Source organism: Callithrix jacchus, chromosome 15, assembly GCF_049354715.1.
Source record: "Callithrix jacchus isolate 240 chromosome 15, calJac240_pri, whole genome shotgun sequence".
In the NCBI taxonomy this organism is placed as follows: domain Eukaryota; kingdom Metazoa; phylum Chordata; class Mammalia; order Primates; family Cebidae; genus Callithrix; species Callithrix jacchus.
The window spans coordinates 32,543,026-32,821,310 of record NC_133516.1 but is presented as its reverse complement, the minus strand read 5'-3'; the positions used below and the strand labels follow the sequence as shown (position 1 = coordinate 32,821,310).

Sequence of the window (278,285 nt, the reverse complement as noted above, 5' to 3'; positions counted from 1 at the left end):
GGCAGCCAAGGACATCCTACTGAAAGAAATTACATCACCAGGCGCGGTGGCTCACACATGTAATCCCAGAACTTTGGGAGGCGAAGGCGGGTGGATCACGAGGTCAGGAGTTTGAGACCAGCTTGACCAACATAGTGTAACTGTGTCTCTACTAAAAATACAAAAATTAGCCAGGCGTGGTGTCAGGTGCCTGTAATCCCAGCTACTCAGGAGGCTGAGGCAGGAGAATCACTTGAACCTGAGAGGCAGAGGTTACAGTGAGCCGAGATGAAGCCACTGCACTCCAGCCTGGATGACAGAGCAAGACTCCATCTCAAAAAAAGAAAAGGAAGGAAGAAAGGAAGGAAAGGAAAGGGAAGGGAAGGGAAGGGGAGGGGAGGGGAGGGGAGGGGAGGGGAGGGGAGGGGAGGGGAGGGGAGAGAGGGGAGGGGAGGGGAGGGGAGGGGGGAGGGAGGGAGGGAGGAAAGAAGGAAGGAAGGAAGGAAGGAAGGAAGGAAAGAAGGAAGGAAGGAAGGAAGGAGGCAAGCAATCACATCACTCCCTTGCTTGGAAATCTTCTGTGGTTCCCCAGTGCCCTGAGGATAGATAAAGCCCCCACACGGTGGTTTGGACTCTGCAGGAGGTGGAGGCTGTAGACTGGCAGCTGGCAGCAGAGAGTCTGAGGAGCAGTCTCCAAACTTGCCAACTACTTGTTACTTTGGACAAGTATCAGAAACTCCCTGTGCCTCAGTCTTCTTATCAGTAAAATGGGTCTAAGGTCAGGAAGTTTTCTTTGAGATGATGCAGGGAGTGCTGGAGGCAGAACAGTGAGGAAGAATATTGTAAGAAGATGGAAGAGGCCAGGCGCGGTGGTTCAAGCCTGTAATCCCAGCACTTTGGGAGGCCGAGGCGGGTGGATCACGAGGTCAAGAGATCGAGACCATCCTGGTCAACATGGTGAAACCCCGTCTCTACTAAAAATACAAAAAATTAGCTGACACAGTGGCACGTGCCTGTAATCCCAGCTACTCAGGAGGCTGAGGCAGGAGAATTGCCTGAACCCAGGAGGCGGAGGTTGCAGTGAGCTGAGATCGCGCCATTGCACTCCAGCCTGGGTAACAAGAGCGAAACTCCATCTCAAAAAAAAAAAAAAAAAAAAAAGATGGAAGAGTACATGCGAAGGCAGGGTGGTAGGTCTGAAAGGGGAGGTCTGGGGAAGAGCCAGTGAGAAAATCAAGGCTGAGAGCTGGAGAAACAAACCCCTTGCTTTGCAGCTGAGTCAGCTGAGGTTTAGAGTGGGCTAGGATGCAGCTGCAGTCATCAGTGAGGTACCTTGTGGGCATCCTGGTTTCTTCACACTCAGGAATCCAGGAGTCCTTTCAGGAGAGGTCATTTTTGGGGCAGAGGGTAGCTGCCTAGCAAGGGCCTCATGAGCATGAGAGGAGGCATGATTTGTCCCCATGCCCACCAAGCCCAGCACTGCTTGGACTAGACCATAAAGGACAATGGAATGACTTCAGCAGAGCTGAGGGTGGCATCTCAGCTGGAATGGAGAAGTGGCAGCTCCTGGCTCACCCCTACAGCCAGAATAGCCTTGGGGTTCACCACAGGCTGCAGAGCAGGTCCAGCATGGGCTGAGTTCCTATTGAGCTGCAGCCCTGAGTGGGGTGAGGAACGAAGACCCTCTCAGTGGGCTGTAACACCCTTGCATGCAGGCTCCAGGAAGGGGAAGCTGCTAGCACTTCCCCAAAGGCAGTTTCAGGGTGGGTGTGCCCGTCGCTGCCCAGAGTCCAGAACCAGGTAGGACCCCACAGGGATGCCAAGAGTTCAGGATACCGACCACCCTACCTCCATGGCTCCCAGGTGACAGCGAGTCCCTGGCCAAGGACCTGTGACTACTCAATCACAGCCTTGCAGCTCGTAGACCTCAGGTGCTCACAGCTTTACTCCCTCCTTACTGCCCTGGGGCAGGCTCCACTTCCTGGTGCATCTCCTGCGCTTTCCCCTTCCTGCCTCTTAGCCCAGTGGCAGTTCTGAGGCTGGAGTCAGCTATTCTGCCCTCTCTCCCTGCTCCCTGCCAGACCCCTCTTCCCAGGCCTCTCTTCCCCCAGGAGGAAAACCTGCAAGCCTGGGGGTCCTGGGTCCCAAAGTCTTCTTTTTTGGTCCTCCACCCTTGTCCAGATCATTGGCTTTGACCTGGAGAATTCAGGCCCCTGCATTTCTTCCCCATAAGTATCTGGATTAGGCAAGGGGGCCCAAACTGACACAGGGGTGGGGGCTGGGAGGCAGTAAAGGAGGATCCAGAGGGAGGGGTCATCTGTTCAACCACTGTTCCCTGAACATATTGCCTGCTAATGTGCTGAGAACCCTATGGTAAAAGAGGCAGCTGGGCCCTGTCCTCTAGGAACACACACCAAACAAACGAACAGGGAAATGAACTTCACCATTTCGGAGGAAATCAACAGGGTGACACTAGAGCCACTGGGAGGTATGTGCAGGAGAAGACAGTCTGAGGAGAGGAACTTGAATCATGATCTCAGCTCACCACAACCTCTGCCTCCCCGGTTCAAGCGATTCTCCTGCCTCAGCCTCCTCAGCAGCTGGGATTATAGGCATGAGCCACCACACCTGGATAATTTTTTGTATTTTTAGTAGAGACAGGGTTTCTCCATCTTGGTCAGGCTGGTCTTGAACTCCTGACCTCAACTGATCCACCCGCCTCAACTTCCCAAAGTGCTGGGCTTATAGGCATGAACCACTGTGTCCGGCCCAGGACCAGTCTTGTAGCAAGCCAGAAGAGAGTGACGACAGAGGAAGCAATAAGTGCAAGGGCCCTGGGGTGGGAAGGAGAGCTGGATGCTCCTGAACCAGAGAGGCCAACCCGGCCAGAATAGGGAGAGCAAGAGGACACTGGTGTGAGAAGGGACTGCCATGAGGCATCACAGAGGAACAAGCTACATAGGGGATTCCCAAGTCTCCAGGGAATGCTGAGGTAGAGGCACCATCTCCAAGCCAGTGACCTATGTCTAGCCCTACTAACCCAATAGGTCCTGGCCTTCAGAGTGCTCCTGCATGACTGGAGAGGAGCTACCTAAGCCCTGCAGGGAACTCAGAAGCTCTCAGGGCTTTGGGGCCAAGGATTTAACTTAACCTCCCTCCTTCTCTTTGTCCTTGAAGAGCTGATGGTACAACCTGCCACTGTGCCTGTTGCATAGGCAGCCTCCAAAGGCCACTGCCCCTGGGAAGCCCTGGGTCCTTGGAGGGCCTGGAAAAGATAATCAACTCTATCCCCAGGAGCTACTGCTTTGTTCACGTTATTACCTTATTGCCTAGTCCGCCTTACCGTGCCTGGGGCTGGTAGCCTCTCCAGCGACTGGTTAGGGCTGTCATTAGCACCGCTTCCTGGAATTTAATTTAATGAAGGAGTAAAAACAGCCCTAATGAAGGTGATGCAACAGCAAGCAGCCTAGCAAGGTGCACCTTGGCACCTGGGCTCAGGGGCTTCCTGTAGATTGTGACTAGGAGCAAGAGAGTAATAGTGGAGGAGGGACCTGTTGCAGGAGGGAAGCTGGTCACTGAGTCCTGGACGCACAAGCACTGCTCTGCCTGTACTGTGTGGAGCAAATGCTGCTACCAAAGCCAAGCAGACAGAGGTAGGGGAATGGGCCTGGTCAGGAGCAACTTCAGGCTATTGGAGAAAAAGCTTTTAAAAAACCATCAGCCAGTGCAAAGGCCCTAATATGAAGGCCAGCATGGTGTGCCATGCCAACAGGCCAGGCTGTGGGCTAGCACCAGGGGACGGAGGTCAGCAGGGGCAGATCATTCCTACCACAGGGCAAGAAAGTTTATATTGCATTTCAAGTATGGGGAAACAACTGGAGGGTCTTTAAAGCAGAATTACATGATCCAAATTTTTTTTTTTTTGAGACAGAGTCTCACCCTGTCACACAGGCTACAGTGCAGTGGCTCGACTGGGATCACCACAGCCTCTGTCTTCCAGGCTCAAGCAAGTTTCCTGCCTCAGTCTCCAAGCGAGTAGCTGGAATACAGGCATGCAACACCACACCCAGCTGATTTTTTGTATTTTTGGTAGAGATGGGGTTTGGCCATGTTGGCCAGGCTTGTCTTGAACTCCTGGCCTCAGGTGATCCGCCCACCTAGGCCTCTTGAAGTGCTAGGATTACAGGTGTGAGCCATGCTCCCTGCCATGATCTGATTTTTCAATCTGCTTACTATGAGGAGTAAGAGAGATGGCAGGATAGGAAGTGGGGACCATTAGAGAGTAATGGAGTGAAGACTGTGGGGACAGGGCTGTCCTGTCTCCTGGGAGAAGGAAGCTGGTGGGCGGGGGGAGGCATTTATAACGGGAGTGAGTTTTTGTTTTTCCAGCAGGTTTGGGCTGGCAGGTTCCCATTCAACCTTTCCTCCAAATGGGCGTTGCTCAAACACCTAAAGATCGGTCTAAAGGGGATCCCAATGTCCCCAGTCTGCTTCGTCGCCTTTGTGCACCTCTCTACCTCTACGAAACCTTTCTTGCTCTGCCCCGGGTCTTGGCCAGCGGTGGGCTCCCCAGTGACCTCAGCAGGACTGCATTTTGTGAGGTAAAAGGCCGGGAGGCTCAGCCGTGGACCGAGAGCTGCGCACGGTGGAACTTTGCAGGGTGCTACTTGCCCTGGGTCCTGCCCACCGCAGCCCCTGGACCTCCCTAGTTCTTTTTTCCTCCCTTGTCTACTCCCAGGACAACTCACTAGTTCTTCACCTCCCCCAGGTTCTCTCATTCACGCCCGGCCGACACCGTACCCCCAACAACTCCGACCTCCCTTGCCGAGCCGAAGCCGGAAATGGCCTCGGGGTGCGCTACACCGCCTCTTCCGGGTCCCCTCTAGGCCGGAGCGCGGGATTTCGGTGGCCGGGAGAGGCCGGAACGGCTTCTCGGGGCAGCGGCGCCTCCTGGCGGTCCTGCGGCGCAGCGCGGGAGCCGAGGCCGACCCAGCACCTCCGCGCGCCCTGGCCACCGCCTCGCGGCCCCACTCGCGGTGGCCCTCACCTTGCCTGCTCTCCCGCTTCACTCTCTATCCCGGCCTGGCCTCCGCCTCCGCCGACCTGCCACTCTTTGGCCATCGAGGCCCGTGTCCTCAGAGCTGCAGCCGTCCCGCGTCCTCTTGTAACGAGCCTTCCGTGGCACTCCTTCGCCCTTGCTCCGCGCGGGGCCCCCACTTGCCAGGGACTCCTCCGCAGTAGCCGCCCTCGGCTCACCGGCAGAACGTCCCCAGTGACACCCGTCTTTCTGCTTCCTCCAGTCTGGCTCTTCACACCCTCCATCGGGAGACGCTCCCTCCCTCTCCTGCTTCCACTTCACAGCGGAGATTGACGGTGATTAGGGTGATTCCGCCGCTGAGCACCTCGCCTGCTTCCTGAGGGCGGGGTAGCTCCATGCCCATTGCCCATGCCAGCTCAGGGCCGCTGCGCCGTGGGAGCTCGGATGCCCTCCTGAGTTTAACTTCAGAGTAATCGGGAGGATACAGAGGAACTCGGTAAAACTTGCTCTCAGAACACATAGTCAAGGGTGGGTCTGGGGGTCCAGCCCCTTCTTCTACTCCGGGCTTCCCCCAAGGTCAGGCAGTTCGTGGAGGGTCTGGCTGGCTCCCTGCACTACGCATTGCGCACGATGCCCTGCGTCGTGGCCCTACCCATCCCGGGGGACCTCTTCCCTCCCGCCTCCAACCCTTCTGTCTGCTTTCCTCCCACGCATCTGCGAGGAAGACTTCCAGGACTGTCCTGGAGCTTCAAGGCTCGGCCGCACGACCATGGGTGACCGACCAACCCAGCCACCCGGCGGGGCAACGTGTCGGTGGGTCACCGCGCAGCCAGACTCCCGCTGGTGACCGCCAGGGGTCAGCAGAGGCCGCCTCCCTCGTAGTTTGGCGGATTAGGTCGCTGGCTAATCCGGTGTGTGTAGCCAGGCCGTTTGCAGACTTGTGTGGTTGGAAAGTTTTGTGCTTTTAGATTTTTCCAGTGCTGCTTTTCTTTCTAAGTAACTCTCAGTCAATTATTATTATTATTAACTATTATTTTTGAGACAGAGTGCAGTGGAGTGATTTCGGCTCACTGCAACCTATGCCTCCCAGGTTCAAGCAATTCTCTGCCTCATCTCCTGAGTAGCTGGGATTACAGGCGCCTGCCACCACACTGGGCTAATTTTTATATTTTTAGTAGAGACAGGATCACCATCTTGGCAAGGCTGGTCTTGAACTACTGATCTCGTGATCTACCTACCTCAGCCTCCCAAAGTTCTGGGATTACAGGCATGAGCCAGTAGCCTGGCTACTCTCAGTCAATTATTACTGCTCCGAGATATTGAAAAGTCAGTTGCTGGGTGACTTTAGAGTCCAGGCAGACATCTTTTTTTTTTTTTTTTTTTTTTTGAGACAGGGTTTTGCTCTGTAGCCCAGGCTGGAGTGCAGTGGTGCGATCTTGGCTCACTGCAACCTCCACCTTCTGGGTTTAAGCTATTCTCCTGCCTCAGCCTTCAGAGTAGCTGGGATTACAGGTGTGTGCCACTACCCCCAGCTAATTTTTGTATTTTTAGTAGAGATGGGGTTTCACCATGTTGCCAGGCTGGTCTTGAACTCCTGACCTCAAGTGATTCACCTGTCTTGGCCTCCCAAGGTGCTGGGATTGCAGGCATGAGCCACAGTGCCTAGTCCACCCAGACATCTGAATGGTCCCCTGGGTCTCTCCACGGCTCCTTGCTGTCCCTGGCTGCGTCTTGGACCCGGTGCATCCCTAGCCGCCAGCACTTGGCCAGGCAGATCAGTGGCCACCCTGCACACTCCCTGCTGTTCAGACCCCACTATCCAATCTCCATATACTGTTTTCCAGCTCAATTTCCAGCAGCCTGATCTTGGAAGTCGTTCACCAAGCTCCAACCTACCCTCCTACCAGCTGCTTCCATTCTCTCACCCTCAATACCTTCTTCTTTCCAGTCTTTCTTAAAAGCCACTGTTGGCTCTGCCCCTCTCACTTCACACAAGTTGCTTACACTGGCTCTTTCCAATTCTCCCTCACTTTCTCCTCTACCCACTCCAGGCTGGCCTGTCCCTCCCTCCACAAAAGTGCTCCAGTCAGGATCCTTAGCAACCCAAAGATGTCTGAATACAGTGGTCCATCCTCTGCACTCACCTCCTTGGCTGCATCTGACACTTACCTGGCTCCAGGTGCCCATGCTCTCCCAGTTTTCCTCTCACCTCCCGGTGATTCCTGCCCAGCTCCTTTGCTGGTTCTGCCTCATCTTCCAGGACTCAGTGCTGACTGGTGCCCTCCTCTGTCTAAATTTATCTCCTTCCCATTTCATCCAAGCCTATGGTTTTATTTTTTATTTTTTGAGACGGAGTTTCGCTCTTGGTACCCAGGCTGGAGTGCAATGGCGTGATCTCGGCTCACCGCAACCTCCGCCTCCTGGGTTCAGGCAATTCTCCTGCCTCAGCCTCCTGAGTAGCTGGGATTACAGGCACGCGCCACCACGCCTAGCTAATTTTTTGTATTTTTTAGTAGAGACGGAGTTTCACTATATTGACCAGGATGGTCTCGGTCTCTTGACCTCGTGATCCACCCGCCTTGGCCTCCCAAAGTGCTGGGATTACAGGCTTGAGCCACCGCGCCCAGCGCCTATGGCTTTAAACACCACTTGCTTTGCTTCCCAGATCCAAAGCTTCATCACTGGCCACTCTACTGAACTCAATGCATACACCCAGCAGTTGACCAGGCACCTCTACTTTGATGTCCAGTCAATGTTTTCAACTTTTCATGGACAAACTGATCTCCCTCCCAAGCCTGTTCCTCCCGCAGCCTCCTGCAGTGGCAGCTCTATCCCTAGACAACCTTGGAGTCACCCTTGACTTATTTCTGCCCCTCTTGCCATACTTGAACCATCCAGGAACCCCGCCACCTCTACCTTTAGGACAAGCCTAGTGCCTCGTCCTGCCTCTACCATCACCTAGGCTTAGCCACGCAACATGACTATTTGGAGTAACTGCAGGAGCCCTCATGTCAGTGTCACCCTTGCCCCCCATTTCTCACCCAGAGCCTAGTCTTAATTCAGCAGCCAGAATAATCTATTTAAAACTTAGACTTGTGCCTGGCATGGTGGCTCGCACCTGTATCCCAGCACTTTGGGAGGGCAAAGTGGGAGAATTGCCTGAGACCAGGAGTTTGAGACCAGCCTGGAAAACATAGTGAGACACTGTCTCTACAAAAAATGAAAAATAGGCCGGGTGCGGTGGATCAAGCCTGTAATCCCAGCACTTTGGGAGGCCAGGGCGAGTGGATCACGAGGTCAAGAGATCGAGACCATCCTGGTCAACATGGTGAAACCCCGTCTCTACTAAAAATACAAAAAATTAGCTGGGCATGGTGGCGCATGCCTGTAATCCCAGCTACTCAGGAGACTGAGGCAGGAGAATTGCCTGAACCCAGGAGGCAGAGGTTGCGGTGAGCCGAGATCGCGCCATTGCACTCCAGCCTGGGTAACAAGAGCGAAACTCCATCTCAAAAAAAAAAAAAAGAAAAACAAATAAGCAGGTGGTGGTTATATGTGCTTATAGTCCCAGTACTCAGAAGGCTGAGGCAGGAGGATCCCTTGAGTCCAGGAATTCGAGGCAGCATGAGCTATGATCATTTCATTTGTACTCCATCCTGGATGACAAAGCAAGACACTGTCTCTCTCTTTTTTTATCGGTGGGGGGAGTTAATTTCAGACAGCATCTCTCTCTGTCACCTGGGCTGGAGTGCAGTGGCGTGATCTTGGCTCACTGCAACCTTTGCCTCTCAGACTCAAGTGATTCTCCTGCCTCAGCTCCCAAGTAGCTGGGATTACAGGAGTATGCCACCACGCCTGGGTAATTTTCATATTTTTAGTAGATTCTGGGTTTTACCATGTTGGCCAAGCTGGTCTTGAACTTTTGACCTCAAGTGATCCACCCACCTCGGCCTCCCAAAGTGCTGGGATTACAGGCATGAGTCATGGCACCCAGCCGACAACAGACAAACAAGAAACTTCAAGTTGCTACTGATTCAGAGGCTGCCCCTTCCTCTGTTCAGGACCCAGTGTTGGCTCTCATCTCACTCAGAGAAAACTCCAGAGTCCTTATGTGGCTGACAAGGCTCTACAACACTTGTCCCCTGCATTACCCCCACCTGCCCCTTCTCTTCTCTGCCATGTCACTCCAGCCTCCTGGCTGCTTCTCCCACGCACCATGCATTCTGCCTCAGGGCTTTTCACTGGCTGAGCCTGCCGACTGGAATCTTCTCCTGAAGGCATCCACATGGCTTCTTCCCTCTCCAAACCTCTGATTAATCAAAGTCCCTTTCTTGGCCAGGCACAGTGGCTCACTCCTGTAATCCCAGCACTTTGGGAGATCGAGGCAGGCAGATCACTTGAGGCCAGGAGTTTGAGACCAGCCTGGCCAACATAATGAAACCCAGTCTCTACTAAAAAACCGAAAAAATCAGCCAGGCAGGCATTGTAGTGTGTGCCTGTAGTCCCAACTACTTGGGAGCCTGAGGCACAAGAATCAGAATCTCAGGCTGGATGCGGTGGCTCATGCCTCCCAGCACTTTGGGAGGCTGAGACGGGTGTATCACGAGGTCAGGAGATTGAGACCATTCTGGCCAACATGGTGAAACCCCATCTCTACTAAAAATGCAAAAATTAGATGTGGTGGTGCCTCCCTGTAATCCCAGATACTCAGGAAGCTGAGGCAGGAGAATGGCTTGAACCTAGGAACTGGAGCTTATAGTAAGCTGAGATTGTGCCACTGCACTCAAGCTTGGCATCAGAGCAAGACTCTGTCTTAAAAAAAAAAAAATCAGAATCGCTTGAACCCTGGAGGTGGAGGTTGCAGTGAGCCAAGATCACACCACTGCACTCCAGCCTGGACAACAGAGCTAGATTATGTTTCAAAATAAAAAAGTTCCTTTCTCAGGCCTACTCTGACCCCTGTCCCCCGATCCCCATTGTCCTTACCTTGTTGTTTTTACTCCCCATAGTACTGAGCATCTTCCAACCACATGATAGAATTTAGTTGTTAGGTTTAATGTTTCTTTTCTGAATCTAATCCCCAACCTGGACTGTAAATTCAAGGAAGGCCAGGGTCTTCACTTTGCTCATTGCTTTATTTGCTAGATGAGTGCCTGCTATGTAGGAAATCTCAATAAATACTTGTTGAATGAATGAATGAATCAGTCGAGAGGCAAATATGTGCTTATGCACACAGTGAGCAGGGTGTGGGCCAAGTGTCTCTAATCTGACAGCCGGGGACAAGGGACACTCATTTTCAAACAGTCACGTGGACACTTAGCTCTTTAATCTAGTGTAGTGACCACATTACCTGCCTCCTCCCTGCCAAAGCCTGCTGCCCATGGTCAGGCTGGAGAAGGCCTGACTAGGTAGGCAGAGATGGCCTCTTGGGGCCAGGGCCCAGGGTCCTTCCCCACCCCAGTTGTGTGTTTGTGTGTGTGTGCACGCACGCGCGCGGCAGGGTGCTGCCATTAGCACATCCCCTTGATCTGAGGGGCCTGAAGCAGGGGCCTGGTGTCCTGTTGTTGCTCTGATCTGCAGCCTTCTTTGGATGGGGGGGATGTAAAAAAAGACCCCTGCATCTGCCTGCAGGATGGACTTGCCTGTTATTGCCCCCCAATGCCCAGGAGCCACGGGTTCCAGGCAGGGCTATGGCCCCATTGAGACCTCTAGAGGGCAGCCCCTCTCATCAGAACACCCTGCCCTGCATCCACCTCTAGGCCAATGTCCAGCCCTTTCCTGGGGCCATAGGGCTCCTGGGTGAGTCCCCAGACTGGAATCAGGTGCCTGGGCCTGTTGGGAATGGGACTCAGGAAGCTCCCCTCTGCTCAGCTGGCACTGCTGTGGGCCTACCAGCCACCAGCTTGAGGAAGTTCTTTCTTCAGGGTTTTCCCAAGCTGGCAACTGCCTTGCAAATTCAAACTGGATCTTTCCTGCTGCCCTTTCCCCGGCGGCCTAGCCTGGTTCAGGGTCTCTCCTAATGAGGATTTGGTGCCAAGGCCTGGGCAGCTCCACCCCACTGGATCCCAGCTGGTTCAGTCCTGCCCAAGGCAGTGGGCAGCTACCCAGTCCCACTGGGGCCAGGGCACCTGGGGCTGTCCTGCCTCCTTGCAGCCCTTGCCCTACCTTGGACTCCTGCCTCCCTTTGCCATTTGGGGCCCCACACACAGGGACTACTAACCCCCTTTATTCACAGTAGATTTTACTGCTAATAAAAAGATCAGCCCAACAGGGCACAGGATTCCTGGACTTTTGTCCCCAGACTCAGGGCATGAACAGAGAATAGAAATGGCAGCCTGGGAGCCAGGGGAGGGCAGGGGGCCCTTCCTAGGGCTCTCTCAGGGCTCAGCTGCCCCCAGCTCAGACCCTCCCTGAAGCTGCTGGGGATGCACCTCACGTTGCCTCCTTCCGGAGGCCTCTCTCTGTCCCACTTCCTGGGGCCTCATTAATTCCTCCCCACCTCACCCCGTGAGAAAGCAGGTCTGTGCTGAGTCTGGCCCAGGCCCAGAGCTGGGTATGAGTGTGCCACTGGCTAGTTTGGGAGGCAGGGGGTGGGGTGAGTGGTGGACTTGCCCTATCCCCACCCTCATCCCAGACAAGATGGGAGGCCTCCATCACTGTCCATGTTCTGGTTCCTACCTTACTTTCCAGGAATTCAGGGACCATGGAGACCAAGAATAGAAAACACAGCTCGTCTTATGTATAATATTTATAAAAGAGGGCTGCCAGCCTCCCCACCCTGTCCCAGTGTGGCCACTGGGGTCTTTGGCTCCCGGGGGCAGACCACTCTGGGCCTCGGCCTCTCTCTTCTCTCAGCAATGGAATGTGAGCTGTGGCCCAGGCTTGTGGCAGGGGGAGTCCCAGCCTCCCCAGGACTGGTGAAGGGACAAGGTAGGGGTCTCTTGGGGGGTACCTACACCAGCCCACCCTCAGCAGAATCTGCTGGCCCCAGCTATGGGGTATGGGAGGGTGTCATCCTGTGAAGGGGATGGGAGAAGGGTATCTAAGGGCCCAAGTGTCTGAAAAGGGGATAAAAGAGGGGAAAACAAGTGGGCTGGGGGAGATGAGGCCCCAGGAAGCAGATCGTGGCCTAGCAGCAGGGTAGGGGGATGGCTACAGGCCGGATATCAGCTCTGTTTGTCCCTTCCGGCTGTGTCCCCTCAGGAGGCAGCTGCTGGGCCCAGTGCATGCATCTGTACAAGGAGGGAATGAGGGGCTTGGGTAGGATCTAAGGCCACAGCCCCACCCTACTCCCAGTTCAGGAAGCCCCTGCAGCTCCGGAGCCCAGTGGGGTAGTGGCCCAAAGGCCTTGGTCCTGGCTCTTGAACAAAAACCTTCCACAGAAGGACATGGGGCTGGCTGAATGCCACGGTGTTAATCGCATCTTTCTCCTCCCCTGACTGGCCACTGGATGGGAGCAGGAGCTGGAGAGTCTGGGCAGGGCTGCTGGGGTGAGTAGACAGAGCAGGATGAGGGTCACCCTAGTGGTTTCCTCCATGCCGGCTGGTCCCTGAGGCCCAGTCAATGATGATGAAGCTCAAGCTCATGGTCATCAGCAAGAAGCCAAGCACAGCAAAACACAGGGCCTGCGGGATCAGAAGTCAGGGTCAGGTCCGAGGTTAGGGCAGCTCCCTCAGCCCCATACCATTCCACCAGCCTCCAGGCCCCTCGAACCAGGACTTTGGGGGTGGATCTTGCAGGCTCCTTCTCCATGGGCATGATTCGGAAGTAGAAGATGGCAGGGAAGATGAAGATGAGGCACGGGGCAGATGTGGCACCTGCAAAGAACAAGACATGGCCACTGCTGGCTCATATTCACCTACTGACTAAGGTTTGGGGGTGGACTCTTCAATGAGATCAAACATTCCTTGTTGAGGGAGTTTCATGTTGAGACCACTGGGGAGTTCTGCCTGATTCTGGGAAGCCCACCAGCCTCTCCCCCTAGTTCTCCATCCACAAGGATGGAAGGCTGCTGATGTCGGTGTCAGAAGAATGTCAGCCAATGAAGCTAGCAATAAGGAAAGGCAAGTCAAGAGGTGGAGAGAGATGAGGGCTTAAGGGTATTGGGCTCCAGGATACAGCTATACTTGAAGGCTTCTCTGTTATTTGAGCCAGTGGATTCCTTTCTGCTTAATGCATTTTGGGTTGGATATCAGACAGAGAGAACCAAGAGTCCTGTCTGTGATACCCATGATACTCAGCCCCCAGGTCTGTTTGTCAGTCCTGGCAGAGTTTGTTAGTCCTCTGAGTTGGGTCACCCCAAAGATATTTCAGAATTGTCTGCTCTACCAACTGAGAGCCCCATCTGGAATGAGGCAGTGGATACAGTGTCAAACTTGGAATCCCGTGATCCTGGGGCTGAATCAAGCCCAAGGCTCCTATTTACCAGCCGTGTGGCTCTGCTGCTCCTTTAGCCACTCTGAACTTTAGTTTCCTCACATGTGAAATGTGCACAAGACCCAGTCAGCTCCTTTGAGGAGGCCTCTAATCCTGGGGTCCACCCCTGTACTCCAGGAAGGGGGAACTAACTCACTGCTTCTGAGCCCTGAAAAGGGATTAGAATATAGCCTAAGGACAAAAGCTCAGATGGGAGGCCAAACTGTGCACATGGGCCACTGCACTTAATATAGGGTGAAAGCTCAGGAATCTGCCAGGATTTGCAGAGGTGAACTTCTCTGGGGAATGCCCTATGTCCACAACAGGGCCAGACCCTCACCGATGACTCCAAAGATGCCCAGGATGTTGGGGGCAAAGATGACCAGCAGGTTGATACAAGTGAGCAGGCTAAAGGCAATGACCACGTGCCGCAGCCAGCTGAACTCCTGGTTTGGAAATAGCATCTGCTGGATGGCACGGCGCACCTGGGGGACAGGTGGGAAGAATCATCAGCCTGTTGGCTCCATCAGCCCCTCCCGCCACTGGTCTGGTCACCTGCCCACCAGCTCACCGGGAACAGAACGATGGGCACTGTGAGGGTGACTGCTGTCAGCACGGCCACGCGCACACACAGGATCAGCACATCGAACGGGTCCACCTTGCTGTAGGTGTGCAGAAGCTCCGACTCCACCCGGTCTGTGGCAGGCAGGGAGGGTGGTCAGCAGGTGGCCCCAGGAAGGAGGTGGGATCTGAGCTGCCTGGGGGACCCTGACACTGTGGGGATCGGCATGCAGACTCATCTCCACAGCGGCAGGGCACAGATGGGCACCACACACCTCGGTATGCAGGGCACCATGGCCACAACCAGCAACTTCCCCCTAGCCTGGCCTCAGCCTCTGCCCATCTGTGCAGCCGTACCATAGAAGGAGAGGTAGCCGAAGAGGGCAGCCAGGAAGTACATAACGTACATGACGGCGATGGACAGGTTGGAGATGTGCTGCATCTTCTTCTTAGAGGGGCTGTGGGTAAGTGGGGGACAGGTGCTGGTGACAAACCGGGTGACCCCATGTGCCCCAAGGTCTCTCTGGCACCATACTTTCACCATTCAGCAGCCAACGGAGTCTCCTTCTTGCCCCTAATTTCCTCTCATGGCTGCCACAAGATCTTAGATAAAGTGACTTGGCTTCCGTCACCCCACCCCCCCACATTTAGGACCACATCCATTCTCCCCAGACCAGCTCAGGGCAGCCTTGCCCCTGCTCCCAGCCAGACACCTACTCCTTAAGCTCTGTATAGATGGGCAGCACCTCGGGGTGGCAGACGAAGGCGAAGGCCATGATGGGGATGGTGTATGCTGTCTGGGGAAACATGTGGCTGTGTCAAGGCAGTCCCCCACTGTCACCAGCCCCCGCCCCGCCCTGGCCTGTTGGAACCTGTGAGTTGAGTGTGAAGTAGCTGGGGGTGCAGAAGGCTGCAGCCTCAGTCTCGACCTGCAGCTGCACCTTCTCCTCCATGACCTCCACATGGCTGAAGTTGCCCGTGGTGTTGCTGAAGTTGGGAGGCAGTGGGCAGGGCACGTGGAACTTTTTGTAGATGACCTGGAGTGGAGAGGGATGAGGGTGTCAGAGCCAGGTGGGCTGCCTGGGAAGTCACCATAAAGCCATATCTAGATCAGGACCGGGGGAACTGCCTTCTGGCCCAGGCTTCCCAGAGAGACCTGCCCCCTTCTGTTGACAGGGAACTCCCCCGGGAGACCCGCCACCCCCTTTATCAGCTAACATGGAGGGGTGAACTCACTGCGATTAGGAAGAACACCATGCAACTGAGAGAGAAGCCACTGGAGTAGCCCAGGTAGCCTGCAGAGTGGAGGGGCACTGTGAGATCGGGAGTCCTCCCATGTGTGCCTCCAATATCCCCTCCAAGGCTCTGACCCTGCCACACTCACCAAGCTGCCGCATCAGTGCCAGGGGCAGGATGACAATGACAGAGACAAGGATCACCAGGTAGTTCCCGTTCATGTACCAGTCCCTGCAGGGACGGGAGTGGGGAGCCAGGGTCAGAATCCATTCAGCCTGGGATGGGGCTCCTGCCTCCCTCTGCTGGAGTCACCAGTGGTGCCACTGAGTGACATCTGAAGAATGTTTGTCAACAGCTCTGAGTCTTACTTTCCCCATCTGCAAATTGGGCGTGCCCTTGGCACTCTCCTTCAGGATGATGTGAACTAAGGTTCCAGCTTGGCACACAGCTCATGCTCGAGACCCTCTTGATTATAGGCACTGCTGTTGCTTCTCTCAGGACACAGGCCTGGGCCCAGCCTTTGGAGGGAGGTGTGTGGGAGGAAGGGAGCTGGCTGTAGAGGGAGGTGGTGTTTTCCACAGGGGTTTCAGGCACTTGCAATAACTGGAGCCCCTTGCGGTTCCTTTTGGCATCTGGGCCTTGCCTCATCCTGCCCCCTCCTCTGCCCACCAGGAATGGATATGGGGCACAAGGGAACAAGGGTATAAGGGCCAGGACTGTCCTCAAAGGCAAGCCCCGAAGCCAACTCCTTGGGAAAGACCCAGGGCCCCCCAGGGGCAAAATACCAGCTCTCCCTCTTTTCAGAGCTGCTCTCAACCTCCCAGTCCCTTTGCTTGCTCAGAGCGGGGGATGTCAAGAGCAGGGCCTGGCTGTGTCTCCTCTGTCCCACAAAACATGTTTGATGCCCAGTCAATGCTGGCTAAAGTGATAGGCAACTGGGACACCTGGGCTTAATCTCTTGGTGGGGGGGCAACTCCATGGTCAGGAATAGTAGGCGCTTAGAGCTAAGCCTGAGGCTCCCATGCTCACACGCTGAGTCCGGGGTGAGGAGGGGCCTGGCTTCCTCAGCTGCACCTTGCCCCTAGCCCCACATGTCCCTTCCAGAGGCAGGGGGACCCCTAGGTGCTTCCCAAGTGAATGCTGGCTCTGCTGGCAACTCCCCCTCCAGCAGCCACTTGTCTGCTCTGTCTTGTCTCTCCCACTAGCCCAGCCTGGGCCCCCTACCCTCACCCAGCCCCAGCCCACCCCACCCCACCCCTCCTCACTGCACCTCACCCCTCCCCTCCCCACCCCAGGGCTCACGAGGTTTTCTCCTCCAGATTCAGGAAGGTCTGTATGACAAGTGGCAGCTCAGACTTGATGATGTACAGGTAACTGGACATGGCTGTGGGAAGAGGGGCAGGCAGGCGCTGGGGTCAGCCCAACCAGCTAGCTTGTGGAGCTGTCCACTCACTAACTACCTGCCCCTGCCCACTGCTCTCACCTCCGATGTTCTGTAGTGTGATGGCCAGGGCCGCTGCCAACTTTCCTGGGGTCCCAAAGGCACGGTAGCCCAGCTGCTCATAGGCACGAATGCCTATGGGAGCAGGGCCAAGAAGTCAGGAGTTTGCCCCAGTTTACCCACCAGCTCCCGCCCATTCCAGGCTGGCATGAAACTCACCCACGACCCCTGAGGACTTGAGTAGCAGGTGGATGGAATAGCTGGAGAGCAAGGCGACAGCTGTCAACAGGAACCTGGGGACACATGGCAAGATGAAAGAAAAAGAGGCCACCTGGGGCTCCCCTGGCTCACAGAGAGTGAGGGGCTCTGGGAGGCCAGGGGGTGGAGGGTCTGTGACCTGGGTATGTGGACTCCCAACAGGTATAGATGCAAGCTCAGCAGGCCCCAGGGGTGATGAACACCACCTCGTTTGATTCGGGTGGGACACACCCCAGAAGGGGCCCTCTGGGTCAACAGTGTCCCTGTGACTGCCCTCTAAGCACCTCCTTCTCTCAAGTCCATGGAACAAACACGTTTTCCATCCTGGCTTCAGGGCAGAGCCCCCAGGCAAAGGACACGTGTGCTCACACAAGGCCTGGCTGTGGGGCCTGGCCATCACGTGTAAGGTGACAGAAGGACAGTCTCTGGCCTGTAAGGCCAGCCTGTGTCGTGACCTCAGTGGGTTTACTGGGCAGTGAGGTATATTTGTTTGGCTGTGGAGATTTTTTTCAGCCGTGGTTTGTTAGTGTAAGAAGTGCCCACCCATTGCAGTCTGGGCGCTGGGACAGGGAACTGGCAGGTCCCGGGAGGTCATGGTTGGTGGCTTGCTTAGGGCCCCTATCTTTAGAAGGTTCTCTGAGGGCACTCACAGGAAAAGGATAATGCCCGTATTGGCCATGGCATAGGCGAGTCCCAGGATGCCGCTGCCCATGATGGCGTTGCTGAGGTTGAACACTGACATCCCAAACGACGTCTTCCCCTCGAACTACAGGCACCAGAGTGGGATGGGGAGGGGTGGGAGGAGTCAGCAAGGCACAGGGGCATCGTGGTGTCCCCCTGACTGCCCCTCAGCTTCCTGCTGCTGCCAGAGACCACTTCATTACTGCATCTAAGCATCCCACAGTGCCCCCCTACAACCCGTTGCTGCCCCACTCACGTCGGTGAAGTGTGGCTCCTTGCTGGGACTTTTCTGTAGGAAGCTCTTGCCCTCAATACAGCTCCGTGTGGGGTCCTCGACTCTGCAGGCACAGGTCAGGGTGGGTGGCTCTGCTCCAGCCCTTTGCTCTGTTACCCCTGCCCTGTCTTGAGCCACCACTGGGTCCCTCTTGTACTCACCTCTGGTTGCATGCCATGGGGGTGATGACTGGGAGCAGCCCCTCTGAGTGTTTGCCATTGGGCACCAGTTCCACCATCTCTGTCTGCAAAGGCGCCTCCATGGTTCAGGGCACACCACCAGGAGCACTGGTCTCACACCAACAGCCAGATGTCTGCAGAGCAGCCAGGTTCCTCTGGTTAGCCCCATTACTTGGGCCTACAGCCCAGCCTCCTACATGAGGCCTGCAGCCATAGCACACCTCCAGGATGCCCACTTGGGACATACCCGCACATGCAGCTCTGCCTGCTGCCTCCCTGAGATCTGCCATTGGGGGAATCTAGCTTGGACACCTGAGTTCCCAGGACATTCTGATGGGACACCCTAGCCAGTACAATGCAACTTTTACATGCACACCAGTCCAGGCAAGCCCTTGGGGTCTCATCTGTGAAGTGAGGGTCATCTGGATGACCCAAGTTCAGAGCCCAGTGGCACCAGCATCCCCAGATGTTCAGTCTCAGGCCCCCATACTTCACTCTGGGTATGTACCCAGGACAGACTTCCCCTTCTTGACATTAGTACTGGGAGATGGTTTCCTACACTGGCCCCGTGTCCAGGGACCTCCTGGCCAACCTAGAATGGCACTGCCCAACGGCTGGAGGCCTCGGGAGAGGGTGAGGGCTGTGGGCCCTGTTCCCAGCCGCCCGGCGGGCACTGCTGGCAGCCAGAACAAAGAGCCCTCTGTGGGCTGAGAGCTGGCGCTGGGATCAGCAGGCGCAGAGGCTGTCCCCCCTCCCCAGAGCCAGGATGCCTGAGGCGGTGCTGGGTGGCTGGACACCTGGGCCCTTCCAGCCTGGCTGTGGCAAAGGGCCCTCGGGGGGCCTTCCAGGAAATGGGTGCTCCGGGGCCGGTTCTCTGTGCCACACATGCTTCACGCTCCAAACAGTCCTGGCCTCAGGGCCATGTTTTCTTCCAAGTCTTTCCTCTACTGCCAGGCAGTGAACCCCCCCAACCCTCAGGGGCCTGCTGTCCAGGAGTGGACCCTCTGAACAGACCCCATTTCCTAGGGTCCCAGGCCAGGAGCTCAGGCCCTTGGCCAGCTCTAGAGAAGCCTGGGTCACCAGATAAGTCTCCTTTCTCTGCTTTCAGGGCTTGGCTCTGCTGGGCCTCAAAGGAAACAGCTCCCCTTCCCCCAGCACCCCTGCCCACTTCCCAGACAACTCACTGGCCCCTCTCCCATCACTGGGTCCAGGAATTGCCTACTTCATACCCAGAGGTGGCTGGGCATAGTGTCCCCAGGTTCCGTAAGGACACCCCAAAGGCCAAACTGGCCAGCAGGAGAGATGAGGCCAGAGTGGAGACCAGGGAGGGGGCAGCCTTGCCAGGCAGGATAGCCAGAGCTGGGTGCTGAAGCTGTGGTGCCCTCTCTGTTGGGGAACCCTGAATTCTGCCCTGAATCCCCCATCCCCACTCTGGTCCCTGATGATCTCAGGTCTGCCCTTGAATCTGGAGCACTGGGGGACTCAAAGCCCTGAGTCCCCAGACACTCAGGGCTAGGGGTGAACAGGAGAGGCTGGGCTCAGGCCTCAGGCCTGGTGTCCCCAGAAGCAGCAGAGGTCACAGCAGCCTCTGGTCTCTCTGGTCAGAGGACTCCTTCCCTGCATTGTCCCAGGCAGCCCCAGGCCAGAGTTCAAATTTTGGCACCTGGGCCCTGGAGACTCCATACTTGGCACTCCTGCATCCCCCAAACCTGCCTCTCCTTCTGATGCCAGCATCCTATCTCCTCTCCTCCAAGCCCCACCCACTCATGACCAAAACAATGTTAGCATCTCTTCTTGAGCCCTCTCCCTGTTCCCAGAGTTCCCTAGATCTGCCTGTCCTGATGTCCCTGCCCTGAACCTTGCCATTAGCATCCCTCCAAGGGTCCCAGCTGGGTATGAGATGCCAGTGCTGGCATCCAGAGCTACTCCAGAGTCCCCCCTCCACTCCACATTCAGCTGGGGCTGCCCTCTCTTGGCCCCCTACCCTGGGCAGGCTGGGACAGGCCCTCAGAGTGTGCTGAGCTGGCAACCTGGACAAAGCACCCTTCTCTGCCCTAATATCCTTCCCTAGCAGCCAGGCACTCCCTCCAGGGAGACCACAGTCTGTGGCATGGGCTGCGGGAAGTGTCTGAGGTCTGAGTTCCAGGATCCCCCCCTGCAGGAGCTGGGCCTAGACATTGGGACCTGGTGGCTATTACTCAATCATGACCAGTCATTTCTGGGTCTTGGGCTGGGGCCTGACATCCCAGAAAGGATATAGAATATCTCTCCTCAAGTGACCTCCAGCCTGGAAGAGACAAACCCCCCAAATAGCACCCTCGTCAATACCCTATGGCTCCTGCTGCAACTGAGTGTGAGCCACAGAGTGCTGGGTCTCAAAAAAGAGGACAGGGGGCCTCAAATCCTGAAGGAGGTGATGAAGCCAGTCCTACAATTCCAGTAGGCACCCTGGGGTGTCAAACAGGAAAGAGTGCACCAGGCAGAGAGCACAGCATAGGCAGAGGCCCTGAGGTGCAGTACCAGGCAGGCTGTGAGAGTGGAGGGAAGGTTCTGTGGCTACAGACAAACCTGATAGAGCCGTAAAGGCCAGGTCTAGGAGTCTGGACTTCGGTCCAGGGCAGGGAGGAGGGCGGAGGGGCCAGGGTGAGGATTAGCGCTAGCCTGGCATGCAGCCCCCAGCCATTCCCTGAGGCTGCCAGCCCATTTTCGACAGCTCCTACCCCTTGGCCCGTGGCCTCCCAGGCTCGTTTGTATCAGGGAGTCAGGGTAAACTCTGAGAACTGCCCCGCATAAAAAAGGCTGCCAGCAGAGCCTGATCCCCTGCGGTGAAAGCCCAGAGTAGATCCTCTAGCACTGGGCTTGGCTCTGCCTTACCATGTGACTAGGGGCAGGGTACCCCTCCACTCAGGACCTCAGCGTTTCCCTCCACCGCCATTCTCTAGGGGGTCCTGTGAGGCTTGGCCAAAGCTGGAGATGAATGAGGAGCCTTCCTGCCCAGGGTAGGCCATGGGTACCCAGAGAGTAGCGAGGTGCTAGGATGGGAAGATCACAGTGACCTTGGGCAGGTCATCAAAATGGCATCTTTCATGGATGCAGTAAATCAATGGCCCAGGCCATTGTCCTGGGACCTATTTGCTTTCCTGGGAGATACGGGCCAGGAGGGGCCAGGAGCCACAGGGGTGACACAGCAGGTAACACCCACCCACACGGACATCACCGGGTGAGAATTCATCAGGCACACCTCGGTGGGTGTTGAGTTTGGCTAATTAAAGATTTTGAGGCCCAGGAATCCAGGACACCTCAAGACGGCTGATGCAAGCAGCTATAGGAAACACAGCTCTCTGTCCAGTGATCAAGGTCCTTGGAGTCCCCAGAACTCTGAGCCTTGCTTTCCTTCCCCATGCTCAGGAACATAAGTGGGTATGGGTCTGCAGTAGTGAGCTGGTGACAGGGAGGCCTCACACTCTTCTTTCCTTCGTGGCCACTTGCACCAGTGGGGCAGAGACCACTTGGAGCTTACTGCTAAGGCCCAGGCTTCCTAACCTCAGCCGAGATCTAGAGGAGAGACAGCTGGCCTGGCTTGAGGGTCCATCGTGATTATCCTTGGGGGCTCAAGGGTAAGGGCTGCCCCCAGTTCCAGCTCAGCTCATTTTTACCACTCCCTTCCTGGCTGAGACAGGGTGCCCACCTCCTAAGGCTGGTACCCAACTGGACAGCTACCCCTCTGTCCTCCTGCTCCTCCAGGCTTCAGAGGGAAGATGGAAGATCCCCCTCTCCTAGGACAAGCCGTTAGTAAGGGAGGAAGCCAAATCCAATGGAGACATTTGGACTGTATGTTCTCAAGGCACAGCCACAGGAATCAGTGGTATCTGATTGCTGAGGTCAGGGGTCTAGGGACAGAGCAAGTGGGAGGAGGGTGTTAGAACAGGGAAAAGACACCTTTTACCCTCCTCCAGACCCACGTCTCCAGATTTTGACCCCGGTAGATTCCAGTCCGCCCTCTGCCACATCCTCCTCAACAACACCACAATGCAAGTGGCCAGTGTGTGGACAATACTGGGCTAATACTGAAGAGGTGACATGTAGAAGGGGGCACATCCAGGGGAAGCCAGATGGGCCAGAGAACTGATCTACTGACCACGTTAATCCCTCATCCCCCAGCTCCCTGGCCCTGGGATCTCAGGTCTGTGTCTGTGTTCTGGGCATCCGGAGGTGTCTAGGAGGATCTGAGAGGCCCAGCTGGGGCCGGAAGGTAGACTTTCCTGTGGCTGGGTACATTTTCTAACAGCTACTTGTAGTCAGGCCTAATCTTAGGCACCTCGGCCTCCCTTCCCACCCATCCCTGGACCCTCCTTGCTCAGGCTGCCCCTGCTAGAGGTTGTAGCCAGAAGCGCTTGGTTCACGAGTGGGCTAGAGCAGCAGCAGCCCCCACCTCCCTCATTGTCAGCCTGCTGAGAAGGACGTGCGGCTGAGGCCCAGCTGAGGAAAAGGACAGGACATCACGTGACTGTGGCCCCCCAGGGGGAGGGGAGACCCTACGCCAGGCAGCCCATTCTCTTCCCTGCTGACCCGGAATCCCCTGGAGGAGACCAAATATTTGGACAGCCGGACTTCTGGCCCCAAAGAAAGCTGGAGCACAGGCCTCGGGCAGTTCTGGACTCATCAGAGAGTCCGATGGGGGGCTAAAGTCAAGGTCGGCCTGGAGGAGGGGTGATATCCAACATCAGGAAGAAGAGGCAGTGGGTGGGAAGAGAGATAGGGAGCGAACAGGGAGAGAAAACATTATCTCCATGCATCCATGCATACTGATCCATACAGAGAGACAGACAGATAGACAGAGACACAGAGGCCCAGGGAGACAGGGAAATGCAGATGCACACAGAGGGACAGACAGAAAACACACAGACAAAAATCAGATGCAGATAGGCAGATAGACATTCAGACAGGGAGACAGAGAGCTACAGAGACAACCAGGGAGGTGAGAAACAGAGTGAGTGCCCAGTCAGAGATGGCCAAATGGAGGAAGAGACAGCTGCAAGGCCAGGAGTGGTGGCTCACGCCTGTAATCCCACCACTTTGGGAGGCTGAGGTGGGTGGATCACCCGAGCCCCGGAGTGCACCACCAGCCTGGCCAACATTGTGAAACCCCATCTCTACTAAAAATACAAAAATTAGCTGAGCATGGTAGTGGGTGCCTATAATCCCAGCTACTCAGGAGGCTGAGGGAGGAGAATCGCTTGAACCTGGGAGGCAGGGGCTGCAGTAAGCCAAGATCGCGCCACTGTCAGCCTGGGTGACAGAGCAAAACCCTGTCTCAAAAATAAAAAAGAGACAGCTGAAGAAAAAGAGAACCCTGGAAAGAGGGAGAAGGGGAGAAGGAGCCAGGGGCCCAGGTGAGGGGGCAGTCGGTCCAATGGGCACTGCAGAGATGGCCAGGGAGAACCCTGAAGGACCCGACAAAAAGGCTGCTGCTCCTCCAGGTCCCCACAGAGCAGGTTTATGCCCCTACTGGCCAGGTGCTATGACACCCAGAAGGTGGGGATGAGCCCATTGGGACCACAAAGCCAGGCCCAACTGGAAAGCTCAGAGATCCCTGATCCAGCACCCAGGACTTGTCTACCTGAGCAATGGAAAAGATGATGGACAGTCGGAGTGACCCCCATTCTTAGCAGTCCTGCACGTGTGCAGACGTGCTGGCTGGGAGGCTGTGTACAGGACGTGGCCCGCAGAGCGGAAATTCAAAACCAAGCCACCCCAGGCCACTGGCCGGAAAGCCCCTCCTGCCCAGCAGCTGGTCCTTCCCTTTGGCCCCCAGAAGCCCCGCCTGGTCCTCTGGAGCACCACCCTGTTCTCCTATGTCTGTCCTACCACCCAGAGTCAAAGGCCTACCCTTCACTCACTAGACAGCATACACAGGGCACACAGTAGGTGCTCAGCAAATGTTAAATGAATGGAATGGCTGGGTGCAGTGGCTTACATTTATAATTCCAGCACTTTGGGAGGCCAAGGCAGGCAGACTGCTTGAACTCAGGAGTCTGAGACCAGTCTGGGTAACATGGAGAAATCCTGTCTCTACCAAAAATACAAAAAAAAAAATTATCCAGGGTTGGTGTTGCACACCTAAGATCCCCGCTACTCAGAAAGCTCAGATGAGAGAATTGCTTGAGCCTGGGAGGCAGAGGTTGCAGTGAGATGAGATTGTGTCACTGCACTCCAGCCTGGGCAACAGAGTGAGACTCCATCTCAAAAAATGAAAAAAAATAAAAAAATAAATGAATGGAATGCATTTGAGGCCCTTGCAAGCCCTCTTACCTGCTACAAGTGAGGTCTGGTCCCTGGCCATGTCTGCACTAGAACATTCTCCCACCAGGTCCCACTTCCACTATGACTGCGCATTCCACCTAAGCTTTCTGTTCACAGAGATGCCAAAACTTCGCTCCCTGGTGGCCCACCCTGAGCCACGTCCCTCCAAATGTGTTTTCCTCTCAAACTGATTGCTTGTCCTTACACCCAGCCCAGACTTTCAGGGCGTGTCCAGTTCAGCTTAATATCCTTCCCTGATCCAACTCTGAGACCATGAACCACCCAGCCAGTCTTGTTGGGCCTCAGTTTCTCCATCTGTCCAGGGCTCCGAGGCTACTTGCTAGGGCAGTGGCACAAGGACAGGAGCAACCAGTTGTCATGGTCTGGCAACCTGGAGCCCTGGACTGGTGTGGGGACCATTTGTGACATGGGCCAAAAGAGCCAGCACACAATTAAGAGTGGCTTGAGAGGCCAGTGAAGACATGGGTCCCATGGGCCCAGGCAGAACAAAATTCTGAGATACACACTCTCACCTTCCCCAGAGGTTCAGCCCCCTGCTCCCAACATCAAGAAATGAGATTCCCATTTCTGGTTTCAGTCATTCCAGCCCTCTCAGAGATGTGCCAGGCTTGGCTTCTTCCAGTCCTGGTCCCTTCCGCCAGCAATGCTTCATGCAGGAAGGGTACCATGGCTGTGCCAAATTTCCCTCATTCAAAATGGAACCGTCCTTGGGTCTCTTTAGCTTTCTAGCCCGCAGACTGAGAGGCCTGAGGATTTGCTTCCTTTCCAGAAGGAAATGAGCCCCATCCCAGACCTTTTACAGAACAGGAAGGGGTGGAGGGTCCACAGGCCTTTTCCAGGGGTAGCTCTGTGGCTGGAGTCGGTCATGGAAGAAAGGACAGAGCTGGCAGGATGAAGGAAGGATGGGCATGAGTGGGATGTCCTCCATGATGTTCCCCAGGGCTTAAAAGCCTTTGACTTAGCCTTTCTCAGACCTGTTCAGGAGCCCATACCCGGACTCAGGACTCAGGTCCCCGTGGGGAAAAAGGGCGGGTCCCCGCAGGTCCCGCCCCAGCCTCCCCCTACCCGGGTGTAAACAAACGCACGCATTCGCTGTGGCCAATCGAAGAGGCCAAACGGGGAGAGGCGGGCTCTTGCAAACCAAGTCTTGGTTCCTTCTCTCTGCCCTGCGCTGCGCGGACTCTGCCTTACACCTTACCCCGCGCCAGGTGGGGAGGAGCTCGCAGGGCACCCTGGCCTCAGGTCAGGGAGCCACGCGCACCCTGGGCCCGCCGTGCCCGCTGGCTCCGCTGCAAATGGCACCGACTCTGGGACCAGCATGTACCCCGCGGCCCCGCAGGCGGCCCGGCCCGATCTGCCCTCAAGCCCTTGTCCAACGCAGCCGGGATAAATATACCCGGATTCCCAGCGTGCCAGCCCGGCAGCTCTGCCTGTCAGGCGCCCGTCGGGGCAGCGCTCCAGGGACTGGTCCCGGCCCCTCTTGAGTGCCCCCTCAGGCCTTCTCCAGTCTCCCCTGTGGGCCCTGCCTCAGGAAGCTTGTGGCTTGCAGCCTGAGCCCCCAACAAGGCGTCCTGTGGTCCCAGCCCTGGGTACCGCCGACCCGCTGTACCTCCCCGTCCTGCCAGGAGGCCCTAAGGGGATGACGTGTCCCTCCCGGTACACCTAGCGCCCTGCTCAAGCTCGGCGCTGAGTCCCGACTGGCGGGTCCCCAAGACCAGCGCCTGGAGCGCGCGGGGTTTTGGCTCGCCTGCCCGGGTCAGGATGGGAGAGGGGAGCTTCCCAGAGTCCGGCTATGGGCAGGAGGGGGGACAGTAGGGCTCGACCCACCCATGCCCTTGGGCGGGTTGGTGAACTCCCGAAGTGGTACCTGGCCTCACGGTTGGGCACGCGTGGCGCTCCGCTCGGGCCGTGAGGTCCGCTCTGCTCCCGGCTGAACTCAGGGCTGCAACAGCGACGACAGCGACTGGGGATGAAGGGCGCCCGGCCCCGCCCCCGGCCCGCCCCCCGCCCGCCAATCCCTGGAGGCCCGCGGGAGGAGGGGCTGGTCGGGAAGTGGTGGGGGCCGGGGCAGGCGGGGAGCGAAGGGGCGGCCGTCGCTCTAAGGAGCCCCTAAATGGGAGAGCAGAGCTGCAGGAGGGGCTCCGTTGAGCCTTGTGGGCGGAATGCTTCATCCAAAGCAGATTGTCGCTGAGGTCTGTCTGTGGGTGTCACCTTAACCCCTGAAACGCTCTGCCCACACCCCCCAAAGCCAGACGGGGAGCTTCAGCCAAGAGGACTGGCAGTGCATAGCCTCAGTGAGGGATGCTTGAATGGGGGACTTTCAGGCACACTCAGGCATCAGAATGCCTCTTCTACCTGCCTCCCTTTTCCTAACCAGGGGTGGGGTGGGGATGAGGGTGGGAGGGCTTCTTGTATCAATTCTGTTTCCATCCCAGATATTCAGAGGAGGCTGAGGCTGGAACAGAGAGGGCAGGGGCAGTGAGGTCAGGCATAAAGCGAGGCTTGGCTGGCTTGAGCCTCACGTGGGGCGCCCCCCTACCATGACCCACGTCCTTATTTCGAAGGTGTAGGAGGCAGCCGTCCACCTGCCCACAAGAAGGCGTCTGGGATTTGGTGCCCTGGGGAACAGGGGTTTTAGGATGGCCCCATTCTTGGCTGGGGGCTCCTATCTCACTCCTGCCTACTTTCCACACAGGGTCCTGGTGCTCAGCGGCGGGTGGTGGGTGTTAAGGTCCCAGGTTCAGCCACTGGGAAGCTGGGGGAAGACACTGAGCTTCAGGGTGAACTGGGGGGGTTCCCAGAACAGCTGTGCCCCTTGCTTCTCAGCCACTGGCTCTGATCCGATTAATCTCATGTCCTCTGCTGTTCCTATCCAAGCTGGTCTTCTCTGTGTCATGTCTGCCCAGCTTCCCAGTGTGGGGGAATGCCCTCAGAGGACATGCCTGACCCCTTCTCTGCCCTGGGCTGGGAGTAGGACTCCAGGATTCTCTCCTGCTGACTCACAGAATCACCACAGCCAAGCCCTGGCATACCTCAGTTTCCCTCTGTCACACAGAAATGGCTGTCTTTTTTCCCCTTCACCCATTCCAATGGCTGGAGGAATGGGTGAAGGGGAGGCTGTGAGCCCAGGTAGGGGGCTCAGCTCTGGCTGGCAGGGCTAGAGAGAAAGGCATTGGGATGGTGGCAACCCCTGAAAACTTTAAGCCACCTGAACTTGCTGGTAGCTGAAAAATGGGAAAGGGCTGCCTTCCATTCCTGGTATGGACTGATACCATCCCCAGATCAGAGCTCACCTTGATTGCCACCCTCCAAAATGGGATGGTTCTGTCTTGGGACAGAGCCATATAAAAGGGGTGCTGACTAGGGCCTCAGGCCTGCCTCCCACCTCGTACCCTCCCACCTGCAGACACCCTGGATGCTCACAGGAGCCATTTGCCAAGGGCTGATGGCTCCTACTGGCAGTTCCTGAGGGGTCAGGGCTGGCTCAAGGTCACCTGGCATGTGGGTGTTGGGGTCCTCAACCAGACTGGAGGAAGCAGGGGCTAGCTGGGCTTGGCTGCTGTGGGAGGCCCAGAGGCAGGTATGATGTGGGGTCCCTGGGTCAGGCCAGTTGTAGCCAGGCTGGGGGAGGGGTTGACTGTTTGTTGTTGCTAGGCCTGGGCCCCAGCCAGGGCAAACACAGCTCGGAGGCCTTTCCTGCCACCTGCCGAATCTCCCAGCCCAGCCTGTGGCCGGACAGCTGGACAGCTAGGATGTGGCTCTGAGAGCTGCTGGTCGCCTTCTCCCAGAGGCTGGAGGGAATGTCCATCCAAGCAACCCCAGGGTTGGGGGCAGCCTCATGGGGTAGAGGATAGGGGAAGCTTTATCCCAGACTTCAGCCCAGCCTCCACCTCCAATGCCCCATCACCACAAACTTAAACCCAGGCCCGAGAAGGTCTGCCAGACCCGTGAAGCAGAACTCAGGGTTTCAGGACCGCTCAGATCCTCCTTCCAGGCCCCAACAGCCCTTGGCTCTCCTTCTCTCTCTCTAGTCATGAACTCTCAGCCTCCAGATAGGCCATCTCTTCTCACCATGCCACCACCTCTGCTGACATGCTGTCCACACAGTGCCCCAAGACTGTCTCCAACAGTGATGCCCCATCTTTGCCTCCAACCTGGCCCTTCCAGAGCCCAGCATCTGTGCCCTCTGACTCCTCTGACCCCCTGCAACTCCTACCCCCACACCTGACTGGCCTCCCTCATATCCCCCCACCTGCTCCCAGCAGGCCTCTCCATCTCCCCTCAGCCCAGCTGGCCACACTGTACACATTCCCTCTTGTGCCTCTGCCCTCATGTTTCCCAGGGCTGAAGTTTTCCTACCCTGTCCCACCTCCTTGGCAAACTACTACTTGTCCTTCATCACCTGCATAGATTACCTCTGTGAACACTGCCTGAGACACCATGAAGAGCCAGCTAGTCCAACACTTACTGCTCTTGCCACCCTACCCACACAGCCATAGCCCCAGCCCCAGTGTCTCCAAGTGCTATCTCCAGGTGGTCTCAATGGAAAAGCACCTGCCAGGTTGGAGAGCACAGATCAAGGAGAGTCTGATGGAGAAGCAGCCCACGGACTTGCTCTGCAAGAGGAGGGAAGGCACACACCAGGGTGGGGAGGGAAGGGCACTCTGGATGGAGAAAGCAGCTGGGCCAGAGGGCAAGGAGCATGGGTGTCAGGCTAGCCCTAGTGGGCAGAGGGCTGTGTGCAGGGCAGCATGCTTCTTCTGGGCTCATGATCAGGGTTTTGAAATCCTCACAGGAAAAGGTGGTTCTCACCTCCACATTTCAGGGCTGTGTACCCACACCCCAGCTGCTGACTCTGCTCTGCTCAGTTTGGTGCCTGCAAGGCTCCTCTCTGGGCATGAATAGGGCTTTAGTGTCACAAGACAGGGTGTAGAAGTATGGAGGGGACCCATAGGTAACCCCCCTACCCAGCTCTTCCCCAGCCTGAGCCCCAGAGCTGGTGACCTCATGGCTAAGGCTTGGTCCCCACAGCGCTGACATGCCTGCCCTCTCTCTCCTGAGATCTGGCCCCCAGCTTCTCTGGCCACTGAAGCGGCTTAATGAGCCCTGGTCACATGGACTGTGCTACTGCCTGTGGGGAGGGCCTAAACCTCCAGTGGCCACCCAGCCAGGCCCTGACGTCAGCGGCATTAACCGTCCACCAGGCTTGTCTAATCTCTGGTAAGTGGCCTGGCCAGGCTAGTCCCGCTGGAGCCAGAGCTGAAGGCTGTGGGGGCCCTCAGGGGCACCTTGAGGTTGTAAGTCATGGATGGTAGTGGTTGGGGTGTCCACGGTAAGTGCCCCCCGACCTATAAGACTGGGGTGTGGCCACTATGCTGACTCTGGACCAGTGCTCTTTGATCCTCTGCCCTGGACTGTGAATCAGGCATCAGGTACCCATTGATCCTGCTCCTTAGGGTGTAATTACACTGGTGTGGTAAGCAGGGCCAAACAGGTTTCAGGCTGGGAGACTCAGGGCCCCTCCACACTTGCTAGCCACGGCCAGGCAACATCCCCAGCTCACAGGATCCAGGAGTACCGGCCCTGAATCCCAGGCCCCAGGGTCAGAACCACGTGTGTGATGGGACTCCCTGGAGGGCAGGGTCCAGCCCCTGCATGTTGGGCTCTTCTGTCCCCTGCCCAGGAAGGCTGGGGAGCCCATGAGCTTTCTGCCAAGACAAGGCAACTCTGGGGAAGGCACCACAGATTACCTCTCCTGATGCTTCCTCCCTCTCAAACCTACACTTTCAGCTCCTCAAGGCCTCCTATCTTGTGCCCACTACCTCCGTCACTATTCACATCCCACCTCACTCTAGCAAACTGTGTGGGGAGTGGGTCCTTAGTAGAGATGAACAGCTGTGGCTCAGCTGGGCCAACAGCACTCAGCAGGGGTCTTGCCCCACTGGCCAGAATCCCTGTGATGCCCAGGCTTCTGAACAGCGCCGAAATCACCGCCCACATGGGCATGGGACTCCCAACCCCATCCAGTGTTCTTCCTGTGCTCAGCCTGAGTGCCTTCATGCTCCCCTCTCCAGCCTCCCAGAGATTACAGTTCCCTACCACCTGGACATTGAGGATGCCACCTACACTCAGCTTTCTGCCCAGCACTGAGTATCAGTTGGCCTCCTGGGCATCTCCCCCAAGCACTGCTGGTCCTGCAAACTGAGCCCATCCAACAACCCTCCACAATACCAGCTTGGTGGGGGCATTGCCTGTGCTTGGTCAACCACTCAGACCCCAACCCCTGTCACTGAGCCTCTCATCTTGCAGCCTTGGGTCCTGTCGGATAATGGAGGCATAACCTATGCCTCATGGGGACCCCAGCCCCATTCCTCTCCTCCTCCACACTCACACTGGCTCCCAGGAAAAATATGTCCCCCTATATACATGTTTTAATGAAAAAAAATTTTTTTGAGACAGAGTCTTCCTCTGTTGTCCAGTGTATTGGCACAGTCTCACTGCAATCTGCCTCCAGGCTCCAGCAATTCACTTGCCTCAGCCTCCCGAGTAGCTGGAACTACAGGTGTGTGCAACCACGCCTGGCTAATTTTTCTGTTTTTAGTAGAGAGGGGGTTTCACTATGCTGGCCAGGCTGGTCTCGAACTCCTGACCTCAGGTAATCCTTCCCCCTCAGCCTCCCAAAGTGCTGGGATTACAGGCATGACCTACCATGCCCAGCCTTAGTGAAAATGTTTAATAATTATTTTTTCAAAAATCAGAATTAAAAAATATTATTGATGACTTTTGTCTCCATTAAAGCCAGGAAAATAGAATTATAAAAAATTCTGTTTAAGTTACAAATAAAATATTTAACCTTAAAATAATGTGACTTTTAACATACCTACTTTTTCAAGTTTTTCAACTATTTAATATTCTGGGTAAAAATTAGCCGTTAAAAATACATAAAACAGTTTAAAAGACAACACATAGAATGATTTAAAAAAATTGAACATCCTATCCCTAATAAGGAATTATTCTCCAGAATATGTAGAAAACCTCTCTAAGACTCAACAACATTAAAATAAGTCAATTCAAAAATGGGCAAAGGACTTGAATAGGCATTTCTCCAAAGAAGATATACAGATGGTTGATAAGCACAGGAAAAGCTATTCAACATCACTAAGCAGTAGGAAAATGCAAATCAAAACTACCATGAGATACTATTATTAAAAAAAAAAACAGGCGCAGTGGCTCACACCTGTAATCCCAACACTTTGGGAGGCTGAGGCACGTGGATCACCTGAGGTCAGGAGTTCGAGATCAGCCTAACCAATATGGTGAAACCTCGTCTCTACTGAAAATACAGAAATTGCGGCTGGATGCAGTGGCTCACGCCTGTAATCCAAGCACTTTGAGAGGCTGAGGCAGGCGGACCACCTGAGGTCGGGAGTTTGAGACCAGTCTGACCAACATGGAGAAATCCCTTGGGTTCTATTGGAGTAAAAAAAGAAATAAATAAACCCCATCTCTACTAAAAATACAAAATCAGTGGGGCATGGTGGCCCATGCCTGTAATCCTAGCTACTCAGGAGGCTGAAGCAGGAGAATCACTTGAACCCAGGAGGAAGGAGCTTGCTGTGAGCAGAGAATGCGCCATTGTACTCCAGCCTGGGCAACAAGGGTGAAACTCCATCTCAAAAAAAAAAAAAAAAAAAAAAAGATAAAATTAGCCGGGTGTGCTGTCATGCCACTGTGGTCTCTGCTGTTCAGGAAGCTGAGACAGGAGAAATGCTTGAACCTGGGTGATGAAGTTTGCAGTTAGCTGAGATTGCACCACTGCAGTCCAGCCAGGGTGACAGAGACTCTGCTCAAACAACAAAACAAAACACAATTCAGAAAATAAGAGTTCACAAGGATGTAGAGAAAGGTGGACCCCCTGTGCACTGTTGGTGGGAATGTAAAATGGTACAGCTGCTATGGAAATTGTTCCTAAAAATATTAAAAATAGGCCGGGTGCAGTGGCTCATGCCTATAATCCCAGCACTTTGGGAGGCCAAGGCGGGTGGATCACAAGGTCAAGAGATCGAAACCATCCTGGTCAACATGGTGAAACCCTGTCTCTACTAAAAATACAAAAATTAGCTGGGCATGGTTGTGCACGCCTGAAGTCCCAGCTACTCGGGAGGCTAAGGCAGGAGAATTGCTTGAACCCAGGAGGCGGAGGTTTCGGTGAGCCGAGATCGCACCATTGCACTCCAGCCTGGGTAACAAGAGCAAAACTCCGTCTAAAAAAAAAAAAAATATTAAAAATAGGCCAGGCACAGTAGCTCAAGGCTGTAATCCCAGCTCTTTGGGAGGCCAAGATGGTCGGATCACGAGGTCAAGAGATGGAGACCATCCTGACCAACATGGTGAAACCCCGTCTCTACTAAAAATATAAAAATTAGCTGGGCATGGTGGCACGTGCCTATAGTCCCAGCTACTCAGGAGGCTGAAGCAGGAGAATCACTTGAACCCAGGAGGCGGAGGTTGCAGTGAGCCAAGATCGTGCCACTGCACTCCAGCCTGGTGACAGACTGAGATTCAGTCTCAAAAAAAAAAAAAGGGATTCACCATATGATTTGCCAGTTCCATTTCTGTATATACACCCAAAATAATAGAAAACAGAGGTTGGTGGTGGGAGAGATATTTGTACACCCATGTTCATAGCAGCATTATTCACAATAACCAAAAGGCAGAAGCACTATTCATCAATAGATGAATGAATAAACAAAATGTGGAATATATACAATGGAATATTATTCAGCCTTAAAAAGGAAGAAGATTCTGGCCAGGCGTGGTGGCTCAAACCTGTGATCCCAGCACTTTGGGAGGATGATATGGGCAGATCACGAGGTTGGGAGTTTGAGACCAGCCTGGCCAACATGGTGAAACCCTGTCTCTACTAAAAACACAAAAATTAGCTGGGCATTGTGGTGGGCACCTGTAATCCAGCTACTTGGGAGGCTGAGACAGGAGAATCGCTTGAACCCAGGAGGCGGAGGTTGCAGTGAGCGGAGATTGCGCCACTGCACTCTAGCCTGGGCAACAGACCAAGACTCCGTCTCAAATAAATAAATTAATTAAATTAAATAAATTAGAAAAAAAAGGGAAGGAGATTTTGACACATGCTACATAGGGATAAACCTTGAAGACACGATGCTAAGTGAAATAAGCCTGTCACAAAAAGACAAAGACTACAGGGATCCACACATCTGAGGCACTTAGAGCAGTCACATTCACAGAGACAGAAAGTAGAATGGTGGGCGCCAGGAGCCAGGGGAAGGTAGGGATCGGGGGGTTATTGTTTCATAGGCACAGAGTTTCCATTTTACAAGAGGAAAGGCGTTCTGGAGATGAACAGCTATGGTGGTTTTACAACATTATGAATGTACTTAACACGGCCAAACTGTACACTGGCAAGTGGTTAAGATAGTAAACTTTTTGATACAAGTACTTTTAAAACTGGCACCAAAAAAAACCCTTAAAACATACATAGCAACAAATAGTTTCCTTTTGCTCCAAGCCCCAATATGTCTTAGCATGCCTCGCATGCCTCTGTTGGATACTCTGTTGGATTTTGATTTTGATATTTTGTTCTTTGGGGTTTTGCATTCATTTCGACTTTTTTTTTTTTTTTTTTTTTTTTTTTTTTTTTTAGATGGAGTTTCGCTCTTGTTACCCAGGCTGGAGTGCAACGGCGCGATCTCGGCTCACCACAACCTCCGCCTCCTGGGTTCAGGCAATTCCTCTGCCTCAGCCTCCTGAGTAGCTGGGATTACAGACACGTGCCACCATGCCCAGCTAATTTTTTGTATTTTTAGTAGAGACGGGGTTTCACCATGTTGACCAGGATGGTCTCGATCTGTTGAACTCGTGATCCACCTGCCTCAGCCTCCCAAAGTGCTGGGATTACAGGCTTGAGCTACCGCACCCGGCCTCATTTCGACTTTTAAAAAATATTATGCTAATGTTATTTATCTTGGTTACTAAATTTTTTGGCATTGCCTTAAATTTTGCACCCGAGGTGAGTGTGCCTCAACTTGCCTCACCCTAATCCCAGCCCTGCAATTATGGTCCTGCTTCAAGGGCTTTCAAAACTCTCCATCACCTTCTGAGAAAGCCCAGGGCCTCCAACTGGCTTTGGGCACCTGTCCACATCTCTCCCTCCCTGCTCTTGCTCCACTGAATGCCTGTGGCTGTGAGCTCATGTTTCTAGGGTTGGTATCTACTACTGTCCCTGCCAGAATGAGCCTCCACCTTGAAACTCCCTTTTGATCCAAGACTGTCCCTGTGAAACTTTTCCAAAACTCCTCTCTCCTCAACCCGTCAAGAGCCATGAATTGGTCCCATAACCCCAAGAGTGCCCCACCTTGTCAGACAAGGCACTTCTTCCCGGGAGAGGCCATCTTCCCACTTCACGCCCAGCCCAGCACTGGGCACTTAATAAATGCCCATGACTTGTGATAATTAAGCCCTCCACCAAGAAAGGACAGCTGGGGCTGGATGCAAAGGTTTATTGCTGAGTGTGTGCGTCTAGCTGAGGGAGTGTAAATTGTGCCCCAGCCTTACCAGATGGAAGCTCCTTGTCCCCGACTGCAGCACAGGCCCTAGCCCGTGGGCATAAACAAAGATTTGGTGCTGAAGAAGGAGGGAGCAGGGATGTGGGGACATGGGCCTTTGTCCCTGATAGTTCAGCCATGGCTCTCAGCTTCCCGGGGAAGGGAACCCTGAATGGAGGGAGGAAGAGAAGCTTCGGGCAGGGATAAGAGGGTCACCTGGGCTTGCTTGTAACCCCACCTGAGGTAGACCCTTTTGGGCACAGCCAGGGCCTTTGTCCTATCCTGAGTCCTCTGTCTGGGCTGATCGATGGGAGCTGGACTCTGTCCCCAGCCACCCCTCTGGACAGCCCTGTTATTGGCCATAGTTGGTGTCAACAGTACCCTCCCTTAACAGACCATCCTGTTGTCCAGTCAGCCGGGGGTACTATGTGTGTGTGGGGAAGTGGCATGTGGATCTGGCATCCAAGGACCTCTGTCTAAGGATCTGGTGTCCAATGAGCAGATTCTGCTGGAGGAGGGGCTGGGGGTTGCTCTGAACCTGGTATTTGGGGAAGGGTCCTGCTGTGCCTCACCCTGGCACCCAAGGACCCCCAGATCTGCCCCCTCCCCACTAATTTGTTTATGTGGGGACTGCACAGGCCAGAGCTAACTTGGACTCTGGACCCTTTGGAGGGTGCTGGGAGGGACAGTCACTGGTCCTGGGTAGACAGGTGCCAAACTTGTCACATGGAGGTGGCAGGGTGAGCAGCTGGCCTGTGTGTGGGAGGGATATCCCCTGTCTTTGATGAAACGCTGGGAGGGAGGGCTGTTTGCTGAGCCCAGACCCACCAGGTGAGTCGTGGGCTCCCAGGGGCAGGAGAGCTGTGGGAGATTGGTCAGTTGAGCACTGCTGAGTCATGGAAAGCTTCAGCTGCCCCAAGTCCTGCCCATTCCTAGCTGGGGCTGGCTAGTGCAGAGTCCTAGAGGCCAGTGCAGCCAGGCAGTGAAGGGCAGGGCTGGGGTTGGGGGCATGGGATGCTGGGAGACTGTGGGAGGTATGGAGAAGGGTCCGGGCCTCAAAGCTAGCAGGGCTCAGGGCTTTGATGAGGTGGCAGGCTGGGGCCCAGGAGTTCTGGGGGCTGATAGGGTCCTGAGGGCTGGGGCTGCAAGGCAGCTAGGGCTATCGGGTCTCGGGGCAAGTGACATGCATGAATTCAGGCAGCTGTGAAGAGCAAAGGAAACCAAGTCAGCATCCCTGAGACACAAAATAAACGGGTTTAGGCATTGCGTTTTGGGGGCAGCCCTGGAAGCTGAGACACCTGAGGCCTTAGGGCGGGGCCAAAAGAAATTCAATAGATGGGACCTGTGTGAGTGGGGCGGGGCCTCTGTCGGTGGAGCGGAGCCTCGGCTGTGGGTGGAGCCTGAGGTGCTGGGGTGGGGCCTGGAAGCAGTGGGCACCGGAATTTGGAGGTGAGGCGCCAGGGCGTTGGCGTGGGGTGGGGAGCAGGGGCGGAGCTGGGATATTGAGGCGAGGCGCTGGAGAGGGCCGCGACCCACCTCAGAAGAGGCCGCAGTCTTTGAGGTTCTCCTTGATAATGATGTCGGTGACAGCGTCGAAGACAAATTTGACGTTCTGCGTGTCGGTGGCGCACGTCATGTGGGAATAGATCTCCTTCACGTCGCGCCGCATGTTGAGCTCGAGGAATTGCACCTTGATGTAGTTGCCGGCGTCCTCGTAGGTGTTGGGCCCTGCGGGGGCGGGAGCTCTCACTCGGCCCAGCCCTTTCTTCCCCGCGCTGGGGGGGCGCGTGCCGCGATTAAGGGGCGGGGGCGCCGCCTGGCGGCCTTACGGGCGCCTCACCGTCGTAGTCCGGGAAGCAGATGCTGAGGTGCGCCTTCTTGATCTTCTCGGAGAAGACGTCCTTTTTGTTGAGAAAGAGCACGATGGACGTCGTGGCGAAGTAGCGGTGGTTGCAGATGCTGTTGAACAGGTGCAGGCTCTCGTGCATGCGGTTCTGAGGAGGGCAGTGGCTGTCGGGCACCAGGGTCCGCGTCCGACCCGCAACCCCTGCTCTCTGGGCTCCCGGCCCCGGCAGCGCGGGGCTTCTCGTTCAGCTGGCTCGCAGAGGGCGCCCCGCACTGCCCCAGGTGGGCCTGCTGAACGCCTCAGGCCGTCTCGGACGGGCCTCCCCTCTCAGGCCCTCCCCCAGCCCAGCGCTAGGTCTCTGCCTTCAGGGGCCAGCAGCTCCACCTAGCCCCTGGAACACAGACCCTGCCTGGCACGCACCACTTCGTCGTCCTCCACCAGCACCATGTCGTAGGCGCTCAGCGCCGCGATGAAGATGATGCAGGTCACGCCCTCGAAGCAGTGGATCCACTTCTTGCGCTCGGAGCGCTGCCCGCCCACATCGAACATCCTGCGGGGCCGCGGGGGCCTGAACCGGCGCCCCGGGCCCCCTGGGCTTGCCCGCAGGCATCCCCTCGCCCAGTGCTGGTCGGGGAGCTCTCGGCTGGGACTAGCACCCTTTTTGCTGGAGGGGTATCCAGGAAGGGGCAGGGCCTATAGCAGGGACGGGGTTCCCGGGGCGAGACCGGGCCTGGGGCAGTGACCTCCCGGGCTAGCACGCGGATCGTACCGGAAGTTGAGGTCCTTGAAGGAGAACTGCGTCTCGATGATGCCTGTGGTCTTGACTCGCGAGCGCAGTACATCTTGCTCAGTGGGCACGTAGCCTGGGGTTACTAGGCGCTCCAGATCGGAGAGATAGCTGCGCGAGACCCGGCCGCGGTGGGTGGGGAGGCGTGGAGGATTCCCCCCGCACCCCGTGCCCTGAGCTGCCCGCGCGCTCACTAGCCCGCCGAGTCGTTGAGCTGGTACTCCGAGGCGCGCTCAAAACAGGCCTGGATACCGGAGTCCTTCCACAGCCGCTGGATGATGTCCGACATCTCCTTGGGCATCGTGCCCTCCTCGATGGTGTCCGCCATGTGCATTAGCTTCCGGGCGTCGTCCTGGGGACAGGGTGAGAGTGGCTGGTGGCGGCCAGGGACAAGGGTGCAGCCGCGCGCCTTGAGTCCCCAGAGGCCCACTCAGCCCGCCTCCTGGCACACCTGGCGTGCAGAGTCTCCGTACTGGATGTTGAGTGTGGTCATGGCGCGCACGATGGCCAGGATGGACTGCAACGTGTTACCGTAGATGATGGCGATGAACTCGAGGCACTCTTCCAGCGAGTATCCGTCCTGGTGGATAATCCTGGGGTCGAGGCGATCAGGATGAGCCCCTCGTGGGCAAGTGGGGAAGGACCCAGCCCGAGGGACCTCAGGACAGGTAGGGGCACTCACTTCATCTGCTTGACGATGGTGCTCTTCCCGGATTCACCAGCACCTGAAAGGGAGGCGGCGCCTCAGAGCTGCGCTGACTGTCTGTCCCCCGCCCCTCGCAAGGAGGCCGGGAGGACGGGGCCAGCCCGAGTTGACTAGGTGTACCTGCAGCAAAGAGGCCTGGGCAACAGCCCACACCCCATAGTCACACCTACCTCCCTCCCCAACCAAAGTAAGTCCTAACACCCCGACGGCACAAGGTTTGCAAATGTCTGGAAAGTGAAGAAAGGAAGCCAACGAGGAGAATCAACGACATCAACTGGTTTGGGACAGGGGAGGCCCCAAGACCCCGGCCCAGGCAGCTTTTATTATGGTGTGAGAACACAATGAAGAAATTCCGGAGCTCCACCGCCACCTTGTGGGAGCCTCTAGTACCGCATGCACTGGGTTATTTGAGGCGGGTCAACCCCTTGCTTTTCACCTGAAGGGGTGAGGGTGTCTCCGAGAGGCTCAGATGGAATTAGCGCCTTTGGGTAAGAGGGAGGGCAGAGTTGACATCCTTTCCGAGCCTGCCCCTGCGAGGGCGTTGGGCACAGTTAATGAGATTTCTGGCTTAGCCTCTCTGCCTTGGGAGGAAGTGGGGCTGGCTTGGTCCTTCACCCACCTACAGCTGGTTGACCGGACCCTGGGGAGCATGGGTGGAGCCTGCCCTTTCCCCTTGAAAAGTCGGTGACCTTGAGGCAGGCCTGGATCAGCCCCATCTCTCCTCACTACCCATGGTCTGTTGGACACGGCTTTATCTACTCCTGCTGGGCCTCGGCACCCACCCGCCCCTCTGGCGGCTTTGTAGGTCTACCAGTCACAGCCCTTTGGCACCTGAGAGCCATTCTTTGTGGATCTGGATGGCCAAAGAGGCTCCTCACTCCCAGGAGGACTATGCCTGTCCCCTTCCCAAAGGAGCAGCCCAGTAACAGGCTCCCAGTGAGGCCCCTGGCTTCTGAGCACTGCCCAGCAGGTCCATCAAACCAAAGGCTGCAGGGAGCTTGCAGGAGCCCAGCCGCAGAAGAGTCAGCCTCACACATACCCGTACAAGAATGTGGTTGGCATACACCTCTGGGGAGGGTGGGTCACCTGAGGCAGAGCCAGCGGTCTGGAGAGGGGCTTCGTGGGATATCCAGCCTTGAGGGACTAGGACACCACCTGTCAGGCCTGGCCTTGCTTGGCCAGGGCTCCCACCCTGTGCCCTACCCTGTGACAGGTTCACACTGCTTCCCAAGGAACACTTGTTTCACAGAAGGGCTGCCTGCCTGCCTCCAGACCAATGACCTGGTGGCAATGGCCCCACCCCTGGGCTCACACCCCTACCCAGAAGCAGCAGCTTCACGGTTCGAGCATCCTTCTCAGCGTCTTCTTTCAGCTTCTTTTCCAGCTCCCTGGAGTGCTTCTCCTCAGCACTGGCCCCAGCCCCCATGGTCCAGCAGCAGGCGAAGGGACAGAGTGAGCAGGTGGTTCTTCTGGATGGAGGGGATCCCCAGAACCCAGCCTCCCAGGCACCCTTCTGGCCCCAGGAGGACCTGCAATCAACTGGCTCTCCACGGACCTGTGCAGGCCCTGGTGGGGCTGCTTAGTGGGATTTGGGGGCTGGGGGTGTCCAAGAGCCAATTAGAGACAAGGACAGGTGAATCCAGCTCAGCCCTCCCAACCCTTCTAATCAGGCTCGCATAGCCCCAATCCCTCAACAGCTGACTCTGCACCCCTGATGTCCTCCTGCCCCCTCCTGCAAGGAGAGGCCCTACCTCTGCCTAGGAGTAGGGAGACATGTTCGTAGGGGCAGGGCTGAGAAAGGGGAAGACAGACCCTTGAGCCCTGGGGGTGAGGATGATGGAGGTGGGGCTAGCAGCAAGAGGGCGTAATTGAGAGAAGCATGCCTGAACCACCTGCCTCTTGCCAGGCACTGGGCTCAGCACCACTTCTTATCTTGTTCTAAGCTCACACTGGCCCTGGAGGATGGGTGCCCATGTCATCAGCCTCATTTTACTGATGAGGAAGTAGAGGCTCAAAGGGTCACACCACAGGAAGAAGTTAAGAAGGGCTGGGTAATTCTGGACTGGGATTTTTTTTTTTTTTTTTTTAAGACAAGAGTCTTGCTCTGTTACCCAGGCTGAGTACAGTGGCACCATCTTGGCTCACTGCAACCTCCACCTCCTGGGTTCAAGCAATTCTCTGCCTCAGCCTCCTGAGTAGCTGGGAGTACAGGCACCTGCCACCATGCCTGGCTACTTTTTATAATTTTTTTTTTTTTTTTAGTAGAGACAGGGTTTCACCATCTTGGCCAGGCTGGTATTGAACTTCTGACCTCATGATTTACTCGCCTCTGCCTCCCAAAGTGCTGGGATTACAGGCATGAGCCACTGTGCCTAGCCTGGCCTGGGATTTTATGCCCTGCAGGGAATCCAGAGAGAGGGAAATGGTGGACATTGCATTCGTCCCATATCGTGGGCTGGAGTTGCTCTAAGCAGGCCTTCTGCTTCCAATGGACTCTGGTGGGCACACTCTGTGTGCTGGGTGTATGTGTCTTTTACTGCACCAAGCAAGCAATGATTTGACACATTTGTGCATGTATACCTGGGTGTACATGGGTGCCCGTGTGCATGCTTATGTATGTGTGCACATTGTATCTACCTGGCTGCCTTTTAGCACTCAACTCTGCCACAGACTCAAAAGGGGGTGCCAGGACCCCAGACACCAGGCACTAACGGCTGTCTCTAAATAGTATGTGTGGGAAGTGGATGCTGGCTCCTACAGCAGGCTGGCAGCTTCTACACCCACCCTGTTGGATGATGGACATCTGTCCAGGAGTGAGGCCATTTCATTTGTGCCACTTTCAGCCTTTGGGCTCCACCCACCCTCCCTGACCCTAAGGAGTGAGTGGGCTCTGGGGGGGTGGGGGCAGTCTTTGCAGCCCTTTACACTGCCCAAGGGTTTCTCAAACTGAATGTGGTTTCTACATGTTGGGTTTGTTTAAAGTGGGGCCAATCTACTCCCTTCCCAGCCCCCCCCACCTGGCTCCCCAGGCCCACCACATGTGGCTCTAAACCAACCCCCGACCAAGGAGAGAAGCCAAAGTCTAGTCCCAGAGCCAGTGTTTATTAGCAAGATGGAACCCAAAGGCGGCTGTGGCCTGGGCAGCAGAAAGCTGCCGGGAGCCCCCACCCATCTACCCAAATGCCCCCAGAGCTAATTACACCCATCGCTTGAAGTGGTGGACATAAGAGAACCCTGGGGAGCTTCTATTGGCCCCAGGCCTCCACCACGGACCCCCTCCCGTCAGGGCTGGGCCTCCCATCAGGCCTGCCTGGGCCTAGCCCCTCTGCTATGATCCCAGCCTCCAAGTCCAAGCGGCACAGGAAAAGCTAAGGAAGTAGAGTGGGGTGGCCCTGCCCTGGCCAGGCAGGGAGGAGAGAAGGGGCAGAAGGAGCTGCCCCACCCAGGCAGGATGCCTCTTCTCCTATCCCCAATAAATAGAGAATAAATACCCAGGAAGGGGCTGGCCATGGCTGAGTGACCCCAACCCAGGCAGGGGCTGGCATCCTGTGACGGCCCCTTCTTGCCTTCTCTGAGTGCACCTGAGCCCACCCTAGTCTCCAAAGTGGTCCTCGCATCCATGTCTATGCCACAGCACAGGCTGACAGCACACATCAAAAAAGGTGGACAGTCCAAGCCCCATTCAAGTAGGGCTTGCTTTGCTCCCTCCCATTGTCCTGTAGATCTTGGCGGAGGCTGTCGAGCAGGTAGACTTCCAGCTGAGTCTGGGGACGGTATGGTCCTGGCTTGGCCCCACCAACTGGTTGGGCCTGGTTAGGCTGGCTCTGTTTCCTGCCGTCTCTGACCAGCATGGGTCTAAGTTGTGGAGGATGCTGCTGCTGAGGCAGGCTATATTCAACCCACCAATAAATACTGTCTTTGCAGGGGCAGGGTATGTATAGAATATAGATATTTTATATATATATATATATATATATATATATATATATACACACACATATATATATATATCTTTTATATTAAAAGGGATGAGGGCTAGGCTGGCCCATGACAGGGCTCAGGCAGCTGGCCTCATGTGTCCGGAGGGTGGTGCCGGCGGTTCCGGGGCTTTTTCTGGTCCTGGGACTCAGGAGGCCGGAGTGCCCCTGGAGCCTCCCTAGGGCTGGGGGGCACATGACGCCAGTAACCTTGGCAGTACTGGTGGATGAGGCCCACTTCTGGTTGGGCCAGCAGCTGGGCCAGCTCCTGGTAAGGAGGCGTTGGGGGGCCTGTGCCTGGGGATGGCAGGGCGCTCACAGCCAGTGGTGGGAAAAGGGCAGCATGGACGGCGTCCCGGCCCAGTACATGTAGCTGCACTCGTGTGACAACGTGCTTGAAGTTGTTTTCCGTGGCTGTGCAGGAGTAGAGGCCACGATCACTGAGCTGCAAGGCACGCAGCAACAAGCCCTGCTCTGTGCGCAGGAAACGGTCCTCTGCACGAATCTGCAGGGGCAAGGAGAGGGGGTTCGGGGGTTCTGTGACCACCCCACAGCCATAGCCAGCGACCAGATCAGACCACCTTTGTGGCCATTCCGTGTAGAGGCACCCATATGGAATTTTCATATGCCAGAAAAACCCACATATAGTTTCCACACAATGAGAGCCATTTGAATAAGGCATCTGTACAGATCTCCATTTCAGGAGAGACGACCATAGGAGGTTCTATACAATGAGAAGAGTTTGAAGCGCACACAGAATTTTTTTCTTTTTTTTTTTTTTTTTGAGACAGAGTCTGGCTCTGTCACCCAGGCTAGAGTACAGCTGAATGATCTTGGCTTACTGCAGCCTCTCCCTCCCAGGCTTAAGCCATCCTCCCACCTCAGCCTCCCGAGTAGCTGGGACCACATACATGACAGTGCCTGGCTAATTTTTGTATTTTTTGGTAGAGAAAGGGTTTCACCATGTTGCCCAGGCTGGTCTCTAACTCCTGACCTCAAGTGATCTGCCTGCCTTGGCTTCCCAAAATGTTGGGGTTACAGGTGTGAGCCACCATGACCAGCCACATTTTCCATTTAATGAGAATATCCAGTTGGGACAACCATATAGAATTTCCATGCAAACAGGGACACCTGTAGGGATTTCCATAAAATGAGGGCCCCACAGAATTTCCATATACTGGAGCTCACCCACATGATGCTTTTGTAGGAGGTACACCCCTAATGCGGTCTATGTATGAAATTTTCATGTGAAGAGGCATACCTAGAAACACTTTCCATATAATGAGGCCAGTCTCATGGAATTTCCACATAACTGTTTTCACTCAAAGGTTTTACTTGTAGGAAAGGGAGCCTGGGAGGGGTTTCACAGCATGGGAGTTGCTCCAGATCACTCCTCTATGTTTCACCAGCCCACAAGGACTCCCACATCCACGGTGCAGCACTGGGCACAGGAACTCACCTCTCGGCGCCGGTCACCAGGATCTCGCTGGAACAGCCACTTAACAGTGGCTTGAGGCGAGCGGGGCTGGCACTCAAGGAAGGCCGCACTGCCAGCCACACCATACTGCACAGACTCCACGGCATTCTTGTTGGCTATAGAGCAAGAGAGGTTGAGCATCGCCTCTGGGTAGTCTGCTGGCTGCTTCAAAGCAGACACCAAGGGGCACCTACTCACCAATGCAGAGCTGTGTGTTGAGCATTCATTCCTTAAGGGGACAACTAGTAACATCCCATCTCCATTATCCCCCACCCCCCTTAGCCATCAGAGCACCCTTACAGTGGGGGCCCTGTGAGCAGCTTCATGGGGTGCATGAGGCTCTGCATTATGAGCAGCACCCCACAGTGAGGCCCAGCACACTCACCATTGGAGTTGAACCCACGGCACTGCCTGATGGGGTTTCCATGCCGGACGTCCTGCCGGCGGCTCCGCCTGGATGGGGATAGCCTCTGAAGGACTACTCCCAGGAAGCTTGCCTGCCCCTAGGTCCCTGTAGCCCCCTGACTCCAGGGCAGGGCCCTTTTTCCCCAGGAAAATGATGTCTTAGCCTTAAGATTCCCCCAGGATAATATATATACCCCCAATCCCCTAGGATAGGGCCCTGGGTCTGGTTGCTAAAATCCCAGGTGTCTAGGGGTCCATACCTCTTGGAGGATGCTGTATAGCGGGAGCAGGCCTGGCCATCCCAGGCACAGTAAGGGTCCCGGGCAAGGCAGCAGTCAGCACAGGCAGCCCCATACGCCTGGCATCGGTGCAGGCTCAGGTGTGTGACTCCCACAGCCGACGCCACATAGAGTTGTTGCTGGGGCAAAGAACAGGGCCTTGTCAGTCCCTGTCCCATAGCCAGCCCCACCAATGGCCAGGTGGGCTGGGCTCCTCTTCCCTGTTCCATGCCTCAGTTTATCCATCCCTGTGCCAAGGGCATGACCCTGAGGGGATGCAGGCCCTGTCCCCATCCCTGGCCCACCTTGCCAAAGACTCACCCTCTTGGAAGAGATGGTCATGGTCTTGACGGGTGCTGGGTCCTAGAAGGAGATAAAGATCAGCTTGGGACTAAGGGACCCCCCCTCCATGCCCTCACCTAGAGGTCAGACTGGGTATTGTCACACCCACCTTGAAGACCTCCACCTCTTCCAGCATGAGCTCTTCCAACTCCTGGTCATCCTTGGGCAGCACAATGACCTTCTGTACTGTCCCGCGGTCTGGAACGGGCCAGGCAGGGCCTCAGTGAGGCTGGGGATGCTGGGGAAGGGGTACCAGCCTCAGCCCCTTCCCCAACCAGGGCCCAAACCCCCCTAGGACATTGGAGCAGGAGCTCTGTGACAAGGTGGAAGGGTTTCCCCAGTTCAGAGAGGACTGGTCCAGGACATAGGGGGTCATGGCCAGGGTCTGCCCCCACCAACCCAGACTCTGATTTTGGGCCCTGCTGAGTATAGGACACCAGAGCATCCATTCTCCTGTGTCTGAGCTGCTGGAACTGTGGTGGGTGCACTGTGGCATGTGTGTGCACACATGAGCCTGTGGATAACCTGTGTATCCTGGAGGTGTCTACCATCTGTCTCCACCCATTTCCTGCCATACATAGGTCCCAGATGCCCAGTATCCCTGCTCTCCTGGGCCCCTGGGGATGGAAGTGGGAATGGGGTTTTCTCACCCCCAGCCTCCGTTATCCCAGCAACAGGGAGAAGGCACCAAAGGATGAGGATGAAGAGGTGACTGATGAGCTTGCGGCAAGCCCCAGCCCCAAGGGTCTGCACCCCACACCCAGGGGCCCAGCGTGGGAGGGGCCGGGAGCAGCATCGGGTACCTGTGCCCAGGAAAAGCACCTCATAGCGCCCATCAGCTGCATCCACCTGGTCCACAGCGACAGTGGTGAGGCGGTAGGGAGCACCTGTGCGGACCACCAGGGGCCGCCGTTGCAGAGGGTACACGGCCTGATACATGAGCGGGTGGCTACGCATGAAGTTGATCACCTCATCAGGATAGTCCTTCGTGGACTTCATGGATGGCGTGAAGGTTCCACCAGGGCACTGTGGACAGGTGGCGAGTGTCAGTCCAGGCTGCCCGGCAGGGAAGGCTGGAGCCATTAGCTTCAGGAGAGGCTGCTGCACTGTCTGTCCTTACCACCTTGAACTGCTCCTCTCCCCAAAGCCCCTCTCCAGGTTTCTGCCCTGCACCTGACCTCTGCAGGTCCTGCTCCAGCCAAGGTCCCACACGGCCAAATGCCACAGCCATCTCCCTGGCTTAGTGTCATGACCCTGTGGCAGCATTTGGCCGAGCAGACCACTCCCTTCCACTTTCCACGTCCTCTCCACCCTGTTGTCTCCTTCCTCTTTGATTGTTCCTAGGGTCTCAACCGTCTCCCTCTTGCACAGCTGGACTGCAGGCTCTGATGTCCTTGTCACACACCAGCCTCACTCTCCTCCTTCCTGAAGCTGTCCCCTGAGCCTGGGCTCAGCCTGCCCCCCACCCATGGCCAGCTAACCTCTGGCCCATCCTTCTGACTCCAGGTCACCTCTGGAGGGAAGCCTCCCCTGACCCCCGCCGAGACCAGCTTCCCCAGCCCAGTCCTGACCACATGGAGTGGGAACTGCACTGGATCAGATCGGTTGCTCTCCTGCTTAGACTCCCAAAATCAGCTGTCACACCAAGATAAAGTAACACGCCTCTGTGACCTCTGAGACTCTGCCTGAGGCCTGGCCCTGCCCCTCTCCAACTCTTTGCCTCCTGTTCCTCAGCTGAGTTGACCCCCAGCCTGCCTCCAGCATCCACCAGGAAGACCCTTCCCTCCAACCTTTGGCTCCCAAACAGCCCCAAAGAGGACACTCTAAGGAGCAGCCGACCACAGCTAGCCCACCATCTTTGTCCCAGAATCCTGGCTGGGCTCCTCCACAGCCTGACACTGTGTGTGAAGGCCAGTCTGTGTGTGCATTATGGCCCACTTATCCTGCTGGCTGGGAGGGCCATGATGATGGGGCTCATGTTGCAAAGGGCCTGACCTGAGGCCTCTTAGAAGGGGAGAGGCAGGATGAGCAGGGTCCTTACCGTGCCCGGCCGTGGGTAGGGCATCTTCCCTGAGAAGGGCATCCACTGGTAGTTGGGGCCTTCCTTGTGGGCAAAGGGCCCGTTGAAGACCATGCGAATGTCAGCCATGGAGTAGACACACACAGCAGAGCCTCGGAACACAGAGCTGTGGGCAGGGCAGGTGCTGCTAAACGGGATGGACCCTCCACCCAGGGCCCCTCCCCAAACTATCCCTCTTCACAGCTGGCCACCAGGCTGGGGTCCTCCACGAGTTATAATCCCCCAACAGGACCACACCCTGCCACTGCTGATCCTGACCCCAGCCTCACCCAGAGGAGGTAAAGACAGCGTAAATGACAGGGTTCCTCACGTCCAGGGTCTGCTGGACAAACACGTCCTCTGGGGGACAGAGGGAGAAGGTATTGGAGGGTGCCTTGGGTGGGAGTCCCCGGACCCCACCCACTCCTGTGCAGGGGAGGGACCCACCAAAGGCACCCTGACCACCCACCCAGCCTCTATCCCTCTCGTTGTAGCCAGAGTACCCTAGCCTGGGCTCAGCCTGCCCCACCATGGCCAGCTTACCTCTGGCCCATCCTTCTGACTCCAGGTCACCTCTGGAGCGAAGCCTCCCCTGAACCCCACTGAGACCAGCTTCCCCAGCTCAGTCCTGACCACATGGAGCTGGAACTGCATTGCACTCACGGAGCTCATCGAAGTGAGTCTCAATGCCATCCTCGCCCGGCACAGAGCAGACAAGCCGAGCCTTCAGGAATGTACTCCACTTGTTGACCAGGCAACAGTGACCACCGTCATCATTCTGGGGGGTCGGGCAAGAGGCTGGGTCAGATCAGCTCCTGACCCCAAGCCCTGGCTGGAGCAGGGCTGATGAAGCCAGAACTGGTGGAGGGAATAGCCTGGGGGCCCAGCCAATGCATACCAGGCAGATGCGTCCGATGCGGGCGTACACAGCGGGGCTCTGCGGCGCCTCTGCCGACCGCTCACGGAAGAAGAAGTAGAGCTTATCATCATTACGCTCCGAGCTGTCAGGAATGAGCTCAGCATGGATGAACGACGGGTCTGCATGGCAGGGGTCAGCTGGGTGAGCTCCTACTCTGATGGTGCCCCTGTTCTCCAGCAGTCCCCAGCCAGGTACAAGAACTCTCTCTCCAGATAAGAAACTACCCCTGCCCCAGATAGTCACAGGCTAAACATTTCCCCAATTCCCTGAGGTGTGCTTCTTTGCGACCTTCTTGCTGCATCCCAGACACATGGCCACGGAAGGGCTCCTGGGGCCACGCTTACCGTTCAGCCACCGGGAGTTATACTGATCCGTGCGCATGGCCGTCTGCTTTCCGAGGGTGCGGAAGATGGCTGCGTCAGTGCCCATAAAATCGATGTACACACCAGCATAGAGCTCCTCATCTGTGGGTGGGCCAGTGGGTCAGTCACGGGGCTGCTGTTTGCTAGAGCCGGGGCACAGCTCAGATGACTTCCAGAACAGGGTCTTATCTCCCCCCTCAGGTTCCCTGGGGCATGATCCTATCTCCAGTAGAGTGCTGGTCAGTGTTTCACCACTGGCTCTGGGAGGGTTGGGATTAGCAACTATCAGCTCTGATTAGTAGCAATGGCCATTTCTGTGGTATCAATACTCCCACCATGACCAATTTCAAGCTATCAACCTGAAGTCACTGAAAGTGGAGTCAGAAGAGCTGCCAACACCACTGTACAGTATTTCTACCCCACAGACACAACTGTAAATCACCTCAAGAGCACAGCTATCAGGCTGGGCACAGTGGCTCAAGCCGGTAATCCCAGCACTTTTGGAGGCCGAGGCAGGTGAATCATTTGAGGTCAGGAGTTTGAGACCTGCCTGGCCAACATGGTGATATCCTGCCTCTACTAAAGTACAAAAATTAGCTGGGCATGGTAGCGGGTCCCTGTAGTCCCAGCTGCTACTCAGGAGGCTGAGGTTGCTGTGAGCCCAGATCACACCACTGCACTCTAGCCTGGGCAACAGAGCAAGACTCTGTCTTAAAAAAAAAAAGAGCATGCCGGGCACGGTGGCTCACGCCTGTAATCCCAGCTATTCAGGAGGCTGAGGCAGGAGAATTGCCTGAACCCAGGAGGCGGAGGCTGTGGTGAGCCGAGATCGCACCATTGCACTCCAGCCTGGGTAACAAGAGCGAAACTCCGTCTCAAAAAAAAGAGCATAGCTAACAATACAATGTAGTAAAGAATGAGGAAGCATAAGCACACCTCAGTTTACTGGGCTTTGTGTGCTGCAAAGACTGCATTTTTTACAGAAGGTTTACGGCAACTCTGTGTCAAGCAAGACTGTCAGCACCATTTCTGCAACAGCATATACTTACTTTGTGTCTCTGTGTCACATTTTGGTGATTTGTTTTTTCCTTTGAGATGAAGTCTCGCTCTGTCGCCCAGGCTGGTGTGCAGTGGCACCATCTCGGCTCACTGCAACCTTCACCTCCCAGGCTCAAGCAATTCTCCTGCCTCAGCCACCTGAGTTGCTGGAACTATAGGCACCTGCCACCACACCTGACTAATTTTTTTTTTCAGATGGAGTTTCGCTCTTGTTGCCCAGGCTGGAGTGTAATGGTGCAATCTTGGCTCACTGCAACCTCTGCTTCCTGGGTTCAAACAATTTTCCTGCCTCAACCTCCCAAATAGCTGTGAGTACAGGCATACACCACCACACCTGGCTAATTTTGTATTTTTAGTAGACAGGGTTTCTCCATGTTGATGAGGCTGGTCTTGAACTCCTGACCTCAGGTGATCCGTCCACCTCAGCTCCCAAAGTGCTGGGATTATAGGTGTGAGCCACCACCCCCAGCCTAATTTTTGTATTTTTAGTAGAGATGAGGTTTCACTATGTTGACCGGACTGATCTCGAACTCCTGACCTCAGGTAATCCACCTGCCTCGGCCTCCCAAGTGCTGGAATTACAGGCTTGAGCCACCACACCTTGCTTACATTTTGGTAATTCTTGCAATATTTCAAACTATCTGTTGCGGTGATCTGTGATTTTACTACTGCAATTGTTTGTGCACCATGAACCTCACCCGTATAAAACAGCGAACTTAATTGATAAATGTGTGTTCTGACTGCTCTACTCACCAGCCATTCCCCCATCTCTATCTCTCTCTCTCTCTCTCTCTCTCTCTCTCTCTCTCTCTCTCTCTCTCTCTCTCTCTCTCTCTCCTTGGGCTTCTCTATTCTCTTGGACGTGGCAATATTAAAATTAGACCAATTAATAATCCCACAATGGCCTCTAAGTGTTCAAGCGAAAGGAAGAGTCACACATCTCTCACTTTAAGTCAAAAGCTAGAAATGGGCCAGGCGCAGTGGCTCATGACTATAATCCTAGCACTTTAGGAGGCCAAGGCGGGTGGATCACTTGAAGTCAGGAGACCTGGCCAACATGGCAGAAACCCGTCTCTACTAAAAATACAAAAATTAGCTGGGCATGGTAAGTGGTGACTGTAGTCCCAGCTACTTGGGAGGCTGAGGCAGGAGAATCACTTAAACCCGGGGGGAGGAGGTTGCAGTGAGCTGAGATTGCGCCACTTCACTCCAGCCTGGGGGACAGAGTGAAACTCTGTCTAAAAAAAAAAAAAAAAGCTAGAAATGATTAAACTTAGTGTGGAAGGCATGTTGAAAGCTGAGACAGGTCCAAAACTAGGCAGCCAGCACCAAACAGCCAAGTTGTGAATGCAAAGAAAAAATTCTTGAAGGAAATTAAAAAGGGCTACTCCAGTAAACACACAAATGCTAAGAAAGTGAAACAGCCGGGCCAGGCGCAGTGGCTCAAGCCTGTAATCTCACCACTTTGGGAGGCCGAGGCGGGCGGATCACGAGGTCAAGAGACGGAGACCATGCTGGCCAACTAGTGAAACCCCGTCTCTACTAAAAAATACAAAAATTAGCTGGGCGTGGTGGCGTGCGCCTGTAGTCCCAGCTACTCAGGAGGCTGAGGCAGGAGAATTGCTTGAACCCAGGAGGCAGAGGTTGCAGTGAGCTGAGATTGTGCCATTGCACTCCAGCCTGGTGCCTGGCAACAGAGTGAGACTCCGTCTCAAAAAAAAAAAAAGAAAGTGAAACAGTCTTATCGCTGATATGGTGACAGTTTTACTGGGTTAGATGGAATATCAGACCAGCCACAACATTCTTTATGCCAAAGTCTAATCCAGAGCAAACTCTTCAATTCTGTAAAGGCTAAGCGAAGAGAGGAAGCTGGAGAAGAAAGGTTTGAAGCCAGCAGAGGCTGGTTCATAAGGTATAAGGAAAGCAGCCATCTCCAGAACATAAACATGTAAGGCGAAGCAGCAAGTGCTGAGAGAAGCTGCAGCAAATTCTCCAGAAGATTTTGATAAGATCACGGATAAAGGTGGCTACACTAAACAAGATTTTCAATATAGACAGAACAGCCTTCTGGTCAGGGCTGGTGACTCACGCCTATAATCCTAGCACTTGGGGAGGCCGAGGTGGGTGGATCACTTGAGGTCAGAAGTTTGAGACAAACCTGGTTAACATGGTGAGATCCTGTCTCTACTAAAAATATAAAAATTAGCCATGCATGGTGGCACGTGCCTCTAATCCAAAGTATTAGGGAGGCTGAGGCAGGAGAATCATGTGAACCTGGGAGGAGGAGGTTATGGTGAGCCGAGCTGGTGGCACTGCCTCCAGTCTGGACAACAGAGGGAGATGAAGAAAGAGAGAGAGAGAGAGAGAGAGAGAGAGAGGAAGGAAGGGAGACAGACACAGCCTTCTCATGGAAGAAGATGCCATCTAGAATTTTCATGGCTAGCAAGGAGAAGTCAATACCTGGCTTCAAAGCTTCAAAGGACAGGCAGACTCTCTTATTCGGGGCTAATGCAGCTGGTGGCTTTAAGTTGAAGCCATTGCGCATTTACCATTCCAAGAACTCTAGGGCCCTTAAGAATGATGCTAAATCAGCCTGTCCTCTATAAATGCAACAATAAAGCCTGAATGACAGCACATCTGTTTACAGCATGGTTTACCAAAATTTTTATTTTTTTAAGACAGAGTCTTGCTCAGTTGCCCAGGATAGAGTGCAGTGGTGTGATCTCGGCTCACTGCAACCTCCACCTCTCTGGTTCAAGTTATTCTTCTGCCTCAGCCTCTCAAGTAGCTGGGATTATAGTCACCTACCATCATGCCTGGCTAATTTTTGTATTTTTAGTAGAGATGGGATTTCACCATGTTGGCCAGGCTGGTCTCGAACTCCTGACCTCAAGTGATCCACCTACCTCGGCCTCCCAAAGTGCTAGGATTACAGGTTTAAGCCACTGTGCATGGCTCGTTTAGTGAATATTTAAAACCCATTGTTGAAACCCATTGCTCAGAAAAAAAGATTCCTTTCAAACTATTACTGCTCATTGACAATGCACTTGGTCTCCATCAGAGCTCTGATGGAGGTGTACCAGGAGACAAATGTTTTTTTCCTTTTTTTTTCTGAGATGGAATTTCGCTCTGTCACCCAGGCTGGAGTGCAATGGTGCAATCTCGGCTCACTGCAACCTCCACCTCCTGGATTCAAGCAATTCTCCTGCCTCAGCCTCCCGAGTAGCTGGGATTACAGACACCCACCACCACACCTGGCTAATTTTTGCATTTTTAGTAGAGATGGGGTTTCACCATGTTGGCCAGGCTGGTCTCAAACTCCTGACCTCATGATCCACCCACCTCAGCCTCCCAAAGTGCTGAGATTTACAGGCATGAGCCACTTCGCCCGGCCTAAACTTTTAATAATAGTTGTATCTAACAACTGGGTCGGCTGGGTGCAGTGGCTCACTCCTGTTATCCCAGCACTTTGGGAGACTGAGGCAGGTAGATCGCCTGAGGTCAGGAGCTAGAGAGCAGCCTTACCAACATGGAGAAACCCCATCTCTACTAAAAATACAAATTAGCTGGGCATGGTGGTGCATACCTATAATCCCAGCTACTTGGGAGGCCGAGACAGGAGAATCGATTAAACTCGGGAGGTAGAGGCTACAGTGAGCCGAGATTGCACCACTGCAATCCAGCCTGGGTGACAGAGCAAGACTCTGTCTAAAAAAAAACTGGCTCAAAAAATTCCTGAAAATTTAACAATGTTTCTGCCTCTAACACGCCACATGTGAGGCTCCCCACCAAGTACAGGCTCTGTTTTTCCTCATCAGACTCTGATTTGGGCTCTGCCATCTGATTGGGACCTTCCCACTTGCCAAGAGAGGCAGGATAATGTCTGCCCCTTGACCCCAGGGCCTTTCCCAGGCTTGGAGGTGGCACAGAGCCCAACAGCAGCTCTGAGAGGCAGACTGTTGAACAATCAGAAAGCAGGCAGTGTGCATGGGCCAGGGTCAGGGATGGGTTCACCCAACCTGCAGTTAGGGGCAGCAGCTGCTCCCAAGACCCCAGGCAGGACCCCACCTCAGAGAACAGCCCCCAATTCTCCCAGACACATACTCAGACCAAAAACGTGCTCTCCCCATCTGGACATTGGCCAGAACTCTCCACTGGTGCTTCCCTACAGGGCTCTCCCAGCCTCCCAGACATACCGAGAACATGCTATGGGACTGCCCCTCAAACCAGCCCTGAAAGGCACTCGGTTTATCTTCTCTTCTAGGAAGCCTGTCGTTAGGAGGGTTCAGGACTTTGCATGAACCATACTGTGTTTCAGGGTAGGACCTGGCTCCCTTGGTCCCCATCCGAAGGGACCAGGTGGAGGCTTATACCACCCAGTCTCTACCCTCAGCTCATAATGGGCTCTGACCTGCACCCTCTCCCCTTGCCAGGTGGGGCCCATTGGGGAGTTCAGGGACAGCCTGGTCACGGTCTCTGGCCTTGGGTAAGTGTTAGTGCCATGCCCCCTCTCCCAGGGCAGAGGCCACACATTAAGACTACAGAGCTGGGGTGGGGGGCACTCACTGATGAGGGCTGACGCTGTGTCCAGCTTGGGGTCGTACGGACATTTGCCCTTCCCTGACTCGAGTCGCTCAGGCTCCAGGTAGAAGATGTAATCCTGCAGGGCAGAGCGGGGCTCAGCACCATCCAGGCCAGTCCCTCAGCTAGGAAGTGTTAAGGGTCACCAGGCTCCCAGGGTAAGAATGAGCCCCCAGGAATAGCCCGAGCCTGCCCCCTCCTCTCCCCATAGCTCTTGGGCTTAAACTCCATCCAGCCAGGTCTCCCGGGGCAGAGCCATGCTGTGGGCTCCAAGGGAGGTGCTCCCTAGTCCCAGGTCTTAGGGAAGACCCGGGGATCAAGTCTCAAGGGGCCCTGCCTTGGGGGCTGTGAGGTGGACATGGAGTTGGCTTGTAGGGGGTGAAGCCCCTCCATGCCACATGGCTCACAAAAACGCTAGCCAAGGTCCCCTGGGCCACAGAGGCACAGCTCTTTGCTGTGGCTGCCTGTCTTGGGCCAAGAAGGAGTTGCAGACCTGGCCAGAGCAGGGGTGACTGGTTAAGGGTCTGGGGTCCTGTCCTTTGCCATCAGGTCTGGCCAGGGCAGAGAGCTCTAAAGTTACAGTATCCCCAGGCTTTGTACCCTACCTGAGGTCCTCAGGATGGACCAATGGGCCATGACCTTTTTCCTGCCCCTCAGCAGAGCCCCCAGGCTCCATGTCTCCCCAGGGAGCCAGAAGTTGAGGAGTCCAGCCCAGACCACATGGAATTCACAAAGCCCCCCATGCCTCCCAGCCCAGCCTGCAAGATACTAGGAGGAAGGTTGGAAAAGGCACTGGGACCAGGGTGAGCGCATAGGCCACAAGAGAAAGGCAGGCAGAGGGAGGGAAAGGGGCAAGGAGAGGAACAGAGGCAGCAGGTGGCAGGATGGTGATGGGAAGGTGCACACAGGCCTACTTCCAGTTACACTCTGCACACATGACTTCCTGCACGCATAGGGGTGCACACACAGCTCTGAACGTATCATTGCCAGCACACAGAACCCCTGGCTCACACCATGGACACACACACACACAGAATCTGAACGACCCTGCATTTCTGCACTCCCTACCACAGACAAACATGCTCTGTCATTCGCTGGCAGCCCCTGCCTCCCTGCCCGCCCCTGCCCAGCCCCAGCTCTCCCAACCCAGACCTGGGTCATGACTAGTGGACAGATACCACCCGGCAGAAGACAGCCCCAAGCACGTGAGTGTGCAGGATATTTATGTCCACCAGATGACCGTAGAAGACATGGGGCACGGACACCTGAGAGTAAGGTATCAGACTGCACACATGTGCCACTTTCCACTCTGGGTGCTGAGTGAGGGGGGCCCACATGCACATTGGTGTGTGCTCTTGTGTGTCTACACACATGCTTTCTGGGGGCTAAAGCATGGCTGTCCCCAGGGCTCCCATCTTCCCCACCTGGTGGCTTCATTTCTTGCCCATGGGGGTCACACTGAGGCCGACATGAATCCAGCTGGGCATGCCTTCTGAGCCTGAGGGCACTTCAGGGGAAGGGGTGGGGACAGGGTGAGGGCACAGAGGCAGAGGAGAGGCCTTGGGGAGACTGGCCTCAGGTGCAGGCCCAGGGTGAGTTCCACTCAGAGGCAGTGCTGCCTGGCAAAGGCCTAGAGGGATGAGGCCCACCTGGCGTGGGGCTGTGGGTGTCGGGCGGAGGGCACCATCCGTGGCTCTGCTGCCTCGGCCTCTGACCACCTGCACCTGGGTCCATGGTGTGGCCTGAGAAGATGAGGAACAGGGTTTAGAGCTGGGGGTAGCAGGGGCTGGGGGAGCGGGCTCGGGCTGCCAGCTTCTCACACCACACAGGCCAGGAACACACATGAGCACATGGGCCCCCAGAGCACACCTATGCATGTGCATATACACACAGGCTTGGCACACACCTACACACACACATGCCCTTCAGGTCCAGTCACTCTCTCACACATGCCCTACAAGTTCACACCAGCTCACACACATGCCCACATGGAAATGGAAAAGGGCTGAAGCAGGCAGGAAGGGGCAGAGCTGGGGAAGGGGCAGCTCCCCCCAACCCCCTGGCCCTGGGGGAGGAAGGCAGCTCTCCCCCAGGCCACATGGCAGAAGCTGACCCAGGTGTCCAGCCTCCTGTCGCAAGGCCTCCACAAGGCCCTCTGGCTCAGCCACAGGGGCACAGTCCACAGGCATAGCCAAGAGAGCTGTTGCCACATATGGAGCGAGTGCTTACTATGTGCCAGGCACGGTGCTAGGAGCTTTGGGAGCTTTAGCTCACTGCCTCCTCCTCACACCGACCTGTGAGAAAGGCAGCGGTTAGCCCCATTTTCAAGTGAAGAAACTGAGGCTCACTGAGGTGAAAGAAGTCACTCACCCAAGGTCACAAGGCTCGGAAGTGGCTGGGCTGGGGCTGAAGCCCCTCCTCCCATCAGGACCCTGGGATGCAAACACCAGCAGGGGGCAGCACGGGGACAGGGTGGGCAAGGCTTACCTGGGCACGGCGGCCACGGTTCACATAGGTGCACATGGGGTTGTAGGCACCCGTCCCGCACACATACAGATGTGTTCGGTTCCAGGGCTGGATGAGCCTGACGAAGTTCCCACACTCACCCTGGGGCCAGAGCGAAGGCTGCGTAGGTGCCCTGGCCAGGCCTGCCCCCTCTCTGGGGATCACCTGCCCCACTTCCCACCTATGGACCCCACTGAACTCACGTTGCCATCCTTGCCTGAGAGCACGCACTCCTCAATACGCTGTTGGGAGGCTGCCCAGTGGATCTGCAGAGAGGGGGGTCAGAGGGTGCAGCCTTCAGGACAAGCCCTGAACCCTGGGGCTCCATGCTCACCCCACGCCCCACATCAGGGACAGCCCTTACAATGAGGGGCTCGCGGTTGATGTCGTGCAGGTCCAGGGATAGCACGTAGTCCTTGCTGCCCACATACATGCGGTCGTGGTCCTCGTCCTTGAGCAGGATTCGGTAGTCAGTTGTGTTGAGCAGGAAGTTGAAGAAATGGGCGGTGCCTGTGGCCTTCAACTCTGCAGGTGGAGGGCAGGGCACCAATTAGGACCTTCAGGAGACCATCCAGCCATACCACCTCTGACAAAGGGGAGACTGAGGCCCTGAGGTTCCCCTCAGGACCCCCACCACACAGTGGTCTTTTTTTCTTTTTTCGAGGTAGTCTCACTCACTCTGTCACCCAGGCTGGAGTACAATATCGAGATCTTGGCTCACTGCAGCCTCTATCTGCTGGGTTCAAGCGATTCTCCTGCCTCAGCCTCCTGAGTAGCTGGGATTTTGTATTTTTAGTAGAGACTGAGTTTTACCATGTTTGCCAGGCTGATCTCGAACTCCTGACCTCAAGCGATCCTGCCTTGGCCTCCTAAAGTGCTGGGATTACAGGTATGAGCCACTGCGACCGGCCCACACAGTGGTCTTAAACCTCCAGCTTCCCTTCCTGGATCCTTCTCAGCTCCCTCTCCAGTCCCTGATAGGCTAGGAGGAGAAAGTGGGACAGGTAGGCAGGCCAGGGAAGGCACCACACCCAAAGCTAAACCCCTGATTCACAGACAGCCCTAGCTAGTCTCTGGGTCACAATGAAAGGGCAGTGGGTGCGGGCCAGGGTATGTGACACCATCAAAGAGTTTTTGCTCAGGTGGGAGTTAATGCTCCCATGCTCAGGGTGGGGCCAGCTTCACACAGGGGCTTAAAAGGGTTAATGGGCAAATAGGGGTGTGGCCAGGTATATCTGGGACAGCCTGCAGACTCTGAAATGGAGCCTGGATGCCCTGTTCTTATCCCAGCTGCCCACCAGACAGGGGGTACAGCTGGTGCACAGCAAGGTCCTCACTTGGTCTGAAGCAGGTTAGCCAGAAGACCTGAAAGCCCCACTAGACACACTGCCCTGCAGACCCCAGCTTCCCCCTGACCCCATAAGGCTGCTAATGGTGGAACTCTCAGGCCACCTTGAATGAGCCAGGACAGTCATTTCTGGGAAGGAGGTTCTCTCTCTCTGGTGCTACAACCTGGGGGCTAAAGGCAGGGTTCAACTGGGTCCTCCAGTTTTCCTTCTATGTGAGTCCAGCAGCCTTGGCCCTCCAACCCCAGGATGTTGGGGAAAAGCCCTTCCTAGGGATGAAGGACAAGATGGGGCTCAGCCAATGATAGACAAAGGACTCCTAGAAGCTTGGGAACCTGCCTCCCAGGGGAGGGAGAGACGAGGGGTCCCCTTGGCAAGCCCCTTCTCCACCCACCCCAGCTATCTTTAGCTCAGCAGAAGAAGGAACATTGTAATGAGGATGATGAATATTCACACGCACAGGAGGCTTAAGATAGCAGTGCACAGAAGAGCACATGCGTGTATACACATGGCACAGGCATGCACACAGCGCACACATGTCCTGCCACACATGAGGCACTCACCAAGGGGGTCGCACATGTTCCATCTCCCTTAGCCAGCTAGTAACCCATTTCACAGGTGAGGCAATCAAGGGAGAGGTCAGGGCCAGGCCCCAAAGCACCTGGACGGGGAGAACAGCTGGGATCCAAGGCCCTAGACAGCCTGAAGGAGGGGCAAAGCTGGGCTGGAGTCGGGGGTTCCGCCAGCTGACCCAGAGCCCACGTCTGGCCCCAGGACCTCACTCTGAGAAACTAGCGGGTAAGGAAAGGCCTTGCCCTGCCCAGACCTGACTGCGGCGGTGACAAGGGAATGCAGGTGACGACCTTGGCCGACCACTGGGACGCAGAGACGCCAAGGGATCAAAGGGCCGATCCTGCCTGGCGATGGCCTCACCCGCCTGTCCGGCGGCGCCTCTGAAGCCCTGGGCAGGGTGGCCCGGGCACCTGTCCCGCACCTGTTGTTGGGCCACTCGGAGTCTCCCGCCTGGCCACTCACCCACAGTGACAACAGGAAAGTAAACATTCCCCCACCCCCAGGGCTGGGAAGTGGCCAGAGAGGAAGTGGGGCTGCCAGTGAGAGCCCCCAGGCTGGGACAGCCCGCCAGGGGTTATTTATACCCTGGCTGGGGGCATGGCTTGGTCATGCCCTTACCTGTCCCCTGGGCTAGGGGGCACTCTGGGGGCAATAGCAGGGGGAGGGGGCAGAGGCTCTCAAGTGGGCACCTTCAGACACAGGCACTCAGGGAAGGGGGAAGCTTCAGCCATCAAGCCCCCAGGAACCCAATCAGCCATAATCCCCACCCTCCACCCTGCCGAGCCTTAGGCCTCTATAATCTGAACTGTGTGCCATGACTCCCAGAGCCCAAGGCCCAAGTCTGAGCCCCCACCCTCTCACAAAGCCCCAGCACTCCCAGGCTCCAGCTCCCTCTGTGAGAAAGGCTGTAGAGAACCCTCAGAAGATAAGGAAACTGAGTCCCAGCTTGGGGACAGGAGATTGGCCTTGACCCTCTCTGCCCCCTGCCCTCCATCTGCTCCTGGGTGGAGGTAGGGGTGGAGGGAGCCCCTCGCTCAGTCATCGAGCCCCCACTGTGCACAAAGCCCTGTGCTCACAACACTCAGGGCACAGGGAAGGGACATGACATGCCAGAGCACATGGGGGTGGGATTCCCACCCAGGTCCATGGCTGAAGGAGGGGGAGGACCAGGGGAAGCCAGTACTGGTGGTGGAGACTGCCTGCCAGGAGGGCTGAGGCTGGAAGGTGACTCGCTCCCCACGGACAGGGTACATGACTCAGGACCTGCAGGACCCCTCCCAGTGGCCACGGGATATGGCGTCAATGGCTCTGATGTCACAGGACGTGATGCTTTGGTCACTGTGGAAACAGTGTGGGGGGAGAGGGGAGCCCCAGGTGGCCCTGCAGGGTGGGGAAGGGGTGGGACCCAGGGTCAGGAATCCTTGGCTATGGCTTGTGTTTCTGGGTGAGCTTCATGACCCGAATTGGGGGCACTCTGGCTCTCTGAGCCTCGTTCTCCAGTCTAGACCATCTCTCAGGCCCTCCTGGTACTGACACTCAGTGATTTCCTGTTCTGATCTCAGAGAGAGGCTCACAGCCTGGCATTCCTTAGGTCTTCCCCCAACCCATCCTTCATGGGTGTCTCTGCCTTTCAGGGAAAGGAGAGTGGGATAGGGTCCCAGGTCCCTTCCCCAGGAAGCAGGCTTCCAGGTGTCACTACCTCTTATAAGACATCCACCCCGCACTCCCACCCCAGCTACCCCATTCTAGTGCTGGATTGGGGAGCAGAGAGAGCTATGGTGTAGGAAGGGGCCTCCTGTGGACTCAGCTCCAGCCTTCCCAAGTCCAGTGTTTCCCCACCCCATCCCCAACCCATCAGAGTAGGGTTTATTCCCAAATCACTTATCCAAACCCAGCCTACCAGAGGGGAACCAAGGTGGAGAGGGGTGGGAACTTCCCTGGGTCCCAGAGCCAGGCTGGTGTAGGGTTCTAGCTTTCTCAACCCACAGCTGGACTTCTGACCCCACTCATGCCAGATTGTAGGAAAAATTTGAAACAATGGGTCCTGAGACAGTCCTACACCCCTAGCTGCAGACAGGAAAACTGAGGCCCAGAGGAGAGTGCTGCTCACCCCAGAGCACAGGGTGAGAGGCAAAACTGTTGTCCTGTCCCCTGCTCCCCACTCCACCACGAGGCAAAGGAACAGGGAGCCTTCATTCCTCCAAGAAACCTATATCAGAGCAGGGAGTGGGCAAGTAGCCCTGGGTATCCTCCTCCAAAACCTGCTGTCAGCAGGGGCCGGATCCTAAAAGGCCCCAGCTCTCTTAAGGGACAGGGACTTGGGACAGAAGACACAAAGGAACCTGGGACCTGAGGTGGCATCGGCAGGGGCAGGGCTGATGCAGACCCAGCCTGGTCATGTCCTCAGGCCAGTCCCCACGTCTGCTCCATTTGTGCCAAACCTGGCTCTGGCAGCAGGAGCACTGTGCCTCCCCAACTGCCATGGCAATGTTGAGGGAGGGGCTGGGAACGATTAAGGGTTCTGTGGGGATCAGGACTCCAGCCTGGATAAGCTTTGACCTTGGGGGGAGGAACGGTGGTGTGCCTGGGTGCTGTCTCCTGGGAAGGGCTCCCCACCCCCATGCTCTCACCCAGGCTGAGCACAGGTTGGGAGGGGTGGCATCCGGGAAGGATTTTCCCCGTCATCGGGAAGGAAGAGCCTTTTCTGGCATCAGATACCTCATTTCCGTAGCCGTTCCCGGCCTCCAGGACTCTCTCGTGGCTGTGAGACACTCAGGGTACTGGCCAGATCGTCCTGGCATAGGTCCAGAGCAGGACCTTCTCAGGGCACAGGGGCTGGAATCAGGGGGTCCCTGATCCCTCTTGTCTGGGAAACAGCTGATGACGCCTCATTTTAAAGGAGGAGCAGTCGAGGACAGGTACTGAGGAGGCATGTCCACAGCCCTCACCCGCAGACCCCAAGTGGGCAGCCCCCACCCATTGCTGTCAGTCTCTAGGACGTGAGGTCTGCGTCCAGTGAGGCAGGAGCTGCTGCAAAAAGAGGGGTCCTCCTCTTGGAGCAGAGGTGGGTAGCCCACCCTCTTGGTTATAGCCCCACGAAGCATCAGGCCCTGACTGACAGCATCACCTCCCCCGGCAGTGCTGGGGACTGGGGGTGATAGACAGATCCCTGCAGCCTAGCTCAGACCTCTGACCTCTAGTGAGCTAGTGCAGCCCTAATCCCTGAGCTGAAGAGAGATGGGACTGGGGGCCAAGGGGAGGCACCGGCCTGTGTCTTTGTCAGTGTTTCATCCACTGAAAAGACAGACCTCTTGACCTTCTGAGGAGGGAAACTGAGATAGTCAAGGCTATGGTAGCAGTGGCCATGGGAGGCGTGGCAGGGCCCAGGTGGTCCCTACTGGGCACCCCCATGGGATCCAGGAAGGGGTGCTCCCAGACCCTTGATCACTCCCCCAAAGCTGTGAGGGGCCCCCGAGGAAGGCCTGGGGACTGGGCTGGCCCCCTGGCTCTCAGCCTAATCCTCTTTTAATGAGTGGCCAGCCGGAAGGCCTCAGCCCCTGGCCACAGACCTACAACCTTGGGAACCCCAGCCAAGCCGAGCAGGGGGCAGGGCGGCCCAGATGCCTTTGCACGTACTTTCCCCTGCTTGGCACACCCACTTATACCCCAATGCCAAGACCTCAACCCCTAATCAGGCCAACCCAGGGGCCAGCATGTGCAGAGACACACTCAAGTGACACCTGCCTTGTGCTCACACAGACCCACTCTTGGGCACTTACCATTTGTTCAATCCCAGGTCCCACATGGGGCTGGGCGGGGAGGCTGACACTGCTAATCTGGGGTAGCTCCCCCAGTCCCTTTTCCCCCCATGCTCTGGATGGGAACCCTAGAAGCCAGACCCGAGCTGCCCGCTCCCTGGGAGAGGTTCCAGGTTCCTCTGACCCTAAGCCCCTAGAGATCTGTCCCCCATACCATCCCTGGCCAGGCCTTCCAGATTGGAGACCCAGAAGACCTGCCTAGGAACCACCCACGCCAACCCCTCCTTCTCCCCAGGTAGGTGAGCCAGGTCGGTGCCAACAAAACCAATTACAGCCACTCTTACCCAATTAGCAACTAATTATGGTCTAGTAGTCCATTCAACATAATTAACATGTAAATGATACCGCGTGTTTTTATTCAATAACCGCTCTGATTGAATTTAATTTAAATGTCTGAACTGGGGACCCAGTTACCGTATTTCACCACCTAGAGCTGCCACTCGAAAATGTGGTGGGAAATGTTGGCTCCTCTAGGGCAGAGGGACCCAAGGCCAGAGAAGAGGGTGCAAGGGGCAGGCGCCACTGACTGTGGCAAGGGTAGAGATGGTTACGGTCCCTGTATTCCTGACACATCTATCCAAGGGGTGCAGGGAGTTGGTGAGGTCAGAAGAGTTCCAGTGGGACTCTCAAGATGGAAAATCCCCTGGAATGAGGGGCCCCTTCTCGACGGCTACTGTAAACATCCCAGCTGTTCAGTAAACACCACACAGGAGTAAGAGCCCAGCTGGGCCAAAACACCGCTGTACACTTCCCTCCCGTTTCAGAAACTGGAGGCTGGGGGCAGGGGGCAGGGGCTGGGGCCAGCAGGTCCTGGCATGCTGTTCCCACGCCCGTTCCGCTCCAGTGCTCACCTACTCCGCCCAGGACAGGACAGGCTGAGAGCCCGGATCATCCTCAAACCAGGAAAAGCCAGAAGTGACAGAGCAGCAGGATCACTCCCTGACTCGCCAGCTCAGAACCAGGGGATCCACACTTCATCCCCTCAGGATACCCAATGACTTCTGACCTTCTGTCCCAGCAGATGGGGGCTCTCTGGCCTCGCCACCTCCACTGACCCCTGCCTACCCCTTGGTCCCATGCACCTGATCATCCTAGGCCTGGGCTGGTAGTTCCAGAGGCCTAGAGGTCCTACATGGAACTTAGCAGTGGGCATGGTTGCCTGTGAGAACACATTTGGTCATTTACCAGCTGGGCGGGTCAGGGCTCCAGCTCAGCTTTGGAAGGACAGTGTGGTCAAGAGACCTGGCCCTGAGCAGGAAGTGGGAGGAGGTAACCAGACCAGCAGATAACACAGGAATGTGCCCCAAGAAGTGTGAAGGGGGTGGGAAGTGGGGCTCATTTTGAAGCAGAGGGCTGCACTGATCCATTTCTCAGGTGGGGAGAGTGAAAAGGCCATTCAGTGAGGGCCTCCAGTTTCACAGGCCCCCCAGGGACCCACCCCCTCCTCCCACATTCCAGACTTGGCCCGGAAACCCCTCACTCCTTCCTCCACCACCTCCTCCTCCCCATGACTGCAAAAGACAACAAACTCTCCATGGCTCATTTACTCTGATAAATCACCCAGATAGACAGGCCAGGATGGGACCGACAGGCTGGTGGGTATCAAGACCCTCCCCCTGCCCTGGGCCCAGCCCCCATCTCTGCCGCCTTCTCGGATTCCTTTGGTCCCTGCAGCCCCTTCTCATCACCCACCCAGAGATCCTCAGGATGTTCCAAAGAGTCTTAGCCCCTCCCCAACATTATGATGGGGAAACTGAGGCACAGGCCAGACAGGTGCATGCTTGGGGTCAGCCTTGGAGGATGCAGTAAGGCGGGTTAGGAGCCCAGCAGGACTTAGCCAGTAGCCAGTCAAGGGCAGGTGGCGAGCGTTCTGCACGGCCCAGGGCCAGGAAGGCACTGATCAAAATGGCAGTATAGGCAGCCCCAGAAGAGGCTCCCTGTAGTGCTATCCACTCAGCCTTGGGGCTGCAGGAGCCCAAAGGGCCCCCATATTGTAGCCACTTTGCCAATTGTATCATATGATCCTTAGAAGGCAACTGAATAGCAGACACTTGAGGCAGTGGACTCTGGCTGGGGGGAAGTAAGGGCATCAGCACCGAGCCACAAGTGGGAAGGAACAAGGCTCTTGGCTGGGTACAGAGACGTCCGAGGAAAGAGCGTGTCTGGGTAGGAAGCCAAGAGGGGTGGCAAAGGGAGGGGTGGAGGCAAGGAGGAGTAGGGGGAGGAAGGAAGGGAGACGAGTGGGGGAAGGGGCTCTGGAGCTGAGGCTTCCTGATTCCTGGAGAGCCAGTTGCTTTGGGTCTGTCTCTGCCCTGCAGAGATGCACCAGATAGCCAGTGCTCCCCTCCACCCATTGAGAGTACCAGAAGTCAGCCTACTCCATCAGCCTGGATAAGCCCCGCTCCCTCCCCCACAGGCTAGCCCCCCAATCCTAGGCCAGCAGCCACTGCCCAGACCCCATTCTTTGCTGGGTCAGGACCAGTGGTCAGGGAATGGAGCCCAGGAGGCCTCCACCCTCTCCCTTGGGCTGCCCAGCAGCCTGGGTGGGGGGCTGTAGGCCTGCCAAGCTCAGGCACCCACGTGAGTGAGGCTTTGGATTCAGACTATAGCCTTCTGGCATCCAGGCCTCTGGCAAAGGCCCTTTTGCTATTTCTAAGAAAAATGCAACAGGAATCCTCTCTGCTTCTCCAAAGTTCCCAGGGTTCCTTGAGGCTCAGGATAGCACCAGGCCGAGCCAGGCAAACATGCTTGCTGCCCAGCCCTGAAGATGCCTGAGTGAGCAGCCCAGGTCTGGTCACCCCTAGCACACACTGCAGAAGCCAGAGCAACATTCACAGAAGGAGTTACTACAGCCAACTGTGAACCCCAACCAGGCCTTGGAGCCAGTCTCTGGGGAGCTACTACCAAGGCATCACTCCTGCCAAATGCATCCGTTATCACTGGAATTTTTCCACGATACATATTTAGTACCTCTGCCATGAGGAAAAAGAGCTTAAAAACCACAAAGAGAAAGTACCACTCTACATCCTTGTCCCAAAAGCAAGACTGAATCTAGCATCCTGTCCTCTTCCCCAGGTGCCACACCACATGCACCCTCCCGGTGCTCTGGCTCTTCCCTCCCCCACATCCTCCCCTCTCCTGCTCAAGATGCAGCCCCCTCCATGAAGCCTTCCCAGATACCCATGGTAGGAATTTTCTTCCTCCTGACCCTACTCCACCCACCCCACAAGGCTCAGGGTCCTTCCTGGAGTCCTTTCCAAATACCACCTCCCTTACCAAAAGTTAGAATTCTGGATGAAGGGGTGAGACAGTGTGGGATTCCTTGGGGCTCGCCCCTGGACCTGCCCTCACCTGCCCACCAGCATCAGGACCACTCCTGGTGACTGAGACTTCCTCCACAGTGACCATACTCACACAGTTAATCCTACTGACAACACAATGAGGCCAGTATTGTTCTTACTCCCATTTTCCAGAAAAGGCAGTGGGAACACAGAATGACATTCACCAAGCAAGGTCTACCCACAGCCAGGATGCAAGCGAGATAGTCTGAGCCCTCACAATGCTGCTTCCACAGGGCCACTGCCATTCCCACCTTACACAGGGGAAACCAGGGCTCAGAGAGGCTAAGCCACTTCACTGAACTCACACAGCTAACACTGGTAGAACTGGGTTTTGCCTTCAGGACCAGCCAGCTCAAACACCACCACCACCTCTGCATTACACCAAATGTAAGCACCCTACTCTCCTATGTGAGGAGATGGAGGTCTCCCAAGAGTCAAGGACCAGGTACCCATGGCCCTAAGCCCACCTTCTGAGCTATTACCACCTCTGGAGGGGTCAGGGGGCCAGAGGTGCATACACACAGGTGCAGACAGCCAAGGCTCACTGCCTCCCAAGCTGCAGGGCGAAAGATGCCTTTATGGGCTGGGGTGAGATTTTTATCTTGGTGGTTTCTCTTTAAATTCTTTACGATTACGAAGCAGCGGGGGCTGCCAAGGAACATGATTTACTCCTTGAGCATGCACCAGCTCCTTGCTTAGTGCCAAGGGAAGCTGGAGCTAGGGAGGGAAGGGTGGGCATCATGCCAGGGAACCAGAGACAAGGCCTGTGCTGCGGAGGCCCAGCCAGTGGCGGTCCCATCTGAAGCTCCACTGGACCTGGAAGGCCACAACTAAAAGCCCCAGCCCCTGACCTGTCTGACCCAGGCAGGGCGTCAGGCAGGTTCTCAGGCAACCACGAGGACCCTGTCTCCATTCTCTCCAAAGGCCAATTCCTAGCCAGGAGGGGGATGGGCAGCTTCCAGAACCTCCCAACTCCAAAGCGGCCACTTCCGTGTCTTCTCTCAGGAGTAAGGCAGCTCCCATTTCCAGAAAACTGAAACCCCAGATCTGGGCTCAAGGGATCCGGGCTCAAGTTCATGCTTTGGGTCTTCCTTCCTCCCTCACCCCTCCCTGGAACACTCACCCCTCCCTGGCTTGTGAGCTCCGACCCCCACTGTAGCTGCCAGAGCCATCTGACCCCCACCCAGCTCCCTGGGGCCACACTGGCCTCAAAGCTCCTGGGCCTCCTCCCCCTCAACCCCACTGAAGCCCCATGCTTTGCTCTGGCTAACCAAGGAGCCCCTGGGGGGCAAGAGCAGGTCCTCTAGCTCTCCAGCCCCACCCCCACTCCTACACCAGGCCTGAGGGCTAAGGCTTGCTAGAGGCACCTCAACCCACACCAACTGCTGGGGGAAAGTTAACAGGCTGTGACCCCTCCTAACCTCTAACCTCATCATCTCCAAATCTGGCAACTTTGGTCCTCTGATGCCACATGCAAATGATGTGAACAGTGGCACTGTTCCGGGCCATTGGCCCTAGAGGCTCAGAGGTCAGGCCAAGTGGGTGGGCGGGCAGTGACCAGCACCCAACAATTTACCCTTCACCAGCAAAGCATCCCTCCCCTCTGAGCAAGCCAGTTATTCCTGGAGTCAGAGGACCCAAACTCCAGGCTGCTCTCAAACAGCCCTTTTCTCTCTTGGGCCGTGGTGTTCCCAGCTCTGACATGAGAGGCCTTCCTAGGGACCCTGCTCAGTGGAAGGGCTATAGTGATGGAGGGCTGAATTTACAGCCTGGAAATAAACAAACCCCAATTCTGCTGCTTCAGCAGACAGATGGCATGGGGAGCCTGCCCAGTGCAACCCCAGCCCTTTCTTTGGGAAACGAGGCTAGAAAGGCTAAGCCAGCACTGTAGGATGCTGGACCCTTGTTCCTAGATCATGCGAAGGGTCTGTGTCTCCAGCACCTCTACCATCCCTGCCCACCACTCTCAGTCCTGGGACAGCTCAGGCATCATGTGGAGCCAGGCTCCATCTCAGTCCTGCTCCTGAGTGAGCTGGAAAGTCACTGGGCCCCTACAAGTCTCCATCCTCACAGGAAACATAGGCAGATCCTCCTCAGGCCTTGGAGGGACCACTGCTTGGTTATCCTCACGGGCCCCTACTGCTATTTTGATTATGTTCATCTTTCCTGACCTCTCCTCGCAGGGTTACTTTCTGCTCCCTCTCCCTACTCCTGCCTCAGCTTCCCTAGCAGCATAACTGTCTCATGTCATCACAGGATCCTTCTACCCCACCAAACACCTCCTGGCCCCAATCCCTGGCCAAAGCCAGCCCAGGCAACAGCAGTGTGTCATGGGGTGGCTTCCTGGGAAAAAGTAAACACTCCCCAGGCTGAACAAAGGGCCTGGCAGGGCCCTCACACCTCCCTGCTGCCGCCACAGAGGGAGGTGGTGCCCCAGAGCCTGGGTCATCTCAGGCTGGGGGAAGGAAGAGTTTTTTATCTGAGGCTTGGCAGTGATTCTGGGGTAAAGGGGACTCCAGGTCCAAGCACGAATGGGTGAAGGAAGGAGGGTCTGTCAGGCGCTCCAGCCCCAGGCTCCATTCTCTCAAGAGTGAGTACTCAACAAACACCTCACCTGCTCCTGGAAATCTCCATTTGACCCTCACTTCTGCCTGATCTTAGCTGTGCTGCTGAAGCCCAGAAGATGGGCCACAGGAGCCCCCCTAATCTGAGGGAACCCTAGGCTACTTGGCCCTCATACTCCTCTGGCTCTAGACCTGGCTGGGGTGCCCAGGCGGATGGGCGGGCAGCAAACCCAAGCCTGGCCCAGTTCCTGCCTTTGTTCCTTTATCTACCCTGGGCAGTGTGGCCCCTTATGCCAGCACCTCCAGCTTGGAAGGGAGCCCTACCTAGGCGGGAACCGGCACCTCCCCACTGCAGCAGGACCCCAGGCAGGGCAGGGAGTGCCCAGCCTGAGCCCCTGAGGCCTGGGGTGTCAACTGCCATGTCCATGGAAGGCACAGATGAAAAAACTATGACATGGAGCCACAGGGATCACCAGTGCTCTGAGAGTGACCCTCTCTGTGCCACCCACGTGTACCCTGGAAGAAAGATGGTGGGAGCCCAGTTTCTTGAGGTGCTGGTCTCCATTCTCACTCCACACACACTTGGTGAGCCTGCTCCTCCCTGAGGGCCGCTTCATGTGTGCATCACCAGGCTGAGACCACCCAGTGCAGGGGGATGCACAGGGCCTGGTACCCAGTAGGTGCACACAGTAGGTGCTGGGCTCCCAGGTGGCCCTGACCAACTGGGTATCCATTGCTTTTTCCACCAGCTTGACTGTGAGCACCCCCCAACTTATTCACCACAGAGTCCCCAGCACTCAACACAGGGCCTGGCACATAGTAGGAAGTGACGTCTACGCACAAAACTTGGACACGAAGCCAGGCCAGACAGGGAAGGTCACTCAGGGCAGGGGAACCTGCTTGTGCAAAGGCACAGAGGCTCCGGGATGGGTGGCCCCAGGCGTGCTGCAGTCCCACCCTAGGCCGCCACGTCAGGCAGCACCCAGGCTGGCTGCCAGCGAGCTCAGCTTTTAGTCACTGCGGGTGTCAGCTTCAGAGTTAATTGAGAGGGAATCGACCCGACGCAATGTGGGCGCCAGCAAGGCCAGAACACCAGGGTTCTATTTTTGGCTTTGTCTCTGCCTCCTGCCTGACTTTGACCCTGTCCTTGCCTGAGCCTCAGTTTCTCTCTCTGGAAAACAGGAATAAAAGCCTCTGCCCCTGGAGGTAGAGGGAGGTTTAGGAGCACACAGAAGACCTCTCACTGTCTCGCCCCTTCTGCTTGCTTACATGCGTGATGACAAAAACAATACCCAGAGTGGACGAAAGGCCCCAGGGGTGGGAGACCAAGCCACCCCTCCCTTCCCCTGTCGAGGAAGGAGACATTCTACTCCTGCTGCCAGCACCCTGGGCCAGGGAGGGTGTCAGGGGAACTGGCCCCTTCAAGATTTATTAATCTGCTCCAAAGAATTCCACCAGGCAAGGGTGGAAGTATCAGCAGAATAAATAGCTCACCTTCTCGGACCTGGGGAAGGGGTATGCTTTCCAGCCTAAACCAATTAACTCTTCTCTGCCCATTTCTCAGGCCCTGCGGGGGACTCCTTCCAGGCACAGCTTCAGAAATTCCAGGAGTTGGGTGACTGGGAAGAGCCAATGATCAGCAGCTTACTCCCCTACTTCTCCCATCAAGGGGCAGGGGTGGGATTAGGCCAGGGGAGGGGCCCTGCTAGGGGACATGGTGAGGTGGAGGCTGGGCCTCAGCCAAGCCTAAGGAAGGAAAGGTCAGCCCAGCTTTTCACCCCAATATGGCTGCCCGGAAATCTGGCCAGCCAGGGCTGAGTCAGCCCCACCCAGGGCAGGCAGCTGGATGAAGTTACCTCTGGCCAGAGGAGGGTCAAGGCTGAGAACTCCCAGTGACCCCAGGTCCCAGCATGGCCAGTGCCCCTCACCCTAGGCCCAGGGCAGACTCTTCAGACCACATATACCCTTGAGGAAGTGGCTCTCAAGTGAGCCATTTGTACACCCATGTGTGTACTGTGTGCGTGCACCTGCCCAGTGGGTTAAGAGTAAAGGTGATGGAGCGGGGGACCAGCCTTTCACTCTGCAGACTGCAGCCCATCCCTGAAACCTCTCCACAACTTCCCATCAAAGTGCTCACTGGAGCTCAGCAGCTCAGGCCCTCACAGCAGCACGTGCTCTGCCTGAACCTGCCAGTGGCCTCCCTGTCAGTCACAGCCAACAGTGCCCTCCCAGATTATAGGAATCCTTCCCAGTTGGAGACCCACTGGAAGGCTCCTTGAGCACCCATACCCCAGGAGAGCAGGTCCTGCTCTTTCAGCTTCCAGAGACTCCAGTGTCTGCCCATTGCCTGACCTTCCATCCCAGGGGCTGCTTCAGGGCAGGATCAGACACACAGCAGTGGCAAGAAGGGGCCGCAGCAGATGCAAGTTTGGAACGAGTGACACTGCCACCTCTCCAATTATCATACAGACAGACATGCCTTATAGACCCCAGGCCACCCAGCCCAGGAACCCACAGTCTGACTCTGGAAAATGCCCAGACTCTGGACCCTTTTGCTAAGTTCTAAGTGGCTCAGTTCTCCAGCCCTTCCCAGCAAGTCACCACCTCCCCAGTCCCCCTTCACCCCCACACAGCCAGAGCAACCTATGTGGCTGTACACTTTGTCCTGGTTTTGTCCTGATCTGCCTTCTCTCTCTTGCGCAGTAAAGCCAAGTGCTATTGTAAAGAGAATGATTTCTGGGGAAGAACAAGACAGTTTCTTACCTTTGAATGAAAGCCTGACCCGGGGCATGGCCGGGAGGTGATCCTGGGTGGGGAAGGCTGGCCAGGCCCCAGTGAGTAGGGCCCAGAGGAGAAGACTGGCGACAAGCATTGTGGGAGGGGCCTAGGGCCCAGGAAGCAGGCTCCACTCTCTAGACACCTGGAAAGGGGAACCAAGATTGGAATGTGTGAGGCAGATGGGGGAGTCCTGCCCTATCAACATTTCCCCTATTCAGTTTCTACCCAAGGTGAACAAAGAGGTTGATGGGTACCTCCATGCTTACACCCTCAGCCTGGGCCATGAATGCCCCTGTGTGCAAACTTCATATACATTCTTTGCCTTCCTGTGTCTGGGGAGACACTACCAATGGGCCCCAGCCTGAGGTCACCAGAACTGATAGGGGCTATTGGAGACTCAAACCCCACCCCTCATAGCATGCTAAATTCCATTCACAGGGCTCAGCCCAACCAGATGATCTTAGATCCCTTTCCAGCTGTCTGGAGAGGGTTCTCCCCTGCATCCATGCGCAACAAGGTGGGTTACTCCTTCTCCTTCCCACCTGGAAGAATGGGGCAACAGATGGGTTGCACCCCTGCCTGCTCTAGCCACAGGTCTCCCAGTGTAGAGAAACCTGGACCTGATTACTGCAGTAGAGGGAAAGCAGAGTGTAGGAATGAATGAGACACATGAAGACAGCCCAAGATGGAAGGGAGAAAGCACCAGTCAGAAAAGGAAAGGCAGAGAATAGCAGGGTCCACTTTTACTAAAATCAAAGCAGGAGAGACCCAGGTCAGACAGGCAGAAGGACTTCCTGCCAGGGGAAACTTCTAGCTCTGCCTCTAGAGGGCAAAGAAGGGAAGCTAGGATGATCAGCGGGCCTGGGGCTGGATCTGGGCCAGTGGCATTGTCCCCTTCAGAACCCCCCACATCCTCAGCAGGTCCAAGTTTCAATACTGTGTTTTTCAAATATTGTCTCCCCAGGCAGGCTGGCTGTTGGGTAAACGCAGCCCAGCACCAGTTGTCAGAACATATTGCTCCCTCCCGGCACAAACTAGCGCCAACTCCTACCACCCCCCCAGCCAGATGCACTGCGGGTGGGGCATTGAGACTGCAAATGTGAGCCTCCTCCCCCAGATCTGCCCTGTCTACTCCCTTCTTCCATGGCAGGCAGGAGCCCAGGCCCATCTCTAGGATGCTGGGATGGGGGTTGGCAGTACTATGGCCTGGGACTCCCCTGCCACGGCTGCTCAATGCTGAGGCGAGACCCAGGTTCTCACGCCCCACTCACCAGACCCTGATGACATCCCTAGACCCACATCCCCTAGCCCTTGCCTCTCCTGCCAAGGATAACCACTCATACGTCCTCAGACAAGAAGTATAGCTTCAGCCTCCTGGTCCACTCCTTATGCGGTGCCCTCTATGTGAATGTTCTCTCCTGAGGACCTGGCACACCACTCATGGTCCTTCCAGATCCCCCATCACAAATGCTCCCTCCTGGAGAGGCTGGCTAGGGGAGGTGGAAATCAGAACCAGCCCCTCCCCAGGTCTGAGCCACACAAAGCTAGTGCTGACTGAATGGCAGGCTCCGAGAAGGGGGGCAGGTGGGAGAAAGCGCTGTACAGCCACTATCACCCTCAAGGTGTACCTGGGAGGCCCCTGCTAACAGTTGTGGATATGCACACGTTCACACTTGCAGGCCCACACACGTCCTTACAAGCATGAGTTTGCTCAAGAACTTGACCTGCTAGTGGGGTGGGGCTCAGGGGAGCTGGGAGATACTGCCCTGGTGCAAGATGCAGGCTGAGTCCCTGGGAGAGCTTCGATACTATGGATCAGGGGGCTAGTGTCAACCTGCCTCCCGCCTCCCCCCTCACCATGACCTCATTTTTTCCTTCATCCATGTTCATGGTGACAAAGTCAGTGTCACCAAGGACAGGGTTTCAGGTGTGTCCATGTAGGTGGCGAGTCTTTTTACTGAGCCTCTACAGGGACCTCCCACCCAAATGCTTTGGCCTTTTAAAGAGGTAAATGGGGGGTGCTCAAGTCCACTGGGGCCTCAGTCTCAAGTTCAGGCTCCCTCTTTGGCAGCCTGGCAGGTGGGGGATAGAAGGAGAGGGAAGGAAGAAAAGGAGAAGAAGGACAGAGGGAAAGGGAGGGCATTCCCACAGTGCCTTCCCCTCTGCCAGCCTGAGATGACTGTCATCCAGCCCAGCCCCAGAAAAGCCCCCAAGTCACACCAAGCCCAGGTGGGTAGACAGAGGAGGAACAGCCACCGCCACCTGGGAGCCCACCAGGAGGAAAGCAGGGAAGGAGGGAAGGAAGGCTGGTGGGAGGGAGCAAGGGAGGGAGGCAGGCGGGAGGGAGGAGGAGAGAGGGAGGAGAGAGGGAGGGACGGAGGAGAGACGCTCGGAACAAAGAAACGAGGAGCTGGGGCTGGCAAGGGGTGCAGGGAAGGGGCGGTCAGAGGAAGGAGTCCAGAGGCACCTGGGGTGGGACAGGGGACCAGGTGGTCAAACTGTCCAGCCGGATCCAGACCTCCCAGGCTTGGAGTTGGGGGTGGGAGTGGACAGCCTGCCTCCAGGAAGGGAGGTTGGCTCCTCTGAGCTGAGGACTGCCTGGATGGAAAGGAGGCAGGAACAGGGCTGTAGGGGAACATGGGGAGATTATCAACAGCACCCCACCCGCTCCCCAGCCCCTCAGATTCCCTCCCCCCTTCAATAAGAGCTCCGATTCCTTCTTGGCTCCTCAGCTTCCCCATCCCCCAACACCTCAAGGACCAGGAAGCAGAGCCACCCCAGCATAGCTGGGACTGAAACCCCCCTTTTGTGGCCCAGGTTTCCCAGTCAAGGTCACCTGAGCCTGGCTCCATCCTCCCCCCAAGGTATGCTGAGCAGCAAGGGGCTGAGGCTGGCCTTCTCTCTGGTTCCTGCTTTCTCTCCAGCCCCCACACCTCCCCACTTCCGGGCCTGGCTCCTTTGGAGCTGAGCGGGGAGCGGCAGGGGTAGGCGGGGAGCGGCAGGGGTAGGCGAGCGGCAGGCGTAGGCGTGCCTGTGCCCCCGTCTGCCTAGACACTATACCCAACAGGTCCTGGCACACACCCTGGGTAGCCTGGAAAGAGCCCTCAGCTCCATCCAACCTCTGCGTGCAGTTTTCCTTTCTCTGCAACTAGGAAAATAACTACTGTGAGATGATCTGGGTGAACTGAGGAGAACAGAGGTCCCCAACCTGGCCCAGCTTCATGGTGGACATACTGGTGTCTTTGATTGGTGCCCCCCCCACTCCCCCTCCCCTGTTACCTCCCCCAAGCAGTAATGTGCTGGTGACAAAACACAGCTATCTCAAGAATTAGGAGTTATTTATCCAGCGAGGGTCCGCAGCCCCAGCTCCAGCCAACTCCTGCCAGCACTGCCTCATTCCTAGGCCACTTTAATACCCTCCTGTCCCATCTGCTGGGGCAAGCCCACTTCACTGGGACCCCTGGTTCAAACTAGGGCTTGACTGCAGGCTCTCCAAGCTCACCTACACCCTCCACGCAGCCGTGCCCCCAATCCAAGCAGGACTCTGTAGAGCAAACCCAAGGTGGCAGCTGGGGGTCACGCGGCTGGCACAATGCTAGGAGAAATGCCTCGGGACTGGTGGTCCTCCCACCCTGTTGATCTGGGAGACCCCCCATGTGGGGACTGCCAGTATGGCGCTTCCCTGCGGGCTGACCGGTCCTCAATTAGGGACACTGAGGCAGGGCAGGCGCACCTATACGGGGAAGAGCGCTGCCTCAGGCCTTAATGGGAGGGAGAGCTGAGGCGGGAGAAGGGGGATCGGAACTCCCGCTCCAGAAGCGTGACGGTGGGGGTATGGGAGCACCCACCCAGAACCTTGCAGGAAAAAGTTGCTTTGCACACTGGTGACCCCGCAGGCCACATCATCCACACATCCACACGCCGCCCGGGAGGTAAGGGGTCCGGGCCGCCAGGGCAGGTAAGAATCCCACCCGTCTTGTCGCCCCAACGTCCGCGGGCAGCCCCCCCCGGCTCGATGAGCCCCGCTCACCGGACACTTCTGCGGAGTTGCAGTGCGGCGGGTCCCAGAGGGATCGCGGGGTGGCCCGGCCGCTTGCCCGCTCCCTCCCGGTTCCCGCTGCACTCACCTCTTCCACGGCGGCGGGGCCTCGGCGCCCGGGCGGCGGCGGCGGCACAGAGCGGCTCCCGTAGAGCCGTTCCGCGCTAGCGGCCCCCCGGGGCCATGGCCCTGCCCGCGACCTCTCGCCGCTGCGCCTCAGCTGGGATTGGCGCCGCGGCTGCGGCTTAACCGGTTCCGCGGGCTTCGGGCGCGTCAGCAGCCGAGGGCCCGGGCCCCAGCCCGGGCCATGGGAAGGCTCAGGGGCGCTCGAGGCCGCCTCCCCCGTGGCGGGCTGCGGGCGCCCCCTGGCCGGCGCGCCGAGGGCGCATTCCCCAGCGCGGGGCGCGGGCGGTGGCGCGCGCTCGGCTTGGAAGCGCTGAGCTCTCCTAGCTGCTGGACCGGGGCCGGGCGGCCGCGCTGGGCTGCAAGGTTCCTCGCGGCTTGCCCTGGTCCTGCGCTGCGCTCGGGGCTCTCCGGACCGCCGCGCTTCGTCCGCTCGCTCTGGTCTCGCGGCCGCCGGCGGGACGGGGTGCTCAGAGCCGCGCGGGGAGCGCCGGCAATTGGCCGCCCGTGGGCTACATTTGCATAGCGCAGCCCCGCCCCGCCGGGCCCGCCGAGCCCCACCCCCGGGGCGGGACCCGCCCAGCCACCACCCCGCCCCCGCTCCACCTGTCCAAGGGCCGGGCTCAGGGTTCCCAGGCGGTGGGCACCCCGCGCCACGGGAGGCTAGTCTGCGCCCCGCGCCTCCGCCCCCGCTTCGCGGACGGCGCCCCCGCCCCGCCCTGGCTTTGTCTCTGTGGATACACCGCACACATCGCGCCTGGTGTTTACCCGGGCACTCAACTCCCTGGCGAGTAGGGCAGGCGCGCCGGGGAGCAATGAGTCTGCGCTCACCTGCGCAGCCCCTTCCGCGTCCCTCATCCCCACTCGCTGCCGGCCACGCCCCAGGTCCCGTGCGTGGGCCCCGCGGCGCAAGACCCCTGCCTGCCCGGGCTGCTCAGCAGGTGGCGGTGCAGCCCCTGGGACGGCTGGCACCGCCAGACCTTCCTGCGGGCCGCAGCCTCTAGCCTAGGCTAGGTCTGGGCAGCCCAGCCACACAGCTCTCTCCAACCATTCACCGACTCCGGGTGATAACCTCAATCGCCAGCCCTGTTTCGAGCCGGCAGCTCCCACAGACTCTCCCATTATAGTTCCATACCCTAGAGAAGCCAAATGAGCCAGCACCTTCTCTCCTCAAGGGGACACTCACCTTCAAATGGGCTGGTGATGAGCCAAGGGCTCAGCAACTGAGAAGGGCCTACCTTGACCCCAGGAAAGGACCCTCTGTCCAATCCAACTTCCTAAGGTCAGGGCCTCACCAGCCAGGACCACTTCTCAGCCCTGCCCCAGGCACTCTGCTGAGGCCCCTAGGGGCATTGGCCCTTTGTCCTCTCCTTCCTCCTCTGTCTTCTGTTCCCTCCCCTTTCTCCTCTTCTCCCTCTTCCTCTCTCCTCTTCTCCCTCTTTTCCATCTCCCTCCTTTTCCTCCTCCTTCTCCCAGATTTTTCCTTCTCTGCCCTCTCCTCCTCTCCCTCCTCTTCCCCCATCCCATGCTTTTCCTTCTCTTCTCCCTCCTCCTCCTTCTTCCTGCTCTTTACCCTCTTCCTCATTTCTTTTTCTTCTCACTCCTCCTCTCTGCCCTCTTCCTCCTCTCCCTTCTCTTTGTGGCCAGCAAGACCTCCAGGAAAAGATCTCTCTCCCTCTGACCCATTGACTGGTTGACTGCAAGTGCAGGGTGGGGCGGGCACTAGGGATCCTGCTGAGGGTCTCCTGACTCAGGACTGTTGGAGTGTTGCCTCAAGCTCCAAGCAGAGGCTGGGCATTTGAGATTAGCAAACGCCAGCCTGGGGTTATGTGGCTCCATGGCTCACACCTGTAATCCCAGAACTTTGGGAGGCCGAGGAGGGGGGATCACAAGGTCAGGAGTTCGAGACCAGCCTGGCCAAAATGGTGAAACCCAGTCTCTACTAAAAATACAAAAATTAGCTGGGCATGGTGGTGGGCACCTGTAATCCCAGCTACTCAGGAGGCTGAGGCAGGAGACTCACTCGAACCCAGGAAAGGGAGGTTGCAGTGAGCTGAAAGCATACCATTGCACTCTGGCCTGGGTGACAAGAATGTAACTTCATCTCAAAAAAAAGGAAAAAGCAGGATGGTGGCCATAGAAGTCGAAATCCACTAAGGAGTGTGTAACAACTCACCTGCTGAAAAAAGAAAAAAAAAAGAGAACACTGTAAAAATCATCTCTCCTCATCCCCACTCATCTCTACCAGGGTCACCCTGTGTTTACCACCACGGCACCACCATCATCAGTGCCACTTAGGCCACCATCCCTACAGCTTCCAACACCATCCCTTCCATCCTCTCACAGCCTCCACGGTCCCCTCATAGCCTGGCCACTTCTGTCACTACCCCCAGCATCATCAGCATCATGCTGGTCACTACGAAAACGCTGTCAGGACTTGCCAGAGACTCTAGAGTACTGGGATGGGAAGGAAAAGAGGCTCAATGGACCTCTTCATGAAGCTCCATTTAGACACATAGAATAGACCCAGCACACAGAGGCCTTCAATAGCAGGGGACCAGGGAATGGGGGCCATGAAGAGGGCAAAGAGCTAGAACTGAGCCTGGCTATATGGGGTGGGATGCCAATTCCTTCCTAAGCAATTTGAGAGGGCTGAATAATCATACCAAAAAAATCGTTATTGCAGCAGTGAATCCACACTGAGCCCTTGCTCTGCATCAGTGCTGGGCTGAGCATTTTGTATCATTATAATATGTTGTTCTTACAGTTTGTGTGTGTATGTGCATATACATATCAGCAGACCTCATTTTATTGTAGTTTATTGCATTTTGCAGATATTGTGTTTCTTGCAGTCGAAGGTGTGTGGCAACCCATGTTGAGCGAGTCTACCAGCACCATTTTTCCAACAGCATGTGCTCGCTTCGTTAGCAGTTTTAGCAATAAAGTATTTTTTAATTAAAGTATGCACATTTTTAGACATAATGCTATTGCACACTTAATAGACTACAGTATAGTATAAACACGAGGCTTTTATATGCACTGGGAAACCAAAACAATTGTGAGTTGCTTTGTTGTGGTGGTCTGGAACCAAACCTGCCATATCTCCAAGGTATATTATATTATTCAGGGGAATATGTATAGCTTTTCACAATTTTGTCTTCAATTTCAGGAGTCCAGAGACCCCTTGGAACCAGCCCTGGATACCAGGTTGGGAGGCTCCACGTGCCAGCAAGTTTTGTGGTTATTCACTCCCAGGTACTTCACAATTGGGCCGAGAAGCAGGCCCTGTTATTCCCATTGTACAGTTGAGGAAGAGGGAGGAGAGTGGGGAAGTGGGGAGAGGCCTGGAGCCACCAGGCTGTGGTGCCTGGAGAAGGCATTTTCAGTGGCTGTGAGACAGCTCCAGGAGAGGACAGTCAGGCTGCAGGGCCCATGTGGAGCCAAGGGCCTGCAACCCTGATAGTGCTTAGGAGCTGGCAATGCCTGCTGGAATCCAACGTGGTGCTCACGGAACTCCATGCGTCTTTATCAAATGAATAAGAGAACAAATCCCTGCAGCACCAGATCGGAGAGGGAACACAGCTGAGAAGCCAAGAGTTAGGGAGTTAACTCCCTGCCCTACCTCCAGCTCCTCTGGACTGGCTGTCCCCACCCTGTGCTCTCCTTGCCACCCACAATCCTTCTCTCCTCCTCTCTGCTGTTCTAACTCCAGCTGAGAGCCACCCAGGATGCCCTGTGGGGTCATCTGAAGGGAGACAGCCAGGCTGGCTTCCCACCAACCTGGCCTCCTCCTGTCAGGTAGGATGCTTAGATCTTAGGCCTGAGTCTCATTCAGCCTCCCCCATGGCCCACCCTGGTGCTAGTCTGGTCACACAGGTGAAGGGGTGTGTGCAGACACAGATGGTTAGGCCAGGTTTGGCTCCCGAACTGAATACCCCTCTGGAATCCCCTCCTGGGACAGCCTCCTCCTCCTTCCCAGATGGGCTCCTAGTGCCTGGGAAACAGGCCCTGAGTGCCTGGGAGACACTGCACTCTCATAACAACTACTGGGAGAGGATCTGGGTGAATTCAGGAGGACAGAGGTTCCCCAACCTGGCCCAGCTTCAGGGTGGACTTCGTAGTCTTGGGCTCATGGCGAGGCCTCCTGGAGCTTCTGAGGGGTGACTGAGCTAAGAGTGAGGGTTACAGCTGGGAAGTCATTGGCCCAGCCCCCACCTTGAAGATGGTGCTAGTCACAGACAGGAAAACATTGAAGGCTTCCTCCCGCAAATACTCCCTGCCCTTCACCCTGGCCTCGACTTTGTTTCTGGCAGTGGTTGTGCCTGTTTCTCTTCCTTCCCATTCTTCCAGGACACATGGGGACTGAACTGCAACCTGGCTCACCTCAGGTGGGAAGAGGGAAGCCTGGCAGGGCACTGGGGCCTGCCCTCCTGGTCTCCACACATGGAGGCTGGCCTTGGAGGGCCTGGGCCTCAGAGACCCTCCATTCCCCCTGGATGAAGGTGACAGCCACAGCGGCACTCCCTCCTCTGCTCCCCTGCCCCAGTCTTAGGGGGGAACCTGTTCCCCAGGCCTGGCAGGCTGAGCAGGCCCTGGCCCGCCCAGCTCTAGCATCGCTGGCTCAGGTTTCCTCGCTTTCTGGTTTTCTCATCTCCCTGCCCCAGGCGCCGCTGCCTGCTCTCTGGCCCAGCCCCCACCCACCCGGAACTGGATCCCAGGGAGGGGGAGTGTTGGAAAGGGGGCGCTTGGGGCAGCCGGTTGGGCAGCACCTGGAGGCGGCAGGCCACAGGGACTCACTGTGGCCCAGGGCCAGGATGAGTTTCCTTGTTCAGCCTTCTCCTGCCCGGCCTGCCCCAGGGGCTGGCTCTGAGCCAATCAAAAGCTGGAATGACCCACCTCCCTGGCTGCTCCCCAAAGCTGTCTTCAAGCCTTCTCTGCTGTTGTTCTCTTTACCATGAATGTTCTTCCTGGACTTCATTGCCAGTCTAAACCCTGTGTTTCCTCTAGGCCTGGGCCCTCGGCCACCTCTTCACCGATAGACACTGCCCCTTTCGGCACAGGCTCAGCCTCCCTTCATCATCCTCCTCCCACATTGGGCCCCTCAGGCATCCCGAGCCTCTTCCGGGAACTCTACACTCTATCTCTGGGCCTTTGCACATGCTGTTTCCCTGTATCTGGAATGGCTTTCCTGTTTCCTTCCAGATCCTTCAGACCTCCGGACAGGCATCATCGCCCAGGAAGCCAGTCCTCATAGCTGGGTCAGGAGCTTCCTTGGGCCCCTGCAGGTCTGTCACCCCTTTTCAGACACTGAAAGATCCTGCCCTGGGTTCCCAGACCTCTTTGTGTTCTCCCAGTGGGCCCCACATGAATCTATCAGCAACTGCTTCCATGTGAGTTCAGAGCGTGTAGTAGAGAAAGGGACAGGAGGCAGTGAGATCCTTGCCTGTTACCCCACACCCCTCATTCTGCATGTCTATGCATGTGTATCTGTATGTGTGTGTCTGTGTGCGTGTGTGTGTCTATGTGTGTGCCTGTGCACGTGTGTCTGTACATGTGTCTGTGTGTGTGTTGGACAGTAAGGGAGGTAGGGTTGAGTTTGCCTAAGCTCGGCTGACTTCGAAGTGACCTGTGACCATTGGCCACTCTGAGCACATCCTGTTTAGGCTTATTTTTTTTTTTGTCTTTTTGGTTTTTTTCCTTTTTGTGGAGAACGGGGTCTCGCTATATTGCCCAGGCAGGTCTCGAACTCCTGGGCTCAAGCTATCCTCCCGCCTCTGCCTCCCTAAGAGCTGGGATTACAGGCGTGAGCCACAGCGCCCGGCGAGCACATCCTGTTTAGACAGAGAGGCCAGACAGCCGTCCTCACTCCCTTGGGCCTGCCCAGCCCCTACTGGGGAGCCCAGTCCTGGGCCTAGAGCTCAGGCTGTATCTGGCTGTGGAGAGACCTCCCCTGTAAGAATCAGGATGGGAGCACTGGCGGGGGCTTTGTCTCTGGGTACCTAGGCCCAAGGTCAGTAATGATTGTGCAGCCCCAGCCATGAAAGTGAGGCGACCCTGCCTGTGTGGAACACACCTTGCATCAGGACCTCAAACAGGGGCCCACACTAGCAACTTCCCAGCCCGCTTCAGCTCAGCGGGGGTGGCTCTAGCCTTCAGGCTGGACTCTCTCTTTCTCTCTCATCCACACCCCAACCATCAGCAAATACGTTAAACTTCACCCTCAAAATACATAAAATATCAGGTGGCCACTTCTCACCTCCTGGGCCAGCAGAGGGGCCCTGTTGACATGGAAGCCAAGTCCTGCCCCTCTCTTCCTCATCGCTCTCCATGGCTGCTACTCTGTTGAGAGTCAAAGCCAAATCCTTAGCACGGTGGCTCATGCCTGTAATCCCAGCACTTTGGGAGGCCGAGACGGGCAGGTCACCTGAAGTCGGGAGTTCAAGAGCAGCCTGGCCAACATGGTAAAACCCCATCTCTACCAAAAAGTACAAAAATTAGCTGGGTGTGGTGGCGCATGCCTGTAATCAATCCCAGCTACTCAGGAGGCTGAAGCATGAGAATTGCTTGAACCTGGGAGGCAGAGGTTGCAGTGAGCCAAGATTGCACCACTGTACTCCAGCCTGGGCTACAGAGCAAGACTCTGTCTCAAAAACAAAACAAAACAAAAACTACAAAAAACTAGCTGAGCGTGATGTTATGTACCTGTGGCCCCTGCTACTCTGGAGGCTGAGGCTACTCCAGCCTGGGCCAGAGTGAGACTCCATCTCAAACAAAAACAAAAATTATTAAGCCAAATCCTTGGGGTGGTCGTCACCCTCCCTCCCCACCCCACCCCCTCTTCACTGCCTCTCTGACTTGTGTCCTCCTCACTCTTCCTCCCACTCCAGGCACACTGCAGCCTCAGGGTCTGCAGCAACTATTTCTTTGGCCTGGATGCCCGGCCCACAGACACCTCCATGGCCTCTCCCTCCCCTCCTTCAGGCCTTTGCTCAGATATTACCTCCTTAGCGATGCCCAACTTGACCTCCACCGTCCCCAGCAGTCTTCATCTTCACTTACTGTCCCTCTCTTTTTCTTCCCTTACCTTCCCTCTCTTTTCCCCTCCCAACATACTTATTTTCATGCTAAACTGCCAGCCAAGAATACAGCCATCATTGTCTGTTTTATCTATTGCTCTGTCTCCAGCACCCAGAATGGAGACTGACGAGTGGTAGGTGTTGAATAAATAACTCGATGAAGCTTGAATGAATACTCAATGGGGCTGTGAGCTGCCTTCCCCTTTCACCCTTGCCTGGAGCTAAGGATAAGGCATGGAGAAGCGCCCACTTGCTGTTTCCCCCGCGCCGCTGAAGAGGTGCACGGAGGTGAGAGCATCTTAAGTGAGCAGCAAGGACACATGGTAGACTCCGCTTTAACTTAAAAGTCATTGCAGCTTTAACTGTGAGCTCTCCAGGGGCGGGCCTAGTCCCTTAGGCAGAGTTGTTCCTCAGGGGCTAGGAGAGACCCACGCAGCTCCCTGACAAAGCTGACAGTAACAGGGTCTGATCCTGGGAGGTTTCCGCTGCCTCCCAGGCCTGCATCTGCTGCGCACACTCCCTCCATGTGTCTATGTGGCCACAGTCCTGGGGGGCGGGGGGGCCTGAGGAGGGTCCTGCAGCCAGGACTGCAAGCTGGGATCTGGACTTACTTAATTCCAAATGACTGGGGAATGTACCTTCCGTGACAGCAGTGGTGTGGCCTTCCCTAGTTCCTCACTCCCAGCAGGGGAGTGGGGCCCAGATGAAGGCAGCCCCACAGAACGGAGGAGGGGCTGGTGGGCAGACGCTGGGCACCCTGCCATCCTGGCCTTCCTCCCTAAGCCTGGTTCCAGGTCATGCCCAAGGAGGAGTTGCGACATGAGATCCCTGTCCCTTCACCCAAACCAGAGTTCTGAGCCCAGAGCATCCTATTTGGTCTCCAGTTTCCTCCAGCCAGGAACTGGAGAGGCTTCACCAGCAAGACCTCTGTGCACAGCAGTGCCGGGGCTGGCCAGTGAGGAATGCTTCCTCCAGAGAATCTCCTTTTTACAGCACGCAGCTTCAGTGCTTTGAAGGAGGGTCGGGAAAGCGGGGCCAGTGCCAAGTGGTTGGGAGCCAGGCCTGCCCTGGCCAGCCTGGTGCCTGCTCCTAAGCACTCCATCTAGAACGATGAACCCCTTTGCTCCCTGTGCTGTGGTTGGCAGGGCAGTGAGGCCAAGCCTGTGATCCTATCTTGAAGTTTTGGTGACTGCCTGTCCTAGGATTTGATTTTCTAATGTAACTGGGCAGAGTGGGGGCCTTGGCCATTCCTGACCTCTGACCCTTCACCCAGGGATTGGAGGCTCCACTGGCTATCTGTGAACTCCTGGGAAGAATTAGGCCTCAGGCTCGCCTTGGCCAGAACGTCATTGTGTACCCATTTAATAGAGGGAAATGCCGAGGTCTTGAGGAGTAAGGGCCTAGATGACCTTGTTGGGGATTCCAGGCTAAGACGCCCTGGAATGTTGGGGTGCAACCTCTGAAAGAAGAAAGAACAAGAACTGTCTTGAGGGTGATGGGGCATGCCATAGTCTGATTTCAGGTTTTAAAAGATCCCCTGGCTACTGGGTTGCCAGAGAGGAGGCTGTGGGTGTTCAGGAGAGAGCAGGGATCGCCTAGAGCGTGGGGGCTGCTGCCGGCCAGTTACCTTCAGACTTGGCCAGGTTCCCTTCTCCTTCCCTGGAAGCCCATCCACTGGGCCTGACCTGGAATTCTGAGGTGGGGAGAGAGGCCTCCTCCCTAGCTCCTATATACCCCGGACACATGGCCCACCAGGTTGGCCTCCCGCCCCTCTCTCTTGAGATAGTAGTTTAAGCTTTAATCGGAGGACAAGTTTCTGCAAAGCTTGTATTTGCTGCCAGAAGGAGCAGGGACCAGCCTAGACAGAGGGATGAGGGACAGAGGAGGGGTGAAGAAGGGATTGGGGAGGGCTGCATGGGGAGAGGCATAAATCCAGACCTCACACTCTGTCCTGCCTGGCTCCAGCACCCCCAGACTAACTCGAGGAAACCTAGTTCCTGCCACCCAGAGGAATGCATTCAATCGGCCACAACCTGCCGGCGTACCTACTGTGTACCACCCCCGCCCCCACCTTAGTCATGGTCACAGCTCACAAGGAAGTTTCCAGGCTCAAGCAGCAGCCCTGGCTGGCCCAGCCCTGGACAGGTTCGGATTGCCCAGGACAGCAGTAGAGAGCACAGAAGGGCAATGCTGCCACAGAGGGAGGTGACCGCCCTCCCCCACCACTGACAGGTGGACTCCTCACAGTCCTTGAGGGGAAACTGAGGCCTGTAGTATACCCGAACCCCTCTGCCTTGTCTTTTCTTATTTTTTTTTTTCCTGAGACTGCTGGGATTACAGGTGTGAGCCACCATGCCCAGCCATGCCTTGTCTTTTCTTAAAGCACCTCTAGGACCATCCTCCTGTCCCGGTTGCCCAGCCTCTTCCCACCCCACTCCCCTCTGTGGTCCTCAGTGCCCCTCTTCTCTCTGTTCGCCCTGCTCCTGCCCAGGGAAGAGGATACGCGTGGAAATCTGGGGGGCTGGGACCAGTAAGAAACTCAGCTCTTCTGTGCCAACCCCCTCAGCCTCAGTGCTTGGATTCTGAGGATGGAGCCGGGCCTGGGGGAAGGGTTGGTCTGCCACTCCCAGATTCCCCCGAGGGACAGGTCTCACAGATCACGGGGCTCAGCCCCAGCTTCGCTCCCTGGGAGTGGCCTGCCTTAGGCCTCACCCTTCCCTTGCCCCAGCTGCCCCACCAGCTGAGTGTGCCCAGCAGTCAGTACCCTCTATAACCAAGGACATGGGGACCCCAGACCAAGAGGGGTCATAACCTGCTGGGGGGGAACAAAAGATGGGCCCTTAGACAGCAACCCAAGGCCCTGGATTGACCATAGCCTCAAGAAACCACGTTTCCCAGCCTGGGGTCTGGTTGGGCCTAGGCTAGACTATGGGGGCCCAGTTCTCCAGAGAGGGGCCAGGCAGGGCTGGCTGGGGCCTGTTCTCTCAACAACACGGGTATTTCTTGCTGGAGTTATAGTTGTTCAGAGAGGGGATCCAGTGCTGGAGCCGTGGCCTACTCAGATATCTGGCTCAGTGTCTAGGCTGGGCCCTCATCACTCTGTGGCCCAGAGTGATGGGCCTTTCAGGTAGGGAAGGGGCCTCAGAGGAAAACATATGGGCTGGGCTGGGGTGGGGGCACAAGCTATGTGAGCCCTGCCACCAGCCAGAGCTGAGAGGAAATTCTGTCTTGAATACCTGAACATCCCCCTAGCTGTTCCTAGAGTTTTCTTACAATGGGGCTCATTGTGGGGGGAAACGCTGGGCATTCCAACTGTCTGGGCAAGTGCCAGTTCCTGATCCCTGTGTGACCTGCCGATCAAGGACAACCCCACCCTAAGAAAGATAGGTCCCAACCCTACCCATGCTGCCCCCACAGGGCCCCAGGATGAGGTCTCCACAGCTACCCATGCCAGGGACCCCTCACCCTGTACAGGCCAGACCTCAGACAAAGGTATCACTTGACAGGGAAAACAGGGGCCCTGAAAGGGTCATGTGGAAGGTCTGAGTCAGAACAAGCAAAGCACAGTTGGCCTGCTTTGTGGCCCAGGCAGAGGCAGCGGGGGGGTTTCTGGAGCAGCAGATTGCCTGGAAGCCCTCAGGCCACTCTATGGTTTCTGGAGGGCCCCTCATCACATCTTCCACCATGTTGACCCCAAGCCTTTGCCTAGGCTATCCTCCCACCAGGAATGCCTTTCCCTGTTTCCACAGGGGGCTCTCCTGGTCCTTCTGATCTGGTTCAAATGTGCTGTGTCTTGGTCAGATGTCATTCATTCATTCTGCAGACCTCATGTCTGCCCAGCCCTGTGATGGCACCGCCACAGAGGCTGACTTCTCCACTCCAATTTGGTCTGAAATTTCAACAAAATTGTCTAAAGTAGTGGTAGGCAAGGCCTGCAGGCCTAGAGTCGAGGGGCTTCCTGGGAGCCACTTCAGGAAGGCAGAAGCGGAGACTTTGATGGCCTAGAGTTGGGGGAATTTGAGTCCCTAAGAGCCTGGGCCCCAACCAGACTCCATGCCTTGGAGAGTCCTGTTAAGAGCTGGGAATTAGACTCCAGGCAGAAAAGAGCCTGGCATCTAGGGAAGCCTGAGCCCCTCTGAAGTGTGGAGCCTGGATGGTGGTGGAAGCCCCACAGCTCCAGCCTTGCTTTCCACAGAGCTCTTCAGACCCCACCAGGCCTCACTCGACCTACCCAAACATCAGAATCACAAGGCTGGGGCCAGGTGCAGTGGTTCACCCTTGTAATCTCAACACTTTGGGAGGCTAAGGCAGCCAGATTACTTGAGGTCAGGTGTTCAAGACCAGCCTGGCCAAAATCGTTACTAAAAATGCAAAAACTAACTGGGTATGGTGGCGGGCACCTGTAATCCCCCTACTCAGGAGGCTGAGGCAGGAGACTCACTTGAACTTGGGAGATAGAGGTTGTAGTGAGCCAAGATCACACCATTGTATTCCAGCCTGGTGACAGCCAGAGACTCCATCTCAAAAAAAGAAAAAAAGAAAAGGAAGGGCCAGGCGCGGTGGCTCAAGCCTGTAATCCCAGAAATTTGGGAGGCTGAGGTGGGTGGATCACGAGGTCAAGAGATCGAGACCATCCTGGTCAACATGGTGAAACCCCATCTCTACTAAAAATACAAAAAATTAGCTGGGCATGGTGGCGCGTGCCTGTAATCCCAGCTACTCAGGAGGCTGAGGCAGGAGAATTGCCTGAACCCAGGAGGCGGAGGTTGCGGTAAGCCGAGATCGTGCCATTGCACTCCAGCCTCCAGCCTGGGTAACAAGAGCGAAACTCCGTCTCAAAAAGAAAAGAAAAGGAAAGGAAAGGAAGAAGGAAGAAAGAGAAGAGAGAGAGACAGTCATGAGGCTGGGGCTGGGGTGCATGTGCACGCATGTGCATGGAGGACTCCTGCAGGCCCCATCACAGACCCCAGCTCCAGGCCTGGCTGCATGAGGCTCTCGCCTGCCCATGGGTATGTACTTGTCCCCAGTTTCCACTGCTGTAAAATGAGAGCAAGTTTCTCCTCACAGGGTGCCGAGAGGATCAAACAAGCCACTGAGCACAGATTGCCACAGATTGCCAGGAGCAGCATCTAGTGCGTTGGGCACAGGCTCCCGGAGTCATCTTTGTTATGACTCATCAGTCCTCCCCCGCAGATGACAGGCAGCTGCAGACGCCATCACTGGGGCACAGACTGCTCTGCTGCGGCCCCAGCAGAGTTGGGGGCATTTGTCTTCTCATCCAACAGAAGGGTCCCCTCAGGTTGGGGCAGTCCTCAGCTGCCCTGCCTTGACCCTGTCTTCTGCCACTGCCTCTGATCTTCCGGCATCCAGGCCCCCACAGTGGCCTGCCCAGCACACATGTTACACCCACTGGACCCTCCACAGGCAAAGGCAACCTCACTGTCCTCCAGGAGGCTGCTGTGGGGAGAGGAGGGACCGGTATGTGGGTTGTCATGGGAATGGCAGGCCACCTGGGTCTCCTGGGCTTCCACCTCTCCCCCTCCTTAAATAGGCCTGTCCCCAGTCTCGATGGCTCACGCCTGTAATCTCAACACTTTGAGAGGCCGAAGCAGGTGGATCACGAGGTCAGGAGATCCAGATCATCCTGGCTAACATGGTGAAACCCTGTCTCTACCAAAAAATACAAAAAATTAGATGGGCGTGGTGGCACATGCCTGTAGTCCCAGCTACTTGGGAGGCCGAGGGAGGAGAATCACTTGAACTTGGAAGGCAGAGGTTGCAGTGAGCTGAGATCACGTCATTGCACTCCAGCCTGGGCAAGAAGAGAGAAATGCCATCTCAAAAAAAAAAAAAAATAGGCCAGCCCCACTCTGTCTCTCCCACTCTGGCTCTGACACCAACAGTTCAGTAGCTCTGACCCCAGCCCAAGCTTCCTGCAAACAATTATGCACCAGGAGCCGTGGGGCAAGAAGATGAAGCCCTGAGTCAGCAGGAGGTGTCAGGAGACAGGGTGCAGAGGGTGCCCTGGGGCTGAGAGGGTGACTGAAGGAAAGCTGCCTGCAGGAGGTGACGCTGCTGCTGGGTCTTAAAGGATGCATCACAGATTCCTGTCCAGAAGGAGGAGTGAACAGCCAGCAGGAGGGCCTGGAGGCGTGCCCTGCCATGGTGTGTCCTGGGGGCCAGAGCGTGGTGCTATCTGGAACAGGACTCGGGCTGTTTCACAACTACTAGCGATGGGCGACAGGGTGAGAGCAGAGGCAGTGCTGCACGTGAGCTTCACGTGGCCTGGCTCTTCCAAGGATGGGGGCGGGGGTGCTGGATGGAGCAGCAGAGAGCCAGAGTGAGGGCAGCCGTGGGCCCTGGAACAGTCCTTGGGCAGGGCCTGGCCGGAGGTGCCTAGGCCAGGCGGGCAGGTGCAGCTGGCCCTGGGAAGCAGAAGTGCTCAGAACCAGGGGCTAGGGCTGGGCGGTGCTGGAGACTGCCAGCCTGGGGAGCCTTTGCTGCCTCTGTGAGGACTCTGTTTGTCAACCGAGACCCATCCTCCCCAGAGGGACAGGACACCCGATCTGTAGGACATATTGCTTTCAGGAGGGGTGGTAAACAGGTGTGCCTTGAGGTCATAGGCCAGGTCCCTCTCATACTTTCAGCCCTCTCCAGCTTCCCAGCTTCCTCCTCTGCACTCCTGGCTGCTGTCCATGGAGGGTCCTTGCACTGAGGCAGGGCCTGTTGGCTTCCAAGGGGGCAGAGTTACTCCTCAGAGACTCTGCCCTTGTGCCCTTATTCATAAATGGTGACACTGAGGCCCAGACACTGAGGGAGAAGTCTGTGCCCAGAGTACCAAGGAGCTGAGGGCTTCAGCCTCCCGGGTCTCCACCAGCCTTTCTCCCGACCCCCCTGCACAAGCACTCCTGGAAAAAAGAGCGGGCTGAGTGGTCCTGAGACATCCCTAACCCTCCCCAAACCCTGCCTGGGGGTCCCTACCCAGAGGGGCTGCGGCTCCCCCAGGGCTTCTCTGGGAAGCGGATCTGCCAAGCCAGTTTTGGGGAACAGGGGTAGGGGTGCAGTCAGGGTCTCAGGCAGGCTGCTGGGCAGGGGCTTCAGTCTCCCCCAGGAGCTGTCTGTGTTCCAGGTGTCAGACAAGGCTCTGGGCTGCCCCGCCCCCACCAGGTGTGGGGCTTCCGGCAACTCAGAGGCCCCTTTGTCCTCTATCTTCTCTGCCTCCTTGGTGGCAGTGCACAGATAAGCATCCCATTTGGGGCTGAAATTCCAGTCTGGCTGCCCGTTCTACCACCTGGGGGTCTGGGGCCTGCCAGCTACACACTCTCTCCCGCCGTGGGACCCACCCAAAGTGTCCAGTCCACCCAGCGTCCCCAGCTGCACATTCTTTCCAGGACCCCTCCCCAACCTTTGCACTGGGACCTGCACCCCCCACCCCCTTGGCCACAGAGGCGCAGTGCCACCAACATGGCCATCTCATTACCCCAGCCCTCTACTTGCTGACAGTGAACCACTTTGAGGCTCTTCCCCTCCCCCGATTCCCACTGCACAGAGTAGGGGCTGGGGAGGTTCACTCAGGGGCCCCTGACCTACCAGTGAGGGCCTGATGCGGAAGAGCTGACCCCTGTGTAATCCCAAGGACCCCAGGGCAACCCCCAGACACAGGCATCCCTGAGACTTCCTCAGCCACCCCTCTCAGGGACTCTCTGTCTCTCCTAGCCCCGTCTCAGCCTCTCTTCTTCCCCGGCTCCCCCCTCCCCCCTCATTAAGCCTCCTAAACCCTCCAGCTCCCTGAAGCAGGAAATTGCATTCTGCCAAGATTAAATGGACTTGAACGCCCTGCCTCTGCCCGCAAGGGAGGGGAGCTGAAAGGAGCCAAGTTTGCTGGGGGTGGGGGCCCAGGGACACTGAACCCCAGGTTGGAGAGGGGGACTCAGAAGGGTGGGGTACTTCAGGATGGGGTGGGGGATCCCTGAAGGGCAGAGGGGAGAAGACAGGGTCTGCAGGGAGACAGGGGGCTGGGGATGCTGGCCCCTCCCTGCTGCAGCGGGGGGATGAGAAGCCAGGAGGGGAAGCCACTCTGTGGGGGTGGGGGCAGATTCTGATTAGGTGGGGGAAAGGGGGAAAGGGTGGAGGGAAATGGTGACTGGGAGGTGAGAGAGGATGCCTGTCAGGTTGAGACCCAGCCCACAGGAAATGGGAAATGAACTTTGAGGGGTGGCTCTCACTCTCCAAGGGGTGTATTTGGAGTACTCAGTGGGAGGGGCTGGCACACTCTCACTTCCCACTGGCACAAGGTCCACCAGGAAGGGTACAGTCAGAGACCCCTGTGTGCCCGTAGGCCGTGGAGGAGCTCAACACAGCTCTACCAGCAGCAGGACCCCGCAACCCACCTCCTGCGCTGTCTGAAAGTCTCCATCAGGACACAGACAGCACTGACCTCAGGCAGAGGAGAGAGGCATTGAAGTCAACACCTACCAGCACAGGCCCAGACCCCACTGGCCACAGCAGCCCCATGCCCCACAGATGGGGACGCCATCTCTACTTCTCAGCCGAGAGAGCTCTGAGACCTAGCCAGGCTGCCCTAGCTCCTCTCCCAAATATAGGGCCCCTACAAGGCCAACTCCAGATTCGAAAGGACATGCCAGGCTCTTCATTCTCCAGGTGGGTGAGGGCAGGGACAGCTGAGCTGAGTGTGGGTCTTGAATGGGCCCCTGAGTCTAGATCAGGCCTTCAGAGCCTGGTAAAGCCAGGGGGACTGGAGCCAGGGCTAGAGAAGCAGGAGGCACAGCTGGTCCCAGATGGTCAGGCGTATCCCTGGGAGCACCCATCCTGGGGCATCACGGACAGGGGTAACGATGTTCATGGTGCACCCCTGGTATGCCAGCCTGTCCTTGCCATAGGGGCAGGGGTGGGCACTGGGACACGGGGAAACACAGCTTGGTTCAGTCAGTGTGGTGGTGGGGAAAGCAGGGCCGTAGGAAGCAAACGTGATTTGCGAGCCAGGAGTGGAGACAGGTTGTCTGGGGAGGGCCCCGGAGAACGTCAGCCTGGCTGAATGGGGGCAGGCAGTGGTCAGCCATGAGGCTGGGGGCTCAGAGGTCCGTGTGGTCATCAGGCAAGATTGTGGCAATGGATGGCTGCAAGAGTTCGTGTGAGCTCCAGATCAGGGCTGAGGGGCTTCCTTCCTCACCTTCCCCAGTCCCATCCCACTTCCCCAGTCCCATCCCACTTCCCCAGTCCCGTCCTACTTCCCCAGTCCCGTCCCACCTTCCCCAGTCCCGTCCCACCTTCCCCAGGGCCTCAGCCCCACCGTCAGCCTGAGCTGGGCAGATAATTTCGAAAGAAGCTGGGTCCATTTTGGTAGCTGTTGAAAAGCAGGCTTCCACTGCCCAAATGTGGGGAACTGACACTGTGTCTGGGAGGAGTGGGCAGTGGGGCAGGTGTATGCTAGGGTAGGGCATGTGGGGCCACCCTGGCAGGCCCCCAGGGAATTGGGTGCCTGCTATCGCAACACCGGTACTGTGCCTGCTGGGAAGTGACACAGCTGAGTTCAGGCTGGGCTGAGGTGACAAGTACCCCCTGAGTCTGCTCCTCCAACGTTCCTGGCCTGAATGTCCTCTGATCCCTTCCTGGCTGCATTCTCAGTCTCCAGGAGGATGAATGGAGCCTGCTGCCAGTGAGATCTGAGGTGGCCTCTGCTGCAGATTCCTGATGGGCAGTGACCCAGGGCCCTGCCTCTGCCGAATCCTGGCTGCGCGTCCCTAGACTATCCATGGTGGAAGGGCAGTACCCTGGCACCTCTGCTCTGAGCTCCTGCCCAACCTCTTCCCCTGAGACCAGCTCTCAGAGAAAGCCTGATTAGGTAGCTCCAGCCATGAGGGGCTCCCCTAGGTCCTTATACAGCCTCTTGCTCCGGGCTGCACTTGGAGACCCCTGGACCTGGCTAGCTCAGCTCAGGGACTTAAAACTCCCAGTCCCTCCCTTGGAGTCTCACAGCTCCTGTGGCCCCCATCACAGGTCAGACCACTCTTTATCTGCTTTGCCCTCCTTTCCAAGAGACTCTGAGCTCTGGGAGGACAGCTGCCACTTCTGGCTCAGTCACATTTGGTACCAGATTCTGGCAACCCTGGGTAACAGTTCAGTCACCCAACCTAGTGACTGACCACAAGGTACATTTCCAGAGCTCTACGGAAAACACTGCTTCATGGAAAGTCCTGTGTGCCCCTCCCTTTCCCAGGCCCCAGGGTAGGGGGTTGAGGAGAGGGGGTGGGGGTGAGTGGTGGTGGACATGGGCCAGATGTGGTTTCTGCCTGCAGGGTGCTCAGAATCCTTCCAGAAGACAGGACTGGGGGCAAGAAAAGAGGCCCCTGAGAGACCTGGAATGGTTGGCCTGTCAGTGTTTCAAGAGACCAAGGCAGGCTGTTGAGGCTGGGGGCGCTCCAGGAGGTCCAGGGAGAGCAGTACTGTCAGATGTGCTAGGAAGCCTCCCTTGGCAGTTCATCTTCAGCTTGGTCAGCCAGCAGTGAGGACCACCTCAATGCCCCTCAAGTAGCCCCCTACTCCCAGCTCTGGTCTGCTCCTCAGCTGTGTGCCAGGGTCGCCTAAGCAGCTGACAGTACAACATATCTACCCCACCCCTCAGCAACCACCCCTACCCACGAAGACAAACCCCCTGAAAGCCTCAGCTCCACACAGGGGGAACTGGCCCTTTGCTCCCCTACCAGGAGGCCCATTCTACCCATCTGTGCTGGTGGAGATCCCTGCCTTGGTGACCTGAATCAGTGCCTCTCCCTGTGCCCTGGTTAGGCCTTGTACCCTGGCCCACTGTCCGGCTCCCAAGGCTGTGCAGATCATGAACTGTGGGATTTTGGACAAATCTCCTGTCCTCTCTGAACCTTTGAATTTCCCAGCTCTAAAGCTGGGATGCTCACGTCTTGGCCAGCAGGTGGCTGGCTGCCCGACAAGGCCATATGTCCTGGGTTTGGGCTGACACATCACACAGGCTATAAATGGTGTGGGCCTTTCCTCCACTTCTTTTTTAAATGCCTCCTTGGGAGGAGGGTCTCTGGGCCCTGATGTCTGATCCTGGAGCCCCAGGGACCTTGCTCCACTAAGACAGAACAATTCAAGTTTCTTGATGTTGAGGAATCAGGCTAGTCCAGGGATACTGGTCTGGTGGAGTTCGAGGCCTGAGCCCCGCATGATATGGATGTACAGGATGTAGGGGGCAGGCTGCTGACTCTGACCCTAAAGGAGAAACAGTGCCAGGAGTCTAGGCAGTGCCAGACTCTAAGCCATCAGGTGTTGGGATGAAGTTGCCTTCATTCCTAGCCTGCTGAGCTCTGTCCTGCCCCAGCAGAGGGACTTGCACAGCCCTGCCTTGCCCTTCCAGTCTCTCTCACCCACACTGCTTGTCTGACTGGACAGGGGCTGCAGTGCTGCACAAGCCTGCTGGGGCCAGCTGACCTTGAAGGGCCTGCCCAGACGGCTGTGCTTTAGCTGATGCCAAGCACAGGCAGGCCACACTGAGAGGAGTTGACCAGATACCTGCTGCTCACATGAGAAGCCCCCAGCAGCCCTCACCCCCAGGACTTCAGCCATAGGGTCTCAAGCATGGAGGAGCTGTAGAGTGGCTCAGGATCAGCTCCCTGGTATTGGGAGCTCTCTGGAGAGCCGGGGAGCCACAGGTTGCTGGGGGAGAAAGGGGACCTGGCCCTCCTTCCTTGGATTCCATAACTCAAGAGGGTTATGAGGGACCTGGGAGATAAGCACCAACCTCTGCTTGCCCCGCTGCTGGAGCCCTCACTGAGTGGGGAGGGAAGGCTCAGGACCAGGATTCCCTACATAGGACATCGCCACTCTCACCTATGGCTTGGCCTGGGCTCCCTCCCCCCCAGCCCTAGCCTGGGGCTTCTCTGGTTTGGGAGCTTGGGAGGAGCAGGGGTAGAAAGAACAGTGAGCAGGAGGTGGGGGGTGGGGAGTAGGCACAGCACTCCTCCATCATTGCCCCAGCCCAGGCCCCACCACCTTCTTACCAGAGGTCCCAGTAACACCTTCTCCCTCACCCTTCCCACCAGCTGGCAGCAGGACAGAAAAGAATTAGCTATGCCTGCCATGGAGAACCCTGTGGCTTTGTCTGGGCCAGCGGAGCCTAGAGGGCTGGTGGGAATAATAACTCATGAGAAGTGTCAAACACAGACTTTATTATCTTGCACATTGTGCTGCAGACCTAGGTGTTCAGGCACTTGTGGACCCTTCTGGGGCATCAGTGGGCAGGCAGTAGGGACCCCTTCCCCAGGTGAAGTGGACTCTGGGCTGCTGTTCTCTAAAAGAGACTGGGGAGGGCAATGCTTACCCCAAACAAACCTTCTGGCCTCTGGGACATCCCTGCCTTGGGCAAGGAGGAGTGGGAGTAGGTGGGGCCTCACTCAGGGGTTCTCTGTCACCTCCCAAGGTTGGCTGGCTCATCTGTACCCCCACTTCTTGGCTGTAGGTATAGGGTCTTGGCCCTTGTGCCTAAGGGACAGGGAGTCAAGAAGCAACTTCCCTTTGGCTCTGACATCCATCTGATGGCCCTGTAGTCCTTCGCTTTGAGGTACTTGGCATGGAGCTGCCAGAGTCATAGAAACTCTCAGTGTCCATCCTGAGATGGAAGGGCCCCTCCCCAGCTGACGGGTAGGATGGGAAGACAGGCCCAGGTCAGAGGTTGGGGCAGGTGGGGAGGCATCCCTGCTGCAGGACTCTCCCAGATCCTCCCTCCTCAAAACCTCTTCTCTGGGGGAGGTCCCACCTGTGGGAGCATCTGCCTGCTAGAGACAAGTCAAGCAGGGGAAAAGTTACCTGCTGACAAGGGCTGGGCAGTGCATGGCGCCTGGGGCTCCATTGCCCCTAGTCCCAGACTGCTCTGCTGGTATGGTGGGGGGACAGGGGATGCATCTACCTGCCTGTCCCAGGCTGTCAGCTCCTCTTCTCCCAGTCAGGAGGCAGGTAGGGACAGGGAGGGGTGCTGACCCTCATGAATGTACAATGCCTAGACTTCATGAAGCAGGCGCCAAGGGACTGAGTGCTCCAGCAGGGGCAGGGGAGGTACTGGACAGCCTGTGCACTCCCCTTCCTGCCAGCCTTCTCAGAGGCCCTCTGTCCAAATCCGTCAGCCCGGGGTTCCACTGAGCTAAGCTCCTTAGCACCGGACACAGCATAAACAACATCTGTCCCCTGTGGTCCCAGGATCTGATCCCCACTGTCCTGAGATCCCCAGATGAGCCCTGGGGACACAGTGGGGAGGATGGGGAGGACCCCTGCTGACTCTCCCTGCTCCTGGCACAGGGCCACACAGGCCGCACCCTCACCTGGGCCTCCCAGGTGTGCTGGCCTATCCCTGTCAAGAGATGTGAAGCCCTAATTTTCTCCCCATAGATATTGGCGGAAGAAATATCTTGGGAGGGAATGGAGAGGAAGCTGTCCTATTCTGTATCTAGTCTGGGTGGAGGAGTCAGGGAGGAATCGGCCGAAGTCTTCCCACCAGCCCCTCTGACCTTCCATCTCTGGCTGGTGGCTACAGGCCCCCTCCCGCCACCCTTCTAAGATTCAGAGAAGAAAGAAGAAATGAGGTGTCTGAGGATGAGGATTGAGGGGTGGAAATTACCTCAACTGAATTTTAAAAACCCCTGGCTGGTTGCCATAGTAACAGAAAGGTGCATCCCATCACCATGGCAACAGGCAAACACTGAGGTCTGCTGCTGGGATTGGGGATTTGGGATGTGGCCAGAGGGGGTTAACAGATGAGGCTGGGCTGGGATAGAACAGTTGGGGGTGGGGAACTATCCAGCCTGGGATAATTTCACCCCTCCCTTTCCAGGGGACCAGAAGCACAGGTGGTAGAGTCACAGGAGAATGGATTGTTGGGAGTAATCCCCTAGCTCCCACCTATCTGGCACCATCTCCATTCTGGAAGCCTGCGGTGGAGTCATGGGTGTGCTTAACTGGGCTCCTAACTAGCCAGAGCCTGGAGCTTGGAAACCATGGAACTCAGCTCCTGACCTCAGGGAACGACAGGCTGGGAGTCAGTGTCATTGGTCATGGTCCTGAGAAAAAAGGAGCACATGACTAGGCTCGGTGTGGTGGCTCATGCCTGTAATCTTAGCACTGTGGGAGGCTGAAGCAGGTGGATCACCTGAGGTCGGGAGTTTGAGACCAGCCTGGCCAATATGGTGAAATCCCATCTCTACTAAATATACAAAATATACTGGGCATGGTGGCATGTGCCTGTAATTAGCTGGGTGTGGTGGTACACGCCTGTAATCCCAGCCACTCAGGAGGCTGAGGCAGAAGGATCACTTGAACCCAGGAGGCAGAGGTTGCAGTGAGCTGAGATCACACCATTGCACTCCAGCCTGGGCAACAAGAGAGAAACTCTCTCTCAAAAAAAAAAAAAAAAGCACATGGCCAGAGATCAGCTCCATGTAATACCCTGAAGACACCTACACACACCTAGAGGGTTGCCGTATACACTGGGCAGGTGGCTATACACACCTGCAAGGTGGCTCCTTAAGGTGACAGTCATCTCTTCCAAAGACCTAGCCTCCAGGGCTAGAGGAGATCTGTTCTCCTCCTGATTTAGTGTGAGGTCCCAGGGAGGAACAGAAAGGCTCCTGTTCTGCCACTACTGAGGATACTCTCAGGAAGCCCCAAACAGCCTGGCAGCTGGAACCACAGGTAATATTTGACTGGACATGGTTCAGGATCAGGACTGACCTGTCAGTCAGCCACTGGATCCCAACTGACCCTCTCACACCCACAGGCCCCATGCTAGAGGCTGGACATTCAGGCTCACTGGCCCCATGGCCTGACATTCTACCATCAGAGTCAGTCTCTTGGGTTGCCCAGTGATGCCACAAGATACTTGTTAGACACACCTGGGAGCACTGTGGCTCCTGCAGCCTTGGGCTCTTCCATTAATGCATTACTGTTTCTGAGGTTTGGAGATGATATGGACTGCCTGTGCCCTTGGAGCTCTGGCTGTGTGCCTGCGTGTGTGTGTGTGTGTGTGTGCACACGTGTGCATGCACGTGTAAGCCCACACATGTGTATATGTGTGTTTACTTGCATGCTCACATGTACACCCACATGCAGGAAATCAGCAAAGGAGGTTGGAGGTATCCACTCCCCCAGCTTGCCAGCTTCAAGCTGACTTATTAAAATCTAGATTTTAGGCTGAGTACAGTGTCTAATGCTTGTAATCTCAGCACTTTGGGAGGTGGAGGTGGGCAGATCATGAGGTCAGGAGTTTGAGACCAACCTGGCCAGCATGATGAAACCCCGTCTCTACCAAAAACACAAAAAATTAGCCCAGCGTGGTGGCACATCCCTGTAGTCCCAGCTACTCGGCAGGCTGAGGCAAGAGAAGTGCTTGAACCCAGCAGGCAGAGGTAGCAGTGAGCCAAGATCACACCACTGCACTCTAGCCTGGGTGATAGAGCAAGACTCTGTCTAAAAAAAAAACCACACCTCTAATCCTAGCACTTTGGGAGGCTGAGGCGAGAGGATGGCTTGAGCCCAGGAGTTTGAGACCAGCTTGGGCAACATAGTGAAACCCCGTGTCTACAAAAAATATAAAAAATAAGCCAGATGACTGGGCGTGGTGGCTCACACCTGTAATCCCAGCACTTTGGGAGGCTGAGGTGGGTGGATCACTTGAGGTCAGGAGTTCAAGACCAGCCTGGCCAACATGGTGAAACCCCATCTTTATAAAAAAAAATAATAAGCCAGGCACAGTGGTGTGTGCCTATAGTCCCAGCTACTTGGGAGTGGGGAGACTCGCTTGAGCCCAGTAGGTCAAGTCTGCAGTGAACCCTCTGTTTGTGCCACTGCACTCCAGACTGGAGGACAGAGCAAGACCCCATCTCAAAAAAACAATACTAATAAAATAAAAACCAAATTCCAAGAACCACCCCCAAGGTTCCCCTCTGTTGAGAACATGGCCTGGGCACAAGAATTCCAAGGGGATACTGGAGCCTCAGGTGGGCTGCTGCCTCCTGGGCTGCCTAGGTGGGCTAGGGAAACCCAGGGGCTACCTGGGCTAGGGAGAAGAACCGAAAAGGAGATGCTGCCTGACTCTGGAGAAGTAAGAACAAACCCGAGGCACTCTAGGGCCTCCTGCCCTCTCTCAAAAGGCCGGCTTGGCCTGCTTTTCCATAAGGCTGTGAACTGATGGGTGAAAGGGAGGAGAAGGCATTCCTGCCTGGGCTTCCTCAGTCCAAGTGCAAGTCAGTACCTTGGATAGGGGCTCCCCCAACCCAACTGCCCCATCACAGGTAGGAAGACTGAGACCAGAAGGGGTTTACACCCACCCAAGCTGCTAAGCCCAGCCATGGGAGGGGGAGATTAGCCTAGTTTGCCCCTTCAAGATCCTGCCTTCCCATGAGACCAGGTCAGCCCAAGTTAACAAATTGCAGGGTCCTGACTGCCCGTGGCATAAAAACCATCCTGACTGCGCTAAGGCCCTTGGAAAGGCAGCTGGAAAGGGAACCACGAAGGCTGGATTTAGGCTGGGGGTATGTCGTGCTGAGCCCCCGTCAACCTCAATAGGGAAGGCAGATTCAAGAGGCTGAAAAAGTCCAGGAGCGGTGGCTCATGCCTGTAATCCCAGCACTTTGGGAGGCCGAGGAAGGTGGATCACCTAAGGTCAGGAGTCTGAGACCAGCCTGGCCAACGTGGTGAAAGCTTATCTCTACTAAAAGTACAAAAAATTAGCCAGGCATGGTGGTGGGCGCCTGTAATCCCAGCTACTTGGGAGGCCGAGGCAGGAGAATCACTTGAACCCAGGAGGTGGAGATTGCAGTGAGCCAAGATTGTGCCACTGCACTCCAGTCTGGGCAACAAGAGCAAAACTGACTCAAAAAAAAAGGGCTGGGCGCGGTGGCTCAAGCCTGTAATCCCAGCACTTTGGGAAGCCAAGGAGGGTGGATCACGAGGTCAAGAGATTGAGACCATCCTGGTCAACATGCTGCCTGACTCTGGAGAAGTAAGAAACCCGAGGCACTCTAGGACCTCCTGCCCTCTCTCAAAAGGCTCTACTAAAAATACAAAAAATTAGCTGGGTATGATGGCATGTGCCTGTAATCCCAGCTACTCAGGAGGCTGAGGCAGGAGAATTGTCTGAACCCAGGAGGTGGAGGTTGCGGTGAGCCGAGATCGCGCCATTGCGCCCCAGCCTGGGTAATAAGAACGAAACTCCCTCTCAAAAAAAAAAAAAAAAAAAAAAAAGGGCCAAAGAAGAGACTCAGAGCTAGCAAATCAAACATGGGGAGGCTGGGCAACATGGCTCATTCCTGTAATTCCAGCACTTTGGGAGGCCAAAGTGGATGGATCACCTGAGGCCAGAAGTTCAAGACCAGCCTGGCCAACATGGTAAAACCCCGTCTCTACTAAAAATACAAAAATCAGGTGGGTGTGGTGGCACTCGGGAGGCAGAGGTTGCAGTAAGGCAAGATCGCACCGCTGCACTCCAGCCAGGGCAACAGAGCAAGACTCTGTCTCAAAGAAAAAAAAGACATGGGGTTTACTGGCAACTTATATGCAGGGGACAGAGTCCAGTGGCAGTAGGCTGGATAGGAAAACTGCAACTGCTTTTGAACAGCATGTAGTTTATAGAGCATTTTGCTTAACGCCCCTCCCCATGACCTCCACCTGGCAACCTTCAATTAACCTAACATTTAGGCCTCAATACCCTGTACGGCCTTGTTCCATAGGCCAGGATGGGGGCTCAGATGTTCCTCATAGACAAGGAACAAAACTCTGGGTTGACCACTCCCTTGATTCCCTAGCTCAGAACATGGATTCAGGTGCATCTCCAAACAGGGTCATTCTCAGGGTACGCTTAAGCTATTGCTATCAGGTACATTTACCATACAAGGTAGGGGGCGGTTCCGATGCCAGAAGGGAGTGGGGGCTTCGTGCACCCAGAACATGACTCTAGCTCACAAGCTCACATGCTCACATGCAAGGGCACACACACTCAGAGACCTTAAGGAGGTGGACAGTGCCCACACAGGCCAGGTGCGGTGGCTCACACCTGTAATCTCAGCACTTTGAGAAGCAGAGGCAGGTGATTACCTTAAGTCAGGAGTTCGAGACCAGCCTGGCCAACATGGTGAGACCCTGTCTCTACTAAAAATACAAAATTTAGCTGGGTGTGGTGATGTGCACCTGTAATCCCAGCTACTCAGGAGGCTGAGGCAGGAGAATTGCTTGAACCCGGGAAGCGGAGGTTGCAGTGAGCCAAGATCACACCACTGTACTCCAGCCTGGGCAACAGAGCGAGACTCTGTCTCAAAAAACGAAAAACAAACAAACAAAAAGCAAAGTGCCCACGCTCTCTGGCACTGGCCCTCCAGCCTCAATGGACTGCTTGCACCAAGGTGGCCGAGATTCCTCTGCAGAGCAGGGACTCTCAAGCTGCCCCCAGGCCAGGCTGGCCTGGGGGCTGTGTCGGTCTCCACCCTCACCCTCTTACCCACCAGGACCATGCCACCTTGGGCTTATATCTAAATGCACAGGAGTACCTGGAACCTCAAGAGGTTCCCCAGAGCTGAGGATGCACCTGTGCTGGCTCTGCTTGGCACCAAATGGACCTGAAGGTTCTCTCAGAGAGATTGAACAGGCAGCTCCCAGGCTGCCTAAGCCAGAGGGTGAGGGAGGTAGGGCCTCCTCCCTGGGCCTCCTTTAGGCTGCCCCTGCTCCTCATCTCCAGCCATGAGTACTGCTTGGCAGAGCTGGGTTAGATGCTTTGTGAGGACTTCACCCTGTGGGCAGATTTGGAATCCATGGGTGTCCCCATGAGTTACCTGGACCCCAGCTCCTGGTCCAGGAATGCCCAGAGGCTCACTGGGTTCACCATCTGTGACATTCCCTTTTGGGTTTGCTTCAGGCTGCTTTGAAAGCCCTGAGGACTGTTGCTATGTGTGTCACCAGCCTAACGCTGGGTTCAGCAGTTGATCTCACTTCAGCAGGAATTCAATGTGTGCCAAGTGTAGCATATACCCATGCCCCTAATACAAGACCTTATTTTCAGCACTCACATGCAATTTTCACTCAGGCTCTGGGTATATTGTATTTCTTCTTCCCCCCACCCCCGCCACCCGAGATGGAGTTTTGCTCTTTTTGCCCAGGCTGGAGTGCAATGGCTTGATCTCAGCTCACTGCAACCTCCCAGTTTAAGCGATTCTCCTGCCTCAGCTTCCCGAGTAGCTGGAATTACAAACATGCGCCACGACACCTGGCTAATTTTTTGTATTTTTAGTAGAGAAGAGGTTTCACCATGTTGGCCAGGCTGGTATCAAACTCCTGACGTCAGGAGATCCACCCGCTTTGGCCTCCCAAAGTGCCGGGATTACAGGAGTGAGCCACCTCGCCCGGCCTAGTATATCATATTTCATCACTATCTAGATGGCATGTATATATCCACTACCCAGGTGCAATATTAGGTCCTGAGAGCACTCAAGTTGACCCGCATTCCACTGGCCTAGACTGGGAGACATACTCGTCTTCTTCCTTCAATGCCTGTTTACCCACGCTGGCTGCTTTCTTCCCTTGTACTTAGAGTATTCCCCGGGTGCGATTCTCAGCCATGCGCACTGTGGGACAGGGTTCTCCCGCTCTCAGGGACGCCGAGTGCAGTCCTCGGGTACAGTATTTATTTCCACTCTGGTCTCTCTTCTTCCCCATGTGACAGTATTAAGAGGTGACCCCACCCTGGCCTGGGAGCAAATCTCATGAAGGTCCAGTGTGTGGCCAGCTCCGGGGCACAGAGTGTACTAATGCCCAAGCATGAGGATGGTGTTGCCCTCCCTGCAGTGCCACTCAGCCTCGTGCTTGTGGAGTGCTCAGACCCTCCTGCGGTCGGTCCTGGCACCTAGAGGGGGAGACATTTGGGGGATGAAGGAGGGAAAGGTGGGCTGGCTCACAGGAGCCTGTCCTAGGTTGGGGACAGGAGAGTCCTGGCGCCTATGGAAAGGAGGCTGGAGTGCCTCAATACGAGGGGTACCGAGGTGGCCCTCCTGCCAGCCCTGCTCCAGCCCCACTGATCAGGGTAGTCTTGGTTTGGGAGCTTGCTGAAGTCACCAAGACCTAGAGAAAGCCAGAAGCCAGGTGGCAGCAAGTACAGAAGGCCAGGTGGCCTCATCCTGACAGACCCAACCATGTAGTGGGACCAGTAGCATCACCACAGGCCAGGCAAGGGGCCCAGCAGGGAGCAGCCTTGGCCAGGGTGGCAACCTTGGGAGGAGGCAGCCCCCTCACCACCCCCAGCTCCTGAGCCCTGATCGATCCGGGCCCCTCCCAGGTAGAGCCCAGGAGATCTACCACAGCCCTGAGACTCAGCCTGCCCCTGGAAGCTCAAGTCCTGCCTCTGTCTTCTGCTCCCAGGACAAAGGTTCAGGCTGGGTCCTGGCCTATCCTGCTTATCTCATCATAAATATTTATCAGGCTCCAGGGGCCAGGCCTGCAGCTGGCTGGGCGGTGGGGGTGGGGGTGGGGGCAGATGCTGCTGAAGGATCTCAAAGCCCATCCCTAATGAGGGGACTGCGAGGGAGAGTGCCACCTGGGCCTTGGGATCCTTGGGGAGGGAGGACAGATGGACAGCGGGACAGAATCAGAGGAAGCCTTGGGGACTTGGGCATAATCCAGCCAGCCAACCTCCCCATGCACCCCAGGAATGTGGGGGAGGAGTCCGGAGAGGCCAAGGCTGTGGGAGACAGGCGGGTTCCTCACTGAATTGTCCTCCCATAGGACATCCTCGAGAGCCAGGCTCCCCACCCTCATCCTCCCCCCAGATGGTGCCCTCACTCTCTCCTCCCCCTACTTCACCCACCCAGAGCTTCGCTCCTGCAGATGGGCTGTCTGTCCCTGCAAGGCTGTGTCCACCAGAAGCTGTGCCCCACACAGCCCTCTTCCCTTTTCCCACCATCCTTTCTGACCTCACACCTTCCTCCCAGAACTGTGCTGCCCGCTACTCTGCATCCTCAGACCTGTGCCCCCCACATATCCAGGAGCCCTCTTCACCCTGCGTGAGCTCCTTTCCTTGCGGAATGGGACTTCTGATCGCAGGTACTCCTGTGGAAGGATTGGCAGAGCAGACTCCCCACGGGGCCCTGTCAGCGCCTGGGTTCTAGCTCTCCGGTGAGCCGCGCCGCAGCCCCCCCTCATCAGCATGCTGGGGGACCCACAGGTGGAATCAAAGCTCTGCTCAGAGCTGAGCTACACAGCAGGGATCTGGGAGCCTTTGTCTCCCCAGTCCTGGGGGAGCAGCGGAACCAGGGGCAAAGAGGGTGCATTTTGGGGCCTAGGGCCTCCTCCTCACTGCCACAGGCAAGCACAGCTGAAGAAATGGGGGGACGCCTGAGCCAGTGAACACCCCTAGTAGATAATGAGAGTCTGTGGGGGAAGGGACAGCCTGAGGCACAGCCTGGGGGGAAAGGCTGCCTCCCAAAGCCTAGAGTGCTCATTAGTGGAAGCCTGGGGGAGAGGCAGCTAAGTGGGTCAGTGCCCCTCCCCCAGCCACCTGACCGGTGTGGGTGGAAGGATTGGCAGCCCATTGTCCCCCAGTGAAGTCAGTGGAATTCTCAGTCCCTTCTCCCTCCAACCTCCTCCCCAGGCTCCTGCTCCCAACCCCCAACCCCCACAAACTCCTTGCCCCTTCAACCCCCTTCCCAAAGCCCCCTTCCCCCAACCCTCCTCTAAGCCCCCTGTTTCTCAGTCCCTCTTCTTGAGACCTTAGCTCCCAACCCCCAAAACCTCCAGCCCCTCCAGCCCTCCTCCTGGAGCTCCTGCCCCCTAAGCCCCCTCTAAGCCTCCTGTTCCTCCAACCCCCCTCCCTGAGTCCCCTGCCCCTCACAGAGCCCCTGCCTCCTCCCAGGGACCTCCCACTCAGCCCCTTTTCTTCCCTGAGACCCCCCCCCTGTGGCCCCCTCCTCCACTCTGCACACCACCCCCCACCCCAGGTGCCGGCCCCTGAACCAGCCTCCCCAAGGCACCTTCCAGACTGAGCCACACCTGGGAGAAATTGAAATCTTAAACTCTTCCCTACCCCCGCCAATGAAGCAGACATCCCTGTCCTGGCCACGAGGCAGCAGAACGCCGCTGCGACTCCGCTGGGCCAGGCTGGGGGCTGTGCCAGAACAAGCATCCAGATGTGGGGAGGATGGTGGGGGCGGCACACAGCCGCTCAAGCTAGGCTCTTCCGCCCCCATCCCCTGCAGCCAGCAGCCCTGGGCATCCACTCCGGGGCCTCAAACTCCCCGTTCTTGTCCCATAGTCATAAAGATGAGCGTCCTGGCAGATCTGTTTCAGGAGTGTGGTGGGCAGGGGCCAGGAGACGGGATCTCAGAGGCTGGGCCTTCTCTTTGTAGGGTGGTCCAGAGAGGCAGGGTCTGCCTGGGTCCCCCTCCCAAATCAGGGTTGAGCCAGATGAGGTCAAGATTCGTAGTCTGTCAACTACCTCTCCAGCCTGTGCCCCCCACCTCCCACCGTCTTTGGCCAACCTCCTCCTTCATCAGGGCCATCCAGGGCTCCCCATTTCCTTCAAGACCCCATTCCTCAGGCTCTGAGGCACTTCCGGACCTGCCCAGCTGGTCCCAGGACAGGGGACAGAATATGGATGAGCCTCTGTGGCCCTTGATGTTGTCAGGACACAGTTCTGAGAGGGGATGAGTGAATGTCCTGGTCCCCACCAGTCCCCTCCCCAGCCCCAGGGTCACCACAGCCTGACTAGTCTGGGTCTGGCCGCACAAGAGTTAATCTCAGGGTGTTCTCCCCCACCACGTGTGCACAAATTCCAGGAACGCTTTCCATTAAGGACGCTCTGAGCAGATTTCATTTACATTAATAAGAACCAGAAAAATCTACAGGGTGGGGGTGGGGCCAGGGTGGGGGCGGCTGGGGCGTGTGTGCTGCTCACGGTTTGTCTGGTAGAGGCTAAGGGGCTCAGGCTGGGGCTCGAGGCCATAAGAGGAGAGGCGCAGCCAAGCCGGTGCCGTCGCGCTCTGGGGAAGGTAGATCCATCTAGTCCTGGAGGGATTCACGTTGGAGGGAAGAGGTGCAGCCCAGCTGCTTCTGGACATTCCTAGCCTGAGGAGGGTGGCAGGCCCAGGTCCTAGGGCCTTCCAGGCAGAGGGGATGGCAGAGCTAAGTCTCAGGTGGGATAGGATGCCAGCACGTGGAAATGACTGGGTCAGGGAGTGGGGCCCTGGGTTTGGATGAGATGGGAGTGCTGCTGCTCCTCAGTTTCCCAGTCCGTCTGAGGAGGCTGCTCCCTCTGCTCCCTGTCCTCCCTGCAGGTATGGTTGTAGGTGTTCGAAGGGAAGGTACTGAACCTTGAGCCAGTCTTAGAGACCATAATGCCCCTTCCTCATTTTCCCTTCCTCCAGCTCTGCCAGAGAGCTGTGCCATGGCTGGCATATTTGGACCTACCTGTTCAATGAGCTCAGAAGCCTGCTCTGGGTGGACAACCCCAAGATCCACCCACCTGGCAAGGGAACAGCCTCGGAATGACATTGTGTCACAAGGGTGTGCCTGCTGGGTGGCGACTTGTGCTTTGCCACGCTGTGGCCCTGGGGACTCCCTCCCCCTTCGCAGCAGGCTGCCAGACCAGGTTTCCTTCTTCAGGGGTAGTAAGAACACCTCATTCCTGCCCGCTTGGGCAGGAGCCAGGCTGCACTTGTGCAGTTGCTCATTTCTGTGCCTGACGTGTGTGCCAGTGGCCAGGTGGGGTCATGCACAAGTGTGCGTGCTTCACACACCAACCAGGGAGGGGGTCTGCAGGGTCTGGATGTAACGCCACCACACATGTTGAGGGTGCTGGGGAAGCATGTACACTGCCTGCTGCAGCCTGCCCTGTGCTGAGTGTGCATGCGTACACATGGCATGCTTATGAGTGCAGAGGGTGGCCCCTCAGCCCAGCCAAAGAGTCAGGAGTAAGAGGGAGAGGAAGCCCCAGCCCTGATGCCCCTCAGGATTTGGACTTGCCCCTGCCTTACTCCAGGTCTTACAGATGCAGGCTGGTGTCCTTAGGTAGTGGGCTGTGCTGGGCCTGGGGGCCCTGGGCTGAACCCAACCCTGCAGGACAGGCTGGGCAGGACTCCCACACCTGCACCTGCCCCTGTCCATGAATCATTCTCAAATAGCTCCTGTCCAGCCAGACTCAGGATGGTGATGCCCGCCCAGAGCTGAGAGCCGGGGGTTCTTGGAGCCTCTGTTGCACAGAAAAGCAGCAGGGAACGAGAGCAGGCACCCTATCCCTCCTCTCTTGGCCACCTGCCTCAGCTTCCCCAATCAGTGTGTAAAATTCACTCCAAGAAGATCAGAGGCCTCTCTCAGCAGCTGTGGGCAGAGTGGAACCAACTTCTCCAGACCTGGCAGCCCCACCCCACATTATCTTTCCCCCTTAACTTTTTCTAGCCGCTTGTGGCTGCCGCAGACTTCCCGCTCCTCTTTCCAGCATCCTCTAGGCCTCACTTTGCCTCTGGTTGTCTTCTCCTGCCTCTCCCTCTCTATCTCCCCTCTCCCCAGGGTACTGGGACGCATCCCAAGGCCCAGCTCACTCTAGGGCTGGAGTGCATCTTGCTGGACCCCAACCTTGTACCTGCAGCTGGGAACCATCTCCACTGTACCAGAGCAGGGACAGGGCAGCAGTTGCCAGCAGTAGCCGTCCAGCAACAGCTTTAAGTCTGTTTCCTCTTTAAATAGTATGGCAGTGCAGCTTGGACTAAACAGGATGGGAGGGCCCTGCCCCTGGCTCATGCCTTCTGCTGGAAAGTTCTTTCTGGCCGGGTGTGGCCCACCCCATAGGGGTGCATGAGTCCACCTCCCTCCTGCCAGCTTCTGTGAGGCTGGGTGAGGGGCTATGGGCATTTCCTGCTTCCATCTGGGAGCCCTGGACAAGCTGGGCTCCAACTCCCCCTGGGCTGTAGGGACAGAAGCTGAGGGTCTGATGCTCTAGCAGCAGTGCTTCTGAGTCAATAAGCACGTGGTGGGGAAAGGGAGAAATGCACTTTGTCGATGGCAGAAATTATTTACTTGGGTCAGAAAGAATTGCTAAGAGAGGACAGCGCCTACTGTGCACAGGGTCAGCCTGGCTCTTGCCCTGTGGGGCGCTGTGGGGACAACTTCCCCACCTCGTCAGTGGGGGTCAGAGACCCTCAGGAACTTGCAAGGCAGGCAGACTTGGCACCTGCCCGACTCCACAGAGTTTCAAGGCCGAAGTTCTAGCCAGGTCTCCTTGAATCCCAGAGACGAGGAAAAAGCCCCTGGGAACGTCCAGTATCTCAGGACCACCACCTACACCAGCCTGGCTGGAAAGATGATGGAGTGCTGCCACCTGGTGGCCACTAGCAGCACAGTACCCTTCCCTCCAGGGTCCGGTCTGGGGGCATTCTCCCCCCACACCTCACCTGTCCCTGAGGGCATTCGTTCACCCGGAATCAGGGTGGCTGGGCTCCAGGTTCCCTTGGGACCCCCAGCCAGACTCTGCATGCCTGGGGAGCTTAGCTCAGACCGGGCTGCTCATCTGGGCTTTGAAACTTGTTTGATGCACAGCCATGACAGCTGCTCCTGGACGGCCCTCAAAGCCCTGCACATTGTAGCAGCTGTCCTGGCCAAGGGCAGACTGGATTTGGGAACCCTGGGAGGCTCCTTCTAATTCAGTAAGAGTCCCTTTCAAATTCAGGATTTGGGTTCCCTTGATTGAGAAGACTGGCACTACTCTCACAGCACCCCGACGTCAGACAGGGCTAGGAGGGATGGTGGCCCTGTGGGTAGTACAGCACACTTAACCGGGCTTGGGATTGGAGTAAACCCTGATGGGCCAGTCAGGGGTATGCTTGGGATCTTAGTGCTTCCAAACCAGAAGGACCACCCAAATATGGTCTTGCAGGGTACCCAAGGTAACAGCCTGTCAAACCTCAAGAACTGAGGCCATCAGTTTAGATGCAGGTTGAAGGCTGCAGTCACCTGGCTAGGTATGCTGGTAACAGGTGCAGCTGTGGAGGAGCAGGCTAGAGGAGGGAGCCTCCGTTTCTGAGGAGCTGGCTGAGACCCTCACGTTCACAGGAACCCTCAGCTTCATGTTCATAGGAAAAACCACGCTGGTGTTGACAACAGATGCTGTGGTCCACAGCACACACCGGAGAACCTTAAGCAGCTTCAACAGTTGATTAGGCACCAGCAGTGTGGGGAGAGGTTCAAGTGCCCTTCTGGGAACAGGGAAATCAATCTTAGGCTGCTAGAGAGCTGGCTCTCCTGCCAGTGCCTGGCCGTGGCTCCCCTAGGGAAGACACTTCCATCCAGCCTTTGCTGAACTGGGCGCATGTAATTAAGAGCTTTCCAGGTGGCTGTCAAAAGGGTCTAATTAGGCTACTCAGGACTGCTGCTCAGGTTTGAGGAACACCAGCATCTCCCGGATGCCAGGAGGGCTCTGGAGGTGAGGCTGGTTTCTTCTCCAACTCTGGTAGACCAGATCTGTGACACACTCCCCACTCCAGCTCGGGGTGCGTGGGTCATCTATGAGGTTTCCAAGCCTTACTCTCCAGATATCCAGGCTTTGGTCTTCTGCATTTGCCTTGTCTCCTTAGTAGAGCTGTGATTAGGCTCAACATCTCCAAAGCACCACTCTATAGGCCAGGGTGAGGACCTGTGTTTTCAAAGCACCTCCTGAGCATTTTCTATTCCTTAAGGGCCTACCTGAAGAGAAAAATGTGATCACCCACAAAAGCCAGAGTCTAGCTTCAAAAGCAAACTGCAGAGAAAAGGCCACTCTCCCTAACTGCATGCCCAATCTGTGGAGCTCAAGCATTCATTTTGGCCAGAATGGCAATGTAATTAAGAGCTTTCAACACCCCCTTACATCACCTGGTCCCAAGAACAGCCTGAGATCCAGGCACATTTCCTGCCCTGGTCAGGCATGATCTTCTGGGTCAAAATGATGTTTTCTGCCCTGTGGAAGAGCGCCAAGGATGAAATACCATTCAAAACAGAAAACTCTGCAATGCCCCCATGACCTCCTTAGCAGCTGAGAAAATGATTGAGGTGCTGCCAGGGGGAGATGACCTTAATTCTCCAACACAGCAAAGGGTGGACCAGGTATCTTCTGTATCATGGCCAAAAGCAGGGAGCATCTGCCCTGCAGAGCAGCGCAGTGGTAACTCCACTCTGGCATGTCTGTGAAATACAGTCTGTGAAAACTGGAGAGGCACAAGTGCTCATGCTCACTTTGGTCTTAGTAGAAAAACTACTAAGTTTCCATGATTTCCATGAAGAGTTTTAAAACATGTTAAACTCTTGAACTTAAAACTATGAACATATCACGACCAGCCTGGGAAACATAATGGGGCCCCATCTTTGCAAAAAAAATTAAAAATAAGCATGGTAGTATGGCCTTATAGGTCCCAGCTACTTATAACATTTTAGTGGGAAGGAATGAGTGAGCCTGGAGGTGGAGGTTGCAGTGAGCTGATTGCACAACTGCACTCCAGCCTGAACAACAAAGCGAAAACTTGTCTTTAAAAAAAAAAAATCTGGTTCCTGAATCGCCTGCAAACCTCAGAGGAGCTCGCTCCGCTCTCCGACACGATGTCCGGGGAGTCAGCCAGGAGCCTGGGGAAGGGAAGCGCGCCCCCAGGGCCGGTCCCAGAGGGCCTGATCCGCGTCTACAGCATGAGGTTCTGCCCGTTTGTTGAGAGGACGCGTCTGGTCCTGAAGGCCAAGGGAATCAGGCATGAAGTCATCAATATCAACCTGAAAAATAAGCCTGAGTGGTTCTTTAAGAAAAATCCCTTTGGTCTGGTGCCAGTTTTGGAAAACAGTCAGGGTCAGCTGATCTACGAGTCTGCCATCACTTGTGAGTACCTGGATGAAGCATACCCAGGGAAGAAGCTGTTTCCTGATGACCCCTATGAGAAAGCTTGCCAGAAGATGGTCTTCGAGTTGTTTTCTAAGGTGCCATCCTTGGTAGGAAGCTTTATTAGAAGCCAAAATAAGGAAGACTGTGCTGGCCTAAAAGAAGAATTTCGTAAAGAATTTAGCAAGCTGGAGAAGGTTCTGACTAATAAGAAGACAACCTTCTTTGGTGGCAGTTCTATCTCGATGATTGATTACCTCATCTGGCCCTGGTTTGAACGGCTGGAAGCAATGAAGTTAAATGAGTGTGTAGATCACACTCCAAAACTTAAACTGTGGATGGCAGCCATGAAGGAAGATCCCACAGTCTCAGCCCTGCTCACTAGTGTGAAGGACTGGCAAGGTTTCCTAGAGCTGTACTTACAGAACAGCCCTGAGGCCTGTGATTATGGGCTCTGAAGGGGGCAGGGGTCAGCAATAAAGCTGTGTCTGATGTTTTCTTTCAAAAAAAAAAAAAAAAATCTGAACATGGTAATGGGGGCAAGAAAAATAAACTGATTTCATCACCAGGTTCAGATATGCTTGACCCACCTACCCACCCAAGAATAAAGAGACACAGGACACCCATTTTTCAAGGTATTTCTTTTGTAAAGGAGCCAGATTAGGCAACTAGACTGAAAATCTTCCAAAATTCTGTACAAATGTGTAATATACAAATATACACAAGGCTTTTGCCAAGAAAAAGACATCACAACAACAAATGACAGAGGTGGCTTTGGTGTCACATACCACCTAGGGCATCTCAAACCCCTAGGAATGTGAGGGGCTGATGGACACAACATAGGCTACACATGTAAACACGCTACATTACACTATGTACACTGAAGTATAAAAAACCCACTGTCCTCTCCGGTCTGTTCACAAGCTCTCTGACGGGAAGGAAGGCCATTCACCAGACAACCCACATAATGGGAACTTCTTTAAGGTGGGAGGGAGAACCCTGCAGAATGAAGTGGTTCTCCCTAAGATCGATTAACAGCACAAGGCATGCCCTTAAAGAGACAGGCAGTAAGAACGAATTCAGGAGATGCACCACTTCTTGTGCTCCTTGTCATCTCTCACTCCATCTCAGTGAAGCGGGCAAACATGGCTTTCCGGACCGCATCTTTGTAGGAATCGGCGCCTGACAACCCATATGCGCTGCCTTTGGCTCCTAGGCCAGCTCCCTTTAGCCGAACTTGAGCCTGGGGAAACAGAGAGACTGTCGGCTGGCAGGTAGGGTATGGATCGCTCCACCTCTCACCAAGCCCACTCCTTACCCAGCAGGACCACCCACCAGGAGATGGAAGAGAGGAAATTGCATATGAAGAAAAGGATTTCTCCAGAAAAGACCAGGAGCAAGTTTAAGGGCTGGAGGAATGAAATGGGTTATGGAACACATGCAGATGAAGCAAATCGCCCACCCCTCAATGCCTGTTTAGCAAGCATCCATGCCTAGGAAAGGGCCCCAAAGTACTCTTCTCAAGCATGGGAAGGCCTGATAATTACAGGCACAGATTACACACGACAGCTTGATGTCGGCAGAACTTGGATAAACAGAACATGGTCTACAAGAGTCTGACCTAAGCTGTGCTCCCAGGACAGAGCAGGGGCATTCACAGGTTAGCTCCTGCCTAGAAGGCCAGTGGGTAGGGGGCCTCTTGATCCTGGGATATGATGCTTCAATCTGGGCTCTGACCAATTTAAGGATTTCTTATCATTTGTGAAAACCTTACTCAATTTTTTTTTTTTTCTTCAAAAATACATAATCAGGCTGGGCACGGTGGCTCACACCTGTAATCTCAGCACTTTGGGAGGCCAAGGCAGGTGGATCACGAGGTCAAGAGATCGAGACTATCCTGGTCAATATGGTGAAATCCCATCTCTACTAAAAATACAAAAAATTAGCTGGGCATGGTGGCGTGTGCCTGTAATCCCAGCTAGTCAGGAGGCTGAGGCAGGAGAATCGCCTGAACCCAGGAGGCGGAGGTTGCGGTGAGCCAAGATCGCGCCATTGCACTCCGGCCTGGGTAACGAGAGTGAAACTCCGCCTCAAAACAAAACAAAACAAAACAAAAACACATAATCAAAATCACTTAGAAAAAAATTATAGTGCCTTAAAAAAAAAAAAGCTAAGTAGGTCTATGCTGATGTTAAGGAAGTAAGCATTCTCAGTGATAGGGTCTGTTTATAACAAAGAAACTAGAAAGATACTGTCTTTAGAAGTGGGTTTTACCCAAAGATACCAAAAATTGGGCCAGAAAAATCAAGTAGGGGTACTGCAGCCATTCTTCCCTCCTCAAAAGGAGGACTGGAGGGAACAAGAATCCTACTCACTGACAATGACATCATCTGCCCCTTCCTGCTAAGATAAAGCTGCTCCTGGATCCCAGGCTCTAAAAGTGCTCTGATCTCATCTCTTGAACCAGCCTGTAAGTCTGGCACACACCGAGGCCTGACCCTACTGCTTACCTCAATGGGAGCGGTAATGCCTTGACACTTTCGTCCCAAACCAGAGCCTTCCCGCCAGCCCATGGCCTGCAGCATCTTGTTGCCTATGTTACTGTGGTCAATGCCATCTTTGGTGGGCTGTTCGTAATTCCTGCCAGTGGCAAACACACAGTTACTTAAAATAGCCAGAGCCCCAGCTTACGAACTGGAAAATGTGCGCATCACATACACAGTGCCGGCATCAAACTGCTTCTTGCGCTTGGGCTCTGGAGGTTCTGGAATGCCGTACTTCTCCCGTCTTTCTGCAGCTCGGTCTCGGTATTTCATCTACATGGGAGAAAAAAACACTGCTGGAAATGTTCACAGACTTCAGCCTATAACCATCTAATGCAACTACTTTTCAAAACTATCCCCCTTCAAGTATTTTTAAATATGGAGAATGCTTTTTGTAGACTGCTCTGAAATACCAAATTCCCTCGTTCTCAACATCATATCTAAAATGTTAAGTTTGTAGATATGAATTGTGTGCAAGCAGGGGTAGAACTGTCTCCAATAAGCAGTTTTATTTAATTAGCCCCCCACCATCAAGCTCTTCAACCAGCCCACTGGGCCATGGGTACTGTCTGTCAAGGGGAAGGTGGAGTTGCCTGCTCCCCTCAGGCATAACTCCCACATCAAGGCGGCTTCCAGAGACCTGTTCAGCAGTCCCTGAGGAGGTGGAACCATAGATAGTGGGATGGGTGGAGTCGGGGAGGCGGGGAAGAAAAGCAAAAGCCTTAACTACAGACACTTCAGAATTATCTCAGGGTGGGAGATTTCTAACCCATTTGCTCATTTCTAACTCACAGGCCTGTATTTGCATTTAAATCCCTGTCCACCTGGGCACCAGCCTGCCCCAACCACCAGCACTAACTGCCTGCCCATTTATTGCATCACAGGCTTCTCTCTTGCCTTTGTTCCCACATCTACCGGCCATGCTCTTCCCACCCTTCCTTTCAATAACCTCATGTCCTGCTGTCCTCTGGGATTAATTTGAAGTCTACTTCATTGCCCACGAAGGCTTCCCTGCCCAGGCCAAACTAGACCACTCTCTCCACAACAAAATCCAGTGGATTTAAGCAATGAGCTCTGGCATTCAAGACCTGTGAGCAGTCTCGGCAGTGTGCTTCTGCCTTGTGCACCCTCATGATGAAGGGACAATGTGAGGCTCACAAGGCACACAAAGCCTGGGTCTAGGCTACATGAACTACAACAGTCAGATGATAACAGTGTGACAAATCCTTCTATCCTACCCCTGGGACCTGGAACTAAATGTTAGAAATATAAGCTAAAGGTGATTATCCCAACATCCTCTTCCTAGTGGCAGAGTTTTCCATTCACCTCTCTTTCCCTTAGCTCCAAGGCTTCTAGCTCCTGTTCGCTCAGCCTGGATCGTCGGTAGATGTCCATGTTTTGCTATACAAAAAATTTAAAGACACAGTAAGGACTCAGACCATCTTAATTTGAAATGTCGTAACATTAGTAACACTGACTGTATTTTAAGAGCTGAAGCCCAAACCAATACACAATCACATAAAAACTAGTCTGATGTGTGTGGGGCTGCCAGACTCCCTCCTCCATCACTGGGAATGCTTTCTGTAAGGCCGTCATGAGACGGCAGGTATTTATGAAACTGTCACTACTGTTAGGGCACTCAAATTGTCTCACTGCCTCCCCTCACCCCCTCAGTTCAGCTCAGAAAAGCATGGCCACCTTGTGAAGGTCTGAAAGTTGCTGGTGCCTGACTAGGGCATCTTTGTTTGGGAACTGGCGCCGGCAGAGCAGACAGGCCATCTTCTTCCAGTCAGCTAGCTTCTCTTCCTCACTCTCAAGTCTCTCTACCAGCTCCTCCTCATTGTCACTGTCACCACTGTAAGCAGCAACCAGACCCCTCTAGGAACAAAATGGAAATGTACAATAGGTCACTGGAGATGTATAACAGGAAGACGGCTATGGCTATGTAACTGGATAAAGTAATGCCTCATCCAAAATGGTAGTGAATCCTCATTACTGTTATGTCAAGTACTAAATCGCATTTTGTCAACTGCATGGAGAAGTCAGGTCCTTGAGTGCTAGGCCTGACAGCCTCCTGGTACCGACCTTTTTGGAGCCTAAGAAATGGATTCCTAGGTGACTACTTTTTCCTTTTTCTTTTCTTTTTTTGAGACGGAATCTTGCTCTGTTGCCCAGGCTGGAGTGCAGTGGCGTCATCTTGACTCACTGTAACCTCCACCTCCCAGGTTCAAGCAATTCTTGTGTCTCAGCATCCCAAGTAGCTGGGATTACAGGTCCCTGCTACCAAATCTGGCTAATTTTTTGTATTTTTAGTAGATATAGATGGGGTTTCACCACATTGGTCAGGCTGGTGTCAAACTCCTGATTTCAAATGATCCGCCTGCTTCAGTCTCCTGAAGTGCTGGGATTACAGGTGTCAGCCACCACACCCAGCTGCTTTTCTTCTTTTAAAGTGAGACAGGGTCTTGCTCACTCCCCAGGCTGGAGTGCCGTGACGTGATCCCCAAAAAGTGCAGTGGCTTACTGCAGCCTTGATCTGCTAGGCTTAAGCAATTCTCTCACCTCAGCCTCCCAAAGAGGTGGCATTACAGGTACATGCCACCATACCCAGCTAATTTGTTTCTAATTTTTAGTAGAGACGAAGTCTTGCAATGTTGCCTAGACTGAGTAACTATTTTCAAACCACTGAACACACATAAAAATCCCAAATACAGGCCAGGCATGGTGACTCACGCCTATAATCGCAGCACTTTGGGAGACCAAGGCAGGTGATCACTTGAGGTCAGGAGTTTGAGACCAGCCTGGCCAACATGGTGAAACCCCGTCTCTACTAAAAAGACAAAAATTAGCTGGGTATGGTAGCATGCGCCTGTAGTCTCAGCTACTTGGGAGGCTGAGGCAAAAGAATTGCTGAACCTGGGAGGTGGAGGGTACAATGAGCTGAGATTGTGCCACTACACTCCAGCCTGGGAGACAGAGAGACTCCATCTCAATTAAAAAAAAAAAATCCCTGGCCAGGCACGGTGGCTCACGCTTGTAATCCCAGCACTTTGGGAGGCCGAGGCGGGTGGATCACGAGGTCGAGAGATCAAGACCATCCTGGTCAACATGGTGAAACCCCGTCTCTACTAAAAATACAAAAAATTAGCTGGGCACGGTGGCACGTGCCTGTAATCCCAGCTACTCAGGAGGCTGAGGCAGGAGAATTGCCTGAACCCAGGAGGCGGAGGTTGTGGCGAGCCAAGATCATGCCATTGCACTCCAGCCTGGGAACAAGAGTGAAACTCCGTCTCAAAAAAAAAAAATCCCAAATACAACAGATTAGAATAACGACCCACCCAGGTCAGTATCTATCAAATAAAACAAGCTTTTTCTTGTTTCGGTTTTCTCTTTCCAGACCATTAAAACTCTCTACTCACAAATGCAATGAACCTTCATTAACTTAGGAATTGAGTCTTCTTTGATCACTCCATCTCATCTGCTCTCACAGAAAACAAAGCCCTGAACATGGAACCTATGTGCAGAAACTGCCCCAATACCCACCGACAGCGATCACATTCGGTTTTAAGTAGGAATCATATTAGCTAAGATGCAGCTGAGCCTTAACGTGAGACACAAACCACAGATAGATCTTTATTGCACTGCTGGTACTCCCTTACTTTGAGGGGATTCTCCTCATCTCCGTTTCGCACCAATTCTGGGATGAGCTGCTGCCTTTCAGCTAAGGTTCCCTGGGAAACAGAAGAGAAGTCATGAGCCTCAAGTTTAAAATAAGTTCCCATCAAATGACGTAGTGGCCATTCCTACTATTACCTTCTTCTCAAAGAGAGCAAAGCCAGCGTCTGCTGCAGCAGATTCTCTCCTTTCTTCTTCCCTCAAGGAATTGACAGGTTGAAAGCTGTTTTTAAAGTTTTCTTTCTGCTTATTCAAACTCTTAGCCCAGCGTTCCATGTCTTTGGCGATCTGATGTCAAACGACAAACACCACCAAAAAACACTTAGTCCCCTGTGCCATGAGAATGAGCCACTAAGGATCTTATCAACTACACACCCTGTAACAAACCCCTTTTACTCTTACTTCCACCTACAGATATTTCCATTAGATGCTATCACATGTAACCAAAGTCATTCATGAATACTGCTTCAAAGGCTTTGAGATTTCCAGGGCTTTTTTCCTAAGTGCATAGGCTAACTGATAGTCAAGATATGGTAACGATAAGACACTGAAAAATGCTCTAAGAACTTAGTATGAAGAAAATGTGGAGCCCAATTTTTAAGAATGCAAATAATGCTGACATAAATGCTATAACCCCAAAACCAAGAGTTCAGCCAAATACCTCAATGAGAGAAATATGGGTCATGTTCTGACCTGCTGGGCTGTTTTGCTCTTGGGTTTCTCCTTCTTCTCCTTCCCCTCTTTTGCAGGGGGCAGGCCTGTCTGCTGGTGGGAGCTTGACTCTGCAGCTGGCACGTAGGTCTCCTTCTCCCCATCCCAGTAAAGGTACTGCTGGGTTAAGGAATTATAGTAGTACTAGAAAGCAAAAAAACAGAAACAATGCAGACTCTCTACTACTTGTCAATTAAATATTTTGTCAAAAAATGACAAAATATGTTGTGGACTAGTGATACTTCCTGCCCAGAAAGACCCTTGGCACACCTGGTATAGGCTAAGATGATGAACTTAGCCTTTTTTTTTTTTTTTGAGACGGAGTTTCGCTCTTGTTACCCAGGCTGGAGTGCAATGGTGCGATCTCGGCTCACTGCAACCTCTGCCTCCTGGGTTCAGGCAATTCTCCTGCCTCAGCCTCCTGAGTAGCTGGGACTACAGGCACGCACCACCATGCCCAGCTAATTTTTTGTATTTTTAGTAGAGACAGGGTTTCACCAAGCTGACCAGGATGGTCTCAATCTCTTGACCTCGTGATCCACCTGCCTCGGCTTCCCAAAGTGCTGGGATTACAGGCTTGAGCCACTGTGCCTGGCCACCTTTTTTTTAAAAACTCTAGCAAAGAGGTGTAACACTGCTAGAATAAAAATAGAATATGGTTTATTTAAAAAGTCTAGTTCCCAGCTGGGTGCAGTGGCTCACACTGTATGGCATGCCTGTAATCCCAGCTACTCAGGAGGCCGAAGCAAGGAGAACTGTTTGAACCTGGGAGATGGAGGTGGCAGTGAGTCTGGGTGACAGAGTAAGACTCTGTCTCAAAAAAAAAAAAAAAAAAAAAAAAGTCTAGTTCCCATTAATTTAATCCCTGGGCCTAGCTAGAAGGTACCCAAAGAGCAATTTATCTCACTCTGTTCCACAGACTGTTTACATAAACGAGGCAGCCAGAACAGGTGGACATGTCATGGAATTCACACGTCTGCCGTGACAACAGCTCATCATCAGGCTCATCCACGTAGAATCCTTTGGATACCAGGCAACTGCATACAGGGAGTAAATACTAGCCTGGAGCTGGAAGGAGGTGTTGGTGAAGGAACCCAAGCTCAGCAGGGACTGCAGCAGAGGAAAGGTGTCACATATGCTCTATTTTCTAGTCACTCACTCTATCTGCTTAATGGGGACCCAGGAGACAGTGCCTTTTTTTTTTTCTTTTTTTTTTGAGAGAGTTTTGCTCGTTGCCCAGGATGGAGTGCAATGTCTCAGCTCACTGCAACCTCCACATTCTGGGCTCAAAGCTATTCTTCTGCCTCAGCCTCCTAAATATAGCTGGGATTATAGGCATGCACCACCATGTCCAGCTAATTTTGTATTTTTAGTATGGAGAGACGAGGTTTCTCCATGTTGGTCAGGTTGGTCTTGAACTCCTGACCTCAGGTGATCCGCGCCCCCCTCAGCCTCCCAAAGTGCTGGGATTACAAGTGTGAGAAACCACGCCCAGCAGGGAGAGTGTCTGTCTTTTCTGGGTAAGGTGGTGGACACAACTTTTTTTTCCTTTCACTCTGTAGCCAGGCTGAAGTGCAGAGACTGCTGCTGCCTGGGTTCAAGCGATTCTCTTGCCTCAGCCTCTCAACTAGCTGAGACTACAGGTGTGCAACACCACACCCAGCTAATTTTCGTATTTTTAGTAGAGACAGAGTTTCACCATGTTGGTTAGGCTAGTCTCGATCTCTTGACCTCATGATCCACCCACCTCGGCCTCCCAAAGTGCTGGAATTACAGGCGTGAGCCACTATGCCTGGCCACAGACACAACTTCTAAGGCCACCAAGGAGAACTGACAAGGAAATAAATGGCCAGACTTCACAAACAAGAGAAGTGGAAGCAGCCTGCAGAGACTTGGGCTGCTTAGGCAGGTGGCACACAGCTTCACACTTCAATCTCTCAGAAACCACAAGTTATCAATGCCAAGTTCCTGTTAAAAATACTTATTTTACTATTTTATATACACAGTTCCCAGTCATAAATAGTTATTTATGGAGTGTTAAAGTTGTTTTTCCCTTTTAAAAGTTACATATGCCACCAAAAATAAAAAACATCACTCCATACATCCGCTAAATTCTACCCTCAAGAATATACAGGGAGGCAAAGTAAATGATGCTGGACACAAAAGGTCATCTATTGTCTGACTCCATTTATATGGAGTGTCAAGAACAGACAGCTGGGCGTGGTGGCTCATGCCTGTAATCCTGGCACTCTGGAGGCTGAGGCAGGTGGATCACTTAAGGTCAGGAGTTCAAGACCATCCTGGCCAAGACGGTGAATCCCCGTCTCTACTAAAAATACAAAGATTAGCTGGGCTAGGTGGCACATATCTGTAATCCCAGCTACTCGGGAAGCTGAGGCAGAAGAATTGCTTGAACCAGGGAGTCGGAGGTTGCAGTGAGCCAAGATCAATCCACTGAACTCCAGCCTGGTGACAGAGCGAGATGCTATCTCAAAAACAAAAACAAAACAAAACAGGCAAATCCACAGAGAAAGAGAGTAGATTAGTTGTTGCTGGAAGGGAGAAAATTATGGGTAGTGACTGCTTAACAGGCAGAGTTTCTTCTTGGTGTGATGAAAATGTTGTAAGATTAGACAGTGGTAACGATTACACAACTCTGTGAATACACTAAAAGCCACTGATTTGTACACTCTAAAACAGTAAATTTAATAGGGAGAAAAACCACAATTTAAAGTTTCTAGCTAGGTCTTCCCATAAATTGTAACTTGACAAAATAATCTATGGCAATTGAAATCAAAATAGTGGTTACTGAAGAGGATACTGACCAGCAATGGGCATGAGAACCAGGCGGGCTGGGAATAAGTGGTGATATACACACATATGTAATACACAAATGTATATACATGTAAACATTCAAAGAATTGCACATTTCAGTTTTGTATTTTTCTCTATGTGTATATTATACCCCAAAACATTTTTAACCCTAAACTTAAAACATACTCTCCAAATAAAAATTCCATTTTGGTGGCTTTGAAAAAGTTAAAACTAATCAGAGTCATATATTCTTTTGCAGGAAAGATTTCATCTTATGCCTTATAAATGCACTAAGTAAACTAAGATACTTCTAGTGAAACTGAGTAGGAAAGCAGCGCATTTACTTGCGAGTTGGGGTCATAATAGAGTCCTGTTGTCGGATCATAGTAATATCCTGAAGACTCATCATACTGGTAAGTGGACGTGTCAGGTACTGCTGCAAAAACAAAATCCAGTATACAGTCATTCCAGGTAAGAACTGGCTTTATTTCAAATTCTAAGTCAGTGAGATGCAGCAGGCCTAATGTTTCTTCTCTGTCTCATATCCCCAAGTGTCCCTCTGACACCCGCAAAGGGAGAACTCTTACTAAACAAAGACAACAACTAAGACCTTCCAACTGTCAACAGCCCCATGAGGTTTGGCTTACCATATTTGGTACCAGGAACTACACCAGTGGGGGAAGCGGCTGGGGCCTGTGTACTTGTGCTAGTGCTAGGCTGTGCTTCCTCAGTCTGGAAAGAACAGCAGCTTCAATATAATTTCAACTGTAAAGCCTTTTAAGAGAGCTAAATCACTGCAATCATCCAGGACGAAGGGCTCCCCTGAGACACACTGTAGCAATAATCTAAGGCAATCCCTCAGCAAAACACACGTTGACAACTTTCCTTCTTTTTTTTTTTTCAAGACGGAGTTTTGCTCTGTTGCTCAGGCGGAACTGCAGTGGTGTAATCTTGGCTCACTGCAACCTCTTGTCTCTCAGGTTCAAGCAATTCTCCTGCCTCAGCCTCCCAAGTAGCTGGGATTACAGGTGTGTGCCACCACATCCGGCTAATTTTTGTATTTTTAGTAGAGACGGGGTTTCACCATGTTGGCCAGGCTGGTCTTGAACTCCTGACCTTGTGATCCGCCCGCCTCGGCCTCCCAAAGTGCTGGGATTACAGGCATGAGCCACCATGCTCGGCGACAACTTTCTTTCTAAAGGTCAAGTTGAAGCATGCAGAAAGTATAAATACATAGTTGAAATTTTATATTTTAAAAATATATGCACATATGTATCATAAAATTATCTAATATTTGTAAGATGACAGAAAAAAATAAGGTTGAAATGTGTATATTACTCAATCCTGGCTCATATAACAGGAAAGGGTAATACTCATACAGCAAAAACAGTTTCCCCATCAGCCACAAGTTCTGTATAGAGGACAACAGGATTACCGGAGAGCCAGGTGGATTAGACGTTTGATTATACAGCTGAGGACTCTGAGACACTACAGCCGCTGAAGTGGTGGTCACTGCTGTACCTGATGATAAACACAAGGGTTAGGGAGAGCCAAGGCACTGAACACCAAGCCAAACATCTTCATTTGTAATGCCCAATCTAGCCTTCTGTCATTATATATGTCAGTTCCTACATATCTTGGAATCTGTGACATTTTCATTTTCTTATAATTCTACTAGATGTGATATACAAAGTTAAGGATTCTGGCTAAGAAAATGTCCCCTGCATTTTTTTTAAGAGTGGGAGTCTCAATCTGTCGCCTAGGCTGGAGTGTAAGTGGCACGATCTCAACTCACTGCAACCTCTGCTGCCTGGGTTCAAGCGATTCTCCTGCCTCAGCCTCCCAAGTAGCTAGGATTACAGGCGACTTCCACCACGCCTGGCTAATTTTTGTAGTTTTAGTAGAGATAGGGTTTCATCATTTTGACCAGACTGGTCTTGAACTCCTGACCTCATGATCCACTACGCCCAGCTATGCCCCCTACAGTCTTACAGAGAAATGGACTTGTAGCTTTTGGTCCAGTTAAGACATTTAGTCATACTTCTTCAACGGTAGGTGCTTAAACAAAGGTAAGAGAGAGACAAAGTTTACTACCTGATGTAGATGATGCATCAGATTCCAATCCTCCAGCTTGTTGCTGATAAAACTGTTGATAATCCTGCGAGTACTGAAGAAAAGTCCACCATTAAAGCTGCTACTCTCAGACACACTCTGAAAGACCATAAGGTAGATGCTGCTAAAATCTACCTACCTGAGCATATTGGGCATAGCCATCTTGACCTGGCTGCAGATAACTGTAGTCAACACTGCCTCCTTCGCCACTTTGAGACTACAAAACATCAAAATGAGACAAAGACAAATTTAGTGGACATTGAGGGAAAAAAACTCAGAAGAATTTCCTAAAAATAAGCTCATACTGCCAGGCACGGTAGCTAACGCCTGCAATTCCACACTTTAGGAGGCTGAGATGGGAAGATCACCTGAGGTCAGGAGTTCAAGACCAGCCTGGCCAACATGGTGAAACCCTGTCTCTACTAAAAATACAAAAATTAGCCTGGCGTGGTGGCATGCGCCTCTAATCCCAGCTACTTGGCTGAGACAGGAGAATCGCTTGAACCTGGGAGGTGGAGCTTGCGGTAAGCCAAGATTGCACCATTATACTCCAGCCTGGGTGACGAGTGACACTCTGTCTCAAAAAAAAAAGATCGTATTCCAAGTACCACAGGAGAGGTCATGTCTATGAATCTGGGCACCACCACCACACTACCCTGAGCAAAAAGATCCTTGATCTTACCTGGGTGGATGACCACTGAGCAGCAGCAATGGCTGTACTAGCTACAGAGAAGGCGCTGACCCGGTTACCATCTGAGAGGACCAAGTCTCTGAAACCACAAAGATCCAATCATGTGATTCTATCTCAGTATTCCCACAATTAGTGCCCCTATACCGCTAAAGAAATAGTGATTCACTCCATCCTTTGGCAGGTCTCAAATGCCAGCAAGGCCACATTTCATAGGGGGAAGGCTCTTCATGGGGAAATTCTGAGCAAGAAAGTGGTCCTGTAGTATCATTGTTCTACTTTGTGACCTGTCATCTAATAAAGCATTTTTTAGATGTGCAATGATACTAAAAAAGGGAAATTTACAGTGCTAATTAAGCACTATACACACGAAGCTACTAGCATGCTGTTCTGGAAGGAAAGGACTATTTCCAGATGGGTTTGCACTATACTGTTGCAGTTTGCAAAGCATGTGTTCTCAACCCATCTGCCATGCTTGGCTTTCTCCTGATCTGAAACCATTTCAGGCAACTTCATCAACGGGTTGTAGGACAGGAGGGAATAATCTCTAAAAGAAGACAAACGTGTCCCTCCTGGCCTTGGCAATCACGGAGGATCACAGTGTCTCAATATACTTGGGGTACAGGCTTGGTGTGCATTTGGCACGCTGTACAAATGCGTAGATGCAGTAGACTGAAATAAGGACAATGAAGCCACTCACTTTCTGGCACTTTTTGCAAAGTCAACTCCAATAGTTTTGCCATCAATTTTCAAAGGAGGATGGAGACTCTGTAATATCTGAAGCAGCTGAGAAGCATCCTGAAGAAGAATGTCAAGAAAAACAATTTTGCAATTAAAAATCTCTCCCTACCATCTACCCCATTCAAAGAAATAGTTTTCTATTAAACAAACAAACTAAAGGCAATTAATTCCTTACTGTGTTTGCAGATATGAAACCTCAGAATAAGAAATACCTCTCTTTCCTCTAGGATGTGAAGATTACCAGTACTACCACAAGAGAAAATGCTAAACCAATCTAAAACAAAGTACATCCAGCACTCTGACAGGCTGAGGCAGGTGATCACCTGAGGTCAGGCATTTGAGACCAGGATGAGCAACATGGTAAAACCTCATCTCTACTAAAAATACAAAAATTAGCCAGGCCTAGTGGTGGGTCCCTGTAATCCCAGCTACTTGGGAGCCTGAGGCAGGAGAATTGCTTGAACCCCAGGGGTGCAAGTTGCAGTGAGGCGAGATCATACCACTGTACTATAGCCTGGGCAACAGAGTGGGACTCCATCTCAAAAAACAATAACAAAAAACAAAGTACAAAGGACTAAACCGTGGCTCAAAAATTCTGCCAGTTAGCTACCTATAGGTATACACATTATTTTTACTACTTACTGAAGTTATCAGTCCTGTAATGTAGCAGTGCAAAAACTGTCATTATGGAGCCTTGAATCTTGGGCTTCAGGAGCCTCAGACATAGTTTCAAAACTGGATGAACCACATTTGCCTCTTAAAGCTGTTTCTTTTAAAAAGGAAAGAATCGATGAGAACCTCACCATTGCAGAAGACAGCTGCACGAATGCGAAGCCTCTGTTCTGCTGGGTCTGTTTGTCTTTTATGAGGCGGATGTTATTGACTGCTAAGGATGCATAAGGAGACAGTGCTGTCATGATGGAATCCACCACAGTGTGCGGAGCTATGTTCCGAAGAATGATCGCTAGGGGTAAATGAGACAAATAACATAACCTATGCATTCCCACCACCAGTATTTTCCAAGACAGGGTCAAGTACAAACAAATCCATTTGTGGTGTTCCTAGTGTATTTTCCACCCTGACACAGAGAAGACTCTAAAAACCCAATCTTTTATCAGACAACCCAAAGCTGCTGCTGCTCCTTAAAAAGGGTAGAAGAACAGAAATTTCCAACTGAGGCAAATTTTTAACATAAAGACCAAAAGATCATATATGAACTTACTATCACAGTAGTAATCCACAGACTGAACCGACTCTGTGGTTCCAGGAGGCACTTCCTGTTCAGAGTCTAGAAGGGAAAGTAAACCAATTAAAGACAAACAACTAATGTATTTTCACCAAAGAAATACATTAAAACCCCCAAAAGTTTTTATTTTAACCACATCTAACAATCAGTTTTTTCTTTTTTAAGCATCTGTGCCTATAGTAAAACATCATTAATTTTGACATGGTTAATGCAGAATGTGAAAACTGGGCAAGAGTGTGACTGACACTCCCCTGCACTAAAGGCAGGCAGACATAGAATGCAAACCAGGTGAACAGACTTAATTCTGGAAAACAAAAGAACTTTCTGTGCTCTCACAATCATGAGCAGCATTACCTAATCTCAGGCAAAATGTTTAAAGAAAACAGACAAGTTACTTAAGTACACTAAAATCTATACTTTCCTCAAGCTCACAGTTAACAACCCTATTAATCTGATTTTTGTTTTGTTTTTTAGAGGTAGGGTCTTGCTTTGTTGCCCAGGCTGGAGCGCAGTGGCATGACCATAGCTCACTGCAGCCCTGAACTCCTGGGCTCAAGTAATCCTCTCACTTCAGCCTCCTGAGTAGCTAGGACTACAGGTGTGTGCCACCACACCCAGCTAATTAAAAAAAAATTTTTTTTTTTTTTTGTAGAGGCAGGGTCTTGCTATCTCTTGCCAGGCTGATACTCAACTCCTGTCCTCAAGTGATCTTCCCACCTTGGCCTTGCAATGTGGTGGGATTACAGGCATGAGCCACTGCTCCCTGCCCCAATTAGTCAGGTTTTAATGCATATTGCAAACAGCTGAATCCAGTCTTACCAAACTTGTCTGCTCCACATCGGAAGCATTTTAGTCTTTTCCTGAAATTGTTAAGGCAGCACTGAAAAAAAAAAAGTTTTATCTGTAATTATTTCTCACATTAGGCCAGGCTTTCTAGTATCAATAACAATGGGGCCATGGGTAGGTCCCAGTAACTAACAGAAAAGCAGAAATTCTTATGTAGCTGAGACATGAGGATATAACCTGAAAATTCAGAATGTTAACACTGTAAAATCTCCCACGAAAAACAAAGTTTGTTGTATTTTGAAGAAGAATCCCATTTTCATCAGGCCGAGCAAAGGGTTCAGTTCATTTGAAAACTCTACAGTTAAGTCACTGGTGAGGTTCTTCCTTTTAATAACAGAGCACTATACAGACCATTCTACATATATAAACACAAGGTAAATTAAGCACTGTCTAGTTCCCTATGGGACAGGGGACAGAATCTGAGCACTCGCAAAATATTAATGTCAACATTAAAGTTCAAAATGGTAAATCGTATATAACTTTAGCGGGGTTCTCAACTGTTTTGGTTAATACAGCTAAAAGACTATACCAAAAATTGAGAGCTCTAGAATTCAATAAACAGTAACGTGAAACACACCTAAAATCTTAATCACTGGGGCTTAGAACTTACCTCTTTTTCATTTTTTGTTTTTTTTGAGAAAGAGTCTCACTCTGTCACCTGGGCTAGAGTGCAGTGGCATGACTTCAGCTCACTGCAACCTCTGCCTCCTTCCTGTGTTTAAGTGATTCTCGTGCCTCAGCCTCTGAGTAGCTGCGATTACAGGCATGTACCATGATGACCAGCTAATTTTTATATTTTTAGTAGAGACAGGGTTTTGCCACGTTGGCCAGGCTGGTCTTGAACTCCTGGTCTCAAGCAATCCACCCACCTCGGCCTCCCAAAGTGCTGGGATTACAGGCATAAGCCACGATGCCTAGAAAGATGCCCATGCAGCTTAATAAACAAAACCTCCAGTTCTATTATCTAGTACCAGTGTAGGAGGACCCAAGGAGGAGGACAAAGCATGAATATTACTGGTGACTAAGTATTAATATCCTTGTTTGGACAGTCAAATAAATAGAAAAACAGCAATATCCTAAAGGAGTTTTGTCTATTTGAGAACATATGCTTACCTTGTTACAAAGCCAATCTTCAAACTTAGGTCTGGGATTGCTATAATGCATTGCAATGTGCTTTCCTTGAATCACCAACTTTTTCTGTAAGAAAAGAAGTAATTAGTTATTCCCATTGTGAGGAGCATGTGTCCATTTTCCCAGGGCAGAGCACACTTCGGAAAAATCAGTGCTCTGGAATTAAATGGACAACATACGGGGAGGACCAACCACCGCCACCTATACTCTGCCCATCCAATCCTTCAGATAGGCAGTAAGAGAATGGGATTCGGAGTAAAGGTAAACGGAGTCAGGGAGTGCTGAGAAAGCTGTCAAACACTAAACGCTGACTTGCACCAGGCCGTGTCTCCAGCAGAGACAGAAGTCCTAACATTCAGCATTGACAGGCTGCCTGAGTGTGATAGTATACTTCAAAAAGCAGAAGACACAACTCTCCCAGTTCTGAGATTGTCTCCTACTTTTGCCCTTAGCATGGAGTCCTTGGGCTTCGCTTCACTTTTTCCCCAGTCCCCCATCCTTATGCAAAGTAAAAGCCTTTACGTTTCTCCTTCCCCACCCTGACCTTCTGCTTCAGGATGTGTGCTTTGCGGGGAAAGGGAGGGGACTCATTTATAGAGGGAACCTGGTTACAATTCTTTCTCAAGAGGGACTATTCTGAATGCCACCAACTCTTAAAACAGCTAAATGAGATTTTTTTCCCCTGCCAACTGCAACCATGTCATGTCCTAGGTGACAGATGTGTTTTTTTCACTAAAATAGATGGTACTCTCTTCAAGGTAACCAGGAGGCCAATGAAGTTTCTTCAGGGGGGTAGGAAAAGCTCATTAATACATACACCACCTCATCCTTCAAGTCAACCATATGACTACGAGGACTTCACTTTAAAAAGTCAACTCTGAGCTGAATCAGTCTAGCCAAGAGTATACCTAGCATCTACCCCTAAAGAGCCTTCATTTAACAGGAGCATTTTTTCTTTTTCTTGGGGATGGGAGGATGGAGGGTGGGGGTGGTCTGACACTTTCAGAGCAGATTTAAGTAGGAGGTTAGATATGGGGATTTAAAAAAGAAGTCTAACCCCTCTAAACATACATACTGTTGAGCAATTTGGTTCTTGCAAATCCTGGAAGATTTAAGACATGCTGTGAATTTTGTCTCTGCAATATCTAAAGTCAAGAATGCATGTCTGGCCAGGAGAGAAAAAGCTGAAGGGCCATCCACTCACTGTGATATACAGAAGCAAAAATAAAAAAGCTGGGGATATGTCAATAGATCATCCCACTAGGAGGGATGTGTGCTGGGGAGACTCCAAACTACCAGTGAGTCCCTAATCCTACTGGTCTTTTATTTCTGGAGTGAATTTGAACTGTAATGTCTTACACAGTAACATAGCTTTGTATACATTAAAATTGTGAAGACTTTTAAATGTCTTATAGGTTTTAGTTTCTTAGGAGTTTTAAACTCCTAGGTGCATCAAACAATGCTGTCGCATCAAGAAAGCGGACTTACATGAACCTTGTATATGTTCTAGATTTACTAGAATGGTATCTATGGTACGAAATGAATGAAGCTCTACTTTTTATAAAATCAGGTTGTGATTTCTGGGTTAGGAAAATGAGGCTTAAAAACCTTAACAAACCTGTCACTCAAAGTGATACCCTCATTAGTGAGTCTTGTTATAAATGGCAATATTACCAATCAAAGAATATAACACTTATTCATGGATTCATGGATGACTCAAATCATAAAATGCTGCAGAAAAGCAACATGAGTCAAGCAAACTTCCCAGAATGCACTTGGTTAAAGGCATTCAATAACGTGCCTTGGAGTTCTTACAAAAAATGATAAGTGCCAAGCACTGAACATTATCTTGACAAACTGAAGAACACTTCAGTTAATACTATATCAAAGAACCATCAATGATTTGCTTTGAACAGACTATAAAAGGCATTCTCAGGGAGATTAGAATGTTAATGCCACTCTAACTAGATTAGACAGCAGCAGGACACCACTCCCAGGCTAATCTCATCAGACTTATTGTTCATAAATTCCACTAGGTCCTTAAATATTCCCTGAAGACCTGTCTGAGCAGTTATGCCTCTAGGAGGCTTTGTGGCTGGTCTTCAGGCAGAAATAAGGCATTTAGAAAAATGCTTGCCACAGACTTTCATTATTTTCTCTTCACTCTCAAATGGAGAGTTTGATACACTAAGCTTACTCTCAATGGACATAATGAATAGGAATATAACTAAGTAGAAAAAAGGGAAACATTAAGATGTTTTACTGATTACCAGACAGGTATTCAGTAGTTAACAAAGCCCTGCCAGGAAGGTAGGTATGTTTAAACATGTTTAAAGGCAGAGCAAATTTATACAATGAACTCCTTGGTATTGTATTTATTCTAGTAATGTCAATTTTAATATATACAAAGCCTTTTTTTTTTTTTTTAAAGTCACTCCTTTGGAACAAACCACTCCTTCAACCTTTTTTTTTAATTGTACAGACTTGTTCCATTTTCATGAATATCTAGACTTGGTGAGTGAAGCAACCTGATTGGCTTCCATCCAGCTGGTAGCATCTTGCAAGTGATAAAACTCCACGAAGGCGAAACCACGGCTTACACCTAGAGACAGCATTCAGATATAGACGGGATACTTGTGTTAGTCAGTTCCTTTATAACAGGTGAATCTCTCTCCCACTGCTTCAACACTGCGTGACAAAGCCAATTGGGAAGCAGCTTTACAAATGTGACTTGACTTGGGGATCTTCTTGATACTTTGCCATGGCAAGGAACAAGCCGCCTGAACTAAACGCCACTCCATTTGATTCCACGCTTAAAGTAACCATGCAACAGACTATTATCAAAAAAAAAAAAAAAAAAAAAGGAGTTTATAAATCATTACTTACCTAAGGAAAAAAAAAGTCCCTAAAAACAAAGTTTAAAAAAGTTCCTCAGATGCTAACATGGTTTTCTAAGAGTCACATTCCTTAGCCATGGCAAACCTTTCATTCTGAATTCATGTGCTTGAAGACTGGGGCATTCAGGATGTTCTTTAGGGACTGAGGTGGGAATGGGGAAGAGAATGAGAATGTCAGGAACTAAGCAAGCTCTCACCTGTTTTCCTCTTCATCAGCCTCACATCTGCAGGCTGAGGGCCTTCAAAGGACTCCATCATTTCTCGAATCTGCACAGGGTTTTACACATTTACAGTTAAAGCTTTGCCACACACTATTCTATACTGAACAAAGTTCAGGGACTAGGAATTACATCAACTGTTTGATTAGCCTAATTTTTTTTGTTTTGTTTTGTTTTTGAGATGTAGTCTCACTCACTCTGTTGCCCAGGCTGGAGTGCAGCGGCATGATCTTGGCTCACTGCAACCTCTGCCTCCTGGGTTCAGGCAATTCTCCTGCCTCAGCCTCCCAAGTAGCTGGGATTACAGACGTGCACTACCATGCCCGACTAATTTTTGTATTTTTAGTAGAGATGGGGTTTCATCATGTTGGTCAGGCTGGTCTTGAACTCCTGGCCTCAAGTGATCTGCCTGTCTGAGCCTACCAAAGTGCTGGGATTATAGGCATGAACCACCATGCCTGGCCTAATTAGCCAAGTTTAACTTCTATCACCAAAATGCAATTTTCCTAAAAGGCACAAAAAAGAGGGAACATTTCTCTTAGAAATTAATATATTTGGCTGGGCATGGTGGTTCACACCTGTAATCCCAGCACTTTGGGAGGCCAAGGTGGGCAGATCACCTGAGGTCAGGAGTTCAGACCAGTCTGGCCAACATGGCAAAACTCTGTCTCTATTAAAAATATAAAAAGTAGCAGCCGGGCGCAGTGGCTCACGCCTATAATCCCAGCAATTTGGGAGGCCGAGGCGGGCAGATCACAAGGTCAAGAGATCAAGACCATCTTGGCCAACATGTTGAAACCCTGTCTCCACTAAAAAATACAAAAATTAGCTGTGCGTGGTGGCACGTGCCTGTAGTCCCAACTACTCAGGAGGCTGAGCCAGGAGAATTGCCTGAACCCGGGAGACGGTGGTTGCAGTGAGCTGAGATCGTGCCACTGTACTCCAGCTGGGCGCCTGTAATCCCAACTACTCGGGAGGCTGAGGCAGGAAAATTGCTTGAGCCCAGGAGGCGGAGGCTGCGGTGAGCAGAGATTGTGCCACTGCATTCCAGCCTGGGTGACAGAGCAAGACCTGTCTCAAAAGAAATATATAATAATAATAATGTATTGTAACAGCACTGAAGGCACTTATTAAATGCTGCATGGGAATTTCCCTCAGGTGCAATTAATTTTTCCTTTTTTTCTTAGATAGGGCCTAGCTCTGACACCCAGGCTGAAGTACACTGGTGTGATCTCAGCTCACTGCAACCTCTGCCTTCCTGGGCTCAAACGATCCTCCAACCTCAGTCTCCTGAAGTAGCTGGGACTACAAGTGCACACCACTACACCTGGCTAATTTTTGTATTTTTTTGTAGAGACAGGGTTTTGCCACGTTGCCCAGGCTGGTCTGGAACTCCTGGGCTCAAGCAATCCAGGTGTCTCGGCCTCCCAAAGTGCTGGGATTATAGGAGTAAGCCATCACGCCTGGCCACAATTAATTTCTGTTATGATATACATCCTTGCTTGTGGTATGATATCTCAAGCTTCCATCCTTCAATCTTCCTGTCCTTTGTTCTAAAGGATAGTACAATGGCTCATGCCTAAAATCCTAGTGCTTTGGGAGGATGAGGCAAGAGGAGTGCTCTAGGACAGGAGTTTAAGACCAGCCTGGGGAACATAGTAAGACCCCATCTCTATAAAAATTTTTAAAAACTTAGCCAAGCATGGTGGTGCACACCCGTAACCCTAGTTACTCGGGAGGCTGAGGTGGGAGGACTGTTTGAGCCCGAGTTTGAGGTTACCATGGCCTATTATTGCACCACTGCACTCCAGCCCAGGTGACAAACTGAGATCCTATATCTCTAAAAAAAGTAAGGGGAGACTTCCTCTTTTGGCTTTGGAGCCCCCCACTCTGTCTCTATACGGGAGGAGTTTCTTCCTTCTGTCTTCTCCCTTTCTTTTTGCCTATTAAAACTCTCCGCTCCTTAAAACCAAAATAATAATAGTAATATAAAAATAAGGATTCAGAAGATGAGATTTAAAAGAGGAAGTGGATGTGTCACTGTCCTCTGAAGTGTATCTGATTAAGAATAGTCTTCCTGCTCTGAGGCCTACTCTCAAAAATAAGAAAAAAAAAAATCAATAGCCAAAAAATGAATAGCCTGAAGATAACCTTTTTTTTTTTTTGGATACGGAGTTTCACTCTGTTGCCCAGGCTGGAGTGCAGTGGCTTGATCTTGACTCAATGCAACCTCTGCCTCCTGGGTTCAAGCAATTCTCCTGCCTCAGCCTCCCGAGTAGCTGGGACTACAGAAGCACGCACCACACCCAGCTTAGTAGAGGGGTTTTACCGTGTTGCCCAGGCTGGTCTCGAATTCCTGAGATCAAACAATCCACCCATCTTAGTCTCCCAAAGTGACAGAATTATAGGTGTGAGCCACCATGCCGGGCCAGGAAAAACATTTTTAACGCATCTTAAAGGCACACTTTTCTTACAGTTAAATTAGTGGTAAAAATTATCATAACATAATTAACAAAGTGTGTAACATTCTTAGGCTCCTAATAAATCAAACATTAACGGGGGCTAGAAGAAAGTATTTTGGTCAGTAGGCTTGTTCCAATGTCAGACCAATTCCTTCCGGTAAAAGGCCACAAAAATACACTAGTCTCTTTACCAACAGTACCAGGCAGGAACACTACCATGAAAAAAAAAAAAAACCAGGGTGAAATTTGTGGAATCAAGATTCTCACTGGCCTCTACTTTCCATAATTAGGTGCAAAGGCTGCAAGATTATACACAGCCAATCCTCATTAACCTCAGATACCACATCTGTAAATAAAATTTCTAACAATCAAATCAATACCTGCAGCAGTTTCATGATCATTCTTAGACATGTGCAAGGCAGTGAAAAATCTGAGTTGCTCAAACACACATTTCTAGCTGCGATCTAAAAAAGTGATGCTTTGCCTTAAGCTTTCATATTGTAAACAAGTGTCTAGTGCCACGTTTTCCACATTTTTCGTTTTTTATTGGTGATTCTGCTATTTAAAAGGGTTCCTGGGCTGGGCACGGTGGCTCACGCTTCTAATCCCAGCACTTTGGGAGGCCAGGGCAGGCGAATCATGAGGCCAGGAGATTGAGACTATACGGGCTAACACGGTGAAACCCCGTCTGTACTAAAAATACAAAAACAGGGGTGGAGGCACACGCCTGTAGTCCCAGCCACTTAGGAGGCTGAGGCAAGAGAATCGCTTGAACCCAGGAGGCAGAGTTTGCAGCAAGTCAAGATCGAGCCACTGCACTCCAGCCTGGGCAGAAGATCAAGACACTGTCTAAAAAAAAAAAAAAACAAAACAAAAACTGCTCCTCAAGCATAGTTCTGAAATGCTGTCTAGTGTTCCTAAGCACAAGGCTATGACATGCCTTACAGACATAATATGTAAGCTAGATAAGCTTCATGCAGGCATGAGTTACAGTGCCATTGGCTGTGAGTTCAGTGTTAATGAATCAATGATATATAATTAAATAAGGCTTCTTTGAACAGAAACACATAAAACAAGGTTCTGTACTTATCAGCTGACAAAAACGTTGTGATCACAGTCTCACAGAAACCCAACTCTGTATTTCTCCTACGAGCAATGGTTCAGTATTCATGGTGACACTGTGGAACATAATCACCTACTTTCTTTTTTTTTTTGAGATGGAGTTTCGCTCTCGTTACCCAGGCTGGAGTGTAATGGTGCAATCTCAGCTCACTGCAACCTCCGCCTCTTGGGTTCAGGCAATTCTCCTGCCTCAGCCTCCTGAGTAGCTGGTATTACAGGCACGCACCACGATGCCCAGCTAATTTTTTATATTTTTAATAGAGACGGGGTTTCACCATGTTGACCATGATGGTCTCGATTTCTTGACCTCCCGATCCACCTGCCTCGGCCTCCCAAAGTGCTGGGATTACAGGTGTGAGCCACCGCGCCCAGCCCAAATACCTGCTTTCTAACACAAAAGTGAGGAGGCTGTGGCTGGTCGAGGTGGCTCACGCCTATAATCCCAGCACTTTGGAGGCAAAGGCAGGCAAGTCACCTGAGGTCACGAGTTCAAGACTAGCCTGGCCAAAATGGAAAAACCCTGTCTCTACTAAAAATACGAAAAGTAGCCAGGCATGATGGCGCATGCCTGTAATCCCAGTTTATCAGGAGGCTGAGGCAGGTGAATCACTTGAAACCTTGAAGGTAGAGGTTGCAGTGAAGCAAGATCACACCACTGTACTCCAGCCTGGGCAACAGAGCGAGATTCTGTCTCCAAAAAGAAAAGTGAGGAGCCTGGCCCTACCATGAGACTCAGGTTCATATGTAGTAACATATTAAGTAAAAAGAATTAGTCACTAGAGCAATTAGATACTTACTATAAAAGCTGTGACACAGGCAGGGATACAGGCCAGTGGCTCACTCCTGTAATCCCAGCACTTTGGGAGGCCGAGGTGGGCAAATCACTTGAGGTCAGAAGTTCGAGACCAGCCTGGCCAACATGGTGAAACCCTGTCTCTACTAAAAATAGAAAAATTAGCCACACATGGTGGCCTGTACCTGTAATCCCAGCTACTTGGGAGACTGAGGCAGGAGAATCTCCTGGACCCAGGAGGCGAAGGTTGCAGTGAGCTGAGATCATACCACTGTGCTCCAGCCTGGGGACAGTGAGACTTTCTCAAAAAAAAACCCCCAAAACAAACAAATAAGCAGTGATACAGTAACATATAAACAACATAGTAGCTAAAGAGATATATTTACTCTAAGAGTTTACATATCAGTCTGTGTGGCGGGGGAAGGTGACCAAAAAGGGAAACAATAGGTGATACACTAAAGTTCAGGAGATTAAATACTATAATTTTTAAATGTTTAATTATTTACTTATTATTCTGGAGGGGGGAATATAAACACATTTATTTTTCACTAAGACTTTATCTTAAAGACATAACTAAAATGTGTCATTACCCCCTAACCTCTCCTGAAAGGTTAGCAGTACTGTGAATATTATGAAGCAGATAAAAACAGCTGAAGGATCGGAACCAATGCTGACAAATAACTTCCACTCAAATCATAAAAGTGGTCAAGTAAGGCCGGGCGGGTGGATCACGAGGTCAAGAGATCGAGACCATCCTGGTCAACATGGTGAAACCCCGTCTCTACCAAAAATACAAAAATCAGCTGGCATTGTGGTGCTGTAATCCCAGCTACTCAGGAAACTGAGGCAGGAGAACTGCCTGAACCCAGGAGGAGGTTGCAGTGAGCCGAGATCGTGCCATTGCACTCCAGCCTGGGTAACAAGAGTGAAACTCTGTCTAAAAAAAAAAAATAAATAAATAAATAAAAGATTCCTTACCCTCCACTAGTAACAATTTCCCTTAAATAACCTTGAATAGGACCTCTTCCAATACGACCTTCTTTTTCTTTTTTTTGAGGCAGGGTCTTGCTCTGTCACTCAGGCTGGAATACAGTGGCATGAATACAACTCACTGCAGCATTGACCTCTTGGGCTCAAGTGATCCTCCTGCCTCAGCCTCCCAAGTAACTGGGACCACAGACAAGTGCCATTAAGCCTGGCCTTTTTTTTTTTTTTTTGGAGAGATGCATTTTACCATGTTGCCCAGGTTTGTCTCGAACTCCTGGGTTCAAGCAATCTTCCCACCTTGTCCTCCCAAAGTGCTAGGATTACAGACATGAGTTACCATACTCAGCCTCTGACCCCTTTCGATTCTGCATTGTCACCATTATCTGCTGACCTTAGCTACTCATCCATAAGCTTTTTTGAGACAGGATCCATAGCTCGGTATCACTGTAGCATCTAACATGGACACAGTGTAGCAGATGAGCAGTGGATTACAAATAATGGAATGATTACCCACTATTAACTCTAATATCCCGTCTCACATTTGTCATATTCATTTTTTTCTTTTTTTTTTGAGATGGGGTTTCACCATATTGTTCAGGCTGGTCTTGAACTCCTGACCTCAGATGATCCGCCCACCTCGGCCTTCCAATGTGCTGGGATTACAAAGTGAGCCACCGCGCCCGGCCTTGTCATATTCATTTCTTCCAGGGTTTAGAAACCCCAAGCTGAGGGAATCCAATGCTTATTTTGAGCTTTATCTAAAATTCAACTAAACATTAGTCAGAATATTATTTTGATGACTCCAGTAAAAAAATACTGGCACAATGCTTTATTTACATCTTTTAAAAGCATGTTTCAAAACCTCACATTCATTTTTACCAAGAACACTGGCTGAGTAACAAACATATTGTGTTCAAGGGTTGGGGACACAGAGGTGACTGACTAGTTCACACAGAGGCCTGTTTTTAGGTATGCTGTGGTAGAGATGAGACGTGTGTTGATAGCTACAGTAAAGCTGGTACACAAAAGTTATGAATACAGTGTCTTAGGAAGAGAATAAGTATGAAGAAACTCTGCCTGGTAGATCAGGAAAGGCTTTACATACAGGTGTCTCCAAGCAGAAAAAGGCACAACAGTAGAGCAATGGACATGTCCTAAGTTCAGGATGTGAGAAGCAGGGTGTGGCTGGAAGGAAGGGTGAGAACCAGAGATGTTGCTGGAAATCAGGCAGTGCCAAGTACACTAAAACTCTAATTGGCCAGTCTGAATGAGGCTTCCGTTTTAACAAGCTTTTCTGAGGTTTTAAATGGATAGTTTAATTTTCAACAAATCAAAGGGTGGCCAGATTAAAAAGAAAATTATGGGCTGGGCGCGGTGGCTCACGCCTATAATCCCAGCACTTTGGGAGGCCGAGACGGGTGGATAACGAGGTCAAGAGATCGAGACCCTCCTGGTCAACAAGGTGAAACCCCGTCTCTACTAAAAATACAAAAATTAGCTGGGCATGGTGGTGTGCACCTATAGTTCCAGCTACTCGAAGGCTGAGGCAGAAGAATTGCTTGAACCCAGGAGGTGGAGGTTGCGGTGAGCCAAGATAGTGCCATTGTATTCCAGTCTGGGTAACAACAGCGAAACTCCGTCTCAAAAAAAAAAAAAAAAAAAAAAAAAGGAAAAGAAAATTATGTATTTACCAATCACCCTCATCTGATAAGTAACTAATTCAATAAAAATGTATTGATTACCTTCTAGAAGCTACTGAAGAAACAAGACCTACTCCTGTGGTTAGAGATATTCAGAAAACTCAAACATTGAGCTTCAAAGCTTAAATATAAATATAGTAATAAATATGGCAATTTACCATATTTATATTTAGGCTTTGAAGTTCAATGTTTGAGTTTTCTGAATATCTCATTTTTTTTTTTTTTTTTGAGACAGGGTCTTGCTGTCGCCCAGGCTGGAGTGCAGTGGCACAATCTCAGCTCACTGCAACCTCCGCCTCCCAGTTTCAAGTGATTCTCCTGCCTTACCACCCTCCTCCCGTAGCTGGGACTACAGGTATGTACCTCCACGCCCGGTTAATTTTTGTATTTTTAGTAGAGACAGGGTTTCACCACATTGGCCAGGCTGGTCTCAAATTCCTGACCTCAAGTGATCCACCCGCCTTAGCCTTCCAAAGTGCTGAAATTACAGGCATGAGCCAAGGCACCCAGCCAATATGGTAACTTACTTCTGAACCTAGTTCAGAGAACCCCCTGAAGGCAGGAAAATATTTCACTAGCTGAGATACACGTTGAGCAGTCCTAATCTAAAAATCTGAAATGCTCCAAAATCTGAAATCTTCTGAGCACCAACATGACAATATGCATGTAAAATTCCACCCCTGATCTTATTTGATAGGTCACAGTCAAAAAGGGCAGTCAAAATTTTTAGACTGGGCAACATAGTGAGCCTGTTTCTACAAAAAACTAGCTGGTGTGGTGGCATGCACCTGCCAGCTACTGAAGTAGAAGGGTCACTTGAGCCTAGGAGTCTGAGGTTGCAGTGAGCTATAATTACATTGCTATACCCGGCCCGGGTGACAGTCAGACCCTGTCTGTAAAAAACAGAAACAAAAACATCACACAAAAAACCCAAACCACACATTGTTTTGTGTATAAAATTATTTGAAGTATTGTATAAAACTACCTTTAGCAAGTATAAGGCATATACAAAATATGTATAAATATCATGTTTAGACTTATGTAAACTCAAATGTTTAAACTTACGTAAATGCAAGTATTAAAAAAAAAAAAAAAACACCAAAACATCAAATATCGAACACTTCTGGTCCCAAGCATTTTGGATAAGGGATACTCAATCTCTATTGGCTTAAGACAGAACAGTAACATGAGAAAATAATGGTAGAAGCTCAATGTTCATTGTGCCTACTGACTGCTGGTTAGAACTGTCATTTCCCCTTACATCGCTCTCTGTGATGGTGATGGGAAGGCCACGCAGCATGATGGTCTTGCTCTCCCTCTCGTCACTGATGTCATGTCTATAGTCGTGCTCACCATAGTCACCATCTGAATGATAGCCATCTTCTGATCGGTCACTGTTCCTTCTTTCACGTTCTCTCTGAATTACAATAAACAAAATTATAATTAACACCCTGTACACTTTGAAACAAATGTACACTTTGAAACAAATGTATACTTTAAAACAAGCCCTCCCCTCCTAGAAATCATCCTTAGCAGGAAGTCAACAGAGATGATACAAGCACTCCATGGTGATGTTCACTGCAATGCTTTTTGTTTTTGAAACAGGGGTCTCGCTATGTTGCTCAGGCTGGTCTTGAACTCCTGGCCTCAAGTGATCCTCCTGCCTTGGCCTATCAAAGTGCTGGGATTACAGGCACGCCCAGCCTGCAATGTTTTCTTTTTTCTGGTTTTTGTTTGAGATGGAGTCTCGCTCCATCACCCAGGCTGGAGTGCAGTGACATGATCTCAGCTCACTGCAACCTCCACCTCCCAGACTCATGTGATTCTCGTACCTCAGCCTCCCAAGTAGCTGGGATTACAAGCACCCACCACCACCTCGCCCAGCCTGCCCATGGTGTTTTCTAAAACAGCAACAACCATTTAGTTCAGGAAGAATGGTTTAATAATTTACTGTACATCACACCAACAAGCAAAGAAATACCATTATCTGTTATAATATATGCATAGAAAAAGTAGAAAAAGGAAAAAAATATTGCAAAATTATATGGGCAGCGCAATTATTTCTAAACAAAGCTACATATGCATATGGAAAGGAATGTAAATAAAAGATATATCAAGATGACCAAAACAACTTATTATTATTATTATTACTATTATTATTAATTTTTTTTTTTTTTGAGACGGAGTTTCGCTCTTGTTACCCAGGCTGGAGTGCAATGGCACGATCTCGGCTCACCGCAATCTCCACCTCCTGTGTTCAGGCAATTCTCCTGCCTCAGCCTCCTGAGTAGCTGGGATTACAGTCATGTGCCACCACGCCCAGCTAATTTTTTGTATTTTTGGTAGAGACGGGGTTTCACCATGTTGACCAGGATGGTCTCGATTTCTTGACCTCGTGATCCACCCACCTTGGCCTCCCAAAGTGCTGGGATTACAGGTGTGAGCCACCGTCTGTAATCCTGGCCTGTTATTACTATTATTTTAGAGAGGGTCTCCCTATGGTGCCCAGGCTGGTCTCGAACTCCTGGGCTCAAGGGATCCTCCTGCCTCAGCCTCCCAAAGTGTTGGGACTACAGACTCACGTGAGCCCAACAACGTATATTCATCATTCATTTCAAAACACAGCACTTATATGTTATTATAGCCCCACTGCTTCATCTTTAAAATGTGAATAATACCTAAGCAACACCTACTGAGACCTAACAGGGTTTATATGCTGAGCCTTATGTAAACCCTGGCTATTATTATTTTCTTTTTTTTTGTTGTTTTGAGATGGAGTCTTGCTTTTGTCACCCAGGCGGGAGAGCAGTGGCTCGATCTCGACTCACTGTAACCCCCATCTCCTGGGTTCAAGCGATTCTCCTGCCTTGGCCTCCTGAATAGCTGGGATTACAGGTGCCCACCACCATACTCAGCTAATTTTTGTATTATTAGCAGACACAGGTTCCACTGTATTGGCCAAACTGGTCTTGAACTCCTGACCTCAAGTGATCTGCCTGCCTTGGCCTCCTAAAGTGCTGAGATTATAGGCACGAGCCACCAGGCCTGGCTGTTATTTCTATTACTATAAGGCTCAGGGTGTTTTTGGGGGTTATATAGCTGCTGGTCACTCACCTCTGGACTGTCATAGTCTCGGTAGTCATCATATCTATCACCCCTCCGATCATCACTTGATCTTTTGTAATCTGAGTCCCTCCGTCTGCTTCGGGATTCACGCTCATCACGGTCATCCCTATCTATGATGGAACCATATCTTCCACTACGCTCTGTTCTACTCACTCTGCCAGAGAAAATAATTTTCATTCTAAAGTCAGTCACATTTTGTACCTTTAAAAAACAACTAAAAAGACACACACCCCACACATCAGTTTCTATAATATATTCAAATAAAGTGTTAGAATGTATTATTAAACTCCAGTTTACAAAGATAACCACTGGGAAAATACCTACATCCCTAAATTTGATAATTCTCAGGAATTTATGCTAAATCTTAAATTATAACTATCGAACATTTGGGTTGAATATTTCTAAGGAAGGGTCATGCTGTCCAAGTCTATTTTTACATTTTGTAGAGCCTAGAGTCTACACATTACCCCTTCATCTCTGATTCAGAACTTGGTGACCAAAAACAGGCAGAAAGCAGTTATTTGAATTCCACACAATTTTTAAGGGTGGAATTAAGCACATCCCTGGCTCATCTATTCTCAAGTGTATCACATCTATTAGAAAATGGACCAAAAACCTGGATGAACTAAGTCTTTTTTTCCCCATCAGGAAACTTAGTTGTCAGACACAACTAGATAGTTATCTAGAACTAGCACTCTCTAAGAGAACACTCTTAACATCTAGTTTATTTTTGGTTACAGGGCAGCACTGGGCTTCATGGGAAAATCTAATAACAAGAGGCTTAAACCTATTTGACCACAGATAAAATAGTTCTTTTGTAAACTGTTTATCAGGTTCATAAAACTGCTGTACAATCACAAGGCAAGGGAAATATTTATAAGGGCTTCATTTAGAATATACAAATTTAATAAAAAGAATTGAAGGAAATATGGGACTAAGACACCCCAAAGGGGTAAATGTTAATTGAATAAGCTATTTAGAACTATAGACTGCTGACACAGCATTAAAACATCATGTGACATGAACTTTTCCTAAGGCCCCTCAGGCCTGTCAATGTGATCTACCACTGGGACTGACCTCAATACTAAATCGGCAGATGACTGAATAAGGATGTGTGTTTAAATCACATGGTCTGAGAGAGTATATCCATAGGTGACACAATAGCCAAATGCTCTCATCTTAACTTTCCACTAATTATTTGGCTTTTTCCTTCTTCATGTAACACACAGTCCCAAGCTTCTCAGCTCTCTAAGTCTGGATTATCTTGCTATTTAAGGAACAATAACAAGAACTGGCATTCATTGATTGCTTACCACAGCCAGGAACTGTGCTAAGTGCCAGACTGTATGATCTCCTGGCTTCTGCAAAGGTTGCTGTCCGCACAGGGAACCCTCAGTGACCCACTGTACCCCAGCCTTCTTTGCCTAAAATTCTTTCTAATCCAGCTTCCTTCCAGAGAATACTTTCTCCGGGAACTTTCCTGGCTGTGAATAAGAAAAAGACATACTTCCTATGCATTCTAAGAGCACCCTATACTTTATCACAGCATGTTCACACAGTACTTTAATTCTCTCACTAGACTGTAGTTTGTGACAACAGGACCAAGAAGGCGTTCATTATGAGCAATGCCTGGCACAAAAAACTCACATATTCGTTTGATAAACTATTTGAAACAAATAGTTCAGTCCACACTGAAATGTTGAGATCAAAGCCATGTACTATAGTAACTTACCTTTTGTCTGAACCCATTGTCCCACTGAAGATGTAGCACACAGCTCCAAAAGTTTCAAATTGTTTTTCTAGGAGACAAGAGAGATACGTCGCTGTAAATCTCAAGAGATCACTTAAGTCAGTAGCTCCATAACCTTGGATACTACTGAGGCAGGGATTTCATCAAACCTTCAAATCACTGACAGTGATTATCTAAGGTGGAGAGATGGTGGGGACAAACTGCCAAAGCTAAAATTATGCTAACAATTTGTTAACAACGAGCAAAGCTGAAAGATTAAGCATACTTTAAAATATTCGATTTCAGATTTAACAACAGACTCATAATACGGAGCAAGCAAAAGACTCCCTCCCTGCTCCTACCTTAGAATTACAAAGCAAAAAGGGCACAGCTGCAATCAGCTCCTTTGGTTCTGAATCAAAGCAAGTCCAGTGGGAAAGTTGACCATTAAAACATTAATCCAAGTGTCTTCATTAATACAAACAGCAACATGAAATTCAAACATTTCTGATGAAAAATTTAAAACCTCGTAGAAGCTGGGATACTGAGCTGACTGAAACCTACTACATTAATAACATATCGCATAAGACAGGAGCAAAGCTAGAAACGACTTAATTCCTAGGTAACAATAACCACCACGTTTTGGGCCAGTTCTTATGACTACAAACTACTGAGCGGAACCCCCTGCAAACTACATCACGACCCCCCTGCCCACCGTTGGTAGTAAGACATCACACAGCTGGAACGCGTTCGATGAGCGCGAGGTCCGAGAAATCAGTTACAGTAGTCTCTGGACCTTCGTCTAGAGCGAACGCTCAACGATTTCTTGAAATTAATAAATGAAAAAGAACCAGTAGGGGGAAACAAGTCCCAGAGTACAATCGCTGGTGCCTCCCCTTGTCTCCCGGGCGGTGCCAGCACCCACCTCCGTGGGGTCTCACGGCCGAGATGGCGGCGTCACGGCCTGCTCAACCGACTTCAGCGTCCAGCCTGCCCTCCCCGCACACACCCCTCCCGCCTCCCAACAGGTTCCTAACCCGCAGATCGGCCATCACCGAACAGCTTTTCGGAGAGGGCGATGGCGGCCAGAGACTGCCAGGGAGTGCCCGGGAGACAGACGACGGCTCCAAGGCTCCGTTAGGCTGGGGATTAGGGTACGTGTACCCGCAAGGGGCAAAGTCACAGCCGGAAAGCAGGCCCGAGGCTGAGCTGGCTGGACGACCTCTGGAAACTGACGGACGTGGCGACAAGAAAGGGCACGGCCCTCCAACGGCTGGAGTAATTTAGCCCCTCCAGAGAACCGGCTGGAGCTGATCAGTCGCCTCTGGCAGCTGACAAGGGAGTCTCGGGGGCCAGCCCCAATGGCAAAAACCTACCGTCGTTACAGACGGCCGCCTCACTTACCCTTCGAGAGATCGAAGCAGCAGTAGCGGGTCTGCGCCCAAGAACCTCCAACAAGGTTCGGCGGCTCCACAAAATGGCGCCTCCGCCGACGGCCGTCTCCTACCCACAGTACCTCGCGCCTATCCCCTCCCCCCGCCACCCGCCTCCTGCGGAGGAGTCCAATCCTAGAAGACACCTGGCTGCGCGAGGTCTGCCGGGAAATGTGGTCGCAGGCAATCTGGTCACTTAGGACGCTCTGTGTTAATTTCTTGCGCAATTCTCTTCTAAATCACCAGAGTTGTCAATCGGCTTTTGCGGACCCGGATTAGAGTTTTTAGGGTTCCTCTCTATTAAGCATGGTAATTCTTTGCTTTTGCTACTAGCGCAGTAGAGAGTACAGTTTGCTTTCACTGACATGGTGTAAAACATTGTCTAATTCGACTTCCAAAGGTGACTGTGCGGGGCGTGGTGCCTCACGCCCACAATCCAGCATTTTGGGAGGCCGAGGCGGGAGGATCATTGAGGCCAGGAGTTCGAGATCAGCCTGGGTAACACAGTAAGACCCTGTGTCTATGAAAAATAAAATTAGCTGGGCATGGTGGCTTACGCCTCTGGTCCCAGCTATTCGGAAGGCTGAGGTGGGAGGATCGCTTGGACCAGAGAGGGCTAGGCTGCAGTGAGCTGTGTTCGCGTCACCGCACTCCAGCCTGGGGACAATGTGAGAACCTGTCTCTAAAAAATAAAAAGGAGGGGCCAGACATGGTGGCTCATGCCTGTAATCCCAGCACTGTGGGAGGTCAAGGTGGGTGGATCACCTGAGCTCAGGAGTTCGAGACCAGCCTAGCCAACATGGTGAAACCCCGTCTCTACTGAAAATACAAAAATTAGCTGGGTGTGGTGGCGCGCGCCTGTAATCATGGCTACTCGGGAGGCTGAGGCAGGGGAATCTCTTGAACCTGGGAGGGGGAGGTTACAGTGAGCCGAGATTTCGCCGCTGTACTCCAGCCTGGGGGACACAGCAAGACTCCATCTCAAAAAATAGTAGTGAAAATAAAAGAGGAAAATTAGTTGATTGCTTTATTGGATGCTAGATTATTGCACTAGCTGCTTTGCAAACATTTTTACTTATTGTTCATTTGTTGTTCTGAGACGGAGTTTCACTCCTGTTACCCAGGCTTGAGTACAATGCCACAGTCTCGGCTCATTGCAACCTCTGCCTCCCGGGTTCAAGTGATTCCCCTGCCTCAGCCTCCCGAGTAGTTGTGATTACGGACACGCACCACCACACCTAGCTAATTTTTGTATTTTTAGTAGAGATGGGGTTTTGCCACATTGGCCAGGCTGGTCTCAAACTCCTAATCTCAGGTGATCCACCTGCCTTGGCCTCCCAAAGTGCTGGAATTACGGCTGTGAGCCACTGTGCCCACCCTTATATATAGTCCTTTTAACCACAAAGAATTTTTTTTTAAGGGCTCACTTCTGGGCTGGACCCAGAAGTGGCTCATTGTGTGTAATCCCAAAACTTTGGGAGGCGAAGGTAGGAGGATCACTTGAGCCCAGGAGGTTGAGGATACAGTAAGTAGTGATCATGCCACTGCACTCCAGCCTGGGCCACAAAGTAAGACTCTGTCTCAAAATACAAACACACAAAACGTTCATTTTTGAAGCAAATACTGGGAGATGGTAGAGGTGATAATGGGGAAGTTGAGAAAGATTTGAAAGAGGGCAGATTTCAACTACTTCTTTGGACAGTTTTAACAATGGAGGGAAAGAAGAGCCAGGTAGTGCCTGGAGAGGAATGGTGATCCTTACTATGTCAACTTGTAATCACAAAGTGTGAAGCATGGAGTACCCAGCAGGCACTCAGAAAAACAGTTCTCACCCCTCCCCCAACCTCACCATAACAGGGAATCAGAAGAATTTTGAATATCTAATGAGTAGTAAATACTTTCAGCTTAAGCAGTTACTAAAAAAAAAATAAAAGAAACAAATAATGAAATGCTGTATTTGCTGATTAGATTGAGAAAATGAATTTTTTGGTCTGACAGCATACACACAAGCTATAGTTCAAAGGTCACTGTAACCTACTCACTTACACTGACAGTAGGCAGTATTCTAGGGTTTACTGCAGCACTAGTTGCTATTTCAACATAACTTCAAATAACCCTGAAGCAAGGTACTCTATCCCTCCTGCCAGTAGCCCCACTTCCACCCATCTCTGGGAAAAAAAATTTAACAAAAAGATAGTCACATTGAAAAAAAGTTTATTTAAAAAAGTTCTAGCAGCAAGAACAGTAACAAAAGAAAAGGAGAGACAAACAAAACAAGGAGGTCGTATATCACAGAACTTGTCTCCATTCCTAATCGAGTTCTTTATACCGAGCAAACATGACTCTTCGAACAGCATCTCGGTAAGTCTCGTTGGACTGTCTTTTGCTTGTTCTTCCTGGGGCTCCAACACTGGGGCCTCTCATCCGGCTTTCAGCCTGTAAAACAAAGACAAACTATGAAGTGGGCCCTATGAATTAATTAGACTCAGTGCTGGTCTTCGACCACAAGCATTTCTGGACTAGTAAGGAGCAGTATATAAGATAATTTTATTTTTTTGAAACAGAGTTGTGCTCTGTCACCCAGGCTGGAGTGCAGTGGTGTAATCTGGGCTTGCTGCAAGTCTGCCTCCCAGGTTCAAGCAATTCTTGTGCCCCAGTCTCTAAGTAGCTGGGACTAAAGCCACCCACAACCACGCCCAGCTAATTTTTGTATTTTTAGTAGAGACGGAGTTTCGTCATGTTGACCAGGCTGGTCGGGAACTCCTGGCTTCAAGTGATCTGCCCAACCTGGCCTCCCACACTGTTGGGACTACAGACATGAGCCACTACACCTGGCAGGATAATTATTTTAAGAATCTTTCAGCTGGGCGCAGTGGCTCAAACCTATAATCCCAACACTCTGGGAGGCCGAGATGGGCGGATTGCTTGAGGCCATGAGTTCTAGACCAGCCTGGCCAACATGGTGAAACCCTGTCTCTACTAAAAAGACAAAAATTAGCCAGGCGTGGTGGCATGCACCTGTAATCCCAACTACTCAGGAGGCTGAGGAGGGAGAATTCCTTGAACCCACGAGGCAGAGGTTGCAGTGAGCCAAGGTTGTGCCACTGCACTCCACCCTGGGTAACAAAGTGAGACTCAAGTCTCAAAAAAAGAAAGAAGGAAAAATAAAGAATCTTTATTAAACAAATACCCCAGATAAGTAAGTTGGGTGGTGATGCTATTATTGAAAGATAGAGGCTTCAATGCCAGAGAGAAGCTCAGTAGGAGAGAAATAAGCCTATCTCTTATGGTTGGCATTTTCTATTTTTTTTTTTTTTTTTTTGAGACAGAGTTTCGCTGCTGTTACCCAGGCTGGAGTGCAATGGCGCGATCTCGACTCACCGCAACCTCCGCCTCCTGGGTTCAGGCGATTCTCCTGCCTCAGCCTCCTGACTAGCTGGGATTACAGGCACGCGCCACCATGCCCAGCTAATTTTTTGTATTTTTAGTAGAGAGGGGGTTTTACCATGTTGACCAGGATGGTCTCGATCTCTTGACCTCGTGATCCACCTGCCTCGGCCTCCCAAAGTGCTGGGATTATAGGCTTGAGCCACCGCGCCTGGCCGGCATTTTCTCTTTTTTTTTTTTTGAGATAGAGTTTTGCTCTTGTTACCCAGGCTGGAGTGCAATGGCACGATCTTGGCTTACCGCAACCTCTGCCTCCTGGGTTCAAGCAATTCTCCTGCCTCAGCATCCCGAGTAGCTGAGACTACAGGTGCACGCCATCATGCCCAGCTAATTTTTGTATTTTTAGTAGAGACGGGGTTTCACGTTGACCAGGATGGTCTCGATCTCTTGACCTCGTGATCCACCCACCTCGGCCTCCTGAAGTGCTGGGATTACAGGTGTGAGCCACCACGCTCGGCCATGGTTGGCATTTTCAGAGGAGAACCAAGCCAACACTAAATGGGTAATGTTCCCATTTATCACCTTTTCTAGAGGTGTTTCTTGAAATATGAAGGGCAAAGTCCTTCATGGGAACCAGAACTACATGCCCCTAAATTTTAGGCGCCAAAGACCTCCACTGACAGTCCCTCTCAGAGATGCCTTTGTACCTTTCATTGCTCATTCCCTGGTTCTTCTGACCAAATGATTCTTCAGTCTCAAACTGCCTCAGATACTGCTCTACTATTTACTCCATGTAAAAGGATGATGAAATCCATTCCAAATCCTTCCTTCTCTTCCTAACTCCCACCAAACTCCAAAGGGCCCAGCCTATCAAGCTATAACCCAGTATTTATATATCCCAGCAGTAGAAAAAGCCCAGCAAAATGGCAAAGGCACCACTCTAGGCCAGAAAGTGAAAGTTAATTATATTACAGGTTCATGTCACTCCCAAAAAGATGGAAACCATTTCACCTCCTCTGATGAAGCCAATCCAGGATGGCCATATCCCAGGCCTGTCCCTTTCCTCCAGCCAGTGGCCTGTTGGACACAGCTTCCTTTGCTGCTAGTATCAATATCTTCTTTATCAACAAGTTTACGATCACTGCAAAAGAAGCAGACGCCATTACTTTTTTTTTTTTTTTTGAGACAGAGTTTCACTATTTTTGCCCAGACTGGAGTGCAATGGCTTGATCTTGGCTTACTGCAACCTCTGCCTCCAGGTTCAAGCCATTCTCCTGCCTCAGCCTCCTGATTAGCTGGGATTACAGGCACCTGCCGCCACATCTGGCTAATTTTTTTTTTTTTGAGACGGAATTTAGCTCTTGTTACCCAGGCTGGAGTGCAATGGCGCGATCTCAGCTCACTGCAACCTCCACCTCCTGGGTTCAAGCAATTCTCAGCCTCAGCCTCCCTCAGTAGGAGGGACTACTCGAGTAGCTGGGACTATAGGCACGCGCCACCATGCCCCGCTAATTTTTGTATTTTTAGTAGAGACAGGGTTTCACCTTGTTGACCAGGATGGTCTCGATCTCTTGACCTCATGATCCACCCGCCTTGGCCTCCCAAAGTGCTGGGATTATAGGCGTGAGCCACTGCATCCAGCCCCCCCCACCCTTTTTTTTGTAGAGATTGGGTTTTGCCATTTTGGCCAGGCTGGTCTCAAACTCCTGACCTCAAGTGATCCACATGCCTTGGCCTCCCAAAGTGGTGAGATTACAGGCGTGAGCCACCTCGCCTGGCCTAACACCATCACTTTCAAGGTGATCTGCTTATAAGCCTAATATAAAATCTTTGTCCTCGATTTAGCTCTGCCTCTTATTAAGTAAGCATATTAAATAATACCTCTGAGTGCCTGATATCTATGCTTTGTTGTAGGGTACACAGACTACCAAGATTTGGCCCTGTTCACAAGAAAGGTCTCAAAAGTTATGTCAAGAGATGCTTAAATGACACTGAAGAGACCTCAACCATGAATGTAGCAACAGTGGATGTCTGCTATAGAAATACAGTAGAAGGAACATAAATTCTGAAGGGGCATCACTGAAAATTACAGGAATTTCAACAGGAAGATACATCTGAATTGGATCTCGAAATGGGGAGTTTGTGAAATAGAAAGTGTGAAAGAAAAGGAGGACACAAGCAAGGAGCCACGAAAGACAATTTGTCCAAGAGAGGAGTAGTAGAAACTGACAAAGGTAAGGCTACTTGGTGGCCAGGCACAGTGGCTCATGCCTGTAATCCCAACACTTTGGGACGTGGGCAGATCCTGAGATCAAGAGTTCGAGACCAGCCTGACCAACATGGTAAAACCCCATCTCTATAAAAATACAAACATTAATTGACACATGCCTGTAGTCCCAGCTACTTGGGAGGCTGAGGAAGGAGAATCGCGTGAACCTGGCAGGTAAAGGTTGCAGTGAGCCAAGATTGCACCATTGCACTCCAGCCTAGGTGACAGAGTAAGACTTTGTCTCAAAAAAAAAAAACAACAAAGAAATTTAAAAAGTCTGCATAGGGTTGGACTGTAAAACACCTTGAACATTAAGCTAAATCATGTATCCAAACCTCAATCTTCAGGCAAACTCTGGGGCTAAGGCCTCCTCAGAGGCAAGGTACATGGGTTGTAAAAAGACAACTTATAAGAGTAGATTTCTCTTTATAAAGGTCATTTTGGTGCCAGGGTAGAGAATGGACTGAAGAACAGTGAGAGCTAAGACTGGGAGTAAGAGTCCAGTGTGGAGGTGGACTAGAATGGGAGATGCTGTGGTTTAAATGTGTCCCCATCCAGGAGTAGCCAACTTGGATGGATGGATGGATGGATGGATAGATAGACAGATAAATAAATAAATAAATGTGTCCCTCAAAGTTCATGTATTAGAAATGTAATTCCCGGGCCAGGCACGGTGGCTCACACCTGGAATCCCAGCACTTTGGGAGGCCGAGGCGGGCAGATCACCTGAGGTCAGGAGTTCATGACCAACATGGAGAAACCCCATCTCTACTAAAAATACAAAATTAGTCTGGCATGGCAGTACATGCCTGTGATTCCAGCTACTCCGGAGGCTGAGGCGTGAGAATTGCTTGAACCCAGGAGGTGGAGGTTGCAGTGAGCCCAGATTGCACCATCGCACTCCAGCCTGAGCAACAAAAACAAAACTGTCTCCTCCCACCAAAAAAAGAAACATAATCCCCAATGCAAGAGTGTTGATAGGTGAAACTTTAGGAAGTTATTAGGTCATAAGGGCTCTGCCCTCACAAAGGAATTAATGCTGTTATTGTGGGAGTGGGTTCCTGATAAAAGGAGGAGTCTGGTTGCCTTCTCCCAACCTCTCCTTTTATCCAAGCTCTCTTGCTCTTTCACTTTCCAGCATGGGATGACACAGCAAGAAGGCCCTAGCCAGATGCAGCCCCTCAGACTTGGACCTCTTAACCTCTAGAAGCACGAGTTAAAATAAATTTCTGTTCATTATAAATTACCCAGTCTGTGGTATTCTGCTATGGTATCATAAAACAGACAAAGACATGGGGCAAGATTAGATTAGGAATTTGGCCACTAACTGGACATGGGATAAAGGAAGAAGACGGGATCAGACCATGTAGACAGTGATACTATGATGCTGCTACTCTGAAGGTTTTCTTACTGAGGTGGTTGAGGCCATGGGCACCTTAGAAAGCCCAGGTCAAGAGGTAGAGCAAGACTAAAGAAGCACTGAGAGAAGAGTCTTAAATACCTGGATATACCCAGAAAAGGAAGAAGAGCAGAAAAAGTGACTGGGAAGAAGAAGAACCAGGAGATTATGGCATGAAGGGTGCTGAGAATGGAGAACAGCCTCTTTCTGTACTCCACCTAAGCCTTGTCCCCAGATGACTCAAGGCCAAGGTGTCTTTCCTCCTCATGGCTGACTCGTTCACCTTATCCTAGTCCACTGTATTTCAAACTGCACAGAATAACCCAGTAAGATTGTCACATTAAATGGTCCCACTGTAACAACTCATAAAAATGAAGAGAGACTAGACTTGAATAAAAATATCAGGGTTCACTCTACACAGTAAGAAAGTATTCTAGATGAAAACTTTTCCAGTTGTGTGTGTGTGTACACACATTCTCTCTCTCTCTCTCTCTTATTGGGCCATGATACAAAAATCCATCTCTTATTGTGGGTTGTGATCAAATAAACTCAGACCCCATCCAGCCTCCTCAGGGGCCTTGCTCTGTCCATCATCTCCCTTTCCCCACAGGTATAACCTACTCTGACAACTGGTTCTTTTGCTTACCAACATAGAGGCATGCTCACTTCTCTCATGGACTCTCAAAGGACTACACCTCTCCTCCTGCTCATGCACCCACTTGTACCCAAATTTCCCTTTTCAAGGCCTTTACTGTCCCTTCTTCTCTTAGCTATCCAACAGATACAGAACTTCATCAGTGACTTTTTCCTTTTCCTAGGTGATTACAAAGACTGGTGGATCTGACACCTATCTGTAATCCACACTCCTTTTCCTAACAGAGGTGGGGTCTCCCTTCTCCGTATGTTGCCCAAGCTGGCCTCCAACTCCTGGGCTCAAGAGATCCTCCTTCCTCAGCATCCCTCTATTGGGATTATAGGCCACTCTCCTTTCTAGACTCATGACTTTCACTCAGGCAATCATGATCTCTCACTTGAATTACTATAGAATTTGCATAATGCATTAGTCTCTCTATAAACTCATCTTCTACATAATTAGTAATCTCTCCAAAATGCAAAGCTAGGTCAATATCCTGCTTAAAATTATTCTATGACCTTCCACTGCCTTTAAGATAAAGCCTTAGCATGGTGTTCAAGGTGTTTGAACTTCAAGAACTGGCCTGCATCTTTTGGCCCAGGCTTATCTATGATCACTCAACAATGTACCCACAGTGTTCAGGACCATCAAACTATCTGCAACTCCTCAAGCACCTCATAAGCTCTTGTATCCCTGGGTATATGAAGTTCCCTGAAATGCCCTTCCCTTCCCCACTGATTTCTGTGTCTGCCCTATGAGACACACCATCACCTAAGTCTCGTCTATTCTGTGTTCACTCAAGGATAATATATGACTTGTTCACCTGAGTATTTCTTGTGCTTAGCACAATACCTGTATGCAGTGGGTTATCAACAAATTCTATATAACTCTGGGCTTACAACTTGGGAACTAGCTGATCTAAAACAAGTACAGGAAGCTACAGATCATATATCTCCATCAGCAGCCAACCATGTATATAGCAACTAAGTGTGAGAATGGAGGTTCCCTAGAGAAAAAGCCCAAGAATGTGACATTCTTATTAGGCCCATAAAGAGGGTGCAGTATTACTAATGAGGACAGAAAGGGTTCCCTACCATGGCTACTCCAGCCCTGGATTTGGGTAGGTGAAGCTGCCAGCCAACCTTCCACGCACATTCCCTGTATAATAAATACAGTCAAAAGGCTGGCACAGACCTCATGTTCTAGCAGTTGAGACAAAATCCACTCCTGATAACATCATCTCCTGAGACAAAAACCAGCAGGACAGTTGAAGAAGGAGGTGGTTTTATCATTAGGCTTGAGGCCTAGGGTGAATCAAGATTTCCTGTCTTACCTGTCAGTTTCCTTGGAGTATTTAATCCGTTTTCTTTCTGGAGAGTCAAAAGACGGGAGCTTTTCTCTGCGATCATTTCCTCTTTCTTTAAATTTTCCCTGTTGGTAAGTAAAAGAGCAGACCTGAGATTTCCACCTGAGGGAACTGGGGAGTGGGGAAGTTTTACCCCATTACTGTTATTTCTTTTAAAGTGAAGGTAGCTTACTTAGTAACTCCTGGAATCTCTCACTCCTTTACATATTCTTCTAGGTAAAGCAGGGACTTCCCTGACTTAAAAATTTGGAAAGAATAAGTTGGCATGCTTGGTTCAACTGACTTTTCCCCTTCTGAGAAGCAGGGTAAAATACATAAGCCCTCCAATACACAAGCCCTCGGGGATATATATAAAATTTAAGGAGTCCAAAGCAGCTTTTGTTTTTTTTGAGATGGAGTCTCGCTCTGTCGCCAGGTTGGAGTGCAGTGGTACAATCTCAGCTCACTGCAACTTCCGACTCCCTGGTTGAAGCAATTCTCCTGCCTCAGCCTCCCAAGTAGCTTGGGATTATAGGCACGTACCACCACACCCAGCTAATTTTTGTATTTTTAGTAGAGATGGGGTTTCACCATGTTGGCCAGGATGATCTCAATCTCTTGACCTCATGATCCACCTGCCTTGGCCTCCCAAAGTGTTGGGATTACAGGCGTGAGCCACTGAGCCCAGCCTCAAGGCAGCTCTTACATGGAGAGGTGGTTCTTTGTAGTAGACAATGCTAAAGAAAGGAAAAGTACTACAATCTACTTTCCACTGTCCTATGGCCAGCTCAGTTTGTGAATTCATTATCTCCAGTAGTTCTCCATAAGTGGATTCTTTTGTTTATTTTTGAGACAGGGACTTGTTCTGTGACACAGGCTGGAGTACAGGGGTGTGATCATAGCCCACTGCAGGCTGGAACTCTTCAGCTCAAGTGATCCTTCCACCTCAGCCTCCCAAACTGCTGGGATTACATACATATCCCACTGTGCCTGGCTCTCCACAGGTAGATTCCTTTTTTTTTCTTGAGACAAGGTCTGGCTCTATGACCCAGGTTGGAGTGTAATGGCACAATCTTGGCTCACTGCAACCTCTGCCTCCCAGCTCATGCCATCCTCCCTCAGGCTCCCAAGTAGCTGACTACAGGCACACACCAGTAAGCCCGGCTAAGTTTTGTATTTTTTGTAAAGATGGGATTTCCCCATGTTACCCAGGCTGGTTTCAAACTTGTGAGCTCAAGGGATCTGCCTGTCTCAGCCTCCCAAAGTACTGGGATTATAGGCATGAGCCACTGCACCTGACCCATAGGTGGGTTCTTAACCATCATAAGAGAGGCCAGTGAAGCCTGTGACTGGATAGGTAAGTCACCCTAATTGTGTGGTTGAGGTAGCAAGTTCATTTGACTCTCACACTAAGCTACTTCCTCCAGCTTAGCCTTTAATAGTAAAAAATGCTATTTCAGCAGCCCTATTCAACACTCTTTCATTAACTCAATGGACTTAAAAGCTGAGCAGGGAAGAGGAGTGCTACCTACCTGGAGACCCTAACACCACCTTTTAAAAAGATATCACCTTTGGGGATGGGGGGGCCAAAAAAATAAAGTATTACCTTTATTGAGGTATAACTTATAAATAATAAAAAGCACCTATTTTGATGTATTATAGAATTTGGCAAATGTATATACTATCTTTTGGGGCCTCTTTTGTTCTCCGTCTTCTTATAAGGAGGGATTATCACAACCTATGAAGTCTATATCAGAAAGCAAAAAGAGCTGAGGTCAAGGGAGTAACAACAGGTCACCAAAGTTTACCTCTCGTTCTCTCCTTTCCAGATAGGCTAGCTCCTGCTCAGATTGTTTTATCTTCCGGTGGATTTCCAGGTTTTGCTGAGAAGAGAGGCAATTCTATGAGTATAGGTCTAAGAAACGATGGTCCTAGAAATGCTTCTAGGCCTTTCTCAATAGTTGCTTTTAGATTGTAGCTCTTTTGATTGACCAGCTCTACTAAATTACTATACCCTGCAAGCAACAATCCCTAACTGGTCTTGTCATACAGATTATTTATGTGTGATGGCATAAAAGGGAGTATCATTTTACTTAGCTCCAAGATGTGGGAAACAAATATTTGGTTTAAGTCTTTATCTAAAGTGAAAACCTTGGGAGAGAGGATGTGGGCACACCAGTGAAGAAGACCAAATGCCTTTCCAAAATAAGGGTCTCAAGAAAAAAAAAAAAAAAAAAGAAAAACCAAATACCCACACTTTGCCTGTTATTCCCAGACATGAGTCACTGTTTAAGCCCCAGAGAAACATGAAAAGGAGCCCCCCCAGCGCTCCAACAGACTTCTCTGAGAGTTGCAACTCCTAACGCATGGCTCCACTACACAAGGCATATGTATAAAACCTAAGGAGTCCAAAGCAGCTCTTACATGAAGTGGTAGTTCTTTGTAGTAGACGACCTAAGGAAAGTAAAAGTACTACAGTCTACTTTCCACTGTCCTGTGATCAGTTCAGTTTGGTAATTCACCAGACCTGTGGCTCCTCTTTTTTGACAATTACTATTTTTTTTTTTTTTTTGAGATGGAGTCTCACTCTGTTGCCCAAACTGGAGTTCAGTGGTGCGATCTCGGCTCACTGCAGCCTCCACCTCCTGGGTTCAAGTGATTCTCCTGCCTCAACCTCCCGTGTAGCTGGGATTACAGGTATGCGCCACCACACCCACGTAATTTTTGTATTTTTAGTAGTCATCGGGTTTCACCATGTTGGTCAGGCTGGTCTCAAACTCCTGACCTCAGGTGATCCACCGCCTTGGTATCTCAAAGTGTTGGGATTACAGGCGTGAGCCACTGTACCCAGCCGACAATTACTTTTTATCTCTTTGGCCATTTATTAGCATTTATACCAGATGAGTGAAATTCCAATGTGTCAGTCTGGTAATTCAGAATTTCAAGTCAAAGGGACATGGGAGGTAGTTTGTTCCAGGGATTATCAGGAGGCGCTTTTTAGAGTCCTATCTTTGTAGAGCTGCCACAGAGATGGCTGGGAGAAGTAATGTACCTATTACCAAAAGCAGAGCTTCTCAGCTTTTAGCTAAATGAAACTCTGAGTTCTGTGTTCAGAGGAAGTCTAAATCTAGTCCCATCAACTGCTCTTGCAATGTCTACCAGAGAAAGGGTGTGAAATTCTCATTCTCAAATTGCTCTGAGAATGTGAGTCCATTTAGAGACTTTATTTATCCATAATTTGGATCCTTGGTCTGTACATATAAATGGGAATCCTGCAGGGGAAGACCAATGTTTGTCAGTTTAACATCCCAAGAATAGCTGTTGTGCTCTGGCTCATAACAATATTCAAGTATATGAAGAAATGGCAGAATTTGATTCACCTATGGTGAAAACTGCACACTGTCAGAGCTGGATAGAACCAGTTGAAGTTACAAGGACCAAAGAAGAAAAGGGGCTTATCTGAGGTCCAACTTTAAGGTTAATGACAGAGCTAAGATGAGAAACCCAGCAAGTGTCCTATTCCACAACCTTTTCTCTTCCTACCCAACTTTCATATTTGCCACCCTAGCCAAACCCATAATGCTTGGCTTGGGTCTACAAATGGAAGTTCTTTGAAGGTGGGCATAACCTTAATCCAGAGCAATTCATTCTTGAATTGGACTGTTTTAATGATAAGGAATTGGAGCTGATATGTGCTGTGCAAGGATTATATAAAGCTGCTGCTGCTTTTTTCGTTTTTCTTTTTTTTGAGATGGAGTCTTGTTCTGTCACCTAGGCTGGAGCGCAATGTTGTGATCTCGGTTCACTGTAACCTCCACCTCCCAGGTTCAAGCGCTTCTCCTGCTTCAGACTCCCAAGTAGTTGGGATTATAGGCGTGTGCCCCCACATCCACGTTAGTTTTGTATTTTTAGTAGAGACAGAGTTTTACCATGTTGGCTAGGCTGGTCTCAAACTCCTGACCTCAAGCCATCTACCTGCCATGGCCTCCCAAAGTGCTGGGATTACAGGTACGAGCCACCACGCTCGGCCTGTATAAGCTTCTTTATTCCCTATAATGCCCATCAAGAATAAGGGTCAACAGTTTGAAAGGATATAGGTCCTTCCTCTAATACCTTGTGCAGGTCTGACAGCTGCTGGTGTTTGATCAGAACTTCTTTATTGGGAAACTGCCTTCTGCAGAGCAAACAAGCCAGTTTATTCCAGTCAGTGAGTTTGTCTTCTTCATTCTCTTTCTTTGTTAGCTCCTCTCGCTTCTGGGGTTGTGCTGTTCGAGGCTGTGGGGGAGGGGTCTGCTCCTCCTCTTCTTCCTCCTCATAGTCACTGTCTCCTCCGTATTCACCCAAAAGGCCGATCAGTGGGTTTACCACTTTAGGCTGGAAGGAGAAGGTCAGGGATCAGTATCAAATTCAGTCTATATTTTGGGGTCCATTTTTTGGATACTCTGATATGGGCTTCTCATTTCTTTGTTCTCTTTCAGATGGAATAATGAACTGGGTTCAAAATAGGCTCACTAACCATGCTGCTCATTTCCCAGATGGAAGCAACATGTCCAGAGCTTGGTTTTGCTCCTTGCACATTGAGAATAGACAAGAGAGATTTCTTTAGAAGTGACTCTAGCAACAGAATGCGAGAAGGAAGAGAAAGAATAAGCACAGAAAACAGTAACAGTTAAGAGGTTGAAAATTACAAAGAGGAAGTGATAAATACCTCCAAATTACTGTAACTCATGGAGAAGAAAAGATGACTTTCATCAAGACTCTAGCAAAGAGGATTTAGGAAGTAAACTAAAAGCAACTGCATTGATAGGCACTTGGATAGACAGATCTAGTTCATATGAAAGGTAAAAGCAAAGACATGGGTTAGGAGAGATGCTATAAGGAGTTGAATTAATAATGTGGAGCAGAAAAAGAGTACCTTATAGGAACTGTTAAATAATGATGTATAGTCATTGGTCTACGATCAATCAAAACAAAGAGATAATGCATGGTCACTATGTTATATAATTGCATTTAATCAGAATCACTGGTGATTAGATTGAGATTAACGCTTGAAGACATCTAAAAAATGGGCACCAATATTAGCATCATTCATTCTGTCCAGGCAGAAACTATAAAAAATGACCACACAGGTAATCCATATCTTGTGTGACACCAAAAGGCAGGAAACTGCCTTTTGAGGCTGGTAAAATGGGTTTCCTTGGTGATTTAGAGAAATGACAAGAACAAGATGACAAAAGGACTAGGCATCTCATCTGTTAAGAATGGCATAGGATAGAGAGAAAGAGGGCAGATAACTGCCTCTGGTTCTCCAGTAATGTCCCCATTAGCAGACAAAAAACTTTATCTCATGCTTGTACTCAAAATAAATGGAAATCCTTATTCAGGAGACACAGTGAGGTAAAAGACCAATCCCATAGGACAACATCAGCTGTTGCGCTTTCTTTCTCACTCAGAACCAACCCCATCCCCAGCCCTAAGCCCAGGGGACCAAAGTTGGTCTTACTGGAGGGGGACTCTCTTCCTTCTTCACAGTAGGAGGCAAGGGCTTCTTAAAGACGTCTTCAGGAGGGGCCTTCCCTTCACTGGCATTTTCCTGAAACTGATCAAACCAGAGGTAACTCTCATATTATATTCACTCATAAAAACTGATTAAGACCGGGTGTGGGGGCTCGAACCTGTAATCCCAGCACTTTGGGAGGCTCAAGATGGGCAGATCACCTGAGGTCAGAAGTTGGAGACCAGCCTGGCCAACATGGTGAAACCCTGTCTCTATCAAAAATACAAAAATTGGGCTGGACGTGGTGGCTCAAGCCTGTAATCCCAGCACTTTGGGAGGCTGAGGCGGGTGGATTACGAGGTCAAGAGATCGAGACCATCTTGGTCAACATGGTGAAACCCCGTCTCTACCAAAAATACAAAAAATTAGCTGGGCATGTGGTGCGTGCCTGTAATCCCAGCTACTCAGGAGGCTGAGCCAGGAGAATCACCTGAACCCAGGAGGCAGAGGTTGTGGTGAGCCAAGATCGCGCCAGTGCACTCCAGCCTGGGTAACAAGAGTGAAACTCCGTCTCAAAAAAAAAAAATTAGCTGGGCATGGTGGCACAGGCCTGTAATCCCAGCTACCCAGGAGGCTGAGGCAGGAGAATCACTTGAACCTGAGAGGCAGAGGTTGCAGTGAGCCAGTGTCGTACCATTGCACTCCAGCCTGGGCAAAAAGATGGAAACTCCATCTTGGAAACAAAATGATGTTTTGTTACAAAACAAAAAATTGATTAAGGCCAGGTGCAGTGACTTATACCTGTAATCCCAGCACTTTGGGAGGCTGAGGTGGGCTGATCACCTCAAGTCAGGAGTTTGAGACCAGATTGGGCAACATGGTAAACCCCGTCTCTACTAATACAAAAATTAGCTGGGCGTGGTGGCGGGTGCCTGTAATCCCAGCTACTCAGGAGGCTAGGGCAGGAAAATTGCTTGAACCCAGGAGGCAGAGGTCACAGTAAGCTACAATGGCGCCACTGCACTCCAGCCTGGGCAACAGAGTGAGATTTTTGTCTCAAAAAAAACAAAAAAAAAACCCCCTGATTAAGAGCTAACCCTGTTGAAATTAGGTTAATTTTCCAAACCTCCTAATTCAACATTACAGAAATATCTGTAACACTGCTACAGTGAATTTGAAATAAAGAACCTTTAAAATATATAACATCAGTAGGTGCGGTGGCTCATGTCTACAATCCCAGCACTTTGGGAGGCTGAGGTGGGCAGATCACTTGAGGTCAGGAGTTCAAGGCCAGGCCTGGCCAACATGGTGAAACCGAGTCTCTGCTAAAAAAAATTAGCTGGGTATGGTGGTGTGGGCCTGTAATCCCAGCTACTTGGGGGGGCTGAGGCAGGAGAAATGCTGGAACCTGGGAGGTGGAGGTTGCAGTGAGTCAAGATTGTACCACTGCACTCCAGCCTGGGCAATAGAGCAAGACTCTATCTCAAGAAATAAAATGTAATATATAACATTAGTTCGTATTGCATGATTACAGTATGTCAGACCAGAGGAGGCAGGTATATATCACATTGTCTTCTTCAGACTTTATTATGATCCTCCTATATAGGCTTTTTTATTTCAGATGGTGTCTCACTCTCTCGCCAGGCTGGAGTGCAATGGCGCGATCTGGGCTCACTACAACCTCTACCTCCTGGGTTCAAGCAATTCTACTGCCTCAGCCTCCCGAGTAGGTGGGACTACAGGTGAGTGCCACCACGTCCAGCTAAGTTTTGTATTTTTAGTAGAGACTGTATTCCACCATGTTGGCCAGGATGGTCTCAATCTCTTGACCTCATGATCCACCCCGTGCCTCAGCCTTCCTAAATGCTGGGATTATAGGAGTGAGCCACTGTGCCTGACCTATGTAGGCTTTAATATCTTAATTTTACAAATGATTGGGACTACAGTTAGATAAGTGGGTGAAGCAGAGTCCAAATATTAAACAAGTATGACTCTTAAGTTCTTAAAAACACATTCTCTTCTCTTTTCTGTATCTCTAAACAACTAACAGTGTTAGAAGGAAAAAAAAAGATGTTATGAATTGAACAAATTCATCCATTTTCACTAATGCATAACTAATATCAAGGTAGGTGTGATCTCAGCTTACTGTAACCTCCGCCTCTCAGGTTCAAGTGATTCTCCTGCCTCAGCCTCCCGAGGAGCTGGGACCATAGGTGTGTGCCACCATGCCTGGCTAATTTTTGTATTTTTAGTATAGACAGAGTTTCATCATGTTGGCCAGGCTGGTCCTGAACTCCTCTAAAGTGATCCAACTGCCTTGGCCTCTCAAAGTGCTGGAATTACAGGCTTGAGTCACCACACTGTTAGATATATATATATATTTTTGAGACAAGGTCTGGTTCCATTGTCCATGCTAGAGTGTAGTGGTGCAATCACAGCTCACTGCAATCTCCTGGGCTCTCAAGTAATCCACTTGCCTCAGTCTCCCGAGTAGCCTGGACTACAGGCATGTGCCACCATAGCCAGCTTTTTTTTTTTTGTATTTTTGGCCTGTCTTGGCCTCCCAAAGTGCTCAGATTACAGACATCAACCCTGCCTAATAATTTGATTTTGTATTAGATGTAAAAAGGTTTATTATCTCTGATTCTGAAAATGTGCCATAAGGAAGCAATTTAAAAGAAGAAAATAAAATGCTAAATGCTACATATTATGACAGTATAAGATTAGAAAGAGGTGAGCAAAGTGGGTCATGCCTGTAACTGAAGCACTTTGGGAGAATGAGGCAGGAGGATTACTTAAGTCCAGAAGTTTGAGACCAGGTCAATCTAGTGAGATCCTGACTCTACAAAATTTTTGCTCTACAAAAAAGCAAAAATTAGCTGGTCATGGTGGCTCATGCCTGTAGTCCCCATTACTTGGGAGGCTGAGGTGGGGGGATTGCGTAAGCACAGGAGTTTGAGGTTATAGTATGCTATGATCATGCCACTGCACTCTAACCTGGGAGACAGAGGAAGATCTTGTCTCGAAAAGAAAAGAAAAAGAAAAGATTAGAAAGAGAAGACAAATAATGCAGGAGAGATGAAGACAATGAAGGTATAGTTATACTGTGAATTTTTACCACGCAGGCATTAAAAATAATAGAGTATTATAGAACCATGGAGAAAATACTTATGATAAAAAGTGATTAAGAGGCCGGGCGCAGTGGCTCACGCCTGTAATCCCAGCACTTTGGGAGGTCGAGGCAGGTGGATCACGAGGTCAAGAGATCGGTGAAACCCTGTCTCTACTAAAAATACAAAAAATTAGCTGGGCATGTAATCCCAGCTACTCAGGAGACTGAGGCGGGAGAATTGCTGAGCCCAGGAGGCGGAGGTTGCGGTGAGCCGGGATCATGCCATTGCACTCCAGCCTGGGTAACAAGAGCGAAACTCCGTCTCAAAAAAAAGTGATTAAACAGTACCCCCGCTATAATTACAACTAGTGAAATGTGTATAGAGTCAAACACTAAATAGGGAATGTAGAAAAGTGAAAATGTGTGGAGCTGAGGTGTTAGGATTTGAGCTGGGTCACTTTGTTCTACCATCCATAGTTTCTTCCCATTTGTAAAAGAGAGAGTGTTAAAACAAACAAACAAACAAACAAACAAAAAACAAACAAAAAAAACAGAGAGAGTTGCTATGGGCTATAAGAAGTGAGTGAATTGACTATACCAGGTAATTTTTACCTGCCAAAACCAGGTAAAAATACTCACTGACAGAGTATTTTTAAAGTAACTGCATATTGCAAATCTAGATATCCTATGTTTATACCTCCTACATTTTAATCTGTAATTGTGTGGCAAAAGACAACAGATTAACAAGTCCTCTTACCCTTGTCACTCCTCTGTCTTTTTTCTCTTTGCCATCTCTTTTAGACATTTCCTTCTTACTACTTGACTTTCCTTGACTGGGTTTTTTTTCCTTGATCTCTTCTTCCTCAGGTAATCCAGGATCCTGGGGCACATAGACTTCTTGCTGCGATACAGTTGGAAACAAACAAGTCTACAGAATGTTTTGGTTTCCCAGCAATTCCAGGTCTAAGAAGCATAGTTCCCTTCTAGGGGAAGGGACAGCTCTTTTACTTACAAGCCTAAGATGAGTCCACATCAATCTAAAAACCCACTCGAGGGACCAGGAAACATTCAGACCACCCATTGTCTACTTTTTCAAGAGCAACACTGTTCTTACCTGTATTGCCACAAGGCACTGATTTTCCATATAGGTAATCAAGTTTTGTTTCCATATAAACTTTCCACTTTTCAAGCAATGAGCATCCAGATAATCCAGGAAATAAAATCCGCAAAGTAGCAAATTATGGAAGCTTTTCTTAAAAGGATCATTGACAGAGTTTTTAAAAAAAGCCCCAAACTCACCTGGGTATTGGGGTCATAATAAGTTCCTGCCAAGGGGTCATAATAGTAGCCAGTAGCGGAATCATATATGTAGCAGTCAGATGATGCTAAACGTAACAAGATCAGAGCCAATGTTAGTCTCTGTCTGATGAAGCCCTTTCTGGAGACTCATCAAGAACAACCCAAGAATTAGGGTGGCCAACACAAATGGGTGCATCTATAGATGTCTCTCTCTCTGGATGAGCACCCTCAGTCAACAGCAGATCTTGCCAACTGTGATCACAGATGTCAAGTAACGAGTAGCAAGTCAAGCAAAAGAGAGCAACAGAAATAAAACAAAGGTTACTTACACTGTTGTCCTTGTCGATTTGTATCTGAAGACCAGTCTGAATTTCTGCCACCTCCCCTCCTATCTCGGAAATATTTTTTACCCTATCACAGAAAGGCAAGTTAAAATTACAGAACTATCTAAGAGCCATTCACCTTAACAGTCACCCACTGAAGAAAATTCAAGATCACCCTTTCAGTCACCTGAGGATTTTAATACAGGATTCCCCACTTGTTACAGCCTACCTGATAGTAATGCATGTGGTCAGAATGGTCCCCAGAATCACTTCTGCAACAGATAACACAAAAATTCTTAAGTCTGCTACCAAAAGGCACTTGACAAGTACTTAATCCCACAGTTCCTACTGAGAAATTCTCTATTCCCCATTTGCAGGAAAGGAACCAACCTAGACAACAAGAAGGTTGGGTGGGGTCCAGATGCTCCTGAAGGAAGGAGCAGTAGTAAGACTCATAAAAAGCCAAGTACTGGAGCAAAACAGCCGTTAAGTGGAGTATGCTAGAGCAAGATATGGCCCATATTGGTAAGCCTGTTTCTCTGATATGACCATTTCCAAGTTACCACTCCTGGGTCAAGATGAGTGAAGGAGTAAAGAGGAATTAGATTTCTCAGGGCTATGGCAATATGAACAAGGTCAGGGAAAGGAAAAGTCAGGACAGCATTTTCCTAGGATTGCAAGAGGCAAGAATGTATTGAGATCTGTCTGCACATCCAAAACTGGACCACCATTTTTTTATTAAGAGATGGGGTCTTGCTGTGTTGTCCAGGGTAGAGTACAGTGGTTATACACAGACATCATCATTGCACACTATGGCCTGGAACTCCTGGGCTCATGTAACTCCCCTGCCTCAGCCTCCTTAGTAGCTGGGAATACAAGTATGTGCTACTGCACCAGGCCACTTGGGACCCAAAGATACCAGACAGTCTAAAGGGAAAGGACAAATGTACCTAGTATTATTCAAGAAAGAAAACAATTTGAGAGTCAGAACAAGTTGGGCTTCAGAAAAAGAAACAATAAACACATAACTGAAGCAGTCCACGTTAGGAAAGCATCATGCCTTACTATCTTTCCATCCAGGAAAAGAAGTTTCCTCCCAAAAACACAAGTAGGGGCAGCATAAGAGATCCTCGCCCTTCTGTCTTACCTTCGTTTTCCAGTGGCCAGGTTTACAGCCACCATCTTCCCATCAATACTAAATGGTGGATCAAGGTTCTGCAAGATCTTCACCACACGAAGAGCTTCCTATAGAACCAAAGACACACTTGAACCCAGAGACAGAAAAAGCCAGAATCCAAAGACAGAAAAATTCTCCTTTGAAAGAGAAATGAACATGAATTTTCTCAGAGGGTAAATTTACTACATTATATTCTGGTCAAAATCTTAACAGTAGGAGAATACTGGCAAAAACAGGCAACTTTTAATGAAGGACTGATTGGAATAGGAATCAGAATAGATAATAGATGTCAATTCTAGCCTAAACTTCAGAAATTCAAATCCTCTTTTTTTTTTTTGAGATGGGGTTTTGCTCTTGTTGCCCAGGCTGGAATGCAATGGTGCGATCTTGGCTCACCGCAACCTCCGCCTCCCGGGTTTAAGCGATTCTCCTGGTTCAGACTCCCAAGTAGCTGGGATTACAGGCATGCGTCACCACGCCCAGCTAATTTTGTAATTTTAGTAGAAATGGGGTTTCTCCATGTTGGTCAGGCTGGTCTCGAACTCAACCTCAGGTGATCCGCCCACCTCAGCCTCCCAAAGTGCTGGGATTACAGGCGGGAGCCACCACGCCCAGCCCTAAATCCTCTTCTTTTAGGCAGTAACTATCATCAATTAGATCCAGTTTACTAAGTTCCTTGTGACTTTTGAGCATGAAACCTAAGAAATATCAATGACTTTCATTATTATTTTCACCTTAGTTCCATAGAAAAAGGTCCCACAATTAAAAATTTAAGCCACAGGGATCTATTAAATACTTTGAGGAAAAAGAGGAAATGTTTTATCATCAAATATAAAACCATCAGTGGCTGAACAAAATAAATTAGAAAGTTCACCAAAATCTTGAAGGATTCAGTACTCAGATTCTTCACAAGCAAGTAAGTTGGAAACAGTAAATGACACAAGACAAAAATGAACCTGGAAAACCACACAGGATTCTAATTTTTGAGGGCAGTCACCTCACCTGAATCAATGGTAAATCCAAAGGAGAGAGCAAGACGGATTATGGTACAAGGTAGCACACAAGAATTCAAATGATCAAGAAATCCCTCAAACTTTCTTGAAGGTTCTTTAGCCATCTGAACCTAGACCAATCCAAGGTGGAAGAAACTCACCGCATGGGAGTCAAGGTCAATAAAGCCATAGGTATGGCCCATAGGGCCAGTTCTGTTCTTGATGATACGAACGTTGGCAGTAGTAAGGCGGACATAGGGCTCCAGCACTTCCACTATCACCTCAGGTGGTGTGGAACGATAGATACGCTTTAGCATGATGGCTGAACCAACCATAGATGGAAAAAGAGCAACAAAAGGGAGAGAAAGAGAAATTTTTGAAGTTTTGAGTCTGTCATTTTTCACTACAGATACTACTAGTAAGGCTGGTTCTGTAAAGAAATGCTCAACAAATAAATACTGCATACTTTTATTCACCAATACTTAGAAATCTAGAAATCGGCCAGGCACAGTGGTTCACGAGGTCAGGAGTTCAAGACCAGCCTGGCCAACACAGTGAAACCCCATCTCTACTAAAAACACAAAATTTAGCCAGGTACGGTAGCAGACACCTGTAATCCCAGCTACTTGCGAGGCTGAGGCAGGAGAGTCACTTGAACCCCAGAGGCAGAGGTTGCAGCGAGCCAAAAATTGTGCCACTGCACTCTAACCTGAGCAACAGGGCGAGACTCCATCTCAAAAAAAAAAAAAAAAAAAAAATCTAAAATCATGCCTTACTGGATTCATATAGCAATTTACTATTTGAAGGGCATATCTTTAAGGAATATAGTAAGGTCCACAGAAAGCAATGGCCTCTGTCATCAGGCCATGCACAAATCTCTTAGGGTACTGGAAAGCAGATAGCTCCCAGACACAACATTGGTCATCTATGCTCCATCTGTGATGGTCACAGTCTGGTATGTGCCCTGACAAACCACTTACTTTTGCTCTCTCCATCCTGGCGTGTCTCTCCAGACCATGACTCTTTCTCTCGGTCTCTTCGGAAAGTTGGCCCTTCCCTTCGAGGAGGCAGATACCTTTCTGCTTCTCTCTTTTGATGTCCTAAGCGGGACTCTTGTCCTTCTTCCCTCTTCCTGGGTTCAGGGTCCTTATCAGCTGGTTTTAGGGGCTGGTTGGGTTGTTTTTCCAATGGTGCTGGTATAGATGTTTTCTGGGGCTGAGGGTAGGTTATTAATTCTTGCTTGGCTTCTGTCACTAGTGGAACAGAAACAAAGAGAATCCCTAGAAGGCTTTATAAACAACAACAACAACAACAAACCAGTACTACTGTAATTTCTTCTTACCTGCCAGCAAATACTCATACTAGAATTTTTTTTGGAGATGGAGTTTTGCTCTTATTGCCCAGGCTGGAGAGCAATGGCATTATCTTGGCTCACTGCAATCTCTGCCTCCTGGGTTCAAGCGATTCTCCTGCCTCAGCCTCCCAAGTAGCTGGAACTACAGGCACATGCGACCACACCTGGTTAATTTTTATTTGTAGTAGAGATGGGGTTTCACCATGTTTGCCAGGCTGGTCTTGAACTCCCGACCTCAGATGATCCACCCATCTAAGCCTCCGAAAGTGCTGGGATTACAGGCATGAGCCACCACGCCTGGCCTCTAATTTATAATTTTACTGTTATTTTAACAGATGTTTTTCTCTTGAAAATCCTGAAATGCTTACACGGTGTAAAAGAGAAAACAATAGAGCAAATTATTCCTAACAACTTCAAATAAGTGGAGGTGGGAGAAAGATTTGCCACATAGACTGATGCCATAACTCTTTTCCAACCTAACATCCTTAATCCTTAAATGTATTCCAAATAAAAATATACTGACCTCTGGTCAGCTGCCTACTTAGCCACTTTAGCCTAGGAGCCCACAATCCTATCTTTCCTCTGGTGAAACTGAGATCTGAAATCATTTACTAACAGATCAGGTTAAGTTGGGAATCTAATGGCAATACATATATATACATATATATTTTTTTTCTCATTCTGTTGCCTAGACCGGAGTGCAGTGGCATGATTTTGGCTCACTACAACCTCTGACTCCTGGGTTCAAGTGATTCTCGTGCCTCAGCCTCCCAAGTAGCTGGGATTACAAGCATGTGCCACCACACCTGGCTAATTTTTGTAATTTTGGTAGAGACAGGGCTTTGGCATGTTGGACAGGTGGTCTCGAACTCCTGACTTCAGGTGATCCACCTGCCTCGGCCTCCCAAAGTGTTGGGATTACAGAATTAGCCACCGTGCCCAGCCCAAACTGCACTTTTAAAAGGTTTGTAGGCCACGTGCAGTGGCTCATGCCTGTAATCCTAGTACTTTGGGAGGGTGAGGTGGTCGGATCATGAGTCAGCAGGTCAAGATCACCCTGACCAACATGGTGAAACCCCATCTCTACCAAAAGTACAAAAATATTAGCTGGGCATGGTGGCACATGCCTGTAATCCCAGCTACTCACGAGGCTGAGGCAGGGGAATTGCGTGAACCTGGGAGGCAGAGGTTACAACGAGCCGAGACTGCGCCACTGCAATCCAGCCTGGGTGACAGAGTAAGACTCTGTCTCAAAAAAAAAAAAAAAAAGATTTGTAGATCAACTTGGATTTAGGGATGATAATTTTTTAAAGCCAAGGAAAGCATGAAATTTGTTTTGCTCACCAGGCACAGTGGCTCACGCCTGTAATCCCAGGACTTTGGGAGGTGGAGGTGGGTAGATCACGGGGTCAAGAGATTGAGACCATTTAGGCCAACATGGTGAAACCCTGTTTCTACTAGAAATACAAAAATCAGCTGGGTGTGGTGGTGTGCACCTGTAGTCCCAGCTACTCAGGAAGCTGAGGTAGGAGAATCACTGGAACCCAGGATAGCCTGGCAACAGAGCGAGACTCCGTCTAAAAAAAAAAAAATTTGTTTTGCTCAATGCACAAGATAAAAACTGCTACCACTTCTGCCACTCACCTTCCCTTGGGTTCTTGCAGAATGAACAGGAAGATCGGTGCCCACCAATGCTTGCCTTACACTGCAAGGAAGAAGGAAAGAATTCAATTTGACAGAAAACATTTTAAAAAGCCTATGTATATCTAACAAAGTAAAACCTCCTAAAAATGAAAGAAGCCATATCCCAGATTGCCTCAAAGCTTAAAAAAGGAAACTGATAGGTCGGGTGTGGTGGCTCACGCCTGTAATCCCAGCACTTTGGGAGGCCGAGGCGGAAGAATCGCTTGAACCCAGGCGGAGGTTGCAGTGAGCCGAAATTGCTCCACTGCACTCCAGCCTGGTGACAGAGTAAGACTCCGCCTCAAAAAAAAAAGAAACCGATATTCAAAAAAGAACTGGCAGACAGGATCTGATGAGCTATTGTTTGAGAGCAACATTCAACAGACACCTGGACTTTGGTGCAGCCCAAATGCTTCTGCCCCAGATAAAGATTACTATAGGAAATATGCCTAGAAAACTACTGTTAAGTGGTTTATAGAATATTATTATCCCAAGGACATTTACAGTCTGCATCCACAACCTGGGCCTGGATTGTTTGTGAGATCCTCATTCACAGTTGGCTAGAACTGACGAGAATTCAATTATCAACTCAACTCCTTTTTAAAATTTTATTATTATTTTTTTTTATAGAGACAGGGTTTTACTTGTTGGCCAGGCAGGTCTGGAACTCCTGACTTTGTGATCCACCTGCCTCAGCCTCCCAAAGTGCTGGGATTACAGGTGTGAACCACTGTACCCGGCCATCAACTCCTTTCTTAAACACTAATAAAGAGGCATGAGGTAGGAGGAAGAAGAGATGCAGGTTATGTCTTTGGCAGCTATCTAAAAGATACTAAAAGGGAACATTCACTAGCCCAGAATAAGGGAAGAGACAATCTTTAAAAATTTTTTTAGATTTTGGAGAGTCTCGCTGTTGGCAAGGCTGGAGTGCAGTGTGGCGCGTGATCACGGCTCAGTACAATCTGCGCCTCCCAGGTTCAAGTAATTCTCCTGCCTCAGCATCCCGAGTAGCTGGGACTACAGACACACGCTGCCACGCCTGGATAATTTTTTGTATTTTAGTAGAGACAGGGTTTCACCATGTTGCCCAGGCTGGTCTCGAACTCCCGAGCTCAGGCAATCCACCCGCTTCAGCCTCCCAAAATGCTGGGATTAGAGGTGTGAGCCACCCTGCCCAGCTGGGAAGAGATTTTTAATGTGAATATAATTATTCTTGCCTGCGCTTGTGAATAAAAAGTCAAGCACACCACCCAACCCTGAAACCCCTGAACTTTTGCCACTGACCTTCCAAATGCCACGAGGGACAGAAACTTGGCTGGCAGGAAACCAGAGTAAGAACCATGGAGTCGAGGAGAAAACAATAACAACAGTAGCAGTGGCTAATTTTTTTTTTTTTGAGACGGAGTTTTGCTCTTGTTTCCCAGGCTGGAGTGCAATGGTACGAACTTGGCTCACCACAACCTCCACTTCCCAGGTTCGAGTGATTCTCCTGTCTCAGCCTCCCGAGTAGCCAGGATTACAGGCATGTACCACCATGCCTGGTCAATTTTGTATTTTTTAGAGGTGGGGTTTCTCCATGTTGGTCAGGCTGGTCTCAAACTCCTGACCTCAGGTGATCCGGCCGCCTCTCACCCTCCCAAAGTGCTGGGATTACAGGAGTGAGCCACTGCACACGGCCAGTAGTGGCTAATTCTTAAATAGCACATACCATGTATCTGGCCTACTATGTATGTCATCACTTATTGATCCTGAGACTGACAACCCCAATTAACTCCATGAAATGGGTACTACTATCTCCTCATTTTGTAGATGAGGAAACTGAGGCCTTGAGAGGTTAAATCACTTGAATAAGATCACTATAATCACTTATTTCATTGTTCCCTTCACTATAAACCGATTACACACACACACACACACACACACACACACACACCCCCTTCCCAGTACCAAAGGCTTTCATGCCTCCCCATAGGGTGAGTACACTTCCTTTCTCCTTTCTCCATTGTCATCCTTGGCCATGTGTCTTCTTTGCTTTCGCCAATAGAACATGAGTCAACATGACCTACACCGGGTCTAAGAGAAGCTTTAGAAGCCAATGCTTGTGTGAATGAACTTCTCCCTTAGCCAGAAGAACACTGTCCCATATTGAGACTGTTTCTTCTGCCAGGGCGCTGGGATGAGGAGCGATGTGGAACAGACAACCCATAGTCCCTGACATGTAATGTGAATGAAGAATATGTTTATTGGGATTTGAGGATTGTTACTACAGGAGAGCTGCTGTAGTAACTACTGCTGTGTGTAAACATACAGATCAACAGAATAAAACTGAGAATCTAGAAATAAACCTATAGATTATGGTCAAATGATTTTTGATAATGGGGAAAGTGCCTATGAGGAAAGAATAGTCTCTTCAACAAATGGTGTTGGGACAACTGAGTATCTACATGTGAACAAATGAAGTGTGTGACACTTCAGCTAGTGAGTAGCACAATTAGGATCCTAACCTTAGTAGGTATAATTTAAATACCACAAAACAGGCCTGGCATGATGGCGCATACCTGTAATCCTAGCACTTTGGGAGGCCAAGGCGGTTGGATCATTTGAAGCCGGGAGTTCAACACCAGCCTGGCCGACATGGAGAAACCCCATCTCTATTAAAAATACAAAAATTAGACAGGTGTGGTGGCATGTGCCTGTAGTCCCAGCTACTTAGGAGGCTGAGACATGAGAATTGCTTGAACCCGGGAGGTGGAGGTGGAGGTTGCAGTGAGCCAAGATTGTGTCACTGCACTCCAGCCTGGGTGACAAAGCAAGACTCTGTCTTAAAAACAAAAACAAAACCCATAAAACTTACCTATTTTACATGTATGTCAGTGATTTTTAGTAAATGTATAGTGCAACCATCACCACAATCTAATTTTGAAACATTTTCATCACCCCAAAGGAAATCTAGTGAAGTCACCTCCCATTCTTACTCCTAGGGACACGGAACTGTGCAATGTATGCGCTTTTGTGTCTGGCAGAGTAGTTTCAAGGTTCATCTGGGTTGTAACATGATTCAGTACTGCATTCCTTTTCACTGTCAAAAAGTATTTCATTGTATGGATATGCCAATTTTGTTCATTCATTCATCAGCTAATGGACATTTTGGTTATTTCCATTTTTTGGCTATTATAAATCATATCACATTAACATTTGTTTTAATTACTTAATAGGTACATAATAAATTTAAAAAAAAAATTCTTTTTTTTTTTTTGAGACAAGGTCTTGCTCTGTCACCCAGGCTGGAGTACTGAAGTACAGGGGCACTAACATGGGTCACTGCTGCCTTGACTTCCTAGACTCAGGTAATCCTCCCACCTCAGCCTCCTGAGTAGCAGGGACTATAGGCATGCACCAACACAGAGATGAGTTTTGCCATGTTGGTATCAAATTCCTGGGCTCAAGTGATCTGCCCACCTCTGCTTCCCAAAGTGTTGGGATTATAGTCACGAGCCACACCTGGCTGACCTTAACACACACACTCACTCTCTTTCTCTCTCTTTTTTTTTTTAAAAAAGGATACTCTCAAGAAAGTGAAAGATAACACATAGAAAATATTTACAAATCATTCTGGGATTAATATCCAGAAAATATAAAGTACGCTTACAACTCAACAAAAAGACACAGAAACCACAACCACTCCCAAAGGGCAAAGAACTTGGTTGAACATTTCTCCAAAGGAGATATACAAATGGCCAATAAACACATGAAAAGATCCTCAAAGTCATTAGGGAAATGCAAATCAAAACCACAATGAGATATTTTTCATACCCACTAAGATGGCTATTATTAAAAAAAGGGAAAATAATAAATGTTGGCAAGGAGGTGGAGAAAGAAGCCCTTACATATTGGTGATAGGAATATAAAATAGTACAACTCTTGTCTATGAAAAAGTTTGCTAATAATAATAATAATAAAAGGAAAACAGTTTGGTGGTTCCTCAAAGAGTTAAATATAAAAGTACCATATAACCCAGCAATTCCACTCCTGGATACATACCCCCAAATAATTGAAAACAGCTGTTCAAACAAAAACTAGCAAACAAAGGTTCTATTATTCACCAAAGTCAAGAGGCAGATACAACCCAAATCTCCATCAAGTAATGAATGAACAAAATGTAATAATATCTATATTATTTAGCTATAAAAAGAAACGAGGTACTGATAAATACTACAACATATGTGGACCCTGAAAACATCCTAGGTGAAAGGCCAACACAAAAGGTTACAAAATTTTGATTTCATTTATATGAAATATCCAGAACAGGCAAATCCATGGAGATAGAAAAAATATCCAAAAAATGTAGAACTCCCACAGAACTAGTCTCTCCAAACCTACTTTTCCAAACAAGAATTCCTTTATGACCATCCTCAGGAGAGATGAGAAAACAGTATATGTCAAGGAAATGTTATTTTTATAACTGACAGAAATCATGGCACATGTCCTTGAGAAAGTGTTTCCATGCAGGTCCAGAACCCTTTATGGTCAGATGTAGCAGCTGGGAAGGAGAAATTATGAATGACCTTGCCTTGACCTCTTCCTGTTTAACTGAAGTGAGCTGAGGAAGAAGAGCTTTGTCCTTGGGAATGCATGTTAGCAGGCAGCCTTCCTAGAGATATGGAGGAGCTGTTATTCTGGATGCTTACTTCTAAAGAAAGGAATTCTTTGTACTTACTCGTTTGCAGTACCAAAAATCCAGGCTTGGTACATACTCCAGGGTAACTTCTTTGTCTTGGATCATTAGAGTTCCCTGTAAAGACAAAGACAGAAACCATCATCAACCCTTGTAGAAACAGATAAGAGATGGAAAGGCACAGAGAGCCTTTCCAATCCCCAAGCTGAAACATTTTTATAAAGAGTGAGTTTATTCACTGGTGAAAGAAAATGGCTGTTTTAAGCCACAGGCCTGGGGCAGTGTTGCAGAGCAAGCTTAAGGGAGTGCAAGGGAAGGGGAGTGCGAGAAGGTGGAATCGGTCTTCAGCCTTGGTTCTTGTAGTTTAGGGTGCTGTTCTTGGGCAGGTTATGCCCAGTCTACTTGTCCAGAGGTCAGGTGCACTCTCTTGAGTCCTGGCAAGTCCCCCACTTAGCTCAGGAGCTAGCACACTATCAAGAAACAAACTCTTCCCTCTGCACAGAGGCAGAGGAGCCCTCTTCTTTTCCATGGCTAACTCACATCTCCTTGGAAAGGTAATAAGGGCTATAACTTTGGTGCCGAAAATTTCCTTTGAAACACTGGCTGTACGGCAAAAGCACCAGAACAAAGATATACAACACAGAAGACAGGAAGAAAGGAGGAAGGTGAAAGCTTTACAGCAAAGTTACATCCTTAGAGCAGGAAACTGAATGGCTGGTGGGAGCAACAGCGGTGGTGGCAGTATCACTCCGGCTTGGAGCATACAGAGTGTGCTAGCCCTGCAATCTGAGAAGCAACCATTGGCAAGTAAGCCTTTGGGAAAGTCTGGCACAGGAACAGGTGGGAAAAGGGGCTCAACAAGCCTATTAAAGAGCTCCCTTCCTTCTCCATTTTGGACAAATCATAAATTCTATTTCATATTAAAGTTTTGTTTAATAAACACTAGCCAGCAAATAACGTGTTGATGCAGGGGGAAAAAAAATCTGCCTACTGACAAGGGACCCTCACCCACACTTGAAAGTGAACTAACCGAGAATGCGACTCTGGAACTAGCCCCTGCGCTGTGTTCATTCTCCGCCCTCTAGGGTCCTCTGTGTCTCCTCAGACAGGGCTCTGAGTTATACAAGCCATTTCTTTGCAATTGGACCTCAGTTTCTTGCTTGAATCCATACATCTGTCAAATAATGCTTTACCTCTCTGCTTTTCACATCAAAAAAGTCAAGAGAAATACACAGGATAAAATTATTGTCTTGTCAAAACCAAGGGAAAACTGCCTGTCTACCTAGGTCTTACTTAGCATCTAGTCTCTGAGAAACTATTTCCTGGCTTGTTTTCAAGGCTAAGGACAATGGTAATAAAAATTGCTAGTATTTATTAAGCACTTACTCAGAGTCAGAAACTACTAAGTACATTATCTTATTTAATCCTCTAAATGATCCGATGAAGTAACCTTATCTCCACTTTACAGATGAGGACATATGCTCCGAGAGGTGGTGTCACCCAGGTGGTGAAGGGCACAGCTGGGCTGTAGAGAAGGGATCTCGTTTCATTTCTCTTTTTTTTTTTTTTTTTTTTTTTTGGTCTGAGGGATCTCCTGTTTCATTCAACAGCTTCTGCTCACGAGGGACAGGCAATCTAGCCTTAGGGACCAATCAGAAAAAAGACAGGCTGTGTAGGCAGGGAAGGATCCGGGAAGAACCACTCTATCAAGCTCTACCAATTAAGGAAGTCAGTCAAAATGAATCCCCCCTTTTTTTCTTCAGAGTCTTGCTCTGTTGCCCAGGTTGGAGTGCAGTAGTGCGATTCAGCTCACCACTACCTCCGTCTCCCAGGTTCAAGTGATTTTCCTGCCTCAGCCTTCCGAGCTGGGACTACAAGCATGTGCCACCATGCCTAGTTAATTTTTGTATTTTTCGTAAAGATGGGGTTTCACTATGTTGGCCAGGCTGGTCTCGAACTCCTGACCCTGTGATCCACCTGCTTCAGCCTCCCAAAGTGCTGGGATTACAGATGTGAGCCACCACGCCCAGCCTAAGAGGAACCCCTTCTAAGCCCAGAGGCAGTATATAACATCTTTAAGAGCATGGATTCTGGCCTGAGTTCCCTAAATTTGAATCCTGCCTCTACTCCACGATCTTTAGCAAGGTCTTTAACTTTGTGCTTCCATTTCCTCATCTGTAAAGTAGGGACAACAGTATCCACTTCTTGGGGTGCTTGTGAAGATTAAGTAAATTCATACATGTAAAGAGCTTAGCAGAGAAAATAGTGAGGACTCAAGAAATGTTGATCATTATAAGCCCTAGGCACCAAAAAAGACCAGCATCAACAAGTGGCAGTCAAATAGCCACTCATTTCACCCTGTTTGCTTGCTAGGTAGAAGTATTTCACCACCCATTTTAATCTCCTGAAAGACTAAGCTTTCATAGAGAACCGTCACTACACACCAGAAACTATCTATGACAGTACTTTCTGTTGTCAAATTCCTGGTCCAGATCTTAGAGTTTGCTTAATCTTGCTGGCCTTTTATTTACTATCAGCACCAAAGAGTATCTGGTACCAAAAAGGAGCTTAGTAAGCTCTTGTTGAATGAATGAAATACTGAATAGAGCCAACTATCCCTGGGGGACCTGGTGCTTGGTACACAGGGGCTCTGGAGGGAGATACTGCTGTTAGAGCATACATTTGTATACCCAATCCATAAAACATGTGGGTTGTCATTTGAACAGTGAACAGCAGCCACCAGAACAAGGCACTACTGTCAATCTCAGTCACCTGCAAAGTCTGATTTAATCACTTGGAGGCATTAATGGATTCAGGTATTTCTAAGCACCTTATACTCCATAGATAACAAAAATGTTCCAGTGGCTGCGAATGACCTTTTGTTGAGGGTAGAGAACTCCCCTTGCCAGGAGTTCCCATCAGCGTGTCAACTTGGAGATTACTTTTACATCATGTGTTACAAAGGCAATGACTTCTTATTCTCACAGAATCATCTATGACTCAGGCAAACCCTTTTCTCAACCTGCACATGGTTAGATATAAGCTAAAGAATGTGAAATGGTTCTAACATCACTGTTGAAGGGTAGCCAATTGTTTTTCTCTCTTAAAAAAATTATTATTTTTTCAAAACCAAAAATGGTCAATATAGCTAATTATTTAATAAGAATAGGTAGTCATAGGACAAACCTGTCTGAGAATAATTTATGATTTGATTCCCCAGCTGCTATCATATACAGGCAACCCATATATACCAAGCATAGGTATGACATACATACATACACTGTACCCCTCCCCACTGCTGCCTTTCTCTGTATTTCACAAAACAGAGACTTGTCAGTATCTCCTAGGGAAGTAACTTGCAGGGAGTCAGATTAATGAATGGGTAGGATGATGCAATCACCTTGAGTGGATGTCCATTCTTAATCTATTATCTATTAGAGTATTTTCATACATTAGAATTTTTATTCATCATTTGATTTATTGAGTTGTTAAGCTTCTCAAGCAAAGGTATCATGAAGGCTTTGTGTCTGATGAACTAGGTCTGGCTGCTGAAGAGGTACCACATAGGCCAGGCAGTGGCTCATCCCTATAATCCTAGCACTTTGGGAGGCTGAGGTGGGTGGACTGCCTGAGCTCAGGAGTTCGATACCAGCTTGGGCAACACAGTAAAACCCGTCTCATCTAAAATACAAAAAATCAGTTGGGCATAGCAGCATGCACCTGTAGTCCCAGCTACTCGGGAGGCTGAGGCAGGAGAACTGCTAGAACCCAGGAGGCGGAGATTGCAGTGGACCAAGATTGTGCCACTGCACTTCAGCATGGGCAACAGAATGAGACTCTGTCGCTTAAATTTAAAAGAGAAAAAAAAGAGGTGTGTGTGTGTGTGGAGAGAGAGAGAGAGAGAGAGAGACAAAGAAAGAGAGAGATCGATCTATATATCTCTCTTTTTTGAGACAGGGTCTGGCTCTGCACCCAGGCTATAGTGCACAGTGCAGTGGGATGATCTTGGCTCACTGCAACCTCCACCTCCTCAGTTCAAGTTATTCCGGCTCTGTCTCCTAAGTACCTGGGATTACAGGTGTGCTCCACCACACTGGCTAATTTTTGTATTTTTAGTAGAGATGGGGTTTGCCATGTTGGCCAGGCTGGTCTCAAACTGCTGGCCTCAAGTGATCCGCCTGCCTTTGCCTCCCAAATTGCTGGGATTACAGGCATGAGCCACTGCACCCAACTAAGAGGTATATATTTGAAAGTAAAACCAAAGACCTCTCTTCCTTTCTCAGCAGTGTTAGATTAACTTAAATAAGACTAAAACCTGCTAAAATCCTCTCCAGCCATCATTTGGCAAAGTAACACACAGGTATTACTAAGTACATTTCAAGAAGTCTTACTGTGAAGCTGCAAATAGCTAGATATTTGCACTCCAGAATGGCAAAGCAAGTCCTTATTCTCCACCTAAAGACAATACCGAGGAGTAAACTCTGGGTCTGGAGGGCTGCTGATGGAACATCTACATTCCCATTTCTTTTTCATCAGCTGCTCTTAAGAGACTTCAAGATCTCATTTTCTGACTGCCTATGAGACGGAGTAGGGTCAGAGTGTTGAGACTATACCATATGCTCCCATTTTGTTGGCTCATAACCAATTCTCAAGGATTTTTTTTTTTTTTTTTAAGATAGGGTCTCTCTTCTTGTTGCCCAGGTTGCCAGGCTAGAGAACAGTGGTGCGATCATGACTCTGCAGCCTTGACTTTCCAGGATCAAGCAATCCTCCTGCTTTAGCCTCCCTGAGTAGCTGAGACCACAGGTGCATGCCACCATGCCTGGCTAATTTTTAAAATTTTTGTAGAGATGGGAGTCTCACTATGTTGCCTAGGCTGGTCTCAAACTCTTGAGCTCAAGTGATCCTCCGGCCTTGGCCTCCAGAAGTGCTGAGATTACAGGCATGAGTCATCATGCCCAGCCTCGAGGATTCTCAAGGTACTGAGAGGTGCAAGAGAAGATGGAAAGAAAAAAACATTTCTGGCCAGCTGCTTTGCATCTTTGTTAAAGATCTTCAATGCAAGCTCAGTTGTAGCTTTACTTTGTACTAAGAAAATGACTGCTGTGTAATCTTTCCATTATAGCACAGAAAAAAACAGACAAGATCAAAAGGGAAAAAGTATATGAACTTTGTGAATACAACTCACATTGAAAGACTGGCAATCATTCTTCATTGTTTTGTGTTTCTTCTAAATACAGTATGGGACTATCAGGTTATTGGTGGCTGAGAACTGGTACTGTTTATCAGAGATAGTGTATCTTTATTCACAAAACAATTTACAGTTTACAAAGGCATTCTTCACAATGTCATCTCATTAGATTCTCACAAGTAGGGCATATGGACAGCTGGGATACATGGAGTAGTCCGTCCAAGAATACAGAGTTAATTAGCAACACATACAATACTAAAAGTCAGGTTTTCTTTTCGCCATATTGTCTTTGTTTTTAAATTCCAGAAAGTTGGTCAATTCATCACACTTCCCACTTCAAAGAGGTAGCTTCTGATGAAAAGATACACACGGTAGAGTCTAAAGAAGTTTGCAGGAAATGGACTCATAGGGATTTTTTTAGAGAGATTGCCACAAAGCCCTTGTTTCTTCATAGTACTGTCAATCCCCCAAACTAGTCTGCTTAAGGTGGGCTTTCTGTTCTTAAAACACCTACAACTGCTTTAGGTGCTGTGCCTAAGATAAAGAGGGCTTAGTAAATGGCTGCTACCAGGAGTTTCAAGAACCATGACAGTCAAATGAATCTGTAGAAAGAGCAAACCCAAAGGAACAAAAGTAACAGGTTTAAAACAGATGTGTCATTTCTCTTAGTATAAAAGATTACTTTTCATAGAAATCCTTTGTAAAGCAGTCAGGCTCATTTTCTTTATGGTACGAGGCTATGTTATAGTTCAAATATTTTATAAAACCCACTATTCCCAAAGGCCAAACCAAAATGAGACAGAAGATGGAAGAAGGAGATGAAGGGAGAAATAAAGCACAGAGGCTAAAGGAAGTACAAAGAATGGCAACTCTACAGCTCTGCCTATTGACCTTCTCCATGTCCTCTATTCTTACCCAACAGGATCTGAGCTGCACTTTGAGCATCCAGGAGATAAGACCCCACTGGGATTTCCACTGAAAACAAAATCCTACTTCAGCATCCAATGTAAGGTTGAGGAGCATAAAGACACTGCCCTGTCAGCTGCCACTTCCTGTCTTTTCTTGATAGATAAAAGCACAACCAAAACTTTTACTAAAATGTTCTTGACAACAAACATTTTAGACTATATGACACCAGCAACAACCAGCACTGGGCCAAAAGCCTTATTTGTGCTCTCTGAAGCAAAACAGCTGACTATTTCATTGAGCCCTAGAGCCCCACCCAATGGGATCACAGCTGGCAAAAGTCAGAGTCTCAAGATGAACTCAGCAGCCAGGCACAGTGGCTCACGCCTGTAACTCCAGCACTTTGGGAGGCCAAGGCAGGTGGATTGCTTGAGCTCAGGAGTTCGAGACTAGCCTGGCTAACATGATGAAATCCCACCTCTACAAAAAATACAAAAATTAGCTGGCCATGGTGGCATGCGCCTGTAATCCCCAACTACTCTGGGGGCCAAGGTGGGAGGATTGCTTGAACCTGGGAGGTCGAGGGTGCAGTGAGCCAAGCTCGCGTCACTGCACTCGAGCCTGGGTGACAAAGTGAGACCCTGTCTTTTTTTTTTAAAAAAAAAAAAAAAAAAAAAAAAGAACTCTGTTTTGGGAACATCATACATTTCAAGCCACACCCTGACATGAGAACTTAAATACTTTAAAGGTCTCTGGTGCTAACAATATATTCCTTGCAGGTCTTACATGCATTTTAAAGTAAGATTTCAGTTCTAGAAAATGCCTCCTATCATGATGAAAGAAAATCAGGAATCTGTAGTCTTGGAGGTAATTCCATGAACATAGAAAGAACAGTGCCTACACCAGGAGATTCACAAGTCTATTCTAAGGTTCTATTACATTTGCTTTTGTGGGAAAAACAAAGAGGCAAAATATATAAGCAAATAAGTAAATAATCAAAAGAGCCTCAAATCTTTTCTCTTCTTGTGAGAAGATAAGACTCCATCATAAAGACAGACTGTGAGGCAGACAGGGCACTCAGTAAATTCCTTCTTTTTTTTTAAGAGATGGGGGTCTCACTATGTTGTCCAGACTGGAGTGCAGTGGCTATTCACAGGCACAATCCCATACTGATCAACACGGGAGTACTGACCTGCTCTGTCTCCAACCTGGGCCGGCTCACCCCTCCTTAGGTAAACCAAAGGTCCCCCGCTCCTGGGAGGTCACCATATTGATGCCAAACTTAGTGCAAACACCTGGTCAGCATAGCACACTACAGCCTAGAACTCCTGGGCTCTAGTGATCCTTCCACCTCAGCCTCCCAAGTAGCTGGGACTACAGGCACGCACCACTGTGCCCAGCCCTAAATCGCTTCTTACAATTTATAAGCTCCAACTATTACTCAGAACAACTGAAAACCTGACCCACTAAAATGCAAATATTTTTTAAACTTTCAACTTGTTACAATTTTATATCTTTTGGAGCAATGTTTCACCTAACATTTATAAAAAACCATAGTCAAGATTTCTCTGGTTAATAATTTGTTTCCATAGGCTGGGCATGGTGGCTCACGCCTGTAATTCTAGCACTTTGGGAGGTCAAGGCAGGTGGATCACCTGAGGTCAGAAGTTTGAGACCAGCCTGGCCAACATGGTGAAACCCATCTCTACTAAAAATAAAACAATTAGCCAGGCATGGTGACGGGAGCCTCTAATCTCAGCTACTCAAGAGGGTGAGGCAGGAGAATCGAACCAGGGAGGCGGAGGTTGCAGTGAGCTGAGATTGCTTAATTGCATTCCAGTCTGAATGAAAAGAATGCATCAGCAATCAATAATTTATTTCCACAGAAAGATATGACCTAATTCTTGGTGGAAGTAAAATATCACATTTTATCATCTTTTACTGATAATTCTCAGAATTACCCTCAGAATTCAGACTTCTATAACTTCTTTTTTCCTCTTTCCTCAGTTGATTACAATAACATAGCAATGAAATAAAAATAATCACAAAGTAGAATATATACAGAAACAAGGTACAGTTTGATCTTTCCTGACAATTAACCCTAAAATAATGAACTATGCAGGGCAAGGGTTTTTAGTCTCAGATAAAAGAGAGGCTCTCTACTATTTCAATTAGGGACATCCCTCACCTCAACATAGAGTGAAGGGCAGCTGATTTACATAATTTCTATTATAACACTTTTATATTTTGAGATGACTACTGTTGGAGCTCCCTAGCTCTTTTCTTCTAGAAAAAGTAGACTCTAAATTCAACATCAAGGCATGCTTCATTGACTAGGTCTCTAAATTGAATCACTATAGAGGAAAACAAATAGGGAGTTTGTTAAATCAATGTGTAAAACATAAAGCTTCTTAATCTGCTTTGTTTACCAAAGAATATACTCAAACCTTTTCTTTTTCTTAAAAACTTAATGGCAGGAGGTGGTGGAGAACAGCCAAGAGAGCAGCCTGAGGCTCACAAGACCTAAGATACTGTACAAGCCAAACTACTGAGCCCATCACAAAGCTTGCACAGTGTTCCCCAGGAATCCCCAAAGAACTAGCAGTTATTCTTCAGGATCCACCATTCAAAAGAGACAGTGGGGCCTGGTGCAGTGGTTCACGCCTACAATCCCAGCACTTTGGGAGGCTGAGGCGGGTGGATCACTCAAGGTCAGGAGTTGGAAACCTGTATGACTAACGTGGTGAAACCCCATCTCAACTAAAAATATAAACATTAGCCAGGCATGACAACAGGTGCCTGTAATCGCAGTTACTCGGGAGGCTAAGGCAGGAGAATCACCTGAACCCGGGAGGTGGAGGTTGCAGTGAGACAAGATCATGCCACTGCACTCCAGCCTGGGCAACAAAAGCAAAACTCCGTCTCAAAAAAAAAAAAAAAAAAAGACATTGGCCAGGCATGGTGGCTCACATCTATAATCCCTGAACTTTAGGAGGCCAAGGTGGGAGAACTGCTTGAGCCCAGAAGTTTGAGACCAGACCAGCTCAGGGAATGAGACCCTATCTATCTCTATTACTATTAAAACAAAATTTTTTTAATAGAAAAAAAAATGAAAAGACACATTATATCTACTGGCCTTTTATCTATCACCTCCCACTCAAGTACTTTAGCTTCCTTGAAAGGTGTCATTAGCCCCTTTGCCTATCCTACCCTTGTTTAGACTTTCAGAGTCTTGCTGACTTGATTTCTGCAGAAATAGTGCCCTAAAAATATTAATAAAATACAGAGCTTCTGAACTTCTGCATACACACTGTTCAGCTAACAGTTCAGGGAGGTAACTACCCCCCCGTCACACTCCTTTTATTGAGACAGGGTCTTGCTCTGTCCCATTGGTGAGAGAGCACTGGTGTTGTGTGGCCATAGCTCACCGCAGCCTTGATCTCCTGAGCTCAAGCAATCATTCCACCTCAGCCTCCTGACAACCTGGGATGATAGATGCAAGTCAACAAGTCTGGATAATTTTTTAAATTTTATTTTATGCAGACATGGGGTCTCCCTATGATGCGCAGGCTGGTCTTGAACTCCTGGGCTCAAATGATCCTCTGTCTCAGCCTCCCAAAGGGCTAGGATTATAGGTGTGAGCCACCATGCTGGTCATTCTTTTTTTCTAAGGCAGAAAGCTACAGACCCAATGCCACTCAGAAGCACCAAGACTAAGAATGGAAGCTTTGAGTCAGAAAAGGTTTATTGTGAATATAAGGTTAGGTCCCTTATCCTTTTTGTTCTACTCATTTTCACAGGCAAGTAACCAAAGAATTATCAAACTTGAGCTCCTGATAAAAATGAGGGCTGGCTTTTACATTTAAGACATGCTACGGTTAAATTAGCCAATATTTAGTTAAGTAGCATTTACTAAGCTATAATATTAACAGCTGCTACAATATCATGGCTATAATAACTTTTTTTTTTTTTTTTTTTTTTTTTTTTTTTTTTTTTTACAGCAGATAGGTATACAGTGAGGGAACGATTCCTGCAATCAAGCAGAAATCTGTGGCAATCCAGGAGTTTGGGAGAAGACAAAGCCAATAGGTCACTAACTGTATCCCTGCTGGAGTTGGGATCATGTGCTACAAAGGGATAGCCCATAGCTAGTCATCAAGAAACTCTCGTGGTCACACCTGTATGTCTTGGAAATCTATCACAGACTTAACTGTTGGATGCCTTTAGACACCGTCAGATGTTAAGACATACCGTCCAATTTATTAAAAGTTATCTCTTGTATTTGAAGACTATGAAAATTACTGAGATATTAAATGATTATATAATTGTGAATTTCTACTCTTTACAGAAAAAAAACTGGAAGAAAATACATTTAAAAAGGGAGACCTGGCCAGGCACAGTGGCTCATACCTGTCATTCCAGCACTTTGAGAGGCTGAGGTGGGCAAATCACCTGAGAGCAGGAGTTCAAGACCAGCCTGGCCAATATGGTAAAACCCCATCTCTACAAAAAATGCAAAAATTATCTGGACCTGGTGGCAGACGCCTGTAATTCCAGCTACTAAGGAGGCCAAGGCATGAGAATTGCTTGAACCTGGGGGACGGAGGTTGCAGTTAGCAGAGATCATGCCATTGCGCTCCAGCCTGGGCAACAGAGTGAGACTCTGTCTCAAAAAAAAAAAAATAAAATAAATAAATATAAATAAATAAATAAATAATGGTAATAAAAAGGGAGACCCTTGAACAGTATTAGGAAGCATCCTGAAGTTTCTATTATATAGAGTAGCCTGCATGTCTGCCTTTTCCAGGGCAGTTTTAACCGTGCTTTGTTGAAAGGCTATGCGTTGGTGCACTTGTCTTTCAGATCGCCCGCTTGGCCCTCTTTCAGGTGTAGTTTCCTTATTTCATTCCTGTTTCTAAAGCTTTTAAATAAACTTTCTCTCCTGTTCTAAAATTTGCCTTGGTCTTTCCTTCTGCCTCATGACCCTCAGTCAAATTCGTTCTTCTGAGGAGGCAAGAATTGATATTGCCGCAGACCCATATGGGTACAGATTTGCTGCCATTAGCAAATGGATGGATGGATACAGATACAGTTAGAGTTTCTTCTTTTCCTAGCCTATGTTAGAAGCCATAGCATAGGATTTTGAAAGTTTTCTTTACTTCATTTTCTAGTGATTTAATTAAAAAAAATTTTTTTACTTGAAGTATTGTAAGAAAACCCATACAACCATCAGATCTTGAGTCTTATTAATAAAAATAACAAGTAAAAAGAAAAATAAAAGAAAATTAGTGAAAGGGACAAAGAAGCTGAGCCTGCTTCTTTAACTATGATATATCAGTATTATTTCTTAGAAGGAAAACTGTCCTTGCTATAGACTGGAATTTTCTCTTTTCAAAATAAAATTTTGGTTTCTTGTCCAATTATTCATTGCCTTTTTTCCTTTTTTGAGACAGAGTCTTGCTCTGTCGCCCAGGCTGGAGTTTGGTGGTGCAATCTCAGCTCACTGCAACCTCTGCCTCCCAGGTTCACGCAATTCTCCTGCCTCAGCCTCCCAAGTACCTGGGACTACAGGAGCGCCGCTACCCCGAGCTAATTTTTGTATTTTTAGTAGAGACAGGGTTTCACCATGTTGGCCAGGCTGGTCTTGAACTCCTGACCTCGTGATCCACTTGCCTCGGCCTTCCAAAGTGCTGGGATTAAAGGCATGAGCCACCATGTCTAGCCTATTCATTGCTTTTTAACAATCCCAAAACTTAGTGGCTTAACTCAAAACTTATTTTGCTTACAAATCTGCATTTTGGGGACAGTTATCAGAAAGAGGTCATCTCTGTTCCATTTGGCACCAGTTGGTATAGCTCAATGGCTGGGGACTAGAATCATTTGAAGCCTCAGTTATTCAAATATCTGGTGGCTAATGCCAACTGTTGTCTGGGACTTCAGCTGGGGCTAACTGCCAGAACATGTACAGATTTGCTCCCATTAGCAGATGGATGGATGGATGGATGGGTGGATGGATGGATGGATGGTTATAGATATACAGTTAGAGTATGTAAAAAACATAAAAGAGTTTTTATGTTCAAACTTGGGCTTCCTGACTGGTTCATATGTCTGCCTAACATTTTTCCTGTCCCATTTCTGCACTTCTTAGTTGATTGTAGAAACAAAATAAAATTAAAGAAAAGGCTGTGTCAGGCAGTGTAAACCAATTTGAGGTTAAGAAAAACGGTTAACATATATATGTGACTTTAAACACATAGCTGGCTCCCATCCAAAAGATTTCAATTCAGTCTAGTGACATTATTTCTTCTTGTAGGATTACGTCTAGAGTTTAACAGATTTTCAAAAATGCCTTTACCCTTTCCTTAACATCTCCTCATCCCCACAAATTACATTATAGCCAGAATGGTCTATATATTCTTTATTAAACAACAAATGACCACCTGGCCAACATGATAAAACCATGTCTCTACTAAAAATACACACTTAAGAAATCTTGGCCAAGTGTGGTGGCTCACGTCTGTAATCCCACCGCTTTGGGGGGCTTAGGCAGGTGGATCACTTGAGATCAGGAGTTCAAGACCATCCTGGCCAACATGGTGAAACCCCGTCTCTACTAAGAATACAAAAATTAGCTGGGCGTAGTGGTGTGCACTTGTAGTCCCAGATACTTGGAAGGCTGAGGCAGGAGAATTGCTTGAACCCGGGAGGCAGAGATTGCAGTGAGCCAAGATCGTGCCACTGCACTCCAGCCTGGCACCTGGCAACAAAGCAAGACTCTGTCTCAAAAAAAAAAAAAAAAAAAAGAATATAAAAACAGAAGTGCACATTTTTATTATTTTTATATATTTAATCATATACTTAGTAGTTTTTTGCTGTTTGGTTTTAAAGCACCAGATTTCAGAAGTTCGAGGTTAGAGTCAGATATGGATCATGTTGCTGAACACATGCAAGGCCCCGTCTCTATTTCTTTTCTTTTCTTTTTTTTTTGAGACAGAGTCTTGCCATCGCCCAGGCTGGAGTACAGTGGCATGATCTTGGCTCACTGCAACCTCTGCCACCCGGGTTCAAGTGATTTTCCTGCCTCAGCCTCCCGAGTAGCTAGGATTACAGGCATGCACCACCATGCCCAGCTAATTCTTATATTTTTAGTACAGATTGGGTTTCCCATTTTGGCCAGGCTGGTCTCAAACTCCTGACCTCAGGTGATCTGCCTGCCTCAGCCTCCCAAAGTGCTGAGATTATAGGTGTGAGCTACTGTGCCCAGCCTCCCTGTCTCTATTTCTTTTTTAAAAAAAAAAAGCATTTGGCTGGTGAAAAGTAATTATATATTTAGTATTTTTTTAAATTATTGTAAGGATAATTAAGGTTTAGAGAAACAAGTTCTGTAACCAGGAAAAATCTGTTTGTTTGTTTTCTGAGATGGAGTCTTGCTTTGTCGCCAAGGCTAGAGTGTGGTGGCACGATCTTGGCTCACCGCAAACTTCAAGCGATTCTCCTGCCTCAGCCTCCTGAGTAGCTGGGATTATAGGCACCCACCACCGTGCTTGGCTAATTTTTGTATTTTTAGTAGAGATGGGGTTTCATCATGTTGACCAGGATGGTCTCGATCTCGTGACCTCGTGATCCACTCGCCTCAGCCTCCCAAAGTGCTGGGATTACTGGCGTGAGCCACCGCGCCCGGCCTAATTTTTGTATTTTTAGTAGAGATGGTGTCTCACCATCTTGGCCAGGCTGGTCTCGAACTCCTGACCACATGATCCACCTACTTCAGCCTCCCAAAGTGCTGGGATTACAGGCGTGAGCCACTGCACCTAGCCAAAAAATCTGGTTCTTATTCTGGAAAATTAAGAGATTACTGGTAGTCTCCCAATGCCTATTTACTCTCTTTACCTTGGGAGCAAATCCCTGCCTTTCAACTGGGCACATAGCTGCCTAAAATAGATGTTCTACAGCCCTCCTTGAAGCTAAAGTGTGGCCATGACTAAACTCTGATCAACTGAACATAACCAGCAGTGGTGCCTGCAATGTCCAGGAAGTATTTTTTCTTTTTAATATTTGTGGGTACATAGTAGATGTATATATTTACAGAGTACATGAGATGTTTTGGTACAGGGATGCAATGTGAAATAAGCACATCATGGGGAACAGGGTATCCATCACCTCATCCATTTATCTTTTGAGTTACAAACAAATTAGACTCCTTATGTTTTTTCTTTCTTTACGTCATTTTAAAATGTACAATCAAGTCATCATTGGCTATAGTCACCCTATTGTGCTCTCAAATAATAGGTCTTATTCATTCCATCTTTTTTGTACCCCTTTACCATTCCCACCCTCCCCCCAGCCCCCTAACTATCCTTCCCAGACCAAGATGGGCAAATCCAAAGTAGGTAGATCACAAGGTCAGGAGTTTGAGACCATCCTGACCAACATGACGAAACCCCATCTCTACTAAAATACAAAAAAAATAAACTAGCCGGGTGTGGTGGCATGCACCTGTAGTCCTAGCTACTCGGGAGGCTGAGGCAGCGGAATTGCCTGAACCCAGGAGGCAGAGGTTGCAATGAGCTGAGATCGTGCCACTGTACTCCAGCCTAGGCAACAGAGCAAGACTCCGTCTCAAAAATAAACAAACAGAAAGTTGTAGAAAAAAGTAGTTAGGTAGTGGAACAAAAGGTGTAAGAAATGACAATGAAAAAAAACTCATTTTTTTTTGTGAAGCTCTGTTCATGTATTTTTAGAGGTCCTACTGTTACTTTACACTTAATGTATCTAAAACAACTATTCTCCCTCCCACATGCTTTCCTCTTCTACATGCTTTGTATCTGTTCAAGATACAACCATCCTTTCTTTTTTGAGACAGAAAGGGTCTCACTCTGTCACCCGGGCTAGAGTGCAGTGGCATGATCATGGTTCACTGCAATGTCAACCTCCTGGGCTCAAGTGATTCTCCCACCTCATTCCCCTACCACCCCTCAGTAGCTGGGATTACAGGTATGTGCCCCCATGCCCAGCTTTTATATATATATTTATAAAATGTTTTGTAGAGACAAGGTCTCACTACATTGCCCAACTGGTCTTGAATTCGCGGGCTAAAGCAATCCTCATGCTTTGGCCTCCCAAAGTCTCACTGTACCCCTTTGTGTGCAGTGGTGCATCATGGCTCACTGTACCCTGGACCTCTTGGGCTCAAGAGATCCTTCCACCTCAACCTCCCTAGTAGTGGAGACTACAGGGGCACACCACCACGCCTGGCTAAATTTCTTTTTTAAAATTTTTTGTAGTGAGGAGGTTTTACTATGTTGCCCAGGCTGGTCTTGAACTACTGGGCTCAAGCAATCCTTCTGCCTTGGCCTCCCAAAGTGCTGGAATTACTCCTTTAACCTGAGTAGCCTTTGATTCTGCCCTCTCTCTTGTACCTCCCTCTCTGATATCCAGTGTAATAAAATCCTAGAGATTCTTTGTTTAAACTCTTTCACACCTAACCTCTTCCTTCTACATCTACTCCCAATCCCTAATGCAAGCCATTAACGTCTCACATTTCAACTGCTGCTCTACATCCTAAGGGACCTTTTTCTCTGCAGTTTCTCCTTTTAAGTCTACATACCACCATGAGAAGCTGCTGTAATTTTGATCTTATTACATTCCTGTAGTCTACCATATTGTCAAATTAAAATTTTAAATATAAGACTCTTGCCAAGTGCAGTGGCTCACGTCTGTAATCCCAGCACTTTGGGAGGCCAAGGTGGGTAGATCACAAGGTCAAGAGTTTGAGAGCAGCCTGGAAAACATGGTAAAACCCATCTCTACTAAAGATACAAAAAATAAGCCGGGCGTGGTGGCGTGTGCCTGTATTTCCAGCTACTCGAGAGGCTGAGGCAGGAAAATCATTTGAACCCAGGAGGCGGAGGCTGCAGTGAGCCGAGATCACACAACTGCATTCCATCCTGGGTGACAGGGCAATATTCTGGCTCAATCCATCAGTCAATAAATGCATGGCCCTTGATAACCTAAAATGACCTACCTTGTACCTTCCAAGTCATTCCATTCACTACATCCCAGAGTAAAAGAACAAGAATCAGACAGAAATGTGAAAGCTAAAATGAACCAACAAGAATATATGGCTAGCTCCATCAAAGGAGAAATAGTATCTACTATTTGCTATCTCAGAAAATGCAGCAGAAACCTAACAGAAATACCAGAGCCTAGCAAATCAGGTCATTCAGGTTGGTGGGTCATGACCACATTTTATAGAAATTAAAAAGATCACTAGGCCAAAACCACTTTATCCAATATCTATTAATCCAATTCACAAATATTTATTTATTTAACTCATCATATGTTGCCAGGTCGAGTTCTAACCCTGCTAAGCAGTAATGAAAAGAAACAGTCCCTGCTTTCGTGGGCCTTTCAAGCTAACGAGGACATCTGTTGACCACCTATTTGCTAGTCATTACCCAGGCATTTATTATGGTTTAGCCAAACTCTCAGGGCTCCAATACTACCCTGAACTTACCCAAGCAAATGCCTAACAATGGAATCCCTTCTTTATCTGAAGTACTCAGAAAGAGCCACAAGAAGCATTTTCCTAGGAAAAGTGCCTAAACTAGTGTTCTCTGGCCTTAAAGGGTACCAGTTGAGCCTGGAAACCTGACAGAAACAGATGCAAACATGTCTCTGGGCTGATGCTCTGTTTGTAGAAAACCCAACATATCCTACAGTGCTCTAGATTCACAGTACACAGGAATGAAGTAAAAAAAAAAAAAAAAAAAAAAAACACTACCCTATACTTTTTAACTGTAATACCTCAGAAACTAGACCATATGAGCACTAATAGACACACAGGCAGAAGCAATAAATATGCCATTTAATGGTTGACTCTGAACAGGAGAATCTGTAAGGAATGAAGATTGCTATTTAACTGTCAACTACAAACCTAGCCCTTCATATGCTGAAAACCCAAATATTAAGACTGATACATGTCCATAGTACCAAGTACCTCAAAACATCTGGTCAAAAAACAAAAACAAGTACAAACCCCCAAACCAAACACAGCCCTAGAGAGAATTCAGATGGGCAATGCAAATATCCAAAGGCTTCCAAACCAGAATTGAAACCTGGCTATCCAATATATGAGAATTCCACATTTTCAACACTATACCACCCCAACACAGGGCTTACTAGGCTATCCAACTGGAGACAGCTGGTAAAAAGCGAAAAGTTTTAGCATTGTGGTTCCTTGGTATATACCCAATAGAACTGAAGATGTGTCCACACAAGACTTTCTACATGAATGTGAATACCATTATTCATAATAAACAAAGTGGAAACAACCTAAATGTCTACCGATTAATGAACAGATAAAGACAATGGGGTATATCCATACAATAGAATATTATTTAACCCTATAAATGATTTAAGAACTGACTCATTTAACATGGATGAACCTTAAAAACATTAGGCTAAGTAAAAGAAGCCAGTCACAAAAGACCATATGGTATATTATTCCATTTATATGAAATATCCAGAGCAGGCAAATCTATAGACACCGAAAGCAGACTAGCAGATGCCTGGGGGTAGAGAAGGAAGTAGGAGAAACTGGAGAGTGACTTTTAATAGATACAGAGTTTCTTTTTGTTCCCAGAAATGTTCTGGAATTAGTGGTGATAGCTGCACAATTTTGTGAATATACTAAAACATATTAAATTATATACTTGAAAGAGGTAGGTTTTATGGTATGTGGATTATACTTCAATCACAACAAATATAACACAACAGAAAAAGCTTTCAGGGCTGTAAGACTAAAGCAAAGACATCTGGTTTCATTCCTCCCTTTCTGCCCTACTCTGGCCCAGATGAGCACCAGTTAAGCCTACCCCTACTACTCCCAAGTCTCTGAGTGAATACTCTGCCTCCAGCTTTTTCTCCTCTAACCATGCACACCGCTGCAAAATTCATACTCCTTATCACACCCCAATTCTTACCCAAAGCTCTGGCTCCCACTTACCATATTATAACAAAAAATTGGAGGACTCTAGAAGAGAACATCAAATTTCCCAACAAAGAAATGGCCAAAAAGCAATCTGATCACTCAGGAACAAATAAACTTTTAGGGATGTGAATGAAATCATCAAATGCCTACCTACCCTAATTTTTTTTTTCTTGAGACAAAGTCTCGCTCTGTTGCCCAGGCTGGAGTGCAGTGACACGATCTTAGCTTACTGCAACCTCTGCCTCCCAGATACAATCTCACACCTCAGCTCTCCCAGTAGCTGAGACTTCAGGTGCATGCTCACACCCAGCTAATTTTTGTGTCTTTTGGTAAAGATGGGGATTCACCATATTCGCCACGCTAGTCTCAAACTCCTGACCTCAGGGGATCTGCCCACCTTGGTCTTCTAAACTCCTATACATGTTTCTTTCTTGTTTTTTGTTGTTTTTTTTTTTTTTAAAGAGACAAAGTCTTGGTCAGGTTCAGTGGCTCACACCTGCCTAATTCCAACACTTTGGGAGGCTGAGGTGGGTGGATCACCTGAGGTCAGGAGTTTGAGACTAGCCTGGCCAACACAGTGAAACTGTGGCTCTACCAAAAATACAAAAAATTAGCTGGACGTGGTGGCGCATGCCTGCAGTCCCAGCTACTCAGGAGGCTGAGGCAGGAAAATGACTTGATCCCAGGAAGCAGAGGTTGCAGTGAGCTGAGATTGGGCCACTGCACTCTAGCCTGGCAACAGGGCAAAATTCTGTCTCAAAAATATACAAAAAAAGGTGGTGAGGGGACTGGGCACAGTGGCTCATGCCTGTAATCCCAGCACTTTGGGAGGCTAAGCCAGGTGGATCACTTGAGGTCATGAGTTTGAGACCAGCATGGCCAAAATGGTGAAACTCTGTCACTACTAAAAATATAAAAATTAGCTGGGCGTGGTGGCAGGCATCTGTAATCCCAGATACTCAGAAGGCTAAAGCAGGAGAGTCGCTTGAACCAGGGAGATGGAGGTTGCACTGAGCTGAGATCACATCATCACACTCCAGCCTGGGAAACAGTGAGACTTCATCTCAAAAACAAACAAAAACAGAGACAGTCTCCCTCTCTCAGGCTGAAGTATAGTAGTAGATCTTGGCTCACTGCAACCTCCATCTCCAAGCAATTCTCCTGCCTCAGCCTCCTGAGTAGCTGGGATTACATGTGTCTACCACCACACCCAGCTAATTTTTATATTTTTAGTAAAGATTGGATTTTACCATGTTGACCAAAGTTCTATAATTTATCAATCAGTCTTATACATTTAAACTATAAAATAGAATATGGTCTTAATTACTACTGTACCCAATATTTGCACTAGGAGACATATACACATAGCAGGGGGAATCAATAGCTGTTGAGTAACTGTATGTAGGCAGCAATCAATAAAAACTTCAACAGTGGGGCACAGTATGCCTGCAATCCCAACACTTTGGGAGGCTGAAGCAGGAAGACCACTTGAAGCCAGGAGTTCCCAACCAGCCTGGATGACACAGTGAGTCCCTGTCTCCTAAAAAAAAAAATTAAACATACGTTATGTGTATACACACATATGTACATATATGGTTAAACTACGAGGTGGCAGACAGAAGATAGATATAGATATAAAATCCAACAAGTACATTCACAGGAAGGTGTAAAGAGGAATAAGTGCATCTACCTATTCACCAAGAGAAATAACAACTCTGTGGTTTGTTTTTTTTGAGACAAAGTCGTGCTCGTTGCCCAGGCTAGAGTGCAGTGGCACAATCTTGGCTCACTGCAACCTCCACTTCCTGGGTTCAAGTGATTCTCCTGCCTCAGCCTCCTGTGAGCGCCGGGATTACAGGTGCCCATCACCACCTTGGCTTTTTGTATTTTTAGAAGAGACAGGGTTTGGCCGTGTTGGCGGAGCTGGTCTTGAACTCCTGACCTCAGGTAATCCACCTGCCTCAGCCTCTCAAAGTGCTGGGATTATAGGTGTGAGCCACCACGCCTGGCCAAGATATAACAACTTTGAAAAAAATATCCTTTCAAATAGCTCCTAATGAGGAAAAAAAGAATAAGAAAACCCACGTCTATCTAGAGTGGAATTTGAAGAAATTCTTAGACTGGAAAACTGCACAGCAATGAAAATGAACACATCGCAGTTACACACAAGACGAATTTCAAAAACAATACTAAGTATAAAAGGCCAAAGAATACATTCTGAGTGATTCTGATTACATAAGGCTCAAAAGAAAGTCAAAAGGCTCTATGGTATTAGAATTTAGTGAATGCCTGCAGGAACGGTGGAAAGGATAATGACCAGGAGGGGCAAGAGGGGCTTCTATATACAATCTGTTTTTTTTGATTCAGGTGGTGGTTAACAAGGTATATGCAACTTGGGAGTAACTGGCTAAGCAGTAGGCTTATGACATGATATCTTTTCTATATATATGAATACTTCAATAAAAGGGAGGGAAAATAATTATTTAGAAGGACTGTTCTTTCCATTTGTACACTTCAAGTCTATTTTATGCAAGCTTTTCATGTGCTGCATTTACATCATAAACAGAGCCATTTTAGATAACCTAGCAATTTTCTAAGCCACATCATTTTTAAATGTCACCAAAGTTGTTTAAGATATACTACTTTTTGAATCTGAGGAGAATGTCATTATGAGGAAGTTTATCTTAAGCCACAAGTACCTTGTAGCATAAAATTAAAACAGGCGATTCTTTCATTACTCCTCAAGTGAATTTGAATACTTGTTTTATTAAAAGTATCACCTGAGGCCAGGGGTTCAAGACCAACCTGGCCAATGTCTCTCCAAAAATTCAAAAATTAGCTGGGCATGATGGTGGGTGCCTGTAATCCCAGCTATTCGGGAGGCTGCGGCACAAGAATTGCTTGAACCCAGGAGGTGGAGGTTGCAGTGAGCCAAGATTGCACTCCAGACTGAGAGACAGATCAAAACTCTGTCTCCAAAAACAAATAAATAAATAAAATCACCAAACATCTTATTTGTGAGTGTATAATGCCAGAGTAATCACAGCAATTATGTTAAATTTACCTCCTTTCAAAACACAATATTCTACTAGTTGACCTGTGTAAGCACCCAATACTAGCATGGACTGAAGTCACTAGTTAATGTGTCTTTTTCAAATACTCTGTGGTTCAAAACAAGTAACTGAGAAATCAGCCAGGCGTGGTGGTGGGTGCCTGTAATCCTAGCTACTTGGGAGGCTGAGGCAGGAGAATCGCTTGAACCCAAGAGGTGGAAGCTGCAGTCGGCCGAGATCACGCCATTGCACTCCAGCTTGGGCACCAAGAGTGAAACTCAATCTCAAATAAATCAATAAGAAGTAACTGAGAGAAAACTCCAGAGCAGTGAAGCCTTTATAAAAGCAAGAAGAAACAGATGAAGAAAGGAAGAAGGAAGAAGGAAGAAAGGGAGGAGGAGGAGGAGGAGGAGGAGGAGGAGGAGGAGGAGGAGGAGGAGGAGGAGGAGGAGGAGGAGGAAAGGAGGAGGAGGAAGGAGAAAGATTCTCTCTGAGGGATAAATTCCTGGGAAATCTCATCTCATATTCAGTTAATATACTTACTTTCAACTTTTCAAAAAAATCTTTTTTTTGAGACAGGATCTTGCTCTGTCACCCAGGCTGGAATGCAGTGGCATGCTTATAGCTCACTGCAGCTTCAACTTCTGGGGCTCAAGCAATCCTCCAATCTCAGCTTCTCTAGTAGCTGGGAATACAGATGTGTGCCACTGTACCTGGCTAATTTTTGTACTTTTTGTAGAGATGGGGTTTTGCTACATTCCCCAGACTGGTCTTGAACTCCTGGGCTCAAGTGATCCATCCACCTTGGCCTCCCATCATGCTGGGATTACAGGTGTGAGTCACTGTGCCCATCCCCCCCAAACCCCTTATATCCCACATGTATCTACCTAAGACTAGATAGGCTAAGATATCCTATTTTTCATTTTTGGCTGAATATATATATTAAGAACCAACAAATCACAAAAGAAATATAAATAACTAATAATTATGTAAACATATTCTGCCTACTAATAACCTAAGGTAGAAAAACTAAATCATTGGCTAGAGGCGGCAGCTCATGCCTATAGTCCCAGCACTCTGGGAGGTCTAGGAGGGTGGATCACCTAAGGCTGGGAGTTAAGAGACCAGCCTGACCAACATGGAAAAATCCCGTCGTTACTAAAACAACAAAATTAGCTGGGCATGGTGGGGCATGCCTGTAATAGCAGCTATTCGGGAGGCTGAGGCAGGAGAATTGCTTAAACCTGGGTGGAAATCTAATCAACACTTGTAGAATATTTCATCCAGCAACAGCAAACTACATATTCTCTTCACGTTTACATAGCACATTCTGGGCCATAAAACATACCCTGTCCAGTTTAAAATAATAGAAATCATAATGTATGCTCTCAGCCCATAACAGAATTAAACTAGAAATCAGTAACACTAAGACACTTGTAAAACACCCAAAATACAAAGAGATTTAAAGACATAATTCTAAATAACACACAAGCTAAAGAGGAAATATCAGGAGGAATAAAATATTCTGAACTATGGTGAGATGCTGTATAATGACATCTCAGTCAACACAGGGGTGCATATATGATAGTGGTCCCAAAAGATTAGAATACTGTATTTTTACTGTACCATTTCTCTTATATCTTTAGATACACAAATACTACTACGTCAAAATTGCCTACCATATACAATATGGTAACAAGCTGTACAGATTTGCAGTCTAGGAGCAATAGTAGGCTATACCATTTAGATTTGTATTAAGTACATTCTATGATATTTGCACAAAGACAAAATTGCCTAACAGTGCATTTCTCAGAATATATCCCCATCATTAAGCAACACACAACTGTAAATGAAAATGAAAAACACAACTTATCAAAATTTCTGGGATGCAGAAAAAGCAGTGCTGAGAGGGAAATGTATAGCACTGAATACATATATTAAAAGACAAAAAAAACCTAAAAATCGATAATCTGAGCTTACACTTTAGGAAACCAGAAAAAGAGCAAATTATCAAAAGCAAGCAGAAGAAAATAATTAAAATTAGAGCTGAAATCAATGAAACTGAAAACAGTAAATCAACAGAGAAAAATCAGTGAAACCAAAAGTTGGTTCTTTGAAAAGATCACTAAAATTGATAAACATTTAACCAGCCTAAGAAAAAAAGAAAGATACAAATTACTAATATAAAAAATGAGGCTGGGCATAGTGGCTAACACCTGTAATCCAAAACACTTTGGGAGGCCAAGCAGTTTTCACTGCTTGAGCCCAGGAGTTCCAGACTGGCCCGGGCAAAATAGAGAGACTTCATCTTTACAAATAATGTTTTTAAAAACTAGCCAGGTGTGGTGGTGTGTGTCTATAGTCCTAGCTACTTGGAAAGCTGAGATGGGAAGATTGCTTGAGCCCAGGAGCTTGAAGTTACAGTGGGGTGTGATTGTGCAATTGCACTCTAGCCTGGGCAACAGAGTGAGACCCTGCATCTTAAAAAAAAAAAAAAAAAAAAAAAAAATCAATTAACACAATCCATCACATCAACATGCTGAAGAAGAAAATAACATGAACATACCAATAGATGCAGAAAAATGATCTGACAAAAATCCAATCCCCTTTCATGATTTAAAAAACAAAACAGAAAAAAAAAAAAACCAATCTCTCAGCAAACTAGGAATAGAGGGGAATCTCCTCAACTTGATAAACCTATAGCTAACATCACACTTATGGTGAGAAACTAGATGCTTTCTTCCCCACTAACATCAGGAACATGAGACAAGGATGTCTTCTCAAGGGCCCCTTTTCAGCTAGGTGTGGTAGCTCACACCTGTAATCCCAGCACTTTGAGAGGCTGAGGTGGGAGGATCACCTGAGCCTAAGAGTTGGAGACCAGTGTGGGTCACATAGTGAGACCCTATCTCTACAGAAAGAAAAAGAAGAAAAGGAAAAAGAAGAGGGGGAGAGGAAGAGGAAGGCGGAGAGAGGAGAGACAGCTCCTTTTCAGCATTGTACTGGAAATCCTAGCTAATGCAATAAGCCAAGAAAAGGACTTAAAAGGTATACGGATTAGAAAGGAAGAAATAAAATTGCCCATGCACAAACGACATGACTGTCCAATAGGAATACCCAAAGAAGGCCAGGCTTGGTGGCTCATGCCTATAATCCCAGCACTTTGGGAGGCCAAGGGGGGCGAGTCACCTGAGGTCAGGAGTTCAAGACCAGTTTGGCCAGCAGGGCAAAACCCTGATCTCTATTAAAAAGAAAAAAATTAGCCCGGTGTGGTGGCACATGCCTGTAATCCCAGCTACATAGGAGGCTGAGGCAGGAGAATCATTTGAACTCGGGAGGCAGAGGTTGCAGTGAGCTGAGATCATGCCACCACACTCCAGCCTGGGTGACAGAGTAAGACCCTGTCTCAAAAAAAAAAAAAAAGAATGGCTACCATCCAAATGCTGGCAAGGATATGGAGCAACAAAACTCATTCATTGCTGGTAGCAATGCAAAATTTAATCGCTACTTTGAAAAAAACAGCTTGATGGTTTCTTAAAAAATTAAACATACTTTGGGCTGGGTGCGGTGGCTTACGCCTATAATCCCAGCTGTTCGGGAAGCTGATGTGGGCAAATCATGAGGTCAGGATCAAGACCATCCTGGTCAACATGGTGAAACCCCATCTCTACTAAAAATACAAAAAATTAGCTGGGCATGGTGGTATGCACCAGTAGTCCCAGATACTTGGGAGGCTGAGGCAGGAGAATCACTTGAACCTGGGAGGCAGAGGTTGCAGTGAGTCGAGATCACACCATTGCACTCCAGCCTGGGGACAGAGAGAGACTCCATCTCAAATAAATAAACAAACAAACAAACAAACAAACATATTCCTATCACATGATCTAGTAATCATGCCCCTTGTATTTACCCAAACCAGCAAGCCAGCTGAAAACTTCTGTCCATACAAAAACATGCATATAGGTATTTATTGCAGCATTATTCATAACTGTCAAAACGTGGAAGCAACGAAACTATCATTTAGTAGGAGAATGAATAAACTGTGATACATCCATACAATGGGATATTACTCAGTGCTAAAAAGAAATGAGCTATTAAGCCACAAAAAGACACAGAAAAATGAGACTACATAGAGGAATGTACTACTAAATGAAAGAAGCCAATCTGAAAAGGCTACATATTGTCCAATTCCAGCTACATGAAATTCTGCAAAAGGCAAAATTACACAGACAGTAAAAAGATCAGTGGTTGCCAGGAGTTTGGATGAGGAAAGAACAAACAAGTGGAGAACAGAGGGTTTTTAGAGCAATGAAACTATTCTGCATGATACTATAATGGTGGATACATGACATACATTTGTGGAAACCCATAGAAGATACAATATCCAGAGTGAACCCTTAATAAATAACGACATATCAATATTGCTTCATTGATTGTAACGTATGCACTATACTGTAGGATGTTGATGGCTGGGGAGGCTGTGTACGTAGATGTTGGGAGGGGGGTGGCAGGGATAACTATACAAGAACTGTTCACAGCTTGATGTAAGTCCAGAAACTATAAAACTACTAGAAGAAACTATAGTTGGAAAGCTCGACAACACTGGTCTGGGCAATGATTTCTTGTGCATGACCCCAAAAGTCCAGGCAACAAAAGCAAAAATAGACAAATGAAATTGCATAAAACTAAATAGCTTCTGCAAAGCAAGGAAACAAAAGAGTGAAGAAACAATGCACAGATTGGGAGAAAAGTTTCTGCAAAGCAAGGAAACAAAAGAGTGAAGAAACAATGCACAGATTAGGAGAAAATACTTACAAATCCTCCATCTGATAAAGGGCTAACATCCAAAATGTACAAAGAACTCAAACTACTCAATAATGAAAACAAATAAACCTATTAAAAGATGGGCAAAGGACCTGAACAGACATTTCTCAAAGGAAGACATACATGCCGGTCTTATGGCTAAAAACAAGCTTTTTAAAAGAAAAAGAAAAATAGTCAAAAAATAAATGAGAAAATGTTCAGCATCACTAATTATCAGGGAATTACAAATTAAAACCATAAGGAGCTACGCATAGTGGTTCATGTTAGTAATCACAGCACTTTGGGAAACTGAGGTGGGAGTATCACTTGAGCCTAGGAGTTCAAGCCTAGCTTGGACAACATAGTGAAACCTCATCTCCACTAACAATACAAAAATTAACTGAGTGTGGTGGCATATGCCTGTAATCCCAGCTACTCAGGAGGCTGAGGCATGAGAATAACTTGAACCTGGGAGGCAGGGAGGCAGAGACTGAGAGATCACACCACTGCACTCCAGCCTGGGCAACAGAGCAAGACTTTAAAAAAAAAAAAAAAAAAAAAAAAAAAAAAAAAAAAGCTAGGTATGTAGGCATGGTGGCACACCAGTTACTTGGGAGGCTGAGGTGGGAGGACTGCTTAAGTACAGGAAGTTAAGGCTGCAATGAGCTGGGATCTCACCACTGCACTTCAGCGTGGGTAATAAAACAAGACACTGTCTCAAACAAACAAAACCATAATCAGATGTCACCTCATACCTGTTAGCATGGGTATTATTAAAAAGATAAATGGTAATGAGTGTTGGTGAGGATGTGAAACAAAGGGAACACTTTACCCTGTGGGAACCTAAATTAATACAGTTTTTAAAAACTGTATGGAGGTTCTTTAAAAAACTAAACTAAAACTAGAATCACCATATGATCTAGCAATCCTACTTTTGGGTACAGTATATATCCAATGAAATGGAAATCATTATGTCTGAGAGATACCTGCACTCCCATGTTCACTGCAGTACTATTCACAATAGCCATGATATCCATTCATTCATTAATGGGCAATGGATGAATGAATAATGAAAATCTGGTATGTAAACACAACCAAATACTATTTGGCCTTAAAAAAGAAGGAAACTGTCATTTGTGACAATGTGGAAAAACATAATGGACACTTAGCTAAGCGAAATAAGCTAGGCACAGAAAGATAAATACTGCACTATCTCACAGGTGCAATCTAAAAAAGTCAAATACACAGACAGAAGTAGAGAGCAGAATGGTGGTTTACCAGAAGCTGTGGGTAGAGGAGGGGGGTGAAGGAGAAAGGGAGAATGGTAGTCAAAGAGTACAGTTTCAGTCAGAGAGAAGGAAGAAGTTCTAGTGATCTACTGCACAGCACGGTGACTACAGCTAATAACAATGTATTGTATCTATTTAAAAATTGCTAGGAGAGATTTTCAATGTTCTTACTACAAATAAATAACTATAGGAGGTGATGGATATGTTAACTAGCCTGATTGAATCATTCTATAATGTACACATGTATCAAAACATGGGTACTCCATAAACATATACAATTACCAATCAAAAATAAAATAAAAATTTTTAAAACCAAAAACTTTTGTTTTCTGAGATGGAGTCTCACTCTATCGGCCAGGCTGGAATACAGAGGCAGGATCTCAGCTCACTGCAACCTCTGCCTCCGGGTTCAAATGATTCTCCTGCCTACGGCTCCTGAGTAGCTGGGACTGCAGGCCTGTGCCAAACTACACCTGGCTACTTATTTTATTTTTTCATTCATTGATAAACACACATTACCTAGTCCATGGCTTCAAATATAGGAGGTGCTCAGCACTTAACTGTGTTAACCAAAGTTAAAATGAGTTGCTTACTGTTATTTCCAATGTGATTCCAAACAGCCCAATCAGTAGTACACAGCATTCTATATATACAGCAGTTTCCAACTACAGCAAATGATAATAAGATAAAATATATGCATCTTTCAGAGTTCAGTCCCTTTAACTATATCAGTGTGCAGGACCCATTAAAATGGCCCTGTGAAATAAAGCCTAAGGAAAAGAAAATCCAATAGATTAAAATGTTTGAATCAGTATCAAGAAAGCTGTGAAAATCAGCCCTGCATTTCCAATTTTCCATGGAAAACTATCTGAAATATGAAGTACAATCTATTTTGAGAAATTTCAACTTTTTTTTCCTAATAATTGTTACCAAATGTGTGTAATCTGACTACTCCCTCATTCTGCTGGATAAGATTACCTTAGTGGCAGTATATTTTAAGAATGTTTATGGCTGGCATAGTGGCTTACGCCTTTAATCCTAGCATTTTGGGAGGCTGAGGTGGGCAGATCACGAGGTTAGGAGATCGAGACCACCCTGGCTAACACGGTGAAACCCTGTCTCTACTAAAAATACAAAAAATTAGCCTGGCATGGTGGCACATGCCTGTAGTTCCAGCTACTTGGGAGGCTGAGGCAGGAGAATCACCTGAAACGAGAAGGTGGAGGTTGCAGTGAGCCGAGATCGCGCCACTGCACTCCAGCCCAGGTGACAGTGCAAGATTCCATCTCGGGGAGGGCGGGGGGCTGGGCAAGGTGGCTCATGCCTGTAATTCCAGCACTTTGGGAGGCCGAAGTAGATCACCTGAGGTCAGGAGTTCAAGACCAGCCTTGCCAATATGGTGAAACTCATCTCTACTAAAAATACAAAAATTAGCTGGGCCCCAGCTACTCCGGAGGCTGAGGCAGGAGAATCGCTTGCACCTGGGAGGCAGAGGTTGCAGTGAGCCAAGATCCTGCCATAGTACTCCAGCCTGGGTAACAAGAATCAAACTCTTTCTCAAAAAAAAAAAAAAAAAAAGTTTATTAACTCAAAGAACTTACTCTGGTCCACATATCAAACAGGTCTTATTCTACAGCTCCTACCCCAAGGACACAGGCTAAGCTTGTGACTGGTAGTACCATGTCTGCAATCACTATGCAGCACTCCCACTATATTCCCAAACCACCTTGCCACTCCTTACTCTGCTGGGACCAGGAATAAGGCAAGGAAAGAGATAACTGATTATAAGACAATCCATGTGCAGGGTGCGGTGGCTCACGCCTACAATCCCAGCCCTTTGGGAGGCCAAGGAGGACAGATCACGAGGTCAGGAGATCGAGACCATCCTGGCCAACATGGTAAAACCTTGTCTCTACTAAAAATGCAAAAATTAGCTGGGTGTGGTGGCACGTGCCTGTAATCCTAGCTACTCAGGAGGCTGAGGCAGAATTGCTTGAACTAGGGAGTCAGAGGTTATGGTGAGCCAAGATCACACCATTGCACTCTAGCCTGGCGACAGAGTGAGACTCTGTCTCAAAAAAAAAGACATTTCATAGCAAGCCAGGTCATCCTTTCTGACTAACCACAACTCTTGTCCCCTCACACCAGCATTTCTCAACCACCAGCAATAGAGATTTTTGGGCCAGATGATTCTTTGTGTAGAGAGCTGTCCTTTGCATTGTAGAATGTTTGGCAGCATCCCTGGCCTCTATTCACTAGATACCAGTAGCACCCTCTCCCAGTCGTGACAACCAAAAATGTCTCTAGACATCGCCAAATGTCCAATGGTTGGGAAGGAAAAGAGTGTCCAAATTCACTGCTTGCAATCCCTGTTTAAGAGCCACTGCCTGACGAAAAACATTATGAAGGCTGGTCAGGGTTAAGTTTGCTTCCCCTTTGCCATGGTTGCTGTTGCTTCTCAGTCAAAAGCCGACTAGCACATATTTCCTCTTTTCTTATCAGGTATCCAAATGCCTGCTCTCTCATGGAAAAACATATTCACTGGTTGTGTGTTGTTTTTTTTGTTGAGATGGAGTCTCGCTCTGTCGCCAGGCTGGAGTGCAATGGCATGATCTCGGCTCACTGCAACCTCCACCTCCTGGGTTCAAGTGATTCTCCTGCCTCAGCATCCAGAGTGGCTGGGACTACAGCTGCATACCACCATGCCCAGCTAATTTTTGTATTTTTAGTAGAGACAGGGTTTCAACATGTTGGCCAGGATGGTCTCAATCTTCTTGACCTTGTGATCCGCCCGCCTCTACAAAAACCTCACAGTGCCCAGGAGTGTAAGCTTTATATGTGGCCCTACTTCTTGCCTTTCAACTCCAGCACCTAACAAAGCCCAGCAAGGAGACATGTACAAAGTAAGTCCCAATCGCCTTACACATATATCATCAACTCAACCCACTGGAAATTCACACACCTTCCAGCATATCCACTGAGCACCTCCATCCAACCTCAAAGGAAGGGTCTAGTGAGAGGTCAAGTCAAATGATGTCTCTTTTTCAATGAGAAGGAATCATAACTATTTAAAAAATCTGCATTCAAATATGCTAAAAAGAATCTGAGTGAAAAGAACACAGAAATTCTTTGTACTGTTTTTGTAGCTTTTTTACAAGTCTGAAATGACTTTTGTAAAAAACTGAAATGGACTAGGTGCAGTGACTCATGCCTATAATCCCAACACTTTGGGAAGCCAAGATAGGAGGATCGCTTGAGACCTGGATCACCCTGGGCAATAGATTGAGATCCTGTCCCTAAAAAAGTAAAAATTAAAAAATTAAAAATGTAAATGTATCCCCAAACAGAAATCTGCTTGAGGTGATGAAAATGTTCTAGGTCAGACACGATGGTTCACAACTGTAATCCCAGCGCTTTGGGAGGGTGAGGCAGGGAGGACTGCTTGAGTTTAGAAGTTCAAGACCAATCTGGACAATATAGCAAGACCCTGTCTCTATAAAAAATTAAAAAACTACCTGGTGCATACTTACAGTTCCAGTTACTGAGGAGGCTGAGATGGGAGAAGTGCCTGAGCCCAGGAGGTGGAGGCTGCAGTAAGCCATGGTCATGCCACAACACTCACCTTGGGCAACAGAGCAAGGTCCTGTCTCCCAGAAAAAAAAAAAAAAAATGTAAAACTAGATCATGATAATAGTTGTACAACTTGGTAAATTTACTTAAAAAATCTGAATTGTACAGTTAAAATGGGTGACTTTTATGATATGTAAATTATGTCAATAGTGTTTTTCCTCTTAAAAAAAGAATTCTTGGGCCAGGTGTGGTGGCTTACACGTGTAATCCCAGCATTCTGGGAGACCGAGGTGGGTGGATCACCCGAGGTCAGGAGTTCGAGACCAGCCTGACCAACATGGGGAAACCCCATCTCTACTAAAACTAAAAAATTGGCTGGCTGTGGTGGTGGGTGCCTGTAATCCTAGCTATTCAGGAGGCTGAGACAGGAAAATTGCTTGAACCCAGGAGGTGGAGGTTGCATTGAGCCAAGATCACGTGATTACACACCAGCCTGGGCAACAAGAGTGAAACTCATTCTCATTGTGCTGGAACTCTAAAAAAAAAAAAATTTTTTTTTTTTTTTTTGAGACAGAGTCTTGCTCCAATCACCCAGACTGGAGTGCAGTGGCGCAACCTCAGCTCACTGCAACTTCTGTACCCTCCACCACAGGTTCAAGCAATTCTCTGTCTCAACCTCCCAAGGAGCTGGGACTACAGGAATGTACCACTATGCGTGGCTAATTTTTATATTTTTGGTAGAGACGGGGTTTTGCCACGTTGGCCAGGCTGGTCTAGAACTCCTGACCTCAGGTGATCAGCCCTCCTCAGCCTCCCAAAGTGAGTGGGATTACAGGTGTGAGCTACCCTGCCTGGCCTAATAAAAAAAAAAACCACATTCATACTATATTTAAAGACTTTTTTAAAAATTGAGATAAAAATTCATATACCATAAAATCCATTGTTTTAAAGTATATACAATTCAATGACTTTTAGTACATTCACAAGATTGGTCAACCATCATCACTATTTAATTCTAGAATATTTTCCTCATCCCAAAATAGAGACCCTGTATCAGTTAGTCATCACTCTCTATCCCCTCCTGCCACCCCCAACTCCCCTGCCACCCTTGAGCCTAGTAACCACTAATATACATTCTCTGATACACCACCTTTTCTCCTACATGTTTTCCTTTGGAATAGAATTTACACAGATTAAGCACAAATTTCACTTGGCCACAGATTGTGGTAATACATACATCATTAGTATATGACATTAGCATCACCAATCTCACCAAGTGAGATTAAAACTAATTATCCTGACTGGGCACTGTGGCTCGCACCTGTGATCCCAGCACTTTGGAAGGCCAAGGCAGGTGGATCACCTAAGATCAGGAGTTTGAAACCAGCCTGGCCAACACGGTGAAACACTGTCTCTACCAAAAGTACAAAAATTAGCCAGGCGTGGTGGCATGTGCCTGTAATCCCAGCTACTTCGGAGGCTGAGGCAGGAGAATTGCTTAAACTTGGGAAGTGGAGATTGCAGTGAGCCAAGATGGTGCCACTGTACCCCAGCCTGGCAACAAGAGCAAAACTCTATCTTAAAATAATAATAATTATTATTATTCTGGGCTGGGTACAGTGGCTCACACCTGGGAGTCTGAGGCAGGAGAACTGCTTCAGTCCAGAAGCTCAAGGCCAGCCTAGGCAACATAGTGAGATCTCATCTCTACCTGCTCCTCAGCCTATCAAAATTAACCAGGTGTGGTGGTGCACACCTGTAGTCCCAGCTATTCAGAAGGCTAAGGTGGGGGGAATGGCTTGAGCTCAGGAGGTTGAGGTTACAGTGAGCCATGATCACACCACTGCACTCCAGCTTGGGTGACAGAGCAAGACCCTGTCCCAGTAAAATAAAATAGAAAATAAATGTTATTGTGGCAAGGCGCAGTGGCTCATGCTTGTAATCGTAGCACTTTGGGAGGCCGAGCTGGGTGGATCACCTGAGGTCAGGAGTTCAAGACCAGCTTGGCCAACATGGCAAAATCCCATCTCTACCTAAAAATACAAAAAATTAGCCAGGCATGTGGCAGGCACGTGTAATACCAGCTACTCAGGAGGCTGAGACAGGAGAATCGCTTGAACCTGGGAGGCAGAGGTTGCAGTGAGCCGAGATCATATCACTTCACTCCAGCCTGGGCGACAGAGCGAGACTACATTTCAAAAGAACAAAAAGAAAAATAAGTAAGTAAATATTATTCTAGATAAACTAATTATCAGTTCATTAATACCCTTAACAAGAAATGTGCACATATAAACCTATGCACTAGAGGATGAATGATAACATTTAAACACCTGTGGAGAAGGGGACATAAAGATATACTGTAACCTCCAAGTTCAACCTGAATGAAGAAAATGTCTAATAACACTCAATGTCACCTGCAGCCTATGAGAATTTTCTGATAAAAGAACTACCTGCAATGCTACTTGCAGAAACAACAGGCTGTTTATTGTAGGAAGGCAGGTATGGTCATGGTCTTCTGCCCTCACATGCCTGAATGCCTGTGCACTCATTCCTTAGACACTATTATGACAGGTATTACCCTCAGCTCTCTTGCTGTCTGTCTAGAAATCCCAAGAGGTGCTGAACAAAAGCACTATGTGAACTGGCTATCTAAAATCAAGCTGCCACCCAAAGCAGAACTGTCTGCCACTTTTAGCCAAGTCTGAATATCCCAAGAGCTGGATAAGGAGCCAAGGAAAAAGAGGAGCTGGTACAACCAAGTAGAGTCCAGTGTTATGAATCACCCTTTACTACAGAGCACTTACCACATGCCAGTTACCATGCTGATCACTTTACATATACCACATGCTCTAAACTCACAACTACACTAAAGGTGGTACTGTGATTATGCCTTCACTTTATAGATGAGAAACTGAGGTCCAGAAGTTACAAAAGAAAGGCCAGGTGTGGTGGCGCATGCCTGTAATCCCAGCACTTTGGGAGGCTGAGGCATACAGATCACCTGAGGTCAGGAGTTCAAATCCAGCCTGGCCAACATGGTGAAACCCTGTCCCTACAAAAATACAAAAATTAGCTGGGCGTGATGGCACGTGCCTGTAATCCCAGCTACTCAGGAGGCCAAGGCAGGAGAATCACTTGAACCCGGGAGGTGGAAGTTACAGTGAGCCTAGATCACGCCACTGTACTCCAGCATGGCAACAGAGCAAGATCTGTCTCAAAAAAAGAAAAGAAGTTAACAAAAGATCCAGGAGGTAATGAAACTGGAATTCTAAATCTTTCTGTGCTACCAACCCTATACCACCTCAAAGTACATAAGGTCATAAACCAAAGTTATAATCATGATCACAAATTAAACTATGCCTTTGTACAACCCCTGAGCTAATTAGTTGTAATAATACAGAAGCACAAGGTTAAAACATATAGGCATATTTCCAATTTAGAACAAATTAAGAACTACTTTAATCCATAGAAATAAACCATGATTTATTTGTGACAAAAATAATTATAAATCCACTGTAGGAAACTATCAGAAGGTTCTCTTAAACCTGCCAAATGATAAATGTTTATTTTTCAAATTTGAGATAACTAAATTGAATCCAGTTTAGAGCACCTCTCATAATTAAAGAGCCTGCGAAGTGGCAAATAACGGGCTGGTTATCCAAGCTTAGGGTATTTTACTGTGCTCTGAGAAACGGCATCTCGCTTTGCTGCCCAGGCTGAAGTACACTGGCACCATCACAGCTCACTCCAACCTGGAACAAGCAATCCTCCCACCTCAGCCTCTGGAGTAGCTAGGACTACAGCTGTGCACCACTATACCCAGCGATTTTAGAACTTAAGGTTTTAAAACCACAGGCTAGATTTCCTACATGGCCTAACCATACTCCATGTGGTACTGTTTCCTACTCTTTCTCTTTAGAAAATTTAAGATTCTCTCTTAAAGGCTAAGGCAGCAGAAACTCCTACTAAGGGCTCAGCATGGTAGCTCACTCCTGTAATCCCAGCACTTTGGGAGGCTGAGGCAGGCAGATCACTTTGACCTCAGGAATTCAAGACCAGCCCGGGCAACATGGCAAAACCCCATCTCTACAAAAACACAAAAATTAGCTGGGAACGTGTCTGTAGCCACAGGTACTTGGGAGGGTGAGGCATGAGAATGGCTTGAGCCCCAGAAGTGGAGGTTGCAGTGAGCCGAGATCACACCACTGCACTCTAGCCTAGCAGACAGAGTGAGACCCTGTCTCAAGAAAGGAAAAAAAAGAAACTCCAACTAGGAAAGCCTGGAAGGAGTCCCTTGATAATTACTATCAATCAACAGGCTAAATGAGAAGTACTGCTGATGGGGAAAAAAAATTCTCCTAGGCAATGCCACCAAATCCTCTTTTTGCTACATACTCCATTAAGCCAAGACCAGAGCTTAAGACTGTTTAAGATCAGAAGTCATTGTGATGACAACAAACATACACTCAACATTCAGTTTGTGGCAGTCCCAGTTCTAATCACCCTAAATGCATTAACTTGTTTAATCCCTAGACATATGTGAGAGTAAAACTAAAATACAGAGAAGTTAAGACACTTGTTCAAGTACACCTTAGAAAGTGACGAAGTGAAGATGCAACTCCTGGTAGTTTGCTTCCAGAATACTATATTATAATGCTACATTATACTGCTTCATGTCCAGTCAAGTTTCAATCACTGGGCCAGACACGGTGGCTCACATGTGTAATCTCAGCACTTTGGGAGGCCAAGGCAGGCAGATCACCTGAGGTCAGGAGTTCGAGACCAGCCTGGCCAACATGGTGAAACCCCATTTCTACTGAAAATACAAAAATTAGCCAGGGGTGTAGTATATGCCTGTAATCCCAGCTACTTGAAAGGCTAAGGCAGGAGAATCACTTGAACCCGGGAGGCAAAGGTTGTAATGAGCCAAGATTGCAACCCTGAGCTATAGCCTGGGTTGCAGGGAGACTCCATCTCAAAAAGAAAAAAAGTCAATCAGTGGATAAGTAGCCAAAATGTGTAATCAAGTCATCAATCTTTAAATTCACTTTTAATTTTCTTGAATACCCCAACTCTCAAGAGTGAGAATCTTCAATAATCCTTGCTTTGTACTCATTAACGGTCTTAATTTTTTTCTAGCTAGGATATGAACCTATACATTCATTTTAGAATGCATTGTCTTATGTTTCCACTAATACCTCTACTGAGGGCGATCAGGAAAAATAACTGAAATTGAAGTTTCCCAGAAGAATGGCATGATTCAAGCCATAGGTTATACAGATGAGCTCTGGCTAAGATGCCAGATGCTTCTCAATGAGGTGCTTTTGGAGGGACAACTGTTGTAGGTAACACTATAACCTTAAACATACAGATAATTGGTTCTGTTACTTGAAATGCACGTGATTTAAGTACTACAGTGTTTCAGATAGTATTATGTCTTTACTACCAACTTAAGTTTCCAACAAACTAGGTTCTTCACCATTTTTTTCCATCATGACCTCACAAATAGCATTCTCATCTCTAAAAACACGTTTTTCCCTGTTGCTCTATTATTATTATTTTTTTGAGGCAATATCTCTCATTCTGTTGCCCAGGTTGGAGTGCAGTGGCACAATCATGGCTCACTGTACCTTTGACCTTCCAGGCTCAAGTGATCCTCCTACTGCAGCCTTCCATATAGGTGGGACAATAAGCATGTGCCACCACACTCAGCTAATTTTTTAACCATTTTTTGTAGAGACGAGGTCTCACTTTGTTGTGTAGGCTGGACTCGACTCCTGGGCTCAAGTGACCCTCCTACCATAGCCTCCAAAGTGCTGGGATTACAAGTGTGAGCCACCATACCTGGCCTCCCTATTGCTCTAATTTTAATCACAAGGACAGACCACATTTGAGATGTGGCTTCCTATACATACTTTCAAAAACACTCTTTTATCTTCAGTAACCCAAACTCTCTTAATTTTGCTCACACACACACACAAACACTATTTCATAAAACTTCACGTATTCCACAACTTTCATTCCTCAGACCAGAAAAAAAGTCAGTGTTTAAAGAAATTTTTATGTCAGATGATAACAGAATCCTTTTTCCTTGCTCTTAAGAAAGTAAGACTGGGCCGGGCACAGTGGCTCACATCTGTAATCCCAGCACTTTGAGAGACTGAGGAGGGTAGATCACAAGGTCAGGAGTTCAAGACCAGCCTGGCCAAGATGGTGAAACCCTGTCTCTACTAAAAACACAAAAATTAGCCAGGTGCAGTGGCAAGTGCCTGTAATCCCAGTTACTCAGGAGGCTGAGGCAGGAGAATTGCTTGAACCCAGGGGGCAGAGGTTGTAGTGAGCGGAGATCTCGCCACTGCATTCCAGCATGGGTGACAGAGTGAGTCTCCCTCTAAAAAAAAAAAAAAAGTAAGACTGATTAGTGTCATACAGAAAGATGAGTAAGACTGGGTGCAGTGGCTCTTGCTTATAATCCCTGCACTTTGGGAGACCCAGGTTGGAGGATCACTTGAGGCCAGGAGTTCAAGAGCAGCCTGGGCAACACAGCAAGAGCCTGGGCAACACAGCAACAGCCCACATCTGGCTGGGCATGGTGGCTCACACCTGTAATCCCAGCACTTTGGGAGGCCGAGGTGGGCGGATCACGAGGTCAAGAGATCAAGACCATCCTGGCCAACACGGTGAAACTGTGTCTCAAAAAAAAAAGACCCCACATTTACAAACAAATTTTTTTTTTAATTGGCTGAACATAGTGTCAGGCGCCTATAGTCCAGCTACCCAGAAGGCTGAGTTGAGAGGATTGCTTAAGTCCAGGAGTTCAAAGCTGCAATGAGCTCTGATAGCACCACTGCACTCCAGCCTGTGCAACAGAAGAGAACCCTACATCTCTAAAAAATAAAAATTTTAAAATTTTAAAATAATAAAAAAAGGCCAGGCATAGTGGCTCACACCTGGAATCCTAGTGCTTTGGGAGGTCAAGGTAGGTAGACTGCTTGAGTTTAAGACTAGCCTGGGCAATGTGGCAAAACCCTGTCTCTACAAAAAAAAAAAATACAAAAATTAGCCAGGTGTGGTAGTGGGCACCTATAGTCCCAGCTACTATAGAGAACTGAGTTGGGAGGATTGCTTCAGCACAGGAGATTGAGGCCGCAGTGAGCCATGATTACAGCATTACACTCCAGCCTGGGTGACAGAGGGAGACCTTGTCTCCATTAAGATAAAATAAGAAAGAAAAAAAAAAAGGAAGGGAAAGAAAAGAAAAAAAAAAGAGAAAAGAAAGGAAGGAAAAGAAGGAAAGAAAGAGGGAGGGGGAGAGAAGAAAGAAGAATAAAAATGTCAGACAAATGAATACCTCTCCCAGAGTTATCTTCTATAAGGGCATTTTAGTGACTAATTTGGCTAAATAAGAATAGACAACAAACATCACATTAGTATATTTGAGAAAATAAAATGCTAATTCTAGCACACCGAATGCCAATAGTCTTGAGAGAGCTAGGACTCACAACTGGGCAACTACTGAAAGGGATTAACATTTTAACACAATACTTCTTACTCCTCTCCCCAACTCCCAGTGCAATGGCACACACAGCAGAAGGAGATAATATGTACCCTCAATATCCCAGAGACTTGACAACAAAGAAAGCCAAGGGCATATGACACTGACAGAAATACACTTCGCAGGAAGGGGGATGAAAGGCTCTGCCTGACAGTACACGATGGCTGACCCCTGCTCCTAGACAGAAATGATGAAGGCATAGGCTAACAGATTCATACCTTCATACCTGTTGGAAATTATTTCTCCAGATAGATAGCTGCTGCCTAAGTGATATCCTGATGAGTCATCACAGCCACAAAGTCAGTACTGCTGCAGAGCATCCTACTGTTTTGACAGCTTGATATAGGCACTGGGAAAAGGCTAGAGCAACCTTGGTTATCATCTTGAGCAACCTCACTAAGGCACACATACTCACAATATTTGACAAAGAAAGCTAGCAGAAAGTTCCTTTACTTCCATCCCCTAGGCCAATAAGTACCAGCCAGTAATAAATAAAGGACATTTCACATCAAGAGTCATGATAGCAGAGTTACAAAAAACTCAACCCAAAGTACTTCGGAGAAACCTTCTCAGAGGTGCACACACACACACATTCAGACTCTACTAAGAGTTGTGCTTCTGAGAGGCACAAGCGCACAGACACACACACACACACTCTCTCTCTCTCTCTCTCTCTCTCTCAGGCTCTACTAAGAGTTGCCAAGCAGATCCTGGTGACTCAGAATCTGTACCAATTTCACCTGTAAGTAAAACTGGGGAAAAGAATAGATAGAGACTTAAAAAAAAAAAAATTTAGACAGGGATCTCACTATGTTGCCCATGTTATCTTAAAACTCCTGGGCTTAAGTGCTCTTCCTTCCTTGGCCTCCAAAAGTGGTAGGATTACAAGCTTGAGTCACTGTGCCTGGCCTACAAGGACATTTTATGTTCCACAAATACTTACTTTATTCACCTTGAGGAGTAAGGACTTCTTCCCTCACATTCTTATGTCTCTCATAAAATGGTTCACTTTGTCACAAGGACTGTAATCCACATACATTTCCTTAAAGAATTCATTTTAATAAACTTCAGATATAAAAATAAATTTTCTTAGAATAATAATTGAAGGCCAGGCATAGTGGCTCATGCCTGTCATCCCAGCACTTTGGGAGGCCAAGGTAGGCAGATCACCCAAGAACTGGAGTTCAAGACCAGCCTGGCCAACATGGTGAAATCCTGTCTCTACTAAAAATACAAAAATTGACAGGGTGTGGTGGCTCACACCTGCAATCCTAGCACTTTGGGAAGTCGAGGTGGATGGATCAGGACTTCGAGACCAGCCTGGCCAACCACAGTGAAACCCTGTCTCTACTAAAAATACAAAAATTAGCTGGGTGTGGTGACGGGCACCTGTAATCCCAGCTACTTGGGAGGCTGAGGCAGGAGAATCACTTGAACCTGGGAGGTGGAGGTTGTGGTGAGCTGAGACTGCACCACTGCACTCCAGCCTGGGCAACAGAGCAAGATTACATCTCACACACACAAAAAAAAAAAATTAGCCAGGTGCGATGGTGCACACCTGTAGTCTCAGCTACTTGGGAGGCTGAGACAGAAGGATCGCTGGAACCTAGAAGGCAGAGGTTGCAGTGAGCTGAGATTGCACTACTGCACTCCAGCCTAGCTGGACTCTGACACACACACACACACACACACACACACACACACACACAATTTAGAATTGGAAATTATTTGACATGGTGAGGAGGGTGAGAGAGAAAAAACATCGAATTTCAAATTATTTCAAATGCTACCAAGTGCTAGGTACTACAATTAAATGTTCTGCATACATTATAAACCAAGAGTCACAACTCAAATATATGTCACTCCTCAAGAAGTTTCTCTGACCACCCCTTTAAAATTGCCCCCATCTTCATTCTCCCAATACCCTGCTTCATTTTCTTTACAACACTCAGCTATCAGCTATTATACTGTTTTTTTGGTTTTTTTTTGAGACGGAGCTTCGCTCGTTACCCAGGCTGGAGTGCAATGGCACGATCTCGGCTCACCGCAACCTCTGCCTCCTGGGATCAAGCAATTCTCCTGCCTCAGCCTCCTGAGTAGCTGGGATTACAGGCACATGCCACCATGCCCGGCTAATTTTTGTATTTTTAGTAGAGACGGGGTTTCACCTTGTTGACCAAGATGGTCTCGATCTCTTGACCTCATGATCCACCCGCCTTGGCCTCCCAAAGTGCTGGGATTATAGGGGTGAGCCACCGCGCCCGACCTATACTGTTTTTGTCTATCTGCTTATGGTCTGTTTTCTCCCATTAAAATAAAGTTATTCCATATGTCTTGTTCACTGCAGCAACCTCAACATTCAGAAAGGTGACTGGTACACAGCAGGTACTCATGAATAAATGATTACATTTATCCTACATAAGGGCTCCAAAAGATATGGGTAAGAGGGAATTGAGGATGTGGGAGGTTAAAAAATGTGCCAGTGGTAACCCACCTAGGAAATAACATCTGACTCCAAAACCTGTACTCTTGTTATACTGTACTACCTAAGTGCAAAAATTTCCCTGAAGAGCTGATTCTCAAAACTTTTTCCATCAAAATGATTTTCACACACCCTGAATTGTGGTAAAGTTTATTAAAAGAATGCTGATGTGATCATGATGTCTACATGGGTAAGCAAGAGAGAATTGTGTTGTGTGGCAGTGCCAGCAGTCTGACCAATGACTAGGGAAAGAATAAAAATCTAGGAAATGGGGTTGACTGAAAAAGGATATGGAAGATATTTTATTAAGAAAGAACCCTGGGCCGGGCCCAGTGGCTCATACCTGTAATCCCAGCACTTTGGGAGGCCGAAGTGGGTGGATCACCTGAGGTAAGGAGTTGAAGACCAGCCTGGCTAACGTGGTGAAAACCCATCTCTACTAAAAACACAAAAAATTAGCCGGGCGTGGTGGCAGGTGCCTATAATCCCAGCTACTCAGGAGGCTGAGGCATGAGAATTGCTTGAACCCAGGAGGCAGAGGTTGCAGTGAGCTGAGACTGCGCCCACTGCACTCCGGCCTGGGCAACAAGAACTCCGTCTCAAAAAAAAAAAAATCAACAACAGAAGAACGAATGAACTCTGGCTGGGTGTGGTAGCCCATGCCTGCAACCCCCAGCACTTTGGGAGGCTGAGGCAGGTAGATCACGAGGTCAGGAGTTGGAGACCAGCCTAGCCAACATGATGAAACTAAAATCTCTACTAAAAATACAAAAATAAGCCAGGCATGGTGGCACACACCTGTAATCCCAGCTACTGGGGAAGCTAAGGCAGGGGAATGGCTTGAACCCAGGAGGCAGAGGTTGCAGTGAGCCAAGATCGCGCCACCTCACTCCATCCTGGGCGATACAGCAAGACTCCATCTTGGAGGAAAAAAAAAAAAAAAGAACTTCACTGGGTGCAGTGGCTCGTGCCTATAATCGCAGCACTTTGTAAGGCTAAGGTGGATTACTTGAGGTCAGGAGTTCAAGACCAGCCTGGCCAACATGGCAAAACCCCATCTCTATTAAAAATACAAAATTTAGCCAGGTATGGTGGCATGGGCTGTAGTTCCAGCTACTCAGGAGGCTAAGACAAGAGAATCACCTGAACCCAGGAGGCAGAAGTTGTAGTGAGCCAAGATCGCACCACTGCACTTCAGCCTGGGCAATAGAGCGAGATTCTGTCTCAACAACAAGAAAAAATAAAAGAAATAACTCCAGTGAATACTGCAAATGAGGTCAAACAAAAATCTGAAGTTTGAGAGAACATCCTATGGGATCTGTGAATACCGTATAATCTCTCTTTGCTCAGAGTGAGATTAAAAAGTTCAAAAAGGTAGAGGCTCTCTCTTAATTGTACTCCTGAAAAGAGCACTACAGGGTACCCTATGCACAAGGACAGCTACCTGTCAAAAACACTATTTCACACCTGAAAGAATACTGGCCCTGTTCCTGCTTTATTTTAGTGTGCCACTCATTGGACAGTGGTGATTAATCAGGAATCTGAGAGCCCTATGAATTTTTAAAGAATGGCTGAGGAGGGTTGAGGGAGAAATGTCTATAAGCCACCCCCTTTTGTGTTTTTGAGACAGAGTCTCATTCTGTTGCTCAGGCTGTAGCACAGCAGCATTGCTTCAGCTTACTGCAACCCTCATCTCCTGGGTTCAAGTGATTCTCGTGCCTAAGCTGAAGCCTCCAGAGTAGCTGGGATTATAGGCGTGTGCCACTACACCTGGCTAATTTCTGTATTGTGAGTAGAGACGGGGCTTCACCATGTTGCCCAGGCTGGTCTTGAACTCCTGGCCTCAAGTGATCCACCCTCCTCAACCTCTCAAACATCTGAGATTACAGGCATGAGCCGCCATGCCTAGCCAAGGGCTGGATACTTTGGATAGGATTTTTTGTTGGGATAGAAGAAAGAGGCAGTAAGAGACAATGCTGATATCTTTAAGATCAAAAATAATATATCTCTGATAAAAAGCAACAATTAACTCTAGGAGAAACACATAGTTGGAAGAATGGTACAAAAAAGATGTCATCTGCCAGGGTTCCCCCATTTATATTTCCACTATCCACAGTATTTAGTACAGAGGCAAAGGACTGAATGACTATTCACTGGTAAGAACAAGTTGTTTATGAGTGTTCTCAAAATTGGACAGTCAGAGTAGGATCCATCATAAGCATATAGATTAGAAGCTTTATCCTTCCCTCCAAAATGGGCATGTAGCAGTTTCGGACACTTGACTAGTACAGTTGTCCCTTAGTGTACACAGGGGATTGGTTCCAGGACCCACAAGGACACAAAAATCCCAGGATGCTCAAGTCCCTTATACAAAATCACATAGTATTTGCATACAACCTACACACATCCTCCAATATACTTTAAACCATCTCTAGTTTACTTATAATACCTAATAACTAATAAAGGCTATATAAACAGTTGTTTTTTTGTTTTTTGAGATGGGGTCTCACTCTGTCACCCAAGCTAGGGTACAGCAGAGTGATCACAGCTCACTGCAGTCTCAATCCAGACTCAAGTTATCCTCTCAGCCTCCCACATTAATAGGACTACAGGTTCACGTCACCACACTTGGCTAGTTTTTTTACTTTTTTATTTTATTTTTTTGTAGAGATGGGGTCTCCCTATGTTGCCCAGGCTGATCTCAAACCCCTGGCCTCAAGCAATCGTCCCACCTGGGCCTCCCTAAGTACTGGGATTACAGAGGTAAGCCACCATTCCTGGCAAGTATTATTTTTTATTGTTGTATAAATAGTTGTTAACTGTACTTTCTTTTTTTGAGAGAGGTTCTCACTCTGTCATTCAGGCTAGACTGCAGCAGAGTGATCACAGCTCACTGCAGTCTCAATCTGGGCCCAATGTTAATGTATTTTTTCCTGAATATGTTCAATCAGCATTTGGTTGAATCTGTGGGTGAGTGTGGAAACTGTGAATACAGAGTGCCAACTATATTTGGTAAGTGACTGATTCAGTATGGACACTGAACAAACACAGTCAATGAGAACCCTCTTAAGCCTAGAGGATATGGCCCCAAGCCAGTCATTCTCTAAGGATCTGACAGTGTTTAAACTACTAACAAGGTGATGATACATCAAAAGTCTTTTTTAAGGGCTTGTACTCAAAGCATTTAGAGCATGTCATCTCCATATCCATAAGGGGAGAACTTGGCCAAGAAGGAAAAAGTAAGTATAATGAGCCATACTGAATTGAACAAAGCTGAACAAAGCATCAGGCTACAGAAGAATTTTCCTGTAATAACTACACTTCTCTGGCAGAGCCATTTTTAAGATTCTGGGTCCAGCCGAGTGCAATGGCTCACACCTATAATTTCAGCACTTTGGAAGGCCAAGGCGGATAGATCACCTGAGGTCAGGAGTTTGAAACTAGCCTGACCAACATGGAGAAAATTCGTCTCTACTAAAAATACAAAATTAGCCAGGCATGATGGCACATGCCTGTAATCCCAGCTACTCAGGAGTCTGGGGCAGGAGAATTGCCTGAACCCAGGAGGCGAAGGTTGTGGTGAGCCGAGAGCACACCATTGCACTCCAGCCTGGGCAAGAAGAACGAATCTCTGTCTCAAAAAAAACCACAAAGATTCTAGGCCCACTGGATTCACAATGTTAAGTATAGGCAGTGGGTACATTTAAAAAAAAAAAAAAAAAAAAAATCAAACTATATTCCTAAGCTTCTTTTCCTCCTTTACAGATGGAGGAACTGAAACAACTCAAAGAAAATAACTTTCCCCAAGGAAACACCACAACAAGAAGGATTCTACTCATTTATTAATTCCTCCCAGAACTACCAGGCAGCAGTCAATTAAAGACATAGATGGCAAATCTAGGTGGCAAGCTGAATAACTACAGATGGTTCAAACGTAAGGTGAATACAGATTCTGATTCACCAGCTCTGACTATATGCAGCCGAAGACTTGAGTATGCAACGCCAATTGGCAAAGAACAATGATGAATGCAATAGACACCAACAATCCACTCCTCTTCTCTTCCCTAACAGCTCTCTTTTGGAAGTAGCCTGCATCCTGATGCCATAGAAGTCACCATCAGAGGTCTTCACCTTAGGTCTAGGTCTGCGTTTAACTATTGACCTAGAATTTCTGTGCTGGGCAGATCCTTGGAGTAACAGACAATCAAGGATCATTCTTTGCATCAGGATTACCATCTCAGTCACACTCCAAAAGGAAACACTCCAGATGTGTCTTTTTTTTTTTTTTTTTTCAACTACTATCTATGGAATCTAGTCCAGAAGCAACTGGGCTCTAGTTTTTAAAATGTACTCTGTGCCCATTAAGTTTTCTAGGGAAAGCTTTCCAGCATTTTTAAAGATTTTCCTCACAACCACTGGTTGGAATGCAGTATGCTCAAAGACAGACTTCTTGTATCTTTCCAAAGTGAAATTATTTGAAACCCTCCCTCCCCATATATAAAAAAATATATCCTTCCAGCATCATTTGACCGAAGTATAAAGCAACCTGGTTGGCCTCCATGCATCCGATGGCATCTTCCAAGAGTGAAAACTCCACGCAGACATAGCCATAGTCGTAACCTGGGGACAGCATTTAAATACAGACGGGAGTGGTGTTAGTGCCTTGCAAACACAAAAGACACACTTAAATCCCCTGTTTCTGAACCCCTTAAACACAAGCCCTCCCAACTGACCCCTCCCTCCCCTACACTAGGTAAAGTTGCTACCCCAAACAGAAAAAAGTACTGAAGGAAAGTCTCGATGTTTCTGGACTTTGAGATGCATTCCAAAATAGCCTTTTCTATTAACCAAGAAGATCCTTTGCCCTCTTTAGCACTGGTGATCTGGTGAAGGTACCCCAGAATTGGGTAATCCCACAGAAAGTTCATGTGGGGACCCGAAACATTTTAACCACAGGCTTAATCTTCCAGAAAAACAAAGTCAACAAGAATAAGAAAGTACCTGGAAAAAAAAAAAGTATCCCGAGAGAAGACAAAAAAAGCAATTATCCCCAGGCTATGCTAATAGTCACCACTTTTCAAGCAGAAACCACCTTCAAAGACAGAAGTGCTGACAGACTGAGGCAACTATTCTGTTTGGATACCACAGGAGGCTTCTGGTTGGCAGGGGACAGACCATTTCAGGTCTCCTCTTTTTTCCTTGTTTCAACTCAAGTCATAAACCAGCTAAAATCTTTATAAAAGGAAGAAGGTGTAAAAGCATAAATAAGTACAAATAACCGTGTCCGAAATTGTGCTTATGCACAAAGACTGGTGGTGGGGAAAGCTGGGAGAAAGACAGCAGTTGTTAGCAATCAATACATGTTTTAAGAACTATACAAACCATCAGAGCTATAAAATACCCCTCACCTTACTCCTAGGCATGTGTCATTTGCAGCACAGGCCTGAGTCGTATGACCCATGAGACTGGGAAGTCATGGGATTTATTTATAGGCTGCTGAACTCAAATCTAACCAGTCCTATAATTTCCCTGATACCGCCACCGTGTAACTACAAAAATACATTGGTCAATGCAATGCTCCCCAAGTGGCTTCCATGCTTCCTCCACTGCCTCAGAGGATAAAGAAGCTCATCTCTAGCAACAACACTGTGTAAATGGAACAGCAAGAAAAAGATGTGATTTGTTCAGATGAGAAACAAAACTCAGGCACAGAAAAACAACACAAAACTCTATAATTTTGAGCACAAAGTATATAACAATAGGAAACTGGTATCACTGAATCAATGTATCAAAGATCAATAAAACTAAAGCAATAGGAAATATAACTTTAAAAACATACCATTTGGTGAAATCAATTAATATTCCTTGTCACATGAAATGAATGGCTTTAAAATGTTTTATTAATAATAAACTTTGATTTTAGACTTGTTAAATATTCCAAGTTTACTACGAAACATTACAACAGTATAGGCTGAGCCTCACTTTGAGTTTCAGAAAGTGATGAGGAAGAAAAACAACCTACTAGAAACCTCAGCACCACTGTAGGATGAGAAATAGATTTTCTAACCTACTTTCACAGCTTTGACCAACATGGATTAAAACTAACCCCTCTACACTTACCACAAAATCAGTCTCCTCTGCTTAATAACTCATTGAATAAATAAAAGTTCTTTAGAGAAACAGTGTGCATATCTTATTAACAGTGAAAACTGTTTTGTTACTTAATTCCTTCCAAGTAAATCTTGATCGAACTCAGTGAACACCTAATATATCAATCACACTGCATTTTATAAACAGCTCTGAATATTCTTGGGAAACATTACAGAATAACAGAAGGAACTAAGATACCCGTTAGCACCAACTATCCACTGCAAACACTCAAATGCATGTCCACAATCAGAAAGGGTTAGCCACGGAACGAGCAAGTGTACTCTCGAGTGTGTTGATTACCTCTACAGAACATATCAATGGAGTACCCAGGTATGTGGAAAGCAACCCTCTCCACAGCTGCCCGGATGAAAAACATGGGGAAATAATACCAAAACTGGCAAAGCCCTAAGTTTCCTTTTTGTGCTTAAAGAAGCAACCACTGTGGCCCAGAGGAGCACACAGAATCTGTGGACAGGGGAGAGAAAAGATTCATGACAACAGTCATACTTGGCTAAAGGTCAAGTAGACACTGGGAAGGAAAAGATAGAGAAGACAGTATGAGCATCTAATACAGCATTTCTAGACATCAATCCTGCAATACTATATGTTGACAACATACTCAGATTCATTATTATATTCATAAGCCCAACACTAAATTTATTCCGAGTGAAACTTTAGCTATCAAACAAGAACAGAAATTTAAGGTTTAACTACACTGCCTAAAATTTTTTTTTTTAAAAAAAGGCATTTTATGTGCTCAAGACTCATGGTTGTATCATAAGGATTTTCAGCAATCACCAAAATAGACAATGAAATCTTATTCTAGCCAGGCGTAGTGGCTCATGCCTGTAATCCCAGCACTTTGGAAGGCTGAGGCTGGCAGATCATGAGGTCAAGAGATCGAGACCATCCTGGCTAATATGGTGAAACACTGTCTCACTAAAAAAAAAATACAAAAATTAGCCAGGTGTAGTGGCACACACCTGTAGTCCCAGCTACTTGGGAGGCTGGGCAGGAGAATTGCTTAAACCTGGGAGGCAGGAAGTTACAGTGAGCCGAGATGGCGCCACTACACTCCAGCCTGGGCAACAGAGCAAGACTCAGCTTCAACAACAACAACAAAAAAATTTTATTCTAAATATACTGATTTAATATTCACAATACTATCTTATGAGGTAAATATTATTAACCTGATTTTAGCCATGGGGAATAAGGCAAGGAAAGGATAGGTAAATTGATCAAAGTAACCAAATAAATACCAATACTGAGCTTTAAATGCAGGCAGTCCAGATTCAGGTTGATGTTTTTAAGCACTACACTCTAGCCTCTCTCTCTTCAATAAGATCATAGACCAATTTAAATAATCTTAATTCCAAACTCTACAGAGCCTAGTTACAGAAAGGGTCCCATATGCCTTAACACATACATCTATGCCCCTGTTAAAAAAATAAGCCTAATAAAGAAATATTCAAGTTAGCAGCATAACAGTTGCTTCTATTTTAAAATAACTATGGCAGAACTATTGAGAGTAGACCTGAGAAAACATTCTCAGGAGCTGATTATACTAGCTCCCAAAATTCTTCTGAAAAGACAAAAACTAATCTTGTAAATGATGGCTATAAAAGTTGCATAGCAATATGAAAAGATACTTGATATAGTATATTTTAAGAGCCTTAAAAATGAATATACCCTTATGGATAATTATGTAAAATGTGTATAGAAAAAAGGACTGGAATTCAGTGAAACTACACCTAACTCAGGGGTTAGAGGCAAAAGTCAGCATGTGAGACAAAAACCATGCACTGTCAAAATCATACTAAAAGACCCCAAGGTGAAGAATAACATACCATCTTTCAATTTAGGTAAGTCCAACACTGCCAGTTTTTCCTCCAGCGCTGCAACAGATCAGTTTTCCTTTGGTTGACACCAGATGAAGAGGTTGGCTTGCATTTAAGGGCCATAAGGTATGAAAATATATTGCTTTAAATAACAGAATCACAGCCAGCACAGTGAATGCTCACTCAGAGAAACTTAGAAAAGGAGACAAACTGAAGCCACAGGTGAGTCTCATCCCCACTGCCCATGCTCACTCCAGGAGTGAGAAAACAGGGTGTGGGAAGTGGGGAGGGGGAAAGAGTTCAAAAAAGAACAGGTGGACATACAAAACTCAGAAAATGCATATAATGCAACACAACTGTATATCAAAATGATTACAGTCATTGTATTGCTATAGTGGAATAATCAGGGATTTTTTTTCTTTATTTTCCAAATGTAATTTTACAATTCACAGAAAAGGCACAGAAGATATTCTACCCAAAGACCTAAACATTCTAAAAACAACCAACCACCTTGAGATCAGAATTGCTAGGAACCATATGGAATCACTAAGACAATAAACTCAGTATTAACCTTTCCATGGACAGATTTATTTTTACCAATCAAAGTAACAAAAAGTCTATTTTATTACCTTTTTCTTCTACTGTCACTTGCTGGGAAGAAGTCTGGTGGGTCTTTGTGCTTATTTAGATAACTTTTAAAAGCATAGCTAACTAAATCTTGTAATCTAAATTTACAGATCTCACAGAAATATGAATTCCCCTTATATATTTTTTTTGAGATGTTGTCTCTCTCTGTTGCCCAGGCTTGAGTGCAATGGCATGTAATCTTGGATCACTGCAACCTCCACCTCCCAGGTTCCAGTGACTCTTCTGCCTCAGTCTCCTGAGTAGCTGGGACTATCATGCCCAGCTAATTTTTGTATTTTTAGTAAAGTCGGAGTTTTGCCATGTTGGCCAGGCTGGTCTTGAACTCCTGAGCTCAGGTGATCTGCCCACCTCAGCCTCCCAAAGTGCTGGGATTACAGGCGTGAGTCACCATGCCAGGTCTCCTTATACGTTTTTGTTTTTGTTTTTTTTTTTTGGCAAATGAGAAGAAGGAGAACAGGGCAAGGGAAGAAAAACCTATAAAGGTAACAATAAAATTTCACATCTTCTCCATCTTCATTAACCATGTGGTTGTCTGTTTCCCAAAACTGTATCTGTGATAAATGCCAACCAGGTGGTTATAGGAGAATAAGGTACATGAAACAAAACCCTGATAAATAATATTCAATCTCAGAACTAACTCTTCAGTCTCTGCCTCTGGAAAAGCTGACTACGAGATGCTGACAAACATAACCCTGCATGGTTTAAGTCAATTATTAGTCTATAACAGGCCCAATTTTCATAATAATTATAAGGAATATTTGTTTAGGCAAATGAGATGGACCTTCAAACTGTTCTACGAAAATCCAGTTAACATACCCAAGTCCAGTTGAATTTCCCATCAAGAGAGTACTGGTTGACATTGAAAAAGCCCAGAATACACATCCAGAAAGGAAAAGGAGGAATCAGGATTTTAAAGAACATAAGCAGCAGGCTGGGCTCAGTGGCTCCGGCCTGTAATCCCAGCACTTTGGGTGGCCGAGACAGGCAGATCACGAGGTCAAGAGATCAAGACCATCCTGGTCAACATGGTGAAACCCCATCTCTACTAAAAACACAAAAAATAGTTGGGCGTGGTGGCGCACACCTGTAATCTCAGCTACTTGGCAGGCTGAGGCAAGAGAATTGCTTGAACCCGGGAGGCGGAGGTTGCAGTGAGCTGAGATCACACGACTGCACTCCAGCCTGGTGATAGTGAGACTCCATCTCAAAATAATATAAAATAACATAAGTAGCAGGGAGATGAAGGGACATGACACAGCCTTTTTTCTCTAAACAAAGAGTATTATTTTTGTAGAACAAAGCATTATGACTATAAAACGCACCATGAAAAATCAGTAGATTCAAGAGGTTGTCTATAGGTCCTGTTTTCCTAATTCCATTTCACTGACAATACAGGTTTTTAGAAAAGTAAAATATCAAGTTAGAGATTTTAGCAAAATCAAAACAGAATTGATCCAAGTGTCTGAATTCTTGTCAATGGAAGTAACAGAATAAAGGAGGCCTTATGTGCAAGATTTCCAATAGGTATTTTGCTCTGTTAAAATCTCATGTGAGCCTGGGTGTAGTAGTAGCTCATGTCTATAATCCCAACACTTTAGGAGGCCAGGGGATTACTTGAGCTCAGGAGTCCCAGCCTGGGAAATATAATGAGACCTTGTCTTTACAGAAAAATAGAAAAAATTAGCCGGGTGTGGTAGCACGCACCTATAGTTCCAGCTACTTGAGAGGCTGAGGTGGGAGGCTCACTTGAGTCTGAGAAGCCAAGGCTACAGTGAGCCATGGCAGCCCTAATACACTCCAGCCTAGGCAACAGAGTGAGACCCTGTCTCAAAACAAACAAAAAACCCCACACTCATTATGAAAATTAGGAAAATATCTGATTTATATGTCAAATTAACATCAGGAAAGGATAAAACTGGTCCACATGAAATCCATCACCTTCAAATCTTTTTTTTTTTTTTTTTCATGGAGTTCTGCCCTTGTAGCCCACACTAGAGTGCAATGGCACGATCTCAGCTCACTGTCTGCTTCCCGGGTTCAAGTGATTCTCCTGCCTCAGGCTCCCAAGTAGGCCACTGTGCCCAGTCCATCACCTTGAAATCTTAAAAACACTTTCAATTATTTCCCTTTCAGCTATACATATAAGGGTTGCTGGTTTATTTTAAAGAAAATAATAATAATGAAAAAAGGAAAATACACATTGATGATTATTCCTTAAATTTTTCTTTTTTTTTTTCTTTTGAGAAAGAGTCTCACTCTGTTGCCCAGGATGGAGTGCAGTGGCATCATCTCAGCTCACGTATCTCCACTTCTGGGATTCAAGCAATTCTCCTGCCTCAGCCTCCTGAATAGCCAGGATTACAGGCATGTGTCACCATGCCCAGCTAATTTTTGTACTTTTAGTAGAGAGAGGGTTTTGCTTTGATGGCCAGGGTGGTCTTGAACTTCTGACCTCAGGTGATCCACATGCCTCAGCCTCCCAAAGTGCTGGGATTAAAGGCATGAGCCACCTGACCTAAATTTTTAAAAATTATACATGGATCTATCTTATTTTATTCTGTATCTGTGCCAATTGGTTAAAAAAAAAAATTAGTTTGGTTTTAATTTTTTTTAAGTCCAAACCAGGGCCACTCCAACTTGATGATGGTTCTTTGGGCCTGGAATAACGTTAGGAAACACTTGCCCTTACTCAATTTATTTCAATTCCACTGTCAGTAATGGTGTCACATGAGCACAATGGAGAGCAATGTATTTGCCCCCAGAGTTTAATCTAATGGAAGTCATGAGAAGTACAAATAATCATAGATCACCCCAAAATGCTACATAAGTCAAAAGGGGGAGTAATTATTATTTAAAGAGCCAGTAATCTCATTCAACTTTTGTCACTTAGAAAAAACCAAACAGCCAGGCGCAGTGGCTCATACCGATAATCCCAGTACTTTCGGAGGCTGAGGTGGGTGGATCACCTCAGGTCAGGAGATCAAGATCATCCTGGCTAACACGATGTCTAATAAATGCCCGTCTCTACTAAAAATATGAGAAAAAAAAAAAAAAAAAAAAGGGCCAGGCATGGTGGCGTATGCCTATAATCCCAGCCTGGGCGACAGAGTGAGACTCTGTCTAAAAAATAATAAAAATAAAAATTAGCTGGGCATGGTAGCTCGCACTTGTATTCCCAGCTACTCGGGAGGCTGAGGCAGGAGAATCACTTGAACCCAGGAGGCAGAGGTTGCAGTGATCCGAGATTGCACCACTGCACTCCAGCCTAGGTGACAGAACAAGATTCTGTCTCAAAAACAAACAAACAAAAATGCCCAATCTGCAGAGCAACCATCAGGAAAAAGAGTACCTTTGCAAATCTGCTTTTCCCCAAGCAAGAACACTTCAGTCTGGCAGAAAAGATGGGACAGGCATGAGAGAAGGATCAACCAGAACAGTAGCATTAATACTGTAGTAAACTGACTATGCGGAGAGGTGACACCAAAAAAACAGAGGTCCCAGATGAGCGACTGGGATCTTCTTCTCACTTCTGTATCCCTAAACCTAGCGTAATAGCAGGTACATCAATTATAATGACCATTATCACTGGAACAACACACAAGAAAAGTAGCTTCTATAGTTCTGTACATTTGCAGAAGCTACAACTAACTCACCATGTGATATCAGTCAAGCTACATATCTCTGGGCCTGTGTTAACCCATATGCAAAGTAGCAAGGATGGTTAACTCCTTGGCAGGGTGGTTTCAGAGATGCAATGAAATAAGCATTATCAGAGACCAAAGATCAGACAGCTGTCTCTGCATTACCCATTCTCAAATATGTCCAAGTACTTCAGCAGCTGAAAGGCAGCATGAATTTCCTGACTTTTAGTGTATACTGACAATATATCTGCTTCCTACATAGGTCACATGGCTATTTTTGTTTTGTTAGGAAGAAAAATATGGTCCATAAAGATTTTCTTTCCCTGCAAACAAAGGGCAACTCAACATTGTTCTAAAAGGCTCTGGGACCAGGTTCAGTGGCTCATACCTATAATCCCAACATTTAGGGAGGCTGATGCAAGAGGATCACTTAAACCCAGGAGTTTGAGACCAGCCTGGGCAACAGAGTGGAACCCCATCTCTATAAAAGGTTTTGAATCAGTCAGTTGTCGTGGTACACACCTGCAATCCCAGCTACTTGGGAGGCTAAAGCAGGAGGATCGCCTGAGCCTGGGAGGTTGAAGCTGGTGTAAGCCATGACTTTACCACTGCACTCTAGCCTGGGCTACAGAGCAAGAATGTCTCAAAAAAATATAATTCAATTCAGTGGTATATTGCCAAAGTAGTGCAACCATCACCACTATCCAGTCTAAGTCAGACAGAAGACCTAAGAGATAACCCAAGCAAGAAACAAGAAACCAGGTAAAAATTAATTTACATTGCAAGGGTAGAGAATGTAACCTAGAAACGGTGAGCAGCACAGTCTCACCAGATGTTCTGTTGCAAGCGGACGGTTAAAGGAAGAAGCCAATGTCAATGTATTTTAAAAGCCTGTAAATAGTTTTTATAGATGGCCTCTAGCCTCTAACTGGTACTCATTTAAGGTAATTATATAAACAAATTCCTGGCTGGGTGCCATGGCTCGTGCCTGTAATCCCAGCATTTTGGGAGGTCTAGGAGGGCAGATCATGAGGTCAGGAGACCGAGACCAGCTTGCCCAACATGGTGAAACTTCGTCTCCACTAAAAATACAAAAATTAGCTGGGTGTTGTGGCACGTGCCTGTAGTCCCAGCTATTCTGGAGGCTGAGGCAGGAGAATCACTTGAACACAGGAGGCAGAGGCTGCAGTGAGCTGAGATTGTGCCACTGCACTCCAGCCTGGCGACAGAGCAAGACTTGTCTCAAAATAAATAAATATAAGGCCGGGCGCGGTGGCTCAAGCCTGTAATCCCAGCACTTTGGGAGGCCAAGGCGGGTGGATCACAAGGTCAAGAGATCAAGACCATCCTGGTCAAAATGGTGAAACCCCGTCTCTACTAAAAATACAAAAAATTAGCTGGGCATGGTGGCACATGCCTGTAATCCCAGCTACTCAGGAGGCTGAGGCAGGATAATTGCCTGAACCCAGGAGGCGGAGGTTGCGGTGAGCCAAGATCACACCATTGCACTCCAGCCTGGGTAACAAGAACGAAACTCTGTCTCAAAAAAATAAATAAATATAATTAATTAATTCCCCTGCCTGGATTGTAGCTAAGAGTCAATAAGCCCCCTGCACCATACAGGCTGAGTTATGACCCTTTTCTTCTTGCCACTCTAGCAGAAGTACCCCCACTTCAGTGACTCCTAACTACCAAAAGGCACAGGAAGCCCATACAGCTTTATCAAACCTGGAAGATTCAGCCAAAGCTACCTGAGCATTTGGCAAAAGAGGAAAGTGAGGACTACAGAAGCCAACAGCAGTTCTATCTAAAGAAGGGTGAGGGAACTCAGCAAGGCAGTGTAACTGACAGAGGGCTGTGGGCAGAGTTCAAACACCTTCCCCAATCCGAGAGAGGCAAATTTCATCTCAGCTAAATGATTTTGAGGAAGAGAATATAACGTTCCTGTAGCTCAAAACTGGTAAGTGGTATCCTCTTCCTCAGAGTCATTTAGCTGTGACGTCAGAAGATGCAAAATCTTATAGATGACATCTATAAGATCTTATAGATGTCTTCCTGTCTTTATCAACTGCCAAGATTTCTGTGCTCAGGACCATGTCCGTGTCAACAACAGTAAGGCTGACTACAAGACTTCTACCTTGAAAATTGTTTTATTTTATTTTATTTCATTTTGAGACAGCGTCTCACTTTGTCATCCAGCCTGGAGTGCAGTGGTGTGATCTCAGCTCACTGAAGCCTCCTCCTCCTAGGTTCAAGCAATTCTCATGCCTAAGTCTCCCAAGTAAATAGCTGGGATTATAGGCACACAGCACCAGCCTGGCTAATTTTTATATTTTGATATTTTTAATAGAGATGGGGTTTCGCCATGTTGACCAGGCTGGTCTCAAACTCCTGGCCTCAAGTGATCCACCCCCTTCAGCCTCCCAAAGTATTGGGATTATAGGTTTGAGCCACCCCTATTTTATTTTACATTCATTATTTTATTTTTTTGAGACAGGGTCTCTCTCTGTTGCCCACGCTGGAGTGCTGTGGCATGATCCTGACTCATTGCAACCTCCACCCTCACCTCCCTGGCTCAAGTGATCTTCCTGCTTTAGCCTCCCAAGTAGCTGGGACTACAGGCATGCACCACCACATCCAGCTAATTTTTTTTTTTTTTTTTTGGGAGAGATGGAGTTTGACCATATTGCCCAGGCTGGTCTCAAACTCCTGAGCTCAAGGGATGCACTGGCCTCAGCCTTGCAAAGTGCTGGAATTACAGGTATGAGCCACTGCACCCGGCGAGAAATTTTTTTTTTTTGAGACGGAGTTTCACTCTTGTTACCCAGGCTGGAGGGCAATGGCGTGACCTCGGCTCACCGCAACCTCTGCCTCCTGGGTTCAAGCAATTCTCCTGCCTCAGCCTCCCGAGTAGCTGGGACTACAGGCGCGTGCCACCATGCCCAGCTAATTTTTGTATTTTTAGTAGAGACAGGGTTTCACCATGTTGACCAGGATGGTCTCCATCTCTTGACCTTGTGATCCACCCGCCTCGGCCTCCCAAAGTGCTGGGATTATAGGCATGAGCCACCACGCCAGGCCCAACAAATTTTAAAAATAAAATAAATAAGCCAAATCCCAGGTCATTCTGAAAATGACCAAATTAACCCTAGTTCCAGGACCTGTCTCACCCAGTGTCACCTGATCCCTGCGCCAGTGAATCACAGATTCTTCCCTAGATCAGCCAAAGCATCCATCCACTGCCTTCACAAGACTAGCCCAGCCCTAAAAGCATCTCTTGGCAACCTAGACATTCTGATTTTTTAAACTCAGCCACCTTTCCTTAAGTTTCAACTGCCACATCCTTCCCAAATGTTGTACCAAAACTGGTAAGACTCCTGGTTAAAAACAAGACCTTCTGTTGTTTTAGAGATGTGACAAGTAAACATGATTATTTTCCAATCAGCCAATGGTTACCTTTTCCCTAAGAAACTAAAAGTGTTGGCCGGGTGCAGTGGCTCACGCCTCTAATCCCAACACTTCAGGAAGCCAGGGCGGGTGGATCACAAGGTAAGGAGATTAAGACAATCCTGGCCAACATGGTGAAACCCTGTCTGGACTAAAAATACAAAAAAATAGATAGGCATAGTGGCACATGCCTATAATCCCAGCCACGAAGGAGAACAGCTTGAACCAGGCAGTCGGAGGTTGCAGTGAGCAAAGATCACACCACTGCACTCCAGCCTGGTAACAGTGAGACTCCATCTCAGAAGAAAAAAAAAACGCTAAGTGTTTACCTGTCTTTCCTATAAATGCCAAAAACAATGCAAAATGTGTATTTGCACTTTTCAATTATAATTTTTTTTTCTAAATTGATGTTAAGCTATTCTGTCTTTAGCTCCTCCATTTGGGATACCATAAGCTATGCACTTTTCTTTTTTCCCTTTTTTGGGACAGAATTTCACTATATTGCCCATGCTGGTCACAAACTCCTGAGCGCAAGTCTCGGACACTTGAGTAGCTAATGAATTCAGGCAGAGATCGCCACACTCGGCTACTATGCATGTTTTCTATCATCAATGTCAAATCTCCAATTTCACAATGGATTTCTATTCCTAAATTGAAAAATTCTCTCTGAAATTTTCTTCATAAGTTATTTCTGTTTTATTGACATGGAGGTAAAGACTCAAAATATTTCAATTATGAGTAATGAAAAGACATGAGCCTGTTACCCTTAAGAAATGTAGAGGGCAGCTGGGCTCAGTGGCTGTAATCTCAGCTCTTTGGGAGGCCAAGGAAAGAGGATTACTTGAGCCTGGGAGTGCAAGACCAGCGTGAGCCATGTAGTGAGACCCAGCCTCAAAAAAAAATTTTAGGCTGGGCATGGTACCTCACCCCTATAATTCCAGCACTTTGGGAGGCCAAGGTGAGTGGACTGCTTGAGGTCAGGAGACTGAGACCAGGCTCACCAACATGGTGAAATCCATCTCTACTAAAAATACAAAAATTAGCTGGGTATGGTGGTAGGTGCCTGTAATCTCAGCTACTAGGGAGGCTGAGGCAGGAGAATTGCTTGAATCCAGGAGGCAGAGGTTGCAGTGAGCTGAGACTGCATCACTGCACTCCAGCCTGGGCGACTGAGATTCCATCTCAAAAAAAATTTTTTTAAAGAAATGAAAAAAACAAGCCGGGCATGATAGCTCATACCTGCAATCCCAGCACTTTGGGAGGTCAAGGCAGGTGGAACACCTGAGGTCTGGCGTTCGAGACCAACCTGGCCAACATGATGAAACCCCATCTCTACTAAAAAAATACAAAAAATTTGCTGGGCGTGATGGTGGGCGCCTGTATCTCTGCTACTTGGGAGGCTGAGGCAAGAGAATCACTTGAATCCGGGAGACGGAGGCTGCAGTGAATCAAGACCACCCCAGTGCACTCCAGCCTAGGCAACAAGCGTGAAACTCCGTCTCATGGTGGCACGCGCCTGTAGTCCCAGCTACTCAGGAAGCTAAGGTTGGAAGATTGTTTGACAGAAGGTCAAGGCCAGCCTTGGTAACAATGCAAGACCCTGTCTGTACCAAAAAAAGAAAAAAAGAAAAAGAAAGCAATGCAGAAGGTATAGGGCCTTTGCTACAACGTCACTTTCGGCAGACCCAAAATGCCACGTGGCCGACCAAGTGACTGATCTAGTCATTGCAAATTCTCACTTTCCAAGAAGAAATTTCCTTCCCAAGAATACAGAAACTGTCCATTCACCACATGTACACAGACAGCCTCAAATAAGATATTGCTTCTTCCTACTAACACCACATTAGCAATCCTCTAACTTTGTGCCATTAGTTAATAAACCAGTACTAAAATAATTCTGTAACACTTCAATTACTATAATTACTTTCTATGTTTGAGACTTATCAGGAAACATAATCCAGAAGCTGTATCATATTTTATAAATCCCTTTTGGAAAAATATCACAGCAAGCTTATATACTATGTAGTATGAAAAGCTACCTAAAAATCAAAAGCAATTCTGCCTGCATTCATCTGTCACAGAAACACCTTATGAATGAGAAGATCTACAACCATTCCAAGATCTCTGGAGAAAATGTATCACATGTACACAGAAAAAACAACTAAGGTGTATGTCTTTAGTTACATATAACTAAAGTTGTAAGATAGTACCAACACTACTCCAGCTCCTTCTCCTGCTAGGCAGAGCAGGAGAACTGATATTAGGTAGGCAAGGCATGTGATCAGCACTCGTTCCTAAAGCACATAAGCATTAGCTTTGTCTACTTACAGAAGGTCCACTTGCTTATTAAGTCACTTTTAAACTGTGCAAAAGTTCTAGAATAAAAAATCTAAACAAACAGTTAATCTACTGCCAGTGGTCTTCAGGGTACATTAAAATTATTTGGAGGACTTGTTAAGAGCGAAGATTCTTGGGCCCCACCCCAGAGTTTCTGATTCAGTAGGTTTAGAATGGGGCTTAAGAATTTGAATTTCTAACAAGTTCCCAGGTGGTAAAGAGACGATTATGGTCCAGGATCCACTCTGAGAACCACTGCTCTATAGTTTACTTGTTGACAGAAGTTGTTCATTGCAGTCTTCAGCTTACAAGGTTTCTGCTAATCATTTCAAAATAAAATATAACAGCTTTATGTCAGTTTTTCAACTTTTTATTGGAAATAATTTCCAAGTTATAAAAAAATTGCAGTAATAACACAGTAGAAGAAAAAGATTCATATATGCTTTACCCAGATGCACCTTTTTTGTGTGTGTGTGACAGATTCTCACTCTGTCACCCAGGCTGGAGTGCAATGGCACAATCTTGGCTCACTGCAACCTCCGCCTCCCGAGTTCAAATGTTTCTCCTGCCTCAGTCTCCTGAATAGCTGGGATTATAAATGCCTGCCACCATATCCAGCTAATTTTTGTATTTTTAGTAGACAGAGGGTTTCTCCATGTTTGCCAGGCTGGTCTCAAACTCCTGATCTCAGGTGATCTGCTTGCCTTGGCCTCCCAAAGTGCTAGAATTACAGGCATGCCACCACGCCCAGCCCCAGATTCAACTATTTTCTTTCTTTTTTTTTTATTTGAGACGGAGTTTCACTATTGTTACCCAGACTGGAGTGCAATGGCACGATCTCGGCTCACTGCAACCTCCACCTCCTGGGTTCAGCAATTCTCCTGCCTCAGCCTCCCGAGTAGCTGGGACTACAGGCACGCACCACCATGCCCAGCTAATTTTTGTATTTTTAGTAGAGATGGGGTTTCACCATGTTGACCAGGATGGTCTCGATCTCTTGACCTCGTGATCCACCCGCCTCGGCCTCCCAAAGTGCTGGGATTATAGGCGTGAGCCACCGCGCCCGGCCAGATTCAACTATTAATATAACATTGTGATCCATCTACTTATTACTCTCTTCCTCCCTTTTCCCTTTCTCTTATGGTTTGGGGGGGGGGGGGGGAAAGCAAATTTATTTTTCTAATCCATAAGAGAAAGCTGCATACATTGTAGTCCTTTACTTCTAAAAACTTCAGGATGTATTTTCTAAGAATAAAGATGTTCTCAGCCGGGCATGGTGCCTCACACCTGTAATCCCAGCACTTTGGGAGGCCAAGATGGGCAGATCACCTGAGGTCAAGAGTTCAAGACCAGCCTGGTCAACATGGCATAACCCCGTCTCTACTAAAAAATACAAAAATAAGGCTGGGGGCGGTGGCTCATACCCGTAATCCCAACACTTTGGGAGGCAAAGGTGGGTGGATCACAAGGTCAGAAGTTCGAGACCAGCCTGACCAATATGGTGACACTCTGTCTACTAAAAATACAAAAATTGGCTGGGTTGGGTGGCACTGCGCCTGTAGTCCCAGCTACTCGGGAGGCTGCGGCAGGAGAATCACTTGAATGAAGGAGGCGAAGGTTGCTGTAAACTGAGATCAGGCCATTGCACTCCACCCTGGATGACGGAGAGAGACTCCATCTCAAAAGAAAAAAATACAAAAATTAGCTGGGAGTGAGGGCAGGAGCCTATAATCCCAGCTACTCGGGAGGATAAGTCACTTTTCCTCCCGAGTTCAATAAGAATTGCTTGAACCCAGGAGGAGGAGGCCACAGTAAGCTGAGATCATGCCACTGCTCTCCAGCCTGGACAACAGAGCAAGACTTCATTAAGGGGGAAAAAAAAAAAAAGGCTGGGCATAGTGGCTCATGCCTATAATCCCAGCACTTTGGGAGGCCGAGGCAGGCAGATCATGAGTTCAAGAGATAAAGACTATTCTGGCCAACACGGTGAAACCCCATCTCTACTAAAAATACAAAGATTAGCTGTATTTTAGCTAGGTGGCACACACCTGTAGTCCCAGCTACTCAGGAGGCTGAGGCAAAAGAACTGCTTGAACCTGGGAGGCGGAGGTTGCAGTGAGTTAAGATCGTACCACTGCACTCCAGACTCTGTCATGAAAAAAAAAATAGATGTTCTCTAACATAACCACAATAGTTACCAACTCAGTGAATTTAATATTGATACATCATTACCACCACAATCAAGATTACAGAACAATTCCATTATACCTAAAAATTCCCTCATGCTTCCACTTTACAGTTAACTCCTCCCCCAATACCCTGGCCACTGCTCTTTCCAATCCCTAAAATTTTGCCTTTTCCGGAATATCACATAAGTGACATCACACATACACATACAGTATGTAGCCTTTTTAAAAAATTGTAAGCAAATACACATCAAATAAAATGCACCATTTTAAAGTATAAAATTCAGAAACATTAAGTACATTCCCAATGTTGTGCAACCAACACTACTACCTAGTTCCAGAACATTTTTATCATCCCAAAAGAAGTCCCATACCCATTAGGGACTGAATCCCCATACCCATTAAAGGCTCATTCCCCATTCCTCTAGTCCCTGACAACCACCAATCTGCTTTCTATCTCTATGGATGTGCCTACTCTAGATATTTCATATAAATTGAATTGTTCAATATTTGGTCTTTTGGGTCTGGCTTCTTTCATAATGTTTTCAAGGTTCATCTAAGTTGTAGCATACATCAGCATTTCATTCCTCCTTATGGCAGTGTATATATCATTATGAGTCTCGTTTCTTTCATTCAGCATATTGCCACTGAGATTCATCCATGTTGTTAGGTACATGAGTAGTTTCTTCTTTATTGCTGAGGAGTATTCCTTTTTATGTATATACTAGAGTTTGTCTAGTCACCAAAACACATTTTACTCCTGGTACTTTTTCCAGAAATAATCATATAACTCAAGGTAATTTACAATTCATGGGGATGTAATATATTTGTAAATGGCAAGTGAAAACTTCAAATATATAGAACATATGTAGGTCCAAAATCTCTTATCTACAATTCCAAAATCCCATAAATGTCAAGTTTTTGGTAAACTTCAACGAAGTCATTTTAAGGTAAATCCTGGCCTACACTATGAGCTGCTTTAGTTTTTATTTACTCCTCTTAGTGAGAATATTAATAATTTTGCAGTGTATTATGTCTGAGTACACATTCCCCTGGGAGATATAATTCCTACATATGTAAATTACATTTCTATAACTTGAAAAATTCATAAACCCATTTAACCTCACAGGTTCTAGATAAAAGTTGTGACTCTGGCCAGGCACGGTGGCTCACACCAGTAATCCCAGAACTTTGGGAAGCCAAGGCGGATGGATCACGAAGTCAGGAGTTCAAGACCAGCCTGGCCAACATGTGAAACCCTATCTCTACTAAAAATACAAATATTAGCCGCCTGTAATCCCAGCTACTTGGGAGGCAGAGGCAGGAGAACTGCTTGAGCCGGGCGGTGGGGACCAGGGGTTCCAGTGAGCCAAGATCACGCCACTGCACTCCAGCCTAGGCAACAGAGCAAGACTCCATCTCAAACAAACAAACAAACAAACAAATAAAAAACTGATTACAGGTGTGCAACATCATGCCTGGCTACCATATATGATCTTTTAACAGTAAACGTTATAGTTCTCAGAACATCTGATTGTTCCAAGACATATTCTTCATATAAGACCGAAGCTACACTACTGTGAAGACAAAAATTACACTAATATATTACTAGAGTCAATGAACAGGCATTAATCTCTCCTGTATTATAGATCAACCCTCCATTATATGAACTAAAAGGATGGACAGGGAGGGGCGCAGTGGCTCCTGCCTATAATCCCAGCACTTTGGGAGGCCGAGGCAGGTGGATCATGAGGTCAGGAGCTTAAGACCAGTCTGTCCAAGATGTTGAAACCCTATCTCTACTAAAAATACAAAAATTGGCTGGGTGAGGTGGCTCACAACTGTAATCCCAGCACTTTGAAAGGCTGAGGCAGGCGGATCACGAGGTCAAGAGATCGAGACCATCCCGGCTAACAAGGTGAAACCCTGTCTCTACTAAAATACAAAAATTAGCTGGGCATGGTGGCTTGCGCCTGTAGTCCCAGCTACTTGGGAGGCTGAGGCAGGAGAACTGCTTGAACCTGGGAGGCGAAGGTTGCAGTAAGCCAAGATTGTGCCACTGTACTCTACCCTAGCGCCTGGAAACAAAGCAAGACTCTATCTGAAAAAAGAAAAAAAAAATTAGCTGGGTATGGTGGTGGAGGCCTGTAATCCCAGCTATTCAGGAGGCTGAGGCGGAACTGCTTAAATCTGGGAGTCAGAGGTGGCAGTGAGCTGAGATCACACCACTGCACTCCACCTGAGTGGCAAAGCAAGACTCTGTCTCTGTTTCAAAAAAAAGGTGGACTGTGCTACATAATTCCTCTCTTATGAGCAATAACCATCTTGCAGGTGATCACTCAGCCTAAAATACTGACTGCCAGTTTTCACCTATAAAAGTCACCCATTTGGCTGGGCATAGTGGTTCACACCTGTAATCCCAGCACTTTGGGATGATGAGGCAGGAGAATCACTTGAGCTCAGGATTTTGAGACCAGCCTGGGCAACACAGTGAGACCGCACCTCTACAAAAAGTTAGCCTGGCATGGTGGCACGCATCTATAGTCCTAACTACTCTGGAGGTTGAGACAGAAGGCTCACTTGAGCCCAGGGGTTTGAGGTTACAGTAAGCTATGATCGTACAAATGCACTCCAACGTGGGCAAGAGTAAGACCCTGTCTCTCATTAAAAAAATATTAGGCCGGGCGTGGTGTCTCACGTCTATAATCCCAGCACTTTGGGAGGCCGAAGCAGGTGGATCACGAGGTCAAGAGATCAAGACCATCCTGGTCAACATGGTGAAACCCTGTCTCTACTAAAAATACAAAAAATTAGCTGGGCATGGTGGCACATACCTGGTAGTCCCAGCTACTCGGGAGGCTGAGGCAGGAGAATTGCTTGAACCCAGGAGGCAGAGGTTGTGGTGAGCCGAGATCACACCATTGCACTCCAGCCTGGGTAAAAAGAGCAAAACTCCATCTCAAAAAAAAAATAATAGTAATATTAAATTATTTATTTATTTATTTTGAGATGAAGTCTCACTGTTATCAGGCTGGAATGTACTGGTGCGATCTCGGCTTACTGCAACCTCCGCCTCCTGGGTTCAAGTGATTCTCCTGCCTCAGCCTCCCAAGTAGCTGGGACTATAGGAATGCGCCATCACACCCAGCTAATTTTTGTATGTTTAGTAGAGATGAGGTTTCACCATGTTGGCCAGTGTGGTCTCGATTGCTTGACCTCATGACCCACCCGCCCTGGCCTCCCAAAGTGCTGGAATACAAGTGTGAGCCACCATGCCCAGCCATAAAAAAATCTTTAAGTCACTATTACTACTGAGATTCACATATGGCTTTTTTTTTTTTTTAAGGAGACAAGGTCTTGCTATGTTGCCCAGGCTGACCTCAAATTCCTGGGCTCAAGCAATTCTGCCATCTCAGACTTCCAAGTAGCTAGGACTACAGATGTACAACATCATGCCTGGCTACCACATATGATCTTTTAACAGTAAATGTTATAGTTCTCAGAACATCTGATTGTTCCAAGACATATTCTTCAGATTAAGCCCTAAGCTGCACTGCTATGAAACCTCCACTACCCTTTAATGCTCCTCACCTGAGGGGAAATCACAGCTGCTCTTCACAAATATCATAAATAATAATCTATTCCATGCATATGTGGGACCTACTGACTGTCAAGCACTGGTGGAAACAAGGAGAAACAAGATAAGACTCCTGCTGTCATTCCTCTCCAGTGAGAGAAATAAGCTACACAAAACCACTGAGAAAAATATCATCCAATACCAGTGACAGATTCAATCCTATCAGTGACCAGTGATAGATCCAATTGAAAAATCCAGTGATAGAAATATCCAATAAGTGATAGATCCAAACAAGGATATGATAGAAAACGACTACCAGGTAATTTTAGATTTGAAGGTGACACAAGGCCTCAGAAAGGTGAAACTGAAGTCAAGAACTAAACCTTAGAAGACAAGTAAAGATCAAAGGGAAGAGCAGTGCAAAGATTCTGACACAGAAAGAATTTGTATTGGTCAAAGACAAGAGAAAAGCTCAGTGTGGTTACAGTAAAATAGAGTAGGTGGAGAGCAGTACTGAATAAGATCAAACGGCCAAGGATCAGCTCATGCATGGGTTTGTAAGATAAAGCAAGAAGTTGAGAATTTCTTCCAAGTGAAGATGAAGGCACTAAGAGGGTTTTAGACATGGGAGTAACATGATCTGACTGATATTTTCAAAAGTTCATCCTACTTGTCACATAGAGATGTAATAACAGGTAATCCAATCCTTTCACTAAAACACACACACACACACACACACACACACACACACACACACACAAACTTAATAGAATGCCAAGAAAAGATTGTATTTGCTGAAAGGTGTTTTTAGTTTTATTTTTAAGCACTGTCCTGAATGATTTCCCAGGTGTATCAGTGTCTTCAGTCTGCCAATTCTAATAGCTACCACAAGCAGCACATTTAAGAACTTCCTCTTTAGACACTATATGTCAATATAATTTTTACTGTGCTGACAAATTTGACAATTAGAAAGTCAAAGAATACTAAAGTAACTGGAGTTTGAACTGCTATTTAAATATTAAGACATCTCCCTTACTAAACATATCAATACTTAATGAAAGCAGTTCATGAAACAAGGCAGCTGACATTATTATCCTGAAAGTTAAAAAGTATCTCTAGCCTGTAAATTCTACCTTGAGTTCCCAAAGAAAGCATTTATGAGGCATATGCAAAAAATAAATATAACTAACAAAAAGTGAGATATACAAACATTCAAGATTGATGTTTTTAAAACAAAAGAAATAATTAGCTCTCTGAGAAATAATACCTCTGAGTTTACTCTCAAATTACAGAACAAATTATTTCTGGACTTAATACCATATTCTTTCAAGCACAAAATTTATTTTGTGGATAATTTTCCTCTGCAGAAGCAATATGAAGAAGCTAGCTAGTGAATGCAAAATTTTTATTCCATGGTAAACTGCTAAAATTATACCCTCGAAAATATGACATGTTCTTACTTGAAGATCTCTTTAACTGAAATTCTAAATTCTGTGAAGACTCATGCTCTACTCTCTTCCATTTAAAATTCTACAAAATGGGTCACCTAAAGATTATCTTTATTTTAAACCACTTATTATTATTACACATAGTTCTAAAAATATTGGCCAAAACCTTGAGTTGTTGGCATTTCACCTTTCCCCACTTTTACTATAGTAAGATTTAAAGGAAATGACTGAAATTGGTACTGTGAAATATGACTAGGAGCATATTCTCAAAAGTTTAATCTACAGTTCAGACCACAGAACAGATGTCAAAGAGAAAGCTCTTCTGCATCTATTTATGGGTTTCAACAAAATAGCTGTTACAGGACTCCATTCTCAAAGCAAAACCGAAAATTAATCACTAATTTATACAATTTCTCTGGGAAGTTGTTAAGTTTTACTCTGAAGGTATGAATGTAAAATTTTACATACAGCAAGCTTATTAAATCCTATTAGGCTCAAACATAAACATTCCGCCGCCATGAAGAACATAAATAGCAAGTTTAATAATTACATAAAATATATTCAGGGCAATTGCTGCAACACTCACTTTATGTATCACAGGCATTCAGAAGAACTGGAACATGCATCCTCATCACCCATGTGTAGACAAATATTCACAAAGAACCACAGCTAAGACTAAAGCTGCTTGTTATTTTAAGGCACCAACAGAAGGCTTCTGGAAATTTTAATTGTGGTTTCTTAAAACAAGTTTTAAGTAGCACATGATGCAGAGATCTAACAAAGACTCTTCCTAACCCAAGGCCATATGCAAGTCAAGAAACTCACCTGTGTTATACTCCTTCAACTGCAAGTTCTTTACAGGCATACCATCAGGAGTCCGAAAAGCATTAAGAATCTGCAAACATATGGCATTTACACTAATAATACAAATAATAATTAAACACTGAATATTACATTTTTCCCTAAAGGTTTTTATCATACATAATTTAAAGCCATGATTATTGTGTAAAAGCAAAGTTAACTATAAACACTCAAGGTATTCAAATAATGTTGAATGAGGCCAGGCACAGTGACTTATGCCTATAATCCCAGCACTTTGGGAGGCCAAGGCAGCAGATCACCTGAGGTCAGGAGTTTGAGACCAGCCTGACCAACATGGAGAAACCCTGTCTCAACTAAAAATACAAAATTAGCCAGGCATGGTGGCACATGCCTGTAATCCCAGCTACTCGGAAGGCTGAGGCAGGAGAATCACTTGAACCCAGGAGGCAGAGGTTGTGGTGAGCCAAGATCACACCATTGTACATTCCAGCCCGGGCGACAAGAGCAAAACTCCACCTCAAAAAAAAAAAGAACGAGCAAAACATAATTATTCAAAAATTGGCGGAATGCAGTGGCTCATACCTATAATTCCAACACTTTAGAAGGCCAAGATGGGAGGATTGCTTAAAGCCACATGTTTAAGATAAGCCTGGGCAATATAGTGAGACCCTATCTCTTTAAAAAAAATTTTTTTTTTCTTAATTATCCGGGAGAGGCCAGGTGTAGCGGCTCACACCTGTATGCTCAGCACTTTGAGAGGCCAAGGAGGGTGAATCACTTGAGGTCAGGAGTTCAGGACAAGCCTGGCCAACATGGTGAAACCCCATCTCTACTAAAAATACAAAAATTAGCCAGGTGTAGTGGTGTACCTGTAATTCCAGCTACTTGTGAAGCTGAGATGGGAGAACTGCTTGAACCTGGGAGGGAAAGGCTTCAGTGAGCAAGATCGGGCCACTGCACTCCAGCCTAGGTGACAGAGCGAGACCCCTTTTCTCCAAAAATAATAATAATAATAATAATAATAATAATAATAATTACCCAGGAGACCAGGCACAGTGGCTCACACCTGTAATCCCAGCACTTTGGGAAGCCAAGGCAAGTGGATCACCTGAGGTCAGGAGTTTGAGACCAGCCTGGCTAACATGGAGAAACTCTGTCTCTACTAACAATACAAAAATTAGGATGGGTACAGTGGCTCATGCCTGTAATCTCAGCACTTTGGGAGGCCAAGGCAGGTGGATCACCTGAGGTTGAGAGTTTGAGACCTGCCTAACCAACATGGAGAAACCCTGTCTCTACTAAAAATACAAAATTAGCTGTGCATGACAGTAATCTCAGCTACTCGGGAGGCTGAGGCAGAAGAATCACTTGAACCTGGGAGCCAGAGGTTGTAGTGAGACGAGATCATGCCATTGCACTCCAGCCTCAGCAACAAGAGTGAAACTTCATCTCAAAAAAAAAAAAAAAAAAAATTAGCTGGGTATAGTGGCACACACCTGTAATCCTAGCTACTTGGAAGGCTGAGGCAGGAGAATCACTTGAAAGTAGAAGGCTGAGGCTACAGTGAGCTGAGATTATGCCACTATACTCTAGCCTGGGCAACAGAGCGAGACGCTGCCTTTAAAAAATAAAAAATAAATTAAAAAATAAAAAAAGGCCGGGCCCAATGGCTCACACCTGTAATCCCAGACTTTGGGAGGCTGAGGCAGGCGGATCACGAGGTCAGGAGATCAAGGCTAACCTGAGCTAACTTGGTGAAACCCCATCTCTACTAAAAATACAAAATTAGCCAGGCGTGGTAGTACGTGCCTGTAGTACCAACTACTCAAGAGGCTGAGGCAGGAGTATTGCTTGAACCCAGAAGGTGGAGGTTGCAGTGAGCCGAGATTGCACCACTGCACTCCAAGCCTGGGCAATAGAGTGAGATTCAGCCTCAAAAAAAAAAAAAAAAAAAAATTTTTTTTTTTTTCGACCAAGAGTGGTGGCTGACACCTATAGTCCCAGCTACTCAGGAGGAGAGTTTGAGCCCAGGAGTTTGAGGCTGTAGTGAGCCTTGACTGGGCCACTGCACTCCAGTCTGGAGTATCTTGTCTCTTTTTTTTTTTCCTCAGGTATATAAAAACAGCAAAAAGAACATAACCTTCTCAGGTATATAAGAAAAGCAAAAGAACATAACCTTCAAGGGCTCAAGCTCTCTGTACTCATATTGTGTACATTCCAAGCTCTCCTGCTTACTTGCTGTGTAAGTAACCTTTTAGTGTCCAGTTTCTCATGTGTTAAACATAAAATGATGTACTGGGTTCATTACAGTCCAGGGCCATAGCACTTCCTCAGCATGGGCAGTTTGTTTCCCCATATTCAAATGAACTGTTCTCTCACTGCATTCAGGCCTGGGCTCAAATGCCTCTTCCTCAGTAATGTCTCCCTAACTACACAATATAAACATCAGCCCCATAAGCATGCACGCCTGTAGTCCCAGCTACTCTGGAGGCTGACGTGGGAGGACTGACTGAGCCCATGAGGTAGAAGCTGCAGTGAGCCACGACTCCACCACTGCACTCCAGCCTGGACAACAACAAAGTGAGACATTGCCTCAACAAAATTAAAAAATGGGCTGGGGGCAGTGGCTCATGTCTATCATCACAGCACTTTGGGAGGTGGATTACCTGAGGTTAGGAGTTTGAGACCAGCCTGACCAATATGGTGAAACTCTGTTTTTATCTAAAATACAAAAATTAGCCAGGCATGGTGGCTCATGCCCATAGTCCCAGCTACTTGGGAGGCTGAGGCAGAATAATTGCTTGAACTCGGGAGGCAGAGGTTGTAGTGAGCTGAGATCGTGCCACTAGACTCCAGCCGAGGCGACAGAGCAAGATTCCATCTCAAAGAAACAAACAAACAAAGATGATGATAAAAATAAAACGCCCCAATTCCAGTGATACTCTAAGCCTGTATTTTAGCTTTAGTTTTCCTTTTTGAGACCAGGTCTTGCTCTGTTGCCCAGATTGGAGTGCACTGGTACGATCTTGGTTCACTACAACCTCCACCTCCTGTGTTCAAGCAATTCTCCTGCATCAGCATCCTGAGTAGCTGGGATTACAGGCACATGCCACCACACCCAGCTTATTTTTTTTCTATTTTTAGTAGAAACGGGGTTTCACCGTGTTGGCTAGGCTGGTCTCAAACTCCTGACCTCAAGTGATCCACCTGCTTTGGTCTCCCAAAGAGCTAAGATTACAGGTGTAAGCCACCACGCCCAGCCTATACTTTAGTTTTCTTCAGAGCATTTATTCACTGATTAAAATTATGTAATCTGTCTTTTGCTTGCTTTTTCATTATCCATAGAGGCAGTGACTTTATAATATACACTGCTATATCACCCAGTATCTAGAACAATGCCTGACATACAGTAATGCTTAATATTTAGAGTGAATAGATTATATATGTGATAATTAAAAGAACTAATGCTTGTAAGTATCACACAATGCCTGGCACAGAGCAGAACGGTCATAAGTTCAGCCCTAATTTAGTCAGCCAATCCTTTAATATTGGGCGGTTAGGCAGTTTCTAGTTTTTACTATTGTAAATAAACTGCATCTTTATGTATGCATTCCAGAAATAATATGTTCTAAAGGATGTGATCTTGTCTAAAGAGAGCAATCATTTGTCATATTTTTTAACCTCACCTCAGTGAGTACATGCATAAATAGCAAAATCTGAATAAACCTTATGAATTATAACAGAGTCAATTTCCTGGTTTAGATACTATACCATAGTTATGCAAAATATTAACATTGAGGGAGGATGGGAGAAAAATACACAAGCCTTTTCAGCACATTTCTTTGCACCTTCTTGTGAACCTACAATTTTTCAAACTAAAAGTTCTTTTAATTTTTAACTGACACAGAGAAACAGGAGAGAACACATGCCTTACCTCTTCTTTTGTGGCATTTTCAGGCACCCCACTTAATCGAATAAGCCTGCTGGGTTTCTCCTCACTTGGGCAGGTCCTATAATCTTGATCCTTAAATTCAGAATGAAAAATTATTTCACAAGTAAATATACTTTACTGTTCAAAACACAAATCAACATGAAATTTAACTACTCAGGATCAAAAATGATAATGACATATCATGTGAAGATATGAAAAATTACAATTTTCTCTATTGTTCTGAGTGTGACTTCAAATCATTTGAATACAAGTATGCTTAGACCAAGGCTCACTGAAAGAATCTTGAAAGTAAAGCAAAACATGACCAGAGACAACACTGAATAAGACTTAAATAACCAGAAAGCTACACTAACATAGTCTCTAAACCATTATTTTCTCAGTCTGGCCAACATGGTGAAACCCTGTCTCTAGTAGAAACACAAAAATCAGCCAGTCGTGCTACGCGTGCCTGTGGTCCCAGCTACTCTGGAAGCTGCGGAGGAAAAATCACTTGAACCTGGGAGGCAGGGGTTTCAGGGAGCCAAAATTGTGCCACTGCACTCCAGCCTGGGAGGCAGAGCAAGAACCCCAGTCTCCAAAGAAAAAACCAAAACGTCCCTGGTCTGAGAATGGGGTGTGGGCTAGTAGCACTTCATAGCTCTGGTGAGAGAAGGTAACCACATAATGTCATTTTTTTAAATGTCCCTGAATGATGGTGACAGGATAGGAAAATCTTCATGTAGCAAAAGCTTCATTAGGTTTTCCCTAATGATTTATCAACTGGGATTGTGAAACAAACAAAACAACTTCCTGCCTTTGTTTGTAAGTCAGAGGAAAGTTTTAGTGAGGTGTCTTATATTGTACTCCACACTACAGAAGTTTCGGGTAGTGATATAGGTTAAATGCCAATCAGTCAAATAATATTGGTGTGAATACAAATAATATTTCTTCAACTTCAAAGTATGAGTTAATATGTACATATGTAAACTTTAGAAATAAAGTATTAAGTCAAACTTCCCAAGAAATTTTCCCAAAAACATGCACTAACACTTGATTTTAATTAATTTATTTTTATTTTATTTTATTTTTCTGATAGAGTCTCTGTCACCCAGGCTGGAGTGCAGTGGCACAATCTCAGCTCACAACTGCCTGTGCCTCCTGGGTTCAATCAATTCTCCTGCCTCAGCCTCCCAAGTAGTTGGGATTATAGGCACTTGCCACCACACTTGGCTAAATTTTTGTATTTTTTTTTTTTTTTTCAGATGAAGTTTTGCTCTTGTTACCCAGGCTGGAGTGCAAGGATGCAATCTCAGCTAACCACAACCTCTGCCTCCCGGGTTCAAGTGATTCTCCTGCCTCAGCCTCCCAAGTAGTTGGGATTACAGGCGCCCGCCACCACACCTGGCTAATTTTGTATTTTCAGTAGTGGGGGGGTTTCTCCATGTTGGTCAGGCTAGTCTCGAACTCACAACCTCAGGTGATCCACCTGCCTCAGCCTCCCAAAGTGCTGGATTATAGGTGTGAGCCACTGTGCCCAGCCTAATTTTTTTATATTTTTAGTAGAGATGGATTTCACCATGTTGGCCAGCCTGGTCTTGAACTCCTGACCTCAAATGATCTGCCCACCTCGGTCTCCCAAAGTGTTGGGATTACAGGCATGAGCCACTATGCCTGGCCTTATTTTTCTTTTTCCCGCCACATTCTCTCCTGAGGTTGTACCACAAGGGTCTCTAACTCTTGGCCTCAAGTGATTCTCCCACCTCAGCCTCCTAAAGTGCTGAAATTACAAGCATGGGCCACTGAACCTGTCCAAATCAACTTTAAAAGTTAATGTCTTCATTGTAAAATTACAAATATAACCCTCCTTGCTTAAATCATATATTCAAGAAGTTTAACATTTAATCATGTTAGGTGCAAGAGGATAGCTGCAACATTAACATCACCTCCTCATGACTAGGGAGACTACTAAGTATTCTCTCAAAGAATTTAAGTAAGAAAATGATCCCTAAACAACCACAGACCTAACTGAGCAAGAGTTGCAAGAGTCAACTCCCAAAGACATATACTTTCAAACTAAATTGTCCCGAGGCATGTAAATCAGCACCATAAAACAAAATAATTTAAAAACGCACATGAAAAATATGATCTGGTGCTCGCTTCGGCAGCACATATACTAAAATTGGAACGATACAGAGAAGATTAGCATGGCCCCTGTGCAAGGATGACACGCAAATTCGTGAAGCGTTCCATATTTTTCAGAAATGATGAGTTTGTGTCGTTTGTAGGGACATGGATGAATCTGGAGAACGTCATCCTCAGCAAACTGGCACAAGAACAGAAAATGAAACACCGCATATTCTCACTCATAGGTGGGTGATGAAAGATGAGAACACATGGACACAGAAAGGGGAGTACTAAACACTGGGGTCTATTGGGGGGAAAAGGGGAGGGCCAGTGGGAGGGGGAGGTGGGGAGGGATAGCCTGGGGAGAAATGCCAAATGTGGGTGAAGGGGAGAAGGAAAAAAAAGCACACTGCCATGTGTGTTCCTACACAACTGTCTTACATGCTCTGCTCATGTACCCCAAAACCTAAAATCCAATAAAAAATTAAAAAAAAAAAAAATATGATCTGAAGCTAGGGGCAATGGCTCACTCCTGTAATACCAGCACTTTGGGAGGCTGAGGTGGGGGGACTGCTTGAATCCAAGAATTCAAAACCAGCCTGGGCAGCATGTTGCAACCCTGTATCTACAAAAAAATACCAAATTGCTGGCCAGGCGTTGTAGTGCACACCTGTAATCCCAGACCTTTGGGAGGCTGAGAAGGGTGGATCATTTGAGATCAGGAGTTCCAGCCCAGCTTAGGCAACATAGCTAAACCTCATCTCTACAAAAAAAAGAATACAAAAATTAGCCAGGTGTGGTGGTGCATAACTACAGTCCTAGCTACTCAGGAAGCTGAGGCAGGAAGATTGCTTGAACATGGGAGGCAGAGGTTGTCGTGAGCCAAGATCATGCCACTGCACTTCAGCCTGGGCAACAGGGTGAGACTCCATCTCAAAAAATGAAAAATAAAAAATAAACTAACTAGGCATGTTGACATATGCCTGTAGTCCCAGCTTCCTGGAAGGCTGAGGCGGGGGAATCCCTTGAGTTAAGAGGGTTGCAGTGAGCCAAGGTAACACCACTGCACTCCAGCCTGGGCAACAGAGCAAGACTTGCTCTCAAAGGAAATAAATAAATAAATAAATAAATAAATAAATAAATAAATAAAACCTAGCCAGGTGTGGTGGCTGGTGCATACCTGTAGTTCCGGCTACTCAGGAGACTGAGGTGGGAGGATCGCTTGAGCCTGGGAGGTCAAGGTTGCAAGGAGCCATGATTATACTACTACACATCAGCCCAGGTGACAGAGCGAGACTCTGTCTCAAATATATACATATATATATTCCCTTCATTCACACACACACACACACACACACACACACACGCGCGCGCGAAGGGAAAATGAGCAGGTAGAAAAGAATAAAAGAAAAAGGCCAGGCGCGGTGGCTTAAGCCTATAATCCCAGCACTTTGGGAGGCCGAGGCGGGTAGATCACGAGGTCAAGAGATTGAGACCATCCTGGTCAACATGGTGAAACGCTGTCTCTACTAAAAATACAAAAAATTAGCTGGGCATGGTGGCGCGTGCCTGTAATCCCAGCTACTCAGGAGGCTGAGGCGGGAGAACTGCTTGAATCCAGGAGGTGGAGGTTGCGGTGAGCCGAGATCGTACCATTGCACTCCAGCCTGGGTAACAAGAGCGAAACTCCGTCTCAAAAAAAAAAATACATACATAATCTGAGCTCAGGGCCTTTTCTCTAGAGATTTAATTCCTACATTCTACCCCGGAATATAAATTTTGCTTTCTAATGGTTATGCAAGGAAAAAATAAAATGATTAAAAAAAAATAATCATCCTTCACAAAACTCTTACTTAAAAAAAAAAAAAAAAAATAGCAATCCACCCCATCAACATACCTGAAGGTCCCGTTGGGCATCTCGGGCAGTTTTGCTCTCTGGAAAAGACTTGCTCTGGCCATAGCCAAACATCTGGCTTCCTGGCAGCCTATGATCCACATCACGGTATTCCATGCTTCTGTAATCGGTGTCTTGCCGCCCAAGAAAGTCCAGACCTCCTTCTTCTTTAAACAGACCAGCATCTGAACTCTGCTGTTCACCTCCAGAAAGCTGTGATTTATCTTGGTCTTGAACTGGACTTTGGCTGTTCTGAAAGTCAGCTGGAGACTCATGTTCAAAGGCTACACCTTGTGTTTCTCCTTCTCTTGTTTCTGAATGCTCAAATTCTCCCTTCTGAATGCCAAAAGCAGGCCTTTCTATCGTATGGTCATGTGTGGATTCTTCTCTCCTGTTCACATTCATACCAGAATGTTCTCTATCTTGTGTAGAGGGCTGAATGTAATCCAAAATATTTGGATCCACAGGGGGCATCTCCCTATCTTTAAATTCCATACAAGGTCCCATCTCTCTGCCCCTAAAATCCTGATCAGTCCTAGACCGGTGTCTACCTCTGAAATCTGAATGTGGTACATCCCTGTCCCTAAAGTCTAGATCGGCAGTACCTGAACCTCGGCCTCTAAAATCTACTTGTGTTCCATCTTTGTCCCTAAAGTCCAAATCAGATACATCTCTATTCCTAAAATCAGAACGGGAATGTTCTCTGGCCCTGAAATCCAAATCTGATAAATCCCTTCCCCTAAAATCTGCATGGGATCCATCCCGGCCTCTAAAATCTAAATCATAAGTGCCCCGGCCCCTGAAGTCAGATGGAGGAGCATCCCTACCTCTGAAGTCAACAGCGTGAGCATCCCTGTCTCTGTAGTTCATATGAGGTGCCTCCCTACCTCTATAATCCACAGAAGTACCATCTCCACCCCTATAGTCCATAGGTGGTCCTTCTCTATCCCGAAAATCCCCAGAATGTATGTCCCTACTCCTGAAGTCCAACTGTGATGAATCTCTGCTCTGGAAATCAGAAGATGAAAAATCTCCCCCCATGAAATCATGTCCAGGTCCCTCCCCTCCTCGATAGTCACCATGAGGTCCGTCTCTAGCTCCATAGCTGAAAGAATGCTCCTCTACATTTGAAAAAGGAGGCCCCGAATGCCCCTGGAAATCAAAGGGAAGTGAATCTCTGCCAGGAAAGTTGCCAGAGTGTCTCTCTTGAGCATGACTCTTAAGGGGAGGAGGAGGATAATCCCTGTTCCACCCGGGAGCAAACCTTTCTTCTTGGCTCCCACTGTAGAAACAAAGACAGTGTTATTTATATTGTCCAGAGAGTTTGAAATCTACACACCAGCATATTCTTCTCTAATCACAGCACATTCTTCTGTAAACATTTTTTTTTTTTTTGGCAGAGTTCTGTAACAAGGTCCTAGATCTGCAGAAAACAGCAAAGTTTTGCTATTTTAAGACGAAGTGGCGGAGTAAACTTTTATGCTCCCATTTCAGAACACGAGGAAAGTCAACACAAGGTTTTCAACATGACTGCTGCAGAAAAAGCTTTCACCCAGTCCTGCAACAGGGAAAATCCGCAATACCAAATAAGCTAACAATGGTGACATACTACAAAAATTTCCATTTCCTACAGCCAGGGAACTTAAGAATTCCAAGGTCAACATGACGATTGCTATATATCAGAAAAATCAATGCACTGTAAATTTCTTACAGTAAGTTTCAGGAGATATCCTTCTCACTGCTGCATCCAGGGGTAACATTCCGAAATATTTTCTTACAGATATAGCATGGACACTACCCAATCAAAATGGATGCAGGCCCAAAAGGAAGAAACACTGGTTGTAAATCACCAGTAGGAACAAGAACACCAGTGTTCACCAGCTAAGCATCAGTCCTGGCTGCATCTAAATCCCAGTTCTACAGTGGCTCCACCAAGAAGCACTCTAACCTGGGTCCTAACTTAACAATTCAAGGGTATCATAGAAGGTAGCATGAATCATGCCACAAAGCATGTATAAGTCATCTAAGCCACCAACAGCATCCAGGGGCTTAATGCTGAGAGGGACCTAGAGAGAGAGTGTTAGTTAGGCCTTCAAGCATGATCCCCAGGACCCAAATGAAGAAGCTGATATTCCATATTCCAATGCCTCATGCTACATTTTCATGGCAATAAAATGCATTTTAAAAATAGACACATTATTAAATTTACATTATCAATTTACAGAACTCAAGAGATAAGCAAGATATAACCTAATCTTTCATACTACCCTACTTCTTCCCTTTGCCTAATCTCCAGGGAATTTTACATGTTTTGGCTTCAGTCCAAGATTCCCTAAACTAGTTTAAATAGGCAATTAGGCACCTGGGATCCTAGGTAGGGAGACATGAAAAGACCTGAAGGGTCATCTGCTATTCAGCAGTAAAACAAAAGCATTTAGATATCAATACCAACTCAATTCTTGCCTCCCAGAACTTATAGGGTCTACAATAAGACCCTTCTGAGCTCAGACTGCACTACTATAGTAAAATTCAAAGAAAACTGATTCTGGGTCACTCAGTTCAAGAGAAATAGTTGCAATGCCAAACCCTTTCTTTTTTTACTTTTTGAGACAAAGTCTCGCTCTGTTGCCCAGGCTGGCATGCAACGGCACGATCTTGGTTCACTGCAACCTCCGCCTCCTGGGTTCAAGTGATTCTCGTGCCTCAGCCTCCCAAGTAGCTGGGATTACAGGCATGCGCCACCATGCCCAGCTAATTTTTATATTTGTAGTAGAGATAAGTTTTACCACGTTGCCCATGCTGGCCTTAAACTCCTGACCTCAGGTGATTCACCCATCTCAGCCTCACAAAGTGCTAGGATTACAGGTGTGAGCCACCATGACCAGCCAACCCTTTCTTAAAGTAATAGGAATTTAACAACGTTAACCTAAACACTATAATGATGTACATTTGATGGATTTTCAGAACATGATAACTTCCACTGACCCCCGTTAACAGTAGTTATGTCTATGTGGTTCATCATAACAGCAGGACATTTAGATGTTCTTAACCAATACAATTTAACACTAAAATTAGGATGTTACCACTAAATACAGTGTCTTTCATATTTAAAATAATTCAAGTCTTGCCGGGAGCGGTAGCTCATGCCTGTAATCCCAGCACTTTGGGAGGCCAAGGCGGGTGTGGATCACGAGGTCAAGAAATCAAGACCATCCTGGTCAACATGGTGAAACCCCGTCTCTACTAAAAATACAAAAAATTAGCTGGGCATGGTGGCGCATGCCTGTAATCCCAGCTACTCAGGAGGCTGAGGCAGGAGAATTGCCTGAACCCAGGAGGCGGAGGTTGCGGTGAGCCGAAATTGCGCCATTGCACTTCAGCCTGGGTAACAAAAGCGAAACTCCGTCTCCAAAAAAAAAAAAAAAAAAAACAAACAAACAAAAAACAACACACACACACACACACAAAATTCAAGTCTTAATAACTTGCAGGAAAATTCAAGCTTCATCACACTCTCGTAGGATAAGGACTGATGCATGAAACCTACATGTTTTCTGACCAGAACACATCTAACATGGCCTAAGGATTATCTTACCCTTCTAAGGTAAGATCAAATAGATTTAGAGTAACTTACTACCCTTCTAAGGTAAGATCAAATAGATTTAGAGTAACTTACTGTAGCAGGGTTCTTATCTGTATTTTATATAGACTAATCAAGAAACAGTTCTACTAATACAAAATAACTGTAGTTATGAAAATCATTTTCAACCAAATAAAAACAAATTTAAAAAGAAAAGTTCAACGAAAATGTAATAAAATCATTTTCCTATATCTTTTTTGGTTCAAATTAGTTCCCAAAAAAGGAATGCTATATAAACTATGTCTCCCTCCTGATCAAAGATCTTAAAAAACAGCATATAAGGCCGGGCACAGTGGCTCAAGCCTGTAATCCCAGCACTTTGGGAGGCTGAGGCGGGTGGATCACGAGGTCAAGAGATAGAGACAATCCTGGCCAACATGGTGAAACCCTGTCTCTGCTAAAAATACAAAAATTAGCTGGGCGTGGTGGCATGTGCCTGTAGTACCAGCTACTCGGGAGGCTGAAGCAGGAGGATTGCTTGAATCTGGGAGGTGGAGGTTGCAGTGAGCCGAGATTGCGCCACTGCACTCCAGCCTGGCGCCTGGCGACAAAAAAACTATGTCAAAAAAAAAAAAAAAAAAAAACCCAGCATATAATGACTTACATTTGAAATTAATGTGGGAAGACATAATTTTAAGTAAATTCAAACAAGCCGAAGACAAATGTTCTAAATTTGGAAAAAAGTTACACAATAGAGATAAATTTACTTAATATTTCTGAATGCTTACCTAAACCATGTTAATTCTATAAGAAATAGCCTTACTTACAAAATAGTTATCTATAAATATGAGTAACAAAAGGATAGATTACAATTTAAATATTTTTAAATGTTAATGTACAAGCCCATTGATCTAGACTAGAGGTCAGCAAACTTTCTCCATGAAGAGCCAGTTCATAAATATACTGGATTTTGTGGGTTATACAATCTCCATCATAGCTATTCACCTCTGCCAGTACAGCATGAAAGCAACCATGCACAATCTGCAAATAAATGAGCGTGGCTGTTTTCTAATAAAACTTTATTTACAAAAATAGGTTATTGGCACTGATCTAATCCTTAGTGTTTTGAAAGAAAAATACCCAATATCACATAGTTGTTTTAATTTAAAGACCACTGAAGAGAAAATAAGGATGCTGACAAGGCATGGTGGCTCATGCCTGTAATCCCAGTACTTTGGGAGGCTAAGGAGGGTGAATCACAAGGTCAGGAGTTCAAGACCAGTCTGGCCAACATGGTGAAACTCTGTCTCTACTAAAAATACAAAAATTAGCCAGATGTGTTGGCATGCATCTGTAGTCCCAGCTCCTCAGGAGGCTAAGGCAGGAGAATCACTTGAACCCAAGAGGCGGAGGCTAAAGTAAGCTGAGATCACACCCCTGCCCTCTAGCCTAGATGACAGAGTGAGGCTCCATCTCAAAAAAAGAAAAAAAAAAAAGAAAATGTACTAGTAATAGAAGTTTCAACTGGAGCATCAATACCTTTGAATGCATACATTTAAAGGTCAGATTTCTTTGCTATGTACCAAGTAAAACCAAAAAAGTCAAATTTGTATAACATTCCATTAATTGTAAACACAATGCAAAAAATGTTTAAATACGAGTTAAAATACAGAGTGTATTATATTAGCTATAAAAAAAATTAACTCCCCACAAATTTAAAATACAATCCATTTACAACTAAATGCTACCAATGCTACCACCATCTCCACACTTCTTGGTACCCAATAAACCCTAGAGGTGGTTTGGCAAACTGCATCAACATGCCACAGGCAAGGCATAGCTCTGAATTTTAGACAAATAGTGCACTCAATGCAACTTTTATAAACATTTATGGACGTTTCACTAGCTTTCCTTACTAGCCAAATATGTATTCCTTTGCTAAGAAACAAAAATAAGGCTGGGCGCGGTGGCTCACGCCTGTAATACCAGCACTTTCGGAGGCCGAGGTGGGCGGATCACGAGGTCAAGAGATCGAGACCATCCTGGCCAACACGGTGAAACCCTGTCTCTACTAAAAATACAAAAATTAGCTGGGCGTGGTGGCGTACCCCTGTGGTCCCAGCTACTCAGGAGGCTGAAGCAGAAGAATCGCTTCAACCCAGGGGGAGAAGGTTGCAGTGAGCCAAGATTGCACCACTGCACTCCAGCCTGGCGACAGACCAAGACTCTGTCTCAAAAAAAGAAAAAGAAGAGAAACAAAAATAAATATTTGGGGATTTCTTAATATTTAAAAAAAATGAAATCAGCTGGGCATGGTGGCACACACCTGTACTACCAGCTACTTGGGAGGCTGAGGCAGGAGAATCGTTTGAATCCAAGAGATGGAGGTTGCAGTGAGTCAAGACTGTGCCACTGCACTCCAGCCTGGAAGACAGAGCAAGACTCTGTCTCAAAAAATGAATAAATAAATTTAAAATGTTGGGAAGCCATGGTAGGTAGATCACGAGGTCAGGAGTTGAAGAAAAGCCTGGCCAAGATGGTGAAACTCAGTCTCTACTAAAATTACAAAAATTAGCCAGGCATGGCGGTGGGCACCTCTAATTCTAGCTACTTGGGAGGCTGAGGCAGAGAACGGCTTGAACCCAGGAGGCAGAGGGTGCAGTGAGCCGAGATCACACCACTACCTTCCAGCCTGGGCGACAGAGCAAGACTCCATCTCAAAAAAAAAAAGGTTATATGACAAGACATTTGGCATGCTGTGCATTCAGTCTCACAATCATTTTTGAAATTATTTTCCAAATTGGGTTTCTATTTTTAAAAAAATCAGGAACGATTTCTCAACAGATAAATTATCTTCCTGTATAGCAGGCCAAAATGTTACATATTTATAATTAAAACACTGGCAATTTCAATATTCAAATTTCAGAGCTTACCGAAAAGGTCCAGTTCTGTTAGCAGGTCGAGAATCCCCCCACATCTCTTTTTATCAAGAGGCCGCCAACAAGTAGATCCTTTTTCTACCAAATTCTGGTAATAGCAGTACCTGTATAAAATAAACCACAAAAATTAGTACTTTAGAACATGAACTAAAAGTTAGATTAGTTTCCCACTTCTTTTTTTTTTTTTTTTTTTTGAGACGGAGTTTCGCTCTTGTTACCCAGGCTGGAGTGCAATGGCGCAATCTCGGCTCACCGCAACCTCCGCCTCCTGGGTTCAGGCAATTCTCCTACCTCAGCCTCCTGAGTAGCTGGGATTACAGGCATGCGCCACCATGCCCAGCTAATTTTTTGTATTTTTAGTGGAGACGGGGTTTCACGTGTTGACCAGGATGGTCTCGATTTCTTGACCTCGTGATCCACCCGCCTTGGCCTCCCAAAGTGCTGGGATTACAGGCTTGAGCCACCGCACCCAGCCCGTTTCCCACTTCTTAAGTTTATCAGGGACCACCACATCAGCAGCAATAATTTTGGAGCTCACTTTTAAACATTTACATATTATATTTATAATAAGAAAAATATATTTTTAATTAAAATGTGTACTGTGGGATGGGGTGCAATGGCTCACACCCGTAACCTCAACACTTTGGGAGGCCAAGGCAGGCACATCACTTGAGCCAAGGAGTTTGAGACCAGCCTGGGCAACATGGCGAAACCTCATCTCTACTAAAATTACAAAAATTAGCTAGGCATGGTGCCAGGTGCCTGTAATCCCAGCTCAGGCGGCTGAGGCAGGAGAATTGCTTGAACCCAGGTGGCAGAGGCTGCAGTGAGCCAAAAATCATGCCACTGCACACCAGCCTGGGCAACAGAGCAAGAATCCATCTCAAAAAAAGGAAAAATACAAAACTTAGCCAGACACGGTGACATATGCCTGTAGTCCCATCTCTTTATCGGAAGGCTAAGGTGGATCACTTGAGCTCGGGAGGTTGAGGCTGCAGTAAGCCAAGACTGCACCACTGCATTCCAGCTCAGGAAAGAGTGAGAATGTCTTAAAAAAAAAAAAGAAAGAAAGAAAAAAGTGTACTCTGGGCACTATAAACTTTTTTTTTTGTTTGTTTTTTTGAGACAGAGTTTCGCTCTTGTTACCCAGGCTGGAGTGCAATGGCACGATCTCGGCTCACTGCAACCTCCACCTCCTGGGTTCAGGCAATTTTCCTGCCTCAGCCTCCCAAGTAGCTGGGATTACAGGCATGCGCCACCATGCCAGGCTAATATTTTGTATTTTTATTAGAGATGGGGTTTCACCAAGTTGACTGGGATGGTCTCGATCTCTTGACCTCGTGATCCACCCACCCCAGCCTCCCAAAGTGCTGGGATTACAGGTGTGAGCCACCGCGCCCAGCCACCATAAACTTTTTAATGTGCTATGAATGCTTCATATTTACTAAATGAAATAAGTATTTACTTATTTTTCTAGTGCTCACTAGCCCTTTCGTTTTGGAAACAGCATTGTAGTATTAACCCCACTGTCTCGGACCTATTCCAACACCATCCAGCATGACCAATCAGAATAATCTATTACTCTCACTACAGCCATTGCTTTGAAGACAGACATATAACTCAAGTCAAGAGGAAAAGTTTTATCTCCTGGACCTTTGTTCTAGCTACTGAAAAAGAGGGAAATCTTCATGACCTTGGATTTGGCAATGATTTCTTAAATATGACCCCTAAAGCACAAGGAACTTTAAAAGAAAAAGTAAAGTGAACTTCATCAAAATTTAAGGACACTATCAAGAGAGTAAAAAGACAGCCCATAGGTCATCAAAATGGCAGACCAGAAGTTTCAAGTTCTCACTCCTTCACAGAAACATCAGAAAACAAGCAACAAATGTGTGAAACAACTTTGTCAGAGTTTTAGAAAACAGCCAAGGTCTACAAGCAAATATCCAATCAAGAAAAAGCAATCTTCAAAACCCTAGCAAAGTTCTGTGGTGTTTTTACTCACCCTTGCCCCACCCCTTCTCCAGCATGGCAGTGGTTTTGGTCTTAAAGCAGTACGAGCCCAATTCCCAGCTCCCTCCCTCAAAGAGCAAAGCAGACCTTACTTGCAAATTATCATAGATATCTGTTCTACCCTGTCTAGGGGTATTTGAAGGACAGGCATAAGGTGCTTGTTTCTGTTGCAACCTAACACAAAACTTAGGCAGAAAAAGCAGCAAGTATTGCTAATGAAAGCTGTGAAGCAGACTACAGACTAACAGACACATGGGGCAAGAGATTACAGATAGACACCCAAGAACCAGACCAGTGGCTCACACCTGTAATCCCAGCACTTTGGGAGGCCAAGGCAGGTGGATCACGTGCAGTCAGGAATTCGAGACCAGCATGACCTAAATGGTGAAACCCTGTCTCTTAAAAAAAAAAAAAAAAAAAAAAAAGGCAGAGAAGTTGAGGTGAAAACTCTTTGGCAAATTAGGACATTCCAAAGCAACATGTGTATGGAGAAATTTAGAAAGCCATAAATGCCAAGGCAAAATGTATGATCATACAAGACCTAGGCTGGGCACAGTGGCTCACATCTGTAATCCCTGCACTTTGGTAGTCCAAGGTGGGTGGATCACTTGAGGTCAGGAGCTCAAGACCAGCCTGGCCATATTAAAAATACAAAAAATTAGCTGGGCATGGTGGCAGGCACCTATAGGCCCAGCTACTTAGGAGGCTGAGGCAGGAGGATCACTTGAACCCAGGAGGTGAAGGTTGGGGTGAGCCAAGATCATGCCACTGCACTCCAGACTGGACAACAGAGTGAGACTTCATCTCAAAAAAACAACAACAAAAAAAGGCCTAAACATAAACTGACAACCAAGAATTCTGTATCTGAGAAAACTGTCCTTCAAAAATTAAGGAAAAAAATAAAGACATTCTCAGATAAACAAAAGCTGATAGAGGCTCTTATACCACTATACACTACAAATTACAGTCCCACCTACTTGGAAGCCTGAGGCAGGAGCATCACTTGAACCCAGGAGGCAGAGGCTGCAGTGAGCTGATTATCACGCCACTGTACTCCAGCCTGGCAACAGAGACTCCTTCTCCCCCACCCCCACCCCCAAAAAAAAGGAAAGAAAGAAAGGAAAGAAATCAATCAATCAATCTCTGGTAAAGGCAAATACAGGAGCAACTGTAAAAACTAGCATTATTGTAATTTTGCTTTGTAACTTTGCTTTTCATTTTCAATGTGATCTAAAAACAAATGCATAAAAAATTATTAATCTAGGCTAACAAGATACAATTTACAAAGATGTAATCTATGACATAACAGAAAAGGGAAGAGAAAGGAGCTGCACCGGAGCAGAGATTTGTATACTATGGAACTTAAGTTATTATAAATTCAAATTAGATTATAACTGTGAGATGTTAACTCCCATGGTAACTGCAAAGAATACATCTTTAGAATACACATGTAAGAAAATGAGGTTGCCTCCTTATGCACTAAAAAGAAAAAAAAAGAAAGAAAATGAGAAGGGGCTAGGCACAGTGGCTCAGGCTTGTAATCCTAACAATTTGGGAGGCCGAGGCAGGAGGATTACTTAAGCTTAGGAGCTTGAAACCACCATGAGCCACATAGTGAGACCCTGTCTTTACTACAGGCCAGTGGCTAAAATCTGTAATCCCAGCACTTTGGAAAGCCAGGTGCTTGAGGCCAGGAGTTTGAGACCAGCCTAGGCAACATAGCAAGACACCATCTCTATGAAAAATTTAAAAAAATAAAAAGCCAGGTGGCACACGCCTGTAGTTCCAGGTACTTGGGAACAATAAAACAGGAGGATTGCTTGAGCCCAGGAGTCCAAGGCTGCAGTGAGCTATGATCTCACCACTGTACTCCAACCTAGGTAACACACACAAGCACAGCAAGACCCTGTCGCTTAAAAAAAAAAATTGGGCCAGGCACATTAGCCCATGCTTGTAATCCCATCACTTTAGGAGGCCAAGGCAGGCAGATTACCTGAGGCTAGGAGTTTAAGACCAGCCTGACCAACATGAAGAAACCCCGTCTCTACTAAAAAATACAAAATTAGCCAGGTGTGGTAGGCCATGCCTGTAATCCCAGCTACTTGGGAGGCTGAGGCAGGAGAACTGCTTGAACTTGAGAGGCGAAGGTTGCAGTAGAGCTGAGATTGTACCATTGCAGTCCAGCCTGAGTGACAGAATAAGACTCCATCTCAAATAAAAAAAAAGAACACCAACATGATCCAACTGTATGCTATCTTCAGGAAATTCACTTTAGAGCCAAAGACACAAATAGGTTTGAAAGTGAAAGGATGCAAAAAGACATTTCATGCATATAACAATCAAAACAGTTGGGGTGACTCTATTAATATCACACAAAACAGACTTTAAATATAAAAAGGTTACAAGAGACAAAGAAATATATATATATGCTTGTGGTTTTTTTGTTTTTATTTTGTAGACAGAGGATTTCACTATGTTGACCAGACTGGCCTCATACTCCTGGGCTCAAGTGATCCTCCCACCTCAGCCTCTCAAAGCACTGGCTCATTATAGACATGAGCCACTGTGTGTCTGGTCTATATATTAATTTAAAAGCCTAATACAGCAAGACAATATAACAACTATGCACCTAATACGACCTTAAAATGTAGAAAGCAACAATTAAAAGATTTGAAGGAAGACATAGTTCTGCAGTAACAGCTGAAAATGTCAAACCCCACTTTCAACAAGGAGACTGATCAGACAGAACATAAGAAGGGAACTTGAATAACACAATAAACCAACTAGACCTGACAGACATATACAGAACACTCCATCCAACAATGGCAGATTTACATTCTTCTCAAATGCACATGAAACATTCTTGGCCAGGCACAGTGGCTCATACCTGTAATCCCAACATTTTTGAGAGGCTGAGGTGGAAGGACTGCTTGAGGCCAGGAGTCCAAGACCCACCTGGGCAATATAGCCAGATACCATCTCCTCAAATAAAAGCAAAAATGTGGTGGTATGCCCTTGTAATCCCAGCTACCTGAGAGGCTGAGGGAGGAGAGTCGCTTGAACCAGGAGGTGGAGGCTGCAGTGAGTCAAGATTGTGCCACTGTACCTCAGCCTGGGTGACAGAGTAAGACTCCATCTCAAAAAAATAAAAATAAAAATAAAATTGGCTGGACATGATTGTGTGTGCCTGTATTCCCAGCTACTCAGGAGGCTGAGGTGGGAGGATTATTTGAGCCCAGGAGGTCAAGTCTACAATGAGCTATGATCATGCTACTGCACTCCAGCGTGGGTGACAGAGTGAGACCTTGTCTCACAAAAAAAAAAAAAAAAAAAAAGTATGCTCTCCAATGAAAACAGTCAGAAATCAGTAACATAAGAAAAACTGGAAATTTAATCAATAAATTTTAAATGTGCATAATCTCTGACTTTCCAGTTCCATTTCTAGGAAATCATTCTCTAGACATTTATAGAGTAAGGTGACAAGTTTACAAAGGTACACAATAGAGCATGGTTTATAATAGCAAAAGATCATAGGCTGGGCACGGTAGCTCACACCTATAATCCCAGCACTTTGGGAGGCCGAGGTGGGTGAATTACCTGAGGTCAGGCATTCAAGACAAACCTGGACAACTTGGTGAAATGCCATCTCTACTAAAAATACAAAAAAAAAAAAAAATCAGCTAGGCCTGCTGGCTCAGGCCTGTAACCCAGCTACTCGGGAGGCTGAGACAGGACAATCACTTGAACCTGGGAGGCAGAGGTTGCAGTGAGCCAAGATCATGGCACTGTACTCCAGCTTAGGCAACAAGAGCAAAACTTGGTCTCAAAAAAAAAAAAAGATTATAAAGCCTAAATGCACATCAATAGAGTATATTAATACTATTAGAACACTACGCAACTCAGGCCTGGCGCAGCAGCTCAAGCATGTAATCCCAGCACTTTGGGAGGCCAAGGCAAGCAGATCGCTTGAGACTTGAAATTCAAGACCAGCCTGGGCAACACATGGTGAGACCCTGTCTCTACAAAAAATACAAAAATTAGCTGGGTGTGGCAGCAGGTATCTGTAGTTCCAAATACTCTGGAGGTTGATCCCAGGAGGCAAAGGTTGCTTAAGCCAATCACACCACTGCACTCCAGCCTAAGTAAGAGCAAGACACAGTCTCAAAAAAAAAAAAAAATACTATGTAACTCTAAAAAAAAAAAAAAAAATCAAGTAGCTATGGTAATTGATACAGAATAAGCTATCATGCATTAAGTTTTAAAAACGTGTGCAAAATTTTATAACCTGGCAATATCTGCACAAAATAGAAAAAAAATATATATATACATAACAAAGTTAGTGGATTGACACTTCTCAATTCTAAAACCCACCACAAAGCTACAGTAATCATGACAGTATGGACCAGGTATGGTAGCTCACCCTGTAATCCCAGTACTTTGGGAGGCCAAGGCGAGCAGATCACTAGGTCAGTAGTTCGAGACCAGCCTGACCAACACAGTGAAACCCCGTCTCTACTAAAATAAAAAATTAGCAGGGCATGGTGGCGCACGCCTGTAATTCCAGCTACTAAAGAGGCTGAGGCAGGAGAATGGATTGAACCGAGGAGGCGGAAGTTGCAGTGAGCCAAGATCATGCCCCTGGCACTCCAGCCTGGGTGACAGAGTGAGACTCCGTCTCAAAAAAAAAAAAAAAAAGAAAGACAGTGTAGGCCAGGCGCAGTGGCTCACGCCTGTAATCCCAAGACTTTGGGAGGCCGAGGCAAAGGGATCATGAGGTCAGGAGATGGAGACCATTCTGGCCAACATGGTAAAACCCCGTCTCTACTGGAAAAAAAAAAAAAAAAACCACACAAAAAAATTAGCTGGGCACACACCTGTAGTCCCAGCTACTGGGGAGGCTGAGGCAGGAGAACTGCTTGAACCCAGGAGGCAGAGATTAAAGTGAGCCAAGATCGTGCCCCTGGCACCACAGCCTGGGTGACAGTACAAGACTCTGTCTCAAAACAAAAAAAAGACAGGGTGGCACTGACATAAGATTGACATACAGACCCAGGAAACAGAATTAAGAGTCTATAAACAGGCCAGACACAGTGGCTCACATCTGTAATCCCAACACTTTGGGAGGCTGAGGCAGGAGGATCACTTGAGCCCAGAAGTTGATACCATCCTGAGCAAAATAGTGAGAACTTGTCTCTACAAAAAAAAAAAAAATTTTTTTTTCTGAGACCGTATCTCACTCTGTCACCCAAGCTGGAGTGTGGTGGTGCATTCTCGGCTCACAGCTCACTATAACCACCACCTCCCGGGCTCAAGCAATCCTCTCACCTCAGCCTCCTGAATAGCTGGGACCACAAGAGTGCACTACCACGTCCCACTAAGTTTTTTGTGTATTTCTGGTAGGCTTTTGTCATGTTGCCCAGACTGGTCTCAAACTCCCGATTCGGGCAATCAGCCTGCCTCAGCCTCTCAGAGTACTGGGATTGCAAGTATGAGCACCCTGCCTAGCCTACAAAAAAATTTTTTTAATTAGCCATATCCAGCTGGGCATAGTGGCTCATGCCTGTAACCCCAGTAACCCCAGCACTTTGGGAGGCTGAGGCGGCTGGATAATATGAGGTCAGGAGTTTAAGACCAGGTGCACCAACATGGTAAAACCCCATCTCTACTAAAAATACAAAAGTAAGCCAAGCTAATTATAGTGGTGCATGCCTGTAATCCCAGCTACTCAGGAGACTGTGCCAGGAGGATCACTTGAACCCAGAAGGCAGAGGCTACAGTGAGCTAAGATTGTGTCACTGCACTCTAGCCTGGGTGACAGAGTGAGACTGTCTCAGGAAAAAAAAAAAAAAAAAAATTAGCAGCAAGGTGTGATGGTACACCTCTATGGTTCCAGTTACTCAGAAGGCTAAAGTGGGAGGATGACTTGAGCATGGGAGTTTCAGCCTGCAGTGAGCCATGACTGGACCACTCCACTCCAGCCTGCGCAACAGAGTGAGACCCTGTTATTATGAAAAAAAAAGATGGTTGGGCACAGTGGCTCTTGCCTGTAATCCCAACACTTTAGGAGGCCAAGGAGAGCGGATCACAAGGTCAGGAGTTCTAGACCGGACTGGCCAATATGGTGAAACCTTGTTTCTACTAAAAATACAAAAATTAGCCAGGTGTAGTGGTGGGCACCTGTAGTCCCAGCTACTCAGGAGGCTGAAACAGGAAAATCGCTTGGACCCAGGAAGCAGAGGTTGCAGTGAGCTGAGATCGTGCCACTGCACTCCAGCCTGGGCAACAGAGAGACACTCAGTCTCAAATTAATTAATTAATTTTAAATAAATAAATAAATAAGCCAGGCATGGTGGTACACACCTATAGTCCCAACTACTCAAGAGACTGAGGTGGGAGGTTCACTTAAGCCTAGGAGTCTGGGGTCTAGCCTGAGCAACATGGCAAGACCCTGTTTCAAAAAAAAATCCGAATTGAGTAAATATTTATAATACATATCACTATAATCAGTCATAATGTTCACTATGATAAGGAAAACACAAACATAAGATACTAGTACACACTCACTAGAATGGCTAAAATTAAAAACATACCAAATCAAATATACAGAAGGATTTCCAGCAATGAGAACACTTGCCTGTAATCCCAGTACTTTGGAAGGACTGAGGCAGGCAGATTGCTTGAGATCAGGGATTCAAGGCCAGCCTATGAAACACGGTAAAAACATGTCTCTACAAAAAAATACAAAAATTGGGCCAGACGCCATGGCTCATGCCTATAATCCCAGCACTTTGGGAGGCCGAGGTGGGAAAATCACCTGAGGTCAAGAGTTTGAGACCAGCCTGGCCAACACGGCAAAACTCTGTCTCTACTAAAAATAAAAAAGTTGGCTGGGTGCAGTGGCTCGAGCCTTTAATCCCAACACTTTGGGAGATGGAGGCAGGCAGATCATGAGGTCAAGTTCAAAATCATCCTGGCCAACATGATGAAACCCCCATCTCTTTTAAGAATACAAAAATTAGGCCAGGTGCAGTGGCTCACTCCTGTAATCCCAGCACTTTGGGAGGCTGAGGCAGGCAGATCATAAGATCAGAAGTTCGAGACCAGCCTGACCAACATAGTAAAACCCCATCTCTACTAAAAATACAAAAATTAGCCAGGCGTGGTGGTGTGTGCCTGTAATCCCAGCTACTCAGAAGGCTGAGGCAGGAGAATCACTTGAACCAGGGAGTCAGAGGTTGCAGTGAGCCAAGATCTCACCACTGAACTCCATCCTGGGGACAGAGTAAGACTCTGTCTCAAAGAAAAAAAAAAAATACAAAACTTAGCCACGTATGGTGGCACATGCCTATAATCTCAGCTACTTGGGAGGTTAAGGCAGGAGAATCACTTGAACCTCAGAGGCAGAAGTTGCAGTGAACAGAGATTGTGCCATTGCACTCCAGCCTGGGGGACAGAGTGAGACTCTGTCTCAAAAAAAAATAAAAATTATCCAGGCATGGTAGCACATGTCTATAGTCTCAGATACTCAGGAGAGACTGAAGTGGGAGGATCACTTGAGCCCAGGAGGTCAAGCCTGCAGTGAGTTACAATCATGCCACTGCATTCCAGCCTAGGTAATAAAGTGAGACCCTGCCTTTTTTTTTTTTTTTAATTAAAAAAAAAACCTCTTCTCATACATTGCTGACGAGAATACAAAACAGTACATCCATTAGGGAAACTGGTCTAATAAGTACTAACCTATGATCAGCAACTCCACTTCATTTTCTGTTTTCTTTCTCTTTTATTTTCTGTGTCCAATCATACATTAAGCAACTCTACTTCTTGGGATTTATCCAAAATTAATAAAAACAAAAGACTTGTATAAAAAAATGCACACCTTTATTTATAATACTTTTTTCTTTTTTTAAGACGGAGTCTCGCTCTGTCACCCAGGTGGCAGTGCGGTGGCTTGATTTTGCCTCACTGCAACTTCCCGCTCCCAGGTTCAAGCGATTCTCCTGCCTCAGATTCCCAAGTAGCTGAAACTACAGGTGCCTGCCCCCACACCCGGCTAATTTTTGAATTTTTAGTAGAGATGGGGTTTCACCATATTGGCCAAGCTGGTCTCGAACTCCTGACCTTGTCATTCGCCTGCCTCAGCCTCCCAATAATACTTTTTAAAAATGGAAACATAAACGGTCATGAGATTAAAGTTTAAAGTTTAAAAAAAAAAAAAAAGAGGCCAGAGGCAGTGGCTCATGGCTGTAATCCTAGCACTCTGGGAGGCTGAGGTGGGTGGATCACCTGAGATCAGGAGTTCAAGACCAGCCTAGCCACCATGGTGAAACCCCATCTTTTAAAAAAGAAAGAAAGAAAGAAAGAAAAAGAGAAAGAGAAAGAGACAGACAGACAGGCAGACAGAGAACCCACCCAAATATAAAACATTGGTGTCCTCAATGGTTTTCATCTCTGGGACAATTTACTTCAGTTAGGTTTCAAATGAAGAAGTGCTTTCTTTGATAAAGTGAGAGGGGGTGAACAGGGGAAAGCAGAAAGAAGAATCAACAAGACCCCTTTTTTTTTGAGATGGAGTTTCGCTCGTTACCCAGTCTGGAGTGCAATGGCATGATCTCGGCTCACTGCAACCTCCGCCTCCTGAGTTCAAGCAATTCTCCTGCCTTAGCCTCCCAAGTAGCTGGGACTACAGGTGCATGCCACCATGCCCAGCTAATTTTTTTGTATTTTTAGTAGAGACAGGGTTTCACCATGTTGACCAGGATGGTCTCGATCTCTTGACCTAGTGATCCACCCGCCTTGGCCTCCCAAAGTGCTGGGATTATAGGCATGAGCCACCGCACCTGGCCAAGACCTTTTTTTTTTTTGAGACAGTTTCCTGTTGCCCGGGCTAGAGTGCAGTGGTGCCATCTTGGCTCTCTGCAACCTCCGCCTCCTGGTTTAAGTGATTCTCCTGCCTCCTGCCTCAGCCTCCTGAGTAGCTGGGATTGCAGGCATGCAGCACCACGCCTGGCTACTTCTGTATTTTTAGTAGAGATGGGGTTTCACCATGTTGGTCAGGCTGGTCTCAAACTCCCAACCTCAGGCAATCTGCCCGCCTCAGGCGATCCAAGATTACAAGTGTGACCCATTGCGCCTGGCCCAGCAAGACCTATTCTTTTTTTTTTTAATTCAGCTGAGAGCATTAACAAAAGAATGAAGAATTTAAAAATGAAAATAAAAATTATTTTATAATTATGGTGAAACATTTGGGTATGTAAAGAGTCTCACTCTGTTGCCCAGGCTAGAGTGCAGTGGCGCAATCAAGGCTCACTGCAACCTCTGTCTCCCAGGTTCAAGCAATTCTTGTGCCTCAGCCTCCCAAATAGCTAGAATTACAGGCACACACCACCACACCCAGCTAATATTGTATTTTGGTAGAGTAAGGGTTTCACCATGTTGCCTAGGCTGGTCTTGAACTCCTGAGCACAGGCAATCTGCTCACCTCAACCTCCCAAAGTGCTAAGACTATAATATAAGCATAAGCCACCATGCCCAGCCTATTTTAACCATCTTTAAGTGTACCATTTAGCTATAGCAATCACAACACTACAGTGATGGCATAAAGATAGAGACACAAAGACCAATCAACTGAATGGAGAAATGAGAAATAACTCCTCACATATGTGGTCAATTTTTTCTTTTGAGATGGATTCTCGCATCTTGCCCTGTCACCCAGGCTGGAGTGCAATGGCGCAATTTCGGCTCACTGAAGCCTCCGCCTCCTGGGTTCAAGTGATTGTCTTGCCTCAGCCTCCCTAGTAGCTTGGATTACAGGCAGGCATGACTATGTCCAGCTAATTTTTGTACTTTTAATACGGGGTTTCATCATGTTGGCCCGGCTGGTCTTGAACTGCAGTCAACTGTCAAAAACATTCAATGGGTAAAGTACAATTTTTTTCGCAGATGGAAAATGGTACTGGGAAAACTGAATAACCACATGCAAAACAATAAAGTGGGACTCATACCCAACATGATATATTTAAAAAACCCAAAATGGATCAAAGACCCAAACCTAAGAGCTAAAACTATAAAACTCTTAGGGGAAAAGTTTCAACTGGCAATAATTTGCAAATGAGGCACAGATTTAAAAAAAAAGATAAATTGGACTTCATCAAAACGAAAACCTCTGTGCATCAAAAGACACTATCAACAGAGTATAAAGATAACCCACAGGAAAAAAAAAGAAAGAGAAAAAGAAAAAAAAAGGTAACCCACAGAGAGAAAAAATATTTGTAAATCACATTATCTGACAAGGAATTTCTAGAGTACATAAAGGACCCCTAAAACTCAACAACAAAGACAAAAACCTAATTTCATTTTATTTTTAGAGACTGTCACCCAGGGTGGAGTGCAGTTGTGCAATCACAGCTCAATGCACCCTCAAACACTTGGGCTTAAGAGCTCCACCTACCTCAACCTCCCAGGAAGCTGGGACTAGAGGTGTGCACCTCCACACCCAGCTCAAAAACCTAATTTTAAAATGGTCGACCAAAGACATGAATAGATACTTCTTCAAGGAGAATATACAAATAACCAATAAACACATGAAAAGATGCTCGACATCACTTATCTTTAGGGAAATGCAAATCAAAACCACAATGAGATACCACTTCACATCCATTAGGATAGCTATTTAAAAAAAAAAAAAAGAAAGAAAAGAGAAAAAGGCCCACACCTGTACTCCCAGCACTTTGGAAGGCCAAGGTGGACAGATCACTTGAGGTCAGGAGTTCAAGACCAGCCTGGCCAACAAGGTGAAACCCCATCTATACTAAAATACAAGAATTAGCCAGGCATGGTGGCAAATGACTGTAATCCCAGCTACAAGGAAGGCTGAGGCACAAGGATCTCCTCAACCTGGGAGGTAGAGGTTGCAGTGAGCTGAGATCACGCCAGTTCACTCTGTGGTAGGCAACAGAGACTCTGTCTCAAAAATAATAAAATAAAATGCCAGCCAGGCGTGGTGGCTCACACCTGTAATCCCCCAGCACTTTGGGAGGCTGAGGCAGGCAGATCACGAGGTCAAGAGATCGATACCATCCTGGCCAACACCGTGAAACCCTGTTTCGACTAAAATACAAAAATTAGCTGGGTGTGGTGGCACGTGCCTGTGGTCCCAGCTACTTGGGAGGCTGAAGCAGGAGAACTGCTTGAACCTGGGAGGCGGACGCTGCAGTGAACCGAGATCTCACCACTGCACTCCAGCCTGGCACCTGGTAAAAGAGTGAGACTCTTTCTAAAAAACAGAAAGAAAAAAAAAAATACGCCAGGCGCAGGGGCTCATGCCTGTAATTTCAGCACTTTGGGAGGCCAAAGTGGGAGGATTGCTTGAGTTCAGGAGTTGGAGACCAGCATGAGCACATGGCGAGATCCCAACTCTACAAAAAATAAAACAGTCAGGGCTGGGCATGGAGATTCACACTTGTAATCCCTTCTATTCTCATGTAGCCTTTTCTCTCTGTACACGCACTCCTGGTATCTAGTCCTTTTCTTATAAGGACACTAGTCCTACTGGATTAAGGCCTCATCCTTATGATATCTTCTAATTTGTTAATTATCTCTGTAAAGATTCTATTTCCAACTACAGTCACACTGGGGCTTAGGGCTTCAACATATGAATTTTCAGGAGGACACAATTCAGTCTATAACAAAACCTTTGTGCATTGTTGGTAGAATGTAAAATGGTGCAACCACTGTGGAAAACAGTAGGGTAGTTCCTTAAAAAAATGACACATAAAACTTAGGCAACACAGCAAAATCCCACAGCTACGAAAAAATTAAAAAATAAGCTAGGTGTGGTGGCGTGCACCTGAATTCTCAGCTACTCAAGAGGCTGAGGTGAGAGGATAGCTTGACCCAAGAAGATCAGGGATAAAGTGAGCTGTCACTGCACAACTGCACTCGCCTGGACAACAGAGCAAGACCCTGTCAAAAAAAAAACTGCCGGGCATGGTGGCTTACACCTGTAATCCCAGCACTTTGCAGGTGATCACAAGGTCAGGAGATCGAGACCATCCTGGCCAACAGGGTGAAACCCCGTCTCTACTAAAAATACAAAAAATTAGCCGGGTGTAGTGGCACATGCTGTAGTTCCAGCTTCTCCAGAGGTGAGGCAGGAGAATCACTTGAACTCAGGAGGCAGAGGTTGCAGTGAGCTGAAATCATGCCACGGCACTCCAGCCTGGGCAACACAGCAATACTCTATCTCCAAAAAAAAAAAGGAATGAAAGTAAAATGTCTTGGTATTTGTGGCTGGGCATGGTGGCTCACACCTATAATCCCAGCACTTTGGGAGGCCAAGGAAAGTGGATTACCTGAGGTCAGAAGTTCAAGATCAGCCTGGCCAACAGTTAATGGCAGAACTCCTTCTCTACTAAAAATACAAAAAGCGAAAAATAGCTGGGCATAGTGGTGCACACCTGTAAGCCCAGCTACTCAGGAAGCTAAGGCAGGAGAATGCTTAAACACAGAAGGCAGAGGTTGCAGTAAGCCGTGATCGCGTCAGTACTCTGGGAGGCCAAGGCGGGCGCATCACGAGGTCAAGAGATCAAGACCATCCCGGACAATATAGTGAAACCTCGTCTCTACTAAAAATACAAAAATTAGTCAGGTGTGGTGGCCTGTAGTCTCAGCTACTCAGGAGTGTGAGGCAGGAGAATCCCTTGAACCCGGGACGCAGAGGTTGCAGTGAGCTGAGATCGTGCCACTGTACTCCAGCCTGGCCACAGAGCAAGACTTCATCTCAAAAAAAAAAAAAAAAGATATTTGTAAACCAATATTCATAGCATCATTATTCACAATAGCAAAAAGGTGGAAATAACCCAAATGTCCATCAACATATGAATGGATAAACAAAATGTGATATATATACATAATGGAATATTACTCAGCCTTAAAAAGGAATAAAATTCTGGGCCAGGCATGGTGGCTCACACCTGTAATCCCAACACTTTGGAAGGCCAAGGCAGTCAGATCACCGTGTCAGGAGACCAAGACCATCCTAGCTAACACAGTAATACCCAGTCTCTACTAAAAACACAAAAAATTAGCCAGGCGTGGTGGCACTCACCTGTAGTCCCAGCTATTAGAGAGGCTGAGGCAGGAGAATCGCTTGAACCTAGGAGACAGAGGTTGCAGTGAGCCGAGATCACAACACTGCACTCCAGCCTGGGCAACAGAGTGAGACTCCGTTTCAAAAAATAAAATTTTGATGCATACAAGACGTACAAATCCTGAAGACATTATGCTAAGTAAATAAGCCATACACAAAAAAATAAATATATGATTCCACTTACATGAGACACCTAGAGTAGCCAAATTCATAGACAGAAAGCACAATGGTGGTTGTCAGAGGGTAGGGGAGGAGAGAATGCAGAGTTACTGTTCAATGAGTTCAGAGATTCAATTTGGAAAGATGGAAAAAGTTCTAGGCCGGGCGCAGTGGCTCATGCCTGTAAGCCCATCACTTTCGGAGGCCGAGACAAGTGGATCACAAGGTCAGGAGTCTGAGACCAGCCTGACCAACATGGTGAAACCTCGTCTCCCAAAAAAAAAAAAAAAAAGAGGCCGGGCGCGGTGGCTCAAGCCTGTAATCCCAGCACTTTGGGAGGCCGAGGCAGGTGGATGACGAGGTCAAGAGATCGAGACCACCCTGGTCAACATGGTGAAACCCGTCTCTACTAAAAATACAAAAAATTAGCTGGGCATGGTGGCGTGTGCCTGAAATCCCAGCTACTCAGGAGGCTGAGACAGGAGAATTGCCTGAACCCAGGAGGCGGAAGTTGCAGTGAGCCGAGATCGCACCATTGTACTCCAGCCTGGGTAACAAGAGCGAAACTCTGTCTCAAAAAAAAAAAAAGAAAAGAAAAAAGTTCTGAAGCTGGATTTTTATGATGGTTGCAAAACAAGAATGTACTTAATACCAATGAATGATATATTTAAAAATGGTTAAAAAGGTCAGGTGTGGTGGTTCAGGCCTGTAATCCCAGCACTTTGGGAGGCCAAGGTGGGTGGATCACGAGGTCAGGACTCCAAGACCAGCCTGGTCAAGATGGTGAAACCCTGTCTCTAAAAATACAAAAGTAGTAGCCTGTAATCTCAGCTACTCGAAAGGCTGAGGCTGAGAAATGCTTGAACCTGAGAGGCAAAGGTTGCAGTGAGCCGAGATTGCACTACTATAATGTGGGCAATAGAGTGAGACTCCATCTCAAAAGAAAAAATGGTTAAAAAAGATATAAATGAGCGAAAACACAATGAGATACCACTTCACACCCATTAGGATGGCTATTATCAAAACAAACAAATAAAAAACCACATATACACACAAAAATTTACCAAAAAAGGAAAAACAGAAAATAACTGTTGGGGAGGATGTGGGAAAATTGGAACCCCTGTGTATTACTGGTGGGAATGTAAAATGATGCAGCCACTAAGAAAAACAGTATGGTGGTTCCTCAAAGAGCTAAACATTTAATTACCAACTATCAGCTAGGTGCAGTGGCTCATGTCTATAATCCCAGTACCTTGAGAGGCCAAGGAGGGAAGATGGTTTGAGGCCAGGAGATCGAGACCAACACAGGCAGCATAGGGAGACCCTGTCTCTATAAAAAAAAAAAAAAAAAATTAAAAAATTATGGGCCAGATGTGGTGGCTCATGCCTGTAATCTCAGCCCTCTGGGAGGCCAAGGCAAGAGAATCACTTTAACCCAGGAGTTCGAGACCAGCCTAGACAACAAGGAAGGAGTTCATCACAATAAAAAATAAAAATTAAGCCGGGTGCGGTGGCTCACGCCTATAATCCCAGCACTTTGGGAGGCTGAGGCGGGTGGGTCACAAGGTCAAGAGATCGAGACCATCCTGGTCAACATGGTGAAACCCCGTCTCTACTAAAAATACAAAAATTAGCTGGGCATGGTGACGTGCACCTGTAGTCCCAGCTATTCAGGAGGCTGAGGCAGAAGAATTGCTTGAACCCAGGAGGCGGAGGTTGCGGTGAGCCGAGAACGCGCCATTGCACTCCAGCCTGGGTAACAAGAGCGAAACTCCGTCTCAAAAAAATAAAAAATAAACAAACAAAAAAAAAAATTAGCTGGTCGTGGCAGCCCATACCTATAGCCCCAGCTACTAAGGAGGCTGAGACAGGACGACTGCTTGAGCCTACAGGTTTGAGGCTGCAGTGAGCCATGACTGTGCCACTCAACTCCAGCCTGGGCAACAGAGCAAGACTCTGTCTCTAAAAGAAAATTAATAATAATAATTACCATATAGCAATTTCACTTCTGGGTATATACCCAAAAGAATTCAAAGCAAGAACTCAAAGAGATATTTGTACACCAGTGTTCACAGAAACATTATTTACAATAGTCAAAAGGTAGAAACAAGCCAAGTGTCTACTACAAATTAATTAATAAAACAAAATATGGTGTACACACACAATGGATTAAGCCATAAAAAGCAAGGAAGTTCTGATACATGCTACAACAAGGATTAACCTTGAAACCATTAAACTAAGTGAAATAAACCAGACACAAAAAGGACAAATGTTGGATGATTCCATTTAGTATTTGCAGTAACTACAACAGGCACATTCGTACAGACACAAAGTAGATCAGAGATTACCAGGGGCTAGGAAGAGGAGGAAATGGGAGTAATTTAATGGTTACAGGTTTTTGTTTTTGTTTGAGACTGAGTCTCCCTCTGACACCAGGCTGGAGTGCAGTGGCTCGATCTCGGCTCACTGCAACCTCTGCTTTCCAGGTTCAAGAAATTCTCCTGCCTCAGACTCCCAAGTAGCTGGGACTACAGGCGAACACCACCACGCCAGGCTAATTTTTTGTATTTTTAGTAGAGATGGGATTTCACCGTGTTAGATCTCCTGACCTTGTGATCCACCCGCCTCAGACTCCCAAAGTGCTGAGATTACAGGCATGAGCCACCACCCCTGTCTGGTTACAGAGTTTCTGTTTGAGATAACAAAGTTTCAGAAATAGTGGTGTTGCTTTTATTACATTGTGAATGTAATTAATACCACTAAATTGTATACTTAAAAATGGTTTAAAGGACAAATTTTGTTAAAATATACATCAACACACATAAAAATATATATTTACTACAATTTGTTTTATTTATTTATTTATTTATTTTAGAAAAGAGTCTTGTTCTGTCGCCCACACTGGAGTACAGTGGCATGATTTCCCCTCACTTCAATCTCTACCTCCTCAGCTCAAGTGATTTTCCCATCTCAACCTCCCGAGTAGCTAGGACTAACAGGAGCATGCCACCATGCCTGGCTAGTTGTTTGTTTGTCTGTTTGTTGTATTTTTTGTAGAGATAGGGTTTCGCCATGCTGTCCAAGCTCTCAATTTGTTTTAAAAATACTCCGCCACCGACCCAGCGCCGCAGAGACCGGAATTTCCTCCGCACCGCGACGCACCCTTCAGCATTCAGTCCGCCGGGAGATGAAGCTCACAATTTGTTTTAAAAATACTGTAATAGGGCCGGGCGTGGTGGCTTACACCTGTAATCCCAGGACTTTGGGAGGCCGAGGCAGGTGGATCACCTGAGGTCAGTAGTTCAAGATCAGCCTGCCAACATGGCCGGATGCGATGGCTCACGCCTGTAATCCCAGCACTTTAGGTGGTAGAGGAGGGTGGATCTCGAGGTCAGGAAATGAAGACCATCCTGGCTAACACAGTGAAACCCCATTTCTACCAAAAATACAAAATTAGCCTGGTGTGGTGGTACACACCTGTAGTCCCAGCTACTTAGGAGACTGAGTCAGGAGAATCACTTTAACCCCGGAGACCGAGGTTGCAGTGAGCTGAAATCATGCTACTGCACTCCAGCCTGGGCGATGGAGCAAGACTCTTATCTCAAAAAGGAAAAAAAAAAGAGACGGGCATGGTGGCGTGCGCCTATAATCCCAGCTGCTCCAGAGGCTGAGGCAGGAGAATCCCTTTAACTTGGGAGTCGGAGGTTACAGTGAGCCGATAGCACCACTGCACTCCAGCCTGGGCAAAAGAGAGACTCAATCTCAAACAAACAAACAAAAAAAATAGCATAATACACCAAAAACCTCTGATACAGCTTAAATGGGTGAATTGTATGGTGTATAAATTGTAACCCAATAAAGCTGTTAGTTTTTGTTGGATTTGGTGTTTGTTTTTGAGATGGAGTTTCACTCTTGTTGTCCAGGCTAGAGTCCAATGGCCTGATCTCAGCTCACGGCAACCTCTGCCGCCCGGGTTCATGCAGTTCTCCTGCCTCAGCCTCCGGAGTAGCTGAGATTACAGTCATGTGCCATCAAGCCCGGCTAATCTTGTATTTTTAGTAGAGATGGGGTTTCTCCATGTTGGTCAGGCTGGTCTTGAATTCCCGACCTCAGGTGATCTGCCCGCCTCAGCCTCCCAAAGTGCTGGGATTACAAGTGTGAGCCACCGCACCTGGCCCTGGCTATTTTATTGTTTGTAGAGTAGGGGTCTCACCATGTGCCCACGCCGGTCTCTAACTCCTGGAATCAAGCAATCCTCCCACCTTGGCCTCCCAAAGTACTGGGATTACAGGCGTGAGCAACCAGGCTTGGCCTGGTAATAGAAATCTATAAGAGGTGCTACAACTGTCCAGAGAGATCTGGAACCCATCCTGTAGGTTAAGTATCTAGTTAGGTGCTAGTTTGAGACAAGATTTAAATTAAAGTTTTGTGTTGCACCAAAATGGTACCATATTATTTTGTTACTTTCCACCCTGCCAGTCCTACCGTCACGCACCACTTGACGCCTGTCCTTACAGACCTCACAAATTTAGTAAGGGTGACATATTTAAATCATTCACACTGGTGGCATTTCTCAACAAGGAGGAGGAAACTAGCAAGCCGAGGGCAGAATCCAGGTTTCAGTAAATGAACCAGGTGACCAACTGCATCCCCTCTCCTGAACGCCATCTCTTAGATCCAGCTACTCAGACCTTCACAAGCAAACCAGGAATATGCAAAATATACAATTATCCTCATGGTTTATGTACCCTACAAAACAGGGCCCTTCCTTTAAAAAAAAAAAAAAATGCATTTCCAAAGTTGAACCCATTGCCCTAACGTCAATTCTAAAGAAAAGAGAAAAACACATATTTACACCGCCAAAGGAATCTAAAGCGTGAATACCAGAAAACATCCCTCTCCTACAGTGCCTAACGGGCGCAGATCCCACCAGACCACTCCCCCGCCTCCAGGTTCTACCGCCCAGCCTTCCGGTCCGGCGGAGTCTCCCTAGTGTCTGTCCAGTCTGAAGACGAGGCTACGTGCTAGGCACAAGAGCTCCCTTCCTAGTGATCAGAATTGGATTAGAAACAGGAAAACTGCAAGAAAAAAGGGCCCGCTCACAGCTCCGAAGACTAGGAGCACAGAGCCGCAACCACGCGCCAGCTCCTATCTCTCAGCTGGCCGCTCCGCGGCAGAACCGGTAATTCTACCGCCACGCCGGGCCCCGCCCCGGGCCCGCGACGATTCCGGGGCGTTCCTGCCGCAGGCGGCGCCTACCTCACCTCACCGCCGCTTGGCTCTCTTCTTCCCGAGCGAGGCCGCGGCCGCCCCGCGACACCGAAGCCATAGCTTTCAGGCCGCGCGGCCCTGCGACATCTAGAGCGGCCCTGTCTGCTGGCTCTACCCCCGCAGGCTCTGGCACGCCCTCTCTCCAGTCCCGGGCCCTTACCTAGGCGGCGAAGCCTCCACGGCCCACTACTCCTTCTCCTCAGCCTCCGCCACCGACCGAGGGCCGCGGACACCGGAACTTCCTCCGCGCTGGGCCACTGCTTCCACAAAGGCGCCGCGCCGCGCCGCAGCCTTCAGCGCTGAGCCCGCCGGGAGATGAAGTACAGGGGCTGGTCCCGCCGACTCTACTCCCGCGGTGCTCCGCGCGCAGGAGGCTTGCCTTCTGGGGAGGGGCATGGGAGCACGCTGCTCATCGCCACCCAATAAGAAGGTGCGCTTACCCGTGCCGCTTCGCGAGACCCGCTGGGGATTTTGGTTTGGTCTCTTATCTGCAGCACCTGGTCCTCTTGTTCCTAACTCACAGTTGATCGAGGCTTACAGTTTTTTGGTGGCTTGGGCTTCCTGAGATTTGCTCCCTGCCAGCAGCTCGAGTACGGCCTGGCCTGCCCAGCTCGAGGCCTGCTTATTGTCCGTTAGTGTGAGGGAAATGGCAAGGAAGCTTCTTTGGGACTAAGTTTAAGCCATCTCGAAAAGGGGCTGATGGCCATGCACCCACAGAAGGCCCTGGCTCCTGGCCGTCCCAGCCCAGAAGGGACCTGAAACCTGACAAAAGGTGCAAAAGAAAAACTTAGAGAATCAGTATGTCACGGAGGCTCGTCCCCTTTTCCTTTATCTCCATGCATTTGCCCATAATCTATTTTTTTTCTTTGTTTTTAGAGATGAGGTCTCACTGTGTTGCCCAGGATGATCTTGAACCCCTGAACTCAAGCGAATCCCCCCCACCACCAGCTCTTTTTCCTTCTGATGAGTTTCCAAATTAGGTATTTCCAGCTCAAGAATAGCTGACGGGATGTTGCGGTGGCTCACGCCTGTAATCCCAGAACTTTGGGAGACCAAGGCGGGTGGACCACCCGAGGTCAGGAGTTCAAGACCAATCTGACCAACGTGGTGAAACCCCATCTCTACTAAAAATACAAAAATTAGCCGGGCATGGTGGCAGGTGCCTGTAATCCCAGCTGCTCGGGTGGCTGAGGAGAATCCCTTGAACCTGGGAGGTGGAGGTTGCAGTGCAGCTAGCTGAGATTGAGCCACTGCACTCCAGCCTGGGGGATGGAGCAATACTGTCTCAGAAACAAACAAAACAAACCTCATGTGTGTTCAATGTTCCATCCATAAAGGAAAAGCTACCTTGCTTGCACAGGTGTTGCTAGCTCTTGGGCAAAATACCTGGCCAAGAGTGACTTGTGCGAGGTTACAGAGGAGCTTGAAGGAAAGTACAAGTCAGCAATCTAGCAAAAAATTAGGCAACACAGCTTTCAGTATGCAGCTTGTTTCCAGCATCTTCAAGCTAATGTTCTTCTAACTGCCAGCTTCAAATTCTCAGGTGTATTGTCTTTTTATTATTATTATTTAAATAAAACGGGGTTTCACCATGTTGGTCAGGCTGGTCTTGAACTCCCGACCTCAGGTGATCTGCTGCCTTAGCCTCCAAAGTGCTTAGGTTACAGGTGTGAGCCACCACACCTGGCCAAGCATCGGGCACCTCAGGTGTATTGTCTACATTGTTGAAAGACTTGCTGGTCTTGGCCACTTGATGTTCCTTCCTGTCAGTGGGCCCTTAGGGAAGGTAACCTGATTTTATAGCCTAAATTCAATATCGTGGAATCAAAAAAGTCTGCTGTAAGAAAAGCCCATTAAGCATTGAAAAATAAAGCAGGCTTAGGCCAAGTGCAGTGGCTCACTCCTGTAATCAGCACTTCGGGAGGCCGAGGCAGGCGGATCATGAAGTCAGGAGTTCAAGACCGGCCTGGCCAACATGATGAAACCCCGTCTCTACTAAAAATACAAAAATTAGTAGGATGTGGTGGCACATGCCTATAATTCCAGCTACTCAGGAGGCTGAGTCAGGAGAATTGCTTGAACCCAGGAGGCGAAGGTTGCAGTCAGCCAAGATTGTGCCACTGCACTCCAGCCTGGGCAACGGTGCGAGACTCTGTCTTGAAATAAATAAATAAATAAATAACAGACCAGGCGCAGTGGCTCACGCCTATAATCCCAGCACTTTGGGAGGCCGAGGCGGGTGGATCACGAGGTCAAGAGATCGAGACCATCCTGGTCAATGAGGTGAAACCCCGTCTCTACTAAAAATACAAAAATTAGCTGGGCATGGTGGCACGTGCCTGTAATCCCAGGTACTCGGGAGGGTGAGGCAGGAGAATTGCTTGAACCCAGAAGGCAGAGGTTGCAGTGAGCCGAGATCGTGCCATTGCACTCCAGTCTGGGTAACAACAGCGAAACTCTGTCTCAAAAAAAAATAATAATAATAACAAAGCAGGCTTTATCTGTAAAGAAAGGAAGTTGTTGAGTTGCATAGTCTTTAAAGTTACCTTCCCACTTTTTAGGCATATTCTTGGGAAGTTATTCCTTCATTCAAGAACTATATGAAGGGCCAGGTGCAATGGCTCACAACTGTAAGCCCAGCACTTTGAGAGACAGAGGCCCAAGGATTGCTTGAGCCCAGGAGTTTAAGACCAGCCTAGGCAATATGGCAAAACCCCATCTCTACAAAAAAATACAAAAATTAGATGGGTGTGGTGGCATGCCCCTATAGTCTCAGCTACTTGGGAGACTGAAGTGAGAAGATTGCTTGAGCTCAGAAGGTTGAGGCTACAGTGAGCCATGATTGCACCACTGCACTCCAGCCTGGGTTACAGAACAAGACGTTGTCCCCACCAACAACAAAATGAAGGTTGCAGTGCAGTGGCACAATCATAGCTCACTACAGCTTCAAACTCCTGGATTCAAACAATGTGGCTGGATTATTGCAGCAACCTCCCAACCAGCTGTCCTGCTTCTCCTCTTTCCCACTTTCAGTCTGTTTTCCACACAGTAACCAGAGGAATCCTGTTAACATGGAAGTCAGGTTATGATGTCTCTGTTCAGGGCCCATTAACAATTTTCTGTCTCCCTCCTTGCAGAAACCAAATTCATTTCAGCAGCCTACAAGGTGCAGGAGGAGCCACAATCATGACACTTTACTCCAGCCTAAGCAACAGAGCAAGATCCCATCTGAAGAAAAAAAAGAGAAATCCAACCACAGAATGGTGCTTGCAGCAGTGTGGCCACAGTAGAAACAGGAGACAGACATATTGGACTGGAATAAAGGAAAGGGAAGAATATGGGAGGAACAGTTTTGGTAGGAAGAGCAGGAACTCAGTTTTGGGTAGGTTAAGTTTTCTGATAACTAGTAGACAGGTGAGATGTGGAGCTGGAAGTTGGTTACATCAGTCTGGAGTTCAGAATAAAGATCAGACTAGATATACAAATCTGGGAGGTATCAGCATGTTGCTAATATCTAAAGCCATAGGCCTGGATGAGATAACTAAGGGAGTAAGGGAAGACAGGAAAGCAAAGTTTAAGCCTTGAGCACCAAGGCTACACCAGTGCTAACAGGTTTCAGGAAAGAGGAGAAACAGAACTATGGATATTTTAGCCAGGTGTGGTGGCTCATGTCTGTAATCCCAGCACTTTGGAAGGCCAAGCTGGGTGATCACCCGAGTTCAGGAGTTCAAGACCAGCGTGGCCAACATGGTGAAACCTAGTCTCTAGAAAAATGCAAAAATTAGCCAGGTGTGGTGGTGGGTGCCTGTAATCTCAGCTACTCCGGAGGCTGAGGCAGGAGAATTGCTTGAACCTGGAAGGTGGAGTTTGCAGCGAGCCGAGATCACGCCACTGCACTCCAGTATGGGCAACAGAGTGAGACTCTGTTTCCAAAAAAAAAGAACTATGGGTATTTTGACTTTGCTTCTCAAACTAGGCCTTTATTGGTGGATCTTTCACTTATTAGATAATACTTTATCCTCTAAAGAGGTGTACGATATTAAGAAACTAATTATTACTGGTTAAGGCCCAATCTCCTTGGGTAATAATAATTGTTACACTTTATCACACTATGTGCCTGGCATGGTGCTGGCACTTCATCTATGATTTCATTTAATCCTCATAACTATATATTATCCCTTTATTTTTCATTATTTTTATTTATTTATTTATTTATTTATTTTGAGATAGAGTTTTGCTGTTGTTACCCAGGCTGGAGTGCAATGGCATGATCTCGGCTCACGGCAACCTCCGCCTTCTGGGTTAAAGCAATTCTCCTCCCTCAGCCTCCCGAGTAGCTGGGACTACAGGCACGCA

The 278,285-nt window shown here is 48.3% G+C and overlaps 5 protein-coding genes, 1 long non-coding RNA gene, 1 other non-coding gene and 1 pseudogene across 58 annotated transcripts; 2 read left to right on the top strand and 6 right to left on the bottom strand.

Annotated features, from left to right (window-relative positions):
* Nucleotides 1-11,750: 11,750 nt before the first annotated feature.
* SLC38A3 (solute carrier family 38 member 3) lies at nucleotides 11,751-26,330 on the bottom strand. 2 transcript variants are annotated; one of them, XM_035275579.3, is made up of 16 exons: nucleotides 26,214-26,330; nucleotides 18,045-18,196; nucleotides 17,866-17,947; nucleotides 17,579-17,694; nucleotides 16,890-16,963; nucleotides 16,713-16,805; nucleotides 16,532-16,613; nucleotides 15,378-15,460; nucleotides 15,230-15,288; nucleotides 14,866-15,030; nucleotides 14,711-14,790; nucleotides 14,351-14,451; nucleotides 14,004-14,128; nucleotides 13,773-13,917; nucleotides 12,731-12,834; nucleotides 11,751-12,642 (listed from the first exon to the last, which is right to left on the bottom strand). In XM_035275579.3, the coding sequence occupies exons 2-16, from the start codon at nucleotides 18,143-18,145 to the stop codon at nucleotides 12,538-12,540; spliced, it is 1,515 nt and encodes a 504-aa protein (XP_035131470.1). In that variant the 5' UTR covers nucleotides 18,146-18,196; nucleotides 26,214-26,330; the 3' UTR covers nucleotides 11,751-12,537. The 2 variants fall into 2 exon arrangements, with proteins under 2 accessions (XP_035131470.1, XP_002758419.1); XM_002758373.6 differs by having other exon boundaries at nucleotides 26,254-26,330.
* Nucleotides 26,331-34,906: 8,576 nt separating this feature from the next.
* On the bottom strand, nucleotides 34,907-39,846 carry GNAT1 (G protein subunit alpha transducin 1). Of its 4 annotated transcripts, none has more exons than XM_035275575.3 (9): nucleotides 39,626-39,846; nucleotides 38,282-38,324; nucleotides 38,051-38,192; nucleotides 37,794-37,951; nucleotides 37,582-37,710; nucleotides 37,233-37,362; nucleotides 36,807-36,960; nucleotides 36,503-36,694; nucleotides 34,907-36,167 (listed from the first exon to the last, which is right to left on the bottom strand). In XM_035275575.3, exons 1-8 carry the CDS (start codon nucleotides 39,729-39,731, stop codon nucleotides 36,504-36,506), a joined length of 1,053 nt encoding a protein of 350 aa, XP_035131466.1. In that variant the 5' UTR covers nucleotides 39,732-39,846; the 3' UTR covers nucleotides 34,907-36,167; nucleotide 36,503. The 4 variants fall into 4 exon arrangements, with proteins under 4 accessions (XP_035131466.1, XP_035131467.1, XP_035131468.1 ...); XM_035275576.3 differs by having other exon boundaries at nucleotides 34,907-35,134; XM_035275577.2 differs by lacking the exon at nucleotides 39,626-39,846 and adding an exon at nucleotides 38,476-38,785.
* Nucleotides 39,847-41,386: 1,540 nt separating this feature from the next.
* Nucleotides 41,387-75,323, bottom strand: SEMA3F (semaphorin 3F). Of its 9 annotated transcripts, none has more exons than XM_054245673.2 (20): nucleotides 74,817-75,323; nucleotides 73,157-73,314; nucleotides 70,675-70,831; nucleotides 56,634-56,794; nucleotides 56,473-56,535; nucleotides 56,252-56,371; nucleotides 55,414-55,506; nucleotides 53,750-53,843; nucleotides 48,107-48,226; nucleotides 47,742-47,881; nucleotides 47,507-47,621; nucleotides 47,134-47,203; nucleotides 46,826-46,970; nucleotides 45,588-45,810; nucleotides 44,894-44,982; nucleotides 44,764-44,805; nucleotides 44,425-44,582; nucleotides 44,145-44,212; nucleotides 43,742-43,875; nucleotides 41,387-42,787 (listed from the first exon to the last, which is right to left on the bottom strand). In XM_054245673.2, the coding sequence occupies exons 3-20, from the start codon at nucleotides 70,781-70,783 to the stop codon at nucleotides 42,377-42,379; spliced, it is 2,355 nt and encodes a 784-aa protein (XP_054101648.1). In that variant the 5' UTR covers nucleotides 70,784-70,831; nucleotides 73,157-73,314; nucleotides 74,817-75,323; the 3' UTR covers nucleotides 41,387-42,376. The 9 variants fall into 9 exon arrangements, 8 of the variants coding, with proteins under 8 accessions (XP_054101648.1, XP_035131462.1, XP_035131464.1 ...); XM_035275571.3 differs by having other exon boundaries at nucleotides 73,157-73,287; XM_035275573.3 differs by lacking the exon at nucleotides 73,157-73,314 and having other exon boundaries at nucleotides 74,720-75,323.
* An 8,215-nt stretch (nucleotides 75,324-83,538) lies between these two features.
* On the bottom strand, nucleotides 83,539-89,631 carry LOC128929728 (uncharacterized). Its single transcript, XR_008476730.2, has 3 exons — nucleotides 89,518-89,631; nucleotides 88,569-88,657; nucleotides 83,539-87,739 (listed from the first exon to the last, which is right to left on the bottom strand). It is a non-coding gene; the product is annotated as an uncharacterized LOC128929728 (long non-coding RNA).
* Nucleotides 89,632-109,541: 19,910 nt separating this feature from the next.
* On the top strand, nucleotides 109,542-110,339 carry LOC100403370 (glutathione S-transferase omega 1 pseudogene; annotated as a pseudogene).
* A 103-nt stretch (nucleotides 110,340-110,442) lies between these two features.
* RBM5 (RNA binding motif protein 5) lies at nucleotides 110,443-142,871 on the bottom strand. Its single transcript, XM_002758369.7, has 25 exons — nucleotides 142,762-142,871; nucleotides 141,361-141,427; nucleotides 139,617-139,782; nucleotides 137,764-137,919; nucleotides 129,418-129,487; nucleotides 128,852-128,925; nucleotides 126,306-126,389; nucleotides 125,166-125,226; nucleotides 124,323-124,388; nucleotides 123,904-124,064; nucleotides 123,060-123,157; nucleotides 122,354-122,441; nucleotides 121,811-121,888; nucleotides 121,654-121,726; nucleotides 120,995-121,080; nucleotides 120,207-120,291; nucleotides 119,904-119,995; nucleotides 116,728-116,889; nucleotides 116,173-116,322; nucleotides 116,019-116,090; nucleotides 114,058-114,237; nucleotides 113,686-113,760; nucleotides 112,535-112,632; nucleotides 112,327-112,456; nucleotides 110,443-111,059 (listed from the first exon to the last, which is right to left on the bottom strand). The coding sequence occupies exons 2-25, from the start codon at nucleotides 141,375-141,377 to the stop codon at nucleotides 110,934-110,936; spliced, it is 2,448 nt and encodes an 815-aa protein (XP_002758415.1). The 5' UTR covers nucleotides 141,378-141,427; nucleotides 142,762-142,871; the 3' UTR covers nucleotides 110,443-110,933.
* Nucleotides 142,872-144,987: 2,116 nt separating this feature from the next.
* Nucleotides 144,988-274,163, bottom strand: RBM6 (RNA binding motif protein 6). 40 transcript variants are annotated; one of them, XM_078350897.1, is made up of 22 exons: nucleotides 273,918-274,163; nucleotides 253,334-253,443; nucleotides 246,824-248,378; nucleotides 242,806-242,895; nucleotides 238,875-238,944; nucleotides 217,324-217,397; nucleotides 171,979-172,053; nucleotides 169,820-169,912; nucleotides 167,223-167,283; nucleotides 165,205-165,504; nucleotides 164,386-164,546; nucleotides 163,203-163,300; nucleotides 162,285-162,327; nucleotides 162,062-162,143; nucleotides 161,733-161,818; nucleotides 161,191-161,334; nucleotides 157,328-157,423; nucleotides 155,938-156,198; nucleotides 153,633-153,707; nucleotides 151,813-151,910; nucleotides 147,189-147,318; nucleotides 144,988-145,226 (listed from the first exon to the last, which is right to left on the bottom strand). In XM_078350897.1, exons 3-22 carry the CDS (start codon nucleotides 247,859-247,861, stop codon nucleotides 145,101-145,103), a joined length of 3,201 nt encoding a protein of 1,066 aa, XP_078207023.1. In that variant the 5' UTR covers nucleotides 247,862-248,378; nucleotides 253,334-253,443; nucleotides 273,918-274,163; the 3' UTR covers nucleotides 144,988-145,100. The 40 variants fall into 40 exon arrangements, with proteins under 40 accessions (XP_078207023.1, XP_078207047.1, XP_078207049.1 ...); XM_078350921.1 differs by lacking the exon at nucleotides 169,820-169,912 and adding an exon at nucleotides 172,967-173,133 and having other exon boundaries at nucleotides 165,205-165,477; nucleotides 246,824-248,102; XM_078350923.1 differs by lacking the exon at nucleotides 169,820-169,912 and adding an exon at nucleotides 172,967-173,133 and having other exon boundaries at nucleotides 165,205-165,477; nucleotides 246,824-248,102; nucleotides 273,923-274,163.
* Nucleotides 244,952-245,058, top strand: LOC118148097 (U6 spliceosomal RNA). The gene has a single exon (XR_004734892.1). It is a non-coding gene; the product is annotated as a U6 spliceosomal RNA (small nuclear RNA).
* Nucleotides 274,164-278,285: the final 4,122 nt, after the last annotated feature.

Excerpts from the sequence above, each read along its gene's own strand:
- RBM5 (XM_002758369.7), bottom strand. Across the intron at positions 137,920-139,616 it reads GAGACTATGACAGTCCAGAG|AGAGAACGTGAAAGAAGGAA; the intron begins GTGAGTGACCAG and ends ATTGTAATTCAG. Across the intron at positions 129,488-137,763 it reads TCACCATCACAGAGAGCGAT|ATTCGAGAAATGATGGAGTC; the intron begins GTAAGGGGAAAT and ends AACCCTGTGCAG.
- GNAT1 (XM_035275575.3), bottom strand. The coding sequence starts at position 39,731 with ATGGGGGCTGGGGCCAGTGCTGAGGAGAAGCACTCCAGGGAGCTGGAA. Across the intron at positions 37,711-37,793 it reads CTCAACGACTCGGCGGGCTA|CTATCTCTCCGATCTGGAGC; the intron begins GTGAGCGCGCGG and ends GGTCTCGCGCAG. Across the intron at positions 36,695-36,806 it reads CTGCTTCCCGGACTACGACG|GGCCCAACACCTACGAGGAC; the intron begins GTGAGGCGCCCG and ends CCGCCCCCGCAG.
- SLC38A3 (XM_035275579.3), bottom strand. The coding sequence starts at position 18,145 with ATGGAGGCGCCTTTGCAGACAGAGATGGTGGAACTGGTGCCCAATGGC. Across the intron at positions 16,614-16,712 it reads CACACTACAGAACATCGGAG|CCATGTCCAGTTACCTGTAC; the intron begins GTGAGAGCAGTG and ends CTCTTCCCACAG. Across the intron at positions 14,129-14,350 it reads CGGCTACCTCTCCTTCTATG|ACCGGGTGGAGTCGGAGCTT; the intron begins GTACGGCTGCAC and ends TGCCTGCCACAG.
- SEMA3F (XM_035275573.3), bottom strand. The coding sequence starts at position 70,783 with ATGCTTGTCGCCAGTCTTCTCCTCTGGGCCCTACTCACTGGGGCCTGG. Across the intron at positions 46,971-47,133 it reads GCTGTCTTTACCTCCTCTGG|CTCTGTGTTCCGAGGCTCTG; the intron begins GTGAGGCTGGGG and ends CCCTGCCCACAG. Across the intron at positions 44,213-44,424 it reads TATACAGCATCCTCCAAGAG|GCGGAGCCGCCGGCAGGACG; the intron begins GTATGGACCCCT and ends ATCCCCATCCAG.
- RBM6 (XM_054245667.2), bottom strand. The coding sequence starts at position 253,377 with ATGTGGGGGGATTCTCGACCTGCTAACAGAACTGGACCTTTTCG. Across the intron at positions 242,896-246,823 it reads ATGCCCAACGGGACCTTCAG|GATCAAGATTATAGGACCTG; the intron begins GTATGTTGATGG and ends TCTGAATTTAAG. Across the intron at positions 162,328-163,202 it reads CTGGCCACTGGAAAACGAAG|AAGTGATTCTGGGGACCATT; the intron begins GTAAGACAGAAG and ends TATCTGTTGCAG.